Source organism: Neovison vison, chromosome 6 (genome assembly GCF_020171115.1).
Source record: "Neovison vison isolate M4711 chromosome 6, ASM_NN_V1, whole genome shotgun sequence".
Lineage (NCBI taxonomy): Eukaryota > Metazoa > Chordata > Mammalia > Carnivora > Mustelidae > Neogale > Neogale vison.
Genome location: NC_058096.1, coordinates 161,700,044 through 161,988,401, shown reverse-complemented (window position 1 = coordinate 161,988,401; position 288,358 = coordinate 161,700,044). Strand labels below are relative to the sequence as shown.

Here is a 288,358-nt window from a genome sequence, read left to right as displayed (position 1 = left end):
TGTTGGTGGGAATGTAAATTGGTGCAGCCACTGTATGGAGGTTCCTCAAAAAATTTAAAACAGTACTACCTTGTGATCCAGGAATTGAAATATTGGATATATACCCAAAAAACAAGAACACTAATTCAGAAGGATACATGCACCCCTATGTTTATAGCAGCATTATTTACAATAGCCAAATTATGGAAGCCGCCCAAGTGTCCATCCGTTGATGAATGGATAAAGGAGGTTTGTATATATGTGGAATATTATCCAGCCATAAAAAAAGAATGGAATCTTGCCATTTACAACGACATGGATGGAGCTAGAGAGTATAATGCTAAGCAAAATAAGTCAGAGAAAGAAATACTGTGTGATTTCACTCATGTGGAATTTAAGGAACAAAACAAAGGGGAGAGGGACATCTAGCTGGTTCAGTCAGTAGAGCATGTAACTCTTGATCTTGGGATTGTAAATCAAGCCCCATATTGAGTGGAGAGATTACTTAAAAAAATAAAAACTTTAGGGACACCTGTGTTGCTCAGTCACAGGTGAGTCAGATAAGCTGCTGCCTTCGGCTCAGGTCATGAACCCAGGGTTCTAGGATCGAGTCCTGCATTGGACTCCTTGCTCGGCAGGGAGCCTGCTTCTCTCTCTGCCTCTGCCTGCCACTCTGCCTACTTGTGCGCTCGCTCGCTCTCTCTCTTTCTCTCTCTGACAAATAAATAAAATCTTTTTAAAAAAATAAATAAAACCTTTAAAAGAGAAAAAAAATTGAAGGTTATCAGAAGGGAGATGGGTTGGGGGATGGGTTAAATACTTGATGGGGATTAAGGAGTGCACTTTTGATGAACATCAGGTGATAGATGGAATTGCTGAATTATTGTATTATATACCTGAACCTAATAATACTGACACTGTATCTTAACTGGAATTAAAAGCTTAAGAAAAAAAGAAATGGAATACAGTATTCTAATGAAGAACTGATTTATGTTGTGAAATAAGTAAATAAATGAATAAGTAAAAATGTATGTAGCAAAGCAAATGTGACAGTAAAGCATAACAAAAATGAAGGACTTTATCAAAATATACTAAAAATACTGCATTTTAAATCATATAGCTTAAATCCATATTATTTAATGCAGAAATAGACAAATCAATAGAACACATAGGAGGGTCAGAGGATCAGAAACAGTTTGGTTTATATGGGAGGTTAATTCATGATAAGGGTGCCACCTCATGAGGAAAGAATATACTCATTGGTAAATGGTTTTGGAACTGTTATGCTCTCTGCCTCTGGAGAGAAAGAAAACTAAGTCTCTTACACAAAAATAAAGCCTAGATGGAATAAAGTATACCTTAACAATCATTAATTCCTTTGCTCAGAGTAACTTGAGGTAGTTTCAGTGTTCCAAAAAAGATCAATAAAGTTGTTTCAAAATACGAGTAGGTTTTGTTGTTTTTTTTTTTAAGATTTTATTTCAGAGAGAGGATGCGTGTGCAAGGGGGAGTTGGGGCAAAGGGAGAAACCGGGGGGGGTGGTGCGCAGAGAATTTCAGGCAAACTCCCTGTTGATTGTGAAGCCTGACAGAGGGCTCTGTCTCATAATACTGAGGTCATAACCTGGACCCAAACCACAAGTGAGACACTTAACTGACTGAGCCACCCAGGCATCCCTAAAATAGAAATAGTTTTATTTAAGTACAATTAACGTGTTCGAGGACATACCCACACAATGTATATTGGGCTTATATTATAGCTGTTGTTTTGTTATATTTTTATTATTTTTATTGTTATATTTTTCCTTCAGCAGTATATGATAACCTTCTCCCGATTTCTTCATGTATAGAGTTCTGTCATTTAAGGCCGTGTTGTATAGTGTGTCATTGTTCCAATGTAACATAATTTAACCATTCACCTCGTGTTTTATATTAAGATATCATAAATATAGAACACTTCAGTTTTCATAGAATGGGGTCTGAAAAGGTCCAGGACAAGATAGACATATTTTCATCTGAGTCATGATTGTGAACTATTTGGGTTTTTTCCTCTTCTCAGTGAAGTTTCTATGGTAATCTGAATTTCAAAGTTTGGCTTTCAGTAGCTCTGTTGATTACATTAAAAGGAGGAAGTAAATTTCTCAGTTTTCTTATCTGATCTGAGGAAGCAAATCACAATGTTTTTGTCTGTAAAGGAGCTGCAGGGTTTGAGAGGACTTCATTGTTTTGTTCACATTTCCACCAAAACATTATTTTCCATTTATGTAAAAATGAATAGTAAAGTATTAAGTTGCTCTGTGTGGACTTTTTATAGCTTAGGGGAATATATAGGTTTCCCCCACTATCTTAAAATAGAATGTTCCTATAAAACCTTTCATATGCCAGAATGGTATAAAGCAAGGAAACAATTCCATTAATTTATATGGAAAAACTTCTAAGTCTTCCCAGACCCAAAAATAGCATCTTTTTTTGCCTTTCTGATACCTTAGGATACATCTTGCTAACAGACCTACGAAATAAATCAAAGCACAGATGCTTACATATACAGTTCAGCAATGCTATGCTGTGGTGACTTGATGCTGAGTTTAGCTCCTGGGGAAGGAGCTTGGTGGTACCATTCTCACTACTCATAGTGTGTGCTGCCTTTATAACGGTTCACTGCAAAACAAATGCTGAATACTATTTTTGCTTTTTTGCCTTAATGTAAAGGTGAAGATCTTTTGTTTTTCTTTTGGTTAGGGAAGGCAGGTACTGTTACAGGTCTTTCATAAAAGCAAAGTGGTATAATGTGAACTTTGGGAAAAGTGTAGGACACCTGTATTGGTATATTTCCATCCATCTTTCTTCTTGTAATCACTTACGAGGAAAAATGAGGAAGTAGTATATATTGGTAGAATAACCCATAGAAACTGTTTAACTTTTGCCATTGAGTGCTAGATTGTATTTGTAACATTTTTAATATTCCCTTGGCCAGTTATTTTCTTACTCTCCCAACAAAGAATTCTGAAAGTGTGTAAGAACCTCTTTTTCTGTGGGAAAGATGGCTTTGTGCTATTGAACAGAAATGTTGAGTGAAGAAAATTGTCTCCTTTGAGTAACCAAAATATACTTTTTTATTTGTTCTATGTCTTTGTTTTCTAGGCAGCACAGTCAGTGCTGATTTCTTTATTTGAACTCAATACCCCAGAGTTTACAATGTTATTAGGAGCTTTACCAAAAACTTTTCAAGATGGTGCTACAAAGCTTCTTCATAATCACCTACGAAACACTGGCAATGGAACCCAGGTATCTTTCAGTTATTTTCTTGACTATTATGTGGTATGATGGTTTCACAGCAATTGCTTCCTTTTTTACGTGAAGTAAACTTCTGATTCTAGTATATAATTTTTGCATCTGTATTAGGCAACATCTCCTATGCAGTATTAAATACTGTTCTGGAAAGAATATAGTCCGTGGGCTTGTCATATTTATGTTATAATTTGATATACATTAGGTTGGTGGTGAATGGTGGCCAGGGTATGAACAGGGAAAGGGAACCAGTCCTTATTTGAGGACTAGAAGGGATGACTTGGTTAACAAATAAGATCTGAAGAAGGTAGGGCTTTAAAAGGTGTGTTCACAAACCTGTTCACAGGTTTATGGGTCCCTAGTTGCTTGAATCCAGAATTTGTTTTGGAGAGGTAAGGTCTGGATAAATGAAACATTACAGTGTTATATGTACCTGTATAGCAAGAGTCATTTATATAATATGCCTAAAAAATTATATGTAAGTATTAAAAAACCGATATTTGATCATGGGTAAGGGAAAAATTAGATGCATTTATGACGGGCTTCAGGTAAAGTCTGAGGGTTAAAAACAATCTGAGAACAATTTCTTGGGACTATATTTGGTTATCTTTTATTTTTTTTTTTAATTTTTTTTTTTAAGATTTTATTTATTTATTTGACAGAGAGAGATCACAAGCAGGCAGAGAGGCAGGCAGAGAGAGAGAAGGAAGCAGGCTCCCTGCTGAGCAGAGAGCCCGATGCGGGGCTCGATCCCAGGACCCTGCGATCATGACCTGAGCCGAAGGCAGCGGCTTAACCCACTGAGCCACCCAGGCGCCCCTATATTTGGTTATCTTTTAAAAGGAGAGGGATTGTTTGGTTATATCTTAAAAGTTAGGCAAAATAATAATAATGAACTTTACTTTGGTATGCTTAAGAAAATCATTTATAAAGTGTACTCAAGGAGGAATAAAATTTGAATATTGATAATGGTTTAAGGAAAGATATTGGCTTACAATGAGAAGCTAATTTAAAATTATCAATTTGTGGGGGTACCTGGCTGGCTCAGTCTGTAGACCTTTCGACTCTCAATCTCAGGGTCATGACCTAAAGTAGGTCAAGCCTACTTTAAAAAAATATTCTTTTAATTTAAAAATTAATTAAAATAAAATAGTTTGGGGTTCTGTTGAATCAATGAGAAGGAAAATGTTGATAATATTTGAGAGCAGGAAGCAGGTGAAAAAAACAAAAAAAGACTAGAGGTAGGTTTCTGAATGGAGAAAATGTTTTTTCCTACAGAAAGCAGAGATAAATACATGAATTAGAATACTCCCCTATAAATATGTCTCTCTCATTGTTCAACTTCTTGATTGCATGACTTCCCTAAGAGCCTTTTAGTTGAACTTCCCTGTCATTGTTAATATTTATTTGACTCCCCTAATCAGGGTTCCATGGGGAGTCCTTTGACAAGACCAACACCACGTTCACCAGCCAACTGGTCCAGTCCTCTTACTTCTCCTACCAACACATCACAGAATACTTTATCTCCAAGGTAATAAAAGGGTTATTTTCCATCATGACTTGTGTTTGCTGATTCCCATTCTTAGACAACAGACAATAATGTAATTCCACTTGATTTCCACTTGACTTGAAAGGTCTTGACATACAGAAACTTAGCAGATTCAAAAAATTTTAAGTTTATTCCAAAACTAACCCTTTAAATGAAAATAATGCACTGGATAACTAATATTTCTGTAAGTGAGAAGAAAACTTAAACAGCTTTTGTAAATTAGTGCTTGAAGCATTAAATGGAGTAGTTATGTTTCTGAGATACTTACAGACAAAAACATAAAAATAAAGAAAAAATAAGGAAAGGCTAAATATAAAAATGGCATTATGTCTGTGTCTTCAGGAAAGAATGTGACTGCGAGATTTGTCCTTCATATAAAATAAAAGCTGTATAAAATTTTCACACACTTAATGCAGTTCAAGCATTGGCTGTATTTCAGATGAAGTTCTTAACTCATTAATAAACTAATATTCTTTCCTGGCCTTTTAAAAAATCATTTGCATACTATTCCATATTTACTTACATAGTTATTAACATGATTTTATTAGCCATATGTCATAGCATGCTTCATCATATTTATTACAGTTATAGGATACTTCATCAGCATCTGAGGAAGAAAAATACATTGCATACTTAACCTGCCTTGTTTATTCCTTGTGACACACATGTGACAATTTGATGGCGAAATTCTAGATTCAGTTGAGTTTTAGAATTTGATTATAGAAGTAATGTCAGTAACATGTATGTTTGGTGTTAAAACTTCTCTGCCTTCCTATAAGTTTGTGTGAAATACATTTATCTTCTCTTTTAGCTGTACCATAATTATAAGTTAATCACAGGAGTTAGCAAACTTTCGGTAAAGGGCCATATGGTAAATATTAAATATTTCCAGCCTTGTGGGCCACACTGTATTTTTACCTCCACTCAGTTCTGTGGTTGCAGTGTGAAAATAGCTATAGCGGGTACCTGAATAGATAAGTGCTGCTGGTCCCAATACCATTTTATTTATGGACACTGAACTAAGAATTTATATGATTTTCATTGGAAAGGTGTTGGGAAATGTTATTTTGACTTTTCTCTCAACTATTTAAAAAAATAAACATTTTTAGATTTCAGGGGTCATAATTTGCTGGCCCTAGTTAATCAGAACATTTTTGAAGGTAACAGATAAACGAGATGTTAAGGGCTATGCATTTAGAGTCATTGTAAACTGCCCTTGATGGGTGGACAAGAGGACGTATACCTTAACCATTTACAGTTGTCAGGTTTGGTTTTGTTTTGCTGATTATGCTTTGGGGATCCTACATAATTGCAAATGTGTTTGTGTTTTAAAACTATACAAAAATAATTAGTTGTCTTTTTCATAGTGCATTTGATTATGACACAGAAAATATGAACTCTGAAGATATTTATAGCTCTCTTAGAGGTGTCACTGAAGCAATTCAGAATTTCAGCTTCCGTAGTCAAGAAGATATGAATGAGCCATTGAAAAGGGATTCGAAAAAAGATGATAGTGATTCCGTGAGTATTTGAATATTCTTACATTGCAGACTTTTCCATTAAGAGATTTTTTTAACTATTTATTTATTTATTTATTTATTTGCTTTAAAGAGAGAGAGAGAGGAGATGCTCGAGCGGGATGGCGGGACCAGGGGCAGAGGGAGAGGGAGGATCTTAAGCAGGCTCCATGTCCAGTGGGAAACCTGACTCAGGCTCAGTCCCATGAACCTGAGATCATGACCTGAGCTGAAATCAAGAATCGGACACTCAACTGACTGAGCCACCCAGGTGCCCCTCATTAAGAGATTTTTGTTAAAATTTTTTTTTTTTTAACTTTGCTTCCTGTCATTTTTCAGATTAATTTTTTTTAAAGATTTTATTTATTTATTTGACAGAGATCACAAGTAGGCAGAGAGGCAGGCAGAGAGAGAGAGGAGGAAACAGGTCTTCCTGGTCCCAATGCAATGACTATAATGAGTGATAAGGAGGTAGGGGGGTGGCTAACCCACAGAGAGTTATGGATAGGTTTAAGAGAACATGGTGTCCCTAATGGCAAAAGAGACTGAGCAGAGAGCCCGATGTGGGGCTCGATCCCAGGACCCTGAGATCATGACCTGAGCCAAAGGCAGAGGCTTTAACCCACTGAGCCATGTAATTTTTTAAGGGATCCATCACTCTCCAAGTGTTCACTGAGTATCTATACATGCCAGGCACTGTTCTAGGTCTTGGATTATACAAGGCAAAGTTGCTGCCCTCAAGTTCTTATAAATTTTCGAGAGAGATGAGTCCTATTGAGTTTTATGTTAGAACACAAAGTGAATCTGTTTTAGATTAATTGGTCAGGGAAGGCCTCTCTCAGTGGCATTTGCATTGAGAATAAACAAAGCCGTACAAGATCTAGGAGAGAAGAATTCCATAAAAGAAGTGGCAAGTGCAAAGACATTTAGATGGGAACAAATTTTGCATAGTTGGGAACTGGGACGAAAGGGGGTGTTGTTAGATTTTTGTGAAAGAGTTGGGGGATGGAACACGGGCCAGATCACAGTAGTCTTATAAGAGTAAATGCATTTAGGATTTTATCTTCCACTAAGTGTAGTGATAGAGATTTGCATCATCAATTTGTTGAGCTCCGGTTGAGAGAGAATGTTACGACCCATTTTTCTGACATTGGTAAATTGCTTCTGCCATTATACAAAGAGTAGTTGTTTTGCATGGGGGAGGGATAAAAGAGTAGCTGTTTTTTACACTGCTGCCGAATACTTTTCTCAAAACAAGCCATCCCACCATTTCCTATGGAATCTGGTTCCTCAGTGTTTGCAGAATTGTAGAACATTGCAGTGCTTCAGCATGTCCCTAAAGGGCTCCCTCCTCTGCCCTCCTGACTGCTCTCCTGCTGTTGTTTTTCTCCCCATGCCTGTCTGGCAGATGGCCCTACCAAACTGGATGCCAAAAGCCAGCTTACCACTCAGATTTGAGGTTCCCCATCCCAAAAGCTACATGAGGTAGCAATAACAGTTTAGTAATAAAAATCACTGCTTGAGACTTTTTTACCTCAGAGATAGCAGGATACAATGTGGGGAGCTCGAGCAGTGGATTCTGGCAGAATGAGTTTAAATTCCAGTTCCTGGCAGTTATTAACTACTCATACATTACCACTTCTAAGCCTCAGTGTCTTCATTAGGAAAATAAGGATTATTACTGCCTACCTTAAAAGTTACTGTAAGTATAGTAAATTATGTGACTAATTTGTTACATCCAGCTCCTTGTTTTAAGTTCCTGTCTTTTCCCCTAGAGCTCCTCTTTTCTGTTTCAGTTGACAGCAGCACTAGTTGCTCAGCCAAAAACCTTGGACCAAGGAGTTGTCCTTGTCTCCTCTCTTTCTGTCATCCTCCATGCTCTGTCTGTTCAAAAATCTGTCAGTTTGGTTTTCAGAATACGTCCAAAATCCATCCACTTCCCATCACTGCCATTCTGGCTTGAAACATGATCATCATCAATTCTCTCACCTGGGCTATTAAAATAAGCACTTAACTGGCCTTCTTGATTCTGCCCATTGGCTTCCTGTCATCCATTCTCACTCCTTGATTTATATAACTCCATAGGAGGTCCCAGAGTAAAATCCAAAGTCTACACAATATGCTTTTTCTTTCCCCTTTTACCCCTCTGACCTCATCTACTACTTTCCTCTGCTCCAGCCACACTGGCCTTCTTGCTATTCCTTGAACTTCCTGGGCATGCTCTTGCTTCAGGGCCTTTGTCTCTCCTCGTCCCTCTGTCTTAAGACATCCTTCTTCCAGGTAACTCCATGGCTGATTTCCTCGCTTCCTTCAAATCTTTGTTCAGAGGGCTTACTCTGACCCTGTTGAATCTGCACCCTCCTTCCTCCCACCACAGTGCTCATGGTCCCTTTAATCCTGCACTGCCTCCCATACACTAGTCACCTTCTACCATACTGGATACTTTACTCATTTGTTATGGTTAGAAATGGCTGCACCCCCACTAGAATGTGAGCTCCATGAAAGTGGACCTCGTTCTCCCTTTTGTTCACCAGTATATCCCCACTGCCAAGAACAATCCCTGACACGCAGTAGGAGCACAGTAAATACATGAAGAATATTTGTAAAGCACCTGAGTAATGGCTTAGCATGTAGTTGCTGTGAGTAGATAGTGACAATGGTAATATTGACGGTGGTAATGATTTTCATACTAGTATTAGTATCAGTGTTAGTATTGATGTTTTGATAAATATGTTAATGTGATCAAACTTCAGCAGACATCTATTCAAAGGGTATAGTCCTTGAGGCCTCTATTTTTTAATAACAGGCCTTTTAAAAAATATTTGATCCTCTTGTACTTTGTTGACAATCTGTCATTGTGTAATTTACTGCCTTAATAATGAAACCTGCCAGCTTTTAGTTCTGTGTTGCTAATGAAAATCCTTTTACATCTTTAAGTGGCATGGAGAAGCTTTTGGTAATCCCACTGTATATCCTTTGGTCAACCATTAGCAAGGGAACTATAGGAATTAGCAACAGCATTCTTTTATGATTCTTATTGCCCTCACAGCTGTAGGTTTTTTTTTTTTTACACCTTTACTTTAAATTTTGACATTTTAAATAAGTTTTAACTTATTGTGTTGATTCCCATTACTTTTTTTCAGCTGTTAATTGTTACCTTTTTTAAATCGACTTTGAAGCAGTAAAGAAGAATCTTTCTAGAATTTCAGAGATACTTAAAAATAAATTATTTGCAAGGCACTTGGGTGGCTCAGTCAGTTAAGTGTCTGACTCTTGATTTTGGCTCAAGTCATGATCTCTCAGGGTCAGGTCATGAAGTTGAACCCCTTCTCTCTTGCGCTCCCTCAGTCCCTACTCCCCCTTTCTTTCTCTCAAATAAATAAATAAGTAAAATATTTTTTAGAAAATGTTGTAATTTGCTGTGCCTTCTCCCCATTAATAGATGTGTGGTGGTCCTGGGATGCCTGACCCAAGAGCAGGAGGTGATGCTACTGACTCAAGCCAGACAGCCCTTGATAATAAAGCTTCGTTGCTCCATTCAATGCCTCCTCACTCCTCTCCTCGCGCTCGAGACTATAATCCATATAACTATTCAGATAGCATCAGTCCCTTCAATAAGTCTGCCCTCAAGGAAGCCATGTTTGATGATGATGCCGACCAGTTTCCTGATGGTAGGTTCTGGGTCATATTTTGTCACCTGTATTTTAGGGGATTGGTAGTCAATGGAACAAAAGAAATACATGTGCTCTTTTATTATAACTCCTGAAGAAGTAAGGAGCTTTGGGATGAAAATGTTTCTCCCATCTTTTAGGAGCTCAATTCTAGTGGTTTGGTAGTTTTCTACCCCAGAATGATAAACAGGGTAATCCTGAGATTATCCTCAAACATCAGGAAATCCTTACTGACTGCCCAGAAACAACTGAAATCAGTTGTAGCTTATAAATTTAGTTTATTTCTAGACATAATTCAGTCATCAGTTTTTATACCAGCATGACAAAAACCTTTGAAGAACTACCCATTCTTAATAGTATCCCTTTAATAAAGTGTAAAATCATAAACTCTAGTGAGATGCAAGACCAATGTGAGGGAAGCTATCATTAGAATTTGGAGCCAGCTTAGGACTAGCTCTGCACTTTCAGTGGCTTATACCAAGGGTGTGGGACTAGCTCTAACACTGAGTTGTCCAGCCTGATATTTGGTTGACTGTTCAGAGTGTCATATCTGAAAGAGGGTAGAAATGTACTACCTACCTGCCCTTCCAATTACAGTATGCAGTTAGGGTCACATATAAAATGTATAAAAACTGATATAAAATACAAAATACTGCAGATAGCTTAGGTATTTTTAATAAGAGGGAATTACATTTTTTTCTCTACAAATTACATAATTTATTAATTTTTATAATTGAAAACTCAAGTAATATAAAGTAATAGACAACTATGTGGTTAAATTTGAAAGTATCCCCTTACTCATGATATTATACTTATGTAGTTTCTGGTTTTCCTTTGTTCCACCAGTATTGCTGTCAGTGAACATATTATTGCATAAACTTTTATGCACATACATAATAATTTAAGAGAGTCCTAGAGATGAATTGCTCGATAAAGGGATATGTAAGTTGAAATTTTGAGAGTTACTACCCAATTACCAACTCAAAACACTTGGCTAGTTTAGGTAGTGCTGATTTCCTCACCAGCACAGAATGTTCAAACTTTTTAAAATTTTGAAATCCATCACCATGATGAATATAAAATAAACCATCCTAATGAGCATTTCCCTAATTAGTAGGGAGACTGAGAAGTTAGATATCAGAAATACTTTATAATTTTTGTAATTTGGTAAGTGGAAAAATCTCTTCATTTTTATTTCTTTGATTACCAATAAGGTTGACAAATCATGTTTTTACCAATATGTCATGTTAAGAGTCTTAATATATTATAATTACCACAAAGGCAAAATTATGACAACTTGCCATACTAAGTCTAAATTACATAAGAATTTATAAAATTGCCAAAATTATTCACTGCAGTGTGTTTTGATCTGTCACAACTACTTACTCTGTTACTGAGGTTTAGTCACAGTAGCAGCAAAACAGGAGGGAATAAATTGGACGTAGCATGAGCATGTCCTTTAAACCCTCCCTTGTTGCAGCAGCATGGTAAGCTGAGACCTAGTTTTAGCAGCTTTAGTTATTCTTAAATTATTTATGTACAGAGGTCACATGCTGGCAAACCAAATTGGTTCCACTGACATTGCTTGCCTTGGCTACAAAATATATGAATGTTTATATATTTTTTTAAACAATCAAAAGCTTAAAAGATGGGGGGTATAGCACAAAGAACTTTTCCTTGAACCATTTGTGAGTAAGCTGCCCAAATGCTGCTCAATCACCCCAAATACTTTAGAATGTACTTTCCATAAAGACATTCTCCCACGTAACCACAATCTACTCATCCAAATCAGGTAATTATCATTAGTACAATAATAAACACCCGCCCTTATACCCCATTAGATGCTGATTTGTAATGGGATGTTCTTGTCACATTTTTTTTTTTTTTTTTTTATTTGAGAGAGAGATAGTGAGAGAGAGAATGAGCGAGGAGAAGGTCAGAGAGCGAAGCAGACTCCCCATGGAGCTGGGAGCCTGATGTGGGACTCGATCCCGGGACTCCTGGATCACGCCCTGAGCCGGAGGCAGTTGTTTAACCAACTGCGCCACCCAGGCGTCCCTCTTGTCACATTTTTATCACATTATCCATCCATTAAGAACAAATAAAAATGAGTAAAACAGGATATATAATAAAATTCCTAAAATCAACTGCAGTATTTTTTTAAAGATTTTATTTAAATTCCAGTTAGTTAATGCAGTGTAATATTAGTTTCAGGTGTGCAATTTAGTGATTCAGCACTTCCAAACAACACCTAGTGCTCATCGCCAAACTCAACTGCAATATTTTAAACAAAAAAGTTGCTATTTCTGACTGTTACTTTCTTTTCTGTGTCCCCAAATACTTTATTTACAGTGTTGTAGTCCTTATTTACTCTTTTGAGGTGTTGTTATACTAAGTTACTAAATTATAAATTCCTTGAGAAGAGAAACCATATCTTAATCATTGCTAGGTTTCTTACAATTTCCAACAGGGTGATTTATATATCCTATGTGTCCAGTAAATGTTTTATTGAATTAAAAAAAAAAAAAATAACTTCGAGCCAGAGGATCCACTTTAGAATCTCACATTGCATTGAGTCATCATGTGTCCTTTGTCTTCTTCAGTGTTCAGTCTTTCCTTTGTTCTCATGACCGTGGCACTTTTGAGGGTCAGAGACCTATTATTTTGTAGCATTTCCCTCAATTTAGGTTTGTCTGATGTTTTCTTGTGATTGGATTCAGGTCATGTGCTCTTGGCCTCAGGGTTCCAGAAGTGATAGTGCATTCTTCAGCTAATACATGATTTCATGTGCTTGCTTCGGCAGCACATATACATGATTTCACTTTGCTCTTTGACGGTGATATAAACTTTAGTCACTTGATTATGGTGGTGCTTACCAGGCTTCTCCACTGTGAAATTACTCATTCTATAATTAGTAAGTGTCTTGTGGGGAGTTACTTTAAAACTATATTAAAGTTTATTCATTTAAAAAGTTTCATTTAGGGCGCCTGGGTGGCTCAGTGGGTTAAGCCGCTGCCTTCGGCTCAGGTCATTATCTCAGAGTCCTGGGATCGAGTCCCGCATCGGGCTCTCTGCTCAGCAGGGAGCCTGCTTCCCTCTCTCTCTCTCTGCCTGCCTCTCTGCCTACTTGTGATTTCTCTCTGTCAAATAAATAAATAAAATCTTTTAAAAAAATTTTTTTTTCATTTACATATTCCTAACTGTGAACTCACGGTTTGCATTGTACTCAGTGGGTTATAATTTGTAACTATCATTTATTTTGATGCTCAAATTGTCTTTGATTTGACCTGTTCTTTTGACATGTCCCCATCCTTGCATGCTGGCATAACAGAATGCTGGACTTCCCTTCTTGAGTATTGGAATCAGTCATTTCTCCAAGGAGTGATCCTTGGTTTCATTTAATAGAAAATGGTCTTTAAAAGCTAGAGTCTGGGCACAAAGTATACTCACTACTAGTGGGATATCACTATTTCCAAGACCTTTCAGTGGCCAGAGTTTAAGGAGTGTGTGTGTGTGTGTGTGTGTGTCTCTGTGTACACACACTGATTTATATTTGTTTATTTCAATATCAAAAGCTATGTGTTCATTCCAATCCCAATTTAGCACCATGAGATTAATTCTTATTTCCTCCTTTTCCATATTTTTTCTGACACTGAGAAACCTGGCTTTCATTATCTTTAATATATTTACTTATTTCATCAATCTTCCTGTATGCCATCAGTTTTCCATCTCTGCCACTACCTCCTCACCTTGCTGGGCTCTGCCACTCCACGTGGACACCTTCAATGTGCTAGGGCTCTGACACACCTGGTCACCACTCCATGTGGACACCTTTCTTGCCCTGGTTGAGCTCTAAAATTCCGTACTTTGCCACTCTTCCATGTGGGAAAAAACCCTGCTTACTCTGCTCAGGAATTTGTGTCCCCAGGCCTGGTCATTTGTATTTTTGATGAATGGAAAAAATCTCTTATTTATGAGGCTGAGGAATCATGTTTTTAGCAACTGCTTATGTTAAGAGAATTAATATATCACAAAGCCAAAACTGTGACAGCTTAGGAAGATTACACTTCGGGGGATGCCTGGCTCATTTGGTTAAGCATTGGCCTTCAGCTTAGGTCATGATCCTGGTGTCCTGGGATCAAGTCCCACATCGGGCTTCTTACTCATCAGAGAACGTGCTTCTCCCTCTGCCTGCTGCTCCTCCTGCTTGTGGGTTCTCTCTTTTTCTCTCTCTCTGTCAAATAAAACCTTTTAAAAAGAAATGAAGATTACCTACTTAGTAACTGACGGATTCTCTTTTCCTTTACTTAAGGTCTTATATTTTCCATTTGTTAAAGGAGGACATCATTGGAAATTATATAACTAAAGTCTAAACTGGATAGAATATTTTTGAATGAGAAAACTATTTCTTCACAGCATAATACTTTATTGATTTCTAAAACATAAGACAATCATTTTATGCTGAACAGTCTTTGAAAATGGATTAAACCATTAGTAAAGCAAAACAGTTGCTCTGAGCTTCATATAGTAATTAATCACTTATTGTTTATTTTCATTTTTAAAGTTGAGATAGGGAAGATCTTGTTTGACATTATTTTATTGTGAACATTGCTAATGTCACCCATTCTTTTTAATTTTATTTGCCTCCATTGCTCTTTTGATTTTCTTTCCATGTCTACCTCAGTGCAAAATTTCTCCTTTTTTGTTTTTAAAGTCCATAAGTTTTGGCAGAAGATAATAATTTTGTTCAACTCAGAATTTCTATAAAAAGAAATTGTTTTGAAATTCTGAGACTTATTTAGTATGTCTGTTACTCACACTATAGATATACATACATAAGTGATAAATTTTTCAAAATCAGCAAGTAAAAATAAAATTCCACTAATGTCCACATGTAATTATGATCTTTGTGAAGTTTACCGGGGACTATGATATTCCAGAATATTACTGCTAATGAGGATAGTTCTGTTATGCAAGAGACTCATATTAAAGTTAGCCAGTGAAAAGAGTATCCCATATTTTTTCAGCACTGCAACAGAAATATCAGAATTGTAATAGTACCAATATTTGTCATAAGAACAAAGAAAATTAATATTAGTGAGTTTACTGTATTCTGAGCCCAGGTCTTCACTATGACCATAGAAAGTCAGCCCATTTTACTCATAATAAAATTGAGCCTCAGCACTAATTAAGAACGTGTGCCTGTTGCACAAAGTAAGAGGCACAGGTTTAGTGGGACTCCAGAGCCTGCCTTTTCCCATGACCATGATGCCTCTCGTGAGGAAATACAGTTGGTTACACTTTATCTTAATGGAGTACTTTAGGTTTTCTCATTTGTATTCTATAAATCAGTTTTGGAACAAAATATGTGGTTTCTTTTGCAGAAATTATTTTTCTGTTAGTCATCTGTTCAGACCACTTTATGTCAAGTCATTTCTAATTATCTCCTAGAGTAATTACAAAGCCTGTATTAATGGAGGAAAGAGCTGCATTCCTTCTAAAGCATTTTTTGTGTGTGTGAATTTCCTTTATTGAGCTGAAATAAAATTAAACTCTAAATAGAATGACTGATCCTCTGACATCTGTGAAAGTCTGCTAACATGACTGCAGGAGTGACTTTTGTGAGATATATAGAGATGCATTTATTCTGCCACAGTAGCAGCTGTTACAGCGGCAGTACTGTTCCAGTGTTGGTCTTTATACTGAAATTATTATAAGACCGTTTTTATCCTCCAAGTAAGATACCATCTTTGAATGCAGATTTCTTCTTCTTTATGATTTTGCTCTGCATTTTACAGAGATTCTTCAAAAACCCTAATTTGGTTCACTTGGTGGTCATTCTTTCCAGACTATCTCTCATTTTTAAGTTCAGCAATCACATTTTATGCTCTGTATATGAGGTTGTTAGTGGTCTAATTGTAGTTCCATGAAAGTTGTCATAGTAAACTTCTTTTCTTAATAGTTAATGATTGTTGTCACTACATTTTGGTTCAATTTTCCTTCCCTGTTATCTGTTAGTTTTACTCTAGTTGGATTCATCTATTCTTTTTTTTTTTTTTAAAGATTTTATTTATTTGCCAGAGATCGAGAGAGAGAGTACACACAAGCAGGCAGAGGGGCAGGCAGAGGCAGGGAGAGAAGCAGGCTCCCCGCCAAGCAAGGAGCCCCATGCGGGACTCGATCCCAGGACCTTGGGATCATGACCTGAGCCGAAGGCAGCGGCTCAACCAACTGAGCCACCCAGGTGTCCCTTTTTTTTTTTAGAGAGAGGGCATGGGGAAGGGGCAAAAGCAGAGAGAGAGATAATCTTAAACGGGCTCTGTGCCCAATGCAGAGCCCAGCATGGGGCTCAGTCCCATGACCCTGCTATAATGACCTGGGCTGAAATCAAGAGTCAGATGCTTAACTAACTGAGCCACCGAGGCGCCCTGAACCTATCTATTCTAATGGTTCAGCTTAATTTCCTTTCCTTAGGTTTCCAAATCACCTTAAGTAAAATATAAGGAGTAGGTAGGAGTAGGTTCCCCACAACCTAAAATGTCAGGCCATTAGTATCTCTAGGTCAGTGGCTAGACAGCTGGCAGGATGAGGCACAGTAGCATCTGTTTTTATGAACCAATAGTGACCATCTAGCAAACTGCAACCTCAAGGTTCATTTTTGGGAAGCTGGTTCTTTCCTCTTGTGCCTTTGCTTTTATAGGCAACAGCCATTTCCCAGATGCCAGATTCACAAGCCTTCTCTGGCCTGTTAGGAGCAGTGTAAGTGGCAGCCCATCCTATGAAAGAACAGCATGTAGGCCAAGTGGACCTACAGACAGTATAGCTCCATGACGTCAACTGTCTCCCTGGAGATTTGGGAGAGGGAGTCACCCCAGGTGTATCTTCCAAGCTCAGGCACCATATTCTGTAGTAATTTTGTTCCAGTGGAGTTAAGGAAGAAGTCTACAGCACAAGCTCAGGCCACTGTGTGCCCAAGTTCTGGAAGGGCTGAATTTATCGTTTATTAACAAAAGAATTTAGGAAGAATTCCAGTATTTTATAATGTTTTAATATGAATTTTGGGATGTAACTATCTTTCCTACAAAAATTATTCAAGCACTTCAAGTGTCCTTTAACATTCATAAAATTCATGAGTTCATGATTATACTTCAAAAAAGAAAGCAAAAACAAAACTGTTTGATAATTTTTACACCCAACTCTTGACTCTGAAATTTAAGGGACAATATTAAGTATTCTGCCTCTTCTATCAAACTATATTTCAGGATAATCAGAATAGCTCTAGTTGATAAAGTTACTCTCTACAGAAGAATTCCAGCCCATTTTTAATTTCTAATAAAATAATTCAAGAGTAATCAGTGGATGGAACCATTACTAAAAGATTGATTGGGGTGCCTTGGTGGCACTGGTGGATAAGCGTTCAACTCTTGGTTTCTGCTCAGGTTATGATCTCAGAGTCCTATGATCCAGCCCTGCATTGGGCTCAGCTGGAGTCTGCCTGATTCTCTCTCCCTCTCCCTGTGCCCTTTCCCCCACTCATGTGCACATGCTCACTCTCACTCTCTCAAATAAATCTTAAAAAAAAAAAAAAAATTGGGGGGTGGTACCTGAGTGGCTTAGTCCATAGGATGTCCAACTCTTAATTCTGGCTCAGGTCATGATCAGAGTTGTGGATCGCGCCCCAGATCAGGCTCTGTGCTTGGCATGGAGCCTGCTTAGGATTCTTTCTCTCCCCCAAGGTGAGGAAACTCTCCCTCTCTCTCTTAAAAAAAATTTAAAAAAAAATTTTTTTTTAATTGATAGGGAACTTTACAGTGATGGGATCAAGTTGTCACCACTTAAATCCAGTGGTTTTTATTAATATCACTAAAAATGGAGTACCCAAACATTGTGAGCCTCCTGGCATGGCACCATAGAAATGCATACTGAAGTGTGTAAGGATTAAATGATTTATTTGCCATTTACTAGAAATATTTCAGGCAAAAAAGTGGGAAGGGATGAAGATGAAGCAAGAATGATAAAATCTTGGGACGCCTGGGTGGCTCAGTTGGTTGGACGACTGCCTTCGGCTCAGGGCGTGATCCTGGAGTCCCGGGATCGAGTCCCACATCAGGCTCCCAGCTCCATGGGGAGTCTGCTTCGCTCTCTGACCTTCTCCTCGCTCATGCTCTCTCTCACTGTCTCTCTCTCTCAAATAAATAAATAAAATCTTTAAAAAAAAAAAAAAGAATGATAAAATCTTAATAATTGTTAAATCTGGGTGAGGGGTGTGTAAGGGTCCATTATATTTTTTATGTGAATTTTCATTACAAAAAGTTTTAAACTAGAATTGGTGTTTTCAAGATGAAAAAATGGAAAAGAAAATTAATCTTTTTTTTTCTTAAAACTAACATTGTCTGTTTCATAATGTTATAAAGTCATCATCCCCATACTTAGGAGAGTTGACCTATAAAGTTGCAGAATTAACATTATGTCCTCTTGCCAGATCTTTCCCTCGACCACTCTGACCTGGTTGCAGAGCTATTGAAGGAGCTGTCTAACCACAATGAACGTGTAGAAGAAAGAAAAATCGCCCTCTATGAACTCATGAAACTGACACAGGAAGAATCTTTCAGTGTTTGGGATGAACATTTCAAAACAATATTACTTCTATTGCTTGAAACCCTTGGGGATAAAGAGGTAAATGGCAGGATGTGTGAATAATAGCCTGTTTTCCTGTCTTTGATTGCTGGTTAATCAAGAACTACACAGATTTGGAAATTGGGAAAATGAGTCTCTCTTACTGCTTCTTCCTGTGTGAAATTTTCATAATGAGTACTTTTTCTTCTAAACCAATAGTTCAGTGATTTTGAACAATTGACAATGGGAAAAATTAAAGGTTGCTGATGTTATTTTTATAGGAGAGTATAAGTTGCTTGTTTTGCATATTTAAACTACTTGTTCAAAAGTGTAATTTTCTGTTTCATAGGATGTTGTTGGTTTTTGATCTCCTACAAGTATAAAAAGTGCGATTTAAGTTTTCAACTATAGATGTGAAAACTTAATTATGTAATATACCATATACTTTGTGCAGTTGTCTACAACTTATCCCTGCCCTGATGTTAAGACCCTTAAGTTACAGAAATGGAAAATATGGAAGATTGTCTACAACCCAAAATATTAAAAACATTAAAATATTTCTTCTTAGCCTACAATCAGGGCTTTGGCATTAAAGGTTTTAAGAGAAATCCTAAGACATCAACCAGCCAGATTTAAAAACTATGCAGAACTGACTGTCATGAAAACATTGGAAGCACATAAAGATCCTCATAAGGAGGTAAGTTACGTGACCATTAAATTATTATTTTATTCTCAGAACTTCTTTTTTTATTAATTATATAATGTATTATTTGCCCCAAGGGTACAGATCTGTGAATCATCAGGCTTACACACTTCACAGCACTCACCGTAGCACATACCATCCCCAATGTCCATAACCCAACCACCCTCTCCATATCCTCCTTCCTCCTGGCAACCCTCAGTTTGTTTTTTAGGATTAAGAGTCTCTTATGGTTTGTCTCCCTCCCGAACCCATCTTGTTTCATTTTTTCCTTCCTTATCTCCCATAACCCTCTACTCTGTCTCTCAAATTCCTCCTATCAGGGAGATCATATGGTAATTGTCTTTCTCCGATTGACTTACTTTGCTCAGCATAATACCCTCTAGTTCCATGCATGTCACTGCAAATGGCAAGATTTTGTTTCTTTTGATGGCTGCATAGTATTCCATTGTAGATATATACCACCTCTTCTTTATCCATTTATCTGTTGATGGACATCTAGGTTTTTTCCATAGTTCGGCTGTTGAGGACATTGCTGCTCTAAACATTTGGGTGCACTGCCCCTTCAGATCACTATATTTGTATCTTTAGACTAAATACCCTATTCTCGGGGCTCCTGGGTGGCTCAGCGGGTTAAGCCACTGCCTTCGGCTCAGGTCATGATCTCAGGGTCCTGGGATCAAGTCCCACGTTGGGCTCTCTGCTCAGCAGGGGGCCTGCTTCCCTTCCCCTCTCTCTGCCTGCCTCTCTGCCTACTGTGATCTCTCTCTGTCAAATAAATAAATAAAATCTTTAAAAAAAAAATACCGTATTCTCAGTACTTATATTATCACATGAAATGTATAAACACTGCTTGAAGTATATATACCCTTGAAGAGTGTCAGTCATTTCAATCAAATGAACACTTAACTTTGATGTTCCAGGTAGTATATCTGACAAAGATGCAGTCATATTTTTTCTATTAAATGAGCTGTGGTGATATGGTCTTTCACCTAAAATAATCCAGCTCTAGGATATAATCTTGATTTCATTTTTTTCTTCTTAATTTGACTTGTAGTTTTCCAATTTAGAAATCACCAGCCATTACTGTCCACTTATCAATAAGAATTGGCTTTTTTGAGGGACACCTGGGTGGCTCAGTGGGTTAAGCCTCTGCCTTTGGCTCAGGTCATGATCTCATGGTCTTGGGATTGAGTCCCACATTGGGCTCTCTGCTCAGCAGGGAGCCTGCTTCCCCTTCTCTCTCTGCCTGCCTCTATGCCTACTTGTGATCTCTCTCTCTCTGGCAAATAAATAAAATCTTTTGAAAAAAAAAAAACAAAAACAAGAATTTGGTTTTTTGAAGTAACTTAAGAAGAATCATTATTAAAATGGTAAAGTGCCTGTAGGAGATAGATGTCTGTTCAAAGTTTATTCAGTAAAATAATTAGGACAGCTTTCCTGAAAGAGTCCTGTAAATCTGTCTCATCTATCCATCTATCTATCTCTCTTTTTATTTATAGTTGTGTAAAAAAATTAGCCTTTTTAAACTTCTATTTAAATACCAATTAGTTAACATACAGTGTTAGATTAGTTTCATGTGTAAAGCACCAGAGCAGTAACATGAGGTGCCTCTGGTAGAACCAAAATATAAGTGAAAGAAGTCAAACAAGGGAAGTTAAAAAATAGCAGTAAGACACAATAGATCAAAACTAAATTTAAGAGCTGAAACTACAACTTTCAGAAGAAAGCATGGGTGTAAATCTTTGCCATCTTGGATTAACTAGTTTTTTAGATACAACACTAAAAGCACAAGTAGCCAACAACCACAACAAAAACATGTATTGGACTTAATCAAAATTTAAAACTTGGGTGCTTCAAGATGCCCAGGTGGCTCAGTTGGTAGAGCATGTGACTATTGATCTCAAGTTTATAAGTTCAAGCCCCACGTTGGGTATAGAGATTACTTAAAATCTTTTGAGGGCACCTGGGTGGCTCCATCAGTTAAGTATCCCATTCTTGGGTGCCTGGGTGGCTCAGTGGGTTAAGCCGCTGCCTTCGGCTCAGGTCATGATCTCGGGGTCCTGGGATCGAGTCCCGCATCGGGCTCTCTGCTCAGCAGGGAGCCTGCTTCCTTCTCTCTCTCTGCCTGCCTCTCCGTCTACTTGTGATTTCCCTCTGTCAAATAAATAAATAAAATCTTTAAAAAAAAAAAAAAAAAAGAGTAATACTTAAAAAAAAAAAAAGTATCCCATTCTTGATTTTGGCTCCAGTCATGATCTCGGAGTCCTGAGCTTGAGCCTTTGGGCTCTGCACTCAGCTGGGAGTTGGTTTGAGATTCTCTTTCCCTCACCCTCTCCCTCTCCCTCTGCCTCTCCTGCTCATGCTCACTTTCACTCTCTCTCTCTCTCTCTCAAATAATCTTTAAAAAATGTATAATAAAGTATTTTTTTAAATAATAGAAAAGGGTGTCTGGATGGCTCAGTCAGTTAAGCATCTGCCTTCAGTTCAGGTCATGATCCCAGGGCACCCTGCTCAGCAGGAAGCCTGCTTCTCCCTCTCCCACCTCTACTGCTTGTGTTCCCTTTCTTGCTGTGTCTCTCTCTGTCAAATAAATAAAGGAAATCTTTTTTTAAATAATAATAATAAATAAAAACTTTCATGCTTCAGTGGCACCTGGCTGGGTCAGTCAGTAAATCATGAAACTCTTGATCTTGGGGTTATGAGTTCAACCCCATGTTGGGCATAGAGTTTACTCAAAAATAAATAAGTAAAATTTAAAAATCAGTGTCACAAATTTATATAATGTTTAAAAAAAGAAAACTTCTGTGCTTCAAAGGGCACTCTAAAGAAAGTGGAAAGAAGAAGAAAATTTTTGTAAGTCCTATGTCTGATAAGGTAATATATTTAAAAACTCTTGCAACTCGACAACAAAAAGAGAAATAACCCAATTTAAAAATGAACAAAGAATGGGGTGCCTGGGTGGCTCAGTCCATTGAGCGTCTGACTTGATTTCAGGGCATGGGATCGAGCTACGTGCTCAGTGGGGAGTCTGCTTCTCTCTCTCTCTCCTCCCCCTCCTACCTCTCCCCCCTGCCCCTCACCCTGCTCATGCTTGCTCTCTCTCTCTAAAATAAATAAATGAATTATTTTTTTAAAATGAACTAAGGACCTAAATAGACTGTTATCCAAAGAAGACATGCAAATTGCCAATAAGCACATGAAAAAATGCCCAATATCAGTACTCATTAGGAAAATACACTAAACCCACAATGAGCTATCACTTCACGTACATGAGGAAGAAAAACAATAAGTGTTGGTGAGGATTCGGGGGTACCTGATTTGCTCAATTGAAAGAACATATGGCTCTTGATGTTGGGATCTTGAGTTTAAGCCCCATGTTGACCATAGAGATTACTTAAATAAATAAATAAATCTTTTTTTTTTTTTAAAGATTTTATTTATTTATTTCACAGAGAGAGATCACAAGCAGACAGAGAGGCAGGCAGAGAGAGAGAGAGAGAGAGGGAAGCAGGCTCCCTGCCGAGCAGAGAGCCCGATGCGGGACTCAATCCCAAGACCCTGAGATCATGACCTGAGCCGAAGGCAGCGGCTTAACCCACTGAGCCACCCAGGCACCCAATAAATCTTTTTTTAAAAATGAAAAAGAAAAGTAGTGTTGTGAGGATTTGAAGAAACTGAAACCCTCTGAATATTCAGAAGATAATGACTAGAGGTCTTATAGGAGAGTGAGTCATAACTCCTAAATCTATATGGATTCTTCCTAAGATTTCTTTTTTTATTCAGCTGGTGTTTAGTTGTAGAATATCTGTAGTATCTTGCTGAAGGTTTAAAAAACTAATATTTGTAGTTATCCACCTTCTGACCCAAATAAGGCCTGGCATCTCTATTTTTACAAAAGATAAAATTGACATTCTTAAGGCATTACATCTAAAATTAGCCCTGGGTCTTCTGACCTCCAGTGTATTTGCCACTGTGCCTTTCTTAGTACCTCTCATAGATTGAGATCCAAAGTGAGAAACTACTAAATTAGAAACAAAAGCAATAATTTTTACATGGTCCCAAGACCATCTCTAGAGATTACAGATTCTACTAAAATAGAAAGACAGCCATTTCTTCTCTTCATTATAAAATTAGTGTCGGCCCTCCACTGGCCCAATACAGAAGGAAAGAAAATCATTATAAACAGATGAAGGAATAGCAAGTTAAGTTGATAACCCATTAATGAGACTCTTTTAAGATTTTATTTTTAAGTAACGTTTTCACCTCACTTGGAGCTTGAACTCACAACCCCAAGATCAAGAGTTGTATGTTCTACCAACTGAGCATTCAGGTACCCCAGGATTATTTATATTTTATTATAATATAATAATAATATAATGAAAAGGACATGAATACTCCTGGAACTGAGGGTGCTGATAGTGAGTAGGGTTTCAGTATGGCTATTCTAGAGGTTTCTATGCCCTTTAAAGATAAATGGAGCCTCCACCACCCAGTACAGCTAGACCACAGTATGATTTAAAAATTGCATTAGCCTGGGTGCCTGGGTGGCTCAGTGGGTTAAGCCGCTGCCTTCGGCTCGGGTCATGATCTCAGGGTCCTGGGATCGAGTCCCGCATCGGACTCTCTGCTCAGCAGGGAGCCTGCTTCCCTCTCTCTCTCTCTGCCTGCCTCTCCATCTACTTGTGATCTCTCTCTGTCAAATAAATAAATAAAATCTTTAAAAAAAAAAAAAATTCATTAGCCTGAGGCGCCCAGAATGCTCAGTCAGTTAAGTATCCAACTCTTGACTTTAGGTCATGAATTCAGGGTCATGAGATCTAGCCCCATGTCGGGCTCCATACTGAGTGTAGAGCCTGCTTAGGATTCTCTCTCTCCCTCTCTCTGCCCTTTCCCTCCACCCACCCCCCAAAAAAACAAAACAAAACAAACTTGCATTAGCCAACGTTAAGAGAACATGAATGAAAGAAAGAATATCAGGAAAAATAATTTCTCCCCATAAATCTATTCTGGTTTCAGAAGTTACTGACAGTTTGCCAACTCTGTGTTATCTGCACCCTCACTTTTTGTGTTTGTTTACTGTAGTAGTTTCAAAGCAAGTTATAGATACTTTGTTGTATTGCATATTTCATGAAGTTTTACTTACAGGACACAGTATAGCATTTTAAAATTTTACTCCAATTTAAATATTTCCTCTTTGTTTTAGGTTGTAAGATCTGCTGAGGAAGCTGCATCAGTGCTAGCCACTTCAATCAGTCCAGAGCAGTGCATCAAAGTGCTTTGTCCTATCATCCAAACTGCAGATTACCCCATTAATCTGGCTGCAATCAAAATGCAAACAAAAGTGATAGAGAGAGTATCCAAGGAAACCCTTAACTTGCTTTTGCCAGAGATTATGCCAGGCCTAATACAGGTGAGAAACAAAATTTAGAGGAATAAATTAAGATACATTTGGGATTCGGTTATTTTAGGCACTTCCTAGGCAACACTAGTGGCATAACCAAGCCTTCCTGCTGTCTTGGATATTCAGAGCAAAGACTTTCCATAACTAGCTCTGTGTGTGTGTGTTGTGTGTGTGTGTGTGTAAACCATTTAGTCATTTTTAAGTGTGCAATTCAGTGGCATTAAATTGATTTATGATGTACAACCATTACAATTCTCCAGCTCCAAAATATATTTTATCATCCCAAACAGGAACTCTGTACCCATTAATAATTCCCTATTCCTTCTCCCCATTGCCCCTGGTAACTTCTACTTTCTCTCTTCTCTCTCTTCTGCTTTATAGGTTCCTCATGTAAATGGAATCACACAGTATTTCTTCTGTTGTGTGGCTGGCTTATTTCATTTAGCATTATGTTTTTAGAATTCATCCATGTTATAGCATGTATTAGAATTTAATTCATTTTTTATGGCTGAGTAATTTCCATTAATGTGACTACCACAATTTGTTGAGCCATTCGTCTTTTGATTAATATCTGGGTTGTTTCCCTTTTTTTAATAACATAAATATTACAGTGAACTTCCTTTTACCTTCTTATATGTATATATTTCTAAGTAGAATTCCTAGGTATTGCCACATTTCTCTCCAAAATGGTTATACTGACTTGCAGTCACAGATGTAATGTGTTTTTCTCTGTGCACACAAACCCATCCACATAAACGTTTTAATATTGGGATCACATTTTATAACATGCTTTGCTTAATCATAAATTGTTAACTTTTTCCATCCAATAGATTATATTCTATAATGTAACAATGACTAATATTATATAGTGTGTATAATAAAACCACTCCTGAAAAGAATTAATCATTAATTTCTTTGTGCATCTTTAGTATTATCTTTGACACTGTTCTAAGCCTAATATTAGTCACTAAATTGTGGGGTCCTTTGGTCCTAAGAAAAGCATGTACACAGTATGTTTATGTCATACGTATAGTGGGTACTGAATAAATTTTTGCCAGGTATGAAACTTAGGGTAATGGTAGGGATGGGACAGATGTTGAGCTTAATTCAGCCTGAATTACAGGAGTACCTTGACTACCAACCCTAGTTTTACTCTGTTTAGATTTTATTCAATAGTGAAGTGCTCTTGGGATCCCTGTAGCCGAATAGGGTTCATCTGGAGACTTTACAGAGCAGGTTGGTGAAGTGGCAGCTTTCCAGGCTAAATAAAGGTAGAACCCAATAGGGAAAGCTAGCGGAGTGATAGCGGAATGGAGGTGTGGAAGGAGAGAAGGGCACATTTCTGCTGGGAAAGGCAGGAAGGTTAACTTCAGTCACTAAAGCTTCCTCTCCCTTGGTATGCCTATAATCTCATTTTTGAGCCACATCTTCTGTCCATGTTGGAATTGGAATAGTACCTTCTCAGATCCCCCAAGAGTGCTAACAAGGACTTTTCTCCCTAGGGTTATGATAATTCAGAGAGCAGTGTTCGGAAAGCTTGTGTCTTCTGCCTGGTGGCTGTTCATGCGGTAATTGGTGATGAGCTAAAACCACATCTCAGTCAGCTCACTGGCAGCAAAGTAAGTAATGATGCTTTGTCTTAAAGGTGGTGGCATTGGTACATTTTTCAGATTTAGTTCTTTGTTGTGTTAAAGGGTAAATTTGTTATTCACCTTTGAACATGTTGGGCCTTGAGCATCCAACTTATTCCTCCTCTACCGTTTGAATTTTAACTGTTCCTACTTTCACGTTGGTCACTCACATGAAGTCAGGTAGGGTAGGGTGCTGTAAAGAAATGCCTACAGCCACGGGACGCCTGGGTGGCTCAGTTGGTTGGACGACTGCCTTCGGCTCAGGTCATGATCCCGGAGTCACGGGATCGAGTCCCGCATCGGGCTCCCAGCTCCACGGGGAGTCTGCTTCGCTCTCTGACCTTCTCCTCGCTCATGCTCTCTCTCACTGTCTCTCTCTCAAATAAATAAATAAAATCTTAAAAAAAAAAAAAAAAAGAAATGCCTACAGCCAGCACATTCCTTGCACACTCCCACACCCAAATCCTTGCCCCCAAGGACTGTTTAAGAATAAATAGTGGTTGGGGCGCCTGGCTGGCTCAGTTGGTGGAGTGTGTGACGCTTGATCTCGGTTGTTTTGAGTTTGAGCCCCACAGTAGGTATAGAGATTATTTAAATACGTAAGTACATAAATAAATACTCTTTTAAAAAAGAATAGTGGTTTTATACATTCATGGATTACTTTATATCTCCCAAAATGTGGAACCCTTGGGCATTTCTTTAATTTCCCCCTATGAACTACGATAATCGAATATTTGCTTTCCTTAAGATTTAAAAAAAAAAAAAAAATAGGGGTACCTAGCTGACTCAGTCAGAAGGGCATGCAGCTCTTGATTTGGGGGTCATGAGTTCAAGCCCCACATTAAGTAATAAGATTACTTAACTAAATAAGCTTTAAAAAACTTTTTAAAGACTTTAAGAAAAGAGTCTTTCCTCATTTCTTTGATACAATCATTGAAATTTATTCTACGAGGTGAGGATAAACTATAATTGTTGAATTTTTGCTTATGAACCAGTTAGCAGGAAACACTCTTCCTCATTTAAACAGTTTCCCACACCCTAGCTATTGTCACTACTATGATCAAATTTATTTTTAAAATTGCAAAAAGGAGGGGTGCCTGGGTAGCTCAGTGGGTTAAAGCCTCTGCCTTCAGCTCAGGTCATGGTCCCAGGGTCCTGGGATCAAGCCCTGCATCAGGCTCTCTGCTCAGCGGGAAGCCTGCTCCCCCCCCCCACCTACTTGTGATCTCTGTCTGTCCAAAAAAAAAAATCAAAAAAATTACAAAGAGGTGGAGAAAATACTTATAAAACTTAAGCATATACCTAAAATTATATACTTATGTAAGTTATAGGTAGATTAAAGCAGTGATTCTTAACCCTTTCTGAGTTACAGACCACTTTGAGATATGGGTTATATCTCATCCCAAGAAAAATAAATAAATACAGAAAATTTTACACATAGTTTCAGAGGATTCACTGAGCCCCTGAATCCCATGGACACCAGGTTAAAAACCCTTGAATCAATGAGTTAATGTTAAAAAAGCAAATTTTCAACAACGCAGTCTTCCCCCCCCCCAAAAAAAAAAACAGTATTCTTTTGGGGTTTTGGTTGTATTGTTATTGTTGTTTTAAGATTTTATTTATTTATTTGACAGAGACAGAGCGTAAGTAGGGCAAGTGGCAGGCAGAGGGAGAAGCAGGGAGCCTGATGTAGAACTTGATCCCAGGAACATGGGATCATGACTGAGCTGAAAGCAGACACTTAACTGGCTGAGCCATCCAGGAGCCCCTCTTTTTTTTTTTTTTTTTTTTTTCCCTAAAGTAAACTCTACACTGAGCTTAAACTCAAGAGCCCCACATGCTCTACCAACTGAGCCAGCAAGGTGCCCCAACACAGTGGTTTTCAAAGAAAAAAAGCTTTTGTGATAAGCTCAAGTTGTGTCATGATAATTCAAAGATGTCTGTAGAAGAATTAAATTTGAGTACTTTGTCAAGACTCTTAACTCCAGGAAACAAACTGAGGGTTGCTGGAGCTAAGGTTTGTGGGAGGATGGGGTAATTGGCTGATAGGCATTTGAAGTAATGAGCACTGGGAGTTGTATGCAACTAATGAATTACTAAATTCTACCCCTGAAACTAATAATATATGTTAATTAAATTGAATCTAAGTAAAAAAAATTTTTAAATGAAGTACTTTGTCAGAACGCTAGGCAGCCAGTTGCATATGAGATTATAGCTAGGTTGAGAAAATATTTGGAAATGACATTAGATGACAAAAGTAAAGCATAAAATTGTATATGCACTGATAAAAACTTTATAAAAATATGATCTCATCTAGGAAAGACTACAAAGTGACACAGAGAAATCAAGAACATTCTTGGAGGGCAATGTTATAGTTGTTTAAGATCTTGGGTCCTGGAACCCAGGTGCCTAATTTCCTATCCAGGCCCACTTCTTACCTACCCTTGTGACTTTGGGGTAATGACTTACACATCCTATATCTTGATTTCCTCATCTGTAAGTTATTATTGAGATAAAAAGAGATAGTGTAAGGTAGTTAGCTTATTATATAGCACATGGTGCTCAGATGTTTGTCCTTATTGTCTTAATGGTGACTTTTTTTTCCTAAGTTAAGTTTTACATACTATCAGTACAACATTTTTCAAAAGGGCATATTAGAATACTCAGTTGTCAGGGGTGCCTGGCTGGCTCATCCTGGTAGACCATGCAACTCTTGATCTCAGGGTCATGAGTTGAAGCCCCATGTTGGGTGCAGAGATTACTTAAATAAATGAGTAAATAAAATACTCAGTTGTGAACAGACTGAGACTTGAATTTTTTTTTTTGTAATTCTTTATTAACAACAATAACTTGGGTATAACTTAGTCTAAAATCTCTCTTTTAAATTCATGTATGTATATAATTTTTTTAATAAACATCTTACTATAACTTAAAAATTTGCTCAGTGACATATGTTCGGCTTGAATCTGCAGATGAAGCTACTGAATCTTTACATCAAACGTGCACAGACAGGTTCTGGAGGAGCTGATCCCACTACTGATGTTTCTGGACAAAGTTAGTGAAGCTGATTAAAGTGAACCAGGCCTCTCAAAGAAAGGACAGACAGACCACCCCTCATCAATGAAAGGAAATTTTCAAACACATCTTTTGGAACTTACCATCTTTCCCAGTTTTAGTTTTTTGTTCTGTTTTGTATTTTCTGTAACAGAGAGCTATCCTCAGTCTGCATGTAACCTTTATGATAGTTATTCCAAATTCAAGAAGAAGCAGTATTAACATCAGTTGATCAGTACCAAGTAATTTTTAATCAAATTCATCACTTCACATGTTTGTACTTCTTTGTCTTCCCATTAACCTTTGCCAGTGTTATGATTGTATAAATTTTTTTAAATGCTGGTTAAAGAGAATGCTTAAAGCTTTAAAAGTTTAACAGTCTAAAACATTTTTTTTGCCTCTATTCAGATGCAGAATAATATTTTTATTGCTACTTGGAGTTTTGTTCCGTATCATGTCCTATGCTAGAAATACTGAAATGATGTGAAACAAAGCAGGACTAATTTGAACTACAGCTGGACTCTGTTGGTGTGATGGTGATACATGTCATTAGCTGCAATTTCTTTGGGGTGATCTGTAGTTTAAAACTAAGACCTCAGAGAAAGTGCTACAGAATCAGCCAGTTCTGTAACACTGATAACTGCTTGTTGGTTGTTGATCTTGCCATCTTTATTTAAAACCATGTCCCCTCTAAGATCCCTTATGAAAGCTGCACCAAATCATCTGCCTGTTGTTTTCTTGATACTTACTAAAATAGAAGGTTTTATTGCAGGATTTTTGGTTTATCTTTGTTGTGAATGATGCTTTTTTCATATTTATTAATCTCAAATTCACTTATGAACAAACTTGATAATGGAAAGAGACAAAAAGTAAATCAAGTGCATGTGTGTCCTTGACCGTCTTCTGTTTCTCATTTAATAAACAAACTTATTATTGAGACATGGGAGTCAACCAGCACCTTTTCTTTAAATGGTGGAACCTGGTTTCCTTTTACCATGAAATTGTCTTACTTGAAAACATTGATCCTGATGAGAGAGAAGATGGTGCAAGGCTATTATCTTTGTGTAATGGACTCAAATTCTCTACCTCTTCAGGGCTAATCCTTATAACTGAGCTGCTGCCTGTAGTGTCCTTTGGAAAACTACTTCAAGGGTGATTTTCTGTTACATTTTAACAAATTTTTTTAATCACCTTTTACTACACCTATTCTTTTCATGTGCAGCCAACTTTCAAAAATTACCAGTTTGGTGAAAGGCAAATTAGATCATTGGGAACCAGGATACTAATGATTTCTCATCTTGACTTTTTTAAAAATCCTAACATGAAGTGAATTTGACTGGAAAGGCAAATGGCTATTAGGGAAGCAATTTGCTATTGTTACAGAGTTATCTGTACTTTATTTGTTTAATTGAAAAAAATGTAGAAATGTATGTAAAGAATTTAAGACAAGAGTACTGGATGGATGATTTGTCATAGGCTTTTCCCTTCGTTTCTGTTCTAGCAGCAGGAAAATAGTTTCTCTATATCCCCTCCCCTTTACCTGTAACAGTTTTGTTTTCTACTGTTAATTACATTGTGTATTTATAGTTCTATGCTTACTGTTGTGCATATACTGGCAATAAAACTGTACATAACATTACTTGAAAAAATTAACAATGTATATCAGTTGTTTTTCTGTCTCACTGTGTGAAAAGTCATGTAGCTCCTAACTACATTTTTTTTTAAAAGATTTTATTTATTTATTTGTCAGAGAGAGAGCGAGCACAGGCAGACAGAGTGGCAGGCAGAGGCAGAGGGAGAAGCAGGCTCCCTGCCGAGCAAGGAGCCCAATGTGTGGGACTCGATCCCAGGACACTGGGATCATGACCTGAGCCGAAGGCAGCTGCCCAACCAACTGAGCCACCCAGGCGTCCCAACTTACATTTTTAAAACTATTTCAGAGGTCATGTATTAGTGCTATTCACATGAATTTTATAAGTGCATTTGAGGAAAACAGATTTATCGGGAGTAGCCTCCACAGTCAAATTAGATGGCTGTAGGGGCACCTGGGTGGCTTAGTGGGTTAGGCCTCTACCTTTGACTCAGGTCATAATCTCTCGGGATCCTGGGATCAAGCCCCGCCTTGGACTCCCTGCTCAGCGGGGAGCCTGCTTCCCCCTCTCTCTGCCTGTTTCTCTGCCTACTTGTACTCTCTCTCTGTCAAATAAATAAAATCTTTAACAAAAAAAAGAAACTCATGAGGCCATTTCTTCAAAAACAAAAAATTTTAGATGGCCGCATATGCATGTGTATGACACTTTATCCTTTTTTTCTTAAGATTTTTTTTATTTGTTTGATGGAGCACAAGCAGGCAGAGCTGAAAGCAGAAGGAGAGGAGAAGCAGGCTCCCCTCTGGGCAGAGAGCCCAATGTGGAACTCAGTCCCAGGACCCTGGGATCATAACCTGAGCCAAAGGCAGAAAGTCAACCAAGTGAGCCACCCAAGAGCCTCTGACAGCTTATTTTTAATAAGAAAAGGCATTTTTTAAAAAGATTTTATTTATTGGGAGACGTGAATGGCTCAGTTGGTTAAGCATCTGCCTTCTGTTCAGGTCGAGATCTCTGGGTCCCAGGATCAAGCCCCACATAGGGCTCTCTGCATAGCAGGGAGTCTGTGTCTCCCTCCCATTCTCCTTCTATATGCTCACTCTGTCTCTCAAGTAAAATCTTTAATAAAATTAATTTTAAAAACTAAAGATTTATTTATTTGGCACAGAGAGAGAGCACAAGCAGGGGTAGTAGCAGAGGAAGAGGGAGAGGAGAAGCAGGTTCCCCAATGAGCAGGGAGCCTGATGCAGGACTCAATCCAAGGGCCCCAAGAAAAGGCATTTTAAACATTGAATTTTTCTTAGCTTCTTAGGTATATTTTATGTTCCATGATCTTTTGTGTGTTTTATAATAATTTTTAATCTAAATATTAATTTTTACCCCTACTTCAAGATCCTGCTTTAACTACTGTTGACAACTAAGGAGTATGATGTAAGTTGAGTAATAGCTCCACTTGAACACCTGGATCAAGCACCTGGCATCTACAGGCAGGCACTCTAATGAATGAACTGAGTAGTAAAAGTATGGTTTAATGTGTCTAGGTGAAAGCTAATATATAAAAACATTAAAAATATTTAAAATTATGTAATTTTAGGGGCACCTTGCTGGCTCAGTTGGTAGAGCATGTGACTCGATCTCAGGGTCATGATTTTGAGCCCCATGTTGGGCATAGAGATTACTTTAAAAAATAAATAACAAAAGTAAAAATATATATACATATAAAAAATTAAAATATATAATTTCACTTAATGAGGATTTAAGGAAATTATTATTGACTATCCAAATTTGTTCATCCAGAAATGTATTTAGGTTTCAGCTATTAAAAACTGATAATAAGTTCCTGGTTAAATTTTTTCTTTCCACCTTTCTCCCTAAACATTATCAGTATCTTTCATTTCCTGCACTGCTCAGAACTAATTAAACGCACATAATTCCTCATTATAAACCATGTTTGTTTCTTGGAGGTTTTCAAAATCTATAATAGGCTTCTGCCATTTTCAAGTAGGATGTGGTTTGAACCTGAGGTTTCAAATTTGGAGTATATTTACTGTATTCCTTCATATTCTCTCTTAATAAACTTTGAGTCAAAGTGACTTTTCACCAAATATGTCTTCAATAAGACTGGAATCTTATCAAACCAGATCTGTTTGTAAATTCAAGTGTATCTTATTAATTTAGAATACCATTTGCAGGAAATAGAAATGAGGATTGGTACCTTACTCCATAATACATAAAGGGGTTTTGGTTTTTGTTGTTTTTTTTTTTTTAATTTATTTACTTGACAGATCACAAGTAGGCAGAGAGGCAGGCAGAGAGAGGGGGAAGCAGGCTCCCCGCTGAGCAGAGAGCCCAATGTGGGGCTCCATCCAACAACCCTGAGATCATGACCCGAGCCGAAGGCAGAGGCTTAACCCACTGAGCTACCCAGACAGCCCCATAAAGGGGTAGGGTTTTTTTTTTTTTAGCTTTATCTTTTCACACCTTTCTATGTTGCTTAGGTTTATTTCATTGCAATTAATCACATACATTTTTACAGCTATGCAAAAGAAAAAATTAAGCTTAAAAAAGCTATCCTCTCTTTTTTAAAAAATTTTAAGTAATCTCTATACCTACTGTGGGGCTCAAACTCACAACCCCAAGATCAAGAGTTGCATGCTCCACTGACTAAGCCAGTCAGGCACCCCAAAAGCTATCTATCTCTACAGAGCAGAAATAAATTATATAGAAACTAGGAAAACAATAGAACAGATCAATGAAACCAGGAGCTGGTTTTTTGGAAAAATTAATAACATTGATAAACTTCTAGCCAGACTTAACCAAGAAAAATAAAGGACTCAATAGTATCACAAATGAGAGAGGAAAAATAACCAACCCCACAGAAATGCAATCATGAAAGAATATTATGAAAAACTATATACCAACAAACTGGACAGCCTGTAAGAATTGGATAAATTCCTGGAAACATAACCTAACAAAACTGAAGCAGGAAGAAATACAAAATTTGAACAGATTGATAACCAACAAAGAAATTGAATCAACCCCCCCCAAAAAAAAAGATTTTATGTATTTATTTGACAGAGATCACAAGTAGGCAGAGAGGCAAGCGGAGAAAGAGAGGAGGAAGCAGGGTCCCTGCGTATCAAGAGAGCCTGATGTGGGGCTCGATTCCAAGACCCTGGGATAATGACCTGAGCCGAAAGCAGAGGCTTTAACTAACACTGAGCCTCCCAGGCACCCCTTCACAGGCAAATTCTACCAAACATTTAAAGAAGAGTTAATACCTATTCTCAAACTATTCTGAAAAACAGAAAAGGAAGTAAAACTTCCAAATTTAGGGGCGCCTGGGTGGCTCAGTGGGTTAAAGCCTCTGCCTTCAGCTCAGGTCGTGATCCCAAGGTCCTGGGATCGAGCCCCGCATCGGGCTCTCTGCTCTGCAGGAAGCCTGCTTCCTCCCTTCTCTCTCTCTCTCTCTGCCTGCCTCTCTGCCTACTTGTGATTTCTCTCTCTCTGTCAAAACTTCCAAATTTATTCTATGGGGCCTGCATTACCCTGATACCAAAACCAGATAAATATGCCATGAAAAAGAATCACAGGCCAATATGAACATAGATGCAAAAATTCTCAACAAAATGCTAGGAAACTGAGCTCAACAATACATTAAAAAAAAAAAAAAATCCTTTACCACATGGGTTGCCTGGCTGGCTCAGCAGAGCATGCAACTATTGATCTCAGGGCTGTGAGTTTAAGCCCGATGTTGGGCATGGGAGCCTACTTTAAAAATAAGACTCATTCGCCATGATCAAGTGGTATTTATTCCTGGTTTGCAAGCATGGTCGAATATTCACAAATCAACATGATACATATGTAAGAAAGGTAAGAACCATAGATCATTTCAATAGATGCAGAAAAAGCATTTGACAAAGTACAACATTTATAATAAAAACTCAACAAAGTAGGTTTGGGGGAACATACCTCGGCAATTTAATAATAAGTCCATCTGTGAAAAACCCACAGCTAACATCATCCTCTGGGGAAAAATTCTTTTTCCCTAAAGGTCAGGAACAAGACAAGGATATCCTCTCTCACCACTTTTATTCAACATAGTACTAGAAGTCCTAGCCACAGCACTCAGACAACAAAAAGAAATTAAAAATACAAATCAGTAAGGAAGAAGTAAAATTTCCACTACTTGCAGATGACATGATGCTACATATAGAGAACCCAAGAGACTCCACCCCAAAACTGCTATAATCAATGTACAGAAATCTGTTGGATTTCTATCGACCAACAATGAAGCAGCAGAAAGAGAAATTAAGAAAACAATCCCATTTGCAATTGTGCCAAAAATGATAAAATACCTAGAAATAAACCTAACCAAATAGGTAAAAGATCTATACTCTGAAAACTATAGAACACTTAATGAAAGAAATTAAAGATGGCACAAAGAAAGATTTTCCCTTGGAATTGGAATTGGAAGAATATTGTTAAAATGTTACTTACCCAAAGCAATCTACACATTTAATGCAATATCAAAATACCAATAGCATTTTTCAGAACAAGAAGAAACAATCCTAAATGTGTATGGAACCTTACCTTTTTATTTTTTTTTACGATTTTATTTATTTATTTGACAGAGATCACAACTAGGCAGAGAGGCAGGCAGAGAGAGGGGGAGAAGCAGGCTCCCTGCTGAGCAGAAATCCCGATGTGGGGCTCGATCCCAGGACCCTGGGATCATGACCTGAGCCAAAGGCAGAGGCTTTAACCCACTGAGCCACCCAAATAGATCCTTACCTTTATGCCCCCAAATAGACAAAGCAGTCTTGAAAAGAGTTTAAAAAAAAAAAAAAAAAAAGCTGGAGATATCACTATTCCAGACTTCAAGTAATATTACAAAGCTGTAGTGATCAAAACGGTATGGTATTGGTACAAAAATAGGCAAGCAGATCAATGGAAGAATAGAAAGGCCAGAAATAAACCCACAGTTACATGGTCATTTAACATTCAACAAAGCAGGAAAGAATATTCAATAAGAAAAAGTCTTTTCAGGGGCGCCTGGGTGGCTCAGTGGGTTAAAGCCACTGCCTTTGGCTCAGGTTGTGGTCTAAGGTCCTGGGATCAAGCCCCATATCGGCCTCTCTGCTCTGCAGGGAGCCTGCCTCCCCCCTCTCTCTCTGCCTGCCTCTCTGCCTACTTGTGATCTCTGTCTGTCAAATAAATAAATAAAATCTTAAAAAAAAAAAAGAAGGAAAGAAAATAAACTTGATGGTTACCAAAGAGGTGGGTGAGGGGATGGGTGAAATAGGCAGTGGGGATTAAGGAGGGCATATGTGATGAGCACCAGGTGATGTATGGAAGTGTTGAATCACTGTATTGTACACCTGAAACAAACATAACCCTGTATGTTAACTGGAATTTCAATAAAAATTAAAATAAAAAGTTACCTTTCTTTATTGTAAGCACTAGAGATTGCTTAAATAAACTTAAAAAATCTTTTTTAAAAAGAGCCTTGTTATGTTTTTAAGATTCTGTTTTTTAAGTAATCTCCGCACCAACATGTGACTTGAACTCACAACTATGAGATTAAGAGTCACATGGTCGGGGCGCCTGGGTGGCTCAGTGGGTTAAAGCCTCTGTCTTCGGCACAGGTCATGATCCCAGGATCCTCGGATCAAGCCCCACATTGGGCTCTCTGCTCAGCGGCAAGCCTGCTTCCTCCTCTCTCTCTGCCTGCCTCTCTGCCTACTTGTGATCTCTCTGTCAAATAAATAAATAAAATCTTAAAAAAAAAAAAAAAAGTCACATGCTCTACCAACTGAGCCAACCAGGTGACCCCAAAAGAGCTTACTTTAAACAAATCAAGAAAATTGGGTGTAGCTTTTCTTCCAGAAGTTTTATTTCACAATTTTCTTCTTTCTTATGAAGTTATAATATTGAGTTTGCTCTCCAAACTGAGCAAGTCACTTTTCCCCCCAACTGGCCACTGTTCCACAACTTAGTTTAGTTTAGCAGGATGGAGGGATACCAGTGGAGGAAGGGCCCCAGATGCAGTGTTAGACATCTTAGGTATGAATTCTAAAATAAAATCTAATTGAACTAAAGAACTCACCGGAGACTTATGCAAAAGAATAATGTGATTAGAATCAGCTTCACAAACACTGCAATTGTACATCCTCTGAAAACTTCAAAAGTAATGTGTTTTTAGGCTACGATGTTTTACAGATTGAGCTCTGTGAATCTGGTTCTGATTACCTTTATTTACTTATTAAATATTTTAGCACCTGCTGTGCATCTGATACCCCTTCAATCTGCCTGCTGTAAATACATAGTTGTAGATCTGATAATGAGAGGACAGCATTAATATGCTTTTAGAGGGACTGATATAGGAGGCTCTGGCCTGGGAATCAATGACTCAGTGCACAAAAGTGCCCGGTGGTAAAAAAAAAAAAAAAGTGCCCAGTGGTGCTCCAGCAAACCCACCATTCCGAAAGGCATGTGCTATGTGCAGCCCTAGTCTCCCACTTCCTTCCACTCTTGGTGGTGTCAGACTCCTAAGACAGTATTTTTCCCCTTAAGAAAGTATAAATCGGTGACTTTGTTGGAAGTGAGTACAAAAAGATTGCTTAATAACCAGTTTTCAGGTTTTATGCCTACAGCCAAATGTATATTTTTATCAAAGTTTATCAGAGTAGAGACTTAGACTCAGAGTTAGATCATTTTGACAAAGCAAGAAACGGGCTTTCTCTTCTCCATCCTCATAAAGCAGTGGTTCTCAACTTGGTGATTTTGCCCACTGGAGGACATTTGATGATATTTGGAGACATTTTTGTTTGTCATAACTTGGCAGGGAGGGCCACTGACATCTAGTGGGTAGAGGCCAATGATGCTTGCTGCCAGACATCCTACAATACACAGGATTGCCCCCCACAACAAACAGGTATCCAGCCCCAGATAGCAATGCCCAATAATGTCAGTAATGTCCAAACCGGGAAACCTTGCATTAAAGCAAGGGAGTTGCTATGGACACCTGCCCTGGGTCAGGAAAAAAAAACAAAAAAACAAAAAACAAAAACAAACAAACAAAAAAACACCGAGTCAGGTTTTTTACACTAAGGTTGAATAGAAAGGTGAACAATCCAGAACTCACTTCTAGGTAACTAATTTGAGGATCAGTTTTCCCGTTTTTATACATATGGGCTCACATGCCAACCACTCAACATAACTCGTTGACCCCCAACATAATCCAAACCATCCTGTCTCACCTTCTTCTGAAACTTACTTTATTCTGAACTCTCAGTCTAATGCAAAATTAGTCCCTCCAATTTTGCTCTCATCAAAGAAACGGTGATTTTTATTTCAAGGAACTGATTATCTAGCTCCTGAGGGCAGAGAATTTCCATACAGCGAGGTTCACTGCAGGCCAGTGGCAGTGCAATTGACCGAAGAGACCCAGGAGAATGGCCTTGGGGTTGGTGGGCCAGTGTTGAAAAGTCAGTTGTTATCCACTTACCAAATATGGCATGATTCCACCTAGGAGGTACCTAGAGGAGTCAAATTCATAGAGACAGAAAATGGGATGGCGGGTGCCAGGGGCTGAAGGGAGGGGGAACAGGACGTGACTGTCTAGTGGAGACAGTCACTGTCTGGATGATGAAAAGAAGTGAACGGTGGTGATGGCTACACAAGAGCATGAATGTACTTAACATCACTCACCTACACATTTTAAAATGACTAAGATGGTAAATATGATGTTGGGTGTTTTACGACAATTAGAAATAATAGAAAATAATAATGATCATTAAAATGAGGTCACCATATAAAAGTGATTCAAGAACTCTGTTCACCACCTGATTGCTGTGAATGGCCACACATGAAGATGATCAGGTAGATAACCTATAGAATGCTATCTATATCCATCCATATGCATACAGAACATGTATAAGAACAGAGCAGGCAAACTGAAGCACGTTTTTAAAAAAACAGATGTGTTGAGAGATGTCTTGATAGTGCTTACCCACAGAATTGTGACATTTCCACCTTTGCTTCCTCTCTTGTACACTGCCTGCTCACTTGTCCATGATCTCAGTTTCCCTGATGCTAACTTGCTGCTCATCTAGCTCCGGAGAGCACATAGAATCAGACCTTCTTTCAGGTTTACACAATAGGCAGACCTACCACCCTCCGCTTCTTGTCACCCTTGCCTCCGCTGTTGCACCAACTATTAGCACCTGGCCCACAGATTTCCCCACCTTCCCAAAAGAGCTATAGCAGCCGACTGGTTAAAAGAAGGGGTTATGCCATAAAACCATTCACATACATGTCACTATTTCCACCACTTGGGTGAGTTACTTAATCTCTCAAAGCTTCAATTCCTCCTCTACAAAACAGTACGCTCCACAAGTGATGGCCTGTTGTATGCTAGTCTCCAACGGGGGCAGTGGCCGTCCAGCTGACACACGGGGATGCTGCCCCCCTCTTTCACATTCAGTCCCTCCACCCTCCTTGGACCTGGACTGCTCCGTCCGGCTAAGGATCACAAACCCAGCATTTCACTTGCTAATTGTAGGGGGCTTTAACAACTAGTATTATTTTATGGTTTTTTTGTGGTAAAAAGATATACAACATTAAATTTACCATCTCAGCCTCTTTTAAGTGTACTTTCAGTAGCATTCAGTATATTCACATTGTTGTACATCAGATCTCTAGAATTTTTTCATCTTGTAAAACTGAAATTCTGTACCCATGAAAGACTAATTCCCCCTCCTCTAACCCTTGGCAACCACCTCTCTACTTTCTGTTGCTGCAATTCTGATACATTTTAGAAGTATCTATACATTTTACAAGTATACTATCTTGTCTTATTTGTCCTTTTGTTCCTGGCTTGTTGCATTTAACATAAGGTCCTTGAGGTTTGTCTGTTTTGTAACATATAACAAGGCTCTCTTCTTTTTGAAGGCTGAATAATATCCTATTGTATGAATATACACATTTCTTTATCCACTCCTGCCGATGGACATTTGGGATGCTTCCACCTCTTGGCTATGAAAATGCTACACAGCCTTTTTTTTCTCTTTTGTAACCATGTATGTGTTTCTAGCACTGGCCACAATACTTGGAACATAACAATACTATAGCAAGTCTTAATATTTGTTTTATAAATAAATACATGAATGAATTAGCTCAGTGACTCTTTAGAATATCCAAATCTCTTAAAAACAGTAAATTGTGCACCTTTTCACATTTCAGATTTTTGCTGGTGTTTCACATTTTAGCTTGGAAGTAGGTAGTAAATACTGCATACTTCTTGTTCTTTCTCGTGTGTCAGGATTTGTGCTCAGCACATTAGGTGTACTCAGTCTTCATTCCAGTCCCATGAGTCAGGTCCTCTCACCATCCCCAATTTACAGAAGAGACTGACACATGGAAAAGTTGATTGATTTGCCCAAGTTCTTGTAGCCCATAAGCTTGTAACTAAGTTTTAAATCCAGATTAGCTGAGACCAGAGATAGAGACAGAAACTTAATCTCCATGCTAGAAATGCTCTAGGTATCATACAGGGACATTGGTAAGGTTCTGCCCCAACTTTGTGAATATCGGCACCCTTTAAGGTCTAAAAAAAACAAAGAACAAAAAATAACTATGACATTTTAAAACTGTTCTTTATATACTTTGAATAACTGGAGCAAAAAAATACTGAGTCTCTAAAAACACACATACCTAACCTAGGGAAGTAATCAAAATGAGTAAAAATAATAGTCATAGTGGTTAAAGAAGAGGATACTATTTCCATATCCTCTCTCATACTGGAAGCATTGATAAAATGATGACTCAACCCAAACACCATTTGTCTTGGAGATGCTGGGCATGGCAGCAAGAGCTCCAGCTCTCCCACCTCACGGACACTGTGAATGCTGCTGATTACATCACCTCTTCCAACTGTGCTGCCTCCGTTCACCTGCCTGTCTTCAAGCCTGGCTGATGAAGAGAAGTGTCCCGAGGCCACCATTTAACAGCCCTAAGAAAGGTAGCCAGCCCAGACTGGAATGCAGGGAGAAGGGGCTCTGGGAGGAACTTCTCCAAGGAGAAGAGAGAAAGAGAGAGGGGGACAAAAGAAGAGGACTCATGGAGTGCATGTCTTGAGAGGATTTTCTCAGATTTGGGGAGGGAATTAATGTGGTTAACTTGACAAGCACGTGGATGGCAAAGGATGTAACATTATATATTATATCCTCATCTGTGAATAGTAAAACATAATGATAATGAAAGTTGACTTAATAAAAGAGCTGTGACAACTTTGACGAGGTAGGAGGTATATAGATCATTGACTCCTCACCTGCCATTGTAAAAAGTAAATAGATACTATCTAGAAACAAGTACGGAAAGAAATCTCTGAAGGTTGAAAGTGGCTGCTTTGGAGAGTAGCAATCTCCTGAGAAGGCAGACCAGGGAAGGGGACTGAGTTTTGTTACACACTCGGCAGCATTAGTGGCTGTTTTCAGCTATGTAGTTTTACCACTTCAATTTTCCTAAAAAATAAATTAATTACACCAGCACTTCCACATGTGTACTGTTCATGGTGGCAAAAACAATAACGAAGAAGAAGAAGGAGGAGGAAGAGGAGGAGGGGAAGGAGAAGGAGGAGGAAAAGGAAGAAGAGGGAGGAGGAGAAGGAAAGGAAAGAGGAAGAAGAAGAGGAGGAGGAGGAAGAAAGGAAAAGGAGAAAGGAAAGGAGAGGGAAAAGGGAAGGGAAGGGAAGGCTAGGGAGACTAACCCATGTGTGCATGATGTGGGATTTTAAAGTTTGGGAGAAACAAAAAATACATTTCAGATTACAAATGGATGTGGAAGTGGGAGGGTCACACGAAGAAGAGAGAAGAAAGAGGATTTTCAATTCAGCATATGATTTCATTTGTGGAAATTTATGTTTGTTTTATGAAAGTCTTACCTCTACAAAAATATAAGTAAGCCTTCCAATCCTCCCCTCTGCTTCCTTGGTCCAGTATGCCTTTTTTCTTGGTCCCCAGACCTCAGCTTTTAACATCTTTCCTGCAAGAGAAAAATTATTACCTCCCTGATTTGGTTTTAATATCCTATAAGATCTTGCTATTTTGCAGGTCAGCAGCACGAGCATCATTCAGACCTACTGCATTTTTAACAGACTCCTCGGGGGACTCCTATGGTTTGTGACCCATACGCAAGTTCATGTGTGAGAAGCACTGATCTAGAGGTGTTTATGGTAAACAACACTGACGTTATTTGGGTTGTCTGGTCCGTTTACTTTAGCAATTTGTCAAACAACTTAGGGACTCCACTTTGAATGCTTTCCAGTTGGCAGCTATTTCTTTACATTACACATTCTCATAGGAAATCTATGAACAAGTGTGTAACTGTAACACTAAGAATTCTAGGACTACATCCCCAAGATCACAGCTTTTGGCAAAGACAGGTAAGTTATATCGTGGTGAAATATCAAATGGCCTGATTCAAGTTACCGATCAAAGATATTGTTCGATCAATAAATACTACAATACAAATGTAATTCCATTCTATTAAAAAATCATTTATTGGGATGCTTGGGTGGCTCAGTTGGTTAAACATCTGACTCTTGGTTTTGGCTCAGGTTATGATCTCAGGGTCCTACAACTGGGCCACTGAGTTGGGCTCTGGGCTTAGCAGGAAGTCTTCTTGAGATTCTCTATCTCTCTCTCTCCTTCTCTCTTTCTCTCTAACCTCCCCCCTCTCCTCGTGCTCTCACATGTGCATGCTCTCTCTCTGTCTCTCAAATAAATAAATATTTCTAAAAAGTTATTTATTCAACAAGTACTTGTGCTGTGGGGAAGACGTTGGGGTTTTAGCCAACAGCCAAGAAAGAATTCTTGAGATGTCTTTGGTGCAAAAAGATAGCTTTATTAAAGCAGGGGGACTGGACCGTGGGCAGAAAGAGCTGCACTGGGGTCGTGAGGAGTGACCCATTATATTCTTTCAAGTTGGGAGGGGGTTGGGGATACCGTAAGCCTCCAGGCATTTTGTAAACAAGGTTTCCAGGACCTTGAGGAGGCTAGCTGTTGTTAGGAAAAGCTCATTTATTACTGTCTAATAAAACCCAAGTCATGAGACAGTTCAGATGTATATCAGTGGGTTATATGCTTGGGGGAGTGATTGTCAACATGTATCTTGGAAGGCAGAGATAAAGGACGTTTCCAAAGGAATTTTTATATGTTAAAGTAGACTTACAGGATCCTGGGGATAGGGGTAAGATTGTCTTTTGCCCTTAGCAAAGTATTAGCATCGAGGCAGCTGTGTCATAAGGAATGTCACTCTGCCTGGTTGAAGGATTTGTCAATGAGCTGTAGATAGTAAGGAAATTTAATTTTTTTTTTTTTGCCTTTGTGTTCCATATCACTCAGACACCCATTCAAATGTCAGACACTGTTCTAGGTGCTAGGAATATCACACTGAAAAAGCGGACAAAAATCTCTTTCCTCCAGGAACTTACATTCTAGTCAGAGAGAAAAGACAAATAAGAAAAATGTAGCATACCTGAGACAGTGGCAAGGACTAAGGGACAAAAAAAATCAGGGAAGGAGGATTCTGAAAGGCAAGGATATGATGGAAACTTACAAAGACTGGCCAGCGAAGCCCTCACTGAGAAGGACACCGAGCAGAGGTGAAGGAAGTGAAGGGTGGTAGGCAGAGCAACGGCTCCCAAACGTGTCTATGTCCTAAGACCCCAGGACCTGTGGAGATTCTACCCTACATGGCAAAAGAGATTTTGCAGGTGTTATTAATTTGAGCATCTGGAGATGGGAAGGTTGGCCTGGATTAGCCAGGTGGGCGCAATGTCATCACTATGTCCTTATAAACGAAAGAGGGGGCAGGAGTGTCTGACTGAGGAGCAGACCGGCCGGCGGGAGCAGAGGTCGGAGCGATGTAGGTACCAAGAGATACACGCAGCCTCCAGAAACCCAGGGAAGGCCAGGAAACAGGTTTTCCCCCTAGCAACTCTAAAAGCATTGGAGCCTGTTGAACCTCGACTTGAGTTCAGTGAAGCTGATTTCAGACTTGTGACCACCAGAACCGTGAGATAATACACTTTTGTGGTGCTGATCCCCCGAGTAAGTTGTTACAGCATACTAGGAAACTAAGGCACGGAGCCAGGCCTGCAAGGGTGCAGGTCTGTTAACTGCTGTGGCAAACATCCCCAAAGTGCAGGGGCTTTGTAAAACAAGCATTCAGTTCTGCTTTGCAGGACAGCAGGACTGTGGGCAGGCCAGGAGCTCTGTGCCATGGACACGACGGGGATCCACTTCTGGGGCCCAATCATGGCTCCACCGGCCCCTCGGCCTCCCAGTCCCCCTGGATACTTTGCATCTGACTCAATGATTAAGGAAGAAAGGGCATGGACAATTGCAAGAGAGAAAAGAAATGGGAGCGCCTGGAAGAGGCAAACGGCACTCCTACCCATGTTCCAGTGCCTAGGAGCTCCGTAATGACATGGCCCTCTCTAGTGTTGCAAGGGAGACTGGGAGCTGGACCTTATATATGTGCTCAACAAAATAAATCTGATTTGGCAAAAATGACCACTCTGCTACAGCCCATCCACCTTTCTGGCCCCCAAATGTCTGGGCATGCCTTTGCCCACCCTACCCCACCCCCCGGCCCAGAACACAGTGACTCTTTGTTGTAAAGGATACAACCCCAAATCCCATTCAGTCAACACCCCACCCAAAACCCAGATGTCCAGTGATATAAAATTCTCTCCTTCAGGTTTGAATGTTAAAGGAAACCAAATACGTCACCCCAACAAAGAGAATGCAAAGACTCTTCTGAGAGTTTTGAAATGGCCAAGCCTAAACTTAGGTGAAGGGAAATTAGGTATAGATTATATGGGAACTCTCTGTACTCTCCTCAATTTTTCTGCAGAGAAACTCTAAAAAAATAAACCTATTAAAAAAGCAGATGGGGAGCAGGGAAACTGGTCTAAAGAGACAAAAGAGACTGAAAAAGAAATGCAACTGTGACCCTTGGTTGAATTCTGGATTTGAAAAAAGCTGTAATAAACAATTTAGGGACAAAAGGACAGGTCTGGAAATGAAGAAACCATTAGATAATATTTTTTAATTTCTTTAACTGAATTATTAAATTTCTTGATATAATAATGACATTAGAATCACGATGGATTGTTTCCGTCCTCTTAGAATACATTGTGAATAGGGTGCCTGGGGGGTTCAGTCGATTAAGCATCTGATTCTTGATTTTGGCTCAGGTCATGATCTCAGGGTCGACGGATCGAGCCCTGCATGGAGCTCTGCATGGAGCCCTGCATAGAGCCCTGCGTTGGTCTCCATGCTCAGTTGGGAGTCAGCTTATTTTCCCCTCTCTGGGCACTTGCTCTCTTTCTCTCTCAAATAAATAAATACAATCTTTAAAAAAAATACACTGTGAAGAATTTAGGCATGAGTTATCATGAAAGCTGCAACTTAATCACATGGTTAAACAAATAAGTAGGCAAATGAAGAGTAGTAGAGAAATTAACAATAGTGAAATAGAATATGTGACTAAAGAACATATAGCTGACTGTTCCTTTTTTTCTTATTTTTTAGCTTTTCTGTAGATTAAAAAAATTTACATACATAGATCGAGGGAAAAAATAAGAAAGATCATTGCATTTTTTGGAGAAGCATAATTTTATATTAAACGTGCCTGTGAGAAAAAAATTAACCTGTTCTATTTTCCTCAAGACAAAGGGCACTTGGAAGCGTATTTGGATTGTCTGGTCTACGGTTCTCCAGGGTCAAACTTGTCTCAGTCTTTGCTGAGTATAATATCTAAGAAATTCCCAAGTAGATTCAGGGTATTGTAAAATGACTATATGCTGGGGACTGTCCACATTTGTATATGGTCAAGTAATATTTCATTCTTTGTTGGATTTTATGACATGGTCAAAAACACCATGGATGATGATAGCAAGGGCACTGGCAAATGAGTTGTCTGTCCTTGAGTTGCCTGCTTATCCAAGACTAGTAGTCAACTCATTCTTGTTGGTGAGATCGGTCAGAGGTTACACATAACAACAAACACTTAAACATGAACCAGGCTGAGTTTAAAGCTCGATAATGTATTAACTTATTTAATCCTCACAACTCCATGAGGGAGATACACTATTTTGCAGATGGGGAAACTAAGGTAATGTCCTAGATCACACACTCATAGTTGGCAGAGCTAGAATTCGAATCCAGACAATATAGCTACAGAGTGTAACTCATATGTTCTATTCAAAAGAGCACCTAGCCCATATTTATGGTCATGTGGTCTATATCATTTCACAGTCTTTTTTTTTATAGGATTTTATTTATTTATTTGATAGAGAGAAACACAGTGAGAGAAGGAACACAAGCTGGGGGAGTAGGAGAGGTAGAAGCAGGTTCCCAGCTGAGCAAGGAGCCCGATGTGGGGCTCCATCCCAAGAACCTGGGATCATGACCTGAGCCAAAGGCAGATGCTTAATGACTAAGCTGCCCAGGCGCTCCTGGTGTTCACATTCTTTTTAACAGAATTTGATTGCAGGGCATTTTCCTCATGCAAACAGAGCCGGGAAGGTAACATTCTCGTTTAAAGGCAAAGAGACGTTTATCAAATCCCACCCAATGGCATTGTTATCCACCAACCTCAGAATGAACGTATTTGTCAACTGTTCCAGGAACAAATTTTGTTAGTTTTTTTTTTAAAAAGATTTCATTTATTTATTTGACAGAGAGAGATGGAACACAAGAACAGGAAGCGGGAGAGGAAGGAGCAGGCTTCTCATCAAGCAGGGACCCCGTTGTGGGCCTCGATCCCAGGACTCTGGGATCATGACCTGAGCAGAAGGCAGCCACTTAACGGCTGAGCCACCCAGGTGCCCACAAATTTTGCTAGTCTTAAATCCAGGTGACATGAAGCTTTTTTCAAATATCTTGCTACCTACCTGACTGTATGTGCTGTTCATAAGAAGGGCCACAATTTTCTAATCCCTGTCCCATTTTTCTCAAAGAGAGAATCTGAAAAATGCATTTGATAACGGTGAAGCATTTTAAGAACTCCCAGACAAAAAACATCTTTGCTCCTTGTCAGCATTTATGCCAAATAATTTTTGGGATTTTCTATCTACTTTCACCAAGAGGGGGAGTCTGTTTCTCCATCCCTTCTGTCTGGGCTGGTCTTATGACTTGCTTTGGTCAAGAGATTTCAGCAGAAGTGATGGGGTTCCAGGGCTGAGTGGAGTTCTCATCGTGGCCTGTTGTCTCTCAGAACCCATCCCACCACCATGAGAACAAGGAAGACCTAGTCTGCTGGAGCATGGAGACCACGTAACAGGATTCAAGTCAGCCCTGATGTCCCAGCCGAACCCCAGACACGAGAGAAAGCCAGCCAAGATCAGCAGAGCCATTGCTGGCAGCAAATGTATGAGGAAGCCTCACCGGGCTCAAAACTGTATAGCTGAGCCCAGCAAAAGTTCTGACACACAGAAGCACGCACTAAGTAAATGGCTATTATTTTAAATCACTAAATTTTAAGGTGGTTGGTGACCCAGCAAAAGTTAATTGACACTCTGTCTTGCTATACACTTGGCACTGGCTTTTCTGAAACCTCAGCATGTCTCAAAGGTATCCCCAGTACCCCACTGTCTTAGTCTCTTCAGGCTGCTCTAACAAAATACAGCAGACTGTGTGGCTTACCAACAACAACAATTTATTTCTCACAGTTCTGGAGGCTGGAAGCCTGAGATCCGGGTGCCAGGCTGCTCAGGTTTCTTCTGGGGTGCAGACTTCTCACCATACCCTCATATGGCACAAGGGGAATGAGTGGGAGAGCTCTGTGGGTATCTTTTAATAAGAATGTTAATTCCATTCTTGAGGGTATAGCCCCTCCCAAAGACCCCACCTAATACTATCACCTTCTGAGGGGGTGTGTAGATTTCAATGTGATTTCAACATCTGAATTGTGATGAGACACAAGCAATTCACTGTCTTCATGACTGTTGACCAGAAGCCTCAATGCCTCATTTGGGGACCATAGGACTGCCTGAGTGTCCTCAAAACAGGCATCTAGCACCACCCCCCAAAGTAAGTAAACCAAGACAGAGAAAGGAAGCTGCCACCCTTGAATGTCTTAACAAAGACAGAATCTGAAAGAACAGATTGAAATGGTTTAGCAGCCCAAGAGCCATCACGCAGAAAGGGTGTTACTACTTTTTAGCATTTAAAAAATTTACTACTAATTTTTCCTGGGGAAGAATTAATTGCTGTGCAGAAGCCCAAGTAGGTAGGTCTTTTTAATCCCAGCAGTCAAATGCGAACTTTTCTAAAACCTGATTTTCTCTATCAGGAGCTTGGTCTTCCTGTTTACCAGCTGTATCTTCCTGTTCATTAGCTGTTCCTAAGTACCGAGTGGATAAAGACTGTGTAAGAGCGGTTGTTCCTTTGGCTGATCCCCAGGGTCACATTTAATTGGGAGAAAATGGTAGGTAGGGGATCACTGACCATGATTATAGCAGCCTTTCTGTTGAGAGCTGTATCAGCTGCTTTCAGAGTTTTGCAAAATAGCAAGAACAGAGCATTCTTCAGATGCTGCTCATCTTTGCCCATTACTGACAATACAAAACTCTAGTGACCAGGTTTTAGACTGTGTTGCAAGACGCAGCACTTCAAATTAGTTGTTTTTTTCCATGAAAATTTCTGTGTGAATGGATCTCAAACAGATGTGCTCCAACCTGTGTATTCTTTGGAGTACAAATGCCATCTTCACCATACTTTGCTTAATCTGTTTGCAGGATCTCTTAATGTATTAGGGAAACACAACTTTTGTTCATGATCTAAGCTCTAAATAGTTTTGATTTTGCTTATGATGGTGTTTACAATAAAGTAATAGTTTTATGGTTTTAAGTGCATCAATCTTTTAAGATTGCTAGACTTTGTGTCGTAGTTACAAAGCCTTTTCCCAAGTCTCTACAATTACTTGCCCGTGTTTTCTTCTAGTGTTTTATAATTTTGCTTTTATCCTTTTAAGCCTTTTTAAAGAAAAAGAAATTTGAGTCATTTGGAATTTATTCTGGTATAAGCTTTTTCAGGTGCTTAAAGTTGATCCCCAAACCAGTTATTAAATAGTCCATTTTCTTTCACTGATTTGAGATGCCAGCTTTTATTACATAATCAATTCCCATATGCATATTGATCTGTTCCGGGATCTTTCATTCTCTTCCATTCATTGCTCATCCATTCATCAATGAATACTGTTTTTAAATATTTAGGTTTTATAATGTTTTAATATCTAAACTTAAAAAAACTTTTGACTATTTTTGCTCATTTACTTTTCCATGTTAATCTTAGAATCATGCTGTCCAATTAAAAAAATTCTGTCAGTGTTTCTATTGGAATCACATTATTTACTGGCTAGCTTAAGCAGAACTACCATTATAATACCAGGTGTAGTATTTTATGTTCAGTATACGTTTGTATTCATTTTGAGGATTTAAAAATTTTGCTCACATACTTCTTTAAAATTCCTGTTAGGTTGGTTCAGATGTATTTTATCTTCTTAACTTGTTATAAATTGATCCTTTTCTTTCATTACATTGTCAAAGTTCTTTGTACAAAACTGTTGATTTATGAATATTCATGTTGTATGTCACTATGTTATTCAATTTTTACTTGTTTCCCATGAGATTTTCAGGTATATGAACATATAACCTATAAATAGTGATAACTTTGACTTCCTTTTCCCACTTTTATATCTCTAGTTTCTTTTTCTGATTTATTTTAAGGATTTTATTTATTCATTTGTCAGAGACAGAGCACACGCAAAAGCAGGGGGAGTGGCAGGCAGAGGGAGAGCAGGAAACAGACTCGCCGCTGAGCAAAGAGCCAGATGCGGCACTCGATCCCAGCACCCTGGGATCACGACCTGAGCGGAAGAAAGCTGCTTAACCGACTGCGCTACCCAGGTGTCCCTCTTTTTCTGATTTAATTGTGTTGTTCAGTGTTTTCAAAAACCCATTAAGTGATAATAATGAACATTGCTGTTCTGGTTAAAAATATGAGTTCTTTGACATCTATCCTTCAAAAGATGGAGACAAATTCTCTTATTCCTTATTTTTTTTTAAAAGATTTTATTTAGTTATTTGACAAAAAGAGAGAGAGAGAGAGAACACAAGCAGGGGGGAGCTGCCGAGGGGGACCGAGAAGCAGGCTCCCCATTGAGTAGGGAGCACGGATGTGGGGCTCTATCCCAAAGCCTGGGATCATGACCCTTGAGCTTTAGATAGATGCTTAACTGAGCCGCCTAGGTGCCCTGGCAAATTCTCTTCTTGAATGTCGGCTAGATGGAGTGACTTGCTTGTATGGAGCAGCAATAAAGTGGAAGGGATAATGTGTGTCTTTGGAGACCAGGTCATAAAAGGCAGAGCAGCCTCCTTACTCTGTCTTGGCTTACTTAATTTGGGTGGGTGGGGGCGGTGCCAGATGCCATGTTTTAAGGATACTTAGGGAGTACTGTGGTCCCAAATGAGGTACTGAGGCTTCTGGCCAACAGTCATGCACGTGAGCTTAAAAAAATGGATCCTCCTGCCCCAGATAAGCCCATAGATAAACTGTAGCACCAGCTGATATCTTGACTGTAATCTTAAGAGAAACATGAGCCAGAACAATGCTGCCAAGCTTGCCTCCCAGTTACGTGTTGGTAAAGTTTTTGTTCATTGGAGAAGATTAAAAATTGATTCACAAAAACCCTACAAAGCTTAAAAATGAATTGTATCAGTTTGGTCTAAAAGGAACAATGAGAGCACCACATGAAGAGTACTTCAGACCCCTGCACAACTATGGATGGAAAAGAGCTGAGAAAACTGATTTGTAAACATGGGCTACTTTTTAAGCAACAGGAAGGATAATTCAGAGGGCAGAATCAAGAGTCCAGTGGACGGAGACAAGAGCCACTGAACATTCCCAGGAAGTATGATGAAGTCCTAAGCAAGGAACTGGCAACATTTACCCAACTGAATTTCAGAATGTCTATGATCTAGTGACTGCTTTGTGCCTTCCATTCCCCCTTTGAAGAAAAGTGTCTGTAGAGCTAAGTTTCCTGTGCCTCTCCCATTACTGAGTGTGAAGTATGTGGTAGTGGTTGGGACAGATCATTTGTCTTATTTATTTTTTGTTGTTTAAGGATTTTATTTATTTATTTGACAGAGAGAGGAGACACAGCCAGAGAGGGAACACTAGCAGGGAGAGTGGGAGATGTAGAAGCAGACTCCCCACTGAGCAGTGAGCCTGATGTGGGAATTGATCCCAGGACTCTGGGATCTTGACCCAAGCCAAAGGCAGATGCTTAACAACTGAGCCACCCGGGTGTCAGTCATTTGTCTTTTTAATTCACAGATCTTCATACAGAGGAGCCAATCTATTTATTTATTTATTTATTTTTAAGATTTTATTTATTTATTTGACACACAGAGAGAGATCACAAGCAAGTAGAGAAAGAGGGGGAAGCAGACTCCCGACCCAGCAGGGAGACCAATGTAGGACTTGATCCCAGGACCCTGAGATCATGACCCAAGCCAAAGGCAGAGGCTCAACCCACTGAGCCACCCATGTGCTCCAATTTATTGATTTTTAAAAATAGATCTTATTTATTTATTGTACACACACAGAGAGAGAGAGACAGCGAAAGAGGGAATACAAGCAGAGGGAATGGGAGAGGGAGAAGCAGGCTTCCTGCTGAGCAGGAGTCCAATGCAGAGCTGGATCCCAGGACCCTGGAATTATGACCAGATTGGAAGGCAGAGGTTTAAGGATTAAGCCACCCAGGCGCCCCAAGAGGAGCCACTTTAAAGACCACTTAATGCACAACCAAGGAACTGCACCCAAAGCGCCTCATCTGTTCCAGGACCTCACAAAATCCTGAACCTTGATATTGTAAAGGGATGAGGGCTTTTTGCAGGGGTTTGGGGAAGAGGTGAGTGTTCACTGCTTGTGGAAAGAGTATACAACATTTGTGGCCTGACGGTGAATTTTGGAAGTTTTAAAACATGGCCCCCAAAACTAACTCTTCTCCCATCAACTTTATTCTATGGCTGCTTCACTAATACTGTACAGAATAGTCTGTGTCAGTTTTTGGTCCCAGGCTTTCGGAAAAAATATTCAGTGTCACTTGCTAAAAATGACAGGACAGACTACTCAGGACCATTACAATAGGTATTAAGGATCATACCAACACAATTTTGTAATGGGGATTAGGCTCAACTCCAAATACAGCATGGCTAAGTGGAAATTTGGAGCCGAGGAGCAGGTGGGGGATGAGTAAACGCAAAGTTACTATGAAGAAATTACAAGGAGGTAAGGCGGGGTGGTTCCGGCAGAAGTACCCAACAGAATTTTTTTGAAGACCCGCCAGGGTGACCAGACATCACCTGGGGGGAGGACAGAGGCTAAGGAACCTGAGCAGTTAAGGAGGTAGAAGGCTCTTGCTAAAACTGAATTTTACAAGAAAGTGCACAGATGGGTCTGGAAGGTTTGAGATCTGACTAAAGTTTGGTCAAAGAATCTTTGTCATTAAGAAACCAGCAATCTCCACTTTCTGTCGTTTGAGACACTTGCTTTAGGAACCCAGCTCCCATGCTGAGAGAAGTCAAGACCACACGGAGGCCACTGTGTAGGCATTCCAGCAACCCCAACTGAGGTTCCAGGGGATAGCCGACATCAAGCAGTAAGACACGTGAGTGGGGAAGCCCTTGAGAGGACTCTAGCCCAGCCATGCCACTCCGCCCACAGAACAGACAGACCCTGAAGGAGAATCATCTAAGTCCAGTGAACCTCCAAAACCATGAGCGGTAACAGTAACACGATTGCTGGCTGTTACCGGGACTGAAAACCCAGTTTAACTCAGGCTCGCCATTATGCCCACCGCAATCTGCAATTGGGAGACAGCGGGAGCCCTTTTCAGAGGCGCTGATTGGCCTACACTCATGTCAATCCAGATTTTCTGCCCATTTGGCTTTTCAGTCCGCGCCCCCTCCACCCCCATTTGTAGTTTCGGCAAAACCCAGAGACTGCCCGGAAAGACCATAAGGGAGCAAAAGACCTCCAGGAGCGGCGTTTAGGGCGGCTTCCTCCGGTGCGGCCCAATGAACTCTTTCTTTCGGCAGCCAATTCCGTCCTCGAGACCGCCCAAGAGGAAGAACGTTTTGATTGGTTGTTTAGAACAGGGGCCCAGAGACTCACGGGAGCCTCGACCAAGCACTTGCCATTATTGTCCCGTTCGCCTGTCAATCATCCCGCCTTTCTGAATGGGCGGAAACTGGACGCCCTGCGGGCACCACCTCTTCCTGGGCTGGAGTGCGGGGAGGCGATGGGCCGCAGGGCCTGCGAATCGGCCGCGTGGGCGGGGCTGCGTTGCTCCGCCTGAACAGTTTCTCGGTCCCGAAGCGCCGGGAGTTCCCCGAAGCGCCCGGTCGTGCGGGGCGGTCCTGAGCGAGGATCGAAAGCGGGGGTGGGGGCGGGGCCGGGGCGGGGCCGGGAGGAGGCGGAAGCGGCGAGAGCGCTCAAGCCGCGGCCATATAGGAGCCAGCGTCCGGGCCGGCGGAGCGGCGGCGGCGGGGTTGGCCGGGGTGGCGGGGAGCTTGTACCTGGGCGGGTGGGCCGAGGGCTGGGGTCGAGACCGGGGATCGGGTGACGGGCGGGCTGAGCTCCTGCCCCCGCGCGGCGCCGGGGAGGATGCGGCCGGGGGCTCCGGGGCGGGGCGGGCGGCGGCGGCTGCAGCGCTAGCGGCGCAGGGGGTGGGCGGCGGCGGCATGAGGCGCGGGGCCGGCGCCCGCGGGAGGGAGGCGCTGCCGGCGGCCCGGCCGCTCCCGCTGCAGCTGCTCGCCGGGCTCGCCGTGCCCTGCTTGCGGGGCCCCGGACGCTCTCGTCCCGGCCGCCGCCCGGGCCGCCTGTGGTGACCATCCGCCGCGCCGCCCGAGGCTTCACCCGCGCCCTCCCTCAGGGCGCGCCCGCGGAGCTCCGGCCCCAACGCCTGCTCGCGGAGGCCGCGCCGGGTGGCGGCGAGGCCGGAAGATGGCCTGGGTGCTCAAGATGGACGAGGTGATCGAGTCCGGGCTGGTGCACGACTTCGACGCCAGCCTCTCGGGCATCGGGCAGGAGCTGGGCGCCGGCGCCTACAGCATGAGGTACCGGGCGCCCCGGGCCGGGCGGGCGGAAGCTGGGGTCTCCTTGGGGAAGGCCTGCACGACCCCGGGCCTCTGCCAGGCGCGGCTGCGCCCAGCGATGCCCGGGCCTCCCGGCCGCGGGGTCCGGGCCCTGCCGCGTGGCGGTCGGGTCCAGGGAGCCCCGCGGGCGTCTACCTACCCGGGTGGCGGGCGTGGGAGGGCGGCCCTGCAAGACGCAGCGGGAACTGCTTCTGAGAGCTGAATTTTTGCTGTAAAAGTGGCCGGCTGTTAGGATGGCTTGGGTTGGTGGGGGAAGGGGCTTCCTTTTCCTTGGAAGTGATTTACAAGTCCCTTGGAGCTTGAATAGTGTACGAAATGGTAGAACTTGTATTGGGAAAATACTCCAAGGTTTTGGTTATCAGTTTCTAGTCTGTTCTACATTGTAGTCTTTTCTGGTTGCAAATTTTAATCATTTGCTGTTACAATAGTAATTATAAATGAAAGGAGACTCGGGGGAAAAAAAACCCTAACTTAGTGATGGTTTTTGATTGTTTCAAAGAGAAATTTTTCATTTTGGTAACTACTCTCTCGGGCTTTTTTTTTTTGAAGAGGCTTTAAGATGCAGTGATTGCACAACAAACAATAATTTGTTTAGTCTCTGCTGCCTGTACCAGCAGCCATTCATTTTGTTTAATGTTGAAGGTTGAAACAGATCAGAGCTTAGTTTCTGGCCTTTATCCTGAAGAATGCTGTATTGGGTTTTTTATGTTTTTGTTTTTAACTTAGGTCAGTTTGCTGGCTCTTTATTTTTATTTTTAGCAGCTATGTTGAAATACAGTTTATGCAGTATAAGTTCACCTGATTAAAGTGTACAATTCATGGTTTGGCAGCTTTTTGTTAAGGCGAATTGAGATTTTCTGAATGTGTTCTTTAAAGTAATGCCTGCTGTCTTTGAAGTGCTGTCCAGTCCTCTAGTAGCTTTCGTACATCTCACTGCAGCTCTCAGCGAGGACAGAGAGCATAAATGTCCTGAAGAGAGACTTGGGGGTCAGAGCAGGCCTGAAATGGTGGGAGGGGGGTGCACCCTGAAGAAATTCAGCTTTTATATTTTAAAGGGCAAACTCTGGGTAATAAAGAACTCTCAGAAAGGAGGAGATGTTTCTTAGAGTGTGGAAGTGTGTGGAGGAAAGCCATTGGTCACCAGACTGTGACCCTGATTGGGTATGTGCTCCTCTCCCTGAACTTGGCACTTGCTGTCTGCAGTTGTGCAACTTGAGGGCTCTGGATGAGGTGGCTTATTTTCTAGAACAGCTGTCTCAGTTGAAGAAATTGATCTATTGAAAGTCACAGGGTCATCCCACACGGTACTAGAGACAGTGATTTCCTAGTTAAAACACAGACCTCAGGTGCCATGCTGCTCCTGGAGACCAGTTAAGGCACATGAAGGGAATTTAGTGTTTTCAGGTGAAAAGTTGCTTCTCGAGTCTCAGTTATGGCTAAATGTAAGTTTGTGGCCAAGAATTTTGCTTGTTAGGGTTATCTTGAGCTTTTACTTTTTTCCTAGAGTTTTATTTGTTTTAGTGACCCAGCCAGCTAATGAACTTTTGTGTATGTTTTAGTCTGTGAAAAGGAAAGAAAATCATGATTTTAACCTTTACCTGACCTTGTTCTTAAAATAATGTCTGACATCTTTATGATTATGGGTCTTATACAACACTTGGCCATGGGGAAACTTTCCATTAAATGTTTTTAGTTATTGCTTACATGGTGTGTCATTTAATCTAAAATTTCAGGTATTTTTGAAGGCAATTACCAGTTTTTAAGGAGCTTATTTAGGTTTGTTTTTTTGTTTTCGTATTTAATTGTATCCTCAAAACTGAGCAGCTGATGAGAGTTCTTGCTTGCTTCTTGCAAATTCAAGGGCCTTTATATGAAATTCAAACGTGGGTAGTTCCAAAATGGACTTGATACAGATTCAGTCTGAAGTAGGCTTTATGCTGTTGGAGGCCTTCTTTGATTGCACTTCCCACCTTGGACCAGGAGTCCTAAGAAGGCTGGATCTTAGGAGTGCCTGGTATCTCTCTTCTTCATGGGCAGGTAGTCTCTTCATATCGCATCAAATGGGAAGTAAGGCTTTTGATGCTTATCTTTCTCTTTGATTTCTTTTTTCTGAAGTTCAAGAATTAAACTCAAGGTGCTGAATTTGGAATTATTGGAAAATGACTTCTTAATGAAATGAAAGGCTGCCTACAAAGTAAATTTTTTTAAATTCCAAAGTGAAGTATGCTTACTATATATATTTGCTCTTTGGATGGTTTAAACCACCCTTTTTATTTTTATTTTTTAAAGATTTTATGTACTTGTCTGACAGAGAGCACAAGCAGGGGGAGCAGCAGGAGAGGGAGAAAGGCTCTCCACTGAGCATGGAGCCCAGTGTGGGTCTTGATTCTAGGACCTGGAGATCATGATCTCAGCCAAAGGCAGACCCTTAACTGATTGAACCTCTCAGGCCCTGTAAACCACCCATCTCTAAAGACTTTTTAAGAAATGGTTTCCTTGATTTGGGGCTAGAAAGATGGTTTCTCTCAGTAGTCTGACTTAAAAATCTGTTTGCGTTTGGGCACCTGGCTGGCTCCGTAGAACATTGGCTCTTGATCTCAGGGTTGTGAGTTCAAGCCCCCAGGTTAGGCATGGGGCTTACTTTAAAAAACAGCAACAACAACAACAAAAAAACTACTTGCATTAAACTGCAGGCTGATAGTATTAGGCTATGCTGTGACAAATTTTTGATACTGTCTTTTCTTCTTCCCCTCCTCTTTTTCTTCTTGGCTCTGTTTCATTTTCTCTATCACCACCCTTCTCCCTTCCTTCTGTGTGTACTGGTGTACCACATTTATATGTGAGGTATGAGCTACTGCAGATTCTGTTTGGAGTGAGGCAGGTCATAAATTTTTTTAGAATCTTAGTTATAATATCAAGATTCTAGAGATGGATGAAGAAACCTTAGAAACTTCTAAACCAATCCTTTTATTTTAAGTGAGTAATCTGAAGCCCACTGATGTTACAGTGTTGGGATCCAGGTGACCTGCTAGTGGTACTACCATTCCAAATGAAGGCTAAGCTTCCCTTCACTGAAGGAAGGCTGAAACCCATTGTACCTTGAAATCTGGGTCATTCATGTTTTCTGAACTAAGGGACAGATAACTAAATGACTTTAGGAAGTAGCTCATTAAGACTTTCTTAGGATGGTCTTTTGGGCCTCCTGGTAATTTTCTTCCCATCTTACTGTTTACATGAAATTTAAAATCTATAACAACTTAATTTTTAGGACTTAGGAAGTACTGTGATCTCTTTAGATTACACATAAAATATTAAATTATTACCTTACAGAAGACATTGGCCACATAGACTGGGGAGACCTCAGGTCGTGTGAAGCTCTTGACCCCGGTTGTCTAAAAGATGTCACTGGAGGTTCTTGATCTCATCAGGAGAAAGACTTGAAGGACAGACACTACACAGCAGTACAAGCAGGAAAGTTTATTAAAGCAAAAGTGTGCTCTCAAAATATGAATGCTGGTGGGCTCCAGGGAGTGTGGCATCTGTTAGGGTTTGGATTTCTATCCACGCCCAGCGTGGAGCCCAGCACAGGACTTGAACTCACAGCCCTAAGATCAATACCTGAGCTGAGATCAAGATTTGGATGCTGAACCAACTGAACCACCCAGGTGCTCCTGGGTTTCTCTCTTAACAGTTGTTAACAAGAGGGTGGAATATTCATCACTTGAGGAAGGAATTTCTTGGAAGCATAGCCTTTTCTTCTTTTTTGGCCAGGGGTTTCCTGTCATGATACTTGTGTTGGGGAGATTTTAGGTATGGTAATGTAGTGTAGTAATAAAGGAATAATGTGAACCTTGGCATACTTTGTCAGCCATCTTGGACCTGTCTGGTTTGATCCGGTTTTGTTTTGGAATGCTGCCAGGACAGGCCTCTGACTTCCTTATAGTTGGCAATGACTTCCTATATGCTGGCTTGCAGACATCCTATTAGAACCTAACTAACTGCCTACTCTAAAACCATTATAGTTATTTCCTGGGAAATGATAGGCTCACTTTTTCATTTTTGAGGAAATTTCTGTCACATAACCAGGTCTGAATAATCACAGTTTGTTAGTTTTTCCTTTAAGTTAAACTAACTTTAACTTCTGTGAGAGAAACTGCTCAGTCAGCCTCCAGATCAAAGATTATTAAGGTGGCATAAAAGCTTTCCTTGAGATAACCACTGCACTTTGGTGTGCAGCAGAAATATACCTACCCAAGAACCAATATATACTAAAATTAATCATTTTTATGCAGTGATACCACTGCCTTGATTTGGATAGTTTGGATCCACTTCCTCGATTGATGTTAAAGCCCCAGCAGGTTTCATCACCATTGGTTGAGTGCAAATGTCATCAACGTGAAAAGGGCAAATATTGTTTTAGTATTGTTCTGAAAATAGGTTTGACCTCCCAAATCCCTTGAAGGAGTCTGTTTCCTCAGGATACCACAAATCACACTTTTGAGAATCTCTGGTTTAATGTGTTCATATAGTTTGGATACTTAAAATGTTTTCTTCTAAATTAAAGTAAACCCATTATTAAAGCTTGAAGAAGTTAAGTAGCCTGCCACAGTGTCACTCCACAAATGGTGGAGCTAGGATTTGAAGCTCCAGAGCTGGTGTATGACGACTTCTTTCCATTGCACCGTTTGGCTGCCTACCAATTAATAGAGAGGTCCATCATAGAACATGATCTTTCTAGATGGGAGAAAAATCAGCCAGGAAGGCTATTATATTTTTTCTTTATCTTGTTGTAGCTTGCTTTTTTTCCCCCTCCAGGACCTTGCCGAACTTAATAGTTCTCCCCCCACCTTTTTAAAGATTTTATTTATTTATTTGGCAGAGAGCACAAGCAGGGCAAGTGGGAGAGGGAGAAGTAGGCTCCCTGCTGAGCAGGGAGCATGCGGGGCTTGTTCCCAGGACTCTGAGATCATGACCCAAGCTGAGGGCAGACTTTCCCCCTCCAGGACCTTGCCGAACTTAATAGTTCTCCCCCCACCTTTTTAAAGATTTTATTTATTTATTTGGGAGAGAGCACAAGCAGGGCAAGTGGGAGAGGGAGAAGTAGGCTCCTTGCTGAGCAGGGAGCATGCGGGGCTTGTTCCCAGGACTCTGAGATCATGACCCAAGCTGAGGGCAGACGTTTTAACTGACTGAGCCACCCAGGCTCCCATGAACTTAATAGTTCTAATAATTTGTAGGATCTCAGACTTTGTAGTTAGACAATATCTTTAAATAATGGTAGATTTGTTTCCTCCTATGTGATCTTTACATTTCATTTTCTTGCCTTGGTGTGTTGGTTAGGGCATCACGATAGTGTTATTTAGAACCACTAAAACTTGAGTTTTAAGTCCTAATGATTTTAGAGAATGTTCCCGAAGTTTCATAAACAGGTTATCTTTGTTCCTAAATGAGATTGGTCTTCAATTTTCTTGCACTCCTGGTATTTTTTTTTTTTTTTAAACATCGAGGCTGTTGGGTATGATAATAGCCATACCCATCACATCAGTTTCATGTGAGATGGATAGCTTGCTCTTTTTATGTGCCAGAAGTTTTATTTATGTATTTATGTATGTATGTATGTATGTATGTAGGCAGGCAGGCTCTATATCTATCATGGGGCTTGAAGTCACAACCCTGCAATCAAGAGTTTTGTGCTCTGTGAACTGAGCCAGCCAGGTGTCCCTAAACAGTTTTTTATGAGCTGAGACTTAATTGTTCAAGATTTTGTAAAGTTCACCTGGAATACAGCCTGGATTTGGTGATTTTAACTTTCTTGCACAGGTAGATATTTGACAGTACCTGTAATTTATTTGACATAGGAGTATTCAGAATTTGTGTATCTTGGCCAGTTGTGGTAATTTTAAATTTCACCAAAAATTGTCTGCTCTGAGTTTTCAGATTTTTTTTTTAAAAGATCTCTTCACTATTTGTGATGATGCCTTTTCTTTTACTTTATGTACTACTTGTGTCTTTTCCTTCTTTTGTGACGTATTTCAGAGGCTTGTATCTTCAGTGATTCTCAAAAAGCCAAATTTTGGCTTTACTTTACTTTTCTGTTGGATTTTCTATTTTACTTTTGTGGTCGTTTTCTTCCTTGTTTCTTGGTTGCTCTTGTTATTTTCCAACTTGGTTGGTTGGATGCTTTTTTCTTCTTTGGTTTTGGTGGTTGTTTTCTAACAGATGCATTTAAGGCTATATATTCAGCTAAGTATCTCACAGGATTCGAAGGCAACGCCTTTTTTTCATTCAGTTCTATTGTTTTCTTTTTAATTTTCTTTCTTTAGTTCTTCATATATCCTGGACCCTAGCCTTTGATCATGCATATATGTCATAAATACCTCACCTCTGTGACGTGCCTTTCAGTTCTCTTTTTGGTGGCTTTTGAATGTTCTTGATTTTGATATGGTCAGATTGACTAATCTTTTCACTTATAGTTGGTCTTTCCTTACTGTGAGGGTGTAAGAGATTCTTTCAGTCTTTTCTAAAGATTTATTACTTTAATTTTTTATTTTTATATATTTTTAAGATTTTATTTATTTTTTATTTATTTGACAGAGATCACAAGTAGGCAGAGAGAGAGGCAGGCAGAGAGGAAGGGAAGCAGGCTCCCTGCTGAGCAGAGAGCCCGATGTGACCTGAGCTGAAGGCAGAGGCTTTAACCCACTGAGCCACCCAGGTGCCCCGATTTATTACTTTATATATCACACCTAAGTTTACAGTCTGTCTAGAGTAATTTTTTTTTCTTTTGTTTTTGGTAAGGGTAAGGTATGAAGTAGGAGACCAATTGCACTTTTCCCTGTTAGAAAAGACTTTTTACTTGAGCCTCTTCACAATGACATTCTGTTTTAAATCAACTGTCCAGAAGTGTGGAGTTCTGTTTTCAGATTCTGTATTCTGTCCTTGTGTTCCTGGGGAATACTCAGCTATATCATGCTTTGTCATTATACTTCTGGATTCGATTTGTTAATTCTTAATTTGGGTCTTTGGCCTCTATATTTATGGCTGAAATGAACTTTTCATTTTCATTTTTAGTTTTGTTTGTAGCTAGTTTTGACTTCAAAGTTACATTAGACTCATAAAATGAGTTAGTGTATTTATTCTCTTTTTGTTCTGTTTGAAGACTTTCTGCGAGAACTGTCTTTGAAAGTTTGATAGAACTTGCCTATAAAATCATTCTAGGGCAGGAATTTTCTTTGGGGGAAAATTTTTAGCCACAATATCAGTCTCTGTAGGATTATTTTAAAAAGACTTTTGTGTCTTGAAGAAAGTTTTTGTAAGCTTTTATTTTTGTAAGTAATCTCTACACCCAACACAGGGCTTGAATATACAACCCCAAGATCAAGAGTCACATCCTCGGGCACCAGGGTGGCTCAGTGGGTTAAGCCTATGCCTTCAGCTCAGGTCATGATCTCAGGGTCCTGGGATCAAGCCCGGCATTGGACTCTCTGCTCAGCTGGGAGCCTGCTTCCCCCCTCTCTCTGCCTGCTTCTCTGCCTACTTGTGATCTCTCTGTCAAAATAATAAAAAATCTTAAAAAAAAAAGTCACATCCTCCATTGACTGAGCCAAGCCTTGGTGCCCCTGTGTCTTAAAGAAAGTTTTGATAAATTATCTTTCTAGGAAATTGTTCATCTTATCCATAGTTTCAAATGTGTTGGCATAAAGTTGGTAGTGATATTCTCATCTTTTCAGGTTTTTTTTTTTTTTTAAGATTTTATTTATTTGAGAGAGAGGAATATGAGTAGGGGGTGGAGGGAGAGGAAGAAGTAGACTCACTGCTGAGCAAGGGAGCCCCTTGTGGGGCTTGATCTTAGGACTCTGAGATCATGACCTGAGCTGAAAGCAGATGCTTAACCAACTGAACCACTCACATACCCCTCATTTTTAGTTTTTATTGGTGATAGCTCCTTTTTTATTCATACTTATTTGTGCTTTATCTTTTTGAGTTGTCTCTCCTAGACAGATACATACACATATAAATTTTGTAGGGCATATTGGACCAGACCCCAGACCTTTTGTGCCCTTTGTATTTATTTGTTAAAACTACAAGAAACTCCAGAATTTTAGGATACTGCTTTTCTCCTGCGTTTTGGTCAGCACTGTGGTGCTGCACACCCTCAGTTCTTTTTTTTTTTTAATTTATTTGAGAGAGTGAGCGCACATGTGCATGCATCTGCGAGCACGAGAGGGAGAAGCAGACTCCCCTCAGAGGAAGGAGCCCGATGCAGGGCTCATACCCATGCTCCTGGGATCATGACTTGAGCCAAAAGCGGACACTCAACTTACTGAGCCACCCAGCCGCCCCACACCTCCTTAGTTCTTAGCCATCTCCCCTTTCTTGCCAGTTCCTAACGTCCTTCCACCTTGCCTTCTGGAACCTTCAATCTGCCATCACATGGATTGAATTGTGTCCCCCAAGAGGATATATTGGAAGTCCTAACCCTCAGGACCTCAGAATGTGACTTTATTTGAATAAGATTTTTATAGAGGTAAATCAACTAAAAATGATATAATGAGGACAGGCACTGGTGTCTTTATAAAGAGAGGACCTTTGGGCACAGAGGGAAGATTAAATGAAGACCTACAAGGGGAAGCTGGCCATGTAATGGAGGGATGCATCCACAAGCCGGGAAGTGCAGGACTTCACCAAACACCAGAAGCTGGGGGAGAGGCCTGGACCAACTCTGCCAGGAAACTTATTTCAGACTTCTAGCCTCTCTAGCCGAGAGACGTACATTTCTGTTAGTTTGAGCCACCCAGTTTTTGGTATGTTGTTACGGTAGCCTGAGGAGACACAGGCAGTTTTGTCTCATAATGATATCTTCATCTTCCTGTTCCTCTGGAAAGCAGGCAGTCCTCCCAGTCTATATTTTTCCTCTGAAGCCCTTGCAAGTGGTGGTGGTTTATTTCCATAGGCCTCCTGCTGCCCCAGAACATGAAGGAAGTACTTCTCACTGTTACTTTTAAGCTATGCTCCCTTTCTCCTTCCTTGTAAGACCCCCAACTTTGAATTTTGTGTTACCAAATTTCAACCAATCAGTCACTCAGTTATTGCAGTCATCTTTTTTTTTTTCAGTGTTCCAAAATTCATTGTTTATGCACCACACCCAGTACTTCATGCAATACGTGCCCTCCTCAATACCTACTACCAGCCTCACCCAACCCCCCACACCCCCTCCCCTCCGAAACCCTCAGTTTGTTTCTGAGTCCATATCGCAGTCATCTTAGTGATTTCTGGGTCAGTCCTCATTTTTAAAATTTTAGGTCCTCGTTCACTGTCATTATCTGACGCTACTTAAATTCTCGGTGATTTCAGAAGATATCCAAATGGACCTTCCAGTAGCCTAGCATTTCTGTTCCATGTATCTCTCTTACAGTGGGATATCTTCAGCTTCTCAGTCCTATGATCATATGTTAGACCTTGATATTTCCAATCACATATAATACCAAAATCAGAGTTCAGTGTTAACTACTACCTTTCTACCCTTTCAGCTCACTCCCTCAGTACCTTCCTCTTGCTGTAATTTGGCCCACCTACAATTCTTGATTCGACTCTAGTCACCCTTTTTCTTTCCCTTTTTTTTTTTTTGCAGTTTATTTATTTTAGGAGTGCCTGGGTGGCTTAGCCATTAAGCATCTGCCTTCCGCTCAATTCATGATCCCAGGGTCCTGAGATTGAGCCCCACATTGGGCTCCCTCTGGTGGGAATCCTGCTTCTCCCTCTCCTACTCCCTTTGCTTGTATTCCTCTCTTGCTGACTCTCTCTGTAAAATAAATAAATAAAATCTTAAAAAAAAAAAAAAAAAAGAAAGATATGTTTACTTTAGAGAGAGCTCATGAGCCAGGGACAGGCAGAGGGAGAGTAAGAGAAGCAGACTCCCCACTGAGTCCGCCTCCAACTCACAATCCTGAGATCGTGACCTGAGTCAAAAGCTGGACTGAGCCACCTAGGTGCTTCACATCCTCTTGAACACCTTTTTTTCCCTTCAGCCAGTTTTAATTTTCATGGACAGTCGTTGTATTTCGTTGCATATAGTTTTGTCTCTCTTGCCCTGTCTTGCTTTATTTCCTTCCCATCTTTTTTATTTTAGCAGAACTGTAACCCTGATTAAATGTGATTTTTCACTTCCTTTTAGTCACCTAAGCAGTTGAATGTGGTTGAAAAGTACTGAGTGGTCTCACTTGAAGTTCACAGCCTTAGTGTTCCAGTGCATCCTTTTGCCACTGCGTTGTTCCCATAGTGGCCTTGTCCACTGCTCCCCATCCCAGCACTTGATGACTCCAGGACTCCTTGGACCCTCCCACCTCCCACCACATCCTCCCCATTCCCGCTTTCCACTGATTGAGTCCTTTACTTTGTACTTCCTTCTAAGCTTAGATGTTTTTCTTGATGTATTCAGGTGTGGTTTTCTTTCTTTTTTTTTTTTTTTTTAAGATTTTATTTATTTATTTGACAGAGAACACAAGTAGGCAGAGAGGCAGGCAGAGAGAGAGAGTGAAGCAGGCTCTGCACTGAGCAGAGAGCCCGATGCGGGGCTCAATCCCAGGACCCTGGGATCATGACCTGAGCCGAAGGCAGAGGCTTTAACCCACTGAGCCACCCAGGCTCCCCGTTTTTTTTTTTTGTTTTTTTTTAAGATTTTATTTATTTATTTGACAGACAGAGAACACAAGTAGGCAGAGAGGCAGGCAGAGAGAGAGAGAAGCAGGTTCTGCACTGAGCAGAGAGCCCGGGTGTGGTTTTCTTTTATTTGTCCTGCTTTGGTTATTTGGGCTTCTCCAGTTCGTGAATTGGTATATTTCATTAGTTCTGGAACTTGCTCAGCCTTTAATTCAAATACTTCCTCCACAATATTTTTCCCTCTTCTAGAACTTCAATGTAAAATCTCACTATATCCTTTCTTTCTCTTTTGCATTTTCCCTCATTTCACTCTGCTGCCTTCTGAATAACTTATTTTTGCCTATATTCCGGTCTACTTATTCACTCTACTCTACATTTCTGTCTGAACTACTTTTTTTTTTTTTTTAAAGATTTTATTTATTTATTTGACAGGCAGAGATCACAAGTAGGCAGAGAGGCAGGCAGAGAGAGAGGAAGAAGCAGGCTCCCTGCTGAGCAGAGAGCCCGATGATGCGGGGCTCGATCCCAGGACCCTGGGATCATGACCTGAGCCGAAGGCAGCGGCTTTAACCCACTTTTAATTTTAGCAATTTTGTTTTCCAGTTCTAGAAGTTCTATTTGGGGAATGCCTGGGTGTCTCTATCAATTAAGCATCTGCCCTTGACTCAGGTCATGATTCTGGGGTCCTGGGATTGAGCCCCGTATCCAGCTCCCTGCACAGCATAGAGCCTGCTTCTCCTCCTCCTGCTGTTCCCCTTGCTTGCGCTCATTCTTTGTCTCTCGGTCAAATAAATAAATAAATGGAATCTTAAAAAAAAAAATTAAAAGATATTTGTTCCTTTTCAGTTTTGCCTACCCTTAAAATTTCCTTTTCCTTGCAATCTTTTTGGGCTTGTCTTTTATTTCTTTAAACAGAATAAGCATAATTTTATAGTATGAGTCCATTAATTCTAGCATCTGAATTCTTTGAGGGTATCAGTCTGTGTCCAGTTAGGAAAATAGAAACCATTTAGATGTTTAAAGCAGAGAAAGATGTAGTGAAGTATTAGTTTGCAAAGGTGCTAGAAGGGTTGGGTGCGTTGGGGGAGGACTTGTTACCTAGTTGCTCCTGGGCTAGCTGCTGAAGGCATGACTGCCCAGAAACTTCCTGTAGCACAGCCTGTGCAGTTTCCTGCCTCTCTGTCTTTTCCCACTACCTTTTAATTTCCCACCAATGCTTCCCTTGTACAACTTAACAAGACTCCAGCTGGCAAGAAGTCTTATATATGTAGTTTCAGACCTGGAACCCTCTGCAGCAGAGGCAGAAGAGAGCTGAATACCAACAGACAGATCTGGAACTGGGTGTAGGCCATCTGTTGTTTTTGCTATTGGTTCTTGCTCCCAGAGTCTTGTTTGTCTTTGTGTGCCTAGTTATTTTTGGGTACTGGCATTTCAGAATTACTTGTAATAATTTGAAACCTTGAGAAACTTTTCATTTGGTTGTCAGATCCCTGGGAGCTCTACCTGTTGGGGATATGGGATTATAAAAACAACTGAATACTAGAACTTTCTTCAGGTTCACCCTAGTAGAAATGATGATCTTAAATTACCTAGGCACTTGGTTTTTTCCTTTTAGTAATAATTGGTTATTAATGTTGCAGTTGGTTCATTGGTTCAGGAGGTACTGGAGACCCTTCTTTGTGCTTAAATGCTGGGGTGAATCAGTGAAGTGAAACAAATTTGAGGAGATGGTTATGTATTTATGGGTGATAGAGACTTAAGTCCTTTGTACTGTGGGAATGTGATGAGCTTTTTGTGGATAGATAGAGCAGGACAGGGGAAGTTGGGAACATGGATGCAAGGACTGCAGCTGTCTGGCTGTCACTGTGAAGGTGACATTTAAAGGGAGTACACTAGAGGGACATCAGCAGAAGAGTAGAGCCAAACCCAAAGCCAGTGACAGGGTGGGAAAAAGGCAGGGTGGGAGGCTGGTGTGGGGGGCAGGGAAGTGAGGGCAAGTGAAGGAGGGAAGAACAAAGTGAGTGGGGTCTTGAAGGGACCCTAGTTGAAAGACTGTAGCTGAGGGAGAGAGTTCAAAGGAATGAAATGATCTGGCTTATGTTTGACGAGGAACACTGACTGCTGTGTTGATAGGAATGCATTTTCTAATGAAGTTAAAAATTAATTGGGATTTCAAAGGAAAATGATCTTTTTTTTTTTTTTAAGATTTTATTTTCAAGTAATCTCTATTCCCCACCCAACTTGGGGCTCAAACTTACAACCTAGAGATCAAGAGTTGCATGCCCTACTGACTGAGCCAGCCAGGCGCCTCTTTTTCTTGTCCTTTAAATACTTACATATATAGGACATAAGAATGTATATATTTTTTTCATCTACTGTAGAACCATTTTGACTGTTATAGTTGTTTTTCATGAAGAGAGTTGTTCTCAAGTCTTAAAGTACCTCTTTTAAGTCACCTGAAAAGTTTCTATATCTGCCACAAGGTTTTATATCTGTGCCACTTAGGTGACCTCTAGGTTGTGCTGAGAAGAGCCATAGAGGAGGATTGGCGACCATCGCTGTGTGTTTCTGTTATACTTGTATACTTAGAAGCATTTTGACGGTTTCCAGGGATAAAGAGGAGGACTAGTGGGTAATAAGTCTCTGAATAATCAGTCTGGTGCTTTAATAGAGTATATGCAGGGAGGGGGGAATGCAATGCAGGTTTTTTCTCCCATCTTATTTATTTCAACATTTTGTTTTAAGTTGAATTTAATTAAAATGGACTAGCCAGATATCTTACTTAATGGCCTGTAGAGATAAAAAAAGGAAAGCAAGCAATTCAGACAAACCCTTGCTATTGGTGTTGATGTAGTAGTTCTTCATTTGGTTATATTTTTTAAAAGATTTATTTATTTTAGAGCAAGGGGGAAAGCATAGGGCAGGGGGAGGGGTGGAGGGAAAGAGAATCTAGAGCAGACTCCTTGCTGAGCAGGGCTCGATCTCAACAACCCTGAGATCATGATCTGAGCTGAAATCAAGGTCCATACCTTAGCTAGCTGAGTCATCCAAGCACCCCTCATTTGGAGATTTTATTATTTTACTTTTTGTTGAAGAACGAACATGGAAACATTATCAAGATACAGAGGTACAAGTCAGTGATTTATCTCAAAAACAAATACCTATAACTCATACATTAATGATGGGAATGTAAAAATGGTGCAGCTGCTTTGGAAAGCGTTAGGCATTTCCTCAAAAAGTTAAACAGTAACCATATAACCTAGCAGTTCTACTCCTGGGTTTATATCCAGGGGAATTAAACATATGTCTACATGAAAAACATGCAGCTATTCATAGCAGCATTATTCATAATAGCTAAAAAATGGAAACAACCCAGATGTCCCAGAATGGATAAACACAGTGTGGTCTATCCATACATAAGGGAATATCATTCACCCCCAAAAAGGAACGATAAAGTACTGTATATGCTACAACAGGGGTGGACCTTGAAAACACATTAAGTAAAAGAAGACCATATGATTCTATTTGTATTAAATGTTTAGAATAGGCAAATGCATAGAGACAAAATAGATCACTGTCAAGACCAGGGGTAGGGTTGGGGGATAGGGCTGGGGAATGACTGCTAATGGGTGTGAGATTTTTTTTTGAGGTGATGAAAATGTTCTGGAATTAGATAGCTGTAGTAATGCACAACTCTATTAATTTACCAGAACCCGTCAAATTACACACTTTAAAAGGGTGAATTTTTATGGAATATAAGTTATATTCGCAGCTCTTTTTACAGCAAAACAAAATAAACACATCCATGTGTGTTTGGGTTAACAGAGAATATAGAGAGTGCCCCAGAAGCTCCCCCCAACCCTCCTCCCTTCCAATCAATGCCACAAATTATTCTTGGGGGAAAAAATAGCAGCTGTTTCTACTGCTGCTGTTCCCTCGCAGAAGAAGCCATTGTTTCAGACTAAGCATGAAGCTTTATGCTCTCAGTGTTTGCTAGGCCTTGCAGGGTACTTTTTGTAAAGTACCATTTTAATCAAATGCTTCTTTGTGATTTTATAGTACCAATGTGACCTACCTTTCAAAACAGGTAGCTATGTACTCTTGACTTGCTGTCTTTTTAAGACTCTTTTTTTAGATTTATTTATTTCGGAGACAGAGAGGGCGTGCGAACATGAGGGGGGGAGGGTCAGAGGAAGAAGCAGACTCCCTACTTAGTAGGGGCTCAATCCCATGACCCTGGAATCACGACCTGAGCCAAAGGCAGACGCCTAACCGACTGAGCCACCCAGGGGTCCTACTTGCTCTTGTTTTAATAGAAATAATATGGAGTTTAAAGTTTTTGAAGAATTTTTTGAAGTAGCATGTATATTATTAGATCTCTTGATCAGTAAGTAGCATGGACTTTATTAACTATTAAATACTTTTTATTTTATCTGCCTCATCGTAACTGCTCCCCCCTTCTCCCCACACCCACACTAGAGATATAGGTTATTAAACTCTCTTTTGGGGAGCCAGATTAACATGAATAGTTCTTTTATTCTGTGTGACATTTTGGAGTTTAAATTTTTTTTAAACTCTATTTATTTATTTGACAGATCACAAGTAGGCAAGAGAGAGAGAGCAGGAAGCAGGATCCCCGCCGAGCAAGAGAGCCTGATGCACGGCTTGATCCCAGGATCCTGAGATCATGACCTGAGCTGAAGGCAGAGGCTTAACCCACTGAGCCACCCAGGCACCCCTTAAATGTTATTTTTATTTATTTTTTTAATAAAGGTTATATATAATTTTTAAATAATTGCTACACCCACCATGGAGCTTGAACTCACAACCCTGAGATCAAGAGTTGCACACTCCACGGACTGAGCAGGCACTCCTGAGCTTAAATTTTAAAAGAAACTGCCCTTCCATGTTTTTATATGCTTTTAAATATTTTAAACTCAAGACCACTGTTGGTTCTCTTGCCTTTCAGCGATGTCTTGGCGTTGCCCATTTTTAAACAAGAAGATTCCAGCCTTCCACTGGACGGTGAGACTAAACACCCACCCTTTCAGTATGTGATGTGCGCTGCCACCTCGCCTGCAGTAAAACTGCACGACGAGACTCTCACGTACTTGAACCAAGGTGAGTATGGCTGCATCGTGCTCTGAACGAAGGACGGACACACAGCTTGAGTGTGGCTTTACAGATGAATTTACAAGTAGTAATTTAAAATTAGATGATTTTTCTTAAATTTGACAACTTTAGTTAACAAAAACCATAGGCATTTACTGTTAGCCAGCAGAGTTGTAGTTCATGGAACCTGATATGCACAAAGAGGGCCCTTGCAATAAGATTTTTTACAGGGTTTTTCAGGCGAAATCCAAAGGAGAAGCAAGTAGGAAAGGATGTCAGTTATTTTTAGGAATGCTGGTTTCAATATGGAACTTGAGAGTGAATCAAGGAACCTGGGTCTCAGGCCTAAAGCAGGTTTGTGCTGAAAATAGACAAGCTGCACCAAGATGGAGTCTGTCCGGGGCGCCTGGGTGGCTCAGTGGGTTAAGCCTCTGCCTTCGGCTCAGGTCATGATCTCAGGGTCCTGGGATCGAGTCCCGCATCGGGCGCTCTGCTCAGCAGGGAGCCTGCTTCCTCCTCTCTCTCTCTCTGCCTGCCTCTCTGCCTACTTGTGATCTCTGTCAAATAAATAAATAAAATCTTAAAAAAAATAAATAAAATAAGCCATGTCCGATTTTGTCTACTCATATTTTGTTCACACTTTATGAGAATATGAAGTTTTGCTGATAGGAAAGTGAGAGCTGGCAGAATGGAAAATGGAGATGTGGGGGTAGAATTTACTCTTGGAAATTATAAGGTATTTTTTTGAGGTTCTCTCAGCAGTTTGGGCATAGGCCAGTGTGACTAACCAAATTAAACAAAAGTACTTTGTTACATAGCTATGAATTTGTTGGATACATTGAAAGCATGTTGCACCCTTATTTTTAAACAAAATCAGAACTTTTATTCTTATAAAAATAGTACATCCTCTCACTGTTGAAAGATTAGGAAATATGTCAAGACATAAAGCTGGAAATTAACTGCTCTCACCAAGATAAAGTAGTTTATCTAATAGGTATATTTTCTTATTTGTACATCTACTTTATTTCAATAAAATTGGAGTTAATATCTGTTCACTTAAGAACATATTATAATTATTTTTCTGTCATTAAATAGAATCTTTAATTCTTTGAATGTTTGGACAGAGCTCTGGGTTTTGGACTGCTATGATTAGCATTCTGAAATGTGGAAGAATAACTTTAGCTTTTCATTTGATATATAAATGCAGAATCTATGAAGTTTTACCCCAGGTTATTCTACCATAGCACTTGTACAATACCCTAACTCTGTTGTTAACATTGTTTGAGTAGTCATTCTGTTGTTTGAGACTTACATGTCTTTTTTTTTTTTTTTTTTTTTAAAGAGCATGAGGGGAAGAAGTGGACTTCCCTCTGAGCAGGAAGCCCAATGTAGGACTCAAACCCAGGACCCTGGGATCATGACCTGAGCTAAAGGCAGACGTTTAACCATCTGAGCCACTTAGGCATCCTTTAAGTATCCTATTTGAAAGGCCCTTCATTGAGCTTTTCCCTTTCTATCTGCCCTTCACTCCACTCGAGTCTGCTTCTCTCTCTGCTCTTTATCCCACTTGTGCTCTCTCTCAAAGAAAATCTTAACAACAAAAAAAGAAACTACTTTAAGTTTATATGGCAAGATTTATTTTAGATGTAAAAATAATCCTTTAAGTTTATATAGCAAGATTTATTTTAGATGTAAAAATAATCAGAAGAAACCATATGGGGGCACAGTTATACACTCTAGCTTTATTTCTAATGACTAGGAAATAACCTGTATTTCTCTTACTTGGAGAATATTTGAGTAAGAACTGTTATGTGCATATCATGGGATGAATGAGTGTACTTGCGTGCACACACACACACCCTTGTTTAAGGGAATGTGTTGGATGTGTCTGTCTGTTGGCCTGGGGAAGTATCCCTAATTTATCACTGTTATTACTAAATGGAAAAAGATCTCTCATGTTGTTAAAAATTGCAATTCCCCATCTGTAGTAATGATATATTAGATTGACATTCTCTGAGTGCTTACTATTTATTAAGCATTGTACTAAGTACTATACATATGTTTTTTAATTCCCACAGTAACTCTAGTAGGAAAAGTTTTATTAATCCATTTTAGGCGTACTTGGCTGGCTCAGTTGTTAGAACATGTGACTTTTTTTTTTTTTTTTAAATCTTTTTCAGAGAGAAGGAGTACATGGTGAGGGGAGAGGGAGAGAAAAAATCCTAAGCAGGCTCCACACCCAGCACAGAGCTCTATGTGGGGCTTGATCTCATCTCCCAGAGATCATGACCTGAGCCAAAATCAAGAGTTGGATGCTTAAAACAGAGCCACGCAGGCACCCCTGAGGTCCAGTATGTGACTCTTGATCTCAGGGTCATGAGTTCAAGCTTACTTTAAAAAGATCCACTTTCAGATTTAAAAACCAAGCTGAGAGCAGTTGATTAATTTGTTCAGTGTGAATTTGATCAAGCTTAGATTTGAAAAACAACTCTTAAGTATATAAATCAGTCAATTTTTACATGTATTATTCCCTTGAAACTACTGTCTCTGTCTAGTATTTCCAGCACCTTAGCAGGCTCTGTTGTATGCCCCTCCCAGATGATACTCCAGCTTGACTAACTAGTGTAAGTGCAGGCGATTTTCTTGCACTTGACTCTGCTCACTGCAGTATTTTTTTTTTTTTCTTAAGATTTTATTTATTGATTTCACAGAGAGGGAGCATGAGCGGCAGGGAGGGGCAAAGGGAGAGAGACAAACGGACTCCCCACCAAGCTGGGAGCCAGACACAGGACCCAACCTCAGGGCCCCAGGACCATGACCTGAGCTAAAGGCAGATGCTCAGCCAGTTGAGCCGCCTAGGCATCCCTGCTCACTGCAGTATTAATAATGTATCTTCTCTTGGCTGTAGAATTTATCTTTTAATTTCTTTGTCTTTTAAGAAAAAAGTGGAAAAGTGAACTGTATATGTGCCTGGGTAGCTCAGACAGTTAAATGACTGCCTTCAGCTCAGGTCATGATCCCAGGGTTCTGGGATTGAATCCCACATTGGGCTCCCTGCTCAGCACGGAGTCTGCTTCTCCCTCTGCCCCTCCCCCCTGCTTGTGTTCTTTCTCTTGTGTGCTCTCTCTCTCTCTGTCTCAAATAAATCTTTAAGAAAAACATGAATAATGGGGTGCCTGGGTGGTTCAGTTGGTTAAGCGTCCAACTCGTGATTCTGGCTCAGGTCATGGTCTCAGGATTGTGAGATCTGGCCCCGCGTTGGGCTCCCCACTCAGGGAGGAGTCTGTTTCTCTCTTGTTCTCCCTCTGCTCCTTCCCTTGCTTGAGCACATGCGTGCACTTGCTTTCTCTCTCTCTCTAAAATAACTAAAATTGTTACTTAAAAATTGCCATTTGGGGGAGGCCTGTGTGGCTCAGTCAGTTAAATGTCTGCCTTTGGCTCAGGTCGTGATCCCAGGGTCTGGGATCAAGTCCTGCATCAGGCTCTCTGCTCAGGAGGGAGATTTTTTAATTTAATTTAAAGATTTTTAAATCTTTTTAAAAAAAGAAATTAAAAATGCCATTTGAATAACTATTAAAAACATTAAAGTATTCATAAAGGAATTATTTCATATACCTTTTAAAAGAATTGTAAAAACTTAAATACGATACATGAGTGTCAGGTATACATATTACAGTGTGTATAGTTCTTTCACAGACTTGTCTCCTAGCATTTATCACTTGGACAAAAGGTTCTGGATGCATGATTTTTCATGGTTCCCCTGAGATTGTTTTCAATTTTTTATATATGTGTATGTTTCTAAGGAGAGGATCCATAGTTCTTTCCAGAGACAGCAAGGTTTGGCTTGGGGAGAGGTGTGGCTGAGTGTCCTTCACCCCATCTCTTTAAAGCTGCAGAAGCAAACAGAGGTCCAGGCTCAGCAAAGTACCTTCAGGTGATAGGACTCCCTTTTCAAAGGAAATATTCTCAGTAGTGCATGTGCAGTTTTGACTTTTTCTTTTTCTTTTTTTTTTTTAAATAGAAACCTTTCCTGAAAAATTAGTGTAAAGAGAATTTGGGTTAGGTATGGACAATAGTAATGAGACTTGATTAATTTTTTTTTAGATTTTATTCATTTATTTGACAGAGAGACAGAAATCACAAGCAGACAGAGAGGCAGGCGGGGGCGAGGAACAGGCTCCCTGCCGAGCAGAGAGCCCAAGGCGATCCCAGGATCCTGAGATCACGACCCAAGCTTGAAGGCAGAGGCTTACCCCACTGAGCCACCCCGGCGCCCCGAGACTTGATTGATTTTATCTGGAATCCAGTAAAACCCCATGTATATTTTTTTCAGCTGGAGTGACATTGTCCCAGCTAGGCTATCATTGAAAATAGAAGGAGAGATTAAAAGCTTCCAGGACAAACAAAAACTGGAGTGACATTGTCATGGAAAGTTCTTGTGAAGTCTTCCTGGCTGACACCATTTTAGTATTGATCATTTGACATAATTTACTGCCTGTGTTTTTAGGAATCAGATTGTCACTCATTTTTAAGGCTTATGAATCATTTTTATCTTTGTTTTAAAGATTTCATTTGTGTATTTGACAGAGAGAAACAGTGAGAGAGGGAACACAAGCAGAGGAATGGGAGAGGGAGAAATAGGCTTTTCACTGAGCAGAGAGCCCAATGCGGGCTCCATCCCAGGACTCTGGGATCATGACATGAGCTGAAGGCAGACGCCTAACGACTGAGCCACCCAGGCTCCCCTCATGAATCCATTTTCTTGAATTCAGATGAATTCTTCAGTTCCACCAAGGAAAATGACTTAACATGGCAATGTTGCCTTTTTTTTTAATATCAAAAAAGGACATACAAATTCTGTAAGAAGGTATTAGCCAGCACAAGTTTATTCTTTTTTAACACACATGTGAGTTTAGCTGCATTCATTCTAGTATACGGGAGGAAAATTGGAAATAATGGATGATTAATGAAAGCACAGTTATCTCCATTTTATGATTATATGAAAACTTCAGAAGGAGTAATTACTCCTACAGTTACCTAGTTGGATTATTGACCATGCCATGCTTTTTACAGTTAAAGATTTAAGAGTATTCTGATTACAAATCTAGTTTTCTTAACTACCCAAGTAATTATTGGAATAGTTACTAGAAAAGTTCCAGTGTTTTCTAAGTTTTTAGTTGTCACCATTTAAAATTTAACAAGTTTTTTTTTTTTAAGATTTTTATTGACAGAGCAGGAGAACACAGGCAGGGTTGAGGGGCAGAGGGAGAAGCAGGACCCCCTGCTGGGCTGGGAGCCCAATGGGGCATGATCCCAGGACCCCTGGGATCATGACCTGAACTGAAGGCAGTCACTTACTGAGCTACCCAGGTGCCCCAGAATTTAACGGTTTAAATAGATGATTTATATAGATGGTTCAAAAATTAAAAGGTATGAAAGGGTATACAGTAAAAAGTCTTCTTTCCCTGTCTCCCATTTACTGAATTCTGCTTGCCTCAGGCAGCCACTGAATTAGAACCATTTAAAAATACCTAAGAGGATTCTAATCACATTTATGACAGTCTTTATATAACAAAAATTTATATAGTTAATATTTTATTGAATTTATTCCAGTAAACTAAACTTGTTCACGTGATGGTTGAATTGTGTGCTTAAGCGGGATTATGGTTAATGTGATGGTCTTGTCACTAAAGGATGAAATGTAAAAAAGAACTTAACCTTAGCATCTCTGTGGTAAGGTGTGGTAGTTGCTGTCATATGTGGCTGCTGATGAAACTCCACTGCCTGGGATATAAACACCCCTGTTGCCTGTTAGATGTCCTTAAGCACATTCTTCACATACCTTTTGGTTTCTTTTAAATGTTTTTCACCTAGTTACAGTGAGCAGTGATTTAAAGTCTCTTGTGTCTTTTCTGCATGTGGTGGGGTGGGAGGTGGAGAGGGCCCTGGTGAGTAGGGGCTGTCTGCAATCTGTGGAACGAGGCTGCCTGTGTGGGGATTCCATGCCCTCATTTGCTAGCCTAGGCAAGTTCCTTAATTTAATTCTCTCCACATAAGGTAGTTGAGAATTAAATTGTATAATGTGTATAATGCACTTATAAGCTAGGCAGCACACAGGAAGCACATGAACTTTGCTGCTGTTACTGTCTTTTATAGCTAAGTAGCTTTTTGGTTTCTGACTGTACTGGAAAACCCAACTATTTAGACCTTGGTTGCTCTGTTAGTTTCCTGTTGCTGTTGGATGAGCAGCTCTTTTAAATGATTAGGACCTAACCTGGGACTCCATTCCTGTGTAATGACTCAGGAGATCTGTCACATATGTTAGAAACTGTGTTGTTATATTCTTTGATTTTTTATATTATTTTTAAAAAATATTTTATTTCTTTTTAAGATTTTATTTATTTATCAGAGAGTACAAGCCGGGGGGAGGGACAGAGGAGAGGGAGAAGCAGACTCCTCGCTGAGCAGGGAATCTGATGTGGGGCTTGATCCCAGGACCCTGAGGTCACGACCTAAGCTGAAGTCAGACGCTTAGCCAGCTGAGCCACCCAGGTGCTCCTGTTGATTTTATTGTTAAGTAATCTCTGTACCCAACATGGGGCTTGAACTCACAACCCCAAGATCAGGAGTCACGGTCCTTTGAGCCAGCCAGGTGCCCCTAGAGAAACCATTTGAAGAATAACAAGTGTATGGGGACTTTTTTTTTTTTAATTACTTTTGATTTTAGAAGAATAAAAGTCTGTGGTAGTTTAATGTAGGAACAACAAATCCTGAGCTGTGTTTGTAGAAATAGATTAAACTTTATATTGAGCACAGAAATGTTCTTGTTAGATTGATTGGAAAAAAATGATACAAAGACAGGAACATTGAGGTTTGTCCTTGATTTGATTTTTTTTCAGTCATAAAAATTTGAGATTTTGAGGATCATAAAATAATCCTGGTGGGACAAGTTATCCTGGGCAGGTTGCTCGGCACCTCTTCCACCTCCCATCTCACTGGCTGCTTTTCTTACTGTCTATCCTAGAGAAGTATCTTGACCCTCTTCTCTTTTTTCTACATTCACTCCTCAGATGATCATGTCTTTAAGTAGCTTTACCTAACAGCTGTAACCCTGAAAAGTCCTCTGTTAATATCTCCAATTGGGATTTCTTCCTCTTAGCTCCACATTTATAAATCAACCTGATTATCAATTTGGATGGCCAGTAGGTATCTCAGACTTAATGTAGTCAATTGCATTTATGATTTTCTCCCCTAGATCTATTCCTGGTGGTTTTCCTCATGTTGAGGACCTTCTGTGGCCAGAAGTTTGGAATAATCCTCAACTCTTTTTCCCTTCCCCCCTCACACTATATATCTAATACACCAGAAAATGCTTAGTCTCTCCCTTCAGAATAGTTTCTAGAGTGACAGTTTCTTTCCATCCCCACTCCTGCTATCCATAGAGTGACTGTTTCGGACTGAGGGATTTATGCTAACCTGATATGCGAAAATTGATTTCAGTGTGATTTTAATTTGCATTTCTCTGATGAAGATTGGATGTCTTTTAATATGTTCAAGAACCGTTGGCATTTCTTCTTTTGTGATTGTGTTTATGTCCTTTGCTCATTTTTTTTCTTGTAGGGATGTTGGACATTTGTGATTTTGTAGAAGTTCTTTATGTATTAGTCAGATTAGCCCTTTGTGTCTAATGTGAGTTGCAGATATTCCCCCTCTTGGCATTTTTCCTGTTTGTATTGACGAGTCAGAATCCCCTAGTCAAAGTTATTTAACTTAACAGGGGTAGCCAGGTTGCTTTTCAGAAGGACTTTCATCAGTTCATATTCCTGCCACATTTTATGTGCGTATTTCTCACCCACTTGCTTTTTAATTAAACATTTTTTGTTGATCTGATAGCACAAACATTTTAAAATTTTAAAATTTTTGTGAGGTTGAATAATTTTAAGTATATGATGGTATAGTTTTCAAAAATGCCTATTCATATGCTTTATTTTAAAATTTATTATTTTCTGAGTTTAGATCCTTTGTTAAGTATGCTGCAAATTTAACTCTTTAAAAATGTCTCATGGGACGCCTGGGTGGCTCAGTTGGTTGGACGACTGCCTTCGGCTCAGGTCATGATCCCGGAGTCCTGGGATCGAGTCCCGCATCAGGCTCCCAGCTCCACGGGGAGTCTGCTTCTCCCTCTGACCTTCTCCTCGCTCATGCTCTCTCTCACTGTCTCGCTCTCAAATAAATAAATAAAATCTTTTAAAAAAAAATGTCTCTTGCCATAATATTAATTAGTGGTGATCTCTCTGTTTGTTGAATGACTTAAGGACTCTTCTTTAGTAACTTACTCTATATAATGGTTTTCTCTCACCAGCTTTGAAGTGATCTGCTTGTATTTTGTGACCAAATAAATGATCTAGTATCCTTTGTATATTTTTATATAGGGTAAGCCCCATTGGAGTGTGGACTAGATCATAAAGATCCCCAAGTTCATATGGTACTAGAAACATTCCTTAATTACTATTGATTTTTTTCATGTCAAATTATACTGTCCTATTTATTACTTAATGACAGATAATTCAGAAATCATTTTTGCAGGTTTGGAGTACATTCTTAACTTTTGGCAGCAGCTCATTTTCTTAATTATATAGTTGGTGTGTGACCATCTGTTTGTGTTTTCGTATGAACACTACCTGACCAGTGAGAGAATGTGAGTAGGGCTCATTGGTCACAAGGAAGAAGGCTCTAGGATTAAAATTTGGTCTTAGCTCACACAAAATACAGTACACATATGTTCATAGTATCACTACTCATAATAGCCAAGAAGGAGAAACAGCCTAGGTGTCCATCAGCTGATGAATGGATGAACAAAATGTGGTATGATTGTGCAGTGAAATAATATTTGCAATAGAATGTAATGCAGTACAGTCACACCTTGGACTGACTGCAGGTTCTATTCCAGAGCTCCACAATAAAGTAAGTATTGCAGGAAAGTGAGTCACATGAATGTTTTGGGTTCTTAGTGCATATAAAAGTTACCTTGACACCATTCTGAGTCTATTGTATGCTGTAGCATTAATGTCTAAGAAAACATGTATATACCTTTTTTTAAAGGTTTAATTTATTTATTTACTTGATAGAGAGCACAAGCAGGGGGAGTGGGAAAGGGAGAAGCAGGCTGCCTGCTGAACAGGGAGCCCAACATGGGGCTCAGTCCCAGGACCCAAGATCATGATCTGAGCCAAAGGCAGATGCTTGACTGGCTGCCCTAATATATATATATTTTTTTAAGATTTTATTTATTTATTTGACAGAGAGAGAGATCCCAAGTAGGCAGAGAGGCAGGTAGGGGCCGGGGTGGGGAAGCAGGCTCCCTGCTGAGCAGAGAGCCCGATGTGGGGCTCAATCCCAGGACCCCAAGATCATGACCTGACCTGAAGGCAGAGGCTTAACCAGCCACCCAGGAGCCTCCGCCCCAACATTTTTAATTTAAAAATTCTTTATTGCTTAGGCACCTGGGTGGCTTAGTTGTTAAGCATCTGCCTTTGGCTCAGGTCATGATCCCAGGGTCCTGCGATTGAGCCCTGCATTGGGCTCCCTGCCCAGTGGGAAGCCTGCTTCTCCCTCTCCCACTCCCCCTGTTTGGGTTCCCTCTTTCACTGTGTCTCTTTCTGTCAAATAAAAATTAAATTTAAAAAGGTTTTTAAAAAAATTCCTTATTGCTAAAAAGTGACCTATAATGACTCTGATCATAGTTCACCATAACAACTATAATAATGATGAAAAAGTTCAAAATACTGTGAGAATTACTAAATGTGATGCAGTGACACAAAATGAGCAGATTCTGTTGGAAGAAAGGGCGCCCCAATAGACTTGTTTGATGCAGGGTTGTCACAAACCTTCAGTTATAAAAACAAACTAATTTCTGCAAAGTGCGATATTTTAGTATATGTGCTGCCGAAGCGAGCACTGCAAAGTGCGATAAAGCAGGGAGCAACAAAAGGGAGATATGCCTATCCTAGTACCTTCTATAACATACGAAAACCTTGGAAACATGCTTCATAGAAGAAGTCAGTTAATCACATAGGGTGTGATTCCATTTGTATCAAGCGTGTGAAGTGGGCATATCCCTAGAGACGGAAAGTTAGATTGATGAGGGGCTTCCAGGGGCTTGGGTAGGCGAGGATGGGAAGTGACTGCTGAGGGGTAGGATTTTCTTTTGGGGGTGATGAAAATGCTCCAAAATTGGCTTTGGTGATGGCTACACAATTCTGAATATACTAAAAACCAGTTAATTGTACACTTTCTTAAAATGGTGAATTTTATGGTATGTAAGTTATATCTCAATAAAACTGATAAAAATTTTGTCATGTATTATGCACGTATGCATAATAAAAGTTTAGTGTGGGAGTATAACATGAAAATCAATTGTAAAACTCTTGAGTCTTCTGTAACTATGCAAGGAGGAGAGGATGGTGTTGTTTGCAGGAAAGAGAAAGATCGATACGAATTGCTTCTCCAGTTAAGAGTTGAATTTTTTTTCTTTTAAAGATTTTATTTACTTATTAGAGTGAGAGTGAACGCGTATGTGCTCACACACACACACACATACACACACACGTGTGGGATTGGGAAGGAGCAGAGGGAGAGAGAATACTGCAGATCCTACTCTGAGCACAGAGCCCCATGCCAGGGCTCCATCCCACGACCCCAAGATCATGATCAGCTGAAATCAAGAGTCCATAGCTCACCCTACCAGGCTACCCAGTCACCCCGAGAGACCACTGAATTTTTATGCTAAACAGAGTGATATTCTTTATATGGCTTGTTGGTGATACATGATTTCTTTACATTCACTAATTTCTTTATAATAGGTCAGTCTTATGAAATTCGGATGCTGGATAACCGGAAAATGGGAGATATGCCTGAGATCACTGGAAAATTGGTAAAGGTAAGGATGATCCATCTTAATTCCTAACAGATGCTACAATGATTGAAAAAAGTAGCAGTTTTGCTGTTAAAGTTTTGGGGTTTTGTTTGCACAAGAGTTATTTAAAAATAATTCACTCTGAGAAGTAATGGCTGTATTGAGACTCCTAACTAACTTTTTGAGCTGTATTTTGTTTACTTATCTGTAAAACAAATGATAGCAGTTATTGGGTAAAGTAAATGTGAAAACCCTTTGGAAACTAAGGTACCATAGTTGGGGCTGTAGGAAAAAGCCTACCACCACATCAAAGACTTTTTCTTCTTTTTTTTTTTTTAAATTAACATGTAATGTATTATTTGTTTTAGGGGTACAGGTCTGTGAATCATCAGTCTTAACACAATTCACAGCTCTCACCATAGCACATACCCTCCCCATTGTCCATCACCCACCCACCCCATCTCTCCCACCCTCTTCTACTCCAGCAACCCTAGTTTGTTTCCTGAGATTGAGTCTTTTATGGTTTGTCGCTCTCCCTGGTTTTGTCTTGTTCCATTTTTCCCTCCAGTCCCCTGTGGTCTTCTGTCATGTTTTTCATATTCCTCATATCAGTCTCATATCAGTGAGATCATACGATAAGTGTTTTTCTCTGACTTACTTCGCTTTGCATAATACCCTCTAATTCCATCCACATCATGGTAAATGGCTAGGTTTTTTTGATGGCTGCATAATATTCTGTGTGTGTGTGTGTGTGTGTGTGTGTGTGTGTGTACACATCACATCTTTATAGTTCATCTGTTGACAGATGTCTAGGCTCATTCCATAGTTTGGCTGTTGAGGACATTGCTGCTATAAACATTGGGGCACATGTGCCTCTTCTGATCACTACATTTGTATCTTTAGGGTAAATACACAGTAGTGCGACTGCCAGGTTGTAGGGTGACATCAAAGACTTCTAAGTTTTTCTTTGAAAATAAAAGTATGGAGGAAATGGAAGTGTTATATGAAACTTTTAAAAACCCTTTTATTTCACCTCTTAAATTTCTCTAAGTAAAATTTGAACTCTCGAGAGTTTACTCTTATTAATGTATCTGAATAAAGATAGTCATTCCAAGTATAGGAGGCATAGCTCATCCCTTTTAGGATGTATCTTCAGAACCATCTCTGCCCCCTCCAATGTCATGCAGGGTGGGTCCTCTGGCCTCTACCTGTCACTCACCATGGTGTGTTATAGATTCTGTAGTATTACAGGGCAAGACTTTAGGAAGAAGGCAGAACTTCAGTATATCTAAGTGTTAGCAAGAGAGAAGCAGGCAAGAGTTCCCTTGATACTTCCATCTTCCCACAGAGAGACATATAGGGGCCTGGGCACTGCTGGGCCCTCACTGTAGAGAGGCATTCCACTGGGAAGACTGCCCTCTGTGGATCTGCCTTTTTAGAGGACGAGTGCAGAAAAGGCAGCCTTCACAGGGGGAATGGATATTAACATAAAAGGTGAACAAATTTGTCGTGTTTTAGCGTTCCTCTGTTTAAGTGTTTAGCGTTACTCTGACTCCTGGAGGCAGGAAGCCCCCAATCCTATGAGCAGTTGAGGGAAGGTTGGGGGGTTTGTGCCCCACCAGTCAGTGTCTTGCCAATTGGACTGAGCTCCCAGACAGACGTCTTCTGATTCCCGGGGCTCCCATCTTACCCGGAACAAAGGATGAGAGGTTATTTGCTGTTTGTACTCTGAGTCTGTCGTGTCTATGCTCAATTAGTGGATTTGGTCCTTTCTCTGGAGGGTAACTCAGATGGTCTTATTTTTTTTTGTTCCTTCCTGTGGGCATTCTGGCCATAGTGCATGCTGACTGGGCTCACCATTTAAAAAGCCATCATGGTTCAGAGTGAACAAGCCCTACGTGGGTTGGCTGTTCTCTTTTGGGCTTTCATGACAAATAGTGATGGTCTGGTGCAGGAGCCAGACTTAATAGCTCTCATTTTCCAGTGTGCAGGAAGCTTTGAATGTCCGAGATTCTCTCAGGATGTTTTGGTCCCAAGCTGGTTTATTTTCAGGCTATTGGGTGCCCTGGCTCACCTTCAGCAGATCTGCCAGTTGTCTCACACCCAGTTAAAATCCAACCAATGATACATATTTTAAGGGAAGATGTGGGTAAACTCTTCTCTCCCAATGAAAGTTAAGTTTGGTGACTGTGAGATGCTGGCTTTTTTTTTTTTTTTTTAAATCAGTATAGAGGCGTAGAAAAATTGTTTAAATTATAGATTTGTCTATAAAATTGAGTAAGGCATTATCATGTGCCCTGTATTGAGAACCTTAAAACTGGATCCAAAAATGTTAGAACACTACTAAAAAACTACTTATATGATAAAATTGAAACATACGCAGAAATAGAATGGTATGTTTATCCACATGTGTTTATCATGCGGTAGTTTCTGATAAACTTTACATGTGTATCGTGGATGCTAGGGATAAGTTCTCCTACCAGCTGCCACAACTGTCAGCGGTTTGCTAGTGTTGTTTTACCTGTTCTGCCTTGTGCTTGCTCATTTCTTTTTTCTTTTTCTTACTCTTTTTTTTTTTTTGGCTGGACTATAGAATTTACTGAATTTTAATTTTTCCCTTTAACTAATTTTTTTTTTAAAGATTTTAGTTATTTATTTGACAGACACAGCGAGAGAGGAAACACAAGCAGGGAAAGTAGGAGAGGGAGAAGCAGGCTTACTGCTGAGCAGGGAGCCTGATGAGGGGCCCGATCCCAGCTGAGTCAAAGGCAGATGCTTAATAACTGAGCCACCCAGGTGCCCTTATAACAGTAATTTTAACTAAGTTCATTGTTCATAGCTATTCAGCATTCTGGGGAAAATAAAACATACTTTGGCATGTGGATCCAATGCCAAAATTTAAGTATCCCTCAAAGCACTGGGGAAAGTCACTTTTGAAGCAGGTTGTCATTTATCAGTGAGGATAAGCTGACTTTCTAGTGTGGTTCCCTGTGAATAGGTGGTAAGATTTCGAAAGAATCAGTCTGATAGGGGAGACTTAAATGTTTTAAAATACTTTTGGTAAACTAGTTAAAAATACCGGTCAGATTAACTTGGAATGGCGGAATTAATTAAATTGTTGCATGACTGCTTTAAGTTCCCCTTCCTGGGATTTAGTTCCAAATTAAAATACGTAAAAACATTTAATGTACGCGATTAAAGCAAGTCAAAAAATGAAGGCAAAAACGACTTCATCATGAGATCATGAACTGTTGACAGTAAAGAAACCATCCCCTTATAAGTGCAAAGTAGAGGTTTTGTTGTCATTAAACCAGCATACTCTTTCTAGACAAGGGTACTTTTTTTGAAAGCATCGGTTTCTCTAAACAGTTAACCTCCAGATTGGAAATGTTAATTTTTAAAAGGTCCTAAATCTGTTTCATCTTCACCTGATAAACCATTTATCTGATTTGGTGGCTGTCAGAAAATGTCCAGTTAGATCCTGAGAGCCTGCCTGGGATGCAGAGTGACAGTTGGTCACCACCACAGGTTGCAGGGTGAATTTCCTCAAAATCACATCATTTTTTGCCTAGGAGCTCCCTAAGTCTAATTCTTGGCCCCATGATCTTTGACTCTGCTGGTCTGGGGGAGTCTTGCCGAACAAAGGCTGAGGTGTCAGGGATGCTTTGGAGCTTGTTGACTGTGCTTCTGTACTCAGTGAGGTGCTCAAGTTCTATTTATCGTACTGTTAGGGCCCCTTTATCTGTTGCTGGGTGTCTGAATTAATGACTTTTCCCCTTCTGGTTTCATTTCAGTAGTTTTCTATATTGCCGCTTCTTAACTATGGTTCTTCTTTCATATTCCTACTGAGCTGTCTTAGACTGACCTTCTAGAACGGGGTTTAGTAAAGCTCAGATCTGATACCTACATTCTCATACTGTTTTCTTCTGAATTTGTGGATTCAGTTAAATATGAAAGAATAAAAATCATGTCATTTCTCTGCTGCACTTTATCCTGAGTTCAGCGTGTTGGTGAGTGTGACCGAGCACCCACCAGCAGCCCGTGCACCCTCTCTGTGAGGTTTGCAGCCAGCAGGCAGTGGCATGAAGTGGGTGTGGTGGACCACCTGGGCAGGCCCTGTAGACGTGGGTGCAGGTGGGGAAGGCAGATGGGCATGAATCAGAGCAGCGACTGCCTTTGTAGATTTCCACTTTGGTCTTGCAGCTGACTTGGCCTCTTTTTAAACAACAATTGACCCTTGAACAACACAGCTTTGAATGGTGTGAGTCCGTTTACAGGCAGATTTTTTTCAATAAATACAGTACAGTACTGTACATGTATTTTATGATTTTCTTAGTAACTGATTCTTTTCCTGTAGATTGCTTTATAGTAAGAATACAGTATATAGTATATGTAGCATATAAAATATATATTTTTTGGCTTTTGATGTTATCAGTAAAGTATCTGGTCAGTACTAGGTTGTTAAGTACTTAAGTTCTCAGTGCCCCTAACCCCATGTTGTGAAGGGCCAACTGTATTTCAAATTAAAATATGGCTACTTTGGGGCTCCTGGGTGACTTAAGTCGGTTGGGTGTCTGCCTTCAGCTCAGGTCATTATCCTCAGGGTCCAGGGATTAAGCCCCACCGTGGGCTCCCTGCTCATAGGGAATTTGCTTCTCCCTCTCCTCCCTGCTCTGCTCTCTTTTGCTCTCAAATAAATAAAATCTTTAAGAAAAAATATGGCTCTTTTTAAATAGTTTGCTTCAAAATATTTATCTGCTATGAGCAGTACCTGGTGGGTAGGGAATACAGGGCCACTAAAGTAATATTTATATGTATTGCTAACAGATTATTTCCTATTTATACCAGAGTGTCTACTGGAAATGTGAATATCTTATTGCATCATGAGAAAGTTATCTATGAATGTGTCACAAACACAGATTAGTGCAAATGTGGTATCTGAAGGCATTTGGATGACTTGTTTTCCTGTTCCTGGAGTGAAACAATAGTTGGCACTCCAAACCTCTGGGAGGTGAAGGAGGGGTGGGCGGAGAGCAGAGAACTGGCCAGATTGTGGAGTGAAGTCTTCCCTAGGAACCATAGTGTTTGGGTAAAGCTTACCTGTGGGTTGTTTGGTTTTGTTTTGTTTTTTCTCTCCCTAGCTTACCTCAGATAGCCTCTTGCAAATGAAATAGTAGAGAATGACTTTTGTATATATGTTCTTTTTTTGCTGGGTCTTATTTTGCAGATTCCCCCACCTATTCCTTGACTATTTCTTTATTTTTTATTTCATTGAAGTATATATTGACTTGAAGTGTTATATTAGTTTCAGGTGTACAATATAATGATTCAGCATTTCTATATATTAGTATTTATCCTTGAGGGTCTTTAAAGAAGTTCAGTTACTAACTTATTTTAAATGAACAGTTTTACTATTGTACCTGGGTTTCTCTGTTTCTATTTATACTACTGTTTGGCTTTAGTAAATCCTGTGTGCATCTCTTTTCTTCATAGAAATAGAATTCTTGCTCAATGATTTTATGGCCATATACCTTAATTTTGAATTGCAATATCAGACTGTAAATAATAATTTTACCTAAGTAATCATTTTATTTGTGCCTTTTATTTCTGAGTTATCCAGATATTCCAAGAACAAAGCAGTTCACTTAGAAAATGTTTAAAGCAGAATATTTTTTGGTATGTTCTTCTATTATAGGTTAATGCATAAGAATCGAAAATGCTTCTGCATTGTAGCTGGACCGGTTTAAAAGTATTCATTTTCCCCGCTTGTTCCATAGAGCATCATAAGAGTTGTATTCCATGACAGACGGCTACAATATACAGAGCATCAACAGCTTGAAGGCTGGAAGTGGAATCGTCCAGGAGACAGACTTCTCGATTTAGGTATGGGTGGCTGTCAGAAGACTGGAGAGATGAAGGCAGTTGTTTGGTAAAGAAGGCACCATGTGTAATTGTGTGGGAGAGAGTGTTGGTGTTAGCAGATCCTGCGTGCTTTGCATTGTTAAAAATTTAGAAATGAAGTAGTTTTTTGGTACTTAAAGAACCTGAGCCAGGAATTTGGAATTTGAAGTCATTTATTTAATTCTTAATTGACACCATCCATCATATGTTGAATAAAATGAAATAGAAACCATGGTGGAAGAAAGTCTGGTAGGTTTAGATGGGTTTCCATGTTAGCATCGTTGACCGGGAAAACATTGAAGAAAAAGGTTCTGCGTGGAGGTGAAATAATTTCATTTGAACATAATTATAGTAAGTGGTAAGCTTTTTAATTATTCGTAGTGGATGAATTTCTATGTAACTTTTTTAAAAATACAGATATTCCAATGTCTGTGGGAATAATTGACACAAGGACAAATCCAAGCCAGTTAAATGCGGTTGAATTTCTGTGGGACCCTGCGAAGCGCACTTCTGCTTTCATTCAGGTTTGGAGTTTTTACGTTAATAGAAGTATACTAGCCTAGTCATTTGAAAGGCCAAAGATGAGGTTAAATTCTTGACGCATGATCTTATCTTCTTTAAATGCTTATTTGTAAGCTATCTTGTAATGTCTTCTATTTTATATACTTTAAATTTACATATGTATAAACTTTTAAATAGGAGTTAATTTACTACATTTATCATTTATAGGCTGACATATATAAAGACAGTCTGATATGTAAAACGTGATTCAGATGTTAACTTTTACCATTGGTAGTGACAGTAATCAAAACTTCTATTTTTCATAAGATGCATTTCTCTTTAACCAAAGCTCCTGTTAAAAGGGTAGGATTGGTGTGCCTGGCTGGCTTGGCCAGTAGAGCATACGAATCTTCATTTCAGGGTCATAAGTTCAAGCTCAGTACTGGGTATAGAGTTCACTTAAAAAAATAAAACAGAGTAAAAGGGTGGGATTGAAAAAACTGTATGTTTCAAGATTTTCTCTCTAGCATAATTAGAAGATATTCTAATACTGAAAATTTCAAATCCCACGAAAGTAATAGAATAGTAATGAATCCTCTATGTACCCATCACCTGGCTTCAACAGTTATTAGTAGTTTCCTCTGTTTTAGTTATTAATGGAAAACTTTTTTTTAATAAAAGATTTTATTTATTTATTTGACAGGGATCACAAATAGGCAGAGAGAGAAGAGGAAACAGGCTCCCTGCTGAGCAGAGAGCCTGATGTGGGGCTCAATCCCAGGATCCTGGGATCATGACCTGAGCCGAAGGCAGAGGCTTTAACCCACTGAGCCACCCAGGTGCCCCTTGATGGAATGCTTTTAAGCAACTCCCAGGCATTTCATTTCACCCATAAATACTCAGCTTGTATCCCTAAGAGATGAGGTTTTTTTTTTTTTTTTTAATTTATTTATTTATTTGATAGACAGATCATAAGTAGGCAGAGAGGCAGGCAGAGAGAGAAGGAGGGGAAGCAGGCTCCCTGCTGAGCAGAGATCCCAGTGTGGGGCTCGATTCCAGGACCCTGGGATCATGACCTGAGCTGAAGGCAGACGCTTTAACCACCTGAGCCACCCAGGTGTCCCTGAGAGATGAGTTTTTTTGGAAACGTTAATATATGTAAAATATGATTGATAGTAATTTTTATACCCTGTATATTCAGATTTGTAAGTGGTGGAATTAAAACTGAGTAGGTAATCTTTATGTAGAAAGGGAAATAGCTTAATTGCTGATCAGTCTAAGTAGTCTCTGATTTATATGAACTGTAAAGAATATTTGTTTACTTACGTATTTATTTTTTAAGAATCTTTAGTATTTTGTGTTTTTTTGGCTTACCAAATACTGTCTGTATCCTGCCAACGAATAGTCAAGCAGGACATGGTTCATGTTAGTTGACATTGTGCCAGTGTTGGGAGAGGGGCAGAAGTGGTAGGAAATGAGCATTGTCCTCAGTGAACTTTGAAGGTTGACAGAACAGTTTAGCTCAATACAGGCAGGGTGAGTAGTAGCTACTCCCTGGGCGGTGTCACAGCTGGTGTATGTAGGCATAGCAGTAACCTGATGGGTTGCCTAGAGTTGGGGCAGTGACAAAAGGCAGGTGACGGAAGCTCTCAGCAATGAGGGTTTGGTTGCTGTGGACTGAGCCACGTGAAAGGCCAAAGACCCTGGGTCTGAGCATCATTCGGTCCAGAGTGGAGGTACAGGCGTCCCTGTAACCTGAACAAGTGCTGTGTGAGAGGAGAGGCATTGGACTGGGGAAGAGCTCATTGCCAGAAAGTTCAGAAAGGCCCAGTTGGATTTGTGAAAGGAAAGCCATACGGAAGAATTCTTGACAACCGTCTGGCTAATATGTAAGAGTTTGTTTGAAGGGATCCTGAATTTATGGCTGGGGTAGGACATCTGAGAAGGAGCAAAATAGAAGGAAACTCAGTGGATGGTACTTTGAGTCCCTTTCAGCTTGAGTTGTTTTCCAGGTACACTGCATCAGCACAGAATTTACTCCCCGGAAGCACGGAGGTGAGAAGGGAGTACCTTTCAGGATTCAGGTCGACACCTTTAAGCAAAATGAAAACGGAGAATACACGGATCATCTACACTCAGCTAGCTGCCAAATCAAAGTGTTTAAGGTATGCGATAGAAACTGGGCTTTTTAGTAAGACCCAGTTGTGCTTGTAAATTGTCCGTCTTCAGCCTGATGGAGGAAATCATGCACTTTGTTTTTAAGCCTAAAGGTGCAGACAGGAAACAAAAAACGGACCGAGAGAAGATGGAGAAGAGAACAGCTCACGAGAAGGAAAAATATCAGCCATCCTATGACACCACCATCCTCACCGAGGTAATGTGGGGCTGCGTTTTGGTTTCTGAGGAGAAGCAGTGCTTTGCATAGTAGCACTCGCTCTACGGAGGAGTTTTGCTACAAAGGGGTTGGGGAAGATTGGGTGGTAGATTGACATAATGTTCTTTGTGAAATTTGCAGGGGAAAGATTTTATTTAAATTTGGGGGTTTTAAATAGATTAGTTTCCTGGGTGGGGTCGTGAATGAAGATGCTGAAATCCCAATCTGGTCTCAGAAACAGACCTTACAAACCCTGAAGTTGGCAAGAGATTAAGTCGGGGCCTAGAATGTCTGATTTTTGTCACTGCTGGGGTTTTGCATTTTCTTTAACTTTGAATCCTGCTAGTCATACATTTGTTTAATTGGACTGCAGAGACATAAAACAGGGTATTAGATCTTTCTTTGTATAATGAAAAGACATTGATCCCAATCTTTGGTGTTTGTCCAGATGAGGCTTGAGCCTATAATTGAAGATGCAGTTGAACATGAGCAGAAAAAGTCCAGCAAGCGGACTTTGCCAGCAGACTACGGTGATTCTCTGGCAAAGCGAGGCAGTGTAAGGGACTTCTGCTTCTCTTTTCATTGTGCAAGAAACCTTGTGCAGTGTTAGATATAGGATCAACTTCCACCGAAAAGTAAAGCCAAATTTGTTTTTGATGTCCTTGTCTTGATTTAATTTGCTTTTGTTTAGACTTTCTGCTTTCTGTTTGTTCCTCACTGAGGAAAATTTCCTAAATCTAACACTTTAAAACAAAGTTGACCATCGTGGGTGGTTTTGGAGGGAAAAACGACACTCAAAAATGTGTTCCCTCCCTGTCTCCTCCCCCTCCTCCCTCCCTCCCTCTCTCTCCTCTGCACATACACTTCCTTCAAGAGCACTGAAATTAATTGAAAATACTTTCTTTAGTAAAATAGTTATCATTTTTGTGTAATTAAAGGTTTTGCTTTCTCATGTGTATAACTGATAAGAAACTTTCATGGATATTTTAGAGACATGATGGCAGCAAGCTTGACATTAACATGCAATACTTTGTGTCACATTTCCCTGCATGTAGGATAAGAATGTGCGTCTCTCTGTGCTTTTAAACGCCTGTTTGGCAGCACTGGTAGAAAGAAATCTTTGCATTGGTGTTTCCTCTTGCCTTCTGCATTGTGATCTTCTGCTTCAGGCCAGAATAGGCACCTTGGTACCCGCAGACCTGTTTGCCCCAACATCCAGTCCGGGGGTTTGGCTTTGTCAGCTTCAGGGCAGCAGATCTTTATTTCATGACCCAGTTCTGTATCAAATGGTCCACCAAGGTTTATCGTATTCTTTAGACTTTGATCACAACGTACCCACAGTTTATGTAAACACAGAGCATTCTCGAATTGTTAAAAGTAACTGTCATCATACGTATTGTTGGCTACTCTCTTCATCTTATTGCAGCGTTTGTCCTATCAAGGTGCCAAACGTGGGATTTCCATGCTTAGATATGTATGTGTGATTTGCTGTGCTATGAAAGTCACAGGCACTATCACAGGAACCTCATTTCCAAGCTAAAGCATTGCATGACAGTATTTTAAGTGCTTCTTTATGCAGTAACCCTGAAAATGTAGTCATCTGGATGGATGGGGAGCATACATGATGCATTTTCTTTAACTGGGCTTTTTGGATTTGGGTCAGGGGTTGTATGGAACAACTATATGCTCCTACCCCAGAAGGCCCCTCTCCAATTTTATGTTGTTAATCCTCTGTCTCATTTCCCAGCTGAAGACTCACAGATAGTTGTTGGTAAACTTTTCTGGGGAGATCCTGGTAACTCAATTCACTTTACCCTTCTTGTTGGAAATGATTTAATTAAAAGGAATGGGTTCTGATACTTCATAAATTAATCTGTTATAGTCCAGAGCTAATCTGGAGATGGTAGAATTTGTTGGTAAATTATTAATGATTCTTAACTCAAGTCTAAAGTGTGCAAAACGTCAGCAGTTCACTGGCCTGGGATTTCACATCTTCCTAGAGCGTGTTGTTTGCTCCCTTGAGCTGAGTTTGGTTGGGTTAAGATACTTGTAGGGGGTGGTTAGAGATCCTCTTTGAAACCTGTTTTTAAAAAGCAAGGTACAGATTAATGTTAAAAAAAAGTCTGCAGCATTTCCTACATTTCTGCAAGTGCCTACAAAGAAAGGCCAGCATTTCTCACAGTTGTTGGATAGTGACAGTTGACTTTTGTTAAGAAGGGAGGTTAGGCTCCCCTGTTAAAAGGCATTGCATGAACTGGTCCCACACTGAATAGAGGCTCTACTGCTGGTTAATAGAGGTGAAACCTTTAATGCGTCCTCTGGTCTTGGCCTCTGAGCTGTGTTGCACTGGCTCACCTCGGGGCTGCCAGTGTCTCCACTCTAAGGTGGGTCGGCGTTTCCCAGTGTATCAGAGGTGGGACTTTGTTCACAGTGCACGGAAACTGTGCCCACATGAGTCCAAGCCACATGTTGCTGGGGCTGTCATGCATTATAGACTCTCTTCGGGAACAGAGGCAGTCCCACACTGCTTACCTTTACACTCAGGGAGGCAGGACAAGGTAGGAGAAACATCGGGCAAGTCTTCCTCCATGTGCTTTGCCCTCCTGGTTTCAGACTGGAAGAGGAGCCCATAAGATATGGGCAGGCAGGCCATAGTGTGGCAAGCAGCCTGGCCATCGGACACCCTGCCACCCATTATTCCCAAAAAGCCAAGGTCTCCTAGCAGGACCAGTTTTCTCCGAACACTGATTTCCTGGTGTTCAGTGAGTCTGGCCTCCTATTTATTGGGCAAGTTTTAGATGTTGGCCATTGTTTAGCAGCCCTGCTTTTCTACTGTTCAAGGAATCGAGCTTGTGTTAAAGTGAAATATGTGTGTTTATGGAGGTCCTATACCTTGGTTGTCCCCGCCATCTTCCTGTGCTGTTAACTTGAAGCTGTTCATGGCTTCATGTCTACAGACAGTGGGCAGTGATGAGCAGATATGCGGAGGCTTGATATTAAAAGGTTCACCCCACTTAGATATGCATGTTAGATTACCTCGTATTTTATATCTGGGGAGGATGGTGTAGCATGAAAATCGTCTTCCAGGTAGTGGAGCTGATTATGGGCACGAGGCATCCAGAAAGTTACTAGATCTGTTAGCTGGTTCCTCAGACTGCATAAGCGGGGGACGTGCTACTCTGTCAGGTGAAGGGAGAAACAAGGCCCCAGTTTGAAAGGAGGGGGCCCTGTTGTGCAAAAGGTTGTTGAGAATGAAATTGGTGTGCGTGCAGTGAGTTCAGCTGTCCTGTCCAGCTATATTTGATTGCTTTTTTGAAAGCTAGTAGTAGTTGAAACAGTAAGTCTGTAATCACTTTTCCAGTTTTTGAGGGAATACACAATGGGTGGTTGTAAAGAATGTTGAGAACCTGGGATTTGTTTTATTTTCCCTCTATCCGTACTTCTTCTTCTTCTTTTTTTTTTAAAGATTTTATTTATTTATTTGACAGAGAGAGAGCACAAGTAAGCAGAGCGGCAGGCAGAGGGAGAGAGAGAAGCAGGCTCTCTGCTGAGCAGGGACCCTGATGCGAGGCTCGATCCCAGGACCCTGGAATCAGGACCTGAGCCGAAGGCAGCCGATTAACCAACTAAGCCACCCAGGCGCCCCTCTATCCGTACTTCTGATGGGTGTCAGACCCGTTGTAAGCACCTGTAACCGTCGGGGAGACTAGTTTCTGCCCTCAGTGCTTCACAGTCTCTTAGCTCCTTCACACTGGGGTCTGGACACTTCTACACGCAAAAGAATTTTGAAAAAGTATGTACTCCCTTGCACATTTTCAGGTTGACGTGAAAATTTTCATCATAAATCTAAACAGTTGCAAAGAAGACAGTTTTCTGGCATCATGATTATTTGTATTATAATTTAAGATAAAACTTCTACTACTTTTGGAAGTGTATTCATAGCAATTTGACACCCATTATCATTCATTTAAATAGCTCATGATGAAGCTCTTTAGTTAAGTCTGAAATTTTATCCCGCTCTTCCTTCATGATCTCTTTTCTCTTCCACTCCCCATAAATAATTTCATCTATGACGTACTTTTATGCCTGAAAATCTTTATTTTTTACTTTTTAAAGATTTATTTATTTATTTGACAGAGAGGTAGCATCGAGAGAGGGAACACAAGCGGGGGGAGTTGTAGAGGGAGAAACAGGCTTCCTGCTGAGGTCCTGCAGGGCTCAATCCCAGGACCCTGGGATCAGGACCTGAGCCGAAGGCAGATGCTTAACAACTGAGCCTCCAGGTGCCCCTGAAAATCTTTTTTTAAAGATTGATTGATTTATTAGAGAGCACATGCAGTGAGCAGGGGGAAGCGTAAGGGGGCAAAGGGGGAGAGAGGGAGAGAATCAGACTTCCTGAGGTACTGAGCCCGACATGGGGCTCAATCTCACAACCCTGAGATCATGACCTGAGCTGAAACCAAGAGTCAGATGCACAACTGACTGAACCACCAAGGTGTCCCTGCCTAAAAATCTTAATGTTTTATCACCCTGGTTACCTTTTTTTTTTTTTTTTAAAGATTTTATTTATTTGACAGAGATCACAAGTAGGCATAGAGGCAGGCAGAGAGAGAGGCGCGGAAGCAGGCTCCCTGCTGAGCAGAGAGCCTGATGCGGGGCTCGATCCCAGGACCCTGAGATCATGATCTAAGCCGAAGGCAGAGGCTTGAACCCACTGAGCCACCCAGGTGCCCCACCTGGTTACTTCTTTATGACAGACTTACAGAAACTGAGATTTATAATTTCCTTTGACCATAAAGCCTGTCAGTTGAGAAATTTTTTTTTTTAGGTAGATCATTGTGGGGCTTGAACTCATGACCCTGAGATTAAGAGCCACATGCTCTACAGACTGAGCTACCCAGGCTGCCCAAGAAATTGAAAACTTATGACTGGTACCAGTTTATCAAAACAACAAATCATACACATTTTGATGAACAGTTGTTTAATTATAAAAATAGAAATGTTATTGGAAATATGTCATGAAGAATGAGACAGGGTAGAATGCAATCAAATTCTAGATCTTTTTTAATAGATAAGAGAAACTTCATTTAGATGTGCTTATTTTTCTTTTATCGGTGTCATTCAGGTCTTGAAATTCCTTTTGAATTATCTGCACAAAATCCCAGTGACCTATTTTTGTATGAACTGGTAGATTACTTCAGTACGTGTCAGCTGACACCAGGTCTCCTTCAGTTTTTGAAGACAAGGATTTGAGAACTGCCTGACATACAGAAGAATTTACATTTTTAGAATTTATTTATTTATTTCAAAGATTTTATTTATTTCAGAGAGAGAGTGAGTGAGAGCGTGAGAGGGGAGGGGGTCAGAGGGAGAAGCAGACTCCCTACTGAACATATAGAGCCAAGTGTGGGGACTTGATCCCAGGACTCTGGGATCTGAGCCAAAGGCAGACGCTTAACTGACAGAGCCACCCCGGTGCCACTGGAAGAATTGTTTTAGAGTCACGTACTTTCAAAATTTATCCTAGTGTCTTTGAATGGTCTTTTGCTTGGTTTGGGGGAGGGTTTTCTATCTCCTGCCCATGGTGAGGTATGACGACTATTTTGTGTAAAATGGGAGCACAGTGATTCTGAAGGGGGCCTTGAAACCGAGGATGTCCTAACACAGACTCATTCTAGAGGGAATATCCGGGAGTGAGATGGACTCGCTCTGTACATAGCTCAGGTTTGAAGGCTCGTCCTTGGCTGCCCTGGCCTGCTCAGCCCGCTCAGCATGCTTTTGACTTTAGCTTTTTCACCTCTCCTGATTGTAATAGTCAATGCGTCTTTGTATCTTTGCTCTATCTTTGGTCAGAATGGTACCTGGGGTTGAAAAAGACCCTAGTTCACCGTGCACCTTTCAGAAACTGTAAATAGTAAACATGTAGACAGAGACATGGGCAGCTTGGTACATGTTGATGTGTGTTGATGCCCGGCCTGTCTTATTTGCTTGGGGATTATTAATCTTAGAGGATTCCAAAGAAAGCAAGGGGGTACTGGCCAGGCTGCTCTGGGTTAGCGGGCAAAGGAGTGCTAGGGGGACAGAGCCACTGTCCTGGTCACCATAGGTGTCAGATGCTGCTTGTGAATCCATTCTTGCCTCTGCTGTTCTAAACTTGGATAGGTACCTGCTACAGAACTGATAAAGTGGCGAGTGAAAGTTCTTAGAAGCCAGCTGTACAGAAGTGTACGTTAAAAATGCCTGCATACATTTTGCTGCTGTCATCACTTCAGGTCTTCCCTGAGATTAAGCAGTGTGTAGTAGCGGGTGGCAAGTAAAGCCACACAGAAGTAATAAATCTGATATGTTTCAGTGAGGTTGCTTGATGAGCGTCAGGTGTCTTGTGTTTTATAACCTCGCATTTGGCCAGACTAGAGAGTGACTTACGAAAATATTTCTTCCGTACACTTCTAAAAGCATCTCATTAATTTATTTTTGTTTCTATCCTTAGTGTTCTCCATGGCCCGATACCCCCACAGCCTACGTGAATAGCAGCCCTTCCACAGCGCCCGCCTTCACGTCCCCACAGCAGGGCACTTGCAGCATCCCCGACAGGTACCGCTTCGTGCCGTCGCTCGCCTGGGCCTGGCCACACTGTGCTCCTTCACTGCCCTCTCTCTCACTTCTCAGCATCCTCTTTTTTATATCTGAGGTTTATAGTCACAGTAGCTAGCCACCTCAGCTTGAGAGGAAAATTGTCTTTTCTTTGCCTGCCAGCCTTTTTGCTCTTCGCCCTTCATGCCTCATTCACAGCTGTAGGAATTGTAGAAAAGGAGGCATTTTCAAGGTACATTCTTTGTGAGAGAAAAAGAACCATGAATGGAGTTCATGGATAGTGGACAGTGTTATTAAGGTGAAACTGTGACTCGGATGGGTTCAGATTGCATTTAGTATAAAGTACATCTGTCTTCAGTGCGCACCATATCAGAGAGCTGTCCTGCTCTGCTTTTTCTGCCTCACGTTACACAGACTATTTACTTCTTTCTTTATTATGGTAAGTCTTTAAACTTACAGGAAAGACTTTCAATTTCGAAAACTTTACTGTGGTTTTAGAAATGGGGATGGTGGACTTGTTCTGTTTTATTCTCTGGCTGTGATTCGCATCTGTAAACCCTGTGGGCTCTGGGTGGGGGCAGGGGATGCTGTCACATGGGTCCTGTAGGTGCCACATGGTGCCGGAGGTGGGAGTGGGCTTGCCTTCCTGGGGCTCTGCTGAAGAGCTGATCCCGAGCAGGTCAGATCAGAAGTGCCCTGTTGTTGGGAGGTTTCTCACTGGGAAGGGAAAAATACACAAGATTGGGAGGGAAAGGTTCTTTTTCTTACACTCTGGCCACACCAACAGGACTGTCTTTGTCAGCTGTGGCTACTATGACAGAACACCAGACCAGGGCCTTAGAGACAACAGAAACTTGTTTGTTGCAGTTGTGGAACTGGAAGTGTGAGGTCTGGGTGGTTCTGGTGAGGGCCCTCCGGGTTGCCCGTGCCACCTGGGTTCTCATGCAGTGGAGCAGACGCCCTTTTGATCTCGCCTTCCTGGTCCCTCCCTGGGGCGCCGCCTCCTCACTGTGTCATGCGGGGGGAGGGGGCAGGGTTGTGTGTGAGGATGGTCAATGTATGCATTTTGAGGCAACACAAATATCCTGTCTGTAACAGGGTCTGATAAGAACACAAAAAACATGTTTTTTCCTGTGAAAATGAGTAGAGCAGCAGGCAGCTCATCTTGTAGATCTTTGTGCTTTACGAGGAGGAACACACTCTTGGACTCTACGTTGGAGAGCCCAGGGACTGGCATGTCCCCATGTGGGGGCCATTCTTGTCTTACAGCCCAGGCCGAGTGGTCTTGGGCAGAGGTCAGGACTTCAGAGGCGGGCTCTGGGCTCCCGCACTGCTGGCTGAGCACACAGCTTCTGGGAGCAGCTTCGCCCTGTGCTGGCCAGGAGCTGTGCTCTCCGGGTGACACACACCTTCCCTGTCTGTGTAGGCCGAGAGGGAGAGTCACCAGTCAGCATCATAACTTACATAACTGAAGTACAGGTGCTAAGAAAGGAGTCTGAGCCCAGGACCAGGAAGGCGCCACGCTCCCTGTGGAGTTGTCTTCATTTTTGTTTGATCTTAAAAACTCAAGGAGAGTGGCACGCCTTTGTTCCTTTTGCTTCCCTGAATTTCCTCTTCATTAATCATGGGTAAATGTATTAATTAAACAGATGATCATTTTCCATTTTTATTTAGGACTATTTCTTGGACCTCCTTATTTTATTAAGTGTGTGAGTGTGCATGTGTGGGTGTATTTTGCAGTTACTTTTAACTCTATCTTGATTTCTCATATTATTTTCTTACTAAAATGAATGAGTTTCCTTCATTTTCCTGGCACCCCTGAAATAATTGGAATCCTTTTGTTTCCTAAAACTTGAAGTTCTTACTTGGAACTGCTAGAGAAGAGGAGGATGAGGCGCTAGCTGAACAGCCTCCTCTTACTTTCCTCATACTCACTGCCTGACCAGTGGTGCCAGCATTCTCAATCACAGATCTCCACGCTCTGTCCTACAGTATTCTGTTACACTGACCCAGTTTAATAGCCTTTAATGTCTTGGTTTTAAGTATGTGTGTGTGTGTGTGTGTGTGTGTGTGTATAATAATTCTCCTCTCCTTCCTTCTGTTCTCCCCAGCAATTCTTCTTCCCCAAACCATCAGGGAGATGGAGTTTCACAGGCCTCCAGTGAAGTAAGTGTCCTCATCCTGAAGCTGTCCGATGCTCTAAGGGCCCTGCATTTTTGAGGCTCTTACAGGGGCTTGACGCATCATTTGGGCCTCTGAGTAATCAGACCTGTCCTTCTCTTGAGTGGGTTTGTTTTTTTGTATGGTTTGTTTGTTTTTTTTGCTTTAAACTTGGAGTATTTCTGTGTTTTGTTTAAATGTTTATAACTTGCCAGTGACTTGGGTTTTTTATTAAGTTTGAATAGTTTCTGTTTGTGTTCATTTTCCTTGTTAATAGCAACTTCAGCCTTCAGCCACGATCCAGGAAACCCAACAATGGCTGCTCAAAAACAGATTCTCTTCCTACACAAGACTGTTTTCCAATTTTTCAGGTATGTTTTGTGTTTGTGTATGTTTGTGTACATGTGTGTTTTGTGCTTGTTTCTGTACTTTTATTAAACTTGATTTTAATATTTTTTGAAGTTATGATGGAGTTATACCAGTTTCACCTAGTGGTAATATCCCTGCATTCCTCTTGTGTCAGGAAGCTGACATCAGTAGTCTCCCAGTTCACTAGTTTCAGGTACCTTCATCTTTGTACAGGTGTATACAGTTCTATCCAGTTTCTCTCATTTTATTAACTTCATTTGGAAGTAATTTTTGCCTTACTGTCTTTGGCAAAGATAGAGATGTTCTGTGAACCCTTCACTCAATTTCTTATGTAATCATAGTGTGATAGCAAAACTAGGAGGGGCGCCTGGGCGGCTCAGTGGGTTAAGCCTCTGCCTTTGGCTCAAGTCATGATCCCAGAGTCCTGGGATCGAGCTTCCGCATTGGGCTCTCTGCTCAGCAGGGAGCCTGCTTCCTCCTCTCTCTCTCTCTCTCTGCCTGCCTCTCTGCCTACTTGTGATCTCTGTCAAATAAATAAATTAAATATTTAAAAAAAAATTTAAAAAAAGAAGCAAGGGAGATTTAAAAACAACAACAACAACAACAACTAGGAAATACACATTGGTGCAACATGTGTATATAGGTCTGTGTCATTTTATCAACATATGGACTCGTATAACCACTACCAAAATTAAGATACAGAATTATGACATCACCACAAGGATTTCCCTTAGGCTTCCCTCCCCCTCCCCCACCCTACCTACCCCCTGGCAGCCCTAATCTGGTTTGTCTCTTGGACTTTATCATTTCAAGACTATTATATACATGGAATCACAGAATATGTGACCTTTTGAGACTGACTTTTTCTCCACTCAGCATGATAATGCCCTTGAGTCCATCCAAGTGATTATGTATATCAGTAGTTCCTCTTTATTGCTATGTAGTAGTGTGTGGTATGAATCTACTTGGATATGGTTTCTGTGTACTTCAAGTTTTTTCTTGCAGTGTTAGCTAAGGGAGTATGTAGGTGTTTTTTTTTTTTTTTTTTTTTAAAGATTTTATTTATTTATTTGACAGACAGAAATCACAAGTAGGCAGAGAGGCAGGCAGAGAGAGAGGAAGAAGCAGGCTTCCTGCTGAGCAGAGAGCCCGATGCGGGACTCGATCCCAGGACCCTGAGATCATGACCTGGGCGGAAGGCAGAGGCTTTAACCCACTGAGCCACCCAGGCGCCCCAATAGGTGGGTTTTTTTGGTATTTTTTGGTTTGTTTGGGTTTTTTTGGTTTGTGTGGTTTGTTTTTTAAAGATTTTATTTATTTATTTATTTATTGGTTATCACAAGTAGGCAGAGAGGCAGGCAGAGAGAGAGGGGAAAGCAGGCTCCCTGCTGAGCAGAGCACCAGATACGGGCCTTAATCCCAGGACCCTGAGACCATGACCTGAGCTGAAGGCAGAGGCTTAACCCACTGAACCACCCAGGCACCCTGTTTGTTTGTCTTTAAGATTCTGTTTATTTATATGAGGGAGAGACAGAGCACAAGTCGGGGAAGGAGCAGAGGCAGAGAATATCCAAGCAGGCTCCCTCTGAGTGTGGAGCCTGACACAGGGTTCGATCACGTGACCTATGAGATCAGGACCTGAGTCGAAACAAAGAGTCAAACGCTTAACTAACTGAGCCACTCAAGCACCCCTGTTGATGGAATTTTAAAAGGAACCAAGTGGAGCTTCTCCAGGTGGTGCTCTAGGAAACCTGTTTGGAGAGATAGTGATAGACTATGTGGGGCAGGGGCAGCATTTCCCAAGTGTGTTTGGCCCTGGGACCCTTTTCCTGGCTACACACCTGCTGAGAGTTGCTGGGCCACAGTAACTGGTAGAGACCTTGCCTTGCTCGCTGTCCTGTGGGGCCAGGGCAGGGCAGTGCAAGGCTTTGAAGGGACAGAACTATGTGCACACACCTGGTTTGGGGAGAGCTTGATTGCACAAAGAACATGATTTCCTCTTCTGTCAGCTGTTTATTGTTGTTCTACAAGTAGTCATTCCCTGTGTAGTTCTTTGTCTCTTGAAGATTTATTTATTTGAGAGAGAGAGCATGAGAGGGGAAAGGTCAGAGGGAGAAGCGGACTCCCTGATGAGCAGGGAGCCTGATGTGAGACTCGATTCTGGAACTCCAGGACCATGACCCAAGCTGAAGATAGTTGCTTAACCACCCAGGTGCCCTTTGTCCTTTAAAATTAAAGTAATGGGGCACCTGGGTGGCTCAGCAGGTTAAACCCTCTGCCTTCAGCTCAGGTCATGATCCCAGGGACCTGGGATTGAGGCCCACATCGGGCTCTTTGCCAGGCAGGGAGCCTGCTTCCTCCTCTCTCTCTGCTTGCCTCTCTGCCTACTTGTGGTCTCTGTCAAATAAATAAATAAAATCTTTAAAAAAAAAAATAAAGTAAAATAAAATAAAATAAAATGGATGAAAGTCTTGCTAGCTTGTAGCCATATTTTTATATGACTCTATCTTTGTGAAAAATTGGAAATTTAAAAATTTCATTGTTTGGGAAAGATAGATCTTTTTTTTTTTTTTAATTTTATTTATTTGTCAGAGAGAGAGAGCGAGAGCGAGCACAGGCAGACAGAGTGGCAGGCAGAGTCAGAGGGAGAAGCAGGCTCCCTGTGGAGCAAGGAGCCCAGTGTGGGACACTGGGATCATGACCTGAGCCGAAGGCAGCTGCTTAACCAACTGAGCCACCCAGGCATCCCTGGGGAAGATGGATCTTGAACCTTCATAGGAAAGACTTGAAGAGCAGAGTACATACAAAAAGCTCCGGCAGTGGGAACCAAGGGAAGTCCTGTTACGTGAATACAGGTTTCTGTCTGGAGAAGTTTCAGCTCTTTTCGCTGTGAGCATCGTTCCCTCGGCTTGGCCTCCTGCATTTCCCTTAACACAGGAGCTGCCCAGCTAACAGAATGGGGAGGAGGTGGAGGAAGCTGCTGGCTCAGAGCCTGTGGCCATTCATCTTGAGAAAAGGCTGTGCACACGAGTGTCTGTCCAGTTCTTTGTGCAAGTTGAGATTCACACACACATCTCTGGCCACAGCTGTGGGACTCTGCAGAGAGTGGGGAGATAGCCAGTCTTTGCTTCCCCGGCTCTGAAAAACGACTCCTTTAGTGTTTGTGCCTCCTGGAGGTGGGCTTCTGTGGTCTTTATTTCTTTTACAAGGTAGGAAGTTATCAGGCTTTCACCTTCAAGCCTTCAAAAATAGATAACCCCATTATCTTGTTACATACCTAAGTGGGTATTTATTGCATGGAAGTCATGCCTTAATCCCAGAGGGTATCTTAATTCTAGCAATAAACTACACCTTGAATGTTAATAAAAAAGAGATTGTGGACACAAACATAAAAAGTAGGAGAGGATGAACTTCCATGTAACCATCTCAGCCTTTGGTTGGTTTTGCTCTCTACTCTTTTCCATCCCACTTTTCTAATCTATTTTGAAGCAGATCCTAGATGCTATGTTATTTACACTTAGCAGTGATTTGGGGAAATCATAAGTGTAATGTGTGAGTCTGTGCCATGTTTTCGCTTTCATTTTAAAACTGGCTGCTGTGAAAGTAATGTTGCAGCATGTTTGGAAGTTGCAGTATCACTCCGAGAGCCAACTTGGGCAGGTCCCCCAAACTCTAGACTTCCATTTCCTCTTTTTGTAAAATAAAACCTTATTATTGTGACCTCAAGGTTAATTATCAGGGGTCAGAATCCTGCTTATTCACAAAACCAGCAGCCAGCCAAAACAAGGTGGGTGGTGAAGTTGTGTGCTGGGAAAAGACAGCCCTGTAGGCCCCATTTATCTGTCCGATTGAGCTGCATCTGGGCTTCTGTGCTCCTCCTTCATTCAGGACATGGAAACGTCAGCAAAGTATTTATTTATTTATTTTCTCTGTGGGACAGGGAGTGTGTGTGTATGCTCTTGTGTTTGTGTCTGTGAATGTACACACAGGAGACCGTGATGGTTCTGAGGGACAGTTCACCGTGTGAAGACTGATGCTGTAACCAGTCGTGCTGTTGTTTTTCCATCTCTGAAAAGAAGCTCTTTTTGCTGTTCTCCAGGTGCCGACTTATTAAAACTGACAAAGGAGGATCTAGTACAAATTTGTGGTGCAGCCGATGGAATTCGGCTCTATAATTCCCTGAAGTCCAGGTAAAATACAGCGTTTAAAAGGAACTGTTGGCTTGTGATGAGGACAGACTTTTTTGTGGGGAGCTCTGGTGGGATGCTTTCCGGCATGGGCACTGTGGGGTGTCGGGCCTTGTGCTCGGGAGGAGACTGTTCTGTGTGCACCCTCAGGGCAGGCACTGATGAGGGCAGAGGTAGACTGTAAGACTGTAGAAACGCACACGCGCAGTACTGATTTCTTGAAGACCATTCAGTCGAATCTTACTAACTTTAAATCGCTGACTTAATCTTGAAACTTAAATTTACCAGTATCTGACAAACTGGACAGTGGTTTAGAGTCTGGATCATCAGATTAGACCACCTGTGATAGTTGGTGTGAGGTGTGTGTTTTTAGATTTTTATTAGTCATTTATTTTGTGTAATGAAATGATACCGTAAAGTTCTCGTAAGGAGATAGAGCTTAGAGTCCTGTGGTGGTCTTTTGTACCCGCTGTGGCTTTCTCCCATCCGCTCATGTGGGGCGTCTTCTGATTGCAGGTCGGTGAGGCCCCGCCTGACCATCTATGTCTGCCAGGAGCAGCCGAGCAGCTCACCGCTGCAGGGCCAGCAGCCGGCTGGCGGCGGAGGCGACAGTGGCAGTGGGACGCCCTACGGTGGGTCCTGAGGGCATCACGGCTTCGCACCCTTTCCGTCATGGAGGCAGAAGCAGGAAGGCCCCGAGCGGGGCTTGGAAGGACCGCTGAGCTGCCTGGGTGGGACTGCGGACAGCAGGAGGGGCGGCGGTGCTGGGGCCAAGGCCTCAGGAAAGGGGAAGCTAGCTGCCTTTCTCTGCTCGTTCTACCACTCTCTGAGTCTCCTTTGTATTTGGCTTTCTGTGCCGGAAAGCGCCAATAAGTGAAAGCCCAGCTTGAATGCCCTTTGGAGTTTTGCTGGCTTTTAGTCCCCCCTTAAATCTCAGATTTACTGAAATGATGACTGATTGGCAGCTTGGCAAGAAAGCAGGAGGGTTTTTCTTTTCTTTTTTTTTTCTTTCTCTCCCCCACCCCCATTTTATTGACTAGGGAAAAACCTTAAAATATCACACGTGCAGAGATTCACATGTGTCCTAGCACTAAGTGTGTGGACTTGTCTCCAACAGACAGCCGGCCAGTGCTGTGAGCTGTGTGCTGAGCGGCACCATGTCCTTGGGGCACCGTTCTCACACTCCAGGCAATTCTCCATCCTGAGTCTCAGCAGACAGATGGAGTGCTGGCTGAGGGCGGAGACACACCTTGGCCGTTCTCTCCTCTAAATACGGCCCTCAAAAACAAAGTAGTTAAGCTTTTAAAGGATGTGTTTTCTCACCTGTAAGGTTGGGTACCTCCCCTCTGCCCTTATTCTGAAGCAAAATAAGGGCAACATGCTCAGAACTCTCCAGAAAGAAGTGTGTTATGGAATTCACAAAGGCAATCGGGTAGACCTACAAGTGTCACTTTGTGTTTGAAAAATCAGTCTCTTGTGAGCTTTTCCACTTGATGTCATTTTGACTTTAAAAGCTGTGAGTTTGAAGACTGAAGATGACAAAGTTAATCTGAAAGGATAAAATTCTAAAGGAGCTCTCCAGGTATCAGGATCTTGTGTATCATTTATGTCTATGTGGTCAGGCCTGTTGGACTTGGGAAGGTGTTTGTGGAGGAATGTAGGAAATGTTGGTCAGCTTACCCCTAGGGCAGGGGCATTTCCAGCAAACTTCCTAAAGAGACCAAGTAGGAAATGCCTTGACTTTGTGGACTCTGGGGGCTCTTTCCCACCAGACATAGTGATGGGCGCGGCCACATTCTGATACAGTTCTGTTGGAAAAGAACAAGTGAGGGCAGCCCTGGGCTTACACAGGCTTTAGTTCGGGGACTCTGCTCTAGATCAGCTCTGTCTCCCCTTGACTATAGTTCCACATTCGAAGCTTTCCATAATGTATAATTAGCAGAGGTTCCCGTTACTGTAAGCACACGAGAAACCCTCCTGTTTGGGGAAGGTGCTGGAGAGTTCTAGTGTGATGATCTGCTCACTGGCTGGCTTGAGTCCATGACCGAGCAGGACCTGTAAGAGCCGTGCTCACTGCAGATGCACTTGGCAGCAGATGAGAACTGCTGCTAAGTGAAATGTTCCAGAAACACAGACCTCTGGAGGATGCAGCAGCAGGCATCACTGTTCACATCCTTAGCTTTTTATGTGGGGTCTTCTGTACCGTGTTTTATTCTCTGGGGGATTCCTTGGGATAAATTTCCAGTGGTAGGATTACTGAATCAATAGTGACAGAGGTTTTTTTCTATATTGCTAGACACACATGATAATTTGAAAACTGTTTTCTTCCGCTGTAATTTACCATAAAATCCTTCCATTGTAAGTGTCTAGTTAAGGATATTTTAGTAAATTGAGAGTTTTGCAGTCACTACCACCTCAGGTTTTAGTCCCATTATCCATAAAGTCCCCTGTGCCCATTTGCAGTTAATTCCTATTTGTTTTTTAAGAAAAATGAAAACTTCAAATCCTTTTGTTAACTGTTATTAAGTATTACTATTTAACTGTATTAAATAGATATTACTGTTACTATTACTGTTAACGTTTATTAAATTACTGTTAACGTTTATTAAATTGTACCTGTGACATTGTTAATTTATTATTATTTCAGTAGGGGGTAAGGGAGGAAAGAAATACTAGTTCCCATTTTTAATTTATATATATATTTTTTAATACTTTGAAAGAGGTGGTCTTAGAGATGAGGTGGAAAACAGATCAACAATTACTGCTAAAAAGCTACTCTTATTTTTTATTTCAGTTTATCATGCAATCTACTTGGAAGAAATGGTTGCTTCAGAAGTTGCTCGAAAACTTGCATTGGTGTTTAATATTCCTTTCCACCAGATTAACCAGGTCTACAGACAGGGGCCCACCGGTATTCACATTCTTGTTAGCGATCAGGTAATGTGAACTTGCATGCCATCGCTTTTCCCTTCCACACTGGCATATCCTTTCTCTTTATTACTGAAGAACTATGGAAAAATTCTGTGATCCCTTTATGGAAGTACTCTGGAGAATCCATTTTAAAGAGCTGGTGTCAAATTTGTAAGAATCTAAAACCAGGAGTTTCAGATACTCTGGTGATAGAAGGAATGTAAACCCAGATCTGTGGCTTTGGCCCCTCTGCTCCCCTACCCTCCCTTAGACAGTCACTGGGAACTTCGGGGTTAGCATGGCTTTGGCCCATTTTATATCAGAAGTGTGTTTGGATGTGTTTTCCTTTTGTCCACTATTGGAGATATATATATATATATATATTTTTTTTTTTTTATTTGAGAGAGAGAAAGCCCAAATGGTGGCAGGGAACAGAAGGCGAAGGAGAAGCAGAGTCCCTACTGAGCAGGGAGCCTGATGGGGGCTCGATCTGAGGGCCCTGGGATCATGACCTGAGCCGAAGGCAGGTGCTTAACTGACTGAGCCACTGAGGTGTCCCTAATGATTGATTTTTAAAAATGTTAAGGTTCTCTCAGTGTTCAACAACAAACAGGTAATAATAGACCACTAACGCTGTGACTCTTTGTTAAGAGTTGTTACAGGACCTGGCCAGGAAAGCTCCCAGTGGGTCAGGTGGGTTGTGGTGCTATCTCAGGGACCAGACGTGGGCATGCCTGGTCAGCCTGAGGCCCTGCTAGTGTAGCAGGTGCGAATGTTTACCACCTCATGCTGCCTTCACGAGTTACTGTTTTGACCACTGAGTTCTGTATTTGTCCAACAGCATATAGATGATGACATTTTCCTGGAGCTGCAAATTCTCTTTTCTGATCAGCTCAGGAAAAAAACAGTTGGATCTTAATTGTTATCTGCTTTATCTTTCTAGATGGTTCAGAACTTTCAAGATGAGAGTTGTTTTTTATTCTTCACAGTAAAAGGTACTTTGCATGAGTGCATGTGTCTTGGAATGCTGAAATCATGAAAGATGGTGTGTGCTTGTAATCAGTAGTCACCTTGTGTGCTTACTTTTGAAAATGCTAGCTTTACTAGTTTTAAGAGTTTGAAAAATGAATCAAGAGAATATTTCTAGTGGTTGTAATAGAAACTAACTAACAAATAAGGAAAGGGGAGTCAGTCCCAGATTATTGGGAAAAAGTACTGAATTCAGCCACCATTTTCTTGAGTACCTTGTGTCAGACAGCTTTTGGTGCTAGAAAGGTCTTTAACAAAACACTCCATGGAACTCCTGGTAGGGAAAGCAAACCAGAATTAGCCACCAGATGCATGCAATTACAAAATCTTTTAAGTGCCTTGGAGGAGTGGGTAAGTGGGAGGTGCTTGTGTTTAAGGGGGTGCTGGGTAGGGGGTACTTGGAGCGGATGGGCAAAGCCTCTTTGAGGAGGTGTTATAATGCTGAGACTTGAAGAGTTAGGGGAGATGCCCACCTGAGGAACACCCCAAGGTGGTGTAAGGCTGTGTGCACAGGAAAGAGGCAGGCTGCTGTGCAGGGCCGAGCAAAGGCTGTGTTGCTGCCACATAGTATGAGGGGCACACAGAGCAAGAGTCAAAGTATGAGCTGTGGTCTGGTGTGCAGGACCTGGGCATGAGGGTAGCTGAGATTTTATTTGAAATGCATTGGAGACGTCAGTGAAGTTGTTTCAGCAAAGGAGGAATGGGATGAGGTTTTTTCTTCCACTTTTTTTTTTTTTTTTTTTTTTAAGATTTTGAAGTTTACTTATTTGAGAGAGAGAGAGCAAGAGAGGGGAGAAGGTCAGAGGAAGAAGCAGACTCCCCGCGGAGCTGGGAGCCTAATGTGGGACTTGATCCTGGGTCTCCGGGATCATGACCCGAGCGAAGGCAGTGGCTTAACCAACTGAGCCACCCAGGCGCTCTTTTCTTCCACTCTTACGACTCTGTGAAAGCAGATGGGAATTGGAGGAAAGCTGGAGGCAGGAGAGGTCACTGGGGTCTGACACATTTATGGGCAGGTCCTGCTGGGCTCCACAGCTGAGTGGCACTGTGGGGGTAACTCTTGTTAAGAGCCACTGGGCAGGCGGTTTATCTAGTAGAGAAGCAGGACTGGTTGGGGGAGACACAGTCAAGAGTTCCATTTTATATGTGCTTGGAAAGGCCAGGTTGGCAGTTAATTATTCCCATCTGGAGTGGGCAGCAAAGGCCTGGACTTGAGATGGAATTTGGAAGCCTTTAGTACATCCACAGTGACTCTAAACCGTGGAAGGCATTGCAGTTATTTAGGGAAAAAATATGGAAGGAGGGCCCGGTTGGGGCTCAGAGGGCTAATGGAGGGATTTTTAAATGCAAAATTTTTATATGAGGAGACTTTTTAAAATCCAGTGGGTTAAGAGCCAAATCCAGGCCTAACACAAAAGCTGCCCCTCAGAGAGCAAGGCGCTGTGTCCCCCTTTCCCAGGAGTCCCTCTCGAAGGATGGAGTCCAAAACAGCAGCGCCTGGTCGGCTTCACGTGTGCATGGCATCTTGTGTTTGCCATTCTGTAGGCATACTGTTCCGGTAGGCACAGTAGCTTCACCTGAGCTGGCTCACTCCCTCTTTCACTGTCATAGCCTCTTGGGCTTAGCGCTCTTCTGCTCAGAATTTTGTCGTCAAAGCAATACAGCTTTTACTCTCCACAACTCAAATGGTCTAAAAAAGGAAAGTCTTAACTGTAATCGTATAATTGTGTTCTAAGAAAGCAGTGGATGTTGCTAATGTCAGACATCTTAGCACATCGCCTCCAGTCGCAGCATGTTATTCAGACTCCTGTCCTCACGAAAACATTTTTGTTCTCTGATGAGTGCCTGTACTACTTCCAGCCATTTCCTGAGAAACACTAGGCCTTCAGACAAAAGTAGTGATTTTTTCAGAATGTCTCAGATCTGCCTCTGAGGAGGTAAAAACTTCATTTCCAGGAAAGGTGGATGGAAGCACCCAGTGTGCGTGTGTCATGCGGTGTTGGCTGGCCTGGGGCCTGCCCAGGAGTCTGCGCCACCCCCAGCTCCCGCCCCCTCACTCACACCACGCTGGCCGCTTGTCTCAATCCCCCCCGCCCCGGAGCAGACAGGCAGCAGGGGTACTGCTGCTCATGGGCGCATGGGCCCCACACCCGAAAGTCAAATACCCCAACAGGGATTGTGCAGATGCTCTCTCTCTAGACTTATTTCAAGGTAATTTGAATTGGGAAGGGAAGCTATAGCTTTCTGGGAGTTTGCAGTTTAATGGCCTCGATTTTCCTAAGCCCGCCCAAAAGAACTGTGTGTCACATTTCTTTCCTTTTCCTGCAGCTGAGAATGGTGATGGTATCCACATAGTTTTGAAGTGATGTTGTACTTAGTCTGAACTATATTCAGTACCAAATAAAGTCACGCTTAAAAGTGTGTGAAGACTGAATCCAAGAAGTCTTGGGATTGGATTTTACCGTATGAAATGTTTCATATTGAAAACACAAGATGACCTTTCTAATGAGCTGTATGAGAGGCGAATCTCCTCACTGTCACTGCCATAGCCAAGCATCCTCGTGAGAGTGAGCACGTCGGGACAGCACGCGTGCGGCTCTGGGGCCACGTGCCAGCGGGGCTGCCTGCTTCTCTGGCAGAGGCCAGTAGATACAGTTCCTAGAAGCAGCCTTTGCTGTCTTTTTACACTGTATGCGGTTTGGAAATGAATGTAAAAACGTACTGTGGGCATTTACCTTTCTGTGCCAGTTTGGCTTTTATTGCCTGAACCTTATGCTGACCCAGAGCAGGGGTGGGGGACAGTGCTGTTGTGGAGCCAGCACGGAATCTGTCTGCAGATGCGATGTGCCGAGACCGCGATCAGGGGTCAGGTAAGAGGCTTGGCACCTTCTCGGAAGAAATCATGTCTAAGGGTGTGTGTGACGGGCTCGTGCCAGATGGGGAAAGATCCGAGCCAGGAAGGCGGGCTTGGAGCAAACTGCATTATCAAGAGTACCTTGGTGAGAGGATCAGTGTAAATCCTAATAGGTACAAAGACTTTTGTGTTTTTGCTTTGTCACAGATTTATTGAAAACCTTTTGCTTCTGCTTCCATTTTTAGAGCTTTTTTTTCTGGTTTTTATTTTTGAAGTCCCTTGACTTTTAAACTCGTGTGGTATTCCTCTCTTTCTCTGTCCCTCCCCTCCCCACCCCACCCTGTTCCTGAATGTTTTTAAAGCCCTGTCCCAGACAATGGAAACAGGTGACCTAGGTAGGGGGAAATGTATGGCCGTTTCCGACTTGCTGTTAAGGGGTCTTCATTATCAACAAGTTGAAATTATTTGTGGCAAATGAGATGTCATAAATGAAACACTAAATTGTACCATAAAAATACCCCCACACTTCTGAAATACGAGCTTTAGTACAATCATGGGTAAATATTTTGGTGATTATTTAAGAGGCTTTCTTATACACCACATAATAACTTCTTTTTCTATAAAAAGGGTGCCTCTTCCACAAAACCAAATGCTTGTCTGCCAGTACACTTCTTAAAGGGAGTCCACTGCTTTTGCAATTTTCCTTTCTTGCTTCGCTCTGCCCGAAGCCTTCCCCATGCACACCAGCAAGCATATGTGAGGCCCACATGTGGTGTAGCGGACTTCAGTTTCCCTTTAACTGTAGCAGCTCTGACCAGTTACCCAGCTGTTTTGGTTCTGAATGTGTTTATTTGAATCTTAACCTTTGTTCAGGCAGAAATAGGAATGAGTAATTTAGGCTTTGAAATCCCCCAGAAGACAAACTACTTCAGTGGGTAAAAGCTTTGACCTTTTGTGTTTAATTCTTAAAGGGTTATTGGATACAGAGAAGCCCAGTCTCTAAATATTTTCATCTTCAGTTTGAAAATATCTGTAACTCCTATAGACCCTAAAAGCAGAGGAACCATCCTTTCTGTCATCTCCCTTTGCTTCCATATGAACACGTTTTCTGTACCAATCACTTGAAAGAAGTGAGCATATTTGTTTTTGCTTGTCTGTTTAGCATTCCTTTTTGAGTCTCAAAGATACACGGAAATAAATGTCATTTAATGCTGTGTGCTATTTTGAATTTCTCATCAGGTTTTAGAAGTGGGGTTACACTTAAAAGCTCATTGAACTTGAAATTATACCAAGCAGCATTGACCATTAGTCTGTCCCAGTGAAGCAGGTTAAATTATGGCACCAGCAGATTTGCTACTTTGTTTTTTTAATAGTAGGATGTATACATTTCAGTATAATAAATGTTTTCCGATTGTTTTGCAAATGCGTGTCTCATTTAAAATCACACTTCCTAACGGTGTCCCCTCAAGTCCTGGAATCTGAGGGGGTTCGTTCCATGCATGTGTTCTGAGCACCCCCAAGTGCACATGTTGTCTAAGAGGCAAGGCCTATGTGTTGTGTTCTCTCTGGTTTGTTTTCTCAAAGATGATGCAACTGAGGACAAATTATTCCACTCACTGTTCCACACCTACAGAGGAAGCAAACCTGATTTTTTCATCTGAGAAGCCTCACCTGAGCTGCTCTTGTCTTCTAATGAGGTCATAGGTCATTGAGGAATGAGTCCAGTAACTCTGATAGGCTGTGTCCTGGCTCAAAAGAGACCGTATAGAAAGCCCTGGTCATAGAAATTTTTAAAAATAGAGACTATAATTTACTGACACAAATCTATGTTTTATGCTATTTAAATAGCTTCTTGCATCAGTCATTCCCCCACACATAGTGGTGTAAATGTATATTAAAATAACCGCTGTGGTATATACGCGCACATTCTAGACCAGGAAAAACTAGAGGATCTCACCAGGTGGTGAGGTCATCAGGGCTTGAACGCTTATTCTGATAATCTTGTTAACTTAAGGGGTCGTGTATGCACCTTCCTTCTCTTACGCTGTACCCTAAATGCTCCTAAATGGTCCATCTGTTGGAGGCACCGCTGGTCACGGGCAAGTGCTGTGTCGGGTTCGCTGTTCCACTCCAGCCTCCCGTGAGCTGTGAGCTCTGTGCTCTTCGTGGTGGGGAACGGCTGCTAGGAAGTCTGAAGTTCACGATGTGAGAGTGGCGATGGGTGTCTGATCTTCATAAATATCAAATATGTGGACAGCACAGAATGGAAACTAGAGCTTACCTGATTTTAGATATTAGGGAGGTCTGGATTTGGAAAATGGTTTTGCTCAGATTTGTCTGCCATGAAGATTATAGCAATAAAACCCTCTGACTTAAGCTTTGCAATGGTTTATTCATTTTTATATTATGAGTCTAAAAGGTGCCAACACTTTACTGAGCTGAGTTTTAAGTGTGTACAATTTTTGAATAGTTCTGGTGTAACTTGATTTCTAAGATTTTAAAATAAACTTGGAAAAAATCACACCCATTCTACATGCATCCATTCATTATTTTTAATTGATTATATATATTATAGATAACTTAAGCCTTAATTCTATTTCTTTAAGGTCCCCCAAATTTTGTGAGAGATGACACAATTAGCTTTTCTCCTAGAACAAAAATGCACTCTGTGGTAGCACCTGCCACAGCTTACTTCCAGTCAGGCAACACGGACTCGGTTGTTTTTGTCTAGCTTTTGGTCCCCAAAAGAGTGTATGACAAGTTGACAGAAACAGAAAGGTGAAGGCCCTGTTCCACCCAGTTCAGAGTCCTCATTTCTTTGGTGTCTCATGGGAACCTAACCTGCCTCCCACCTAAGTCTCTACGTATAAAACTCTCAGGCATCACGAATTTGCAGTACAGGTCACTTTGAGAAAGTTACTATTTCATCTTCAAAGTGGAAAAGTCCTGCTAATCCAAATGAAATCACTGAATTAAAGTAGGCCACTGGCTTCAGTATCCAGTAGAAAATCAACAGCTTAGTCTTTCTGCTCGGTTTGTGCTAACACTGATGGTCTAAGGAGCGCTGACAAAGCCAACGGTGGGACGTTGGTACCTAAGAAGGCACCCACCTCTTAAGAGATCCAGGTCCCCTTTGTGGTCCAGGCTGTGCTGAGACCACTCTTGCCATGTGCTGGCAGACACAAGGCTTTCATTCGATTGTATCGTAGCAGAATGAAGGTGAAAACTATCACCAGAGTTACTGCAGTCCCTACTGAAGTCTTTTACCTGTAAATGTCTTTCCCAATGGAGAACCAAGAGATCTGGGTGAAGGCGGAGCAGGAAGACCCGGGTCTTCTCTGGAGGAAGGGACACCTCATCGTGCCTTGGACTCAGGCAGTCGCCGTCAGAGAATGACACAGCACCTGCACAGTCGCTGTCCACTTCCTCCCACTGCTGTCGGCGGGGTGACAGGAGCAAAGTAGGCATGGACTTTGACATGAGGGAGCTGAGCCTAGCGGCAGAAAGCAGACAGATATGGAGTAGTCATGTGTGTATTTGAGGATTACAGGCAGAATCCTAGACAAGCCTGCAGTTTGCCTTGTAGAACTGACCCGCCTTGATTCTCAGGCAGATAGTTCAAATACAGTTTCTCATGTAGGTTAGAGCTATTCCTGTTTACATATGTATCCTCCTGAAGTGAGGAGACCCGAATATCTGCCCTGGGGGCAGTCACTGGTCCTGTATGGACACTGAGCGGCATCCTTGCAGCCGTTAGCACCTGGGGCAGTTCTGTGAGGTAAATGCAAAGCTGCTCAACATAAAGTGTATTCAAGAAAACTATGTGGGTGCGCCTGGGTGGCTCAGTGGGTTAAGCCTCTGCCTTCGGCTCAGGTCATGATCTCAGGGTCCTGGGATCGAGTCCCGCATCGGGCTCTCTGCTCTGTAGGGAGCCTGCTTCCTCCTCTCTCTCTGCCTGCCTCTCTGCCTACTTGTGATCTCTGTCAGATAAATAAAGAAAAAAATCTTAAAAAAAAAAAAAAGAAAGAAAGAAAAAAGAAAACTATGTGAACTACGTGGAACAAGAAAAGCCACGTTCTATCTAAGCCCTGTTCTCTGGAAGTTAACCAAGACCATGGTCTCCTTCCTGCTGGTAATGACTGTAAGTCTCTCTCCCTACAGGGGTCTGATCACCAGACTCTAGAACCTCTGTCCTGCACCCATTCTGGAAGTTGAACTGGCCAGAGTGAGATCTAATAAGGAAATTTTGAACAAGACGACACTTGTAAAACGTCACTATAAGCTTAGGATAAAATGTGGAAGATGGGAGTCTTGCCATACTCTTGTTTGCTTAGGAAGTGTGCCAGCCCCGCCTCACCCGCATCCGCTTGATGCCTGCGCGGGTAACCTGCTGGCAGTCGTACAACTCGAGGCGCTCCAGGCCGCGGCAGTTCTCCAGGTGCTCCAGGGCCACGTCAGTGATGAGGAGGCAATTGTCCAGTTCCAGTACCCGCAGCCTCTCGTGACCGCAGGTGCTGTTGCTCAGGTGCAGGATCCCGTCATCTGTGATGAGCTCACAGTGGGACAGACTCTAGAACAAGGAGACACGCGTGGATATCTGAGAGACCTGCTCTTTCCAAGGCTCTGGGCCTGGGCTGAGCAGCACCCTACGGTAGCCACTTATCACCGGAGGATTAAACACAAAATCTTGGGGTCCTGTGGCCATGGGTTTGCTGCAGCCCTTGGTGGCTGCTCTCATCTTTCCAATTATGTAAAGATGGAAATCAAATTGCAGGTGATGATACAGTTGAAGAGGACAATGTGAAAGGATCCTGAACTCACCTTTCATAAACTCCCTAATTCTCATCTACATAAAGGACCGCCTACTCTGAAAAAACAAAAACAAACCCTAAAAATTGAGTGACTCCTACACATTGAGTGAATGAGAGAAGGTCCAGGTCACGGGGTAGGAGAAGCTGGGACACAATCTTGCCATAAGTCCCACTCCCAATGCAGAGACTCCTAGCTGGAAGGGAACTCAAAACCTGGAGTTTGTCCCTGAGGAGCAAAGGGCTTGAGCCCCATGTTGGGCAACCCAGCTCTTAAGATCTGTACCTGAAAGACAAGCCCCTAAAATAGCTAGCTTTGGAAACCAACAGGCTTACATACCCGAGACCCATGAGACTAGCAAACCCAGCAACAGCTCTTAAAGGGCTCACACATGTGGACTCACCCACCTCAGGGCCCAACCTGGACATGGCCCATTCAGAGGTGTCTGGACTTCGTGTAGGAGGGTCTTGTATACTTGTCTTGGACACTGGTCTGAGGGTCAGGCACCTGATCTGACACATTTGGGGGGCATGCTGGGGTATAGGGACTGGTGGGCACCCATCTTTGTGCACCCCCTCTATCTTGCTCCAACTGGTGGATGCTTAAAAACAAAACAACCCTCTAGGCTTTGTTTTTTTTTTTTTCCCTTTTTCTACTTTTCTTTCTTAGTAGGCATCATCTCTACACTCTCCTCTGTCACTCCCCAGCTAGTGGGTGCCAGTTTCTCCCTCTCCCTCTGCTGTACTTGAGAACACCCTTCTCTCTCAGGAAGGAACTTTTACAAGTGTCCCGTGCCCTGGTTTTACATCTGGTACCTTGGTTTTTGCAGCTGTTGCTGGAGGACACCTTTGCATCTCCTGGCTCTGGGGGCCCATGGGGCTTATGCTGGTGGGCCTCACAGGACTCTAACCAACAGAGAAATAGTTCTGAAATGGCCAGTATCCCCAGGGCACAGCAAGAGACAACAGGCCCAGGAATTCAGTCTGTAAAAGAGGACTAATAGCTTATTACCATGGACACTTGGGTGGCATAGTCACTTAAGTGTCTGTCTTCGTTCAGGTCAGGATCCCAGGATCCTGGGATTGAGTTCCACATTGGGCTCCCTGCTCAGTGGGGAGTCTGCTTCCCCTATGCTACTGCTCCTTCTGCCTGTGCTTTCTCTGTTCCTCTCTGACAGATAAATAAATAAATCTTAAAAAAAAAAAAAAAAAAAAGCTTATCATCATAGCTGCAGCCTGAGGGGCAGGCTTCAGATTAAATACATCTTAAGGGCTGGCTAGACTTACTGGAGACCTCTGGGGGTCCCCAGGATGTCTTGGAGGGGAGATTTTATAGGCATCTTGTGTCCCATTTTTACCTCTGGTGCCCCAGTCTTTGGGGCCTGCCACTCAGGGATGCTCCTTGATCACTTAGTTCTGAGAGGATGTTGAATTCCCCTCCTATAAGCACCCCAATTCTACAGTTATAATAGAGGAAAGAAAGTGAAGACTTTCTTTCTGTCTAAGGGACAACATGAAGTGGACTAACATTCATATCATGGGGCTCTTGAAAGGAGAAGAGAGAGAAAGGAACAGAAAAATTGTTTCAAAAAATAATGGCTGAAAGCTAACCTGGGGGGAAAAACAGAATCCAGATCCAGGAAGTCTAAAGAGTTCTATAAATATGAACCCCAAGAGATGCACACCAAGGTAAATTATAATTAAAACGTCAAAAGTTGGGGCACCTGGGTGGCTCAGTGGGTTAAAGCCTCTGCCCTCAGCTCAGGTCATGATCCCAGGATCCTGGGATTGAGCCCCACATCGGGCTCTCTGCTTAGCAGGGAGCCTGCTTCTTCCTCTCTCTCTCTCTCTGCCTGCCTCTCTGCCTACTTGTGATCTCTGTCAAATAAATAAACAAAATTTTAATAAATAAATAAATAAATAAAATGTCAAAGAGAATCTTGAAATCAGGAAAAGAAAAACTTGTTATGTACAATCAGATTTTTTTTTTTGCAGAAACCACAGGGACAGAAGGCAGTGGCATGACACATTCAAAGTACTGAAAGAGAAAAGCACTTTCAGTCAAGAATACTCTTAACTAACAGTTATCATTCAGAATTGGAGTAAGAGTTTTTCAGACAAGTTAAAGGAGTTAATTACCTTACTAAACCAGCTTTACAAAAAATATTAAAGGGACTTTGTTGAGATGAAAATACAGGGCACTAAATAAAATGTGAAAGTATCAATCTCACTGGCAAAGGTAAACATATAGGAAAGATGTAATGGGCGAATCATTTATAGAGCTATTATTAAGGCTAAAAGACAAAAGTAGTAAAATAAAAACAAAAACAACAACAAAACCCAAACTACAAACAAGTAATACACAGATGAAAAGATGCAAAATGTAACATCAAAAACAAAATGGAGGAGAGAGGGAGAGTAAACACACAGAACTTTAGAATTTATTCAGATTTAAGCTGTTATAAAATAGACTGATACAAATATAAGTTGTTATATGTAAGCCTCCTGGTAACCCCAAAGTAAAAATCTATAGTAGATACACAAAAGATAAAAGAAATTAAATGTACTACTAAAGTCATTAAACCACAAAGGAAGAGAACAAAGGAACAGAAAGGAACTACAAAACAGCCTGAAAACAATTAACATAATGGTAATAAGTACATAGCTATCAATAATTAATTTATATGTAAATAAGCCAGATTCTCCAAAGACAAAGAGTTGGGGCATGTGGCTTGCTCAGTCAATTAAGCATTTGCTTTTGGCTCAGGTCATGATCTCAGGGTCCTGGGATCAAGCCCAGTAGCAGGCTCCCTGCTCAGGGGGGAGCGTGCTTCTCCTCCTTACTTGGGCTCTCTCACAATCTCTGTTGCTATCTCTCTCTCAAAATTTTTTTTTAAAGATTTCATTTGAAAGAGCCAGGGAGAGAGGGAACACAAGCATGGGGAGTGGGAGAAGGAGAAGCTGGTTTCCTGGTGAGCAGTAAGCCTGATGCAGGGCTTGATCCTAAGACCCTGGGATCATGACCTGGGCTGAAGGCAGCCGCTTAACAGCTGAGCCACCCAGGTGTCCCTCAAATTAATAAAATCTTAAAACAAAAGCCCCCCCAAAACAAAAGACATAGAGTGCCTGAATGAATTAAAAAAAAAAAAAAAGACCCATTTATACATTTATATGCTGCCTTTAAGAGACTCACTTCAGTTGCAAGGACACACACAGACTGAAAGTGAAGGGATGAAGAAAGATAGCCCATGCAAATAAACCCCCCCCCCCAAAAGTTGGAGGTAGCCATAATTACATCAGACAAAATAAACTTTAAAACACTATAATAACAAAGGACATTACATAATGATGTAAGGGGTCGATCCAACGAGAGCATAAATATTGGTAAATATTTATGCACCCAACATAGGATCAACCTAAAATATATAAAGCATATATCAACAGACCTAAAGTAATAGCAATCCAGTAATTAGAGGACTTTAATACCCACTTATATCAACAGTAGATCATCCAGACAATATCAGTAAGAAAATATAAGCTGTACACAATATGATGGAACAGATGGACTCAATAGATATATACAGAACATTCTATCTAAAAGCAGAATACACATTCTTCTCAAGTGTACATGGAACATTCTCTAGACCAGATCATATGTTAGAACACATAAGAAATCTTAATATGTTTAAGATTAAAATCATTATCAAGTACTTTTCCAACCACAATAATATAAAAGTAGAAATAATTACAAGAAGAAATGTGGAAAATTCACAAATATGTGGATATTTAACATGTTACTGAACCACCAACAAATGAGTCAAAGAAGAAATCAAAAGAAAAATGTAAAAAGTGTCTTGAGACAAATGAAAATAGAAATGTAAAAATCAAAATTTATGGGATGCAGCAAAAGCAGTTCTAAGGCAATAGTTCATAGCAATAAAGTCCTACCTCAAGGAATGAGAAAAGTCAAATGACCTAACTTCACACCTTAAGGAACTATGGAAAGATGACAAAGCCCAAAATTAGTAGAAGGGAGGAAATAAAGATTAGAGAGGATGTGAATAAAAGAGACTAAAAAGACAGGACTGGAGGAGATTATGCTGAGTGAATTAAGTCAAGCAGAGAGTCAATTACCATATGGTTTCACTTACTTGCGGAGCACAGGGAATAACACAGTGGACATTGGGAAAAAAAGAGGAGAAGTAAGTTGGGGGAAATTGGAGGGGGTGACAAACCATGAGAGACTGTGGACTCTGAGAAACAAACTAAGGGTTTTGGAGGGGAGGGGAGTAGAGGGTTGGGTAAGCCCGGTGGTAGGTATTATGGAGGACACGTATAGCATGGAGCACTGGGTATGGTATATAAACAATGAATCTTGGAACACTGGGAAAAAAAAAAAAAGACAATAAAAAAAAGACAACTGAAAAGATCAATGAAACTAAGAGCTGGTTTATTAAAAGATAAGCAAAACTGACAAACCTTTAGTTAAACTCACCAAGAAAAACAAGATGACTCAAATAAAATCAGAGATGAAAGAAGAAAAATTATAACTGATACCACAGAAATACAACAGATCATAAGAGACTATTAAGAACAATTATACGCCAACAAATTGGACAACCTAGAAGAAACTGTAAGTTCCTAAAAACAAAGGCCAACCAAAACAGTAATGAAGAAATAGAAAATCTGAACATACTGATTACTAGTAAGGAGATTGAATCAGCAATCAAAAACCTCCCAACAAAGAGAAGTCCAGGACCAGATGGCTTCATTTGTGAATTCTACCAGATATTTGAAAAATTAATACCAATCATTTTCAAAGTCTTCCAAAAAAGAGGAGGGAACATTTCCAAACTCATTTTGCAAGGTAAACATTATCCTGATACTAAAACTAGACAAAGACTCTACAAAAAAGAAAATTACAAACTAACATCTGATAAACAGAAGCAATAACTCTCAACAAAATATTACGAAACTGAACTCAACAGTACATTAAAAGAATTCTACACCGCAATCAAGTGGAATTTTTATTTTAGGGATGCAAAGATGTTTCAACATTTTCAAAACAATCAATATGATACAGCATAAGCAAAATGAAGAAGAGAAATCATATAATCACCTAAATAGATGATGTAATAGAATCTGACAAAATCAACATCCATTTGTGATTTTAAAAATGGGTAAAGAAAGGACATACCTCAACATAATAAAGACTGTATATGACAAGCTCATAGGCTAACATCATACTCAATGGTGAAAAGCTGAAAGATTCTCCTTTAAGGTGAGAAATAAGGATGCCCACTCTTGCCATGTTTATTCAACATGCTATTAAAAATCCTAGCCAGAGGAATTAGGCAAGAAAAAGAAATAAAGACATCCAAATTAGGAAGAAGTAAAACAGTCAGTATTTGCAGATGATGTGATATTATATACAGAAAACCCTAAAGAATCCACCACAAAACCGTTATAACCAATAAACAAATTCAGTAAAGGATACAAAGTTAACATATAGAAACTGGCTTCATTGCTATACGCTAATAATGAGCTATCAGAAAGACAAATTAAGGGGCGCCTGGGTGGCTCAGTGGGTTAAAGCCTCTGCCTTCGGCTCAGGTCATGATCCCAGGGTCCTGGGATAGAGCTCCGCATCAGGCTCTCTGCTCAGCGGGGAGCCTTCTTCCTCCTCTCCCTCTGCCTGCCTCTCTGCCTGCTTGTGATCTCTGTCAAATTAAAAGAAAGAAAGAAAAAAGACAGACAAATTAAGGTGCACCTGGGTGGCTCAGTCGGTTAAGCATCTGACTCTTCATTTAGGCTGAGGTCATGGTCTCAAGGTCATTAGATTGAGCCCCACGTCTGCTTCAAATCCTCTCACTCCCTCTCCCTCTCCCCCGCCCCCACTCACATTTGCTCACTCTCTCTCTCTCTAGAAAGAAAAAGGAAGAAAGAGAAATTAAGAAAAACAATCCTACAATTGTATCAAAAAGAATAAAAGATCTAGAAATAACTTTAACAAGGAGATGTAAAAAACCTACACTCTGAAAACCATAAGACATTGATGCACTTAAGATGACAGAAACAAATGAAAAGAGACTTTGTGTTCATAGATCAAAATTCAAATTGTTAGAATGTCCATACTACTCAAAGCAATCTACAGATTCAAGCAATTTTTATCAAAATTTCAGCTGCATTTTTCATAGAAATATAGAACAATCCTAGGCAACCCTCTTGGGTCCCCTCCCTTTGGGGGAGCTTTGTACTATCGTTCAATAGCTATGGCTCAATAAACTTTGTTTTGCTGCCTATCAAAGAAAATATAGAACAATCCTAAAATGTATATGGAACCCTAAAAACCCTTATTAGCCAAAGCAATCTTGAGAAAGAAGAATAAATCTGAAGGCCATTATACTCCCTGGTTTGAAGCTATATTACAAATAATGCTATAGTAATAAAAATGTACAGTATTGGCATTAAAAACAGACACACAAATCAATGGCACAGAATAAAGAGCTCCCAAATAAGCCCACCCATAATTAATCAATTAATTTATGACAAAGGAGTCAAGAATATACAGTGGCAAAAGGACACTCCAATAAATAGTGCTGGGAAAACTATAGCCACATGCAAAAGAATGAAAGTGGACTCCTATTTTATAGTATATACAAAAATCAACTCAAATTAAAGACTTAATGTAAGACCTAAAACGATAAAAATCCTAGAAAAAAAACAGGCAATAAGCTCCTTGACATTGATCTTGGTAATGATTTTTTTTTGAAAGAATACTAAAAGCAAAGGCAACAACAGTGAAAATAAACAAGTGGGACTACATCAAACTAAAAGCTACTGCACAGCAATGGAAAGGCAAAAATGGGAGAAAATATTTGCAAAACATGTATCTGATACAGGGCTAATATCCAAAATATAGAAATAACACATATAACCTAGTAGCAAAAAAAAAAAAAAAAAAAAAGTGGTCAAATGTCCTGAAAAGACATTTTCCCAAATATGACATACAGATGGCCAACAGACACATGGAAAGATGCTCAACAATGCTAATCACCAGGGAAATGCAAATCAAAACCACAATGAGACATCATCTCACACCTGTCAGAATGGCTTCTTATCAAAAAGATAAGAAGTGATAAATGTCAAAGACATGAAGAAAAGGGAACCCTTGTGCACCACTGATGGGAATGTGAATTGGTGCAGCCACTATGGAAAACAATATGGAGGTTCCTCAAAAATTAAAAACAGAACTCTATATGATCCAGCCCTTCCACTTAATAGATATTTATCTGAAGAAAATGAAAACACGAATTCGAAAACAGCTGTACTCCCATGTTCACTGCTGCATTATTTACAACAGCCAAGACATGGAAACAACCTAACTATCTACCAATGGATGAATGGGTAATGAACATCTCTCTCTCTCTCTCACACACACACACACACACACACGAATATTATTCAGCCATAAAAAAGAATGAAATCTTGCCATCTGTGACAACATGGCTGGACCGTGAGGGTATTAAGTGAAATAAGTCAAGTAGAGAAAAATACCATATAATGTCCCTTATATGTGGAATTCTTAAAAAACAAGCAAATAACCAATCTCATAGAATACATTCTGAAACTAATATTACACTGTATGCTAATTAACTGGAATCTGAATAAAATTTGAAACATAAAAATGAATACATTGGTGGCTGTCAGAGGTGGGGGTGGTAAGTGGATGAAAAGGGTGAAGGGAGTCAAAATGGACAGATTTCCAATCACTAAATAAGTTACAGGGATATAATGAGAGGAAATCTGAAAAGTTCTTAACCTAAGAAAAATATTTTATAAATAGGGAGACAGATGTCAACTAAACTCATTCATGTTGATCATTCGCCATATATACAAATATCAAATTGTTATGTTGTAAACCTGAAACTAATATAATATTTTATCAAGTATATCTCCATTGAACAAAAAGGAATCAGAACTGGTGGTACCCAGGACTCTCTCTGAGTAGCAGTAATTCTGGAAAATTCAAACTTTAGTGCCAATGAGCCTTGGGAATAAAGGAGTAAATGCACTTAAGTGCCCATCAAGGCAAAGTTAATGGGTCTTAACAGAAACTGAGCAGATCAACCACCTGCTTTCAGACGGATGGCTTTTCTGTGGAATCCTAGGGGGTCTGCCAAAGCAGGAATCCCCACACTCCAGGGCAGGGAGGCTCTAAGAATCCAATTCAATAATGAACAAAAGAATAATAGATAGTGCTTACTGTCCTCAGTTAGAGACAGGTAGGTAGCAGGGTGCTGAAGAAAAGCAAACTGCTGGTATTAGATTACAGTGTGGACTGAGACCACTTACGCTGTGGATTTGCTATTATTCTGGTGATTAAGGAATGGAATCAAAGCTCACTCTTACCATGGCAACAAGTAAGCTGCTAGCTCATTTTTATTAAATTGCTATTAATTCACTCTTTTATTATTAAAGACCATTTTATTTTATTTTAAAGATTTATTTATTTATTTGACAGACAGAAATCACAAGGAGGCAGAGAGGCAGGCAGAGAGAGAGGAGGAAGCAGGCTCCCCGCTGAGCAGAGAGCCCAATGCGGGGCTCGATCCCAGGACCCTGGGATCATGACCTGAGCCGAAGGCAGAGGCTTTAACCCACTGAGCCACCCAGGCGCCCCTATTAAAGACCATTTTAAAAGTTAAAAAAAAAAAGATTGCAGGGGAAATTTCAGTTTACTCCATTCAGTGCAATTTCATAGCCTCCTCCACTTGAGGAGGCCAGTGCAATGAGTCTGATGTCCATGTCATTTAGAAAATTGTGCAAACAGCCATGACACAGAGACTTACTGAACACTCTTGATGGTTTTAATTAAATAGACCTTGGACACTGTGATCTGACATTACTGGTTTCTCTTGGGTATAAATAGTAAAGGCTACAGAATGTAATAAATTCAGATGAACATTGTATAGCCAAATGGCAATTCTTTTTTAAAGATGTATTTATTTATTTTAGAGAGAGTGCATGCACATGAGCAGGGGGAGGGGCAGAGAGAAGAGAGACTGCCAAGCAGACTCCATGCTGAGCACAGGGCCTGATGTAGGGCTCGATCCCAGGATCCTGAGATCATGACCCAAGCCAAAACCAAGAGCTGGATGCCCAACTGATGGAGCCACCCAGGTGCCCCCCAAATGGCATTTCTGTAATTAAAGTTCTCCATATCAATAGTTTCAGATCTGACATTTTATCCAAGTGCATATAAAATGCAACATTCACCCCACTATAAAAGTTCAGAGGCAAAAAGTAGTACATCAAAGTCCCATTATTCGTTCGCTTCTTCAAATACAGGAGTTCTAACTCTGTGCCAGGCCCTATGTTGCGATGATGGGTGAGTAAAAACACACTTTTCTGCACTGGTGGAGCTGAGGTCTCGAAAGACATAACTATTAAGCTCAAGTTAAGGTAAGTGCTCTCAGAGCACAGAGCAGTGGAATGTGACCTGAGGAAATGACCACTAAATTGACGTCTGAAGGATGAGGAGCCAAGAAGGAGAAAGAGTGTGAAGAGTGTGTTGTGTGTAGCACCCCAGGTAGCACGTGGAGAGTGACAAGTACTGTGCATGGGAAGAAAGGAAGATGCAGATGGACTTGCAGAGGTGGAGACCAGATCACAGTTGTGCAGGCCACGTAAAGGAATTTTATTTTGATCCTAAGGTCATTGGGAAGAGTTTTAAGGAGAATGAGATGTTTCTTTTTCAAAGAGACCATCATGTATTATTACATACCCACCAGAATGGCTAAAATGAAAAAGATGTTACTGGTGAGGATGTGGAGCAACTGGAACTCTCCTACATTGCAGCGTGATTTGGATATTCCTGACTGGAATGCATACACATGTGTTCACCACAAGTCAGAATAATATTGGCTTTAATACCCTCAAACTGGAAACTACTCAAATAATCAGTAGTAGAAAGGATAACTAAATCATACTGTGCCCATTCCATACAGCAATGAGAATGAACAATGTTCATTTATATGTAAGAATATGGATAAACTTCACAAATATAATAGTGAAGACAGACACCAAAGAGGACACATAATTCCATTCATAGTTTATTTAGTTTATTTTTTTTTAATTTTATTTATTTGAGAGAAAGAGTGAGAGAAGAACACAAGCAGTAGAGAGGCAGAGGGAGCAGCAGACTCCCCACTGAGCAGGGAACCCAATACAGGGCTCGATCCCAGAACCCCAGGGTCATGACCTGAAGACAGAAGCTTAACTGACTGAGTCACCCAGGTACCCCCCACTCATAGTTTATAGATAATAAAGTACAAAACAAGGGCAAAACTAATCTAGGGTTAGAGTTGGAAGTCACTCCCCTTGGTGATGGTGGTGGTGGGGGATGTTTCAGTGACCAGAAAGGAGCAGCAGAAAAGGGTTGTTTGGAGTCTGGTAAGGCAGATTCTTCATCATTTAGCTTATGTAAATGCACTGATATATACACCTATAATAAGTGCTCTTTTCTGCATGTATATTTTACTTCAGTAAAAAATTAAAACTGAAAGATAAACCATCCTGGAGTGCCTGGCTGGCTCAGTCAGAAAAGCATTTGACTTGTGATCTCAGGATCATGAATTTGAGCCCCACATTGGGTGTAGAGATTACTGAAAAATAAGTCAATTTATTATTTTTAAAAAAGGAAAAAAAAAGATAAGCCACCCTGACTGCCAGATTATTCAGAATGTAAATATGGATGTAGTTGAGAAAATAGACTACTGCAATCTTTGAGGAAAGGAAATGCCTGCCAATTTTGGATCTGATGAGTTCTGGTGGAGAAGACAAGTATATGGGTGTGAGGTATTTCTGCAAAGTGGAAAAAAAAAAAATCAAGAAAGCCTGATAGTGGATACAAGAAATAAGCAGCTGAGTACAAATTAGAGGGAAGGGAATCTAGAAGGAAAAAGAAATTCTGTCAGACCTTGGAGCTTGAATGATTCCTCTTTGAGCAACATGGGAAATGTTTCTTCTCATGAATCCAATCACAACATATGATTCTACATGAAATAGTACTTATGTAATCAATTACTGCTGTTCATTTGTTTTTAGCTTTGGAATTGGTTTGTGGATAAAGCCAGGAGGTTGTTTAAATTAAAAAACAGAATTTGAGGGGCAGCTTGGGGGTGCAGTCGGTTGGGTGTCCAGGGTCATGAGATCCAGCCCATGTCGGGCTCCGTGTTCAGTGTGGACTCTAACTGGGACTCTCTCCCACACACTCTGCCCTCTCTTTCTAAAATCAATAAATAAATTTCTAAAAAAACAAACCAGAATTTGGAAAGAAAATCTAGTTAAATTTTTTTAAAAATAGAATTTAATTATTTACAATAAAGTACAACCAGAAACAAAGTGTATATGTATCGATATTACTTACATACACACATATATGAATATACACACATATAACCATGCAGATTAGAGGAAGATGATGGAGATGGTGTCAGAGTACCAACTTCATTGTTTTAAAACAGGGAAATTGAGGAATCAAAAAGTTAACAGTTGCATCTGGGACCAAGGAGACAGATGCTTTCACATTAATTGAAAAGCTTCTATTTTTTTTTTTTTAAAGATTTTATTTATTTATTTGACAGAGAGAGATTACAAGTAGGCAGAGAGGCAGGCAGAGAGAGAGAGGAGGAAGCAGGCTCCCTGCCGAGCAGAGAGCCCGACGCGGGACTCGATCCCAGGACCCCGAGATCATGACCCGAGCCGAAGGCAGCGGCTTAACCCACTGAGCCACCCAGGCTTCTATACTGGCATAGGTAAGTATTTATATAATTTAAAAACTGGTTTAATTTAAGGATAATCAGAGGGGCCACATGTCAAACAAGCTTGACGTGTTCCGTGAGTTCCTAGGAAAATCTGCCAATATGGTTCACAGAGCAGAGGGACTTTTAGTTTATGCTAATAAACAGTCAATAGTCAAAGCCATCTGCCACTCATTGTTTACATATTATCTCATTTATGCTTCACAGCCTCCCTATGGAGTAGGTATTATGATTGCCATTTTACAGATGAGGAAATCAAGACTCAAAGAAGTTGAAACTTGCCCATTAAAATAAACTCAGGCTAGCCTTAATAAGCTTCCCCTCTCCTGCATTATTTTGCCTACCCCTGGTATCCTATGGATTTAAGGCTGTTTTTATTTCCTCATCTGTTTATGGCAGGTGTGTTAGGAGGGAAGGATACTTCAGAAAAACAAGTTTGCCACTGTTAGGCATTGTCTATCTACAGACTAATTAGGAGAGCCACATTCTGGAAGTGCTTATACTAGCATTCCAGAGAAGGCAGAAGTGGTGGTGGGGAGGCGGCAAATATGCACAGCAGGGAGTACAACTGCCTTTAAAGGCAAAACAGCATTTGTCTTTTGCTGGGAGGAGGGTGGGGGGGGGAGAAAATCTCTCAATCTCACATAGAATTTCTCTAGAAGGAACAGACATTGGTCACAGAGATTATCCCTGAGGGGGCAGGTGGGGAAATATGGTAACTGGGGGTTTTAAATGAGATAGGGGATTTTTCTCTTGTATTAAAAAAATACCTTGAACTTTTTCTTTTGAATTTTATCAATTTTTTTTACTTTAATTGATATGATCATTAATTTTTCTTCTGTAGCCTGTTAACATGGTGGATTACACTGATTCATTTTCAAATATTAAACTAGACTTGTGTCCCTGGAATAAACCCTGCTTGGTCAGGGTGTATAATTATTTTTATATATTGCTGAATTCTATTTGCTAATATTTTAAGGGCATTTGCTTCTATATTTATGAAGGATACTAGTCTGTAGTTTTGTCTCTTGGTACTATTATTACCTAGGTTTTATATCAGGTTATTATTGGCCTCATATGAGTTGTGAAGTACTCTGTCACCTATTTTCTGGAAGAAATTGTGTATTTGGCTTCAGTGTTTGATAGAACTCTTCAGTGAAACCATCTGGAGATTTCCGTTTTGGCAGTTTAAAAATTATAAATCAATTACTTTAGTACTAACAAGCTATTCAAATGATGTTTTATAATGAATGAGCTGTGCTGGTCTGTGCTTTTAAATGTGCTGGAAGTGGTCAAATGGATTTATGTGGAGGTGTTCCTAGTATTCCCTTATCATCCTTTAATGTCTTCATGGCTTGTGATGGTGCAGGTCTCAGTCTGTTCCTGCTGCTGTAACAAAATGCTACAGAGAGGCTGGCTTATAAACCACAGAAATTTCTCTCTCACGGTTTGGAGGCTGGAAGTCCCAGATCATGGTGCAGGCAGATGTGATGTGATGGCTGGAGACGGCCCCCTTCCGGGTTTGCAGCCAATGCCTTCTCGCTGTACACTCCTCCAGGGGTGGATGCAGGGAAGGATCCATTGGAGCCTCTTTTATAAGAGCATTTAACCCATTCATGAGGAAGTTCTGAACCTGGTCGCCTCCCCAAGATCCTAAGACCATCCTGTTGGGGGGTAGGATTCAACATATGAATTTTGGGGGGACACAAACATTCAGACCATAGCACCCCTCTTTCATTCTCATTATTGGTAATGTATCATTTCTTCATCAGTCTTGCTAGAGGTCTGTTTCAAAGAACAAGCTTTTGTTTTACTGGTTTTTCTATTGTTCTTCATTTTTTGCTTTCATTGATTTCTATTATTATTTTTAATACATTCTTTCTTTTCTTTATTTTGGATTTCTTTTGTTCTTTTTCTGGTTTCATCTGGGTGGGAGTTTAAGATTATCAAGACTTTCCTTATTTGTCTTCAAGTTTACTTATTTATCTCAAGTAATCTCTACACCCAGTGTGGGTGCTAGTATAAGTTTGAACTCAGAACCCTGAGATCAAGAGTCATGTCCTTTACCAACTGAGCAAAAAAGACACCCCAACACTTTCTTTATTTTCAGTGTAATCATTTAATGACATACATCTCCCTTTTAGCACTGCTTTAATGCATCCAACATATTTTGATATGTTCTATTTTAATTTTCATTTAGTTGAACTTTTAAAAAATTGTGCTTAGGGTGCTGTTTTCCAGAGTGGCTGTGACAGTTTGCATTCCCTTAACGGTATTAAGTTCTCTATAGTTGCTGAGTTTCTGTCTGGTTGTTCTATCAACTGTTGAAAGAAGAATACTGATGTGTTCAACTATAATTGTGGATCTTCTGTTTCTATCAGTTTTTGCTTCACATAATTTGCAACTCTATTGTTTGAAGTATATACATTAAAAATGGAATTATCTTTTTTTTTTTTTTTAAGATTTTATCTGTTTGAGAGGGAGAGAAAGAGAGAGCATGGTGGGGGTTAGGGATAAAGGAAGAGGGAGAAGTAGACTCCAGGGTGAGCAGGGAGCCTGACTCAGGGCTCGATCCCAGGATCATGATCCCAGATCATGACCTGAGCCAAAGGCAGATGCTTAAAAGACTGAGCCACCCCGGCACCCCATCATCTTGGTGGATTGACTCTTTTATCTCTATGTCATATCCTTCTCTCTCCCTGGTAATTCTCCTTGCTCTGAAGTTTCCTGAATCTAATAATAATATAACCATTCATGCTTTCTTTTGTTTTTAAAGTTTCTTTTGGGAGCACCAGTGGCTCAGTCAGTTAAGAGCTTGCCTTTGGCTTGGGTCATGATGCTGGGGTTCTGAAATCAAGCCCCACAGGCTCCCTGCCCAGTGGGGAGTCTGCTTCTCCCTCTCCCTTTGTCTCTCCCCACTACTTGTGCTCTCTTGCATACATTCTCTCAAATAGATAAAATCTTAAATAAAAAAAAGTTTCTTTTTTATATCTTTTTCTTTTATTTTAGCCAACCTATAGTATCACATTCGAAGTAAATTTCTTACAGCTTATACCTGGATCATGTTATTTTATCCATTTGGGCAGTATCTGCCTTTTAATTGGTATGTTAATTAAGACCATTTATATTGGGGCACCTGGGTGGCTCAGTCCATTAAGTGTCTGCCTTCTGCTCAGGTCATGATCCTGGAGTCCTGGGATCAAGTGCCACACCTAGCTCTCTGCTCAGTGGAGAGTCTGCTTCTCCCCGTCCATCTGCCTGCTGCTCTGCCTAATTGTGCTCTATATCTCTCTCAAATAAATAAATAAAATCTGTAAAAAAAAATCATTTATATTTAATGATATGTTTGGGCTTAAGTCTGACCCTCTTCCCCCTATTCTTTTAGATCTTCATTTCTCTGCCTGCCCATGAGTCTCTGAAACATTTTTTGTAGATTTCCATTTTGATTTACCTATTTTTCCATTTTTTATTTTTCTATTGTATTTGAGTGTCTTTCTTTTGTAGACTTCTTTTTTTTTTCTTTTGTAGACTTCTTAGTGGTTGCTCTAGGTATTATATTATGCAACCATAACTTATCACCTACTGGCATCAATATTTTATAGGTTGAGTTAAATATGAAAACTTTATCTCCCTTTTTAAAATTTTTCATTTTTAAATTAACATATAATTTATTATTTGTTTCAGGGGTATAGGTCTGTGATTCATCAGTCTTACACAATTCATACCCTCCCCAATGTCCATCACACAGCCACCCCATTCCTCCCACCCCCTTCCACTCTATCAACCCTTAGTTTCTTTCCTGAGATTAAGAGTCTCTTATGGTTTGTCTTCCTCTCTGGTTTTGTCTTTTTTCATTTTCCCCCTCCCTTCCCATGTGATCCTCTGTTGTTTCTCAAATTCCTCATATCAGTGAGACCATAAGATAACTATCTTTCTCTGATTGACTTATTTTGCTTAGCATAATAGCTTCTACTTCCATCCATGTTGTTGCAAATGGCAAGATTTCACTTTTTTGATGGCTACATACTATTCCACCGTGTGTGTGTGTGTGTGTGTGTGTGTGTGTGTGTGTGTACATATACCACATCTTTATCCATTCACCAATTGATGGACATCTAGGTTCTTTCCATAGTTTGGCTATTGTGGACATTGCTGCTATAAACATCTGGGTACACATGTCCCCTCAGATCACTACATTTGTATCTTTGGGGTAAATACCCAGTAGCACAATTGCTGGGTCGTAGGGTATCTCTATTTTCAATTTTTTGAGGAATCTCCTGTTTTCCAGAGTGGCTACACTAGCTTGCATTCCCATCAACAATGTAGGAGGGTTCCCCTTTCTCTTCATCCTCGCTAGTATCTGTCAATTCCTGACTTGTTAATTTTAGCCATTCTGACTGGTGTGAGGTGGTATCTCATTGAGGTTTTGATTTGTCTTTCCCTGATGCCAACTGATGTGGAGCAATTTTGGCCATCTGGATGTCTTCTTTGCAGAAATGTCTGCTCATGTCTTTTGCCCATTTCTTGACTGGATTATTTGTTCTTTGGGTGTTGAGCTTGATAAGTTCTTTATATATTTTGGATACTAGCCCTTTATCTGATAGGTTATTTGCAAATATCTTCTCTCATTCTATCAGTGTCTTTTGGTTTTGTTGACTATTTCCTTTGCTGTGCAAAAGCTTTTGATCTTGATGAAGTCTCAATAGTTCATTTTTACACTTGTTTATCTTGCCTTTGGTGATATATCCAAGAAGAAATTGTTGTGGCTGAGCCTGAAAAGGTTGCCGCCTGTGTTTTCAAGGATTTTGATGGATTCCTGTCTCACACTTAGGTCTTTCATCCATTTTGAGTTTACTTTTTTGTGTGGTATAAAGAAATGGTCTGATTTTCCCAACACCATTTGTGGAAGAGACTTTTTTCCACTGGACATTCTCTCCTGCTTTGTTGAAGACTAGTTGACCATAGAGTTAAGGGTCCATTTCTGGGCTCTCTGTCCCACTGATCTGTGTGTCTGTTTCTGTGCCAGTGCCATACTGTCTTGATGATGACAGCTTTGTAGTACAGCTTTAAGTCCGGAACTGTGATGCCACCAGCTTTGGTTTTCTTTTTCAACATTCCTCTGGCTACTTAGGGTCTTTTCTGGTTCCATACAAATTTTAGGATTATTTGTTCCATTTCTGTGAAAAAAGTTGATGGTATTTTGACAGGAAATGCATTAAATGTGTAGATTGCTTTAGGTAGCATAGACATTTTCACAATATTTGTTCTTCCAATCCATGAGCATGGAATGTTTTTCCATTTCTTTGTGTCTTCATCAATTTCTTTCATGAGTATTCTATAGATTTCTGAGTACCGATTCTTTGCCTCTTTGGTTAGACTTTTCCTAGGTATCTTATGCTTTTGGGTGCAACTGTAAATGAGATTGACTCCTTAATTTCTCTTTCTTTTGTCTTGCTGTCGGTGTATAGAAATGCAACTGATTTCTGTGCATTGATTTTATATCCTGCCACGTTACTGAATTCCTGTATGAGTTCTAGCAGTTTTGGGGTAGAGTCTTTTGGGTTTTCCACATATAGTATCATTCATCTGCAAACAGTGCAAGTTAAACTTCTTCTTTGCCAATTCTGAAGCCTTTTATTACTTTTTGTTGTCTGATTGCTGAGGCTAGACTTCCAGTACTATGTTGAATAGCAGTGGTGACAGTGGACAGCCCTGCCGTGTTCCTCACCTTAGGGGAAAAGCTCTCAGTTTTTCCCCATTCAGAATGATATTTGTTGTGGGTTTTTCATAGATGACTTTTTTGATATTGAGGTATGTACCCTCTTTTCCTACAATGTGAAGAGTTTTAATCAAGAAAGGAAACTGTACTTTGTCAAATGCTTTTTCTGCATCTATTGAGAGTATCATATGGTTCTTGTTCTTTCTTTTATTAATGTAGTATACCACACTGATTTGCAGATAATGAACCAATCTTGTAGCCCAGGAATAAGTCCTACTTGGTTGTGGTGAATAATCCTTTTAATGTACTGTTGGATCCTTTAGCTAGTATTTTGTTGAGCATTTTTGCATCTGTGTTCATCAGGGATATTGGTCTATAATTCTCCTTTTTGATGGGGTCTTTGTCTGGTTTTAGGATCAAGATAATGCTGGCCTCACAAAATGAGTTTGGAAGTTTTACTTCCATTTCTACTTTTTGCAACAGTTTCAGGAGAAAGGTATTAATTTTTCCTTAAATGTTTGGAAGAATTCCCCTGGGAAGCTGCCTGGCCCTGGGCTCTTGTTTGTTAGGAGATTTTTGATGACTGCTTCAATATCCTTACTGGTTATGGGTCTGTTCAGGTTTTTTATTTCTTTCTGGTTCAGTTTTGGTAGTTTCTAAGTCTCTAGGAATGCATCCATTTCTTCCAGATTGTTTAATTTCCTGGCATATAGCTGCTCATAATATGTTCTTATAATTGTTTGTATTTCTTTGGTGTTGGTTGTGATCTCTCCTCTTTCATTTATGATTTTATTCATTGGGGTCCTTTCTCTTTTCTTTTTGACAAGGTTGGGCAGGAGCTTATCAATCTTGTTAATTCTTTCAAAGAACCAGCTTCTATTTCATTGATCTGTTCTATTATTCTTTTGGTTCCTATTTCATTGATTTCTGCTCTAATTTGTATTATTTCTCTTCTTCTGCTGGGTTTAGCTTTATTTGCTGTTCTTTTTTTTTTTTTTTTAAGATTTTATTTATTTATTTGACAGAGATCACAAGTAGGCAGAGAGGCAGGAGAGAGACAGAGGAAGCAGGCTCCCCGCAGAGCAGGGAGCCCGATGTGGGGCTCGATCCCAGGACCCTGGGATCATGACCTGAGCCGAAGGCAGAGGCTTTAACCCACTGAGCCACCCAGGCACCCCTTATTTGCTGTTCTTTCTCCAGCTCCTTTAGGTGTGAGGTTCAGTTGTGTATTTGAGACCTTTCTTGTTTCTTAAGAAAAGCTTGTATTGCTGTCTACCTTCCTCTATGGACCACCTTTGCTGCATCCCATAGATTTTGAACTGTTGTGTTTTCATTTTCATTTTTTCCATGAATTTTAAGAATTCTTCTTTAATTGCCTAGTTGACTCCTTCATTCTTTAGCCTCCATGTATTTGAGTTCTTTCCAACTTGCCTCTTGTGATTGAGTTCTAGCTTCAGAGCATTGTGTTCCGAAAATATGCAGGGAATGATCCTGATCTTTTGGTACTGGTTGAGACCTGATTTGTGACCCAGAATGTGTTCTATTCTGGAGAATGTTCCATATTCTGGAGAATATTCCATGAGCGCTAGAGAAGAATGTGTCTTCTGTTGCTTTGGGATGGAAACTTCTGAATATATCTGTGATCTCCATCTGGTCCAGTGTGTCATTTAAAGCCCTTTTTTCCTTGCTGATCTTCTGCTTAGATGATCTCTCCATTTCAGTGAAGGGGTTGTTAACATCCCCAGTATTATTGTCTTATTGTTGATATGGTTCTTTGATTGTTATTAATTGGCTTATATAATTGGCTGCTCCTCTGTTAGGGGCATATAAGTATTTACAATTGTTAGATCTTCTTGTTGGATAGACCCTTTAAGTATTGGTATAGTGTCCTTCCTTACCTCTTATTATAGTCTTTGGCTTAAAATCTAATTTGTCTGATATAAGAATTGCCACCCCCATTTTCTTTTTATGTTCATTAGCAAGGTAAATCATTTACCACCCCCTCACTTTAAATCTGGAGGTGTCTTTGGGTCTATAATGAGTCTCTTAGAGACAGTATATCGATGAGTCTTGTTTTTTTATCCAATCTGATGCCCTGTGTCTTTTGATTGGGGCATTTATCCCATTTACATTCAAGGTAACTATTTAAAGATATGAATTTAGTCCCAATGTATTGCCTAGAAGGTTACTGCTACTGTATATTGTTCCTGTTCCTTTCTAGTCTATGTTACCTTTAGTCTCTCTCTTTGCTTAGAGAACTCCTTTCAATATTTCTTATAGGGCTGGTTTGGTGATGGCAAATTCTTTTAGTTTCTGTTTGCCCTGATTTACCTCCATTTAAAAAGTCCTTTCACCCATCCTCATTTTATATATATATATATATATATATATATATATATATATATATATATATATATATATATATATATATATATTTTTAAAGTAAACTCTATGCCCAATGTGGGGCTTGCACTAACAACCCTAAGATCAAGAGTTGCATGCACCACTGAGTAAGCCAGGTACCTCTACAATATGCTGTCTTAATTACTTCCTCTGTATACCCTGAGAACCATACCAATGTCATAATTTTTGCTTCATCAAATAAAACTTAGAAAACTCAGAGGAAAAATGTTTAATTTATACATTTTTCCTGTTCTTTCCATTTTTCTTTCTTCCTAATGTCTTGGGATCTTTTTTTTTTCATTTCTATTTTTTTCTTTAAAACTTCTAATTGTGGGAAAAACCACATAACTTAAAATTTATCATCTTTACCATTTTAAAGTATACAGTTCAATAGTGTTAATGTATCTTGCATTATTGTGCAATGGATCTTCCGAACTTTTTCATTTTTGCAAAACTCTATACCCATTAAAAAGCACTCCCCATGTCCCTGCCTCCAGCCCCTTGCAACCACCATTTTGTTTCTATGAATTTGACTACCGTAATACCCTCATATAACTGTTATACAGTAATATTTTTTTTTTAGATTTTACTGTGCTAAAAGCACATATGCTCTATCCTTCTAACACATTTTAAGTGTATGTTATTTTTGACTATAGGTACAATATTTTACGGAAGTTCTTTAGACCTTATTCATCTTACTCAACAAAAGCTTTATGCCAGTTGATAACTCCCCACACTCCCCAGTAACCACCAATCCAGTCTTTGATTTTATAAATTTGACTATTTTAGATACTTCCTATAAGTGGAATCATGCAGTACTTGTCTTTCTGTGCCTGGCTTATTTCACCTAGCATAATGTCCTGGTCCATCTGTGTTGTCATATATTGCAGAATTTCCTTCTCTTTGAGGTTGAATGGTATTCCATGTAGGGAATACATTTTATGTATCAGTTCATCTGAGGATGAACATTTAGGTTGTTTCCATATCTTAGCTGTTATGAATAGTGCTACAGTGAAAATGAGAGTGCTAATCTCCCTTCAAGGTGCTGATTTAAATTCTTGAAAACCAACTGACCATATACACATGGATTAATTTCTGGGCTCTCTATTCTGTTCCACTGGTCTACATGTTGGTGTTTGTACCAGTACCATATTGTTGTGATTACAACACATTCAAAATATAACTTGAAATTAGAAGTGTGATGCCTCCAGCTTTGTTCCTTCTCAGGACTAGCTATTCAGAATCTTCTGTGGCTCCATATGAATTGTAGCATCACTCTATTTCTGTAAAAAATATTTTTGAAATTTTGATAGGTACTGCAATGAATCTGTAGATTGCTTTGGGTAGTATGAGCATTTTTTAAAAAGATTTTATTTATTTATTTGACAGACAGAGTTCACAAGTGGGCAGAGAACCAGAGAGAGAGAGAGGAGGAAGCAGGCTCTCTGCTGAGCAGACAGCCCAATGTGGGGCTTGATCCCAGGACCCCGGGATCACGACTTGAGCCGAAGGCAGAGGCTTTAACCCACTGAGCCACTCAGGCGCCCAAGTTGGGCATTTTAATAATATTAACACCTCTAATCCAGGAACATGGGATGTCCTTCTACTTATTTCACTTCTTTCATCAGTGTTTTGTGGTTTTCAGTATACAAGTCCTTCATCTCCTTAGTTAAGTTTATTCTTTTTTTTTTTTAAAGATTTTTATTTGTTTATTTGACAGATCACAAGTAAGCAGAGAGAGGCAAGCAGAGAGAGAGAGGAGGAAGCAGGCTCCCCACTGAGTAAAGAGCCCGATGTGGGGCTCGATTCCAGGACCCTGGGATCATGACCTGAGCCAAAGGCAGAGGCTTTAACCCACTGGGCCACCCAGGGGCCCCAGTTAAGTTTATTCTTAAGTATTTACTTTTTTAAAAAGATTTTTTATTTATTTGACAGAGAGAGAGTGTGTGCAAGCACAAGCAGAGTGAATAGCAGGTAGAGAGAGAGGGAGAAGCAGGCTCCCCACTGAGAAGAGAGCCTACCCTGGGGCTTGATCCTAGGACCATGGGGTCATGACCTGAGTGGAAGGCAGCCACTAACTGAGCCACCCAGATGACTGTATTTTATTCTTTTTGATGTTACTGTAAACTGAATTTTTCCTAATTCCCTTTTTGAATAGTCCATTATTAATGTATAAAAATGCAACCAAATCTTGTATGTTAATTTTGTATCCTGCAACTTCAATGAATTTATTTACTAGTTCTTTAAGTTTTTAAAATGGACTCTTTGGGATTTTCTACTCTTAACAACCAAGTTATTTGCAAACAAGGATAATTTTACTTCTCTCTTTCCAATGTGGATGTCTTTTATCTCTTTTTATTATCTAATCTGTCTGGCTAGGACTTCTAGTACTATGTTAAATACAAATGGTGCAAGTGGGCACCCTTGTCTCATTCTGGATCTTCTTTCTTTTCCTAGTTTGTTGAGAGTTTTTATAATGAAAAGATGTAGAATTTCATCAAATTTTTTAAAATAAAGATTTTTATTTATTTGAGAGAGAGAGAGAGAGAGAGAGAGAGGTAGAACACAAGCAGGGGCAGTGTGAGAGGGAGAAGCAGACTTCCCGCTGAGCAGGGAGCCCAGTGTGGGGCTCGATCCCAGGACCCTGGGATCATGACCTGAACCAAAGGCAGACGCTTAACAACTGAGCTACCCAGACACCCCTCATCAAATGCTTTATATGCATCTGCTGAGATGATCTTGTGATTTTACCTTTTATTCCATTGATGTGCTGTTGGATTCAATTTGCTGGTAAATTACTGAGGATGTACCCATCTATATTCTTTAGGGGTACTGACCAATCATTTTCTTTCCTAGTGGTGTCTTTGTCTGGTTTTGGTACCAAAGTAATGCTGGCCTATAAAATGAGTTTGGAAGTGTTCTTACCGTTTCAATTTTTTGGGAAAAATGTGAGAAGGGCTGGTACTAATTCCTCTTTAAATGTTTGGTAGAATTCACCAGAGAAGCTATCTTGTCCCAGACTTGTCTTCGTTAGGGGGTTCTTGATGACTGTTTTAACCCCCATACTGGTTATGTGTCTGATTAGGATTCCCATTTCTCCATGATTTACTTTTACTAGGTTATATGTTTCTAGGAATTCATTCATTTGTTCTAGATTATTGTTTGTTGGCATATAACTGTTCATATTTGATTCATTTTACTGATGTCATAATTGTAATGTCTCTTCTTTTGTTTCTGAATTTACTTGTCTTCTCCTTTTTTCCATAGTTATTCTAAGGGTTTGTCAATTTTATTTGTTAAAAAAACTATTTCATTTTTTTTCTATTTTCTATTTTTAAATTTATATCTGCTTTAATTTTTGTTATTTTCTTCTTTCTGCTAACTCTGGGCTTGGTTTGTTTCTTTCTAGCTCTAAAAGTTAAATTGTTTTAGGTCTAGCCATATAGCTGGGTCATGGTTTTTTATCCATTTGGCCCTTCTATGTCTTTTGATTGGGGGAATTTAATCCATTTACATTCAGAGTGATTATTGATAAGGAAGGACTTATTATTGCTATTTTTAAAGCTAAGGAAGTTCACTTATAGCAGAGATAGGAGGCTGACATGATAGCACTCAGACTGGTTTTTCCTTACCCCCCTTTCTTCCATTTCTACTAGGCTGCTAGGGGTCTCCTCGGATTCAGAAGTGTGTTTGTATGAGGGTCTGTGTCCCATATTCTGGGCAGTGCTCCCCTCCAAAAGCCAGGGAATTAATGGAATTCAAACTGAAATGTTAAAAAGAAAAAAATTCAAGCCACTTATCTGTTAAAATTAGGATAGGCCATGCCCTGAGTAATCCAGACATTCTCCTCTTCTCCAGGGCCCAGAATCTTCCCCTGAGATCTGTTTCAACATCAAGAATTCTTTCCATCCTCCTTTCCTCCCTGAGTTTGGTGGTGTGAAACTGAAGAAGCTGGTCATGCTGCCATGACAAGGTTGCTTGATACTACGGGTAGAGTGAACTTGGGGAAGTTTAGGATTCCTGAGCGCAGGAAACTTCTTCCAAAACAGCAGCTTCTCATGGTGGGGTTCTAGTATGGCCAGAGAACTGCTGGCAGTCTCCTGAAAAGGGCTGCAATCCTTGGGATCTGAAGCACCACAGTTGTAGGGATCACCCTCATTACTCACACAATAATTTCTGTGTCTGACTTTCTCAGATTTGGGCTGGCTTGTTTACACCCCACTTTGTCCCCAAAGAGGACTGGAAGTGGCTTCTCTGGCTAAGCCTTCTGCAAGGTGCTACTGGTAAAGAGGGAAGATCCCATCTCTGTCTTCTGGGTATTGACAGTCTAAATTCCAATCCTAGACTACTCCTAAATTCCCACTGAAGAAAGCTTCCTTGGCTATTGGTGCAAGCACTAAAAAAATCAAGGCATAGAGATATGACTAAAAACACCAACAGACAAATTAAAATGCAGTTAAAATGAATATTTAGTTAACCCAAAAAGAAGGTGGGAAAGAAGGAGCAGAGAACGGAAAACAAAAAGGAGAAAACACCCAACTGTATCAATATTACATTAAATACAAATGATTAAACATTTTGATTAGAAGAGTTTATCAGACTGCATAAAAGATAGCCTTTATATATAAAAACATAAATAAGTTGAAGAAAAATGATATGTATGCAAAAATAAGCATAAAAAGACTAATATTAACACCAGATAAAGTAGACTTCAAGACAAAGAGTTTTATCAGTGATAAAGAAGAACGTTTAATAATGACAAAAATGTCAATTCTTCAGTAAGATATAACAGTCATAAATTTATGTGCACCCAAATCAGAGGACAAGATGTTAGTGAGGATAAACTTAAAAGTCTTAGCTATGGGAGGCTACTGTAAACTGGATATGGGGTTTAGTCTCAGCAGCTGGTACAGGATTTGTGGGTCCCCAGGTGAGCATGGAATTGTTCTGCTTATAAAATTCTAGGAGTAGTCAAAAGAATCTAGTGAATCTCAACATTCTAAGCTGAGACAACTAGAAGAAATGAATAAAGCAGGGTCTCCAATTTGGGAACAAAATATGGGCCAGGCTGCTCTTTCAGGTGTGCCACAGAACACTGGCCCTTCAGACTATGTGCCCCCATCTCAGCTTTCATGTCACCTTGGTAAGGCTCACAGAGACCATTGAGAGGAGCAGGTCTATTCTCCTTAGCAGGGGCTATGAGGCTTTGGTCCTGCTTCCCATTCAGCCTCCTCTCCTACCTCACGCTGAAACCCAGCCATGGCTTCTGTCAATCTAAGAATATGTGCTGTTTCCTCCATTAAAAAATGCCAGTGAGCCCTTCTCTACTGCACTCTTGTTCCTACTTCAAGAATGGCTCAGCAGCTGACAGTTAAACAGAATGGCAGCTGAGCTAATTGAAGAAGGAAAATCTTGAGGATCAAGGAAATGAGTTAATAATTGACCACACAATTTAGGCTGAGTGGAAAAGGGGAAGAGACATCAAATGGGGATTGACAATGAAAAGATGGTGAGTTCAAAGGGACCCATTTAGGTTCAGTCTTGGTTGCAATTCAGTGACAGATGGAGTAACTGGGAAAGACAGGAGATGCTGGTCAGACTGTGGGGGTGACACTGAAAAATGAACATACATTCTACTTCACATTGTTATTTTCCAAGGTGTTCAATGTTTCATTTTAAAATGGATGAAATATTCATCTAAATGTTACCAAGTCTTGAGTCCGTATTTTTCCTCTTGTGTCCCAGTTGAGTAGTGGTTTGATAACAAAATTGTCTCATATCATCAAGAGCAGCTTTCCACCAGTTAGGTAACCTGTATACTTGTCATTCTGAAAGGACAGTGACTGACACCTGATGGCCTAGGCTCCTTACACAATATCACTGAGTTTTGATAAATCATGATGAAAGATAAAACTCTCTAGCAATGAAGACAGTCATGGGGATTTCCTTTTGGGCTATATTCCTTATTCTTTAATATCATAAACTGCTAAAATTCTTCTTGGATAGCTTCCAGGACAAATGAGTTGCATAATAAGATTTTTTTTTTGCATAATAAGATTTTTAAAAGCTCACCAAAATTGGCTCTGGTATTGAAAAGGAAACCAGGAAACAAAGCAAGTTTCAGAATCAGCAGAACCTGCTGAAGATACATCCTACAAGTTTAAAACTGGCATACCGAAAAGGATCCTTGTTTAGATTTTATCATTGTAACATGCTAAGCTTCACTCTCTCTGACACAGTGGACATGAACGTAGTAGTAAGGACATGGGTCTCTATTATAGGTTCATATCCTAAGATGAAACCAGTAACATTTAGATAACCTGCCTCCCAACTTAGCCCAACTAATAGATCTTTGAAACCAGGAATGATGATACCTTTACAAAAAGGAAAACCACACAGAGTCTTGCTGTGGTGGGAGAGTTCTTTCATCCCTAAGCAGTGAAGAATGTCAGGAAAAACTCAGACTCACCAGGGCTTGCAGTTTAGGACAGTGGACAGAGAGCTGGATGAGTGTGCTGTCGGTGATCTGGAGGGAAACAAGCTGTGTCAATGTGGCTTCCACACCAGAACTTAATACCTAAGTTTGGTTTCTCCTGAACATAAGAATCAAAAGGTTCTTTAAGAATTAAAAACTCATCCCAAACACATTCGGGCTGGGAGCCCTTCTCTTCACCAACAACCTCAAATCTTGTAGACACAAAGCTGTTCTTGGTCTCTCCTCTGGTGCCCCAAGGGGGCCCAGGGACAGGGGACAAAGAAGGAGTAGGTAAAGAGGGTCCCCAGGATTCTCCTCTGTAGTCACCTCAACACTGGACATGCAAACTTATTTCTCCCTTCAGTTCTGTGGAAGGTTGTTTTTTTGTTTTGTTTTGTTTTTTAATGTTTGGCAAAAACTGGAGCTACCCTGAACTTCTCAGCTATAGCTCTGATGGCTGAGAAGAGCCCAAAGTTCATGCATCCCACTGCCCTAGCCCTTATGGGGGTCCCAATTCCTGACATGCTGGGGTGAGGAGGGTCCAGACAACAGTCAGCTGGGGTCTCTGGCTATGCCTGGTTGTCTCTCAGGTCTGAGGGGCAGCCCTGTAGGACTTGTCAGGAGTCTACTTACCAGGATGCATTCTTCAAGATCCATCTTCTCCAGGTCATGGCAATTCTGGAAAAGTCCATAAGACACCCCCCCACCCCACCACCATGTGGTCAGTGGTCAGGGCAACATGGCTGGCTTGCTGTATCCCTCTGAGTACTGGCCCAGTATCTTTGTTCTCTTCCCTTTAGGAGTATGTCCTGTTCCTAAAGTGACCCAGTGAGCCAGCACTTCTGAGCAGGTGCTTTTTGAATCACATTCCCTTTGGCAATGGGAATGTGGCCACCCTGGGCTACAATCCTTCTCTAACCTGGAAAGGTAGTGGCCTCCACCTTCCCAGTGGCTATGGATATCATCCTGTAAATTTTAGCCATAGAACAGGCTTGGGAAAGCACGGGGGTGGGGTGCTCAGGCACAGTTTGGGCAGGTGAGGGTTAGGGTAGAGGAAGAGTATCACCATCCCCAGAAGGTCATGGGTTCCCAGCTGCAGACAAGAGGAACCCCCATGATGGTCAGCATCTGCAGGGTGATGTGGAAGAAGGAGCAGAGGCAGATAACAGCTCAGTTGGGGAAGCTACTGAGAAACTGAGTCAGGGTTTGAATGAGGAAGGGCATGTCCCGCCAGGGAGGAAATTCCTCTTGTTGTGGTCCCGCCTGACCAAATGAGAGTGAGGTTTAGACCTGCTCCAGAACCCCCTATAGGACCACCTTAGCATTCTGGGGAAAATGGGAAAATGTATCCTGCGTACCCTAGTCTACTTGGTACCTGTCCTTTCTAAAGGTATACAATTTTTGCACACTTTAAAACCACAGCAAGTTATTTTGAAATAAGAGAGGTAAATTATAGTATGGTTTTGTTTTTTGAAACCTCTGGCTTACCCGAGCTAAAAGTGTAAAGCCTGCATCAGTCAAATGGGAACATCGGGCAGCCTCCAAAATCCTGGGATACAGAGTGTGTGGGAGGAAAAGGCAGTGACTGGTTAACAATAGAAATACACACTTTATGAAGCACACTCTTGAGGTTATTCTGCGTTCTGACACACCTCTGCTTCTGGAATAGTCCTGAGAACAGTAAATGCAAATGCTGTCCCACAGGATAGATGAGGGGAAGAAGGCTTAGGGGAAAGTGTGGCCTGCCCTAAGTCCCACAGTTCCAGCCCAAATTCAGGGAGAAAACCCAGGAATCTTCCCACAATTCCAGGACATTGCTACTGCTGCTATTTTCAAATAATATTATTCCAATATTTGTTGGCTCTTAAACACAATTAAAATGAGCTTTTACTTAACAAAACGATCTTTATATATATTGTATTTAAGTGAAATTCCCAGTTACCCTAAAAGGAATTTTAAAAAATTTGTAGCCAATGAAAAATGTGAGTTAATTCTCAATGCCCATGCTTAGTAGGGATGGAGAAATAACATTTTAAAGTTAAATACACCCCTGTAGCAGTAATTTTGACCACCTTTCTGACCAGTTTTGATCACCCACATTCCTTCTACTACTCAGAAATATCAAAATTGTCTAGAATCATCCCCAATGAAACAGTAAGAAAAATGGGCAAAGGACAGCAATAGATAATCAGTAAAGGATGTGAAACTGGTATAAGCATGAGAAACAGATCAGTTTCACTGAGAAGTAAACAACAAAATAAGTTTCTTTCTTCTGTCTTTTGTACAAGGGCTGAGATTTCTGGTTTTGAACAACGATTCAAGTTCAAACTCTAGTTTTACTTCCTTCTCATCATATGACCCAGGGTAGATTATGTGATTTTCTTTGACTCCCAGTTTCTCATCTGAAAAACAAGTGAGAATGACTGCATATCTCCTAGAGAGGTAGAGAGGACTAAATGAGATAATGCTTATAAAATTGCCCAGCACAGAGCCTGGAACATAAATGAGTTCAACTGATGTGAACTATGATTAGTACTTAGTTAAAGTTGCTATAGTTAAAGTTTTACTATTCATAATATTATTGGAGAAAATCAATCTTTATTTGTTAAAACAAAACTTTCTTCTTCTAGGAAAGGTGATAAATAAGGTGACTGTGATCCCCTCCCCATCTTCTGTCCATTTAGCATCTGGTTTAGGGGAGAATCTGGTAACACTGGGATATGAGGCTGTCATTCTGACCCTATCAGATCACTCTGAGGTCAAAGCTATAACAGGATGAGGCAGATCAGGTGGGCACACACATCAAGTCCACCAAGAAATTATAGTTCAGGTTCCCTGGTGGTGTACAGTTCAGTACCCATCCACTCTTCCCATACATCCCTAAATAAACCAGATTACGTATTGTTCTACCCCAACCCATCTGATAAAAGCCAACAATAACCCAACCACTGCCACCACCTCTATCACTACCTATCCACCTGCTGGTAAGCCTTTCCCTTCCTGCAGGAAGCCCTCCTGGTCAGTCCAGCAAGCTCTGAGCTACAAAGCAAAAGCATGGTGCACTTACTGAAGTCTTGGGCAGTTTAAAGCCAGGGCCGTGAGAGAGGCGTCCGTGAGGTTGCTGCAGCCAGAAAGGCAGAGAGCCTGTAGCCGATGGCAGCCCCTGCATATCTGCACGACACCTTCATCTGTAATGCGCTGGGGAAGTCCAAACAGGAAGGAACATCAGAAGGCACCAACAATACTGAAAAATAGGATCTACTGCTGGTCAATTAGTTGGGCTGCCAAATACCAGCATTTTATCCTAATAATTTAATAAAAACAAGATGAAGTACAGGGTTGACATGTATTTGTTATCTCTGTACAGTTTAAAAATATTCTAGCACTACTAACAGAGAAAATTTTTTTAAAAAATTTTATTTATTTGACACAGAGAGAGAGAGAGAGAGAGAGAGATCACAAGCAGGCAGAGAGGCAGGCAGAAGTTGGGGGGAAGCAGGCTCCCTGATGAGCAGAGAGCCTGATGCGGGGTTCAATCCCAAGACCATGAAATCATGACCTGAGCTGAAGGCAGAGGCTTAACCCACTGAGCCACCCAGGCACCCCAGAATGAAATTTTTTTTAAAAAAGATTTTATTTGTTTGACACACACAGAGAGAGAGAGAGATCACAAGTAGGCAGAGCAGCAGGCAAAGAAAGAGGGGGAAGCAGGCTCCCCACTGAGCAGAGAGCCTGATGCAGGGCTCGATCCCAGGACCCTGAGATCATGACCTGAGCTGAAGGCAGAGGCTTAACCCACTGAGCCACCCAGGTGCCCCAGAATGAATTTTTTAAAAAAGATGTAGAGAGAGAGAGCGTGCACAAACAGGGGGAAGTGCAGAGAAGAGAGACAGGGAAAGAGTCCTCAAGCAAACTCCCTGTTGAGCACAGAGCCTGACACAGGGCTCTATCCCAGGACCCAGGGATCATGACCTGAACTGAAACTGAGTCAGATGCTCAACTGACTGAGCCACCCAGGTATCCTGCCAAAGTGAATTTTTAAAAAATTTCATCCCCCTCCTCAGAGTTCATTTGATTTTTTTCTTTCAGGAAAAATTCATAAACTTAAAAATCAGATTAAATAAAGAGCTCATAAGATTTGCCTGGTTAGGGGCACCTGGGTGGCTCAGTGGGTTAAGCCGCTGCCTTCGGCTCAGGTTATGATCCCAGGGTCCTGGGATCGAGTCCCGCATTGGGATCTCTGCTCAGTGGCGAGCCTGCTTCCTCCTCTCTCTCTGCCTGCCTCTATGCCTACTTGTGTTATCTCCCTGTCAAATAAATAAATAAACTCTTAAAAAAAAAAGACTTGCCTGGTTAAGTGACATCATAATTTTTGGTTGAATTTCTACAGATTAATGCTTTAAATATCTGCCATATAAATCATATGCATATATATATTTTAAATATTTTATTTATCTATTTTACAGAGAGAGAGCACAAGCAGGCAGAGGGGCAGACGGAGGGAGAGGGAGAAGCAGACTCCCTGCTGAGCAGGGAGCCCAATGCAGAACTTGATCCTAGAACCCTGGGAACATGACCTGACCCAAAGGCAGCCGCTTAACTGATTAAGCCAACCAGGGGTCCCATATATGTATAGATTTATAATATTTCCTCAAATGTTTTAGAAAATAGCAAATGAAATATACCACTAAATTATTGTTAAATGACTTGCATTTTTTAAAAAAGATTTATTTATCTATTTTAAAGATGGACAGAGAGAGAGAGTGCTGGGAGGGAGGAGGAGAGAGAGAAGCCTCAAGCAGACCAGCAGAGGGCCCAGTCCCACAACCCATGAGATCATGACCCATGACATCATGTCCTGAGCTGAAACCGAGTCAGACGCTCAACAGACTGAGTCACCCAGGCGCCCCTGGCTTGCACATTTATATTCTACTTTAAGTTGTCTGTGAGTGCTCTCACTACAAGATCCTAATAATGAAGAGTACCATAATATTGAATAGTACCATTTGTCCAGATGACAGTTTCTGTTCTATCTTCCACCATCAAGGATTCTAAAGACATATGACTCATTCACTGAATACCAACTGCAAAGATTTCTCTTACATTTCTCAAAATTTATGTTCCCCTTGAGAAGCCCAGGAGGATGTAGCAAGCATTCTCTTCAAGGATCAATACTGACAATGGCAGTGAGGATGGAATAATCGTTTTTCACATGTTAATGTCATGATGAAAATTACACCTTGCTCTTGAATACATCCTTTATGTTTCAAAGCATTTTCACATCCATCATTTCATTTTGTCCACTGTCATTATCCCCAGCTTACAAGAAAAAATAAAAGACACTGAGACCTTGTATGAATTTGTTCAGCTTAGTGACTAGTTCATAGCATTCCTATCATAAAATAAACAAAGATGTCAATTTATGTTATTTTTAGGGGGAAATATAAGTGGCTTTGTATGGGCCATCTTGTTTAGACTGTTATTCTTTCATCTTGTGGCAAACTGACAGATCGTATGAGGACACAGAATAAGAAAATAGGGTGTGGCGACCATCCCTCCTGCCTGGGGGCTTCAAAGTGGTGCCCACAGGAGACTCAGGGAACGTGGCACAGGAGGACACTCCCAGGAAAAGTGTGTTACTTACTGAGCAGGACTGTAAGTTGAGGCTCACAAGCTCATGGCAGTAATTCTGAATGTGTTTCAGAGCTTCATCTTCTAACTGAGTAGACAGAGAGAACAAAAGGGGGATGGAACCAGGTGAGGGAATAGTGGCGAACCAAGAAAAATGCAACAGCAAGTTCTCTAATGAAGTGCCCACACCTCATGTTAGAGAAACAAACCTCAACCAAGCCCTTTGTACCTGTGTGCAGCCTCTCAGGAGCAGGGCTTTCAGGCCTCGACAACCTCGCACCAGTGCCTCAATGCCATCCTTCGTGATCTGGTCACACCAAGAGAGGTTCAGGTATTCCAGGTTCCGGCAGCCCTCACTGAGAGAACAAGAAACGGTCACACATGTGCAATCTATCCTACAGATAGTTCATTACCAAGTCTGAGTTTAGTAACTCACAAACAATTAAGGATAGAGAAGACCTCTTTGTTGTTCCAGTGGGATCATTAGAAAGTTTCAGGCGCACCAGGATGCTCTTAGGTTTAGGTGTTTCTTCTAACAACAGGTACTCTTACCTGATCCCCTTTAAGGAGCTGTTTGTAATGGACACACAGGAGGTCAGATCTAGATGTTTCAGCTTGGAACAGAATCTGCTAAGGCTATAACATGTGCTGGAAAAGAGCAGACACACTAAAGATATTTTCAACCATGTTTCTCTCCCCTCACTCTCCTGATGGTCAATTAGTCACCAAACTCATTCTCATTCCTTACCTGTCAGTGATTTTGGTGCACCCATTGAGGTTTAAATGTTCAATGTTTCTGCAGTTCTGTGCAAAGGTCCTAAAAAGAGAAAACATTTTAAAGCTCCCTGGTCAGCCACTAGAGGGCATGTGTCACCGTTCACATTTAAAACAGTGCTCCTCAAACTTGTACATTTTAGTTTACTGTGGAAAGAACACTTAACATGAGATTTACTCTCGACAAATTTCAAGTGTACAATAAGTTATTGTTAACCATAGGTGCTGGTGCTCCTCAAACTTTAATATGCACATGAAACAGCTAGGATTCTTGTCATCGTGCAGATTTTTTTTTAAGATTTTATTTATTTTTATTTGACAGAGATCACAAGTAGGCAGAGAGGCGGCAGAGAAAGAGAGAGAGAGGAGGAAGCAGGCTCCCTGCAGAGCAGAGAGCCCAATGCGGGGCTCGATCCCAGGACCCTGGGATCATGACCCAAGCTGAAGGCAGAGGCTTTAACCCACTGAGCCACCCAGGCGCCCCCACAGTGCAGATTCTTTTTTTTTTTTTTAAAGATTTTATTTATTTGACAGAGATCACAAATAGGCAGAGGGTGGGGGAGTAGGCTCCCTGCTGAGCACAGAGCCCGATGTGGGGCTTGATCCCAGGACCCTGAGATCATGACCCAAGCCTAAGGCAGAGGCTCTAACCCACTGAGCCACCCAGGCATCCCCACAGTGCAGATTCTAATGGTACAGCTTGACAAACTGATGGTCTGCATTTCTAAAAAATTCACAAGTGATGCCATTGCTGCTACCTGGGAACTACACTTTGAGAAATAAAGCCCAAGACCAACTACGTATCAGTCATAATGTTCCTTCAACCCACACCCTGGTGAACATCTTAGAAAGGAGGCCTGGCTCCTGGTTCCTTCCTCTCTATAGAAAAATCAGTTGGAAGCAAGGGCACTGAATCTTTATTGTATTGTGCCATGCTGTCATTTGGTTATTCAAAAGCCTTTCTGAAGAAACTATTTTTGGCCACTGATAGGATCAGTAGTTGATCAGTATGAAGAGTCATCCACTTTCTGGTGAGGATACTGAGTCATGAAGAGCAACTTCCTCAATAATTTGTGGGTTGGCAGAAGGGCCAAAAGCGGACAATTAAACACCCCTTAGCACTTATTCCTTAAAATATTCAGCAAGGACTAACTCTTCCTGAAATACAGCTTCAACGTATTTTTAGTGTTGAACCCTGATTCTTCCATGCAGTCTCCAAAATCTGGCCTCAAACTGTGTCACTCTTATCTGTTCCTTCTACCCTCGTATGGTGCTATAGAACTGACCTGGAGGCTGGTGGAATCCCTGAGTTGAAGATATGGAGCCATAATCTGACCAAGGTCATTAGAGTCATCAGACAAGAGTACTGGAGCACAGAGAACTTCAGAGGGTTCCTCTCAAGAATTCAGTAGAGTATTAATCAGGGTATGCATATAGGGAAACTACCCAAAGCCAGGGAAAGAATCAGCAAAAAGCATTAGAAGAAACAACAGTCAGAGCTCACCCATAGCCAGAGAAGTGCCCATTCCCATAAATCAACAGTGAAAAAGTCTCAATTTGTCGGGTACTGCGTAGAGCACTAACAAGTACCTTGCATCAGGTGTACAATTAATGCTCAACTAAACATGGCTTTGGTCCAAATTAACAAATTTAAAAAAGAAAGAGATTTGAAAGGAACTATGTCCAAATAATTCAACTGTGTCCAGAATAAAACTCAATATTATCTATAGGAATAAAAAAATGTTTTGCACCCAAAATAAAATTCAGAATGTCTGGCATTGAGAAAAAAATTGGCATGCATTCAAGGAAGGAAAACATATCCATGATGAGGAGAAAAATCAACCAAAGTGGGGCGCCTGGATGGCTCAGTTGGTTGGGTGTTTGCCTTCAGCTCAGGTCATGATCCCTGGGTCCTGGGATCAAGCCCCTCATCAGGCTTCCTGCTTGGCACAGAGCCTGCTTCTCCCTCTCCCTTTGCCTGCTGCTCCCCCTGCTTGTGCTCTCTTTCTCTCTGTGTGTAAGTAAATAAGTAAATAAAACCTTAAGTAAATAAGTAAGTAAAACCTTAAAAAAAATCAACCAAAGCTGACCCCAAATGGACACAAATATTAGAAATAGTAGACAAAGACATTAAAAGTTATTATAACTGTGTTCTGTAGAATATAGTTCTATGAAGTTACACAAAGATTAAACATGTTATGATTATTAAATGTGTTATGTAGAGACATTAGAGTTATTTTTAAAGACCCAAATTCAACTTTTAGGAAATGGCTAAGATAAAAATTTTCAGGATGGGACTAATAGCAGATAAGACATTTTGGAAGAAAAGATTAGTGAACTTGAAACCATAGCAATAGAAATTATCCAAAATGAAACATGGAAAGAAAATAAGGAAGAAAAAAAAAAGAAAAAAGAACAGCATAAATGAGCTGTGGGACAGCTTCAAACAATCTACTATAAACAATCTACTATACATGTGACAAGGAACAGGAGTTTGGGCAGGGGTGAGATCAGGTAGAATATCTGAAGTAATGGCCCAAATTTTTCCAAAGTTTATGAAAACTATAAACCTACAAATCCAAGACAAAGAATTCCAAGTATAAGGAATATGAAGAAAAATACATCAAGGCATATCATAACTGAATTGGTCAAAACCAGTGACAGAAAAATCTTAAAAGCAGCCAAAGAAAAAGATACATTATGTACAGAGAAAGAAGAATAAGGGTGACAGATTTCTCATTCGTTAAAGAAAAAAAAAAAAAGAAAGCCAACAACAAGAAAACCAAGGAGAAGCATCTTTAAAATACTGAAAAAACTGTCAACAGAATTCTACATTAAGCAAAAATATTTTTCAAAAAAATTTTTGAAAGATTTTATTTATTTATTTGACAGAGACACAGTGAGAGAGGGAGAAGGCTTCCCGCCGAGCAGGGAGCCTGATGCAGAGCTCGATCCCAGGACCCTGGGATCAGGACCTGAGCTGAAGGCAGACACTTAATGACTGAGCCACCCAAGTGACCCTCAAAATTTTTTGAAATAAATATGAAGGACAGGTAACTTCCCCCCCACCCCAGATACAGAAGGGCTGAAAGAATTAATCACATCTGCAGTACAAGAAATACTCAGGAACATTCTATAGGTAGAAAAAAGAGTGATACTACACAAAGGAATCAAGAATACTGGAAACAGTAACCACTTGGGTATATAAATCACTTTTCTAGTTATTTAAATCTCTTTTAAAATAATCAACTATTAAAAAATACTAACAATCTGGGGCGCCTGGGTGGCTAAGTGGGTTAAGTCTCTGCCTTCAGCTCAGGTCATGATCTCAGGATCCTGGGATTGAGCCCGGCATCAGGCTCTCTACTCAGCAGGAAGCCTTCTTCCCCTGCCTCTCTGCCTACTTGTTATCTCTCTCTCTGTGTCAAATAAATAAATAAAATCTTAAAAAGAATACTACCAATCTAGTGTGGAGGAGTCTGTATTATATATAGAACTAAAATGTGTAATAGTAACAGCATAAAGGTTGAGTGAAGAAAAACGGAAGTGATCTGTAATACAATTTGAAGGTAGACTATAACAAGTTAAAGATGTACAGTACAAAAACTCTAGAGCGAGCGCCTGGGTGGCTCAGTGGGTTGAGCCGCTGCCTTCGGCTCAGGTCATGATCTCAGGGTCCTGGGATTGAGTCCTGCATCGGGCTCTCTGCTCAGCGGGGAGCCTGCTTCCCTCTCTCTCTCTCTGCCTGCCTCTCCATCTACTTGTGATTTCTCTCTGTCAAATAAATAAATAAAATCTTTTAAAAAAACTCTAGAGCAACAATTAAAGTTACAAAATAATAACTTATAGCTCTAATCAAACAAAGGATATAAAATGGAATCCTAAAAAAATTCTCAACCCAAAAGAAGGCAGAAAAAGAGGAAAGGGAAAGAAAATATGTATGGGACAAACAGATGCCAAAAAAAAAAAAAACCCACAACAACAAAAAAGCAACATCCAACCATATATTGCCTACAAGAAAACAACTTTAAATATAAAGACACAAATTGGTGAAAAGTAAAAGAATGGAAAATTGTATACCAAAAAAAAGAAAGTTGGAGTATCTATATAATATCAGACAAAGTAGACCTCACAGCAAAGAATATTACCAAAGATAAAAGAAGGCCATGTCAAGAGAAGCAAGGGCAAAAATGAACTTTTGGGATTTCATCAAAATCAAAAGCTTTTGCACAGCAAAGGAAACAGTTAACAAAACCAAAAGACAACTGACAGAATGGGAGAAGATATTTGCAAACGACATATCAGATAAAGGACTAGTGTCCAAAATCTATAAAGAACTTAACAAACTCAACACCCAAAGAACAAATAATACAATCAAGAAATGGGCAGAGGACATGAACAGACGTTTCTGCAAAGAAGACATCCAGATGGCCAACAGAGACATGAAAAAGTGCTCCATATCACTCGGCATCAGGGAAATACAAATCAAAACCACAATGAGATATCACCTCACACCAGTCAGAATGGCTAAAATCAACAAGTCAGGAAATGACAGATGCTGGCGAGGATGCGGAGAAAGGGGAACCCTCCTACACTGTTGGTGGGAATGCAAGCTGGTGCAACCACTCTGGAAAACAGCACGGAGGTTCCTCAAAATGTTGAAAATAGAACTGCCCTATGACCCAGCAATTGCACTACTGGGAATTTACCCTAAAGATACAAACGTAGTGATCCAGAGGGGCACGTGCACCCGAATGTTTATAGCAGCAATATCCACAATAGCCAAACTATGGAAAGAACCTAGATGTCCATCAACAGATGAATGGATAAAGAAGATGTGGTATATATACACAATGGAATACTATGCAGCCATCAAAAGAAACGAAATCTTGCCATTTGCGACAACATGGATGGAACTAGAGCGTATCATGCTTAGCGAAATAAGTCAAGCGGAGAAAGACAACTATCATATGATCTCCCTGATATGAGGGAGTGGTGATGCAACATGGGGGCTTAAGTGGGTAGGAGAAGAATCCATGAAACAAGATGGGATAGGGAGGGAGACAAGCCATAAGTGACTCTTAATCTCACGAAACAAACTGTGGGTTGCTGGGGGGAGGGGGGTTGGGAGAAGGGGGGTAGTGTTATGGACATTGGGGAGGGTATGTGCTTTTGGGTAAATTGGAAGGGGAGATGAACCATGAGAGACTACGGACTCTGAAAAACAATCTGAGGGGTTTGAAGTGGCGGGGGGGTGGGAGGTTGGGGACCAGGTGGTGGGTATTATAGAGGGCACAGCTTGCATGGAGCACTGGGTGTGGTGAAAAAATAATGAATACTGTTTTTCTGAAAATAAATAAATTGGAAAAAAAAAAGAAGGCCATGTGATAATGAAAAACTGGTCAATTAATCAAAAAGGTGCAGCAACCCTAGGTTTATATAGGTTTATTAGGTTTATATGCCTAATAACAGAGCTTCAAAATACACGAAGATATAACCTGAGGAGAAACAAATCTGAAATTACAGGCAGAGATTTCAATATAATCTGTCAATATTTGACCAAACAAGAAGTCAGAAAAATCTGCAAAGATATAAAAGACTTTATCAACACTCTTATTCAACTTGATCTAATTGATATTTATAGAACGCTTCACCCAACAACAGCAGAGTACATGTTCTTTTCAAGTGGATATGAACATTTACCATGACAGACCATATTCTTGGCTACAAAACAAGTTTCAATAAAATTAAAAGGACTCAAGTTATATAAAGTATATTCACTGATCACAATGGAATTAAATTAGTAATGAATAACAAAAAAAACCCTGGAAAATGCCCAAGTATTTAGAAGCAAAATAACATGCTTCTAAATAACCCCTGGGTCAAAGAAGAAATCAAAAGGGAATCAAAGGGAAAGAGTGTATATTTTTAATGGAATGAAAATGAAACACATAATTAGAATTTGTCAAATGCTACTAAATCAATACTTCAGGAGAAAATCTTTATGTCCCTGGGTTAGGCAAAGATCTCATATATCACCAAAAGTATCATTCACCAAAAGCATGATTCATTAAAAAAAACTGGTAAGTTGAACTTCATTAAAATGAAAATCTTCTCTTCAGAAGACCCTCATGAGAATAAACAGATAATCCACAGACTGGGAGAAAACATTTAAAAAACGCAAATCTGGGCACCTGGGTGGCTCAGTGGGTTAAGCCACTGCCTTCGGCTCAGGTCATGATCTTGGGGTCCTGGGATCGAGTCCCGCATTGGGCTCTCTGCTCAGCAGGGAGCCTGCTTCCCTCTCTCTCTGCCTGCCTCTCTGTCTACTGTGATCTCTCTCTGTCAAATAAATAAATAAAATCTTTAAAAAAAACACAAATCTGATCAAGGACTTGTATGCAGTATATAACTCAAAATTCAGTGGTAAGAAAAAAAAATCTAATTAAAAAAAAAAAGTCAAAACCCCCACATTTGAACAGATATTTCAGCAGAGAAAATATGCAGATAGCAAAAGTACACAAAAAGTTGCTCAACAGCACTAATTGTTAGAAATACAAATTAAAACCAAAATGAGATGCTACTACATTTATCTATTAGAAACACTAAAAGAGACTGACCTACCAAGTGTTGACAAGGATATGGAGGAGCTGGAAGTACCATACACTTCTAGTGGCAATATAATATTGTATAATCCTTTTGGGAAATAGTTTGAAAGTTTTAAAAAGTTAAATACACACCTACCAAACGATCTAGCCATTCCACTCCTAGGTATTTTCTCAAGAGAAATGAAAACACACGGCACACAAAACCTTGTATACAAATGTTCTTAGCAGCTTTATATGTAATGGCTGCAAATGATAAATGAATAAATGGTAGTATACCATACAATGGACTACTATTCAGCAATAAAAAAGAATGAACTATTGATACACAAACAACATGGATGGATCTCAAAACAATTATGTTGAATGAAAGAGGCCAGGAAAAAAGGAGTACACACTGTACAATTACATAAAAAATTTTAAAAATTTAAACTAACCTATAGTGACAGAAAGCAGATCAGTGGTTGCCTCACAATGGGGGAGAGACGGGAAGGAGGAAGGGAGGGGTTATTTAGGCACATGAAGAAACTTTCACATGGGTATGTTCATTATCTTGATTATAATGTTGGTTTTATGGGTATATACATATACGAAAATTACCAAATTGTACACTTAAAAAATATACAGTTTATTCTATCTCAATTATATATCAATAAAACCAGGCTTCATATATAATGATGCAGCAAGAGAATATAATATAAGAATATACATGTGGGATCCATTAGTATTGCGATTTTAGTCTATTGATTACTGCTGTATCTCCATTCCCTAGAGATCAGTGCCTAGTGGAGTAGGGCTCAATAAACATTCCAAATGAATACCTTCCTTCCATCCAAACAACAATACATATGTGGGGCAGAGTAGAGGCCCAAACTGGCCTTAGGTGATTACAATAAAAAACTGGAGGCATAACAAAATTCCGAGTCATATTCTGGAATTATACTTATCATTATTTCACATAGTAATCTGGTTTCACATATTAAAAATGTACAAAATAACAGGGTGACTGGTGGCTCAGTTGGTTAAGTGTCTGACTCTTGATTTTTGCTCAGGTAATGATCTCAGGGTTGTGAGACTGAGCCCTGCATTGGGCTCTGCACTGTTTAAGATTCTCTCTCTCCCTCTCCCTCTGCCCCTTCACTGCTCTCTTGCATGCACATATTCTCTTAAAAAAATGTACAAGATACTAATATAGATTTCTACTATAAAAATTACGGTAAACCACTAACATTCTTAGTCTCTCAGGATAGTTTTGCTACTATATATGGCTTTATACCAATTGCCAAGATAAGAATATATGTCCTTTTTAAAAAATTAGCCCACATAAAGAAGATGCAGTTTATCTATACAATGAAATATTATTCAATCATCAGAAAGGATGAATACCTACCATTTACATCAACATGAATGGAACCAGAGGTATTATGCAGAGTGAAGTGAAAATATATTTTTTTGATATTCCTCATTGACAATCGCACCTTCATATTTATTTTAGTTTAATGGAACCACTATTAAACTTATGTTCTCTTTTATAAATTATATAAGGTCCTTAAGCTTTGTATTAAAATAGAAACAATCTATTCCATCAGTTTACAAAGCTTTTGAAGTGCCAGAAAATTTGGTCTGGTGATCTGAATTTCTTGACTTAAAAAAATACTTTGTTCCATAACATTTATAGGGAGTGTTTTGATCCTTAAAATAGGTTATGAATCAATTTTTCTAGCAATGGTATAGCAGATGTTTCAATTACAAATTCCACTATGTATAATCACTATGTGCTGCACATTCCTACTGGCAGTTGCAATTGATAGACATGGTGGTGATTCTTAGTCTGCAAGAGACAAAGTATTCTAAGATTCTAAGGGGAAATGTGTGTTCTAATTTAGCCAACTTCAAACAATAGCAGAGACCACAAAGATAAGAACATAAAGGTTGGGTTTTTAAAAATTAACATATAATGCATTATTTGCTTCAGGGGTACAGGTCTGTTGATTCATAAGTCTTACACAATTCACAGCGCTCACCATATCACATACCCTCCCCAATGTCTATCACTCTAACCCTCCCATCCTCCTCTACTCCAGCAACACTCAGTTTGTTTCCTGAGATTAAGAGCCTCTTATGGTTTGTCTCCCTCTCTGGTTTCATTTTGTTTTGTATTTCCCTACCTTCCCCTATGATACTCTGTCTTGTTTCTCAAATTCCTCATATCAGTGAGATCATGTGATAATTGTCCTTCTCTGACTGACTGACTTAGCCTAATAAGCCTCTACTTCCATCCATGTCATAGCAAATGGCAAGATTTCTGTCTTTGGTTTTTTTGATGGCTGCATAATATTCCATTGTGTATATATACCACATCTTCATTATCCATTCATCTGTTGAAGGACATCTAGGCTCTTCTCAAAGTTTGGCTATGGTGAACATTGTTGCTATAAACATTCGGATTCATGTGCCCCTTCAGATCACTACATTTGTATCACTGAAGTAAATACCCAGTTTGCAATTGCTGGGTCATAGGGTAGCTTTATTTTCAACTTTTTGAGGAACCTCCATGCTGTTTTCCAGAGTGGCTGCACCAGCTTGATTTCCCACCAACACTGGAAGAGGGTTCCCCTTTCTCTGCATCCTTGTCAACATTTGTCAATTCCTGACTTGTTAATTTTAGCCATTCTGACTGGCGTGAAGTGGTATCTCATTGAGGTTTTGAGTTGTATTTCCCTGATGCTGAATGATGTAAAGCACTTTTTCATGTGTCTGTTGGTCATTTGGATGTCATCTTTGCAGAAATGTCTGTTCATGTCTTCTGATCATTTTTTTTTAAAGATTTTACTTATTTATTTGACAGAGAGAAATCACAAGTAGATGGAGAGGCAGGCAGAGAGAGAGAAGCAGGCTTCCTGCTGAGCAGAGAGCCCGATGCAGGCCTCGATCCCAGGACCCTGAGATCATGACCTGAGCCGAAGGCAGTGGCTTAACCCACTGAGCCACCCAGGCGCCCTTCTGATCATTTTTTTGACTAGATTCCTTGGATGTTGAGTTTGGTAAGTTTTTAAATAGACTTTGGATACTAGCCCTTTATCTGATATGGCATTTGCAAATATCTTCTCCCATTCTGTTGGTTGTCTTTTGGTTTTGTTGACTGTTTCCTTTGCTGTGCAAAAGCTTTTGATCTTGATGAAGTCCCAATAGTACATTTTTCCTGTTGCTTACCTTTGATGTTATATCTAGGAAGAAGTTGCTGTGCCTGAGGTCGAAGAGTTTGCTTCCTGTGTTCTTCCCAAGGAACTGGATGGATTCCTGTCTCACACTTAGGTCTTTCATCCATTTTGAGTCTATTTTTGTGTGTGGTGTAAGGAAATGGTCCAGTTTCATTCTACTGCATGTGGCTGCCCAATTTTCCCAACACATTTGTTGAAGAGACTGTCTTTTTTTTGACTGGACATTTGTTCCTGCTTTGTAGAAGATTAGTTGACCATAGAGTTGAGGGTCCATTTCTGGGCTCTCTACTCTGTTCCACTGATCTACGTGTCTGTTATTGTGCCAGTACCATACTGTCTTGATGATGACAGCTTTGTAATAGAGCTTGGAGTCTGGAATTGTGATGCCACCAGCTTTAATTTTCTTTTCCAACATTCCTCTGGCTATTCAGGGTCTTTTCTGGTTCCATATAAATTTTAGGATTATTTGTTACATTTCTAGTAAAAAAAGTTGATGGTATTTTGATAGGGATCGCATTAAATGTGCAGATTGCTTTAGGTAGCATACACATTTTCACAATATTTGTTCTTCCAATTCATGAGCATGGAATGATTTTCCATTTCTTTGTGTCTTCCTCAATTTCCTTTTTTTTTGAATGGCTAACATTATTTTTTATTAACCTATAATGTATTATTTGCCCCAGTGGTCAAGGTCTGTGAATCAGCAGGCTTACACATTTCACAGCACTCACCATAGAAAATATCCTCCCCAATGTCCATAACCCAGCCACCTTCTCCATACCTCCCTCCTCCCAGCAACCCTCAGTTTGTTTTGTAAGATTAAGAATCTCTTATGGTTTGTTTCCCTCCCGATCCCATCTTGTTTCATTTTTTCCTTCCCTAACCCCTAAATTCCCCACTTTGCCCCTCAAATTCCTCATATTAGGGAGAGCAGATGATAATTGTCTTTCTCATGTTGTTGCAAATGGCAAGATTTCAATTCTTTTGATGGTTGCATAGTATTCCATCATACATATATAGAGACCACCTCTTCTTTATCCATTCATCGGTTGATGGACATCTAGCTTCTTTCCATAGTTTGGCTACTGTGGACATTGCTGCTATAAACATTTGGGTGTACATGCCCCTTTGGATTACTACATTTGTATCTTTAGGGTAAATACCCAGTAGTGCAATTGCTGGGTCGTAAGGTAGCTCTATTTTCAACTCTTTGAGGAACCTCCATGCTGTTTTCCAGAGTGGTTGCACCAGCTTGCATTCCCACCAACACTGGAGGAGGGATCCCCTTTCTTCATATCCTCGCCAGCATCTGTCAATTCCTGACTTGCTAATTTTAGCCATTCTGACTGGTGTGAGATGGTATCTCATTGTGGTTTTGATTTGTATTTCCCTGATGGCAAGTGATGTGGAGCACTTTCTCATTTGTCTGTTGGCCATCTGGATGTCTTCTTTGCAGAAATGTCTGTTCATGTCCTCTGCCTATTTCTTTCTTTTTAAAATGATTTCCCCCCCCTTTCCTATTTTTTTTATTCTTTTTAGTGTTCCAGAATTCATTATTTATGTACCACACCTAGTGTTCCATGTAATAGGGCCCTCCATAATTATACCCACCACCAGGTTCACCCAACCTCCCACCCCCATCCCTTCTAAAACCCTCAGATTGTTTTTCAGAGTCCATAGTCTCTCATGGTTCGTCTCTCCCTCCATTTACCCCAACTCCCTTCTCCTCTTCTTCTCCCCATGTCCTCCGTGTTATTTCTTATGCTCCACAAATAAGTGAAACCATATGATCATTGACTCTCTCTGCTTGACTTATTTCACTCAGCATCATCTCTTCCAGTCCCGTCCATGTTGATACGAAAGTTGGGTATTCATCCTTTCTGATGGAGGCATAATACTCCATTGTATATATGGATCATATCCATTCATCTGTTGAAGGGCATCTTGGTTCTTTCCACAGTTTGGCGGCTGTGGCCATTGCTGCTATGAACATTGGGGTACAGATGGCCCTTCTTTTCACTACATCTGTATCTTTGGGGTAAGTACCCAGGAGTGCAATTGTAGGGTCATAGGGAAGCTCTATTTTTCATTTCTTAAGGAATATCCACACTGTTTTCCAAAGTGGCTGTACCAACTTGCATTCCCACCAACAGTGTAAGAGGGTTTCCCTTTCTCCACATCTTCTCCAACACAAGCTGTTTTCTGTCTTGTTAATTTTGGCCATTCTAACTGGTGTAAGGTGGTATCTCAATGTGGTTTTGATTTGAATCTCCCTGATGGCTAGTGATGATGAACATTTTTTTCATGTGTCTCTTAGCATTTGTATGTCTTCATTGGAGAAGTGTCTGTTCATGTCTTCTGGATATCAGCCCTTTGTATTGTCATTTACGAATATCTTCTCCCATTCTATGCGTTGCCTCTTTGTTTTGTTGACTGTTTACTTTGCTGTGCAGAAGCTTTTGATCTTGATGAAGTCCCCAAAATTCATTTTTGCTTTTGGTTCCTTTGCCTTTGGAGACATATCTTGAAAGAAGTTGCTGTGGCTGATATCGAACAGGTTACTGCCTATGTTCTCCTCTAGGATTCTGATGGATTCCTGTCTCACATTGAGGTCTTTTATCCATTTTGAGTTTATCTTTGTGTACAGTGTAAGAGAATGGTCGAGTTTCATTCTTCTACACATACCTGTCCAATTTTCCCAGCACCATTTATTGAAGAGACTGTCTTTTTTCCATTGTATATTTTTTCCTGCTTTGTCAAAGATTATTTGACCATAGAGTTGACAGTCCACATCTGGGCCCTCTACTCTGTTCCACTGGTCTATTGTCTGTTTTTATGGCAGTACCATGCTGTCTTGGTGATCATAGCTTTGTAGTAAAGCTTGAAATCAGGCAACGTGGTGCCCCAAGTTTTTTTTTTTTTCCAACATTTCCTTAGCAATTCGGGGTCTCTTCTGATTCCATACAAATTTTAGGGTTGTTTGATCCAGCTCTTTGAAAAATGCTGGTGGAATTTTGATCAGAATAGCACTGAAAGTATAGATTGCTCTAGGCAGTATAGACATTTTAACAATGCCCATTTCTTGATTGGATTATTCGTTCTTTGGGTGTTGAGTTTGATAAGATCTTTATAGATTTTTTGGATACTAGTCCTTTATCTGATATATCATTTGCAAGTATCTTCTCCCATTCTGTCAGTTGTCTTTTGGTTTTATTGACTCTTTGCTTTGCTGTGCAAAAGCTTTTTATCTTGAAGAAGTTCCAATAGTTCACTTTTGCCCTTGCTTCCCTTGCCTTTGGCAATGTTTTTAGGAAGAAATTGCCATGGCTGAGGTCGAAGAGGTTGCTGCCTGTGTTCTCCTCAAAGATTTTGATGGATTCCTTTCTCACATTGAGGTCCTTCATCCATTTTGAATCTATTTTCATGTGCAGTGTAAGGAAATGGTCCAGTTTCATTTTCCTGCATGCAGCTGTCCAATTTTCCCAACGCCATTTGTTGAAGAGACTGTCTTTTTTCCATTGGACATTCTTTTCTGCTTTAATGAAAATTAGTTGACCATAGAGTTGAGGGTCTATTTCTGGGCTTTCTATTGTGTTCCCCTGATGTATGTGACTGTTTTTGTGCCAGTACCATACTGTCTTGATGATGACAGCTTTGTAATAGAGCTTGAAGTCTGGAATTGTGATGCCTCCAACTTTGGCTTTCTTTTTCAACATTCCTCTGGCTATTTGGGGTCTTTTCTGGTTCCATATAAATTGTAGGATTACTTGTTTCATTTCTTTGAAAAAAAATTGACGGTATTTTGATAGGGATTGCATTAAATATGCACATTGCTTTAGGTAGCATAGACATTTTCACAATATTTGTTCTTCTAATCCATGAGCATGGAATGATTTTCCATTTCTTTGTGGCTTCCTCAATTTCATGAGTACTTTACAGTTTTCTGAGACCAGATTCTTTGCCTCTTTGGTTAGGTTTATTCCTAGGTATCTTACGGTTTTGGATGCAAATGTAAATGGGAGCGATTCCTTAATTTCTCTTTCTTCTGTCTTGTTGTTGATGTACAGAAATGCAACTGGTTTCTGTGCATTGATTTTATATCCTGACGGTTTACTGAATTCCTGTACAAGTTCTAGCAGATTTGGAGTGGAGTCTTTTGGGTTTTCCACATAAAGTATCATATCATCTGCAAAGAGTGAGAGTTTGACTTCTCTGTTAACTTGGATGCATTTAGTTTCTTCTTGTTGTCTGACTGCAGAGGCTAGGTTGCATAGCAGTGGTGATAGTGAGTAGCCCTGCCATGTTCCTGACCTTAGGGGAATTGAGAATTATATTCACTGTGGGTTTTTCATAGATGGCTTTTATGATATTGAGTGATATGTGTACCCTCTAACCTTACATTTTGAGGAGTTTTGATCAAGAAAGGATGCTGTACTTTGTCAAATGTTTTTTCAGCATTTATTGAGAGTATCATATCCTTTATTAACGTATTTTCTCACATGGACTGATTTGCCGATGTTGAACCAAACTTGAACCTGGAATGAATCCCACTTGGTTGTGGTGAAAAATCTTTTTAATGTACTGTTGGATCCCTTAGATAGTAGTTTGGTGAGCATTTTTGCATCTGTGTTCATCAAGGATACTGGTCTGTAATTCCTTTTTTAATGGGGTCTTTGTCTGGTTTTGGGATCAAGGTACTGCTGGCCTCATAAAATGAGTTTGGAAGTTTTCCTTCCATTTCTATTTTTTGGAACAGTTTCAGGAGAATAAGTATTAATTCTTTAAATGTTTGGTAGAATTCCCTGGAAAGCCATCTGGCAATGGGCTCTTGTTTTTTGGGAGATTTTTGATGACTGCTTCAATCTCCTTACTGGCTATGGATCTGTTCAGGTTTTCTATTTCTTCCTGGTTCAGTTTTGGTAGTTCGTATGTCTCTAGGAATGCCTCCATATCTTCCAGATTGTCCAATTTGCTGGCATATAGTTGCTCATAATATGTTCTTATAATTGTTTGTATTTCTTTGGTGTTGGTTGTGATCTCTCCTCTTTCATTCATGATTTCATTAATTTGGGTCCTTTCTCTTTTCTTTTTGGTAAGTCTGGCCAGGGGTTTGTCAATTTTATTAATTCTTTCAAAGAACAAGCTCCTAGTTTTGTTGATTTGTTCTACTGTTTTTTTTTGGTTTCTATTTCATTGATTTCTGCTCTGATAACTTTATTATTTCTCTTCTCCTGTGGGGGTTTAGGCTTTCTTTATTGTTCTTCAGTTCCTATAGGTGTAGGGTTAGGTTGTGTACTTGAGACCTTTCTTATTTCTTGAGAAAGGCTTGCATCGCTATATACTTTCCTCTCAGGACTGCCTTTGCGGTGTCCTAGAGATTTTGAACAGTTGTGTTTTCATTACCATTTGTTTCCATGACTTTTTTCAATTCTTCTTTAATCTCCTGGTTGACCCATTCTTTAGTAGGATGCTCTTTAGCCTCCATGTATTTGAATTCCTTCCAACTTTCCTCTTGTGATTGAGTTCTAGCTTCAGAGCATTGTGTTCTGAAAATATGCAGGGGATGATCCCAGTCTTTTGGTACCAGATGAGACCTGATTTGTGACCCAGGATGTGATCTATTCTGGAGAATGTCCCATGTGCACTAGAGAAGAAAGTGTATTCTGTTGCTTTGGGATGGAATGTTCTGAATACATCTATGATCTCCATCTGGTCCAGTGTGTCATTTAAGGCCTTTATTTCCTTGTTGATCTTTTTTCTTGGACAATCTGTCCATTTTAGTGAGGTGGGTATTAAAGTCCCCTACTATTATTATATTATTGTTGATGTGTTTCTTTGATTCTCCTATTAATTGGTTTATATAGTTGGCTGCTCCCATGTTAGGAGTATAGATATTGAAAATTGATAGATCTTGTTGGACAGACCTTTTGAGTATGTTATAGTGTCCTACCTCATCTCTTATTATAGTCTTTGGTTTAAAATCTAATTGATCTGATATAAGGATTGCCACCCCAGCTTTCTTTTGATGTCCTTTAGCATGGTGAATTGTTTTCCACCCCCTCACTTTAAATCTGGAGGCATCTTTGGGTCTAAAATGAGTTTTTTGTAGACAGCATATTGATGGGTTTTGTTTTTTTATCCATTCTGATACCCTGTGCCTTTTGATTGGGGCATTTAGCCCATTTGTATTCAGGGTTACTATTGAACGATATGAATTTAGTGCCACTGTATTGCCTGTATGGTGGTTGTTACTGTACACTGTCTCTGTTCCTTTCCGGTCTACAACTTTAAGGCTCCCTCTTTGCTCAGAGGACCCCTTTCAGTATTTCCCGTAGGGCTGGTTTGGTGTTTACAAATTCTTTTTGGTTTTGTTTGTCCTGGAGGCTTTTTATCTTCCCTACTTTCAATGATAGCCTAGCTGGATATAGTATTCTTGGCTGCATGTTTTTCTTGTTTAGTGCTCTGAATATATCATGTCAGTTCTTTCTGGCCTGCCAGGTCTCTGTGGATAAGTCTGCTGCCAATCTAATATTTTTACCATTGTATGTTAGACTTCTTGTCCTGGACTGCTTTCAGGATTTTCTCTTTGTCACTAAGCTGGTAAGTTTCACTATTAGATGATGGAGTGTGGACCTATTTTTATTAATTTTGAGGGGGATCTCTGTGCCTCCTGGATTTTGATGTTTGTTCCCTTTGCCACGTTAGGGAAATTCTCTACAATAATTTGATCCAATATACCTTCTGCCCCCCACTTCTTCTTCTTCTGGGATCCCAATTATTCTAATTTTTTTTGTCTTATGGTATCACTTATCTCTTGAATTCTCTCTTCATAGTCCAGTAGTTGTTTGTCTTTCTTTTGCTCAGCTTCTTTATTCTCAATCATTTGGTCTTCTATATCACTAATTCTCTCTTCTGTCTCATTTATCCCACCAGTAAGAGCCTCCATTTTTTGTTGCACCTCATTAATCGCTTTTTTAAATTTCAGCTTGGTAGACTTTAGTTCTTTTATTTCTCCAGACAGGGTTTCTCTAATATCTTCCATGCCTTTTTGAAACCCAGCTGGCACCTTGAGAATTGTCATTCTGAACTCTAGATCTAACATATTACCAATGTCTGCATTGATTAGGTCCCTAGCCTTCGGTACTGCCTCTTGTTCTTTTATTGTGGTGAGTTTTTCCACCTTGTCATTTTATCCAGATAAGAATATATGAATGAAAGAATAAAATACTAAAAGAGTGGCAAAGACCCCAGAAAAATGTACCCTAAGCAAATCAGAAGAGACCCCAAATCGGGGGTGAGGGGGAACATGATAAAGAGAAAAAATATATATATTAGACTGATGAATAAAACATAGCCACCACTAGATTTTGGGTGTAATTTTGGTCTCTTAGAAGACACTACCTTCCCAAAATTTAAAGAAAGAAAAACATATATACAAAAAGAAGGGTAAACATGATAAAGGAATGGAATATGACTGTAAAGATGAAAATTTTTAAAAAATTCTAAAAAAGGACTTGATAAATTGGTTGGAAAAAGAAAAAGAAAGTGGAGAGAATTTGCTCAGGCTGGAGACTAGAACAAAGCCCTGTGCTAGATTGAGGGTATATTTTGATCTATTAGAAGACATTATATCCCAAAATTTTTTAGAAGAAAAAACCCTATATGTATACAAAATTTAAAGTTAGATACAATGAAGGAATAAAATGACTCTAATAATGAGGATTTTAAAAGATTCTTTTTTAAGAAAGGTATTGTTAAGATAAACTAGTTTAAAAACGTTGAAAGAGGATAAGTTTAAAAAATTAGAATAAGAAAAAAATTAAAAATTTAATTAATTTTGCAAGACTAAAGAATCATGGGGAGAAAGCCATGAATCCATGCTTTGCTTTCCCTTCCTTGGGATTCTGCTGTTCTCCTTGGTCAGTGAGCTTGGTCTTGGCAGGATTTCTTGTTGCTCTTCTGGGGGGAGGGGCCTGTTGTAGTGATTCTCAAATGTCTTTGCCTGAAGCGGAATTGCACCACACTTGCCAGGGTCTTGGCTAGGTAATCTGCTCAGTTTCACTCTTGGGAGGTTTTGTTCCCTGAATGCTTTCTGTAGAGTTCTGGAGGACTGGAATGAAAATGGCGGCCTCCCAATCTTCAGCACAGAGGAGCCAAGAGGTCGGGCCCCACTCCTCAGTGCGCCCTCAGAGAAAGCGCTCAATCACTCCTGTCTCCCTGGTTTCTGGCTGCGCTCTGAGCTCACCAGGCCTGTGACTGAACATTTCTGTCTCTGGCACACAGCCTCATTTGGAGTCTCCAAACCCAGCAGATCCTGCCGCTCTGCTCTTCTGGCAAAGGAAGGTGAGTCTCCCTGGATCTGCCACTTGCGGGCTCCCCGCTCAAAGAGGGACAACTGTGCTGTGGATCAGTTTAAGGTAACCCCGAGCTGACAGCTCACTCCTTGGCTCTATCTCTGTAGTCAGCTTCCCCGCTCTGAAACCTGAGAGCTCTGCTACACTCAGATATCCCGATCCTTCTGTGACCCTGCAGGATCTGAGACCACAGTGTCCCTGTGAAGGGACCCTCACTTAGCTGCTGGAGCGATGTCCCTCAGTGGAGCAGACTTCTAAAAATTCAAATTTTGTGCTCTGTTGCTCCACTGGTTCTAGGAGCCGGCCCCTCCCCACCACGTTCTATCTTCCTGTCACTTTGGATTCACTTCTCTGAACATCCTACCTTTCAGAAAGTGGTCAATTTTCTGTTTCTAGAATTGCTGCTCTCCTTCTCTTTGATCTCCTGTTGGGTTTGTAGATGTTCGGAATGGCTTGATAACTATCTAGCTGAACTCCTGCCACCTGATGTCATCTCAGTCTGCTATTTCTCCGCCATCTTGACTCTCCCCCTTCCTCAATTTCTTTCATGAGTACTTTATAGTTTTCTGAGTCCAGATTCCTTGCCTCTTTGGTTAGGTTTATTCTGAGGTATCTTATGGTTTTGGGTGCAAATGTAAATGGGACCGATTCCTTAATTTCTTTCTTCTGTCTTGTTGTTGGTATATAGAAATGCAACTTGTTTCTGTGCATTGATTTTATATCCTGACAGTTTACTGAATTCCTGTACAAGTTCTAGCAGATTTGGAGTGGAGTCTTTTGGGTTTTCCACATAAAATATCATATCATCTGCAAAGAGTGAGAGTTTGACTTCTCTGTTAACTTGGATGCATTTAGTTTCTTCTTATTGTCTGACTGCAGAGGCTAGGACTTCTAGTACTACGTTGGATAGCAGTGGTGATAGTGGATAGCCCTGCCATGTTCCTGACCTTAGGAGAATTGAGAATTATATTCACTGTGGGTTTTTCATAGATGGCTTTTATGATATTGAGTGATATGTGTACCCTCTAACCTTACATTTTGAGGAGTTTTGATCAAGAAAGGATCTATCAGAATCTTAGAGGAAAACATAGGCAGTAATCTCTTCGATATCAGCCACAGCAACTTCTTTCAAGATACGTCTCCAAAGGCAAAGGAAACAAAAGCGAAAATAAACTTCTGGGACTTCATCAAAATCAAAAGCTTCTGCACAGCAAAGGAAACAGTCAAAAAAACAAAGAGGCAACCCACGGAATGGGAGAAGATATTTGCAAATGACAGTACAGACAAAAGGTTGATATCCAGGATCTATAATGAACTCCTCAAACTCAACCCACATGAAACAGACAAACACATCAAAAAATGGGCAGAAGATATGAACAGACACTTCTCCAATCAAGAAATACAAATGGCTATCAGGCACATGAAAAAATGCTCATCATCATTAGCCCTCAGGGAGATTCAAATTAAAACCACATTGAGATATCACCTTACACCAGTTAGAATGGCCAAAATTAACAAAACAGGAAACAACATGTGTTGGAGAGGATGTGGAGAAAGGGGAACCCTCTTCCACTGTTGGTGGGAATGCAAGTTGGTGCAGCCTCTTTGGAGAACAGTGTGGAGATTCCTCAAGAAATTAAAAATAGAGCTTCCCTACGACCCTGCAATTGCACTCCTGGGTATTTACCCCAAAGATACAGATGTCGTGAAAAGAAGGGCCATCTGTACCCCAATGTTTATAGCAGCAATGGCCACAGTCGCCAAACTATGGAAAGAACCAAGATGCCCTTCAACGGATGAATGGATAAGGAAGATGTGGTCCATATACACTATGGAGTATTATGCCTCCATCAGAAAGGACGAATATCCAACTTTTGTAGCAACATGGACGGGACTGGAAGAGATTATGCTGAGTGAAATCAGTCAAGCAGAGAGAGCCAATTATCATATGGTTTCACTCATTTGTGGAGCATAACCAATAGCATGGAGGACAAGGGGCGTTAGAGAGGAGTAGGGAATTTGGGTAAATTGGAAGGGGAGGTGAACCATGAGAGACTATGGACTCTGAAAAACAGTCTGAGGGGTTTGAAGTGGCGGGGGGGTGGGAGGTTGGGGTACCAGGTGGTGGGTATTATAGAGGGCACAGCTTGCATGGAGCACTGGGTGTGGTGAAAAAATAATGAATACTGTTTTTCTGAAAATAAATAAATTGGAAAAAAAAAAAAAAAAAAAAAAGAAGATATACACGATGGAATACTATGCAGCCATCAAAAGAAATGAAATCTTGCCATTTGCGACGACGTGGATGGAACTAGAGGGTATCATGCTTAGCGAAATAAGTTAATCGGAGAAAGACAACTATCATATGATCTCCCTGATATGAGGAGGTGGAGAAGCAACATGGGGGGTTAAGGGGGTAGGAGAAGATAAAATGAAACAAGATGGGATTGGGAGGGAGACAAAGCATAAGAGACTCTTAATCTCACAAAACAAACTGAGGGTTGCTGGGAGGGGGTGGCTTGGGAGAGGGGGGTAGGGTTATGGACATTGGGGAGGGTATGTGCTATGGTGAGTGCTGTGAAGTGTGTGAACCTGGTGATTCACAGACCTGTATCCCTTGGGATAAAAATATATTATATGTTTATAAAAAATTAAAAATTATAAAAAAAGAAAGAACACCTCAGGAATACTAAAATAAATTATGGAAGACATCATAATGTATAAAAAAAAAAAAAAAAAAAAAAAAAAAAGAAAGGATGCTGTACTTTGTCAAATGTTTTTTCAGCATTTATTGAGAGTATCATATCCTTTATTAATGTATTTTCTCACATGGACTGATTTGCTGATGTTGAACCAAACTTGAAGCCCTGGAATGAATCCTACTTGGTCGTGGTGAATAATCTTTTTAATATACAGTTGGATCCCTTAGCTAGTAGTTTGGTGAGCATTTTTGCATCTGTGTCCATCAGGGATATTGGTATGTAATTCTCCTTTTTGATGCGGTCTTTGTCTGATTTGGGGATCAAGGTACTGCTGGCCTCATGAAATGAATTTGGAAGTTTTCCTTCCATTTCTGTTTTTTTGCAACAGTTTCAGGAGAATAAGTACTAATTCTTCTTTGATGTTTGGTAGAATTCCCCTGGGAAGCTGTCTGGCCCTCGGCTCTTTTTTTTTTTTTTTTTTTTGGTTGGGGGGGAGATTTTTGATGACTGCTTCAATCTCCTTACTGGTTATGGGTCTGTTCAGGTTTTCTATTTCTTCCTGGTTCATTTTTGGCAGTTTGCATGTCTCTAGAAATGCCTCCATTTCTTCCAGATTGTCTAATTTGCTGGTGTATAGTTGCTCATAATATGTTCTTACAACTGTTTGTATTTCTTTGGTGTTGGTTGTGATCTCTCCTCTTTCATTCATGATTTCATTAATTTGGGTCCTTTCTCTTTTCTTTTTGATAAGTCTGGCTGGGGTTTATCAGTCTCATTAATTCTTTCAAAGAACAAGCTCCAATTTTGCTGATCTTTCTACTGTTCTTTTGGTTCCTATTTCATTGATTTCTGCTCTAATTTGTATTATTTCTCTTCTCCTGCTGGGTTTCAGCTTTATTTGCTGTTCTTTCTCCAATTTCTTTAGGTGTAGAGTTAGGTTTTGTATTTGAGTCCTTTCTTGTTTCTTTCTTTCTTTTCTTTTCTTTTCTTTTTTTTATTAACATATACTGTGTTCTTTGCCCCAGGGCTACAGGTCTGTGAATCATCAGGCTTACACATTTCAAAGCACTCACCATGGCCTATACCCTCCCCAATGTCCATAACCCAGCCACCATATCCCTACTCCCCTATCCACCAGCAAGCCTCAGTTTGTTTTGTGAGACTAAGAGTCTTTTATGGTTTGTCTCCCTCCTGATCCCTTGTTTAATTTATTCTCTCCCAACTGCCCTGAATCCCCTCTTTCTTGTTTCTTGAGAAAGGCTTGTATCACTATATACTTTCTTCTCATGGCCGCCTTTGCTGTGTCCCAAGAATTTTTGAGAGTTGTATTTTCATTTTCATTTGTTTTCCATGAACTTTCAAAAAATTCTTCACTCATTTCCTAGTTGACCCATTCATTCTTTTATAGGATGCTCTTTAGCTTCCATGTATTTGCATTCTTTCCAACTTTTCTCTTGTGACTGAATTCTAGTTTCAAAGCCCTATGGTCTGAAAATATGCAGGGAATGTTCCCAATTTATTGGTACTGAGTGAGACCTGATTTGTGACCCAGGATGTGATCTACTCTGGAGAACATTCCTTGCACACTAGAGAAGAATGTGTATTCTGCTGCTTTGATGGAATGTTCTAAATATATCTGTGATGCCCATCTAGTCCACTGTGTCATTTAAAGCCTTTATTTCCTTGTTGATCTTTTGCTTAAATGACCTGCCCATTTCAGTGAGGGGGTTGTATTACTGTCATTGTGTTTCTTTGATTTTGTCATTAATTGTCTTACATAATTGGCTGCTCCCATGCTAGTGGCATGGATATTTAAAATTGTTAGATCTTATTGGACAGACTCTTTAAGTATGATATAGTGTCCTTCCTCATTTCTTATTATAGTCTTTGGTTTAAAACCTAATTTGATATAAGGATTGCCACCCCAGCTTTCTTTGATGTCCTTTAGCATGGTAAATTGTTTTCCACCCCCTCACTTTAATTCTGGAGGTGTCTCTGAGTCTAAAATGACTTTCTTATAAACAGCATATTGATGTTTTGTTTTATTTTTTTAAAGAATTTTATTTATTTGACAGAGAGTGAGAGAAGGAGAGAGAGCACAAGTGGGGGGGAGCAGCAGAGGGAGAGGGGTAAGCAGGCTCCCTTCTGAGCAGGGAGCCCGATATGGGACTCGATCCCAGGATCCTGAGATCATGACCTGAGCCGAAGGCAGTGGCTTAACCCACTGAGCCACCCAGGTGTCCCGATGTGTTTTTTTTTTTTTTTAATCCATTCTGATACCCTGTGTCTTTTGATTGGGGGCATTTATCCCATTTACATTCAGGATAACTACTGAAAGATATTAATTTAGTGCCTTTGTATTGCCTATAAATTGACTGTTATTGTATATTGTCTCTGTTCCTTTCTGGTCTATGTTACTTTCAGGATTTCTCTTTGCTTAGATGTCCCCTTTCAATATTTCCTGTAGGGCTGGTTTGGTGTTTACAAATTCTTTTAGTTTTTGTTTGTCCTGGAAGCTTTTTATCTCTCCTTCTATTTTCAGTGACAGTCTAGCTGAATATAGTATTCTTGGCTGCATATTTTTCTCATTTAGTGTCCTGAATATATCATGTCAGTCCTTTCTGGCCTACCAGGTCTCTGTGGTTAGATTTGCTGCCAATCTAATATGTCTCCACTGTAGGTTACAGACTTCTTATCTAGAGCTGCTTTCAGAATTTTCTGTCTCTGAGGCTTGTAAGTTTTAGTATTAGATGATGGGCTGTTGACTGATTTTTATTGATTTTGAGGTGGATTCTCTGTGCCTCCTGGATTTTGATAACTGTTCCTTTCCCCATATTAGGGATGTTCTCCAATATAATTTGCTCTGATATACCTTCTGCCCCACTCTCTTTCTTCTTCTGGGATCCTAATTATCCTAATAATATTTCATCTTATGGTATCACTTATCTCTCAAATTCTCTCCTTGTGATCCAGTAATTATTTCTATTTTTCTTGGCTTCTTTTTTTTTTTTTTTAAAGATTTTATTTATTTATTTGTCAGAGACAGAGGGAGAGAGAGCGAATGAGCACAGGCAGACAGAGAGGCAGGCAGAGTCAGAGGGAGAAGCAGGCTCCCTGCCGAGCAAGGAGCCCGATGTGGGACTTGATCCCAGGACCCTGGGATCATGACCTGAGCCGAAGGCAGCTGCTCAACCAACTGAGCCACGCAGGTGTCCCTATATCACTAATTCTTTTTCTGTATCATTTATCCCTGCTGTTAGAGCCTCCATTTTTTTTTTTTTGCACCTCATTAATAGCCCGATTTTAACTTGGTTAGATTTTAGTTCATTTCTCCAGAAAGGGATTTTCTAGTATCTTCTATCACTTTTTCAAGTCCAGCTATGATCTTTAAAATCATCGTACTCTAGTTCCAACATCTTACTAATGTCTATATTGATTAGGTCCCTGGCAGTTGGTACTTCCTCTTGCTCTTTTTTTGAGGTGAGTTTTTGTTTTGTCATTTCGTCCAGAGAATAATAGAAGAGTGAGAAAACAAAATGCTAATAGGGTAACAACAACCTCAGAAAAATATACACCAAAGAAATCAAAAGAGACCCAAAACCCAGAAGAAAGGAAAACAAAAATATGATCAGGCTGGTGAACAGAACAGAGTCACACCCTAGATTTTGTGTGTATTTTGGTCTGTTAGAAGAAACTGCCTCTCAAAATGTTAAAGGAAAACGTATATACAAAAATAAGGGTAAATACGATGAAGGGATGGAATATGATTTATAAAGGTGAAAATTAAAGATTTCAAAAAAAGCAATCAAGTTCATTGAAAAAAAATTTAGAAAAAAAAGAGAATATGATCAGGCAGGAGACTAGAACCAAGTCATTCACTAGATTTAGAGTATATTTTGGTCTGTTATTTGAAACTGTATACCACAAATTTAAAGAAAGAAAAATGTATATATAAAAAGAAACAAGGTTAAACACAATGAAGGGATAGAATATGACTGTAAAAATGAAAATTAAAAAAAGGTTTTTAAAGAGGAATTAATAAGATATTGGTTAAAAGAGAAAAGAAGAAAAATTTAAAAAAATAGAAAAAGAAAAAATAAAGAAAATTTTAAAAATTAACTTTGAAAGACTAGAGAATCATGGGGGAAAAGCCATGAATTCTATGTGCTGTATTCACCTAGTGCTGGAGTTTTGCAATTCTCATTTATCAGTAAACTTAGCCTTGGCCAGATGTTCTTGCTGATCTTCTTTGGGAGGGGCCTTTTACAGTGATTCTCAAATGTCTTTGCCTGAGGTGGAATTGTACAGCCTTTGCCAGGGGCCATGCTATGCAATCTCCTTGGGTGTGCTCTTGGTTTAAGTTTTGTTCCCTGAATGCTTTCCGTATAGCTTCGGAGGACAAGAATGAAGATGGCAGCCTCCCAGTCTCTGACCCAGTGGAGCCGAGAACTCAGGGCCCCACTCCTCAGTGTGCCCTCAGAGAAAAGCAGTCAATCACTTCTGTCTCCCTGGTCTCTGGGCGCACTATGTACTCACCTGGCCTATAACCAAGCATTTCTATCTCTAGTACAAGGCCTCGTTTGGAGTCTCCAAACCCCGCAGATTCCCGCAGTGCACTCTCATGCTGTTCCTCCCAGGGGAAGGTGAATCTCCCTGGATCTGCTGCTTGTGTGGTCCCTGCTTGAAGAGTAGTGGCTCAACTGTGAAGTGCATCATGGTTTATGGCAACCCTGAGCTGAGAGCCCTCTCCCTGGCTCCATCTCTGCAGCCAGCTTCTCTGCTCTGATACCCGGGAGCTCTCCCGTGCTCAGGGACCCCCAGTCTTTCTGTGACTCTGAGGGACCTGAGACCACACTGTCTCAGTGAGGACTCCACCCCCCACCTAGCTACTGGGGCGACAACCCTGCATGGAGCAGACTTCTAAAAGTTCTGATTTTCTGCTCTGCTGCTCTCTCATTTCCCAAGAGCCAGTCCTCCCGCCCCCCACAGTCTATCTTCTTTTATATCACCTTAGACTGACCTCTCCACACGTCCTACCTTCTGTAAAGTGGTCGCTTTTCTGTTCACAGAATTGCTGCTCTTCTTCTCTTCAATCTCCTGTTGAGTTTGTAGGTGTTCAGAATGGTTTGATAACTATCTAGCTGAATTCCTGGGACCTGATGTAATTTAGGTCTACTTCTTTGCCATCTTGCTCCCCCCACCCCCAAGAACATAAAGGTTTTAATTATGTCTTGTCTCCAGAAAAGCACATGTCCTTAACAGTGGATTGATAATAGTTCCAATAACAATGGCTATCCAGGAAGAGGTGGGCAACCATTTGTTTGGATAGGATATAACTGGATAATTACATCCTATCACAAGGAAGCAAAATTCCAGGTGTGCTAAAGGAGTTTTTGGAAGGATTATTTTCAGTAGTATAATATATAAAAACACAGTCACTCTTGTGAGAATGAAACTAGAAGATCAGCAAATGAAGAAAGGCACAGCGGAGTCAACTATTATGTTATTACACATCAGGTACTCTATATACGTTGCTTTACGTGATACCCATGGCACTCTCATGCAGCACCTACAGGCGCCTTCACTTTGTAGACGAGAGTGGATACTCGGAGAGGTGAAATAATTTGTCCTAGAGTCATATTCCTGACCCAGGCCTGCTGACTCCCAAGTCATGGTTCTTCTAGTTCTCTATGCAAATTATCATAGAATTTACCAGAAGAAGAGCACATAATATTTTTGCTGACAACAAGGTAGCTACAAGCTGCCATGATAGAGTGAGTCACTGTGGATTCAACTTACTTCAGGGAGGAATCCCCAACACCAATGCAGCCTCGCAAGCTGAGCTTCCTCAGGAATCCACCGCATCGCTTGGAGATATTTTCCACCACTCGACCCTGGAATCAAAAAAAGTCAGAAAAAAATATCATTTTTCATGCTGCTTATCTAACAGCATGATAAGCTGAAATTTAGAAATGGAATATATTTTTTCCAGGTGTAATGAAGCCATTTTGGAGCATTCCTCCAACACTCCACTGTTCCTAAAGGAGCTGCAAGCATTGAAAAATGTTTTCAATTAAAGCATTAAGTATTCAAAAAAACCCACCAAACCTTAGTGCACTTTATTTTGGCAGCTTTAACCCTGGAGCTAGGCCTCCCCTACTCAGGGCTCGGAGCTACTGCACCAGTTGCAAGGTTTTTTGAGGTCAGCTGTGGGAACACTGGCTGCTAAGCAGCAATCTAAAACAACATTGCTCAAAAAAACAAATTCTATTTTAGCTACACATTACCACTCTAAAAGTTTGAAAATGTATTATAAAAGTTCCCCCTCATGCTCCTTAGTAATCACCTATAAACACATTTGCTTTGAAATAGGAAACTTGGCTGGATACTGGCAGATACATTAAAAGAAAAAAAATGAACACTGATAAAGCACTTTCACTTTTTCGGGCACAATTTTAACACGTTCTTGTACTTATTATGGCTCAGTTACTATTCCCAACAACTTCATGGTCTACTACTCCACAATGGAGACAATGAAGAGTATGTCTGGAATACAAATCTTTCAGGTCATCTCTTGTTACATTACCATGCACTGTGATTCAAGTCAATGGAAAACTACAGATCAATCCAGGCAGGACTACCAATGGGCCATATACTTCAGGATTGATGGTTTGGGTTATTATACCAGGTAGAGAACCATGACCAGCTGAGGTGCTTGCTGCTAAGGGAGCACAGAATGGGCAGCAGAAGAAGACAGTTGAAAATATCAACTACCATCATGCAACCAATTAGAGAAATGAAAACTCTGTCATGAATGCTTCTCCTTATTTTGTTATGAGTATGTGTGTATGTAAAGCCAATATATTTGTTTTCTTTCCTCTTCTGTTCCCTTATGTAAAATAAGATGTACTGACATCATATCAAGTATTTAAGTATCATTAATTCTGTATCATACTATTTAAGATACAGGATATGAAGAAGAGTGAACATCACTCAAGGACATTCTCTCTTCTTCTGAGGAAGGAGTTAGTGTGTTTCTGGTTGTACACTGGATACTTGTACCACATTAGGTTGAATTTGGACCTTGTTATTTTCTTTATTTGGAGATTAAGTATGGCTTAAGGTGATACATATGGGTGCCAAGTTGACAAGGGGTGAACATTTGATAATTAATCTGATGCATCAACTTGACTGGACCACAGGATATGCAAACATTTGGCCCAACAGTATTCTGTATGAGTCTGTGAGGGTATTTCTGGATAAGATTACCACTTGAATCAGTAGAGAGAGAAAAGTCGCAGTGGGTGGGCCTCATCCAATCAAGTGAAGACCTGAATAGAATAAAAAAGGCTGAGTAAGAGGGAACTTGCCATGCATGACTGCTTGAGCTAGGACAGTGGTCCTTCATGGCCTTTGGACTGGGACAGAAAAACATCAGTTCTTCTTAAGTCTGGAACTTGTCAGCTTTCAGACTGGAATCTACCCCATGGGCTCTGCTGGTGCACAGGTCAGACTGGAGCTCTGTATCAGCTCTCTTGGGTCTCCAACTTCCTGACTGCAGATCTTAGTACTTTTCAGCCTCCATAATCACATGATCCAATTCCCCAATATAAATTTCTGTGTTTGTATACATACAGACCCTATTAATTTTTTCTCTGGAGAATCTTGACAATTAACAGACTGGATTCAAACCTTCATTTAGCAAATAAAGAAATTAAATGGTCAAACTGCCAAGGTTACCCTTTAGTGAGTAGTAGAGTTAGAGTTCTAACAGAGTTACTTGATTCTAAAGGTTGCACAACTACTCCTCCACAAGGGGGGAAATACTGAAAGACGACCATTTGGGTCTTTAAAAAAAAAGCTATTATCCTCACTTTTTTTTTTTAATCCTCACTTTCTAACATGGCAATCTTGACACTGAACTGTAAGCACTAAGCATTCACTAGGACATATCAAACCACAAGATCACAGGAGCAAAGCTCACACATATTGTTACTTGGCTAACATCTTCAGATGAAAATCTACACTCTGATATTGTTAGCAGCCTTATTTATGCTTTCGTGAGTATTTCCTAAGTTAATAAATGGTTGTCACTGGAGGTGGGGAAGCTTATAATTTGGAAATCTAAGATAAACATTCAAGTAAAAAATAAAACAGTGAAAACCTCTCCATACCAGCATCTACAGATGAGGTACACAACATATTTTTCTCATTTCAAGTTGGTTACATTTATATAAGCTTTCTATTCTTCCTTTCTTTGGAGTAAAAGCTTTGGTACTCAGATTAAAAAAAAATTACATTCAGAATTTTCTGCTGTACTGTTTCCAATGAAGAAAAAATGAGCTCAGAGTTTCCAAATGCAAAATTCAAGTCAATGACTGTGTATTATCCATTTAGATAGTATGTTGAATGATAATGATAGTATGATAGGATAGATTTTGGAATGAACAGCTTTCGAGAAAAATAAGGCCTAAATGGAGAGACCTTAGGAGTTATAACTTTTAGATTAGCATGCTACTTGGTTATTTCTTATTTTTGGCTTGGTGGAATCTTTATTAACCATGAAGACACTGACAAAAAATGTCCAACTTTTAAAGACATGGAAAATGCCTAAACATCAGGGTAACAACACTGATTCAGGAAAGAGTGATGCTCAAGGAAAGGAAAAATGTACACTTGTCATCTGGATGCTTTATTCTACTTTCTCTCTGAAACACAACGGTCACATTGTGTTCATGGTACATACTGTTTCCTTCTCACTGACTGAACCACCCAGGAATCCCCCTACTGTTTCCTCTTGCTAGATGAATGACCTTGGGTAAGTTACTCAAGCTTTTTGTGCCTCAGTTTCTTCAATATGGTGTTTTTGAGAAAATTAAATGGATATTTGTAAGCTACTTAAATAGTGCCAGGCACATAGTAAATAGTTAGTATATTAATCCTGAACCTTGGTACATTCTCTTTCTCTCAACATACCCATAAATCATCATTTTCATCCCAAAGAAATAATTTTAGATGATCAGTTTATCCATGGAATGCTTCCTGGGGTGAGTATCCAATTTAAAGAATAGTATCCTATTTAAATAGTATCCTATTTAAAGAACACAGGGGGCTCCAACACTTGATTCATAATCCAGTCTGGATTCAAGTTGTTAGCCCCGAAAGAGGAACTAAATAATATTAGGCTAGACTAATACTAATATGGCGCTATCTATTTTAAGTTTTCACATGTAGGGGCACCTGGGTGGCTCAGTTGGTTAAGCATCTGATTTCTGCTCAGGTCATGAAACTGGCTGGGGTCCTGGCATCAAGTCCTGCATCAGGCTCCGAGTCTGCTTCTCCCTGCTCATGCTCTTTCTCTCTCTTGTTCTCACTCTGTCAAATAAATAAATAAAATTTTAAACAAAAAGTTTTTATATGTAATTCTTTATATAAATGGTTACCCATAAACTCATCTTTCCTTTAGTGGAAGTACTCTTAAGTCTTTCTACAATGTATTTATATAGCTATGATCGGCTGTAAGCTCAAATTCTGAAATCAAATAATATACAAGGTAGTGCTATTTACTTGAAATAGTAGTTTTTAAAATCTGAATTTAAAAGTTTTAAATATGCCTTTCAAAAAGTTGTATAGTTCGGGAAAATCATCAAAGAAAACTGAGGGGACAGTAAGAGCCACAAAAATAATAATTTGCAAGAATTTTAAAAAACAATGACTTTCCTTTGGTGAGCAGAAATGACCACAATTTTTGGAATTTAATGTGCTTCTCAGCATCACTAAGTAAACACAATGAACAAAGATCTAGAGATTATCAGTTTGAAGAAGAATCACAGGTCAGCATGTTTGGGTGGGGCACTGTGGAATCACTGCTATTAAGCCTGGAAAGAGCATTAAAGAACTCCTAATCCAGGGACCACAGTCCAAAACAGCAACTGAGCGCTTATGTATTCAGGCTGGCTGTGAAGCCCTGAGGCCCCTGACCCTTCCCAATTCAAAACACCACAACATGAGAGGAAACCCACAGTGGGAAACCCTGTGCTTGGCCCCACTTGCTGCAGGTGCTCTGCTCCACTGGTTTGATATGGGATCAGACACTCTCCAGCTAGTAACCTAGAGAAAGAGGGGAAGGGCCTCCACAACTGATCATTAGCTCTTCTAAGGTAACACGAGGTTAAATAACTCAGAGGAAATTGTTTGGGCTCATCTCACTGTTAAGCATGATTATCTCCTTATCCATTAAAAAAAGACACAAAACATACACTTTGGTAGAAACACTTGATGAAAATGTTATATGAGAAACTGGATTAAAATACAACTCCGTGACTACAACTGAATTGGCTAAATGAGAAATGAATAAGGTTCTTCCAACATTGGGCAGATAAACTTCAGAATCTCCACACCCTTAACACAGTAGTCTAGATAATTATTATTTTTTTAAAATTTATTTATTTGTCAGAAAGAGAGAGAGAGAGAGAGAGAGAGAGAGCGCGCACAAGCAGGCAGAGTGGCAGGCAGAGGCAGAGAGAGAAACAGGCTTCCCGCAGAGCAGGGAGCCCGGTGCGGGTCTTGATCCCAGGACCCTGGATCACGACCTGAGCTAAAGGCAGGAGGCTTAATGGACTGAGCCACCCAAGCATCCCAGTCTAGCTAAATATTGTGTGCAGTGAAGATTACTTTACTCTTTCTTTTTCATTATAAGTTGATATTTAATCTAAAAGTTGTTTTAAAATAAATTTTTCTCATTTGGTCAGGCTTACCACTCTTATATGGGGATATTCACATATTTCCAGGTAAATACATGAAAATCCTAGAATTATAAACACTTTTGAGGATTTTTTTTGCCTCTTTATTTTATAGACAATAAAACTGAAGAACTGAGAGAGAATATGGCTTAAGTGGCTGAGCTGCAGTGATATCTCAGGTCTCCATCTTCACTCCTTGACCCATTCTTCTGCCATTTCTCCATTCTTGATGCTGAATTAGAATTCTCAGTGGATCTTTCAGATCAATAAATATTTGTCAGGAGTCTGCTAAGATTAAATCACTGAACTGGGTGTTAATGATGCAGGTTCAGGGCTTTAAAAAGCTAAGTGGCAATACCAAGGCTATAGACAAAACAAGGAGGGAAAGTAGTTTGTTACTGATACAGAGCCAAAGCAAAATACAAGCAGAATTTTGGTCTTGATGTACATAGATATCTTCTAGGTTTTTTTCCTTCTCTCCTACACTCTGATATCTTAATATTAAATCTAGGGGTGCCTGGGTGGCTCAGTGGATTAAGCCTCTGCTTTGGCTTGGGTCATGATCTCAGGGTCCTGGAATCGAGTCCCGCATCGGGTTCTCTGCTCAGTGGGGAGCCTGCTTCCCCCTCTCTCTCTGCCTGCCTCTCTGCCTGCTTGTGATCTTTCTCTCTGTGTCAAATAAATAAATAAAATATTTTTAAAAATTAAATCTAAATGCAGCAAAAGAAGAAGGCAGGAAAAAGTGACCAGTTTACTTATCTTTTTAAAAAGTCTGTTGTCTAAAAGAAAGCTAACTTACCTCTACATCTGTTTGAAAGTTAAAAAGGTCTATTCTTTGCCAGTTGCTTCCATCCAGGGCTAGGATGTTCCAGGCCTAGGGGGCGGGAGGCAGAGGAGGAGAGATGGGGGTGAAAGAGATACACTGAGACTGTTAATGGAAGTCCTGATTCAACCTCTGTATTTCCAAACTTTTATTCCTGATATACATTAAGTGGACAGTCAAATATGGAATTATGTTAACACCATGTTATATTAAATGTAAAAGATGACATTTAAAGTTAACTGCTTGGGACACCTGGGTGGCTCAGTTGGTTAAGCATCTAACTCTTGATTTTGGCTCAGGTCATGAGCTTGGGGTCATGGGTCTGAGGCCCGCATTGGCTCTGCGCTAGATCTGGAGCCTACTTAAGAGTCTCACTCTCCCTCTCTCTCCCACTTCCACTGCCCCTCCCCCCACTAGTGCACAGACACACATGTGCACTTTCTTAAAAACATTAAATTTAAAAAAGTTAACTGCTTGCTTGAACTAAAACTAAAACTCATTCTAATAAAGCTCAATATTTATTGATTGATAAAAATCTGGTTAATACTCTACCTTGGAAATCTGTGCACATCGGCACAAAGTTACTATATCCAAGAAGGAAAATATTCTAGGAAGAAAGGGGAAAAACAAAAAAATGAGATGGTATTAACATTTTAGGATATTTACAACTTGAAAGATAAAATCTAATGTACCATCCTGATATAATTTTTTTAAAGATTCCTCAATTTGAAATACACAAGATCACTATAATTCTGCAACACTACTATGAAATATCAAATGTTCACATGTTCCAAAGCTGTTTTAGACTCACTACACAAATCCCCTTAAAAAAAGAACCTGTTAAACTTTTATGTCACTTGTTCTATGACATGGACGTGGGATAGTAGATCATAATTTATTCTATTAAAAAACCAACAATCTAATTTCCTAGCCACTAAGCCTGGGGAGAACGAAATCCTTCTAATTCTAATGTCCCTAGCACATGGTACAAACTCCTCTTCTGTTAATAGATGTACCAAACAGGTTCAGATGTCTGAGCCTCAAATAACACAGCCAAGAGAGACTCAATGATAAAACCCATTTGGCTTTGATGTATTTGTTCACAGAGCAGAAAGATGGAGTCCATTCATTGGCAAGTTCTATAGTGACCAGTTTTTGCTGAGCAAAAGCCAAGACCACAGAAGGGGAAAGATGAGGAAAAGAAAAATCAGAGAAGTAAACAAAAACCTAGTAGTGCCCCTAGAGGGAGCAGTAGCTGTTAGTACGTCAGGGGACTGAGTGAAGTCCCAACACGGGCAGTGGAGATTGAGTTGTTGATGATAGCACTTCGGCAAACACCTGCGTGTGTCTCAGCACTGTGCGGTAACAGCTGCAAACAAAGCGCAGCTTTTCTGAGAGAAGAGAGGTTTATGAGGATGAGGTCAGGGTCAATAATAGGATCTCAATTCTCATAGTTCTGGGAGATAAATATGAGAGTTTGCGTCTCTGTGTAGAAGGGGGAAAAGTTAAGATGGCAAACAGCCACCTATAAAGTTCTTCAAAATTCTCCAAAGATAACAATCAATGGTCAGTTGAAAATCCATGGGCTCAGGGAACAATAGCAGATCCACAAAACCCTAGAGCATTGTACCCTACAATAATGCATGCACAAGCAGCACCACAGGGCTAGTGATGCTACAGGTATCATTCTACAATACAGGCTCCAATCACTTTCTACTGAAAAGTAAAGAATAGAAACATAAGGGCTATACTGACCTTAAAAGATGCAATGGAACTTTGTATATAGGAAAATGTTGATGGCTAAAAATACGCACTAAAGTATATGCTAAACATGTTTCAAGGTGCCTGCAAACCTACATTGCCTCTATGGAAATACATCTTGCCCCACCCACACGCCTTTCTGCCTCAAACATCCATGTTCTGTGCCATACGACCATTCCACTATGAGCCACAATTCTAGCTCTCTAAAAGACCAAGGACCGGAGAGAGAAATGCATATGGTAGACTATGCTGGGGCTGGGTTCTAAAGTCAAAGCCTAGGTGAAAAAGGAGTTAGCCAAGTTTCCCTTGAGAATCCCTTAAGACTGTACCTCCTTGGAGACCACATTCTATCACCTCTTTATAAGAACAATTGCACTGATATTTAAAAAGGTAGCTAACTTCGATTATGTATTTACTATGTGCTAGCCACAATTTATGTTAGTCATTTAACAGTCTCAACATTGTTTATCTCTTTTTCAGAGAATGACACAGAGCACAGAAAGGTTAAGTAACCTGCCCAGGCCACACAGATAGTAAGAATAGAGCTAGGGTTTAAAACCAGGTAGTCTGGCTTGAGAGCCCAAGTCTATGACCACTACATATACAGCCTTAGAAAGTTAAACTCAACCGTTTTCACCTCAGGACTGGACTAGATGCTATTTTTTTTTTTTTCCAACTGAAGAGCTGATGAAGTAATTTTGCTTTGTGAGCATGCTGTATGGAAAACACCTGTCTTTGAAAGCTAGGATCACACTAACTGAAGCAAAATGCTCACACATCCAGCCACACATGAGAACCAACAGCTGGAGCAAAAGTTCACATTATTCATCTCAAGCTTATTACCAAATTTTATGGTTACTGAATGAAAAAGCAGATTGCCTTTAATGTTTATTTTCCCTCTTCCCATCATCCCATAAATATATGTAGTTGAATTTGCACAAATTAAATAGGCATGATAGGACTCCAAATTACCAAACTGCAGCCTAAGCCGAATTCCTGAATCATGTTTCAGTGAATAAAATAAATGCCTTGAATAAGAGCGTGGGACAGTGGCAATAGAGACAAAGATAGATAGAGGAGTTAAGAGTCATGGTAAATTGAGTTCCAGCCTTTCCAAGCAATTTTTTTTCCTGGAAATTGCTTCCTACCTCATATGTGATAACTTCACCCTTCATTAGGAAAGCACTGCAAAGGGAACTTGGTTATCAGCAAATCTATAAAGGGATATATAGGAGTGTATATGCTTCTGAACTTTGTATTCTATTCCACTGGTCTGTTTGTCTACCTTTGTGCCAATAAGACTGTTTTAATTATAAAGCTTTATAAGTCTTGAGGTCTGGTAATGTTAAGTCTTTCAACTTTGTTCTTTAATATTACCTTGGCTATTCTTGGTTCTTAGAATTTCCTCTTCCCTTTTAGAATCAGCATGCCAATTTTCACAGGAAAACTTTATGGAATTTTAACTGGGATTACATTGCATTTATAGAAACTTTGGGGAGAAATGAAACCTTTATAATATCAAGTCTTCCAATCCAGAAACATGATATATTCCATTATTTATTTAGGATGTCTTTAATTTCTCATAGTAGTTTTTGTAGTTTTCCATATAGATACTCTCATCATCTTTAGATTCCCCTGCACCGGTTATTTGATGTGTTACTATTAAAATGGGATTTTTAAATGTCATTTTCTGTGTTTTTTTTTTTTTTTAAGTAAACTCTACACCAAAGTGGGGCTTGAACTGATAACCTGTTCACCACTTTCCTCCTTCAGATGAAGCCCTGTTAACCATCAATCTTTTTAATGTTTCCACAGTTTTGCCTTTTTCATAATGTAATTACTAGAATCATATAGTATGTGCCCGTTCAGATTAGCATCCTTCACTTAAAGTTTTTGTCTTTTAGTGACAAGATAGCTCGTTATTTTTTTTTAATTTTTTGTTTATTTGACAGACAGAGATCACAAGTAGACAGAGAGGCAGGCAGAGAGAGAGAGAGGGAAGCAGGGCCCCCGCTGAGCAGAGAGCCCCATGTGGGACTCGATCCCAGGACCCCGGGATCATGACCTGAGCCGAAGGCAGCGGCATAACCCACTGAGCCACCCAGGCGCCCCTCATTATTTTTTTAATGTTACATTAATACTGAAATATTAATATTAATATTGAAACTGATGTACCAGTTTATCCATTCATCTATTTAAGGTCATCTTAATTGCTTTCAGTTTTGGGTGATTATGAATGATTATGCTATAAACATTTGTATGCAGGTTTTTGTGTAGGTACGTTTTCTACTCAGTTGGATAAATGCCTAGAATTGCTAGATCATGTAACCTTATGTTTAGCTTTGTAAAAAAAACTCCCAAATTGTCTCCCAAAGTGCCTCTACCATTTTGAAGCTCCACCAGCAATGAATGAGAGTTCCTGTTGTTCTGAATCTTGTCAACATTTGGTATTGTTAAGTTTTTACATTTAGGCCATTCTAAAGAGGTGTACAGTGATATCTCATTCAGTTTTTAATTCCTTAAAGACATGATACTAAGCATCTTTTCATATACTTACTGTCATGTGTATGTCTTCTTTGGTGAAGTATCTAAATGTTTTGTCCATTTTTTAAAATAAATTTTATCTATTTGACAGAGAGAGCAAGCACGAGCAGGCAGAGTAGCAGAGAGAAGGAGAGGGAACAGCAGGCTCTCTGCTGAGCAAGGAGCTGGACATGGGGCTTGATCCCAGGACTCTGGGATCATGACCTGAGCCGAAGGCAGCCACTCAACCAACTGAGCCACCCAGGTGACCCTTGACCATTAAAAAAAAAAAAAAAAGAGTTTATTTATTTGGCAGAGACAAAAAGAGAGTACAAGCAGAGGGAGTAGCAGGGAGAGGGAGAAGCAGGCTTCTGCTGAGAAAAGAGCTGATGTGGGGCTTGATCCCAGGACCCTGGGATCATGACCTCAGTTGAAGGCAGACACTTAACTGACTGAACCATCCAGGCACATCTATTTTGCCCCTTTTTGATTCATTTGTTTTCTGTCAGATTTTAAGAGTTCTTTGTGTATTTTGGACATCAGTCCTTTATCATATGTGACTTTGAAAAATATAGCCCTCAGGGAGATTCAAATTAAAACCACATTGAGATATCACCTTATACCAGTTAGAATGGCCAAAATTAACAAAACAGGAAACAACATGTGTTGGAGAGGATGTGGAGAAAGGGGAACCCTCTTACACTGTTGGTGGGAATGCAAGTTGGTGCAGCCTCTTTGGAGAACAGTGTGGAGATTCCTCAAGAAATTAAAAATAGAGCTTCCCTATGACCCTGCAATTGCACTCCTGGGTATTTACCCCAAAGACACAGATGTCGTGAAAAGAAGGGCCATCTGTACTCCAATGTTTATAGCAGCAATGGCCACGATCGCCAAACTATGGAAAGAACCAAGATGCCCTTCAACGGACGACTGGATAAGGAAGATGTGGTCCATATACACTATGGAGTATTATGCCTCCATCAGAAAAGGATGAATACCCAACTTTTGTAGCAACATGGACGGGACTGGAAGAGATTATGCTGAGTGAAATAAGTCAAGCAGAGAGAGTCAATTATCATATGGTTTCACTTATTTGTGGAGCATAACAAATAGCATTGAGGACAAGGGGCGTTAGAGAGGAGTAGGGAATTTGGGTAAATTGGAAGGGGAGGTGAACCATGAGAGACTATGGACTCTGAAAAACAATCTGAGGGGTTTGAAGTGGCAGGGGGGTGGGAGGTTGGGGTACCAGGTGGTGGGTATTATAGAGGGCACGGCTTGCATGGAGCACTGGGTGTGGTGAAAAAATAATGAATAATGTTTTTCTGAAAATAAATAAATTGAAAAAAAAAGGAAAGAAAAAAAAAACAAAAATATATTCTCCAAGTCTGTGGTTTATCTTTTCATTCTCTTAACATTATCTTTCCCAAGGAGAAGTTTTTAATTTTAATGAAGTCCAACTTACCAATTTTCTCTTTGATAGATCATGCTTTTGGTATTGTATTTAAAAATTCATTGCCAATCCCAAGGTCACCTATGTTTTCTTCTATGGTTCAGAAGTTTTATTGTTTTGCGTTTGCCATACAGGTCTATGACCCATTTTAAGTTGATTTCTATGAAAGGTGTGAGGTCTGTGTTTACATTCTGCCTCTGCATATAGATGTCCAATTGTTGCAACACTATTTGGTGAAAAAGATAGTATTTCCATTAAATTGCTTTTTCTCCTGGGGTGCCTGGGTGGCTCAGTGAAGCATCCGACTCTTGATTTTGGCTCAGGTTATGATTTCAGTGTCCTGGGATAGAGCCCCAAGTCAGGCTCTGCACTCAGCGGGGAGTCTGCTTGAGAGTCTCTCTCCCTCTTTTTCTCTCCCCCTCCCCCAGTCATGCATGCTTGCTTGCTGGCTCTCTCTCAAATAAATAAATAAATAAAATTTAAAAATAAAAAAAATTAAATAAAAACTCCTTGGGGCATATCTGGGTGGCTCAGTGGGATAAAGCCTCTGCCTTTGGCTCAGGTCATGATCCTAGGGTCCTGGGATTGAGCTCCGCATCAGGCTCTTTGCTCAGCGGGGAGCCTGCTTCCCTCTCTCTCTCTGCCTGCCTCTCTGCCTACTTGTGATCTCTGTCAAATAAATAAATAAAATCTTAAAAAATTAAAACTCCTTTGTCAAAGATCAGTTGACTTTGTGTGGCTGTATTTCCACAGTCTTTATTGTGTTCCACTGATCTATTTGTTTATTCTTTCAGCAAAATTATATTGTCCTGATTATTGTAGCATTATGGTAAGTCTTTAAGTCAAGTAGTGTCAGTCCTCCAGTTTTGATCTTTCTTAGTATTGTACTGGCTTTTCTGAGCCTTCTAACTTTCCATATAAACTTTAGGATGAGCTTGTTGATATCTGCATAATAACTTGGTGGTATTTTGATTGGGATTTTGTTTGATTCTATAGATCAACTTGAGAAGAATGAACATTTTAACAACACTGGGTCTTCCTATCCAGGAATATATGTCATCTCTCCATTTATTTAGATTTTGACTTTTTTTCATTGGCATTTTGGAGTTTTCATCATATAGATCCTATACAAATTATCCTAGATTTATACCTAAGTATTTCATTTTTATGCTAATGTAAATGGTATTGCTTCTCATTTCAATTTCTAGTTGTTCACTAATGGCATATAGGAAAGCAATGGTCTTTTACATATTAACATTGTATCCTAAAAACTTGCTGTAATTACTTATTAGTTATAGAAATGTTTAGTCACTTCTTTAGGATTTTCTCCATACACAATCATTTCATCTACAAACAAGACTAATTTAATTTCTTCCTTCTCAGTGTATACCTCCCCCCTCCTTTTCTTATTTAATTGCATTAGCTAGGACTTCCAGTACTATGATAAATAGGAGCAGTAAGAGTGGCCATCCTTTTCTTATTTATGATCTTGGGGAAAAAAGAATTGAGTTTCTCAGCTATTAAGTATAGTATTAGCTGAAGGTTTTTTGTGTTTTTCTTCTTTCTTTGTTTTCTTTCTTCCTTTCCTTCCCTCCCCTTTTCCTTTTGCCTGCCTGCCTTCCTGCCTGCCTGCCTACCTGCCTTCCTTCCTTACTTCCTTCCATAAGCTCTATGCCCAGCCTGGGGCTTGAACTCATGTACTCAAGATCAAAAGTCACATGCTCTACTGGACTGAGCCAGCCAGGCAGCCTGTTTTTTTGTAGATATTCTTGATCAAGTTGAGGAAGTTCCCCTCTATTCTTGGTCTGATGAGAGCTTCTGTCATGATGGACATTGGTATTTGTCAAATGCTTCTTCTGCATCTACCAATGGCCATATGATTTTTTCTTTTTTAAACAACTGATGTGATGGATTACTTCAATTTTGGAATGAAGCATACTTGCATACCTGAAATAAATCCCACTTGGTTGTGGTGTATAATTCTTTTTATGCATAGTTTGATTTTTTAAAAAAATTTTCAGCTTTCCAAAATTGTTTATGCATTAATATTTTGTTGAAGACTTTGCATCTATGTTCACAAGATACATTACTCTGTAGTTTTTCCTTTCTATAATATCTTTATCTGGTTTTGGTATGAGGGTAATGCTATCTTCACAGAATGACCTAGGAAGTCTTCTGCTTCTATTTTCTAGATGGCATAAAGAACTGGTATCATTTCAGGGGACCTAGGTGGCTCAGTTGGTTAAGTGTCTGACTTCAGCTCAGGTCATGATCTCGAGATCAAGCCCTGAATCAGGCTCCCCAACCAGGGAGTCTGCTTGTCCCTTTCCTTCTGCTCCTCTTCCATCTACTCAAGCTCTTCACCTCTCAAATAAATAGATAAAATATTCTTAAAAATTGGTATTTCTTTTTTAAATTTTATAGAACTGACCAATGAAACCACCTGGTTCTGGTGCTTTCTGTTTGGGAAGGTTATTAATAATCAATTCAACATATTTAATAGATATATGTCCATTAAGTACATCTATTTCACTTGTGTAGTAGGAGTTAGTATTTTTGTCTTATGAAGAACTGGTCCATTTAAGTCATCAAATTTGTGGACATAGAAAAGTTCATAATATTCCTTTATTATCTTTTTAATGTTCATGAGATTAGCAGTGATGATCCCGCTTCCATTTCTGTTATTAGTAATTTGTGTTTTCTTTCATTCTTGGTTAATCTAGCCAGAGGCTTGTCAATTTTATTGATCTTTCCAAAGAACCAATTTTGGTTTCATTGATTTCATCTACTGCTTTCAATTTCATTGGGTTCTGCTCCATTTTTTTTTTTTTAAGTAGGCAAAGAGGCAGGCAGAGAGAGAGGGGGAAGCAGGCTCTCCACTGAGCAGAGAGCCCGATGTGGGGCTTGATCCTAGGACCCCGGGATCATGACCTAAGCTGAAGGCAGAGGCTTAATCCACTGAGGCATCCAGGTGCCCCTGCTCCATATTTTATTAGGTCCTTTCTTTTGCTTGCTGTAGACTTCTACTGGTCTTCTTTCTCTAGTTTCCAAAACTGGAAAATCAGATTATTCTGCTTAATTACACTGACTGATTTTCAAATATACAAACAAATCCTGTGTTCCTAAAATAAACCCACTGGTTATAATTATTAGGCTTTTTATATATTGCTAGATTTGACTTGCTAGTTTTATTCAGGATTTTTACATCTATGCTCAAGACAAATATTGACCTGTAATTTTCCCTTCTTATAACATCCTCATTCAGTTTGGTAGGGTTAGGGTTATGTTGACCTTTGAAAAAGTCTCTGTAAGATTGGTATCATTTCTTCCTTAAATTTTTGGAAAAATTAAAGCTTTCTGGGCTTGTTCTCTGCAGGAAAATTTTATTAATAAGTTCTATTTAATAGATAACTTTTCAATGTTTCTTGGCCTTTTGACTAACGTCAAGTGTAGTAACAGATAACTCCAGATTTTTAATTTCTTCTGGTTTTTAAAAGTGTGTTTTTCAAGGGATTTTCCCATTTAATCTAATTTCATACAGTTGTCAAATGCATTCTGTAACTATGTCCATAATACTTTTAAAAAATTGGTAATGTCCCTTTTTTGGGGTTTTTCTGTTTTGTTTTGCTTTTTTCCCCTTGATCAGTCAAGCTACAGAGTTATCAATTTTAGTAATAAAAATTATCTTTGTTGATTTCTCTATTTCATTAATCTATGCTCTTATCTTCATCAATTTCTTCATTATAGTTTCTTTGAACTTGCTGTCTTTTTCCAGTTAACTTGAGATGGAACTTTTGATCACTGACTCTCATCCCTTCTTTTCTAATGCATGCATTTAAAGCATTTCCCTCTAAACACCGTCCCACAAATTTTGATATGCCATACTTTCATTATTGTTTATTTGAAATGCTTTGATTTCCACTGTGGTAAAGTTTTTTGATCCAAGGATTTAGAAGTATGTAGCTTAATATTTTGTTTTTCTTGATTTCTAGCTTATAAAGTTCCACTATGGTCAGAGAACATACTCCAGATGATTTCAATTATTTGAGATTTGTTGAATTTACATTATGACTCAGCATATAATCTATTTTGATGTGTTTCATTTACATTTGAGAAGAATGTATATTCTAAAGTTATTGGATGTAGTGTCCTACATATGTCTAGTTGGTTAAGTATGGTTCAAATCTCCTATATCCTTTCTATTTTTTTTGTCTGATTAGTCTATCAGTTACTATAAGTCTATCAAGGGTATATTAAAGCTCTACATGTAATTTTGGATTTGTCCTTTTTTTCCCTTTAGTTTTGCTTTATATATTTTCAACTTATTAGGTTCATCAAAACTTAACATTCCTATTATTGTCCAATTGACCTTTTATTTTCAAGAAATGTCTCTTTGTGTCTAATATACACCTTGCCTTAAGGTCTACTTGGTCAATGCTAACATAACCACAACAGCTTTTAATGCTTCCATCTTTTAATTTCAATCAAATTGTGTATCCTGTTATTTTTAAAACTCCAGTTTAACAGTTTGTCTTTTAATAGGAGTGTTAAGCTCATTTATACTTCATGTATATAGCTTAAATAAACTGTCTTGCGATTTGTTTTTCAATTTCCCCAACTGCTCTTTATTCTTTCACTCTCCTTTTAAGAATTCTTTAACCAGGTAATTTATATTTATGTCTTTGGTGGTTGCTCTGAATACAATACATCCCCATTTCAGTCTAGCTTGAATTAATATTATATTGCCATAGCCACAATTACAATATAATCTCATTTAATTTTTTATCTTTTGTGTTGTCATATATTTTACTTGACATACATTATAAATCAAACAATACAGTGTTATGATTTTTGCTTAAAATAATTATCTTTTAAGTTACTTTAAGAGGTAAAAGGTATTTTAGATTTATCCACATACTTACCATTTATGGTATTCTTCATTCTTTTCTGTACATGATTTTCAGCTCCCTTCAGCCTTAAGAACATCCTTTAGCATTTTGTACAGTATGGGAATGTCAGTGATGAATTCTGACAGTTTTTGTTTAACAGAAAATGCTTTTATTTTTAAAAGATAATTTTTTGGGGTGGCCTGGGCAGTTAATCAACCGACTCTTGGATTCAGCTTAGGTTGTGATCTTAAAGGTGTGAAATCAAGTACCAAGTCAGGCTCCACAGTCAGTGCAGAGTCTGCTTAAGACTCTCTCTTCCTCTCCCTCTGCACCCTCCACCCTCTCTTCTCTAAATAAAATCTTTAAAAAAAAAAGATTATTTTGCTGGATATATAATTTTGAGTTTTTTCTTTCTGCATTTTAAAAATGCCATTTCATTGTCTTTGGTTTTGAATTATTTCTTATAAGAATTCAATGAAAATTCATATTATCATTCCATACATATATTTAAAGATTTCTCATTATCTTTGGTTTTCAATAATTTAACTGTAGTGTACTTAGGTGCTATTTTTCATTGCATTTATTCATTTATGGCATTTGCTAAACTTCCTGAATCTGCAGACTGTCATCAGATTTGGAAAATGTGGGGCTCTTTAAATTTTTATGCCCCATTCTTTCTCTGGACCTCCAATTTTATTTGTGTTAGACCATTTGAGATGCTAATGATGTGTTAATTTTTGCTCTTTTCTCTCTGTATGTCACTTCAAATAACTTTTATTAATCTATCTTGAAGTTCATCAATCTTATCTTTTGCAGTGTCCAATCTGCTGAAAAGCCTAAGCAATTTTTTTAAAAAGATCTTATTTATTTATTTATTTATTTGATAGACAGAGATCACAAATAGGCAGAGAGGCAGGCAGAGGTGGGGGGAAGCAGGCTCCCTGCTGAGCAGAAAGCCCGATGCGGGGCTTGATCCCAGAACCCTGGGATCATGACCTGAGCTGAAGGCAGAGGCTTTAACCCACTGAGCCACCCAGGCACCCCAGCCTAACCAATTTTTAGAAAAAAATTTAGTTTTGTATTTTTCAGTTTTAGAAATCCCATTTTTTAAAGAATTTCCACATCTCCTGAAATATCCTACCTCTTCACTCACTATAGCCATCTTTTTCTGTATATTCTATATATTTTTTCATGATTAAAAAGATTCACTAATGTATGGTTGACATACAATATAATCTAGTATGCAGGTATACAGACTAGTGATTCAATAATTCTATACACTATGCTATGCTCACTGCAATAAGTACAATTAAGATTTTTTTCACTGCATTACATTACAGTATTACTGACTATATTCCTTGTGCTGTATTTTTTCCCCAAGACTTGTGAGAGTTGGTACCTCTTAATTCCTTTCACCTGTTTCACCCACCCCCCAAACTCCTGTCCCTCTGGCAACGGCCAGTTTGTTCTCTGTACTTATGATGCTTTTTTCTTCCCTTTAAGATTTATTTATTTGGGAGAGTGAGCATAGAGTGGGGAGTAGCAGAGGCAGAAGAAAAGAGAATCCCAAGCAGACTCTGTGCAGTGTGTGGAACCGAACATGGGGCTTGATCTCAGGACCTGACATCACGACCTGAGCCACAGCCAAAAGCCAGACACTTAACTGACTGTGCCATCCATATGCCCCTCTGTACTTATGATTCTGCTTCTGTTTTTTATTTGTTTTTAGATTCTACATATAAGTCAAAGTATATGGTATTTGTCTTTGACTTATTTTGCTTAGCATAATACCCTCTAGGTCCATTCATGTTTTCATAAATGTCTAGATCTCATTGGTTTTTTATGGCTGAGTAATTTTCCAATATGTGTGTATGTATTTATACAACTACACATATCTTTACCCAATTCATTTATCAGTGGGCCCTTAGGTTGTTTCCATTATTTCCATAATTCCATAAGTTTCATAAATAATGAGGCAATAAACACAGTTACATATATCTTTTTAAATTAGTGTTTTCATTTTCTTCAGGTAAATACTCATTCGTAGAATTACTAGACCATATGGTATTTCTATTTTTAATATTTTGAGGAAGCTCCATGTTTCCCAAATTGGTTGTATTAATTTATATTCATAGCAACAGTATATGAGGGTTTCCTTTTCTCCACATCTTTGCCAACACTTGTTATTTCTTGCCTTTTTGATAATAGCCACTCTGACAAGCCTAAGGTGGTATCTCATTGTGGTTTTGATTTGCATTTCCCTGATGACTAAAGATGTTGGACATCTTTCCTGTATCTGTTGTCCATCCTTCTGTCGTCTTTGAAGAAATGTCTATTCAGGTCCTCTGCCCATTTTTAAATCAGATTATTTGGGCTCTGAGTTACCAGAGTTCTTTATATATTTTTAATATTAGCCCCTTATCAGATACATCATTTCCATATATATTCTCCCATTCAGTAGGTTGTCTTTTGTTTTGTTGATAGTTTTCTTTGCTTTGCAAAAGCTTTTTATCTTGGTATAGCCCCAAGTTTATTTTTGCTTTTGTTTCCCTTTCCTGAGAAGACACATCAATAATCTTTAACGTTTTGTAATAGTTCTTTTAAAATCCTAATATACTAATTCCTATAACTGGATCATCTAAAAGTCTGCTTACATTGACTGTTTTCTTTTGTTCATGGGTCATATTTTTCTGCTCACTTGTATGTCTCATAATATTAGGCTCTACTCCAGACATTGTGGCTAAACTAGTTAAGAATGTCATATCATTTGGCTTATTTCCCAGAGGGTAAGCCCCTTCCTCTATCTGCTTATTCAGGATCCTTCTTGAGTTGAGCTGAAGCTGGGTCACAGCTAAAATTAAATTTCACTTGTGAATGGCTCATCTCCAATTTCCTGAGCCATACATAGCATTAAAAATATCTTGTCAGTGTATGATCTAGAAGTGTATGATCTAGAAGAAGTTTCAGACAGCTCTGGTTAGCCTCTGGATTTAAGTCTGGCAAGTACTCTGAATCCCATCATTGCAAGAATGATGGCCTGGACAATTTCTTCCTGTTTTCCTTCATCCCTGTCTTCTTGGCAAAACTTCGTGGGGCCAAGGAGGAGTGGAGAGGAACTAAAGGGAAGGAACAGCTAGACCGAATTATTTGTCCTTGCATTTGAATCTCCAAAGCATGGCTGATTTAGCCTCTGTATCTAAAGCAGGGCCATCTGTATCATGTCTAGGCATTCACCACCAGGTATAGAAGCTGCTGTGGTTCTGCTCACTACAAAGAGCTTGTACTTCTGAGTAATTCAGTTCTTTCAGACCTCCTCTTGTCCATTGCTCTTTGTTTACCCTATAGAAAGTATGACTTTTAAAATTTGTAATTTTTCTTGTGATTACCATAAAAGTCTTTCATGTCCTTCCTAAGCAAAAGCAGAAGTCTAATAATTTTTTTAATATTAAGACCTATCTTACATTAATATTTCTTAAGTTGAAGTTAACCAACATATCTCCCACCAAAACTTAAATCACTTTAATTCTGATCACCACCCTCCCATCATCCAACTGAAATCATGAACTGTTCTTGCTGTCATTGCTTCCATGAAATCTTCCATGTTAGTTATTATCAATATTTTCTTTCCTTTTCTAAAGTCAATACTAAATAATATTTACCACATGGTTACATCTGGTTTACCAGTTTGTTTCTCACACATTCTTTCTGAGATCAAACTTTTAGATTTTATCCTTTAACAGTTCATTCAGACAGGTGAGTTCTAAAGTTGGAACATTTTAATTGTGATTTTTTTTTTAATTGTGATTTTAAAAACTGAGAAAAAGTTCACAAAACAAACCCACCTTAAAGTATACAATTTAGTGACATTTAGTTCATGCACAACGTTGTACAACCACCACCTCCAACTAGTTTCAAATATTTTAATTACCCCAGAAGAAAACACCATGCCATTGAGTAGTTATTCTCTATTCCCCACTTCCTCTTATGCCATGGCAACCACCAACCCACCTTCTGTCTCTGTGGATTTATCTATTATGAATACTTCATATAAATGGAATCAGACAATATGTGGCCTTTGGGTGTGGCTTCATTTCTTAGCAAAATATTTCTGAAGTTTATCCAAGTCGTAGCATATATCAGTACTTCTTTCCTTTTTATGGCTGAATAATACCTTACTGTATATGTATACCACAATTTGGTTATTCATTCATTATTGATGGACATTTGGGCTGTTTCCACATTTTGGCTATTGTAAATAATGACACTCTATTTATATACAAGTATTTTTCAATTCTTTTGAGTATATATCTAGGAGTAGAATTTCTAGGTCATGTGGTAATTTTAACTTTTTGAAGAACTGCTAAAAATTGTTTTACACAGTGCCTACACTATCTTATAAAAAAGGTTTTTCATTTTAGAATGATTATTTAGGTAGGCAAAAACTCTTAAGTTTACATTTCCACTGGTACATGGAAAATATTTTTCTACTCTTTGCTTCTATTGTTGCTGATGAGAGCTCTATTGTCAATTCAATTGTTAATCCTTTTAGGTAATTTTATTCTCTGAAGTTTAGCTGTTTCATTATGTGTAGGTACAAATTTATCTTTATTGATCCTGTTCAAGACCCACAGTGCTACTTTGAGGATTTATATCTTTATTCCATTCCGAAACATTATCAGTACTATTGCTTCAAATATTACATCTTCTATATTTTCTCTGTATTTGTCTATAATTTCCTTTACACATGTTGAGTCATTTAATCCCACCTTTTGGTCACTTAGCCCTTTCTGTATTTTTCTTTCTTTGCTGAACTATGTTAAATTTCCAATCTCTATTTTCCAGTTTCCTAATTCCATTTTAAGCTTGATCTAATTACTGTTTAATCCATCTACTCTACCTTATAGTGGACTATTTCCTTCAGTAACTACTAGTATTTTATCATGACCTCATTTTCATCTGATTATTGATGTGTAGAATGCTTATGTATCTTGGTTTGTGAAACGCCCCTATGATACAGTTTAACATTTGATTCTGCCAAATTCTTCAAAGATTTCAACTTTCCATTAATCTCTAGGCTTGGAATTTGAATCATCCACAAATGAAATGAGATTTTCCAAGAAAGAACATCCCCCCCCCAGAACCCTAAGCAGAAGCTTGTTTCTTTGCTTGTTTAAGTCCCATCTCACATGGTGGAGGAAACCATTCCAGAGTCTCTGCATTGTAGTGGTCATATATTTGATTCCTCTCCATTTACATGTGAAGTCTCATCTCCTTTCCTTGGCGGCATCAAAATCCCAGTCACTAGTTATTACAGACAGCCTGGTAGGTGATTTGCTAACTACTGCCAGTTATCAGTACACTACAATTCGTTCTTGAACTATGTATTTGCTTTTTTGTTCTATTATAACCACTGTATCTCCTTGTATTTTCATACTAGTTCAATTATAAGATTATAGGATTTTCCTTTGCTTTGATAACAACAGCATGGTATATAGAATGCTCTAGGAGTAGAATGCCAGCTACCCTTCACTTCCCTTACTACAGCAAGAAAACTATGTATATGAGCTAGATTTTTGATTAGACATATGACCTATAGTGTTGAATAATCTATTAAACTGGAAGTCTGTGCTCTGCTTAAAAGAATAAAAATTACATGCCTTATCTTTTATAGTTAGATATATGGAGATTTGTGAGGATTTTTTAATCTATTTATTTGTTTTATAGATTATAAAACTAACACATCCTGGAAACAATTTTTGTTGGCTAAAGAACAATACGGTATAAAGGGAAGAACATGAGATTTGAAGTTAAAAGCCTTGAAGTCTCGGATCCACAGAGACCCTTTAAATTCCAAATCTCACGTTTTTAAACAATTGTGGAATCTTGATTAAGTCACTCGACCTTTGAGCTTGAGATTTTTTATTAATATTGTTAGTCTACTTGAAAAGACTGAGTATCAAGTGATGATTATGAAACTGCTACAATATACTCAGAGAACATTCCTTTTTTCCTCAAAATAATAATCATTAGTAAACCTTAGACTGAATCAACAGAGGCAGAACCTTAACAGGCCTTTAGGAAAGTGTGGGGAACTTTAAATTATCACATGAATGTTAGTTGTTTTGCTAAGAACTGCTGTGGGTTAAGTGTGGTAGTAAGACCCAGAATATGACTTTTGGCATTCTGTATTTATATATTTCATATCCTTAGAACAGTTAGGATAAAAAATAACAAAAAGTGATGTCAGGCCCTCCCTACATTCTTCAAAGAAATACCTACTTAGAATAATGCCTCCAAACATGAAAATATGGGCTTCATTTTTTTGTGTGCAAATAAAAAGTCTCTGAAATGTGGGTACAGAAGACAAAATTTTTCCTAAAGCCTGTTGCACTAAGCCTGTTCTCACATACTAAGGTAAATGAGTGAAGAGAAAACAATTATGTTCATTTACTAAATATTAAATTTGAGGTTTCAGAGCATTGGTTTGGTGATGTTATCTAAAAGAAAAAAAAACAACAACCCTAAGAATTAACCACTTCAGAAATGTTTCCAAAAGGACAGACACTATTTAGACTTTTTATCTCAGAGTGTGAGAGCTGAGGCATGTTAACAGGAGATACACCTTTTTCTTTATTCAACATTTTTATTGTGTCACTTGCTAAAACTATTAAGCTTTTTAATAAAGAGGAGCAAGATGGTAGGGGAGTAGAACACCTGAATTTCATTGGGTCCCAGGAGTTCTTCTAGATAGTTATCAAACCATTCTGATCACCTACAAACTCAACAGGAGATAAAAGAGAAGAGCGGCAATTCTAAGAACAGAAAAGCACCACTTTCTGGAAGGTAGGACTTGAAGAGAAGTGAATCCAAGACAACATTAAGGAAGACAGATCACAGGGGGAGCACAAAATCGGAACTTTTAGAAGAGTGCTCCACTAAGGGACATTGCTCCAGAAGCTAAGGGGGGGGCCCTTGTAGGGACAGTGTGGGCTCAGGACCCTAAGGGTCACAAAAAGACCAGGGGTGTCTGAGTGTGGCAGATCCCCCAGGTATCAAACTAGGGAAGCTGGCTGCAGAGACAGAGGTGAGCAGTGGGCTCTCATCTCAGGATTACCTTAAACTGTGATCCAAGGCACAGGTGGGACACTGATCCTTGAGTAGGGACTCCACAAGTGGCAGATCTGGAGAGACCCTATCCTTCTGGAAGGAGTGGTGGGGGAGCATGTGGCAGGAATCTGCTGGGCTTGGAGACTCCAAATGGGGCCATGCACCAGAGACAGAAACGCTCAGTCATAGGCTGAGTGAGCCTGGACTGCAGCCAGAGATCAGGGAGACAGGAGGTACTGATTGCTTTTCTCTGAGGGCACACTAAGGACCAGGGCCCTGAGCTCTTGGCTCCTCTGGCACCAGAGATTGGGAGGCCGCCATCTTCATTCCCATCCTCCAAAGCTATATGGAAAGGGTTCGGGGAACAAAAGCTCCCAAGAGCAAACCCAAGATTAGTTAGCCTGGCCCCTGGAAAGGGCGGTGCAATTCTGCCTCAGCGCAAAGACATTTGAGAATCACTGCAACAGGCCACCCCCCCAGAAGATCAGCAAGAACATCAAGCCAAGACCAAGTTCACGAATCAATGAGAACTGTGGAATAGAACTAGAGGAAGCAACACATAGAATTCATGGCTTCCCCCCCCCCCATGATCCTTTAGTCTTGCGAAGTAAAATTTAAAAAAAAAATTTTTTTTAACATTTTTTTCCCAATTTCTTTATTTTCAGAAAAACATTATTCATTATTTTTTCACCACACCCAGTGCTCCATGCAATCCGTGCCCTCCCTAATACCCACCACCTGGTTCCCCCAACCTCCCACCCCTGCCCCTTCAAAACCCTCAGATTGTTTTTCAGAGTCCATAGTCTCTCATGGTTCACCTCCCCTTCCAATTTCCCTCAACTCCCTTCTCCTCTCCATTTCCCCTTGTCCTCCATGTTATTTGTTATGCTCCACAAATAAGTGAAACCATATGATAATTGACTTTCTCTGCTAGACACCATGGTACTGGCATAAAAACAGACACATAGACCAGTGGAACAGGGTAGAGAGCCCAGATGTGGACCGTCAACGCTATGGTCAAATAATCTTCGACAAAACAGGAAAAAATATAAAGTGGAAAAAAGACAGTCTCTTCACTAAATGGTGCTGGGAAAATTGGACAGCTATATGTAGAAGAATGAAACTCAACCACTCTCTTACACTTTACACAAAGATAAACTCAAAATGGATAAAAGACCTCAATGTGAGACAGGAATCCATCAGAATCCTAGAGGAGAACATAGGCAGTAACCTGTTCAATATCAGCCACAGCAACTTATTTCAAGATATGTCTCCAAAGGCAAAGGGAACAGAAGCAAAAATGAACTTTTGGGACTTCATCAAGATCAAAAGCTTCTGCACAGCAAAGGAAACAGTCAAAAAAACAAAGAGGTAACCCATGGAATGGGAGAAGATATTTGCAAATGACAGCACAGACAAAAGATTGATAACCAGGATCTATAAAGAACTCCTCAAACTCAACACACACAAAACAGACAATCATATTAAAAAAATGGGCAGAAGATATGAACAGCACTTCTCTAATGAAGACATACAAATGGCTAACAGACACATGAAAAAATGTTCATCACCACTAGCCATCAGGGAGATTCAAATTAAAACCACATTAAGATACCACCTTATACCAGTTACAATGGCCAAAATTAGCAAGACAGGAAACAACATGTGTTGGAGAGGATGTGGAGAAAGGGGAACCCTCTTACACTGTTGGTGGGAATCCAAGTTGGTGCAGCCTCTTTGGAGAACAGTGTGGAGATTCCTCAAGAAATTAAAAATAGGGTGCCTGGGTGGCTCAGTGGGTTAAGCAGCTGCCTTCGGCTCAGGTCATGATCTCAGGGTCCTGGGATCGAGTCCCACATCGGGCTCTCTGCTCGGCAGGGGCCTGCTTCCCTTCCCCTCTCTCTGCCTGCCTCTCTGCCTACTGTGATCTCTCTCTGTCAAATAAATAAATAAAATCTTTTAAAAAAAAGAAATTAAAAATAGAGCTTCCATATGACCCTGCAATTGCACTCCTGGGTATTTACCCCAAAGATACAGATGTAGTGAAAAGAAGGGCCATCTCTACCCCAGTGTTCATAGCAGCAAGGGCCATGGTCACCAAACTGTGGAAAGAACCAAGATGCCCTTCAACGGATGAATGGATAAGGAAGATGTGGTCCATATACACTATGGAGTATTATGCCTCCATCAGAAAGGATGAATACCCAACTTTTGTATCAACATGGACGGGACTGGAAGAGATTATGCTAAGTTAAATAAGTCAAGCAAAGTTAAATTAAGAAAAAATTTCTTTATCTTATATATTTTTATTTTTCCTCTTTCCTATTTTCACCATTTTAAACTATTTTATCTTATCAATACTTTTGTTTACTTATTTTTAAAGATTTTATTTATTTATTTGACAGAGAGAAATCACAAATAGGCAGAGAGGCAGAGAGAGAGAGAGGAGGAAGCAGGCTCCCTGCTGAGCAGAGAGCCCGATGTAGGACTCGATCCCAGGACCCCGAGATCATGACCTGAGCCGAAGGCAGCGGCTTAACCCACTGAGCCACCCAGGCGCCCCTATCTTATCAATACTTTTAAAAAACTTTTAAAATTTTCATTGTTATAGTCATATTCTATTGCTTCATTGTATTTAACCTTGTTTTCTGTATACATGTTAAGTTTTTCTTTCTTTAAAATTTTGGGATACAGTTTCTTCTAACAGATCAAAATATATGCTAAATCTAGTGTGTGGCTTTTTTTCCTAGTCTCCAGCCAGATCACATTCTCTCCTTTTTTTTTTCCCCTTCTTATTTCAACCAACTTCTTATCTTCTCAATTCCTTTTTTAGAATCTTTTAATTTCCATCTTTACAGCCATATTCCATCCCTTCATCATGTTTACCCTTATTTTTGTATATATATAAGTTTTTCTTTCTTTAAAATTTTGGAAGGCAGTTTCTTCTAACATACCAAAATACACCCAAAATCAAATGTGTGGCTCTGTTTTGGATCTCTTTTGATTTGGTTAGTGTATGTTTTTCTGAGGTCGCTGCTACATTTTTAGTATTTTGTTCTCTCACTCAGCTATTCTTATCTGGATAAAATAACAAGGCAGAAAAACTCACCTCAAACGAACAAGAGGCAGTACTGACAGCTAGGGACCTAATCAATATGGATATCAGATGTCAGATGTAGAACCAGAGTTCAAAATGATGATTATCAAGATGCTAGTTGGGCTTGAAAAAAGCATAGGACACTAGGGAATCCCTTTCTGGGAAATAAAAACCCTTTCTGGGGAAATAAAAGAACTAAAATCTAACCAAGTTGAAATAAAAAATGTTATTAATGAGATGCAATAAAAAAATGGAGGGTCTTACTGCTAGGTTAAATGAGGCAGAAGAGAGAATTAGTAATATAGAAGACCAAATGATGGAGAATAAAGAAACTGAGAAAAAATGAGATAAACAGCTACTTTACATGAGAGGAGAATTTGAGAGATAAGTGATACCATAAGATGAAATAATGTTAGAATAATCGGGATCCCATAACAAGAAGAAAGAGAGAAAGGGGCAGAAGGTATATTAGAGCAAATTATAATGCAGAATTTCCCTAATTTGGCGACAAGAACAGGCATCAAAATCCAGGAGGCAAAGAGAATCCACCTCAAAATCAATAAAAATACGTCAACAGCCTATCATCTAATAGTAAAACATAGAAGTCTCAGTATTAAAGAGAAAATCCTGAAAGCAGCTCGGAACAAGAAGTCTGTAACCTACAGCAGTAGAAATAGTAGACTGGCAGCAGACCTATCCAGAGAGACCTGGCAGGCCAGAAAGGACTGACATGATATATTCAGAGAACTAAACGAGAAAAATATGCAGCCAAAATGCTATATCTAGCTAGGCTGTCCCTGAAAATAGAAGAAATATAAAGCTTCCAGGAAAAACAGAAACTAAAAGAATCGGCTATCACCAAACTAGCCCTACAAGAAATATTGAAAGGGGTCCTCTAAGCAAAGGAGAACCTAGAAGTAACAGACCAGAAAGGAACAGAGACAACATACAGAAACAGTCACCTTACAGGCAATGCAATGGCACTAAATTCATACCTTTCAATAGTTACCCTGAATGTAAATGGGCTAGATGCCCCAATCAAAAAACACTGGGTATCAGAATGGATTAAAAAACAAGCTCCACTGATACTCTGTCTGCAAGAAACTCATTTTCGAGCCAAAGACACCTCCAGATTTAAAGTGAAGTGGTGGAAAACACTTACCATGCTAATGGTCATCAAAAGAAAGTTGGGGTAGCAATCCTTGTATCAGATAAATTAGATTTTAAGCCAAAGACTATAATAAGACCCAAAGAAGGACAATTATATACTTAAAGGGTCTATCCAAGAAGAAGATCTAACAATTTTAAATATCTATGCCCCTAACATGAGATCACCCAATTATATAAACCAATTAATTACAAAATCAAAGAAACACATTGACAATAATACAATAATAGTAGGGGACTTTAATAACCCCCTCACTGAAATGGACAGATCATCCAAGCAAAAGATCAACAAGGAAATAAAGGCCTTAAATGACAAGCTGGACCAGATGGACATCACAAATATATTCAGAATATTCCATCAGAATACACATTCTTCTCTAGTGCACACGGAACATTCTCCAGAATAGATCACATTCTGGGTCACAAATCAAGTCTCACCCGGTACCAAAAAGATTGGGATCATTCCCTGCATATTTTCAGAACAGAATGCTTTGAAACTCGAACTCAACCACAAGAGGAAAGTTGGAAAGAACTCAAACACATGGAGGCTAAAGAGCATCCTACTAAAGAATGAAGGGGTCAACCAGACAATTAAAGAAGAATTTTAAAACTCACGGAAAAAAATAAAAATGAAAACACAACTGTTCAAAATCTTTGGGATACAACAAAGCTGGTCCTGAGAGGGATGTATACACCAATACAAGCCTTTCTCAAGAAACAAGAACAGCCTCAAAAATACAAATCCGGACCCTACACCAAAAGGAGCTGGAGAAAAAAACATCAAATAAAGCCTAAACCTAAACCCCACAGGAGAAAAGAAATAATAAAGATCACAGCACAAATAAATGAAATAGAAACCAAAAGAAGAGTAGAACAGAGAAACGAAACTAGGAGCTGGTTCTTTGAAAGAATAAGAGTGATAAACCCCTGGCCAGACTTATCAAAAAGAAAAGAGAAAGGACCCAAATTAATGAAATCATGAATGAAAGAGGAGCGATCACAACCAACACCAAAGAAATACAAACAATTTTAAGAACCTATTACAAGCAACTATATGCCAGCAAAGTAGACAATCTGGAAGAAATGGATGCATTCCTAGAGACATATAAACTACCACAACTGAACCAGGAAGAAACAGAAAACCTGAACAGACCCATAACCAGTAAGGAGATTGAAGCAGTCATCAAAAATCTCCCAAAAAACAAGAGCCGAGGGCCAGACAGCTACCCAGGGGAATTCTTCCAAACATTTAAAGAAGAATTAATACCTATTCTGAAACTGTTGCAAAAAATAGAAATGGAAGGAAAACTTCCAAACTCATTTTATGAGGCTAGTATTACCTTGATCCCAAAACCAGATAAAGACCCCATCAAAAAGGAGAATTACAGACCAATATCCCTGATGAACATGGATGCAAAAATGCTCACCAAAATACTAGCCACTAAGATCCAACAGTACATTGAAAGGATTATTCACCATGATGAAGTGGGATTTATTCCTCGGCTGCAAGGCTCGTTCAACATCCATATACCAATCAATCTGATACATTAAAGAAAGAGCAAGAACCATATGATACTTTCTATAGACCCTGAAAAAGCATTTGGCAAAGTACAGCATTCTTTCTTGATCAAAACTCTTCAAAATGTAGGGATAGAGGGTATATACCTCAATATCATCAAAGCCATTTATGAAAAACCCACAGTGAATATCATTCTCAATGGGGGAAAACTGAGAGTTTTTCCCCTAAGGTCAGCAACATGGCAGGGCTGTACACTATCACCACTACTATTCAACAAAGTACTAGCAGTCCTAGCCTCATTGCTTCTTGGCCTTTTGGCTAAGATCAAATATAGAAGGCCTAGCTTCAGCAATCAGACAACAAAAAGAAATAAAAGGCATCCAAGTCACCAAAGAAGAAGTCACTCTTTGCAGATATGATACTTTATGTGGAAAACCCAAAATACTCCACTCCAAAACTGCTAGAACTCATACAGTAATTAAGTAAAGTGTCATGATATAAAATCTACACGCAGAAATCAGTTGCATTTCTATACACCAACAACAAAACAGAACAAAGAGAAATTAAGGAGTCAATCCTATTTACAACTGGACTCAAAACCATAAGATACCTAGGAATATACCTAACCAAAGAGGCAAAGAATCTGGTCTCAGAAAACTATAAAGTATTTATGAAAGAAATGAAGGAAGACACAAAGAAATGGAAAAACATTCCACGCTCATGGATTGGAAGAACAAATATTGTGAAAATGTCTATGCTACCTAAAGCAATCTACACATTTAATGCAATCCCTATCAAAATACCATCATTTTTCCCCAAGGAAATGGAAAATATAATCTTAAAATTTATATGGAACCAAAAAAGACCCCGAATAGCCAGAAGAATGTTGAAAAAGAAAGCCAAAGTTGGAGGCATTGCAATTCCAGACTTCAAGCTCTATTACAAAGCTGTCATCATCAAGACAGTATGGTACTGGGACAAAAACAGACACATAGAAATAGACTCAAAATAGATGAAAGAACTCAGTGTGAGACAGGAATCCCTCAAAATCATTGAGAACACAGGCAGCAACTTCTTTGACCTCAGCCACGGCAATTTCTTCCTAGAAACATCACCAAGGGCAAGGGAAGCAAGGGCAAAAATGAACTATTGGGACTTCATCAAAATCAAAAGCTTCTGCACAACAAAGGAAACAGTCAACAAAACCAAAAGACAACCGACAGAATGGGAGAAGACATTCACAAATGACATATCAGATAAAGGGCTAGTATAAAAAAAATCTATAAAGAACTTATCAAACTCAACACCCAAAGAATAATCCAGTCAAGAAATGGTCTAAGACATAAACAGACATTTCTGCAAAGATGACATCTAATGGCCAACAGACACGTGAAGACGTGCTCCACATCACTCGGCATCAGGGAAATACAAAGCAAAGCTTCAATGAGATATCACCTCACACCAGTCAGAATGGCTAAATTTAACAAGTCAGTAATTGACAGATGTTGGCGAGGATATGAAGAAAGAGGAACCCTTCTCCAGTGTTGGTGCAACCAACAAGCTGGTGCAATACAAGCTGGTGCAACCACTCTGGAAAACAGCATTGAAAATAGAGCTACGCTACGACCCAGCAATCGCACTACTGGGTATTTACCGTAAAGATACGAATGTAGTGCTCCGAAGGGGCACATGCACCCGAACATTTATAGCAGCAACGTCCACAATAGCCAAACTATGGAAAGAAGCTAAATGTCCAGCAACCGATGAATGGATAAAGAAGAGGTGGTATATATACATGATGGAATATTATGCAGTCATCAAAAAAACCCAAAATCTTTCCATTTGTGACAACATGCATGGAACTAGAGGGTATTATGCTGAGCGAAATAAGTCAATGAGAGAAAGACAATTATCATATGATCTCTCTAATCTGAGGAATTCGAGAGGCAGGATGGGGGATCATGTGGGTAAGGGAGGGAAAAATGAAACAAGATGGCACTGGGGAGGGAGACAAACTGGAAGAGACTCTTAATATCAGGAAACAAACTGAGGGCTGCTGTGGGGGAGGGGCAATGGGGTGGCTGGGTGATGGACATTGCGGAGGTATGTGCTATGGTGAGTGCTGTGAACTGTGTAAGACTGATGATTTACAGACCTGAACCCCTGAAACAAATAATACATTACATGTTAATAAAAAATACATATATAATAAAGAAAAGACTACAAAGAGAAAACAACTCTACAACAGCAAAACTACCTTCATATGAATGTAGTCTCTTTTTGGTTTCAACTCCCCATATTTTCAAGGGAAGTTAAAACTAAGTTATTAAGATTTGAAACCATTACATTTTCTAAAAAAGAACAGATACTTTTATCATTAATTGAATAATCCAATTATTCAATTACTATCTTATGAATAAAGATTTCATCATAAATATTGAGCACTAAATAGTAATTAAAATAAAACACATCATAAAAAGATGTTAGTCAGTGACTAAAGTTACTTAAGAGACATTTTTTTAATTTTAATTTTTAAAAACTTTATTAAGTTCTTTAATTCCAGTATAGTTATCAGTGTTTTATTAGTTTTAGGTGTACAATATAGTGACTCAACAATTCTCTATATTACTCAGTGCTCACCATAGTAAGTGTAGTACTTAATCTCCATCACCTATCTACTGAATCCCCACCCTAAAAGACATATTAACAAAAACAGTGTAAAGATCAGTGACTTCATGCAAAATTCAAGATGCTTAAACAATGATGAATCTACTTCTGCCATAATGCTAGTGATCTTAAGGAATCTATCACTGAGTTTCTAGAAGAAAAACTTAACTTTTAATAGAAGTCAACTGAATGATAGAAAAAGTGAAAATTTCCAATGTTAGATCATTGCACTATGGAGCTGAAGAAGGGAGATTTGCAAAATCAACATAGGAAAGGAAATCCAGGTAGAATATATTATTATCACAAAGCTGTGATCACCAAGACAGCATGGTACTGGCATAAAAACAGACACATAGACCAGTGGAACAGAGTAGAGAGCCCAGATATGGACCCTCTACTCTACGGTCAATTAATCTTCGACAAAACAGGAAAAAATATACAGTGGAAAAAAGACAGTCTCTTCACTAAATGGTGCTGGGAAAACTGGACAGCTATATGTAGAAGAATGAAACTCGACCATTCTCTTACACCGTACACAAAGATAAACTCAAAATGGATAAAAGACCTCCACGTGAGACAGGAATCCATCAGAATCCTAGAGGAGAACATAGGCAGTAATCTCTTCGATACCAGCCACAGCAACTTCTTTCAAGATACGTCTCCAAAGGCAAAGGAAACAAGAGCGAAAATAAACTTTTGGGACTTCATCAAAGTCAAAAGCTTCTGCACAGCAAAGGAAACAGTCAAAAAAACAAAGAGGCAACCCACGGAATGGGAGAAGATATTTGCAAATGACAGTACAGACAAAAGGTTGATATCCAGGATCTATAATGAACTTCTCAAACTCAACACACATGAAACAGGCAAACACGTCAAAAAATGGGCAGAAGATATGAACAGACACTTCTCCAATCAAGACATACAAATGGCTATCAGACACATGAAAAAATGTTCATCATCATTAGCCCTCAGGGAGATTCAAATTAAAACCACATTGAGATATCACCTTACACCAGTTAGAACGGCCAAAATTAACAAAACAGGAAACAACATGTGTTGGAGAGGATGTGGAGAAAGGGGAACCCTCTTACACTGTTGGTGGGAATGCAGGTTGGTGCAGCCTCTTTGGAGAACAGTGTGGAGATTCCTCAAGAAATTAAAAATAGAGCTTCCCTATGACCCTGCAATTGCACTCCTGGGTATTTTACCCCAAAGACACAGATGTCGTGAAAAGAAGGGCCATCTGTACCCCAATGTTTATAGCAGCAATGGCCACGGTCGCCCAACTATGGAAAGAACCAAGATGCCCTTCAACGGATGAATGGATAAGGAAGATGTGGTCCATAAACACTATGGAGTATTATGCCTCCATCAGAAAGGATGAATACCCAACTTTTGTAGCAACATGGACGGGACTGGAAGAGATTATGCTGAGTGAAATAAGTCAAGCAGAGAGAGTCAATTATCATATGGTTTCACTTATTTGTGGAGCATAACAAATAGCATGGTGGACAAGGGGCGTTAGAGAGGAGAAGGGAATTGGGTAAATTGGAAGGGGAGGTGAACCATGAGAGACTATGGACTCTGAAAAACAATCTGAGGGGTCTGAAGTGGCGGGGGGGGTGGGAGGTTGGGGTACCAGGTGGTGGGTATTTTAGAGGGCATGGCTTGCATGGAGCACTGGGTGTGGTGAAAAAATAATGAATAATGTTTTTCTGAAAATAAATAAATTGGAAAAAAAGAATATATTATTAAGATTGAACTAAATTACAATACAGAACGAAAAAAGTAACTGAATTTTAATAAACATAATTTGAGAAATTAACAGTGAACTTAGCAAAGTGTGATTCAAAAGGTTGGAACACAAAAAATGGTTCTGAATAAGAAGTGGGAAACAAAATATTTATGAAGATTAGAGGTACCTAACCTTAAAAGACAGCCAAGGGGAGATGAAGTAACAAGGTGGTTAGTTAGGTACATCAACAAAAACTAATCAGGAAACAAATCAAGAAAAGAAAAAATGTAGTATACCTTCATACCTTTCAAACTTATCTCAAATTTTTTAATTAGGAATATTTTGATACATACAAAAGAATATATAATACTTTATAGTCCCTAATAAGAGTGTACAAATCACCACTGAAACTTAAAAACTAGATCATTACTAGTATCATGGTATCTACTTTGTGTTCCTCCCTTATTTCCTTTTTATACCTCTCAACCAGTAAGTATGCTCATGATTTCTGCTTTTTGTTCCCTTCAGGGTTTTACCACAATGTATACATTCTTAAAATGTGGCTTTTTAAAATTCTGAATCTTAAAAAAATAGTATATGCTGTATAGTCTTTTGAAACTAGCTTTTTTCCCCACTAGTATTATAATACTAAGACTTATCCATGCCATTTTTTGAGATTTATTACATTTCACCATGTTTATACTTCACATTACATATTATATCACATATTTATCATCTACATTAATAATATTCCATATTCCAGTGAATATCTGGTTGTTTTCAGTATTTTTGCTATTAAGAATAGTGCTGCTATGAACATTTTTTTAAAGATTTTTATTTATTTATTTGAGAGGGAGAGAGCATGGGCAGGGGAGGCAGAAGGAGGAAAGAGATGGACAAGCAGACTCCATGCTGAGCATCAAGACTGATGTAAGGCTCAATCTCATGACCCTGAGATCATGATCTGAGCCAAAGTCAAGAGCTGGACGCTCAACCAACTGAGCCACCTATACACTACTGAACATTTTTATACATGTCACCTGGTTTATATTTTTAAGAGCTTCTTTAGTGTATACTCAAAAGTTGCAATGCTTGGTCAATGCCAATGTTCATTTTTATAGGACAGTGACAACTTGTTTCCCAGATACACATCTATACTTCATTTCCTAGCCTCCCTTGAGTACAAGCAGGCACATAACTAATAGCTAGCCACAGGAAGGTGCCCAGCTGGAAGGAAGCCATGGTTGAAAACAATACAACTTCCTTCAAACAGGTCCTTAATAACTGCAGGGAGCAGGGCCTCCTCGATGCCTCCACACACCATTCCCAACTTTATTAGACGAATAGTAAGTAAACTTCTGTTGTGTTTTAGACATTAGATAATTATTGAATACATATGCCACATTAGTCTACTCTACACTAGTGTAGACAGAGACACCTTGAAGGGGGAGCTTCTAGAAAAAAAATCTAAAATATGTGACATCTGCCTAGTGGCTGACAGCAAAGGAAACAGAGCAGATAACTATGTGAAACTACTGCCTGTGATAATGTGGAGGGCAGACACAGTATGTAGATCTAATTTAGAGAAGAGGTTACAAAGTGCCAAAAGGTTAGTGACTAATGGCTTATCACTGCTGTGGTTAGCAAGGCATTACAAGAAAGAAAGTACTCAGGAAAAAACTAGTTGGCTTGCAAGCAGAAATAAAAGGGGAGAGAGCACAGAAACTGAAAGCCTTAGACTGCTGAAAAAGCCAATTATGTCTAAACATTACTTTCCAAAACTTAAAAGTATCTTGGGCTACAGGAGATTGCTTGAAATTCTACGTTATATACATTAAACCCTGAAGCAAAGACTAAATTAAAATTGCCCCGTTTCTTTCCAACTCTATTATTGTTGCAGATGTCTCTGGAGAGATACTACTGAGAAAGAGAGGCACAGAGGCAAAAAGTAAAATATAGGAGTCCTAAGGCTGCAGTCTAAGAAAAAACTGGGTGGGGTTACAGGCATGGAGCTAGAATCAAACAAATCAGATGAGCAGTGAGTTATTAAACTCTGTCAAAGAATTCATCCAAAATCTTAGTCTAAAATATACCACTTAGAAACTAATCCTCAGATCTCCAAAACTGCATAGGTAAGAAATGACTATGAAATAGGAAGAAACCTCAAGACAGGAATATTCCCTAACATCCACTTCAGGTTAGTTATGGAAGATAGTGGGCAAGGAAGAACCTTCCAAAGACTGCAGTTAAGGGTCACCAAAAACCAGTGGGAAAAGAGTTCTTCATGGAAGACAGAGTAGGACTTTCCCCTACTGCCAGCACAAGCTTGACTAGCAGAATCTCATCATTGCTATAGAACAGTAACTACTGTGTGTCTTACTGTGTGTCTTCCCCTTCCCAAATTTTGTTTATTGCAGTCACCTTGTCCCTGATCTTGAATAAGGAGAGGGGCAGTAGCTGGGGAAAGTTAACAAATTCATGAAGCACCATGTGGAGATATGACGGAGAAGAATGCATATCAGCCAGAGATCCTACACTTGGAGCTGGATGCAGTGAATGGATGGGATTTGGTTTATCTTTTGGGGATGAGGTGTGTTCTGTGTGGAAATAAAGGTCACCAATATGGTAATCTGGTCACCAGAAAGGCAGACTAGGACATAAGTGGCTAGGTGCTCATCAAATGTCATGTTTTTCTCTTTCCCTGGGCATGCATGCCTATTGTTTGCCCAGGAAGAACAGGGCTATATGGATTTTGGAGAGCAGCTAGCTGCCTCTTCCTCTTTTGCAGCAGTCAGGTGGGGCTATGTGGTTTAAATGTGGGAACATGATATGTGCCACTTGCACACAGAGATCTCCCAACAATCTTCAAAATATGCTCCAGAGACCCATGAAAATCATCTGAGACTCTTTCAGGAATTCCACAGGTCAAAACTATTCTTAATACAAAGATGTCATTGACCTTTTCTGTATTAACACTTCCACTAATGGTGCAAAGGAAATGGTGGGCAAACTGCTGGTTCCTGAGCACAAATAAAGGCAGTGGGAAACTGTACTTAGAGTCATTTTAGCCTTCAATGTCAGTACTTCAGTGTTTAAAACCCAAAATAACAATCATTAAAAACAAACAAACAAAACAAAACAGAAGTTTTACTTAAGAATATCCTGGACAAAGCAGAAACAAATGATTGATTTTATTGAATCTTAACTTTTGAGCACACATCTTTTTAATTTCTGTGTGACAAAATGGTAGGCACACATAAAAGGTTTCAACTGGTTTTTGGTCCCAATCACTGAGCCCCCTCACTGCACAGCACTCCATCCCACCACCACCACTGCCTTTTCCCACAGAGGAAAAGGAATCACATTGAATGTCTGCTATCAAGAACCTCCACTCTTTCCACCCCTCTGCTGATGCAAGTAAGGGTGATGATTTGCTTCCTGCAGGCACTAAGGATTATATCCATATAAGAATTCAGCAGAGAAAATGGTCTGAAAATGGGCATTACTACTGTTCAAGGGATCAAGAATAATTACAATAAAAAGAAGCTAGAGAAGGTGTTTAAGAAGAAACTTGCGGGGTACCTGTTTGGCTCGGTGGGTTAAAGCCTCTGCCTTCGGCTCTGGTCCTGATCCCAGGGTCCTGGGATTGAGTCCTGCATCGGGCTCTCTGCTCAGCAGGGAGCCTGCTTCCCCCCACCCCCTGCCTGTCTCTCTGCCCACCTGTGATCTCTGTCTGTCAAATAAATAAATAAAATCTTTTTTTTTTTTAAAGAAGAAGAAACTTGCCTGCAATGGTAATGTAAGTGAGCATTCAGAATATGGAGAAGTAACTCAGCTAAAGGGTCACCAGCACAAGAACATATGCCAGTTCCTCACAGGGACTGGGCTGGCTAAGGATAACCAGCTGAAGGTGCATGGGTTTTAAGTGCTTTTGGCTTACTGAAGCTTAAGTGAGGATTTTCTTGCAATGAGTAGAATTTTCCTTCTGTCCCTTGTCACAAGTTTAAAAACCTCACTGCTTGTATAATGAAACCATTTGGGGTCTGCCTTTAGCTTGGACTAGAGTAACTCATTCATGCAATAAACTGAAAAGAGCCAAAGGAAAGGTTTGAAATGGTTGTCTTAGGAAAAAGCCAATTGTTTGAGCTATGAGCTAAACTAGCCACTTTTTTTTTTAACTAGTTCACTTTTTTTAATGAAACATTTTAACATGAAGGAATAGCTGACATAAATTATGGTAATTCAGACTCAAGTACATAACAGACATTTTCTAAAAAATGAAATGAGACTGCCACTACAAGGAAAATTGTGCCAATGATAAAATTCAAGCTTTTGAATAAAAATTAGAATTTTAGAAAACTTATACTGGCTACCGTGAATTATCAATGTTTCTAATCTTTTTTAAAAATAAAGACTGTATTTACTTATTTATTTATTGAGAGAGAGAGAGAGTATGCATGCGAGTGAGCAGGGGTGGAGGGGTGGGGCAAAGGATGAAAATCTCAAGCAGACTCCATACTGAGTGTGGAACCAATGTGGGGCTCAACCTCATGACCCTGAGACCAGAACCTGAGTGAAAATCAAGAGTACGATGCTCAACTGATTAAGCCACATGGGCACCCCTGTTTGGTGTCCAAATCTTGATATTTTCCAAACAATAAATTCATGATGTTTCAAAATCCACTTTGAATGAGGAAAAGATCTATTCAAAGACAAATGGAATTTAATTTAGTAAAGTATAAAGGGTTGATTGCCGTGGTTTTAAAAATTTCATATTGCAACTAATCTTTAAGAAACTGTCACCTGTCAAGTTTAGATGACACATCAAAATATCCATAATGAGATGACTCAGCTGTTAAAGTATTCATCCCTATTCCAACTACATATACAAAGCTTTATGGTAGAAGCAAATGAAATAACAGATTTAAGATAATCAGGAAAAGAAGAATGTAAACACAGAAGTTTATATACAGCAAAACTGGATTTCAAGTATAAAGGGCCCAAGCTGGTATCAACATACAAGACCTTAGAGAATACTGTTCCCATGAACCCTGCCTGAAGAATGAATCTTCTGGAGAAAAAGCACCAGACAACAAAATGACTATAAATAAAGACTGGTGGTGAGCATTAAATAAGCCCAATGAGAGTTAAAAGAGAGAGAGAGTATAATATATGGTGGCTACGCACTTGATAATGTAGATTTAGTACAACCATTTAAAAGCAGGGGTGAGCCCGGTGCCTGGGTGGTTCAGTGGGTTAAAGCCTCTGCCTCTGGCTCAGGTCATGAGCTCAGGGTCCTGGGATTGAGCCCCACACCAGGCTCTCAGAGAGCCTGCTTTCCCCACTCTTTCTCTGCCTGCCTCTCTGCCTACCTGTGATCTCTGTCTGTCAAATAAATAAAATCTTAAAAAAATTTAAAAAATAAAAGCAGGGGTGAGGAGAAAGAGAAAACAAATGCAAATAAATGTCACTGTTTTCAGTAATTATACTGGTAAAAACTATACTGGTGTTATTCTGAGGCTATGGTGATTGTAATGTGGATAAAGCAAATAAGCATTAAGACTTAGGATATTAAGATATCTTGATCTATATTAGGATATCCTAATTGTATAATCCCCTGTGTCATAACCAGGACTATTAGTGTGGGGAAAAGGAGATGCAGACTTCACACTGATGAAGTAATAACAGAGTCCTGAATTTGCAGCAGATATATCAGTATGAAATCATGAGTTTCTCATCTCTATATATATGTTCAATATACTGAAAAGACCTAGAAATACCTCTAGCAAACAGACTGTAGTCCTGATATACCCTTTCCCACAAAAAGAAACCAACACTTCTTGAAAAATGGCTGATTCCAGGTCTGGGGCAGAGAATATATGAAATGAGCCTCATACATCTGTATTATGTGTCAGGAAGGAAACTATCAAAACGACTAGGGTCATGTAAAAGGGCTCAGGAGTCAAAGACAAGACCATGTGAATTTCAATAAAAGTAGTAACAGCAATGAACTGAAAATTATTAAACAGGTTTAAATTCATAAATTTATAATACAAAAAGTCTAAGTCTCCTTCAGAAAATGATAAAAAACCAACTAATTTTTAAGTAATTTCGAACTTACAGAAAAGTTGCAAAAATAGGACAAGGAATTCTTGTGCACTTTTCATCCAGATTTCCCAAGTGCTAACAATATATTGTACTTACATTACCATATATATGGGAACATATATAATCACATTACTATATATTAACATATATTTATATATTATATATTATATATATATGTATGTATGTATATATATTACTTTAATTAAACAGGGAGGCTATTAGCCTGAGGTGGCTCTAAGGCTGTGGTGCCTACCTAAGCAACCAAAAATCTGAGCCATTAAATACCCCAAAGTTACAAAATCAGAACACTAAGGACAACCAATCATAAAGAGCAAAGAAGCTTTAAGACACAGCCAATCAGATAACTTCCTTTTTTTGTCTTCCCACCTTCTATGTAGGTGACTTTCCCCTGGCTCTGACTGGTAGAGCACTCCCAACCACTCCCGCTTTGGCACTGCCCCATTCAAAGTGATTCTTCCTCAAATAAACTCTAATAATTTTTAATATACCTCAGCCTATCTTTTAACAAACATCATATACACACATATATGTCACGTCTCTGAAATGTTTGAGAGCAAGCTGCAGAATGATGTTCATTTACCTCTAAATACTCAAGTATCTCCTTTTTCAAAGACACAGTTTTTGAAATTATCAAATTAAAAGAGGACAATTATCAAAAAAAGAGGACAGCTGTACAGTACTATTATTTAATCTAGAGCTCTTATTAAACATGTGCCAACTGGGCCATTAGTGGTCTTTAAAACAAAAGAAAAACATTTTTTCCTGGTCTAGGACCACATATTGCAGTTGTTTTGTCTCTTTAGTCTCTTTGATTCTAGGACACTCAGTCTTTATCTTTCTTGACTTTAGTATTTTTGAAGCATACAGGATCTCCTCCTGTGTGTATCTGCTGCTTCCTCATGATTAGATTCAGGTTATTAATTTCTGTCAGGAATGCCACAGAAATAATATTGTGGTCTTCTTGTTCATCACATCAGGAGGCACATGGTGTCCATTTGTCCCATTACTGGTAATGTTAACTGTGGTCATTTGATTAAGATGATGTCTGCCAGACTGCCTCATTATAAAGTTACTATTTTTCTCTTTGTAATTAATATAGATTGCTATGGAAGATTATTTGAAACTATGCAAATGTTTTTCCCCCAAATGTCATATCTTCATATATCTCTTTCAAAAACTGGCAAATAAACAGAAAGAATCAGGCACTTATCCTGACTTTTTTTTTTAATGTAAACTGTAACACTTCATAATCAAATACGAATGAAGAGAAATAGCTCTTTATACAAGTAATCTAACTAATAAATGAAAAAAAAATCAGAATATCATTTTGCAGCCCCAATAAGTTAATGATCTAAATAGTAAACATCAATAGATGCTAGCAATCCCTACAAGGAAAAAAACCAGACATTTTGTGACTCCTGAAGGAAGAACACCACATAAAATCTTACCAAAGGGACAGAACCTGAGTCTGATCAAGCGTCTGGATCCAGCTATCAATTTCCAAGAAATATAGATGATAAAGGAAAAATGCTGAAATTGTACCATGAGGATGCAATTAACAACACCCAGACTGTGGGAACTTCAGCAAGTCAAATAACCCAAGTTTTTTAACAGCATATGTATGGAACAGAAAGAGATGAACAGGGGCCCTACTAATTATCAGAGACCCAAAAAGATCTATAAATCTTCAGTGGCCAAAAGAGAATGTAAGTCTAAGGATACACATTTGGGTGATAAATCTAAAAAATGAAATACAGAAATAAAAAATGAAAAAATGAAATAATCACAATAAAAGTCAAGATAGTGGTTACTTCTGGAGAAGGGAGAAACAGCTATGATTTGGTTTAGGTATGATATGGAGATTCCTGAAAAAATTAAAAACAGAACCACTATATGATCTAGCAATTCCAATTCTGGGCATATAACCAAAGACAATGAAAACAGGATGCTGAAGAAATATATACACTCCCATGTTTACTGCAGCATTATTCACAAAAGCCAAGATACGGAAACAACCTGAATGTCCATCAACAGATGGATAAAGAAGATGTAGTGTGTGTGTGTGTGTGTGTGTGTGCGCGCGCGCGCGCGTGCGAGTATTAGTTACCCATGGGAAAGAAGGAAATCCTGCCATTTGCAACAATATGGATGGACCCTAAGGGCATTATGCTGAGATAAGTCAGATAGAGAAAGACAAATATCATATGACATCACTCACTGAACTCATAAAACTAAAGAGTAAAATAATTACCAGGGGCTAAGAGGTGGGGGAATGGAAGGGATGTTTTTTAAGGGTACAAATCTGTAGCTAGTAGATAAACAAATCCTAGAGATCCATAGTGATTACAGATAACAATATTCTAGTGTAAAACCAAAATGGCTAAGAGACCATATCTTAATTATTCCCACCACAAAAAAGAACTGATAATTACATGATGTGATAGAAGTGTTAGCTAAAGCTATAATGACAATCATACTGTAATATATAAGCTACCAAATCAAACATGCTATATATCTTAAACATACACAATGTTATGTGTCAAATATATTTCAATAAGAAAATTCATTATATTTGGAAAGCTATGATTTTGTCAAGAGCTGTAAAATGTCCTCTTTCTTTGACCAGTAATTCTACTACAGGACGTTGTTATGAATTCATATAATTCAACAAAAGAAGAAAAAATTTTAAGTGGTTATTAACCACTTTTATGTGCTGACAGGGGAGGGTAATCACAAAAATGTTAGGTAGCAGAAAGCTCAGAGGAAAATGATTATGTTCCATGCACTTCCAACTAAATGCAAATAAATACACACATGGGCCAAGAGTAGAAGGAAACTAAACTGTGCGAGAATCTCCAAAAACAGTATAATTTTTTCAAGTGCTATTTCCACTGGTTGGAATATTCTCACACACACACATATATATACTCATATGCCCACATAATACACATACACAGGCACATGTTCACATATACATTCATATACACACACAAATATGCCCACCCAATACATATATAGATACACATAAATACACATGTACACATATGCTAACATGTACAACTATGGGCTGAATTGGGTACTCCCAAAATTCAAATACTAAAGTCTTAAACCCAAGTACCTCAGAGTATGACTGCATATGGAGACAAGACATTTAAACACGTAATTAAAGTAAAATGAAGTCATTAGAGCAGGTTCTAATCCAATATGACTTATCTCTTCATAATAAGAGATTAAAATACAGACTACTACAGACAGAAAACCATGTGAGGACATAGGGAAAACATGGCCACCTACGAAGCCAAGGACAGGGGGTCTTTGAAGAAACCAACCATGCTGACACCTTGGTCTCACACTCACACTTCAAGCCTCCACAATTGTGAGAAAAGAAATTTCTGTTTTTAAGCCAAAATAATAACAACAACAACTATAATAATAAAGCCAAAATCTGGTTCTTTAAAAAGTGCTAACAAAATAGGTAAACTTTTAGTAAAATTGATCAAAAATGGGGTAAGCACTTAAACGTAAATGACTGTTCAAATAAAAAAAAATACATGACAGCAGATACTGTAGAGTTAAAAAAAACAAAAATAGAACTATCAAAACTGGCTAAAAAAAAAAAAAGAAACAACAAGTGTTGGCAAGCATGTGGAGAAAACGAGCCCTCATAGACTGTTGCTGGGAATCCAAACTGGTGCAACCACTGTGGAAAACAGTATGGCAGTTCCTTAAAAAATTAAAAATAGAATTGCCATATGATCCAGTAATTCCACTACTGGGTATTTACCAAAAGAAAACAAAAACACTAAATTGAAAAGGTATATGCACTTCTCTGTTTATTGCAGCATTATTTACAAGAGCCAAGATATGTAAGCAACTTAAGTGTCCACTGATAGATGAATGGATAAAGAAGACATGGTATATATATAAAATGGAATATTATTCGGCCATAAAAAGAATGAAATCTTGCTATTTATAATAATATGGATGGACTAAGATGGCATAATACTAAGTGAAATAAGAGAAAGACAAATACTATATGATTTCATTCATATGTGGAATTTAAGAAACAAAAACACAAAGAAAAAAAGAGATGAACAAAAAACCAGACTCTTAAATTCAGAGAACTGGTGGTTGCCAGAAAGGAGGTGGGTGGGGTAATAGGTAAAATAAATAGAATGAAGAGTATACTTGATGAACACTGAGAAATGTATAGAATTCTTGTATTACACTGTATACCTGAAACTAATATAACACTGTATGTTAATATTTGAATAATAAATAAGATACAGTGGGACAGAATATCCTTTCAAAAAAAACCCTATCAAGACAACAAATTTTTAAACTCAGAAAAAACAGACAAATGCCTAGAAAAATGAAACTACCAAAGTGACCCAAGAAAAAAAATGAAAGCTTAAAAAATCCTACTTATATCAAGTTAGAGAAAAATTTTCCCACAGAGAAAATTCTAGGCTCAATTTTAGAATTTTAGTTTTATCAGTCTTTCATTTTTTTTTAATTTTTTATTGACATATAATGTATTACTAGGCCCAAGGGTACAGGTCTGTGAATCATCAGGTTTACACACTTCACTCACCATAGCACATACCTTCCCTGATGTCCATAACCCAACCTCCCTCTTCCTACCCCTCCCCACCGGCAACGCTCAGTTTGTTTTGTGAGATCAAGAGTCTCTTATGGTTTGTCGCCCTCCCCATCCCATCTTGTTTAATTTTTTCCTTCCCTAACCCCCAAACCCTCCACGTTGCCTCTCAACTTCCTCATATCAGGGAGAGCAGATGATAATTATCTTTCTCTGATTGACTTGTTTCACTCATATAATACCCTCTAGTTCCATCCCTGTTGTCACAAATGGCAATATTTCATTTCTTTTGATGGTATTCCATTGTATATATATACATAGACAGACCACCTTTTCTTTATCCATTCATCTGTTGATGGATATCTAGGCTCTTTCCATAGTTTAGCTGCTGTGGACATTGCTGCTATAAACATTCAGGCACACGTGCCCCTTCGGATCACTACATTTGTATTTTTAGTGTAAATACCCGGTAGTGCAATTGCTGGGTTGGAGGGTAGCTCTATTTTCAACTCTTTGAGGAACCTCCATGCTGTTTTCTAGAGTGGCTGCACTAGCTTGCATTCCCACCAACACTGGAGAAGGGTTCCCCTTTCTTCATATCCTTGCCAGCATCTGTCAATTCCTGACTTGTTAATTTTAACCATTCTGACTGGCATGAGGTGGTATCTCATTGTGGTTCTGATTTCTATTTCCCTGATGGCGAGTGATGTGGAGCACTTTTTCATGTGTCTGTTGGCCATCTGGATGTCTTCTTTGCAGAAATGTCTGTTCATGTCCTCTGCCCATTTCCTGATTGGATTATTTGTTCTTTGGGTGTTGAGTTTGATAAGTTCTTGATAGATTTTTTGGATACTAGCCCTTAATCTGTTATGTCGTTTGCAAATATCTTCTCCCATTCTGTCGGTTGTCTTTTGGTTTTGTTGACTGTTTCCTTTGCTGTGCAAAAGCTTTTGATCTTGATGAAGTCCCAATAGTTTATTTTTGCCCTTGCTTCCCTTGCCTTTGGTAATGTTTCTAGGAAGAAATTGCCGTGGCTGAGGTCAAAGAGGTTGCTGCCTTTGTTCTCAAGGATTTTGATGGATTCCTTTCTCACACTGAGGTCCTTCATCCATTTTGAGTCTATTTTCGTGTGCGGTGTAAGGAAATGGTCCAGTTTCATTTTTCTGCATGCAGCTGTCCAATTTTCCCAATGCCATTTGTTGAAGAGACTGTCTTTTATCCATTGGACATTCTTTTCTGCTTTAATGAAGATTAGCTGACCATAGAGTTGAGGGTCTATTTCTGGGCTTTCTATTGTGTTCCACTGATTTATGTGCCTGTTTTTGTGCCAGTACCATACTGTCTTGATGATAACAGCTTTGTAATAGAACTAGAAGTCTGGAATTGTGATGCCTCCAGCTTTGGCTTTCTTTTTCAACATTCCTCTGGCTATTCGAGGTCTTTTCTGGTTTTATCAGCCTTTCAAAGGACAGTTAAACCAAAACACTTGGACTATTTCAGAGAGCAGGAAAATCCTGAATGCCCCATAACTCAATTCTATAGGCTTGCATTAACTCCAGAATCAGATAAAAACAATGAGAAATAAATTTAAAGGTCCTAGTCACCCAAAAATACAGATGTCTTCTGTGTGTATTGGCACATAGAAAATTAACCAATGAAACAGAAAAAAGACTAAGTAACTATATAATTTTTAGAGAATAGAGTATATGATAGAGGTAATAATGGCATTCTTTTGAGGAAAAAAAGGACCAGTTAACAAACGAACCTGAAAAACTAATAATCCACATGGAAAAGAAAATAAATATGGATTCTATCTTATAAATAAAGACTAACACCAGAGTGATTAGAAACTGAAATATCGGGGCGCCTGGGTGGCTCAGTGGGTTGGGCCACTCCCTTCGGCTCAGGTCATGATCTCAGGGTCCTGGGATCGAGTCCCGCATCGGGCTCTCTGCTCAGCGGGGAGCCTGCTTCCTCCTCTCTCTCTCTGCCTGCCTCTCTGCCTGCCTGTAATCTCTGTCGAATAAATAAATAAAATCTTAAAAAAAAAAGACGGAAATATCAAAAACAAAACTTTTAAACTTTCAGAAGTTTAAATGTGAATATATCTGTTTTCAAGGTAAGAAAGATGTTCTTTATCAAAACACAAAAAACACTCACCATAAAAGACTGATATATTTGACTTTATAAAAGGTGTCTGGCTCATCAAAATATGCTTTAAAGATTGGGGAAGAAAATAAGTTACACACTGGGAGAAAGATCCAGTCAGAAAATACTAATCTCAGTACAAAGACTATGCTAAAAATATAAGGAATTCAATAGAATTCAAATTCTATTACAAAGCTATAGTAAATAGAACAGTATGGAATCAGCATAATAACAGACAGATAGATGATCAATGGAACAGACAAGACAGCCCAAATATAAACCCATGACTATATGATCAATTAATTCACAACAAAGTACCTAAGAATATACAACGGAGAAAGAACAGTCTCTTCAAAAAGTAGTGCTGGAAAAACTGGACAGTCACATTCAAAGAATAAAATTGGACCACTATCTTATATCATAAACAAAAACTAATTGAAAATGGATTAAAAACTTGAATGAGACTTGAAACCATAAAACTCTTAGAAGAAAACATGGGCAGGATGCTTCCTGACATTGGTCTTGGTGATGATTTTTTGGATTTGACACCAAGAGCAAAAAAAATAAGCAAAAAAGGCAACAAAAGCAAAAATAAATAAGGACTACATCAAACTAAAAAGCTTCTGCATAGCAAAGAAAACCATTAACACAATGAAAAGGCAACCCACCAAATGGTAGAAGATATTTTCAAATTATATATCTGAAAAAAGTTAATATACAAAATGCATAAAGAACTTATCTAACTCAATAGCAAGAAACCCACCCCCAAACAACCCAATAAAAAAATGGGCTGAGGACCTAAACAGACATTTTTCCCAAGAAGACATACAGATGGCCAACATGTACAGTGGTGCTCACATCACTAATCATCATGGAAATGCAAATAATAAGCACAATGAAATATCAGCTCAAACCTGTCATAATGGTTAGTATTAAAAAGACAAGAAATGTTAAGTGTTGGTGAGGATGCGGAGAAAATGGAACCCTTATACAGTGCTGGTGGAAATGTAAATTGGTACAGCCACTGTGGAAAACAGAAAACAGTATGGAGGTTCTTCAAAAAATTAAAAATAGAACTACCATAAGGTCCAGCAATTCCACTTCTGGGTGTTTATCTAAGAAAATGAAAATGACTTAAAATAGTAAGATTGTATATGGATATGGAAGCAAACCTAAGCTGCTTATAAATGAATGGATAAAGAAAATGTGGGGGGGTGTATACATATATATATATACATATAATGCAGTATTATTCAGCCATAAAAAAGGGAAATCTTGGCATTTGCAACACGTATGGACTTAGAGGGCATTATGGTAAATGAAATAACTCACACAGAGAAAGACAAATACTGTATGATCTCACTTATACATGAAATGCAAAACAAAGACTGAGCTCATAGATACAGAGAATAGATACGTGGTTGTCAGAAGTGGGGGGGCAAAGGAGTGGTCAAAAGGTACAAATTCCAGTCACAACAGAAATAAATCATGGGGATGTAACATATAGCATGGTGACTATAGTTAATAATGCTGCACTACATATTTGAAAGTTGCTAAGCAAGTAGATATTAAGTTCTCACCACAAGAAAAAAGTTTTGTAACTATATATAGTGATGGATATTAACTAGACCTACTGTGATGTTCATTTCATAATATATACAAATACTGAACCATTATACCATACACCTGAAACTAATGTATCAAATACATATATAAATTATTTTAAAAGCTAGATTTACTGTGTTATGATACATAAAATCCAGGTCAAACACCAGAAGTTACAAAATGTTTAAAGGATCTATAAGCATACTCAAGAGGGAGAAATATAGCCTCGAACTTGGGGAAAGCCTTAGGCTGAACTAAGTGAGAAAGACTAAGCAAAAAACATTTTCAAGAAGTAGAATAAGCACAGGAGAGAGCAAATTGGAGAATGACAATTTCAGGGACTGGAGCTAATTTAGAACTGCCAGAATTTACACAGAAGTTGGAAAAGAGAGATGGGACAGAGATGGAATTAATAAGTATGCATTTCTAGGAGAATAATTTAGGTTCTAATAATTTAAGTGGACTTAACACTAAAGGTAACAGGAAAGGTTTGAGGCAGGGGAGTGGCAGATAAAGATAAGATAAAGAAATAGCAAAATAGAAAATCATAATAATCACACTGAATAAAATATGAGTTTTAATCATTAAAACCCCAAACTGCCCTCTTGTAAAGACTATTAAACTGGGACAGCATTTGGCAAATTGGATGGAGAAAAAAATTCAGAAGATACAGTATAAAGAACAAGAGGGTGGGGCATCTGTGTGGCTCAGTGGGTTGGGGCCTCTGCCTTCAGCTCAGGTCATGATCCCAGGGTCCTGGGATCGAGCCCCGCGTAGGGCTCTCTGCTCAGCGGGGAGCCTGCTTCCTCCTCTCTCTCTCTGCCTGCCTCTCTGCCTACTTGTGATCTCTGTCTGTCAAATAAATAAATAAAATCTTTAAAAAAAAAAAAAAAGAACAAGAGGGAAGGAAACCCCAATGGCAAATCAATAAGAAATAACCTAATAGGCAAAACATGTATTTCACAGAAAAGGAAATACATGCAATGATAGATGCTCAACACTACTAGAATTTAGGGAAATTCAAGTAAAGAATACAATGAAATGCTATTCTACTCTTAAGACATGGAGCAACACTAAATGTTAGAGTGACTCAACAGAGGCTCTTATTCATTGTATAAAGGTAAATTGATGACTACTTTGGAAAAACAATATTACTAAAATAAAATTGATTATTTGTACAGCCTATGACCCCCAGCGATTTCACTCCTAGAGAAACTTCTGTATATTTGTACCAAGAGACAACTACGAGGATATTCACAGCAGCGCTGCATTTATTAACAAAACAATGGAAACACAAGTATTTCTCAAAGAACAATCAATAACGGGTACCTGTGTGGCTCAGTTGGTTAAGCATCTGCCTTCAGCTCAGGTCATGATCTCAGGGTCCTGGGGTCAAGCCCCAGATCAGGCTCCCCACTGTTGAGCAGGGAGCCTGCTTCTCTGTCTCTCCCTGCCCCTACCCTCAACTTGTGCTCTCTTGCATGTTCTCTCTCAAATACATAAAAAATCTTTAAAAAAAAAAGATCATATTATGCCTCCATCAGAAAGGATGAATACCCAACTTTTGTAGCAACATGGATGGGACTGGAAGAGATTATGCTGAGTGAAATAAGTCAAGCAGAGAGAGTCAATTATCATATGGTTCCACTTATTTGTGGAGCATAACAAATAGCATGGAGGACAAGGGGAGTTAGAGAGGAGAAGGGAGTTGAGGGAAATTGGAAGGGGAGGTGAACCACGAGAGACTATGGACTCTGAAAAACAATTTGAGGGTTTTGAAGGGGCGGGGGTGGGAGGTTGGGGGAACCAGGTGGTGGGTATTGGAGAGGGCACAGATTGCATGGGACACTGGGTGTGGTGCAAAAATAATGAATACTGTTATGCTGAAAATAAATTTAAAAATTAAAAAAAAAGATCAATAAATTAATCTTGGCACAGTCATACAATAGAATATTATACAGCATTAAAATGAATAATAGCCAAGCAAAGCAACATGGGCCACTTTTAGAAACATAATTTTGAGTGAAAACCATGTCTCAGAAGATATACTTTTTTTTTTTACAAAGTTGATAAAGAAGCAAAAGTAAACACTGCAACCATTTAGTCAAATATACTTAAGATTTAAAAAAAAAGTTAAAGGAGTCATAAATACAAAGTTCTGAAAATATTAACTTGATGGTGGGGAAGGGAAAAGGCAATGCATGGATCATGAGGAAATGTATGATTAACCAAGAATTATGAGTAATCCAATTCTGTAATTCAATTTACTAAAAAGATTTAAAAAGGCTGTATTAATCATCCCTATATACATACCTTAGTATATACATCCCTGTATATGTGTCTTTGTAAATGTATCTATTAGTAAATTCTAAGAAATGTAATTTGTGAATATGTACATTTAGCATTTTAAAGATTTCCCCCAGTGGCCCCACAGAATAGCTATAGCATTTTATACTCCCAGCTCTAAAGTATCTTAGAGTGTCTGTCTTCTCTTTACCAAAACCCAGTATTATCAACCTTTTGGGCTTTGCCAATCAGATAAGTAATATCTCATTATTTTGATTTCTATTTAAATATGGGCCTTATTGAGTGCCATACAAATTGACCATTTGTATTTCTTCCTTTGTTCATACCTTCTTCAAGCTCTAGTCATCAAGAATAATCCACCTTATTACCTAATAATCTTTAAGAGGATTTTATTTGTGCATTGAAGAATGTAGCCACTGCTTATAATGTGCATTCTAACTGGTGAAATACCCATCACTGGGCTACCACTGTGCTCTATGTTTCTGTGGTATAGGATATATATATCTGGATGTATTTTACTATTCACAGGGTCAAACTTACCAATATTCTACTGTAACTTCTGAATTTGGAGTTTTTAAATTAATAGGTCTCTAACATAACTTTCTCGGGATGAAGCTCTGGAAAACAATGTACTAGATCTATCATTCCTATCTGTTGAGCTTTACTGGTGTTTGATGCCACCTCAATGTAGTTAAAAAAAAAAATATATATATATATATATATATAGGCATCAACAGACTTTTAATATATAACAATACCCTCAACCTAGACAAAGGAAAATTTGCTTATGCCAGGATTTGGACTTAGATGCCAACCCTAAAACAGTACGTAAAAGTATACAGAAGTAATGAAAAGGAAGGGCCTTTAAGCTTCTGCATCTGATTTCAACATACACTAATTCAGCCATGTATCGCATCATGCAAAGTAAAAAGCAATAAAAATGAACACACAAACGAAAAAATTCTTTAACAAAAAGGAAAAACCTGCTCAGTTGCTTAAACTTAAATTTGCAGTATATATCCCCAAAAGAGCATCTTACCTGTTAAGCTGCCTTGGAATATATATAAGGCATCACAGACAGCAGGAGGTGGATACACCAGTCCTTGAAAAAAACCCATGGAATGCTGAAACCAATCAGCAGGCAAGAACACCCACTCAATGCTGCCTGAAACAGGAATGAGCCCTTCACTGCACTGCTCCCCAAGTTCCCACAATTACACACAAGCACTGGGTTGTAACTTAATGATTGTAACAATAACCACAATTATTTTCACCCATGGAATTGGTTTATGATTTTAAGAAAAGGAAAATTTGAAAATTTTTGCACTGGTTATCTTATAATTTTCCCCAGGAAACTAGCAAAACTGCCAAATATATGTAATTGTGTAGTTGATTTCATTTTCCCAGAATTATTAGGCTCAGCTCTCTTGCTGAGGGTAATCAAACTTCCCTTCATCAAGCCAACAAACACTACTGGTCCTTAATTCTGTCATGTGTCCACATAAATTTACAAGGAGAGAAAATGACCTAAATAATAATTATATCAGTTTTTAAAAATGTGTCTAGTAAGAGATTTCTTTCATTATTATTTATAACTAACAAGAGCTTTATCTTCTCTGAATGTTTTAAAATATTCACTGCATGTAGCAACCCCTATTTTTTGTGAGGTAGTTTACATGTGTTTTCATTTAATCATCACCATCTGAAAGCAACCATAATAGAAATAAAAACTTAAGGTAAAAAACTTAATATTAAAATTTATAGTCTGAACTTTAGACCAGTACTCAATTCACATAAGATTACTTTTCTTAAGGGACGCCTGGGTGGCTCAGTTGGTTAAACAGCTGCCTTCAGCTCAGGTCATGATCCCAGCGTCCTGGGATCAAGTCCCACATTGGGCTCCTTGCTCGGCAGGGAGCCTGCTTCTCCCTCTGCCTCTGCCTGCCATTCTGTCTGCCTGTGCTTGCTCTCTCTCCCTCTCTCTCTCTCTGATAAATAAATAAAATCTTTTAAAAAAAAAAGATTACTTTTCTTAAAAGAGGAATCATTCTTTGTAAGAAGCTATAATTTTTATAATACAAACTAATTACCAGTTGACATACACCACCACCAACCTGCCTATGCCTTAGTAGTTATCAGTTTAATTATCATTTGGTAATGTACAATTTACATTGAGACTGCATCAGTCCAGAGTGATAAAATGAATTGTTAGCAGTAGCACATGCTGAGATCCACAACAGGATAGCTTGCTTTTATCAGTTGTTTGCAGTAAAACTGACTACATTATCACATAGCATTTAATAAATAATTCAGGCATCCAAAATTGATATTAACAATAAAAGCTAACATTTATTTAGCATTTATTAAATGCCAGTCCCTCTAAGAGCTAGCAACTACCCCATTCAGTAAGAACTATTATCATCTCCATTTTGTAGATACAGGAAATTATGGCCCAAAGAGTTAAGTCACTTTAAGGTCACACAAGCAGTAAATGGGGAGAACTAAAATCTCAACCAACTTTGGCTCTAAAAAGTAATACAGACAATAACACTGAGGACAGAATATAAGGACAACCCAACTCATTAATAGATATACAGCTTTCAACAAATTAAAGATTGTTATAATTGTTATCACAATTGTTATAATGTTATAAGCATTATACAACTGACTCCCCAGGAGGAGTAAAACTGTTAAGCTGTTGAATTCTGTGAGCATAAAGGGTAGAGAGGGAGAACTGGAGTACCCTTATTTATGAATGAAAGTTGGGTAGAAAAAGCAAAATTCTAAAAACTTGCTAAGTAACAAATTAAAGATGGGGTGGTAGAAGGAATCTGTGAACAATATTAGGTAGTCTTAAAACTAACAATAAGATGATCAGATAAAAAACCACCTCATGGATTTTTCTGAGTGGATTCAAAGGAATATAAAGAGATGAAAAGACACATATAATTCTAGGTTGTGCTTGTTAATGGTTCCAAAGGGGAAGCTAAGAATTTGCCTGATGTGATCAGTAACGGAAGCTAGTAGAGAATTTAAGAGGGTGGTAACAGATGGAGTTAAAAAAGGCAGACATGGGTCGGATGCCTGGGTGGCTCAGTCACTTAAGCCTCTGCCTTTGGCTTGGGTCATGATCTCTGGGCCCTGGGACAGAGTCCCATGTCAGGCTCCTTGCTCAGTGGGGAGCCTGCTTCTTCCTCTGCCTGCTACTCCTCCTGCTTGTGCGCTCTCTCTCTCTCTCTCTCTCTCTCTCTCCCTGACAAATAAATAAAAAATCTTAAAAAACAAAACATACAAAACAGCAGACACAGGAGGATCTGGCTGCAAGTACCTAAGATTATTGTAAGGTCAAAGAATTCATTTCTATTGATGAAGTAAGAGGGAGGGTGAATAGGAATTCAACAAGAATACAAAGTCTGCACTGTTACAAAGAAGTCTACAATATGAAGTAAAAATGTAAGCCTAGGACATACTGAAAGTATGAAGACATCATTTAAATAAGCAAGATAATCAAGACTTAAGCTCCATGAGGGATGATAAAGACAGCTACTTTGGTAACTTGGGTCAAATCCTTCTTCAAAATTTTGCCCAAAAAGAAACAATAGGAAAGGGAAGAAATACTATTACTGAGAATATAAGGTCTGAGAGTAAAATGGCAGAAATGATTTAAAGGCCAATAAACATTAAAATACCATAGTTGGCTAGAGTTAATTTTGAGACTCACAAGTCAGAGAAGACCTGTAGCAGTAGTACTTTAAAATTTAAATTCCCCTCACAGACTCCAAAATAAGAGCAGAAGTGGGAATACAAATCTATGAATAGACATGTTATGAACATTTGGTCTCAAATGGCAATTCTTTTTGAAAATTGATCTCTGTATGAGCTTTGGGGTATGATTCAAAACCTGTAACTGGAGAATTTCATAACAGCTGGGTCCATCATCGATCTTTGAAAGAACTAAAACTTCTAAAATAACAGTTCATAAATCACACTAGCACAGAAAGTGATATAATTCCCCCCGCCTTTTTTTGTCAGCAGATAGAAACTATTCTAAGGCTGAGAACAGTGTCAAAGCTAACCCTACCAAAGAGGAAAATATTAAGTTAGCAGCTTTGAGTCACAGATAGCAGTAGTATTCATGCAAAGAGTAGCGTTTAATCACACCCAAGTGTTGAATGACTAATAACGGGTCAGCCTGAAGCTGGTGGATTCTCCAGAGGATGGAGGAGGACATGTTCATATGACAGCTTGATGTCTGTGCTAGAAAAAGTTCAGACCAGGAATTAAACACCGCACAATTCCAAGGGACACCAAGAATTTTGTCATCTGTTGTGGATGGCATCCCCTCCATTTATATAGTAACAGCCTGCCCATCCTAACACAGCCATGCTGGCTCTAACAGCTCACTGTTTGATCAAGAGCTCCCAGGTTTATATGAAAAACATATCATTCCTTTCTTGTTACCACTTCCTTAACTTTAAAAGGGTCTAAAATGCCAAAGAATATTTTCATCAAAACAAGTATTTGTTTTATCAAAATAAAATATTATTGCTGTATTTTTCATTTGATCCTGTTGTGAAATAATTTTCTTTTTAATTAACTGAGTAAAATGAAAGAGCCTAAGGGAATTGAGTCATCTGGCCAATCACTTACTCTATGTGAACATTTCCCAGAATCTTTTCCACAGAATATGGAATTAACATGGAATATTAAAAGAGTTCCATGGTAAGCAAGTTGAAATGCCACAACAATCCATCTGGGAGTATCATCATGTGTATTAGCCTAGTAAGGCCCTAAAGAAATTGGTTTTGTTATCCTAGTGATTCCCATTCTTATTTGATCATAAAACTTGTTTTGTTTTGAGGAACATCAGTGATATGAGAAGAGTTTGGGAAATGCCACTCAAAGGTTACCATGTATTACTTGTAAACAATTAAAATAGAACATCCAAAACTAAAATAAGATTTCTTTGATAACTATAGAGTACTAAAGGAAACTGCAGTGCCTCAGGATCAACAAACGTTGGTTGATAGATTTATCTGGTAAAATGACAAGCAAAACACCATTTATTGCATATTCAGTGATGCCAGAAATATAGGACAAAAACCATGTTTTATAGTACTTACTGTCACTTGGCACATAATTCTCATAAGATGGATAAAAATATATCAATATTTGGATGAGCATTTTAAGTGTTCAGTAAGAACATACAGCTGTAATTATTTTAAAGCTTGTTTATCAGAAAACATCTACATGTCTGGGACTTCAGGAGCTCACAACCTTAATAATCACTCCTCATGTTATTGACTACATTGAGAATATCTACTGATACCAAAACAATGGCACCTACTGAAGATTATTACAATACTTACCACATTACAAAAAGAATCCAGACCAATGCTAGGTACATACTTAGTACATTCTGGATTAGACCAAGTAAAATTTAACAACAAGCTGAACAGCATTCTATAAAACAAAAACAAAAAGTCAGTTAGGCTAATTCTGTCTGTTTTTCTATGCTATGGACTCATAGTGAGAAAGAAGATTGTCTTGGAACTTGATGACTGAATCAAATCTGAGTTCATTAAAGTTTATCTACATTTACCTTAAGAGAAGTTCTTTGGGTAACTTTTTGTTAATAAGGCCTTCGTCATTATTTGAGAAAACCTGAAAGAAAAAAAAACAAGGACATTGTTAAAGTGTTCCCCAATGAAAAAAAAGTTACATGGTCATAACAGCCCCAATTACTGTCCTACATATATGATAACTAATTTCATGAAGCCATCATCCTTTAATATTAATGGATATAAAAAGAGTTTATACTCCCTCACCACTTCATAAAAATGCAACACAGTGATTTCTATGCTACATTGTATTTGAAGTTCTAGCCAAGCCTACTAGGTCAGAAAAATACATAAAAGGCATCCTGACTGGAAGGGAAGAAGTAAACAGCTTCTATTTACAGGTAACTTGATCCTATATATAGAAAATTCTAAGAAATACACACACACACACACATTAGAAGTAATCAATGAGTTTAGCAATACAATATACAAATATGTAAGACATTTATACACAAATTGTCTTTCTGTTCATTAGCAATGAACCTCCTGACAATAAAATTAAAACAATCTCATTTATGGGGTGCTTGGGTGGGTCAGTCAGCTGAACAACCAACTCCTGATTTTGGCTCAGATCATGAGCTCAGGGTCCTGCGATCAAGCTCTGTATCAGGCTCCATGTTGTGCACTGGGAAGTCGGCTTGGAGATTCTCTATCTCCCTCTCCTTCTGCCCCTCCCCTCACTCACATTCTCTCCCTCTTTAATACAAATAAATAAATTACAACAGCATCAAAAAGAATAAAACATTTAGGAATGAATTAAAGAAATGCAAAACATATATTGAAAACCCACAAAAAACTCTGTTGAGAGAAATTAAAGAAAACAAATTGAAACAAATTTCATGTTCACAAATTCAAGGATTTAAGAGTGTTAAATTGGCAACAGTTCTCAAACTGGTCCACAGATTTAATGAAATCTCTATCAAAATCCCAGCTGTCTGGGTGCCTGGGTGGCTCAGTGGGTTAAGCCGCTGCCTTGGGCTCAGGTCATGATCCCAGGGTCCTGGGATCGAGTCCCACATCGGGCTCTCTGCTCAGCAGGGAGCCTGCTTCCTCCTCTTTCTCCGTGCCTGCCTCTCTGCCTACTTGTGATCTCTATCTGTCAAATAAATAAATAAAATCTTAAAAAAAAATCCCAGCTGTCTTTTTTTCTTTTTTAATTGTAGAGTTGAGAGGCAGCTGGGTGGCTCAGTCAGTTAAGCCATTTGCCTTCAACTTGGGTCATGATCCCAGGGTCCTGGGATTGAGCCCTGCACTGGGCTCCCTGCTCAGGGAGGAGCATGCTTCTCCCTCTCCCTCTGTTAGCTGCTTCCCCTGCTTGTGCACTCTTTCTGTCTGTGTCAAGTAAATAAAATATTAAAAAAAAATTGAAGAGTTGATCCTAAAACTCATATGGAAATGCAAGAGTCCCAAAAGAGCCAAAATAATCTTGAAAAGGGAAACAAAACTGGAGGACTCACACTTCCTGATTTCAAAACTTTCTACAAAGATACCGTAATTAAAACATCATGGTACTGGAATAGGATAGAAATACAGATCAATGGAACAGAACAATCCAGAAATAAACCCTTATATTTACAAGCAATCAATTTTGGACAAGTGCTCTGAGATAATTCAATGGAGAAAAGAATAGTATTTCAACAGATGGTGTCAGGACAACTGAATGTCTACATGCAAAATAATAATGAAATAAAAATAAAAATAAATAAACCTCACGTTATATTAAAAATTCAACTCAATATGGATCAAAGATTTTTTTAAAATGAGTTAAAATTATATCCCTTAAAAGAAAAAAATAAGCATAAATCTTGGTGATCTTGGATTATGTAACGATTTTGTAGATATGATACCATAAGTATAAGCAGCCAAAGAAAAAATAAATTGGACTTCATCAAAATTAAAAACATTTGTGTCATAGGGCATCATCTAGAAAGTAAAAAGAAAAATCCATAAAATAGGAAAAATATTTGCAAATCACATATCTAATAAAGGAATTATATACAGAATATATAAAGAACTCTCACAATGCAACAAACAGAAAAACAAACCAGTTTAAAAATAGGCATAAGGTCTGAATAGACATATCTGCAAAGAAGATATGTAAATGGCCAATAAGCACATAAAAATAAGTTCAACATAATTAGTCATTAGGGAAGGTCAAATCAAAACCACAATAAGACTCTGCACGGCCACAAGGAAGCTAAAATAAAAAAGATACTAATAATGTGCAGAAATTTGAACCTTCATACACTGGAAAGTAAAACAGTACAACCACTTTGAGAAGCAGTCTAGTAGTTAAACATAGAGTTACCAGAAAAACTAGTAATTCCAATCATAGTAGTTACTGAGAAAATAAAAACAAGTATCCAAACAAAAACTTGTACATGCATGTTCACAGCAGTATCACTCCTAATGGTCAAAAAAGTAGACTCAATCTAAATGTTCATCAGCTGATGAATGTATAATCAAAATGTGATATATTCATACAATGGAACATTATTCAGCAATAAAAAGGAATGGAGACTGATATATTACAACAGAAATGAGCCTTGAAAACATTATGCTACATAAAAGACACACATAAAAGGCCACATATTGCATGATTCCATTTACATTAAACATCCAGAAAAGACAAATCCATGCAGACAGAATTAAGATTACTGGTCACCTAAAATGAGTGAGTGACTGCCGATGGAGTTTCTTTTTAGAGTTATATATATATTCTTAAATTAATTGTGATGAAGACACAACTTGATAAATATACTAAAACATACTGGATTGTACATTTTAAATGGGTGAAATTCACAGTATGTGTGTAATATCTTTATCTATTTCTAGATTTGTACCCAATGTGGGGCTGAAACTAACAACCCTAATAACAATTTGTACCCAAGATGGGGCTGAAACTAAACAACCGTGAGATCTAGAGACGCAGGCACTCAGCCAGGTGCCCCTGTAACATCTCATTTTTTTTTCTTCAAAGATAATTTCTTTATTTAATAAAGACTTTTCCCCCGACTATTCCCTTCGTAAATTAAAGTGTTGGCTGAGTTTCGCCCTCTTTGAAAACAAAGCTTGTGAAATCCAGAAGTACTTAAAAATGCAAGCACATTTTCATTTATTTTTTTAAGTTTTTTTTTCCAATTTATTTATTTTCAGAATTCATTATTTTTTCACCACACCCAGTGCTCCATGCAAGCCGTGCCCTCTATAATACCCACCACCTGGTACCCCAACTTACCACCTGCCCCGCCACTTCAAACCCCTCAGATTGTTTTTCAGAGTCCATAGTCTCTCATGATTCACCTCCCCTTCCAATTTCCCCCAACTCCCTTCTCCTCTCTAACTCCCCATGTCCTCCATGCTATTTGTTATGCTCCACAAATAAGTGAAACCATATGATAGTTGACTCTCTCTGCTTGACTTATTTCACTCAGCATAATCTCTTCCAGTCCCGTCCATGTTGCTACAAAAGTTGGGTATTCATCCTTTCTGATGGAGGCATAATACTCCATAGTGTTTATGGACCACATCTTCCTTATCCATTCATCCGTTGAAGGGCATCTTGGTTCTTTCCATAGTTGGGCGACCGTGGCCATTGCTGCTATAAACATTGGGGTACAGATGGCCCTTCTTTTCACGACATCTGTGTCTTTGGGGTAAATACCCAGGAGTGCAATTGCAGGGTCGTAGGGAAGCTCTATTTTTAATTTCTTGAGGAATCTCCACACTGTTCTCCAAAGAGGCTGCACCAACTTGCATTCCCACCAACGTGTAAGAGGGTTCCCCTTTCTCCACATCCTCTCCAACACATGTTGTTTCCTGTTTTGTTAATTTTGGCCATTCTAACTGGTGTAAGGTGATATCTCAATGTGGTTTTAATTTGAATCTCCCTGAGGGCTAATGATGATGAACATTTTTTCATGTGTCTGATAGCCATTTGTATGTCTTGATTGGAGAAGTGTCTGTTCATATCTTCTGCCCATTTTTTGATGTGTTTGCCTGTTTCATGTGTGTTGAGTTTGAGGAGTTCATTATAGATCCTGGATATCAACCTTTTGTCTGTACTGTCATTTGCAAATATCTTCTCCCATTCAGTGGGTTGCCTCTTTGTTTTTTTGACTGTTTCCTTTGCTGTGCAGAAGCTTTTGATTCTCATTTTTAAAAATTGATTTTAAAAACCCATATATACCATAATCCATCAAAGCAAACTACAGAAATGGAAAGAATACTGTACATAGTATCCTACACTCATTTAAAAAATGTTTTCAATGATTAGTTTTAGCAGTGTGTATGTGAGTACAGGATTATGACAACACTGGCTCCATTTTTGGCCCTGCATCTTGTTCTCCCCTCGGTGCAGAGATGACACCACTTTACATAACTAGTAGACAGCCTGCTCTAGCACACAGGTGGCACCACTTTAGATAACTAGTACAGATCTTCTAGGACACAGATTGCCTCACTATAGATAACCACCCTGTGACCACACCACCATACCCCTTGCACTATAAAAGTTGTGGTTTGAGGTCCAAGGTGGGTGGGGAATGGGGGTATAGTACCCTGGATCCTCTGTCCACCTGCTGGCCAAATACCCTGTCAGTAGGTGACCCTGAATAAAACTGTATAAATGGTATGGAGTAGCCTTCTTTGTTTTGCAGTATTCAAGTGCCTTCTCAGTCTGGAGGATACATTCCTGACCCTCCTCCACCTTCTCAGTCTGGAGGATACATTCCTGACTCTCCACCACCTTCTACGAACATTAAGTCCCTATTGTATTCCAAGCTCCACTAAGCACTGTGTTCATTACATAATTTACTTTTTTCTAGTTCCTTGAAATGTAAGTTAGGTTACTGATTTGAGATTTTTTTAAAGATTTTATTTATTTAATCGACAGACGGAGATCGCAAGTAGGCAGAGAAGCAGGCAGAGAGAGGAGGAAGCAGGCTCCCCTCTGAGCAGAGAGCCAGATGCAGGGCTTGATCCCAGACCCTGGGATCATGACCTGAGCCGAAGGCAAAGGCTTTAACCCACTGAGCCACCCAGGCACCCCCTGATTTTATATTTTTTTAAAGATTTCATTTATTTGAGAGAGAGAGAATGAGAAAGAGAGCATGAGCTGTGGAGAGGGGTAGAGGGAGAGGGAGAAGCAGACTCCGTGCCAAGCAGCAGGAAGCCCAACTCAGGGCCTGACCCCAGGACCCCAGGTTTAGTAGATGCTAAACCAACTGAGCCACCCAGGCACCCCAGATCTTTCTTCTCTTTAACGTAGGCATTTACAACAATATATTTCCCTCTGATCACTGCTTTCACTCCATCCCATGAGTTTTGATATGTTGTGTTTTCAATGCCATTTGTCTCAAATTATTTCCTAATATCCTTTTTATTTCTTCTTTCACCTACTGGTTAAAAGTCTACTGTGTAATTTCCACGTATTTGTGAAATGTCCAGTTTTCCTTTTTTTTTTTTTAAATCTCTGGCTTCATTTTATTGTGGTAAGAGAAGATACTTCATGTGAAGTCCATCTTTTGAGAATTATCAACTGTTTTTGTGGCCTAACATAATGTCTGCCCTGAAGAACAGGATAGGTTCCATAGGAATAGGAATACATTCCACATTCACTTGAGAAGAATATGAATTCTACTATTGTTATCTCTAGTACTCTACAGTACCTACTATATCTCTAGTACCTACTATATCTCTAGTAGGTCTATTTCCTTATTGATATGCTACTACCGTGTTACTTCAAGTATGGAGTTGAGGTGCCAATTGGTGTTGAGGGTGATGGAGAGTGACATCATGACAATCTTCACATACTTTGATAGCTGTCAGAAGGATGGGCTTATTTTCTGTTATTATAAAGACCAGTGAATCAAAGCTACAAGATTACAATTCAGTGCAGGGAAGAATTGTATGGCAATGAGACTAGCCCACACTAGAATGTTTTACTCTTTCAAGTGGTGATGCTCTATCCACACAATGCTCCTACAAATATCATAGAACCAGGTATGTTGAAGAAAGAAATCCCTTCTTTCAGTGGTTGGTTTGAATAGAAAATCTCTAAGAACCAAATCTAATTTACTGAATCTACCATTCAGGTTCTGCCAAATACATTGCTGTTACCTTGGTATGTCACTTAATTTTTCTATGCCATGAATTCCTCTTTTGTAAAATGGGGATAATGAGTAACTCAGCCACAAGGGTTGCTGTGAGTTAGAGGAGTTCATGTATGTAAAATGCCTAGAATAATCTTGGCAAATAGTGAGTGCTTAACAAATAATAGTTACGATGATGGTTGTGAAATCAACAATTATTGTAGAAATATCTATTTCATCCTTAATTTCTGTCAATTTGCTGTATATATTTTGGAGTCTATCATTTGGTGCATAGGTTTATAATTATTGTATCTTCTTGAGAAATTCACCATCTATCAAAATATAAAACATAAATCTTTATTGTTTTTGTTGTTTTTAACTCAGAAGTCTATTTTGTATGATATCAATACTATTTGTATAGAAAGTCGCTTCCCATCTTTCTACCTTTAGCCTATTTAATTTTGGTCTAACAAGAGACTCTTGTGGACAGCCCATAATGGGATCATGGTTTTTGGGTTTTTAATCCATTCTGCCAATCTATATTTACTTGGTAAGCTTAATAATTTCACATTTAAAATGATTACTAACAAGGAATGACTTTTACCATTTTTCTATTCCTATGTACTGAAGTATATCATTAGATAAATGTCAATTAGGTCAAGCTGGTTGGTAGTGATGTTCAAATCTTTTATATCTTAATGATTTTTTTAATCTACAAATTCTATCAATTAGCAAGAGGTATTGCTATTTAAAGCGGTGATTGTAGATTTCTTTCTTTCTCCCTTTGGTTCTCTCGAGTTTTGTTTCATGTATTTTGAAGCTTTGTAGTTAGGTACATATGTATTTAAGTTTGTTATTTATTTTTTTAATGAATTAAACCTTACAGCATTGTGAAATGTCCTCTTTCTTTCTAGAAATTATCCTTGTGCCAAAATCCACTTTGACTGTTATTAAGATAGCAACAACCAGCTTTCTTCTGATTTTTGCATCTTTTTTCATCTTTGGCCTTATATGTATGTGTATATATATTTTTGTATTTTTAAATGTACACTGTTTTCATTTTTAGAAAAAACATTTTTGAGCACAGTTGACACACAATGTTACATTACCTTTAGGTGTACAACAAAGTGATTCAACTTATCTATACACTATGCTTTGCTCACCACAATGAACCAGGTATGTCAGCATGCAATGCTATTACAATACCAGTGACTACAAGGGTACCTGGTTAGCACAATTAGTTAAGAATCTGGCTCTTGGTTTTGGCTCCAGGCTCGTGAGATCAAGCCCCATGTTGGGCTCTGTGCTGAGCACACAGTCTGCTTGGTTTCTCTTTCTCTCTGCCTCTCCACCGACCCCCTCTAAAAATAAATAAATCTTTAATAAAAAAAATACCAGTGACTATATTCTCTAAGCTGTGCTACTGTGGCCATTTTAGTAATAAAACATTCCTGGGTATACAAAAATTCTTCTAGAGTATCACTATAATTAGATTCAAATGTTTGTATTTGTAGTGAAAGATGTGTTACATAGCTCTTTAAAGCAACCAAACAGTATGTCTTAGTGTTCTATTTACCTACTTTAATATTTTTCATTTTTTGTTATTATTTTTTTAAAGTCCAGTATATCTAACATACAGTGTTATATTAGTTTCAGGTTTACAATATAGTGATTCAACAATTTTTTTTTTTAAAGACAGAGTGAGTAAGTGGGTGGAGAGGTGGCGAGGAAGAGAATCTTAAGCTGGCTCCAGGCCCAGCATGGAGCTCAACCTAGGGCTTAGTCTCATGACACTGAGAACATGACCTGAGCCAAAATCAAGAGCTGGACACTTAACTGACTGAGCCACCCAGGAGCCCCTGATTCAATAGTTCTATATATCATTACTCAGTGTTCATGGTAAGTGTACTCTTAATTCCCTACACCTATTTCACCCATCCCCCCACTCACCTCCCTTCTGATATGCTTTATTTTAAATAAGTACCTTCAATTAGAGTTATTATTTTTTTTTCAGTAAGAATTTTTTTTTTACTTAAAACAAACTTCAGAATACATGGTTCTAAAAGATATATATAAAACATTCCAGCCCCTCAAAATAGAATACACATTTTCCTCAAGTACACACAGAAGAACCCCTGGATAAATCACATAAAAAGAGACATAACAAATATTACAAATTTAAGAAAAGTGAAATCATACCAAGTATATTCTCCAACCACAATGGTACAAAACTGCAGAACAATAAATAAACTATAGAATAATAAAACAAAGCTGGAAAATCTACAGCATAAATACTAAATACTTAATATGTACATATTAAACATCATACTACTGCAAAAGCAATGGACCAAATAAGAAATCAAATGGCAAGGGCGCCTGGGTGGCTCAGTGGGTTGAGCCACTGCCTTTGGCTCGGGTCGTGATCTTGGGGTCCTGTGATCGAGTCCCATATCGGGCTCTCTGCTCAGCGGGAAGCCTGATTCCCTCGCTTTCTGCCTGCTTTTCTGCCTACTTGTGATCTCTGTCAAATAAATAGATAAAATCTAAAAAAAAAAAAAAAGAAATCAAATGGCAAGTCAAAACATTTCTCAAAACAAAAGAAAAAGAAAAGAATATTTCAAAACTTATGGTACACAGCAAAAGCAGATATTAGAGAAAAATGTATGCTATAAATGCTCATTTAAGAAAAAAGTTCAATAACTTAACATTATACCACAAGGACCCAGAAAAAGAAGAAACTCGGCTGAATTTTAGTAGACAAAGGAAACAATAAAGAAAAATCAGAAATAAAAAAGAGACCAGAAAAAAAAAATAACACTGAAAGTAACCACCAGTGTTCAAAAAAAAAAAACTGACAATACTTTAATCACATAACAAAAAAAAAAAAAGAGAGAGAGAGAGAAAAAGAGAAAGAGAAGACTCAAAAACCAAAATGAGAAGGGGAAGAGAAAATAATACAACAGATAACCCCAGAAATACACAGTCTGAAAACAGATTACTATAAACAATTATACACTAACAAATCAGATAACTAAGGGGAAAAAAAAAACCAGATAAGCTCTAAAAATGCTTAAGTTACCACAAATGAATCATGAATCTTGAATCCAAGAAATAGGGAATCTTCTTACACCAACAACAAGAATGAAAGTTGAATTAGGAATTAAAAATCTCCCAGGACGGGCATCTGGGTAGCTCGGTTGGTTAAGCATCTGCCTTCGGCTCAGGTCATGATCCCAAGGTCCTGGGATCAAGCCCTGCATCAGCAGGGAGTCTGTTTTCCCTCTGCCCTTCCTGCTCATGTGTGCACTCTCTCTCTCAAATAAAAATCTTAAAAAAACAAAAAAATAACTCCCAAGACAGAAAAGCCCAAGACCACATGGCTTAATTAGCGAATTGTACCATTTTTAAAAAATTAACGACAATCTTATAAATCTTATCAAAATCCTACAAATAATGGGATATAGGGAACACATTCAAAATTATTCCATGAGGCCAGTACCACCCTGACACCCAAAAACAGGATAAAAATAACACAAAAACAAAGCCTAGTTTGACTGTTGTAAGTATTGTTACTTTGGCTTTCTTTGACATCCACATACATGATAAATGTTTCTCTACCCCCTCACTTTCAACCTGCAGGTATCCTTAGATCTAAAATGAGTCTCTTGTAGGTAGCATACAGATGGGTCTTATTCTTTTTAATCCATCTGACACCCTGTGTTTTTTGACTGAAGCATTTAGTCCATTTACACTCAAAGTATTATTGATAGATACGTATTTACTGCCATTTTATTACTTGTCTTGTTGTTTCTGGAGATTTTCTCTGATCCTTTCTTGTCTTTGTCACTTTTGGTTTCTCCTTTGCACTCAAAAAGTCCCCTTTAATATTTCTTGCAGGGCTGGTTTGTTGTTGATGAATTCCTTTAGTTTTTGTTTGGGAAACTCTTTATCTCTCTTTCTATTCTGAAAGATAGCCTTGCTGGACAGAGTATTCTTGGCTGCAGATTTTCCCCATTAAGCACTCTGAATATATCATGCCACTCCCTTTTGGCTTGCCAAGTTTCTGGTGAGAAATCTTCAGCTAAATTTATGGATTTTCTCTTGTTGCTTTTAAGGTTTTCTTTTATCACTATATTTTGAAAATTTAACTACAATAGGTCTGGGTCAACACCAAGGCAACAATGCCTGCTTTTGTTGATTTTGATAGGCGTTCTCTTTGCCTCCTGGATCTGGATGTCTGTTTCCTTCTTCAGATTAGGGAAGTTTTCTGATATTATTTCTTGAAATAAATTTTCTGCCTCCTTTTCTTTCTTCTTCTGGATTTTTTTAAAGGTAATCTCTACACTCAACATGAGGCTTGAACTCACAACCCCAAGATCAAGAGTTGCACGCTTAACCTAATGGGCCTGTTCTGGGACTCCTGTAATACGAATGTTACTACATTTTATGGAGTCACTGAGTTCCCTAAGTCTATTCTTGTGTTGTATAATTCTTTCTCTTTTGTTCAGCTTCATTATTTTAAATTATTTTGGCCTCTAGGTCAATAATTCATTCCTCTGCTCCTTCCAGCCAGCTATTCATTACAACAAGCCTGTTTCCAATCTCATTTATTGCATTCTTCATCTAGGTTTCTTTGTTAACTCTTTTCTCTCTGTGGAAAAGGTCTCACTAATGTCTTCTATTATTTCAAGCCCAGTGAGTATCCTGATGATTACAGCTTTAAGTTCTCCATCAGGCATGTTACTTATATCAGTTTTGCTTATTTCTCTGGCTATGGCCCCATCTTTTTCTTTCCTTTGGGATAAATTCCTCCATCTTAGCATTTTGTATAAGTCTCTGCCTTCTACTGTATGTTAAAAAAAGTCTGTTATGTCTTCTCCTGAAAGTAATGGCCTTACAAAGAGGTCATATAGTGCTCAGGGCCTGGCACTTCGGAATTATCTACTTTTGTGTTTTGGCACTCTATCCTTCAGGCCAGCTGTCTGCAGAGGCTCTTTGGTCTGCTATGGGCAGTGTTTTGCTCCCTGGTCTGAATGTGGTAAGCATTAACTAGGTGTGCTCTGGTCTGCTTGTTAAATGAGACCTGATGCTACTTCCACTATATCTGAGGCCATGCAGAAGTCTCTGGCAGAGATGTGGTGTGGGCAGGGGTTTGTGCTGTTCTTCTAGGGGAGATGCCACACTGGAACTGAGGCAAGCTTGACTGAGAAGGGCAGTTCTGCCAGAGTGCTGGGGGTGGCAGTAGAGCTTGGTATAAAGAAGTTAGTCAGCCAGTGTCAGCACTGTGTTTATGTTCTATGTTTATGAGGGGTGGGGAGGGAAATGGTGCCAGCCAGCTCCCCTGTTCCTGGAGAGGCAAGTCTGTGAATGTTGATTCCTGGAACACCCTTTAAGACAAGTGAATTATATCCTCTCTGGGCACCCCAGGTGTTCTTTAGATCACTGTTCCCACACTGTCTGTCCCCAGGTTGTATGCCTGCCCTCTCTTCAGAAGCAGGGCAGTGCCCTCCCTGCTCTATCCCAAGCAAACCCACTGACCTTTAAAACTCCAGGCTTTAAGCCCTATTGGTTGTAAGAACTCACTAAATTCAGCCCCTTTCATTTTCCAGGCCAATGGCTTTGGGGAAATGTTCAAGACATAAAAGCAGAAAACTTCCGTAGTCTGAGGAAGGTGACATCCAGATCCAGGAAGCAAAGAGTACTCCCATCAAAATCAACAAAAGCAGGCACTGGTGCCTTGGTGTTCCCCTTGTACATACCCCTGTATGCTCCTCTCTCCCTCTCACCCTCCCCTAAGACCATGGCCCCCTCCCCTCCAAAGTACTGGTGACCCATTTTTCCCTTAATGCATGTATCTGTACTTCCTGACTTCTTCGATGTGGCCTCTTCAATCCCTTTAGTAGTGGAGTTTGTTCTGTCAGTGCAGGCCAATTTCTGGGGTATTTAAGATGATTTGATAGTTACCTAGTTGTATTCATGGAACAAGATGAGCCTAGGATCCTCCTATTCCACCGCTATCTTTGATCCTTCTCAACAATATTAAGAGTCACAAGCACTAACTTCAAAAAAAAGTCTTGGGGCACCTGGGTGGCCCAGTAGGTTAAGCGTCTGTCTTTGGCTCTGGTCATGATCCCAGGGTCCTGGGATGGAGCCCTGCATCAGGATCCATCCTCACATCAGGCTCACTCCTCAGAGGGAAGCCTGCTTCTCCCTCTTCGTCTGCCTGTTGCTCCCCCTACCTGTGCTGGCCATCTGTCAAATAAATAAAACATTTTTTAAAGTTTTTTTTTTTTTAAAAAAGCCTTCTTATCTTTTTTTTTCCAATTTATTTATTTTCAGAAAAACAGTATTCATTATTTTTTCACCACACCCAGTGCTCCATGCAAGCCGTGCCCTCTATAATACCCACCACCTGGTACCCCAACCTCCCACCCCCCTGCCACTTCAAACCCCTCAGACTGTTTTTCAGAGTCCATAGTCTCTCATGGTTCACCTCCCCTTCCAATTTACCCAAATTCCCTACTCCTCTCTAACGCCCCTTGTCCTCCATGCTATTTGTTATGCTCCACAAATAAGTGAAACCATATGATAATTGACTCTCTCTGCTTGACTTATTTCACTCAGCATAATCTCTTCCAGTCCCGTCCATGTTGCTACAAAAGTTGGGTATTCATCCTTTCTGATGGGAGGAATAATACTCCATAGTGTATAGGGACCACATCTTCCTTATCCATTCATCCGTTGAAGGGCATCTTGGTTCTTTCCATAGTTTGGCGACTGTGGCCATTGCTGCTATAAACATTGGGGTACAGATGGCCCTTCTTTTCACAACATCTGTATCTTTGGGGTAAATACCCAGGAGTGCAATTGCAGGGTCGTAGGGAAGCTCTATTTTTAATTTCTTGAGGAATCTCCACACTGTTTAAACAAATATTAGTTCCAGGTGTAAAATATAGTGATTTAACAATTACATATATTATAAAATCTCACCATAGTAAGTGTAGTTACCATTTACTATAATTATATATACATATTGTAATTATATATACATATATACATACACACATATACAAATACATACACATATGCATAGAGCACATCCCCTTTTTCTTTTTTTAAGATTTTATGTATTTATTAGACAGAGATCACAAGTAGGCAGAGAGAGAGGGGGAAGCAGGCTCTCCATTGAGCAGAGAGCCTGATGCAGGCCTCAATCCCAGAACCCTGAGATCATGATCTGAGCATAAGGCAGAGACTTAATCCACTGAGACACCCAGGATTCCCCTTCTTGTTTTTTAATTTTAATTCCAATATAGTTTATTGTGTTATATTAGTTTCAGATTCATTTCAATTTAGTGATTCAGTAATTCTATAAATCACTCAATCATCATCTTAAGTGCACTCTTTAATCCCCATCACCTATTTCACCCATTCTCCTACTTACCTCCCCTCTGGTAATCATCAGTTTGTTCTCTATAGTTAAGTGTCTGTTTCTTGGGGTGGCTGGTGGCCCAGTCAGTTAGATGTCTGACTTTGGCTCAGGTCATAATCTCGGTGCCCTGGGATCAAGCCCCACATGGGGCTCCCTGCTCAATGTGAAGTCTGTTTGCTCCTCTCCCTCTCCTTCTGACCCTCCCCCTGTTTGTGCTCTAATAAATAAAATATTTTTTAAAAAAGGGGTCTGGGGGCGCCTGGGTGGCTCAGTGGGTTAAAGCCTCTGCCTTCGGCTTAGGTCATGATCCCAGGGTTCTGGGATCGAGCCCCACATAGGGCTCTCTGCTCTGCAGGGAGCCTGCTTCCTCCTCTCTCTCTCTCTCTCTCTGCCTACCTCTCTGCCTACTTCTAATCTCTGTCAAATAAATAAATTTTTTAAAAAAAAGAGTCTCTTTCTTGTCTCTTTCTTTTTTCCTTTGTCCATCTCTTTTGTTTCTTAAATTCCCTATCAGTGAAATCATCATATGGTATTTGTCCTTATTTGATTGCCTTATTTTACTTAGCATTATACTCTCTAGTTCCATCCATGTTGTTGCAAAAGGCGAGATGTCATTCTTTTTATGGCTGAATATATCCCATTATGTGAGATATATATCACACCTTTTTTATTCATTCATCTATCCATGGCACCTGGTGTGCCTTTAACCCACGGAGAAAGAGTTTATTTATGTATTTGACAGAGATCACAAGTAGGCAGAGAGGCAGGCAGAGAGTGAGAGGGAAGCAGGTTCCCCACTGAGCAGAGAGTCTGATGCGGGACTCGATCCCAGGACCCTGAGATCATGACCTGAGCTGAAGGCAGAGGCTTTTACCCACTGAGCTACACAGGTGCCCCCTGGTGTGCCTTTATATTTAAAATATCTCTTACAGGGGCGCCTGGGTGGCTCAGTGGGTTGGGCCACTGCCTTCAGCTCAGGTCATGATCTCAGGGGCCTGGGATCGAGTCCCGCATCGGGCTCTCTGCTCCACAGGGAGCCTGCTTCCTCCTCTCTCTCTCTGCCTGCCTCTCTGCCTACTTGTAATCTCTCTCTGTCAAATAAATAAATAAAATCTAAAAAAAAATATCTCTTACAGATAGCATATTGAATCATGTTATTTTATACAGTTTGACAATTGCTAACTTATTTATTATTTATTTTCGCGCTTTTTGTTTTTTAATTTATTTTTTATTTATTTTCAGCATAACAGTATTTGTTATTTTGTACCACACCCAGTGCTCCATGCAAGCCGTGCCCTCTATAATACCCACCACCTGGTACCCCAACCTCCCAACCCCCGCCCCTTCAAAACCCTCAGACTGTTTTTCAGAGTCCATAGTCTCTCATGGTTCACCTCCCCTTCCAATTTACCCCAACTCCCTTCTCCTAACTCCCCATGTCCTCCATGCTATTTGTTATGCTCCACAAATAAGTGAAACCATATGATAATTGACTCTCTCTGCTTGACTTATTTCACTCAGCATAAACTCTTCCAGTCCCGTCCATGTTGCTACAAAAGTTGGGTATTCGTCCTTTCTGATGGAGGCATAATACTCCATAGTGTATATGGACCACATCTTCCTTATCCATTCATTCGTTGAAGGGCATCTTGGTTCTTTCCACAGTTTGGCGACCGTGGCCATTGCTGTTATAAACATTGGGGGACAATTGCTAACTTTTAACTGGAGTGTTTGGCCTACTTGTATTTATATTTAATGTAATTCTTGATATTAATTTTGTCTATCATTCTGATATCACCTTCTATTTGTCTTGTTTGTTCTTTGTTCCTGCTTTCATGACATTATTAGTAAAGCAATATTATTTAATTTCTTTTAATGACCACATAGCTTTGGCTGTTTGTATTTTTTTTAAGGTTTGCTCTAGTGATTACAGAGTGCATCTATATCACAAACTTTATTTCCTCCTGTTTTGCATTTATAGTTACATATCTTACTTTTTTTCCCCAAGATTTTTATTTATTTATTTATTTGACAGACAGAAATTAGAAGTAGACAGAGAGGCAGGTAGAGAGAGGAAGGGAAGCAGGCTCCCTGCTGAGCAGAGAGCCTGATGTGGGGCTCGATCCCAGGACCCTGGGATCATGACCCAAGCCAAAGGCAGAGGCTTTAACCCACTAAGCCACCCAGGCGCCCCTATATCTTACTTCTTATACTAAGTATTCAATAATACACTGCTATTATCTTTGCTTTACACAGCCATAATCTTTTATTTATATATATATATATATATATATATATATATATATCTTATATTTTAATCCTCTAATCTTACATTTACCTTCCTGGTGTAATGCATTCCTTCCTGTAGCTCTGAGTTTCTTTTATTAACGCTTCCCTTCACACTAAAATACTTCTTTCAATGTTTCTTATTGTGTAGGTCTGCTATAGACAAATTGTCTTTCTTTTTGTCCGTCAGAAAATGTCTTTATTTCTACCGTAATTTTAAAAACATCTCCCTGTATATAGAATTCCAAGTTAGCATGTTTGCCTTGAAAAAAAAAAATCATTTAAAAAGTTATGCCATTGGGGGGCGCCTGGGTGGCTCAGTGGGTTGAGCCTCTGCCTTCGGCTCGGGTCATGATCTTGGAGTCCTAGGATCAAATCCCGCATCAGGCTCTCTGCTCAGCGGGGAGCCTGCTTCCTCCTCTCTCTCTGCCTGCCTCTCTGCCTGCTTGTGATCTCTGTCTGTCAAATAAATAAATAAAATCTTTAAAAAAAAAAACGTTATGCCATTGGGATGCCTGGGTGGCTCAGTTGGTTAAGTGGCTGGCTGCCTTTGGCTCAGGTCATGATCCCAAGGTCCTGGGATCGAGTCCCGCATCAGGCTCCTTGCTCAGCAGGAAGCCAGCTTCTCTCTCTCTGTTTCTGCCTGCCACACTGCCAGCTTGTGCTCTCTCTGACAAGTAAATAACTAAAATCTTAAAAAAAAAAAAAAAAAATTATGCCATTGTTCTCTGGTCTGCATTGTTTCTGAAAAGATGTCAGCTATCATTTATATTATTGTTTCCTTTTATATATTTTTCTTTTCTATCTCCTTTACAAAAAACCTTTGATTTTCAGCAATTGACTATGACTTGCCTAAGTCTTTGTATTTATCTTGCTTGGGTTTGGTGTCCAGTGTACTGTTAAGCCCATCAAATGAATACTTAACTTCTGATATATTTTTCATTTCTAGCATTCCATATTGGTTCTTTTTATAGCTTTCTATCTTCCTGCTAATATTTTCTGTTCACCATGTTCAACATCTGGACCATTGCTGACTTTGTTTCTCATCACTCCTGACATTTTCTTATTTCTTTGCATATCTCATAATTTGTTATTCTATGTCAGATATTATATATAAAGAACAGTAATTTACAAAGTTGAATGAAATGAAGGGCTGTTTCTTTGAAAAGATAAACAATGCATCTATGTTCACCAAGGATATTGGCTTAAAATTTTCTTTTGGCATCCCTGTCTGGTTTTGATATCAGGGTAATGCTGGCTTTGTAAAGTGAGTTTTAAAATGTTCTCTTCTCTATTTTTTGGCAGAACTTAAAAAGCATTGATATTAACTATTCAATATTTTATACAATTCACCTATGAAGCCATCTGCTCTTTGACTTACATTTGTTGGGAGGTATTTTAGTCATGCTCATCAGGAAAAAAAGGGAGAGGATGCAAATAAAATCAGAAACAAAAGATGTTACAATTGATACCACCGAAATACAAAGAGATATAAGAGACTACTACTAAAAACTATATGCCAACACGTTGACCAACACAAAAAAGGTGGGTAAATTCCTAGAAATATACAACCTACCAAGACTGAATAATGAAAATATAGAAAATCTGAAGACTGATTATTAGTAAGGAGATTAAATCAGTAATGGAACACTTCCCAACAAACATTAATGCCGGGCTTAAGCCCAGGACCCTGGGATCATGACCTGAGGCAAAGGCAGACAGATGCTTAACTGACTGAGCCACCCAGAGTGCCCAATAAAATAAATATGTAAATCGTAAAAAAAAAAATTAGGCGAGGAGTCAAGATGGCAGAGGAGTAGCAGACTGAGATGACATCAGGTCACAGGAGTTCAGGCACATAGTTATCAAACCATTCCAAACACCTACAAACCCAACAGGAGATTGAAGAGAAGAGCATCAATTCTAGAAACAGAAAACTGACCACTTTCTGAAAGGTAGAATGTGCGGAGGAGTGAATCCAAAGCAAGAGGAAGATAGACTGCAGGGGAAAGGGCCAGCTCCCGGCAAATGGTGGAGCAATGGAACACAAAATCCGAACTTTAAAAGTCTGCTCCACTGAGGGACATCGCTCCAGAGACTAAGCAGGGTGGAGCCCTCGTGGGAACAGTGTTGTCTCAGGTCCCATGGAGTCACAGAAGGATCAAGGGTGTCTGAGTGTAGCAGAGCTCGCAGGTATCAAAGTGGAGAAGCCAGCTACAGAGATGGAGCCAAGGAGTGAGCTCTCAGTTCAGGGTTACCTTAAACTGTGATCCACAGCACAGTCAGGCCACTGCTCTTTGAACAGGGACCCCACAAGTGGCAGATCCAGGGAGACCCACCTTCCTCCCCTGGAAGAGCAAGTGGCATGGATCTGCTGGGGTTTGGAGAATCCAAATGGGGCCCGTGCGCCAGAGACAGAAACGCTTGGTCACAGGCTGGTGAGCTTGGACCAAGCACAGCCAGAGACCAGGGAGACAGGAGTGATTGAGCACTTTTCTCCAAGAGTGCACTGAGGAGTGGGCCCTGAGCTCTTGACTACTCCTTGCCAAAGACTGGGAGACTGCCATTTTCATGGCTATCCTCCAGAGCTCTACAGAAAGCATGTAGGAAACAAAAGCTCCTGAGAGCAAACCTGAGCAGATTACACAGGCCAGCCCCTGGCAAGGGCAGTGCAATTCCGCCTTCGGCAAAGACATTTGAGAATCACTACAATAGGCCCCTCCCCCAGAAGATCAGCAAGAACATCCAGCCAAGACCAAACTCAGTGATCAAGGAGAACAGTGGAATCCAGAGAAAGGGAAAGCAAAGCGTGGAATTCATGGCTTCTCCCCATTATTCTTTGGTCTTGCAAAGTTAATTAAATATTTTTATTTTTTTCTTATTCTAATTTTTAAAACTTTTCCTCTTTCCTCTTTTAACGTTTTTTTAACTAGTTTATCTTAACAATACCTTTCTAAAAAAATCTGATTAAACTTTCATTATTATAGTCATATTTTATCCTTCATTGTACCCAATTTTATTATTTGTACACATATAGGGTTTTTTCTTCTAAAAAATTTTGGGATACAATTTCTTTTTCTTCTTCTTCTTTTTTAATTTATTTTTTATTTTCAGCATAACAGTATTCATTATTTTTTGCACCACACCCAGTGCTCCATGCAATCTGTGCCCTCTATAATACCCACCACCTGGTATGCTGACCTCCCACCCCCCGCCCCTTCAAAACACTCAGATTGTTTTTTTTTTTCCAATTTATTTATTTTCAGAAAAACATTATTATTTTTTCACCACACCCAGTGCTCCATGCAAGCCGTGCCCTCTATAATACCCACCACCTGGTACCCCAACCTCCCACCCCCCCCGCCACTTCAAACCCCTCAGACTGTTTTTCAGAGTCCATAGTCTCTCATGGTTCACCTCCCCTTCCAATTTCCCCCAACTCCCTTCTCCTCTCTAACTCCCCATGTCCTCCATGCTATTTGTTATGCTCCACAAATAAGAAACCATATGATAATTGACTCTCTCTGCTTGACTTATTTCACTCAGCATAATCTCTAATAGATCAAAATATACCCTAATCTAGCACACGGCTTTGTTCCAGTCTCCAGCCTGAGCAAATTCTCTCCACTTTCCTTTTTTTTCTTTTTCCAACCAACTTATCAATTCCTTTTTTTAGAATTTTTTAAGATGTTCTTCTTTACAGTCATATTCCATCCATTCATGATGTTTGCCCTTATTTTTGTGTATATATATAAAGTTTTTCTTTCTTTAAAATTTTGGGAGATAGTTGCTTCTAAGAGACCAAAATACACCCAAAATCAAGTGGGTGGCTCTATTCTATTCACGAGTCTTATTTATATATATAAAATTCTTAATTTTTAAAAAAATTTTTAGACTTCTTTTTACCTCCTTACTTCTCCCCCTGATTTGGTATCTTTTCTGATTTGATTAGCATACATTTTTCTAGGGTCTTTGCCACCCTTTTAGTATTATATTCTCTTGTTCATATATCCTTATCTGGATAAAATGACAAAGCAGAAAAACTCATCACAAAAAAAAAAAAAAGAACAAGAGGCAGTACTGAAGGTTAAGGACCTGATCAATACGGACATTGGTAATATGTCAGATCTTCAGTTCAGAATGACGATTCTCAAGGTGCTCTAGCTGCATTAGAAAAAGGTATGGAAGATATTAGAGAAAACCTGTCTGAAGAAATAAAAGCCCTTTCTGGAGAAATAAAAGAACTAAAATCTAACCAAGCTGAAATCAAAAAAGCTATTAATGAGGTGCAATAAAAAATGAGGCTCTTACTGCTAGGATAAATGAGGCAGAAGAGAGAATTAGTGATACAGAAGAACAAATGACAGAGAATAGAGAAGCTGAGCAAAAGAAACACAAACAACTACTGGACCACAAGGGGAGAATTTGAGAGATAGGTGAGATAAGACCAACCAATATTAAAATAATTGGGATTCCAGAAGAAGAAAAAGATGGGGGGCAGAAGGTATATTGGGGCAAATTATTGTAGAGAATTTCCCTAATATGGCAAAGGGAACAAGCATCAAAATCCATGAGGGGCAGAGAACCTCCCTCAAAATCAATAAAAATAGGTCCACATTCCATCATCTAAAAGTACAACTTACAAGCTTAGTGACAAAGAGAAAATCCTGAAAGCAGTCCAGGACAAGAGATCTGTAGCATACTATGGAAAAATAATAGATTGGCAGCACACTTATCCACAGAGATCTGGCAGGCAAGGAAGAACTGGCATGATATATTCAGAGCACTAAACAAGAAAAACATGCAGCCAAGAATACTACATCCAGCTAGGCTATCACTGAAAATAGAAGGAGAGATAAAAAGCTTCCAGGACAAACAAAAACTAAAAGAAGTTGTAAACACCAAATCAGCCCTACAGGAAATACTGAAATGGTTCCTCTAAGCAAAGAGAGAGCCTAAAAGTTGTAGACCAGAAAGGAACAGAGACAATATACAGTAACAGTCACCTTACAGGCAATACAATAGCCCTAAATTCATATTGCTAATAGTTACCCTGAATGTAAATGGGCTAAATGCCCCCAATCAAAAGGCACAGGGTATCAGAATGGATAAAAAAAACAAAACCCATCAATATTCTGTCTACAAGAAATTCATTTTAGACCCAAAGACACCCCCAGATTTAAAGTGAGGGGAAGCTATCTACCATGATAATGGACATCAAAAGAAAGCTGAGGTGGCAATCCTTATATCAGATAAATCAGATTTTAAACCAAAGACTATAATAAGAGATGAGGAAGGACATTATAACATACCCAAAGGGTCTGTCCAACAAGAAGATCTATCAATTTTAAATATCTATACCCCTAACATGGGAGCAGCCAACTACATAAACCAATTAATAGCAAAATCAAAGAAACACATTGACAATAATACAATAATAGTAGGGGACTTTAATACCCCCCTCACTAAAATGGACAGATCATCCAAGAAAAAGATCGACAAGGAAATAAAGGCCTTAAATGACACAATGGACCAAATGGACATCACAGGTGTATTCAGAACATTCCATCCCAAAGCAACAGAATACACATTCTTCTCTAGTGCACATGGGACATTCTCCAGAACAGATCACATCCTGGGTCACAAATCAGGTCTCACCCGGTACCAAAAGACTGGGATCATCCCCTGCATATTTTCAGAACACAATGCTCTGAAGCTAGAACTCAATCACAAGAGGAAGGTTGGAAAGAGCTCAAATACATGGAGGCTAAAGAGCATCCTACTAAAGAATGAATGGGTCAACCAGGAAATTAAAGAAGAACTGAAGAAATTCATGGACAAATGAAAATGAAAACACAACTGTTCAAAATCTGTGGGACACAGCAAAGGCACTCCTAAGAGGACTATATATGGCAATACAAGCCTTTCTCAAGAAACAAGAAAAGTCTCAAATACAAAACCTAACCCTACACCTAAAAAATCTGGAGAAAGAACAGCAAATAAAGCTGAAACCCAGCAGGAGAAGAGAAATAATAAAGATCAGAGCAGAAATCAATGAAATAGAACCCATAAAAACAGTAGAACAAATCAACAAAACTAGGAGTTTGTTCTTTGAAAGAATTAATAAGATTGACAAAACCCTGGCCAGACTTATCAAAAAGAAAAAAGAAAGGACCCAAATTAATGAAATCATGAATGAAAGAGGAGAGATCACAACCAACACCAAAGAAATACAAACAATTTTAAGAATATATTATGAGCTCTACACCAACAAATTTGACAATCTGGAAGAAATGGATGCATTCCTAGAAACATATAAACTACCAAAACTAAACCAGGAAGAAATAGAAAACCTGAACAGACCCATAACCAGTAAGGAGATTGAAGCAGTCACCAAAAATCTCCCCAAAAAACAAGGGCCCAGGGCCAGATGGCTTCCCAGGGGAACTCTACCAAACATTTAAAGAAGAATTAATACCTATTCTCCTGAAATTGTTGCAAAAAATAGAAATGGAAGGAAAACTTCCAAACTCATTTTATGAGGCAAGCAGTACCTTGATCCCAAAACCAGACAAAGACCCCATCAAAAAAGAGAATTACAGACCAATTTTGCACAGATGCAAAAATGCTCACCAAAATACTAGCCAGTAGAATCCAACAGTACATTAAAAGGATTATTCACCATGACCAAGTGGGATTCCTTCCAGGGCTTGAAGGTTGGTTCAACATCTGCAAATCAATCAATGTGAGACCATACATTAATAAAAGAAAGAACAAGAACCATATGATACTCTCAATAGAGGCTGAAAAAGCATTTGACAAAGTACAGCATCCTTTCTTGATCAAAACTCTTCAAAGTGTAGGGATGGAGGGTACATACCTCAATATCATCAAAGCCATCTCCAAATAACCCACAGCGAACATCATTCTCAATGGAGAAAAACTGAGAGCTTTTGATGCTGAGGTGAGGAACATGGCACCACTGCTATTCAACATAGTACTAGAAGACCTAGCCTCAGCAATCAGACAACAAAAAGAAATGAAAGGCATCCAAATCAGCAACAAAGAAGCCACTATCACTCTTTGCAGATGATATGATACTTTATGTGGAAAACCCAAAAGACTCTACTCCAAATCTGCTAGAACTTGTACAGGAATTCAGTAAAGCATCAAGATATAAAATCAATGCACAGAAATCAGTTGCATTTTTATACACCAACTGCAAGACAGAAGAAAGAGAAATTAAGGAGTGGATCCAATTTACAAATGCACCCAAAACCATAAGATACCTAGTAGTAAACCTAGATAAAGAGGCAAAGAATCTGGTCTCAGAAAACAATAAAGTACTCATGAAATTGAGGAAGACACAAAGAAATGGAAAAATGTTCCATGCTCATGGATTGGGAGAAGAAATATTGTGAAAATGTCTATGCTACCTAAAGCAATCTATACATTTAATGCAATCCTTATCAAAATGCCATCAATTTTTTTCAAAGAAATGGAAGAAATAATCCTAAAATTTATATGGAACCAGAAGAGACCTCGAATAGACAGAGGAATATAGAAAAAGAAAGCCAAAGTTGGTAGCATCACAATTCCAGACTTCAAGCTCCATTACAAACTGTCGTCATCAAGATAGTATGGTACTGGCACAAAAACAGACACATAAATCAGTAGAACACAATAGAAAGCCCAGAAATAGACCCTCAACTCTATGGTCAACTAATCTTAGACAAATCAGGAAAGAATGTCCAGTGGAAAAAAAGTCTCTTCAACAAATGGCGTTGGGAAAATTGGACAGCCGCATGCAGAAAAATGAAACTGGACCATTTCCTTACACCACACACAAAAATAGACTCCAAATGGATGAAAGACCTCAATGTGAGAAAGGAATCCATGAATATTTTTGAGGAGAACACAGGCAGCAACCTCTTCGACCTCAGCTGCAGCAACTTCTTCCTAGAAACATCGCCAAAGGCAAGGGAAGCAAGGGCAAAAATCAACTACTGGGACTTCATCAAGATCAAAAGCTTTTGCACAGAAAAGGAAATAGTCAACAAAACCAAAAGACAACCAACAGAATGGGAGAAAATATTTGCAAATGACATATCAGATAAAGGGCTAGTATCCAAAATCTATAAAGAACTTATCAAACTCAACACCCAAAGAACAAATAATCCAATCAAGAAATGGGCAGAAGACATGAACAGACATTTCTGCAAAGAAGACATCCAGATGGCCAACAGACATGAAAATGCTCCACATCACTCAGCATCAGGGAAATACAAATCGATACCTCAATGAGATACCACCTCACACCAGTCAGAATGGCTAAAATTAACAAGTCAGAAATCGACAGATGCTGGCGAGGATGCAGAGAAAGGGGAACCCTCCTCCAGTGTTGGTGGGAATGCAAGATCGTGCAGCCACTCTGGAAAACAGCATGGATGTTCCTCAAAAAGCTGAAAATAGAGCTATCCTACAACCCAGCAATTGCACTACTGGATATTTACCCTAAAGATACAAATGTAGTGATCCGAAGGGGCACGTGCACCCAAATGTTTATAGCAGAAGTGTCCACAATAGCCAAACTATGGAAAGAGCCTAGATATCCATTGACATATGAATGGATAAAGAAGAGGTGGTGTATATATACAATGGAATACTATGCAGCCATCAAAAGAAATGAAATCTTGCCATTTGCGATGACATGGATGGAACCAGAGAGTATTATGGTGAACGAAATAAGTCAGAGAAAGACAATTATCATACTATCTTCCTGATATGAGGAATTTGAGAGACAAAGTAAGGGGTTTGTGGGTTAGGGAAGGAAAAAATGAAACAAGATGGGATCATGACAGAAACGAACCATAAGAGACTCTTAATCTCACAAAACAAACTGAGGGTTGCCTGGGGCGGTAGTGGGGTAGGGAGAGGATGGTTGGGTTATGGACATTGGGGGAGGGTACAAGCAATGGTGAGTGCTGTGAACTGTGTAAGCCTGATGATTTACAGACGTATACCCCTGAGGCTAATAATACATTATATGTTAATAAAATTTTTTAAAAATCAGCAGGAAGTAACACCAGGAGTTCCAGAGAGCCATGGGAAACCAAGTCTCTGCTCTTAAAGAGCCTGCATGCTGTATCATTCATTCCAAGATCCAGCAGAGAAAGAGCAGTTTGAAAGGCACTTGGGTTATACACAAAGGAGATTCACAGACTAATTTTAGAATCTTGCAGATCGCTGGGGGTGCAAGGGATCTGCAAGAGCTTTCTTTGGGAGAGGAACTGCTGGTGGGTGTCACTTCTCTTGACTTCTTTCAGTCTAGCTGGGCTTATACTTTTGGGAACCAGTTCTGACACCCTCCATGTATCTTCTTAGTACCACCAGCCCCAACCTGGAGTTCCTCTGTGCACCTAACTTAGCAAATGTCCCTACAAAGCAGTTCTCACCACACCACACACAGCAGGCAGCCCTGGCCAGGATCACCAATCCTACAAAATAACTCCCACCTTGGGGAGACAGAGGAGCGAACCCTGTCCACCAGCACAACCACAGTAGCTACAGCCAGGCCTCTCATCCCACTGGGGGCAAGCTCTGTCCAAAATGCACCTGTAGCAGTCACAACGAATCACTGCAGACAGCTGGGAAGCTCAGCCCTGTCCACCAGCATGCCTACAGCAGCTGTAGCTAAGCGACAATAGAAGGGCACATGCAGCCTACACAGAAGACACCCCCTGGAGTGCCTGGTTCTGGTGACCAGGAGAGACTGTGCTACTGGGTAACACAGGATGCCTTCTATATAAGGTCACCACTTTCAACACTGGGAAACATAGCTGACCCTACCTAATACATAAAAACAAACACTGATTCAGACAAAAATGAGACAGAGGAATATGTTCTGAATAAAAGAACAAGACAAAATTCCAAAAAAGAATTGTAAGTAAATGAAGATAAGCAATATACCTGATAAAGAATTTAAAGTAGGGGCGCCTGGGTGGCTCTGTGGGTTAAGCTGCTGCCTTCAGCTCAGGTCATGATCTCAGGGTCCTGGGATTGAGTCCCACATCGGGCTCTCTGCTCAGCAGGGAGCCTGCTTCCTTTCCTCTCTCTCTGCCTGCCTCTCTGCCTACTTGTGATCTCTCTCTGTCAAATAAATAAATAAAATCTTTTTTAAAAAAGAATTTAAAGTAATGGGCATTAATATACTCACTAGATTTGAAAGAAGAGTTGATGAACTCAGTGAGAACTTCAACCAAGAGTAAACATAGAAAGAACCAGTCAGAACTGAACAATACAGTAACTGAAGTGAAAAATACAAGCAGATTAGGGGATACAGAAGAGTAGATCAGCAATCTAAAAATCTGGGGAGTGGAAAGCAACCAAGATGAACAGCAAAAAGAAAAATGAACTTTAAAAAATGAGGATAGTTTAAGGGACCTCTGGGATTAACATTGAGTATGCTAACATTCACATTTTAGAGGTCCCAGAAGTAGACAGAGAAAGAACAGAAAACTTATTTGGAAAAAATAATAGCTGAAAACTTTCCTAACCTGGGGAAGGAAAAAAGTACCAATCAAAGGATGCACAGAAAGCACTAAACAAAATGAACCCAACAGAGTCTGCACTAAGTCGCATAATAATTAGAATGGTAAAAATGAGAGATGATCTTCAAAGCAGCAAAAGAAAACTGTTAAGTACAAGGGAAATCCCATAAAGCTACAAGATGAGTTTTCAGCATAAATTTTGCAGGCCAGAGGAAATGGCATGAAATAGTCAAAGTGCTGAAAGCAAAAAGCCTACAACCAAGAATATTCTACCCAGAAAAGTTATCATTCAGAATTGGGGAGCGATAAAGAGTTTTCCAGAAAAACAAAAGGTAAAGTAATTCATCACCACTAACCTAGCCTTACAAGAAATGTTAAAGGGACTTTTTAAATGGAAAAGAGGGGCACCTGAGTGGCTCAGTGGGTTAAGTCCCTGCCTTCAGCTCAGGTCATGATCTCAGAGTCCTGGGATCGAGTCCCGCATCAGGCTCTCTGCTAAGCAGGGAGCCTGCTTCCTCCTCTCTCTCTCTCTCTGCCTACCTCTCTGCCTACTTGTGATCTCTTTCTGTCAAATAAAATAAATAAAATCTTTTTTAAAAATTAAAATAAATGGAAAAGAAAAGGCAGTAACTAGAGGGAAGGAAAGGAAAAAACTTCACTGACCAAAGCAAACTTACAGTAAAGGTAGCAGATTAACTTATAAAGCTAAAATGAGGATTAAAAGATCAAAGTAATAAAATCAATTGTATCTACAAAAATCAGTCAAGAGATCCACTAAATAAAAAGATATACAATATAACATCATATACATAAAATGTGGAGGATTAATGTAGTGCTTATAGAATGTGTTCAAACTTAAACAACAGTTAACTTAATATAGACTGCTATATATATAGAATGTTATACATGAACTTCATGGTAACCAAACCAAAAACCTATGAAAACAAAAAATAAAGAAAAAAGAATCCAAGCATAATACTAAAGAAAGTCATCAAACAAGGGAAGAGAGCAAGAGAAGAAAGGAGCAAGAAACTAAAAAAAAAAACAAAAAACAAAAAAAAAAAAAAACAAACACAAATTAAGAAAATGGCAGTAATTACATACCTATCAATAATCACTTAAAATGTAAATGCACTAAATGCTCCATTCAAAAGACAGAAGAATGAATTAATTAAAAAAAATTTACACGTGGCCTAAAAGAGACTCACTACAAATCTAAAGATATGTACAGATTGAAAGTGAAGGGATGGGAAAAAAAATAGTCTGTGGAACTGGAAGTAGAAAAAAAGATGGGGTAGCAATACTTAGAGTAGACAAAACAGACTTTAAAACAGACTGTAATAAAAGGCCAAAAAAAGAGTATTGCTGCATAGTGATAAAGGGATCAAACCCAACAAGAGGATATATAAATTGTAAATAACTATGCACACAACTCAGGGACATCTAAATATGTAAAGCAAATATTAACAGACACAGAAAAAGACAGCAATATAATAATAACAGGAAGCTTTAACATATCACTTGCATTAATGGGTAGATCATCCAGACAGAAAATCAGTTAAGAAAACAATGCCTTTGAATGACACATTAGGCAGGATGGACATAACAAATACTACAGAACATTCCATCAGAAACAGCAGAATATACCTTCTTTTCAAGTGCACATGAGATATTTTTCAGGTTGCATCACATGTTAAGCCACAAAACAAATTTCAATCAACTTAGGAGGACTGAAATCATATCAAGCATCCTTTCCAATCATAGTGATATGAAACTAGAAAAAAAGTTGGAAAAAAACACATACTTTGAGGCTAAGCAACATACTGCTAAATAATCAGTGGGTCAAAAAAGAAATCAGAGAGGAAATTTTAAAATTCTAAAGAAAAAAAATGGAAATGCAATAGTTCAAAATCTTAGAGATGCAGTAAAAACAGTTTTAAGAGGACAGTTTATAGTGATATAGGACTGACTGAAGAAATAAGAAAAATCTCCAAAAACAATCTAAACTTGTACCTAAAGGAACTAGAAAAAGAATACAGCCCAAAGTGAGAAGGAAGGAAATACTAAAGATCAAAGAGAAATAAATGAGAGACAAAAAGTAGAAAAAATAATCACTGAAACTAAGAGCTGATTCTTTGAAAAGCTAAATTTGGTAAACCTTTAATCAGAGACATGAAAAAAAAAAAAACAAAAAATGAAGGGAGAGAAGTTAGAACGCACACCTCACAAGTACAAATGATTATGAGAGACTACTACAAAAAATTACATGTCAAAACACTGGACAACCTAGAAAAAAATACATAAATTTCTAGAAACATACAATCTTCCAAGACTAAATCAGGAATACAAAATATGAACAGACTGATTACCAGTAATGAAACTGAATCAATAATCAAAAACTCCCAATAAACCAAAGCCCAAGACCAGATGGCTTCCCAGGTGAATTCTATCAAACATTTAAAGAAGAGTTACTACCTATTTCTCTCAAACAATTTCAAAAACCAGAAGGCAAAGGAATGCCTCTAATTCATTCCACAAGGTCATATTACACTGATACCAAAACCAAAAATACAGTAACAAAAAAGAAAATCACAGATCAATATCTCTGATGAACACAGATGCAATAATCCTCAACAAAATATTTGCAAACTAAATTTAAAAATACATCAGAAGAATCATACACCACAATCAAGTAGGATTTATTCTAGAGATGCAAGGATGGTTCTACATCTGGAAATCAATGTGAAACAGCACATTAACAAAACAAAGCATAAAAATCATATGATCATCTCCATACAGGAAGAGCATGTGACAAAATTCAACATCAATTCATGAGAAAAACTCTCAACAAAGTTTAGAGGCAACATAAATGTAACAAAGATCATATATGACACACCCAGAGCTAACATCTTTTTTTTAATTTTTTAAATTTTTTATAAACATATATTTTTATCCCCAGGGGTACAGGTCTGTGAATCGCCAGGTTTACACACTTCACAGCACTCACCAAAGCACACACCCTCCCCAATGTCCATAACCCCATCCCCCTTCTCCCAACCCCCTCCCCGCAGCAACTCTCAGTTTGTTTTGTGAGATTAAGAGTCACTTATGGTTTGTCTCCCTCCCAATCCCATCTTGTTTCATTTATTCTTCTCCTACCCACTTAAGCCCCCATGTTGCATACCACTTCCTCATATCAGGGAGATCATATGATAGTTGTCTTTCTCCACCTGACTTATTTCGCTGAGCATGATACACTCTAGTTCCATCCATGTTGTCGTAAATGGCAAGATTTCATTTCTTTTGATGGCTGCATAGTATTCCATTGTGTATATATACTGCATCTTCTTGATCCATTCATCTGTTGATGGACATCTAGGTTCTTTCCATAGTTTGGCTATTGTGGACATTGCTGCTATAAACATTCGGGTGCACGTGCCCCTCTGGATCACTACGTTTGTATCTTTAGGGTAAATTCCCAGTAGTGCAATTGCTGGGTCATAGGGCAGTTCTATTTTCAACATTTTGAGGAACCTCCATGCTGTTTTCCAGAGTGGTTGCACCAGCTTGCATTCCCACCAACAGTGTAGGAGGGTTCCCCTTTCTCCGCATTCTCGCCAGCATCTGTCATTTCCTGTCTTGTTGATTTTAGCCATTCTGACTGGTGTGAGGTGATATCTCATTGTGGTTTTGATTTGTATTTCCCTGATGCCGAGTGATATGGAGCACTTTTTCATGTGTCTGTTGGCCATCTGGATGTCTTCTTTGCAGAAACGTCTGTTCATGTCCTCTGCCCATTTCTTGATTGGATTATTTGTTCTTTGGGTGTTGAGTTTGCTAAGTTCTTTATAGATTTTGGACACTAGTCCTTTATCTGATATGTCATTTGCAAATATCTTCTCCCATTCTGTCAGTTGTCTTTTGATTTTGTTCACTGTTTCCTTTGCTGTGCAAAAACTTTTGATCTTGATGAAATCCCAATAGTTCATTTTTGCCCTTGTTTCCCTTGCCTTTGGCAATGTTCCTAGGAAGATGCTGCTGCGGCTGAGGTCGAAGAGGTTGCTGCCTGTGTTCTCCTCAAGGATTTTGATGGATTCCTTTCTCACATTGAGGTTCTTCATCCACTTTGAGTCTATATTTGTGTCTGGTGTAAGGAAATGGTCCAATTTCATTTTTCTGCATGTGGCTGTCCAATTTTCCCAACACCATTTATTGAAGAGGCTGTCTTTTTTCCATTGGACATTCTTTCCTGCTTTGTCGAAGATTTGTTGACCATAGAGTTAAGGGTCTATTTCTGGGCTCTCTATTCTGTTCCATTGATCTATGTGTCTGTTTTTGTGCCAGTACCATGCTGTCTTGATGATGACAGTTTGTAATAGAGCTTGAAGTCCGGAATTGTGATGCCACCAACTCTGGCTTTCTTTTTCAATATCCCTTTAGCTACTCGAGGTCTTTTCTGGTTCCATATAAATTTTAGAATTATTTGTTCCATTTCTTTGAAAAAGATGGATGGTACTTTGATAGGAATTGCATTAAATGTGTAGATTGCTTTAGGTAGCATAGACATTTTCACAATATTTATTCTTCCAATCCAGGAGCATGGAACATTTTTCCATTTCTTTGTGTCTTCCTCAATTTCTTTCATGAATACTTTATAGTTTTCTGAGTATATATTCTTAGCCTCTTTGGTTAGGTTCATTCCTAGGTATCTTATGGTTTGGGGTGCAATTGTAAATGGGATTGTCTCCTTAATTTCTCTTTCTTCTGTCTTGTTGTTGGTGTAGAGAAATGCAACTGATTTCTGTGCATTGATTTTATATCCTGACACTTTACTGAATTCCTGTACAAGTTCTAGCAGTTTTGGAGTGGAGTCTTTTGGGTTTTCCCCATATAGTATCATATAATCTGCAAAGAGTGATAGTTTGACTTCTTCTTTGCCAATTTGGATGCCTTTAATTTCCTTTTGTTGTCTGATTGCTGAGGCTAGGACTTCTAGTACTATGTTGAATAGCAGTGGTGATAATGGACATCCTACCGTGTTCCTGACCTTAGCGGAAAAGCTTTCAGTTTTTCTCCATTGAGAATGATATTTGCAATGGGTTTTTCATAGATGGCTTTGATGATATTGACGTATGTGCCCTCTATCCCTACACTTTGAAGAGTTTTGATCAGGAAGGGATGCTGTACTTTGTCAAATGCTTTTTCAGCATCTACTGAGAGTATCATATGGTTCTTGTTCTTTCTTTTATTGATGTGTTGTATCACATTGATTTGCGGATGTTGAACCAACCCTGGAGCCCTGGAATAAATCCCACTTGGTCGTGGTGAATAATCCTTTTAATGTACTGTTGAATCCTATTGGCTAGTATTTTGGTGAGAATTTTCGCATCTGTGTTCATCAAGGATATTGGTCTATAGCTCTCTTTTTTGATGGGATCCTTGTCTGGTTTTGGGATCAAGGTGATGTTGGCCTCATAAAATGAGTTTGGAAGTTTTACTTCCATTTCTATTTTTTGGAACAGTTTCAGGAGAATAGGAATTAGTTCTTCTTTAAATGTTTGGTAGAATTCCCCCGGGAAGCCGTCTGGCCCTGGGCTTTTCTTTGTTTGGAGATTTTTAATGACTGTTTCAATCTCCTTACTGGTTATGGGTCTGTTCAGGCTTTCTATTTCTTCCTGGTTCAGTTGTGGTAGTTTATATGTTTCTAGGAATGCATCCATTTCTTCCAAATTGTCAAATTTGTTGGCGCAGAGTTGCTCATAGTATGTTCTTATAATAGTTTGTATTTCTTTGGTGTTAGTTGTGATCACTCCTCTTTCATTCATGATTTTATTTATTTGGGTCCTTTCTCTTTTCTTTTTGATAAGTCTGGCCAGGGGTTTATCAATTTTATTAATTCTTTCAAAGAACCAGCTCCTAGTTTCGTTGATTTGTTCTATTGTTTTTTTGGTTTCTATTTCATTGATTTCTGCTCTGATCTTTATGATTTCTCTTCTCCTGTTGGGCTTAGGGTTTCTTTCTTGTTCTTTCTCCAGCTCCTTTAGGTGTAGGGTTAGGTTGTGTACCTGAGACCTTTCTTGTTTCTTGAGAAAGGCTTGTACCGCTATATATTTTCCTCTAAGGACTGCCTTTGTTGTGTCCCACAGATTTTGAACCATTGTGTTTTCATTATCATTTGTTTCCATGATTTTTTTTTCAATTCTTCTTTAATTTCCCGGTTGACCCATTCATTCTTTAGAAGGATGCTGTTTAGTCTCCATGTATTTGGGTTCTTTCCAAACTTCCTCTTGTGGTTGAGTTCTAGCTTCAGAGCATTGTGGTCTGAAAATATGCAGGGAATGATTCCAATCTTTTGATACCGGTTGAGTCCTCATTTAGGACCGAGGATGTGATCTATTCTGGAGAATGTTCCATGTGCACTAGAGAAGAATGTATATTCTGTTGCTTTGGGATGAAATGTTCTGAATGTATCTGTGATGTCCATCTGGTCCAGTGTGTCGTTTAAGGCCTTTATTTCCTTGTTGATCTTTTGCTTGGATGATCTGTCCACTTCAGTGAGGGGAGTGTTAAAGCCCCCTACTATTATTGTATTATTGTTGATGTGTATCTTTGATTTTGTTATTAATTGGTTTATATAGTTGGCTGCTCCCACGTTGGGGGCATAGATATTTAAAACTGTTAGATCTTGTTGGACAGACCCTTTGAGTATGATATAGTGTCCTTCCTCATCTCTTATTATAGTCTTTGGCTTAAAATCTAATTGATCTGATATAAGGATTGCCAGTCCTGCTTTCTTCTGCAGTCCATTAGCATGGTAAATTCTTTTCCACCCCCTCACTTTAAATCTGGAGGTGTCTTTGGGCTTAAAATGAGTTTCTTGGAGGCAACATATAGATGGGTTTTGTTTTTTTATCCATTCTGATACCCTGTGTCTTTTGATTGGGGCATTTAGCCCATTAACATTCAGGGTAGCTATTGAGAGATATGATTTTAGTGCCATTGTATTGCCTGTAAGGTGACTGTTACTGTATATTGTCTCTCTTCCTTTCTGATCTACCACTTGTAGGCTCTCTCTTTGCTTAGAGGACCCCTTTCAGTATTTCCTGTAGAGCTGGTTTGGTGTTTGCAAATTCTTTCAGTTTTTGTTTGTCCTGGAAGCTTTTAATCTCTCCTTCTATTTTCAATGATAGCCTAGCTGGATATAGTATTCTTGGCTGCATGTTTTTCTCGTTTAGTGATCTGAAAATATCATGCCAGCTCTTTCTGGCCTGCCAGGTCTCTGTGGATAAGTCAGCTGCCAATCTAATATTTTTACCATTGTATGTTACAGACTTCTTTTCCCAGGCTGCTTTCAGGATTTTCCTTTGTCACTAAGGCTTGTAAATTTTACTATTAGGTGATGGGGTGTGGGCCTATTCTTACTGATTTTGAGGGGTGTTCTCTAAACCTCCTGAATTTTGATGCTCGTTCCCTTTGCCATATTGGGGAAATTCTCCCCAATAATTCTCTCCAGTATACCTTCTGCTCCCCTCTCTCTTTCTTCTTCTTCTGGAATCCCAATTATTCTAATGTTGTTTCGTCTTATGGTGTCACTTATCTTTCGAATTCTCCCCTCGTGGTCCAGTAGCTGTTTGTCCCTCTTTTGCTCAGCTTCTTTATTCTCTGTCATTTGGTCTTCTATATCGCTAATTCTTTCTTCTGCCTCATTTATCCTAGCAGTGAGAGCCTCCATTTTTTTTTCCGACTGTGATAATTTTAATAACACAACCACTACATTGTAAAAGAGAGCTACATGTTACTACTAACAATCAAAATCAGGTTTTTACACTGTGAAAGAGTAAATATAAATATAAGGGCTCATCTTAACGGTGTAAAGCAATCATACAGATGATTGATAACATCAAATAACCTAAAAGTCACTGAAGTTTATTTTATATAAACACTCTTATGTGACACATAATATGTTTTCCAGTATTTTTGCAGTAAATAAATCTTCCTAATTGCTCTTTGCTTGAGTTAACACTGACATCACGTAGTTCCCATTCTAGTAAAGCAGTGGTTACTCAATAGGGAGAGATACACCAAGAGTATGACAGACGGTACGGGAAGGGTGGTCAAGTATTTAAAATCTCACCCAGATGACACAAATAACAAAAATTCTCCACTGAGTTAATGAATATAGGGTGAGGATTAAGATCATCCTAACAAACATGAAGCTCAGAATTCTATGGTTAATACATAACTGCCTTCTTTTTGGTCACGAAATCCATGAAAACTAGATAAGATTCCTAGGAAAGGTACTGATTGTGCAGGAGTTTTCTCACTGATGGAATACTCTTCATCTGAAAACAGTGAAAAAATGTAATGACGCAGCTACTGCTCCAAAGAAGCCACACAGGAGATTGACACGGTAGGCAACCGAACCAAAAGGAAGGAGTATGATTGCCAGTTTAGCCACCAGCATGAACAAAGGATAGCCAGGAGGATGGGCAACTCCAAGCTCATGTGCGGCTGTGATCAGTTCCCCCGAGTCTCCCCCCAGCACCGTGAGGGGGCAGCGTGAGGATGAACACGGCGGCCAACATGGCCACGCCACCGCGGAGGCCCCCAGAGCGCCGCAGCCCCACCCAGGCTGCCCGCCCTGGGCGGGGCCCCTGATGTCACCATGGAGACCCATGCGCCCCTGAGGCCCGGGGAAGGAGGCCCCGACGGGCCCAAGGACTCGGGCAGCCCCGGGCTTCCCCAGCGACAGGCGAGTGCACCCCGCGTAGCGGCTTCTGGGTCTGAGAGCCTCCATTTTTGATTGCACCTCATGAATAGCTTTTTTTATTTCAACTTGGTTAGATTTTAGTTCTTTTATTTCTCCAGAAAGGGCTTTTATATCTCCCGAGATATTTCTCTAATATCTTCCATGCCTTTTCCGAGCCCGGCTAGAACCTTGAGAATTGTCATTCTGAATTCTAGATCTGACATATTACCAATGTCTGTATTGATTAGGTCCCTAGCCTTCAGTGCTGCCTCTTGTTCTTTTTTTTGTGGTGAATTTTTCCACCTTGACATTTTGTCCAGATAAGAGTATATGAAGGAGCAAGTAAAATATTAAAAGGAGACCCAGGAAAATATGCTTTAACCAAATCAGAAGAGATCCCAAATCATGAGGTGGGAGAAAGGGGATAGAAAGAGGTTCAAAAAAAAGAAAGGAAAAAAAAAGGAATTATAAAAAGAAAATGAATAAAGAAAAGTATGAAAAAGAAAAAATATATATTAGATAAACTAGTTTAAAAACGTTAAAAATGAAAAGGTAAAAGTTAAAAAAAAATTTTTAATTTAAAAAAAATTTAAAAATTTAGCAAAAGAAGAGAAAAAAATAAAAAAGAAAAAAGTTACTTTAAATGCAAGACTAAAAAATCACAGGGAGAAAGCCATGAGTTCCATGCTTTGCTTTCTCCTCCTCTACTGCTGCTCTCCTTAGTATTGAAACCGCACTCCTTGGTAGGTGAACTTGGTCTTGGCTGGATTTCTTGTTGATCTTCTGGGGGAGGGGCCTGGTGTAGTGATTCTCAAGTGTCTTTGTCCCAGGCGGAATTGCACCGCCCTTATCAGGGGCCGGGCTGAGTAACCCGCTCGGGTTTGCTTTCAGGAGCTTTTGTTCCCTGAGCGCTTTCCGTAGAGTTCTGGAGGACGGGAATACAAATGGCGGCCTCCTGGTCTCCCGCCCGGAGGAGCCAAGAGCCCGGGGCCCCACTCCTCAGTGCGCCCTCAGAGAACAGCACCCAGTAACTCCCGTCTGCCTGACCTCCAGCAGAGCTCCGAGCTCACCGAGCCTGCAGCCGGTTCAAGGTAACCGCGAGCTGCGAGCTTACTGTCGGCTCTGTCTCTGTAGCCGGCTTTCTCACTCCAATACCCACAAGCTCTGCGACACTCAGACACCCCCGATCCTTCTGTCACCCTGCGGGACCTGAGACCACGCTGAACCCGCATGGGCTTCACCCCAGTTTAGCCTCTGGAGTGATGTCCCTTAGTGGAACAGACTTTTAAAAGTCCTGATTTTGTGCTCCGTTGCTCCGCCGCTTGCCGGGAGCCGGCCCCTCCCCCCGGGGTCTATCTTCCCGTCGCTTTGGATTCACTTCTCCGCCAGTCCTACCTTTCAGAAAGTGGTTGTTTTTCTGTTTCTAGAATTGCTGTTCTTCTTCTCTTCGATCTGCCAATGGATTTGCAGGTGTTTGCACTCTTTAGATAAGCTATCTAGCTGATCTCCTGCTAGCTGAAGTAGTCTCAGCCTGCTACTTCTCGCCATCTTGACTCCTCCTCCAGAGCTAACATCTTAATAGTGAAAAGCTGAAACCTTTTCCTCTAAGATCAGAAACAAGAAAAGAATGTCTATTCTCACCACTTTTATCCAAAATAGTACTGGAAGTGCTAGCCACAGCACTCAGACAAGAAAAAGAAATAAAAAACATCCAAACTGGAAAGGAAGAAGTACAACTGTCACTATTTGTAAATGACATTATACTACATATAGAAAATCCTAAAGACTCCACCAAAACACTATTAGAGTAAATTAATCTGGTAAAGTTTCAATTCAGTAAAGGATCCAAAATCAATAGAGGAATCAGTTGCATTTCTGTACATTAATAACAAACTAACAAAAGGAAGTTAAGAAAACAATCCCATTTACAATTACATCAAAAATAATAAGATACCTAGGAATAAATTTACCAAGGAGGTTAAAGACTTGTATTCTGAAAACTGTAAGACAGTAGTGAAAGAAATTGAAGATGACAAAAATAAATGGAAAAATATACCATGCTTCATGGACTGGAAGAATTACTATTCTTAAAATGTCCACATTACCCTAAGCAATCTACAGATTCAGTGCCATACCTATCAAAATACCAATAGTACTTTTCACAGAGCTAGAGCAAAGAATCCCAAAATTAATGTGGAACCACTAAAGCCTCCAAAGAGCCAAAGTAATCTTGAGAAAGAAGAACAAAGTTGTAGGTATTATAATCCCAGATTTCAAACTACACTACAAAGATAGCATAATCAAAACAGCATGATATTGGCATAAAAACAAACACATAGATCAACAGGATAGACCAGAGAGCCTAGAAACAAACTCATGCATACCTGATCAATTAATCTATGACAAACAGAGAATATACAGTGGTGACAGAACAGTTTCTTCAATAAGTGGTGTTGCTAAAACTGGACAGCCACATGCAAAAGAATGAATCTGGACCACTATCTTACACCATTCACAAAAACTAAAAATGAATTAAAGACTTGAAAGTAAGATCTGAAACTGTAACACTCCTCCAAGAAAACACAGGCAGTGAGCTCCTTGATGATAGCTTGGAGACAGTTTGTTGGGTTTGATACCAAAAACAAAGGCAACAAATGCAAAAGTAAACAGTGGAACTGTATCAAACTATTTAAAAAAACTGTTGCACAACAAAGGACACCATCACAAAAATGAACCTACTGTATAGGAGAAAATATTTGCGAATCTTTTATCTGATAAGTGGTTAAGGGCTAAACTATACAATGAACTCATACAACTCTGTAGCAAAAAAAAAAAAAAAAGAAAAAATCTAATTTAAAAAATGGGCAGATCTAAACAAACATTCTTCCAAAGAAGACACACAGATGGCCAACTTGTACAAAGGCAATCAACATCATTAATCATTAGGGAATACAAATTAAAACCACAATGAGATCACCTCACCTGTCACAATGGCAATTATTAAAAAGATAAGGAGTAACAAGTGTTGGCAAGGATGTGGAGAAAAGGGAATCCTGCACACTGTTTGGTAGGAATGTAAACTGGTGCAGCCACTGTAGAAAACAATCTGGAGGTTCCTCAAAAAGTTCAAAATAGAACCACCCTATGATCCAGATATTACTTCTGGGTATTTATCTGAAGAAAAGGTAAACAACCTGAAAAGATATCTGTACCCCATGTTCACTGCAGCATTATTTACAATAGCAAAGATATGGAAAAACCTAAGTGACAACTGATGGATGAATGGATAAAGAAAATGTGGTGTATATATATGTATTATACAATATAATAAATACCATTATGCAATATAATACAAATATTATTCAGCCATAAAAAGGAGGAAATCTTGCCATTTGCAACAACATGGATCTGGAGAGTATAAATCCTATTTATGCTAAGTGAAATAAGTCCCATAGAGAAAAACAAATATCCTATGATCTCATATATATGTGGAATTTAAATAAAACACACACACCTGATAGACTGTGGTTCCCAGGGGTGGGGAGGGGGCAAAGTGAATGAAAGGGGTCAAAAGGTACAAACCTCCCTCTCCCACTCCTCCTGCTTGTGTTCCCTCTCTCACTGTATCTCTCTCTCTCTCTGTCAAATAAATAAATATTTTTAAAAATAAAGAAAATAAATAAGGCACAGGGATGTAAGTACGACATGATGACTACAGTAATACTGTACAGCATATATTTGAAAGTTGCTAAGAGAGTAGATCTTAAAAGTTCTCTTCACAAGAAAAAAATTTTTTTTCAAGATTAACTTATTTGTGAGAGAGGGAGAGAGAGAACACAAGCAGGGGGAGAAGCAGGCAGAGGGAGAAGACAACTCCCTGCCCAGTAAGGAGCCCAATGTGAGACTTGATCCCGGGACCCTGGGATCATGACCCGAGCTGAACACAGATGCTCAACAGACTGAGCCACCCAGGTGTCCCAAGATAAAAAAATTTATAACTTATATGGAAATGGATATTAACTGTGCCTACTGTGGTAATCATTTCTCAGTATATACAAATACTGAATTATTATGTTATACATCTGAAACTAACATTGTTTTATGTCAATGATATTTGAATTTAAAAAACCCAGTACTTTACCTCCACAAAGGGCAGCTCCTTCTTTAGGTTAAGGTAGAGATAGGGAGGTAAAGGGAACTAAATCCTTTTAATCTATGGTTGAGCTGGGTTTGAGATTTTTTTTTTTTTAATATTTGTTAGATTCAGTTTAAGAATGGCTTAAAAACATTTTAGGGTGAGGTGAGAACCTTCAGGAGAAGTCAAGATCTGAGCAGTGGTGAAACTTCACACATCTCTGAGCTGTACAACTTAGCTGCTTGCTTTTGAACTCAAGAGATTTTTCCCTATTTTGCGTTCTTGCTGCCAGCTGGGGAGCTGTCTTTGCTCTGCACTAAGCACCCTTCACTGCCTGTGCCTTAAGATATGTCTGTCCGATGGCCAAAAGACACATGAAAAAGTGCTCCATATCACTCGGCATCAGGGAAATACAAATCAAAACCACAATGAGATATCACCTCACACCAGTCAGAATGGCTAAAATCAACAAGTCAGGAAATGACAGATGCTGGCGAGGATGCGGAGAAAGGGGAACCCTCCTACACTGTTGGTGGGAATGCAAGCTGGTGCAACCACTCTGGAAAACAGCATGGAGGTTCCTCAAAATGTTGAAAATAGAACTGCCCTATGACCCAGCAATTGCACTACTGGGAATTTACCCTAAAGATACAAACGTAGTGATCCAGAGGGGCACGTGCACCCGAATATTTATAGCAGCAATGTCCACAATAGCCAAACTATGGAAAGAACCTAGATGTCCATCAACAGATGAATGGATCAAGAAGATGTGGTATATATACACAATGGAATACTATGCAGCCATCAAAAGAAACGAAATCTTGCCATTTGCGACAACATGGATGGAACTAGAGCGTATCATGCTTAGCGAAATAAGTCAAGCGGAGAAAGACAAATATCATATGATCTCCCTGATATGAGGAATTGGTGATGCAACATGGGGGCTTAAGTGGGTAGGAGAAGAATCCATGAAACAAGATGGGATAGGGAGGGAGACAAACCATAAGTGACTCTTAATCTCACAAAACAAACTGTGGGTTGCTGGGGGGAGGGGGGTTGGGAGAAGGGGGATGGGGTTATGGACATTGGGGAGGGTATGTGCTTTTGGGTAAATTGGAAGGGGAGATGAACCATGAGAGACTATGGACTCTGAAAAACAATCTGAGGGGTTTGAAGTGGCGGAGGGGTGGGAGGTTGGGGTACCAGGTGGTGGGTATTATAGAGGGCACAGCTTGCATGGAGCACTGGGTGTGGTGAAAAAATAATGAATACTGTTTTTCTGAAAATAAATAAATTGGAAAAAAAAAAAAAGATATGTCTGTCTCTCTCTACCCTGTGCTCTGACTCCACCTTCTGAGAGGTGTTGCCTTATTCTCAGTGAAAATCTGGATAGTCACAGAGGGCTACTTGTCAGCTCTCCCGCCGTGCCCCGGCCTGTGGTAACCCTACTTTATACTTGGTAAAAGTCCCTAGTGCTTCAGAGAGATTTGTATTAACTCTCCAGCCCTCCCTCTATTCTTTAACAGAGTCCACCCACCTCAGGATCATTCTTAGCTCTCTTTCCCTGACCCCAGCCTCCAGCATACTATATTCTTAAACTCAGTGAAGGCTCCTGGGAAAAGGGTGGCAGGTGGGTGAAGCCTTACTCTGTGGCTGGGGCTCTTCAAAATTCCAAATTGTCACTCCAGCCCACACACAGTCAATGAAGGTTTGGCTGGTTTCTCTTCACTGGTCTGTAGAAGATTCTTCTTCCTCCTGCTATCCCACCATACATGGAAGTATCTATGTGTCTCCTTTTTTTCTGGGAAGGCTCATTATGTTCTGAATTTTAATTTATTTAGATGTCTTTGTGTCCTCAGTTCTCTGGTGATTTTTTAGAGAACTACCATTTTCTAGCTTCTTCACCTTTCTCATTATTACAGTGGAAACAACGTCTAACTTTTGCAACTTGCGACATCCTCACAGAAAGTAGCAGTCTTTCTTACCCCTTTCGATGACAGAAAACAGACCTGGAGCAGATAAATAACTTGCAAAAGGTTTAAAACTTAAAGAAACAACTGTAATTTAAACTTATATTTCCTGACTCCAAGTCTAGAAGTTCTTTGCATGCACAAAGGAGTTCTTTATACTGCACAACAGGTAGTAAAAAGGCGATTTGTCTGAGTCATTTACCCTTTCAGTATTTCTAGTTTGTAAACTGAAAGGACTGTGCTAGAGAAACTCAAAAGTCTCCTTCAAATCTAGTACTTCAAGATACAATTAAGTCTGTGTCTTTAAAATATATACCATCACAGTTTCTGAAAGACTAATTGTCTTTAGATTTTACATGTCTAATAAGCGTCACAAATTCATCAAGTCCCAAACTAACTCCTGTTTTCTTTATCCATGCCCTAAATTTACTTTTCCCCTGGTCTTCATCTTAGTAGATGACAACTCCTTCCTATCCCTCAAGCTGAAGTCATGGAAATCATCCTTGACTTTCTTCTCTATTTCACAACAAATCCATCAACTAATCCTATGGATTACTGTAATAATGTCTATCTAGTGTCCTCTGTTTTTGTCCTTCCTCCCCCTCACTCATAGCCCAAATGTATTTTCCACAGAGCAGAGAGAATGGTCCTTTTAAAAGTTGTATTATGTCATTCTTCTTAAACCCTGCCAATCGCTTCCCCCTTCCCACAAATGGAAAGAAAAAGTTCTTCAAATGGCTTATAAATCCTATGTGATTTGGCCTAACTACTTTGATCTTACCTCCTACCATGTACCCCTGTCTTACAACACTCCAGCCATACTGATTTCCTTGCAGTTCCTCCAACACATCTGGGATGATCTCTCCTCAGGACCTTTGCATTTGGTTCCTCTCATAAAATGGCCTATATCTAGGCATTCCCATGAGATAGACTCTGCTCAAATGTCATCTTATCAGAGAGGCCTTCCATTACACTCTATATAAAAAGCAACTCCTCCTTCCTCTCATCCACTCTCTCATCCTGCCCTAAAACTTCCTTTCTCTCTCACTCAGCTTTAGTTTTCTTCAAAGCACTTTCACAACCTTATCTGTATGTTTATTACGTCTTCCTGCCACCCCAACGTAAGCTCCATGAGGGCAGAGCCTTGTCTGTGTCATTGCTGGACACCCACTGCCTACAACAGTGACTGGTACCCAGTAGCCTACAATAAACATTTGCTGGATAGAAAACCTCAGAACAGAAAATTTTAATGGAAAGACAATTATAGGGGCAGCACTGAGAACTCAAAAAGCTGGGTTTGAACCTCAATTCTGACTCTGCAAAAATTTTCCCAACAACTGCCCTGTTCTTTCTTACACCCCTCTCATAGCCACCCCCGTGCTGAAGGTGGTAGTAGTAGAGGTAGAGGTTAGAGGTGAGACACAAAATGTGGCAGGGAAGGCAAAAGTAAAAGTGTAGCCCAACCCACGGCTGGCCATATTTGAGCTTTGGTTGTCTGCCCTCTTAAGGCAGGGGAAGGAGGGTGGCCAAGTAAATCCCACAGGATGTCATTAAACAACATCGTAACAGAGAGTTTGTTGGGGTGCCTGGGTGGCTCAGTCGTTAAAGCATCTGCCTTTGGCTCAGGTCATGATCCCAGGGTCCTGGGATCAAGTGGCAAGACTGCTTCTCCCTCTCCCACTCCCACTGCTTGTGTTCCCTCTCTCACTCTGTCTCTCTCTGTCAAATAAGTAAATAATCTTAAAAAAAAGAGAGAGTTTGTCATAAAATGAAAAAGAGCTTGCTGGCTCAGCCAATAAAACACCAAAGACTCTTAATCTTGGCAAAGTACAGTTATGCTACACACTGGGAACAATGTTTAGTTTGGAAAGAAGCCAAAGTATAATGGTTAAGATGCCAGACTTTAGAGACATACTGGTTGACTTCAAATCCAGGCTCTGCCACTCACTATATGGCCTTGGACAAATTACCTCATCAATCTGGTTCTGTTAAATGGGTATAATAATGCCAATCTCAGAGGGATGTGGAAGGATTAAATGAGATAAATGTGAAGTGATCCGCCTAAAACTGGACAATGTCAAAGGGCTCTATAAAAAAGTTATTGTTAGAGTTCTAAAAATTATGCTTCATCCCCAGCACAGTGCAGACCAAAGGGAGACCAATATTACTAATAGAAGGAAAATGTATTCTTTTTATGATCTTTTGACATAGATCTCATTCTATTAGCTCTCTTAACTATACCATGTGACAAGAGACCAAAACTGTCCGTAAACCTTGGTATATTTTATTGCAAAGCTCCCCCTGCCTTGTACTTCCCAACACCTCTGAGAAGTCCTAACCACAGATAAACACAGAAAGAGAAGTACAGAAATAGCTAGAAAGTCCAAGTGAGCAAGTTAAAATGGGAAGAGTAATGATACAATGTTATACTTCCGAGAAAAAAAAAATCTGCCTTATAAGCTAAATTAAAGTATTAGGCAACAGCAAAAATATGACAAAAGGTATCCCAATGTATATTCTGATCCATATGAATCAAATTGGTGTCTTCTGGAAACCATTTTAGAATATACAACTGAAATATATGTTAAAATTACTATCAGGAAAAATCTCAGACAATAGAATTTTATTTTTTAAAATATATTCATCCTCCAACTCTAAATGGCTTTATGTAAAACACTGGTCTTTGTGATTCACAAAAAGCATGTGTCAATTCCTGAAAGCAAAGCGAAATGATAGGAGAAACTTTCAATGCTATTACAGCCATGAGTATGAACCCCAATTCAACAATCTGCCTTTATTAATTGCTCTTCATTTCATCTTTGTGAAAAAGGGGAGGGAAAAGTAAGAGGAAAGAAGACTAGGCATGACTACCCTGCTCTGTAGCATCTAGCTTAGGGCCAGGAATAACAAAATACAAGTATTTGTTAAGTGCTCAAAAATATTAAAATCCAAATAGGAAAACAAATTTCCTAACACACACCTGGCATATATATTGGGGAAACATAACACTGATGCACTATATATTATAGTATAATCTAGTGTTTACATAAGCAGGTTCTGAAACAATCTGCCTGGATTTGAAATCTCCCTTAATTTATCAGCTGGGTGACTTGGGCAAGTTACTCTTCTGCACCTCGATTTCCTCATCTCTAAAATGAGGAAATGGTATCTTCTTCATAGGGTTGTTGTGATGGTTAAATAAGATACATGAGGTGCTTAGAAAAATATCTCACTTAGAATGTACATAATAAATGCCAGCTGTCATTAAAGAACAGAAATTAGTGGCTTAACTGAGGAAATTTTCATTGAGAGATAGTTAAGCAGAGTTCCAAATTTATGTGCAGTTATTCTTATCAACCGCTAAAGTTGTATGCTTAGATTCAAGCATTCAATGAACAGTGATGTTATGATCTTGAATATAGTTCTGGGGATTACATAGGCAGCTTCCTCATTCCCCCTCCTATACAACTAACCATTCCCTGCTCTTGTTGGAGCCCAGGCATCAGTTCATCATAAAATTAAATCCCTTCCGTGAATGAAATTCTTAATGCTTAAAAACAGACAAAAAGCAAAAAAAATTTGTAAGTTTAGCAAACCAACCACTAGTACACAAGTATAGTAGAATGCTTTTAAAGTAAGTAAAACTCTAAAATGCACAATTGTGAATCAAGGTGGACTGTGGGTCAGGATGGAAGGAGAGAAGAAAAGAAAAATGGGCAACAGGAGGAATAGAAGACTTCAGAGACCTGTGAAAATTTAATTCCAGAATATTCTTCCTTTCTCTTTGCTATAATTGTAAGAGCTTATCTCACATATAACATATAACATTTTGCAATATTTACAACACTCAGATTTTTGTAAATTCATTTTCCAAAACTCTTGTGAGGCTTCATTAATTTGTCACTTAAAAGCAATTCAGAATTAAAAAGAAACATACACAAAATAAAGACCACATTTCTGTTATTTGTGGGTAATTTTTCCCCCACTATCAAAAGACCACACATCTGGTAGTTGTTTTTTCAGAGCCAATGATAGATACAGACCAGCCACCTTCTCTTCCCATCATGCCTCCCCCTGGTTACAGAAAAAAGAAAAGAAAAGTCTGCCAGGGTTCCAAATGGTAGGTTTTTCTCTCCAGGCCAACTGACACACGGGGAGACCCCCCCCCCCCCGCCTTCTCAGCTTATTAGCACTTTACTGTAGATAAAGAGCAAATCTACACTAGTGATTGTTCAAAAAAACTGTTTCTTAAAGTCAGACATTTCTTTATAATCTGCGCCAAGCCCCTCTCAAATATTCTAGATCAAAGGTGTGTCCCCAACAGAGTCCAGCTCCTCTCTTCTTTTACACCCTTTGGAGGCCTCCCGAGAAATCACATCTTTTGGTCAGCAATTCCATGAATCTTGTCTAGTCAAGCCAACACCTCAGCTGAGTCTTCAAGTCAGGTGTTAAAAACGAGCTTAATGGGGGCCAGGTGGTATGCCCACTCGCTCTCAAGTTTTTTGAAAAAGTAGTGATTTAAGACGTTTACAATATACTAATTACTAATTAAATCCCTTAAGGGGTTGTGCACGAGGAAAACCTCGTTTAATACGCCCATTTTTTTGGAAAGGAGGAGGAAAAATCCAAAATTACATATTTAAATTCCTCCACACGCTAAAAATCCTGTCAATGATGAATTTTAAAGAAATCTCTACTATGTATTGTATTATTTATATATAATTGCGTAGAAAAAAGACAGGTAGAACAGAGACTGCAAAATAGTGTTAATACAAATATACGGTACATAGATCCCTTCTCAAAAAAAAGAAAAAAACCACACCCTCTCTGGGTGGCTTCCCAGGCTCGCCAGGACCAAAAAGCGTCACGCTGTCCGGCGGCCCACAGGGGTCCCAGCGGAGGCCCAGACCTTCAACGCAGAGAAGGCTGCGTCGCCGGCGCCCCGGGGCAGGCGGGCGCTCCGGGTCCCCCGGGGCTCCCCCTCCCCCGGGCCCGCCCAGTCCTGTCCTGCCCTGCCCCGCAGTCCCGCAGGCCGCAGCCCGGCCTCTCCGCGACCCCGGCGCAGCCGCGGGAACCGAGCAGGGGCCGCGCGGGTGTTCGGCCCGGGCGGGGAAGGGCGGGGCGGCCCAACCCGCTGGGGCCCCAGACTCACCATGGCCGAAGAGCAGCGAGCGCGCCCACAGCCCGAAGTCACAAGGCGCCGGCAACGCCCGTTGTCCTGGTGACGCCAGCTGGGCGCCCCGCCTCGTTCCCAAGGTGGGCTCGGAGACGGCCATTGGCGGCTGTCGAGCACGTGACGTGCAGGGCGGTGCCGTTTGGACCGCCCCCACGCCCCCCTCCGACCCTTGCCTCTGCTCCTGGGCGGGGCCTCAAGGCCTCGTACACTCTGCATCTGGACCATCATCATCCTGATCACCTTGACATCCCTCACCTGACAGATAACCCCCGCCTCAGGCTGCCCAGCTGGAAGAGACCTTTGTGGATTTACCTTATTTAAGAAACAGATTACACAGGTAATACGTGATTATTAAAGACATTTTAAACTAATGATAGCAAGAATTAGAAAGAATAAAACCACACTAAATCCCAGCACAGGTAACTACAGCTTATATCCTAGTTTATCGGCTTCCAGTGAAATGTATATTATAATATATTGTATTCTTTAAAGTGAAAGCAAACCGTCCACACTTTTATAACCTACTTCTTTTTAAAAATTATCTTTGCATGCCAATTCATGGAATAGCATTGTGTGTGTATACTCTAATTTATTAAATCAATTCTCAATTTGTTTGATGTGTTTAATATGGTTGAAGGGAACATTAGATATCCGCAAATCTGGCATATTAAAATCTATGGAGACATGTTCAACAGCCAATCCAGCACCTCCCTTTGAATGTCTAACTGGTATCTGAAACTTAATATAGCCCAAATAAGACTGTTGTTGTTCATGTTCAGTTGGCCAGCATATAGTACCTCATAAGTTTGCGATGTAGTGTTCAATGATTCATTAGTTGCATATAACACCCAGTGCTTATCATGTGCCCTCCTTAATACCCATCACTGGGTTATCCATCCCCCCACCTTCCTCCCTTCTGTAACCCTCAGTGTTTTCCCCAGAGTCCAGAATTTGTCGTGGTTTCCTCTGATTTCTTCCCATTCAGTTTTCCCTCACTTCCCCTGTGGTCCTTCAAGCTATTCGTTATGTTCCACATATGAGTGAAACCATGTGATAATTGACTTTCTCTGCTTTATTAGTTCACTTAGCACAATCCCCTCCAGTTCCATCCCTGTGGATGCAAATGGTAGGTATTCATACTTTCTGATGGCCGAGTCATCTACCACTGTATATATGAATCACATCTTCTTTATCCATTCATCTGTTGAAGGGCATCTCAGCTCCTTGATTCAAATGTCATACTCACTCTCCAGTCTTCCTCATCCCAGCAAAAGTTCCCTCTTTCTCCTTGGCTGTTTAGGAAAAAACCCTAGGAATCATTCTTGATTTTCTCTTTCCCTCATACCTCATGTTCTGGACTCTATCTTTAAATAAATCCTGAGTCTATCCATTTGTCACGATCTCCACCTCACAGTCACCATCATCTCTTGCCTAAGTTAGTCTCCATGCCACCTGTCTTCTCTCCTACAGTCTGCAGCATTTCAGTGGCTTCCCATAGCACTTAGGAAAAAGATCCAAACTCCCCCTGATGGAGATCTTGCCTCCTGCACTAATTTCATCTCCTACCACTCTTCCCTCATCCAATCCACACTAAACATGCTTTATTTCCTGAGGTTCTTCAGACATGTCAGACACTTTCCTACTTAAGAGCCTCAGCAACAACTCCTTTGCTTTTTTTAGAATATTCTTCCTCTAGAGCTTCACATTGCCCATTTCCTGGTTTGAAACAGGTCACTTATCTCCTCAAATGTCATCTTCACTTAAGCTTTCACTGACCATTCAATCTGAAATATCTCACCCTGGTTACTCTTTCTCACCACAGTCTTTATAACCTCTCTTATATCTGTCCTGTTTTCAAATACCTAAGTCTTTCACAAATTTTGGTATATTAATTATAGCCCGTCTCTTCACCCTGGAATGCAAGATGTCTATGTTGTTCCCTCTCTGTGTTCCTCCTGTTTAGAATTAGTTTCTGCTTATAGTGGATATTCAATATTGATGATTGATTGAAAGAACAAATATATATTCTCAGACTGGATGGTCAGTTTGAAGATACAAGTAAGAATATGACCTGTCAGGGCACCTGGGTGGCTCAGGCATTGGGCATCTGCCTTTGGCTCAGGTCATTATCCCAGGGTCCTGGGATTAGGGCCCACATGGGGCTCCCTGCTTCACAGGAGACCTGCTTCTCCCTCTCCCACTACTCCTGCTATGTTCCCTTTCTCTATGTGTCTCTATTTGTCAAATAAATAAATAAAATACTTTAAAAAATAATATGATCTGTCAAAGTAGGGAGTGTGATAGAAGAAAAACTGTAATTTTATTTTACTTTTATTTAATATTTAATTTATTTATTTGTCAGAGAGATAGAGAGAGTACAGGCAGGCAGAGTGGCAGGCAGAGGCAGAGGGAGAAGCAGGCTCCCTGCAGAGCAAGGAGCCTGATGTTGGGTCTCCATCCCAGGATGTTGGGATCATGACCTGAGCTGAAGGCAGCCGCTTAACTGACTGAGCCACCCAGGCATCCCGAAAAACTGTAATTTAAAATTTTATCTATTATAATATGAAATATACATATAAGTAGTAAAATATAAATGTACAGTTTTTATAAAGTGAACACCTATATAAACACCATCTAGTTCAAGAAATAGAACATTGCCAAAAGCCTTCAAGAGTTCATGTGTCCTTTCCCAATATTAACCCCCATCCAATGACCACTATCTTAATATTTATGAAAAACATTTTCTTGCTCTTCTTTATATAGTTTTTATATCTCATTAATTTTCATTTCTATAGGGCATTGCATTGAATATATGTACAAGAATATACCCTTTCAACTGTTGGGCATTTGGGTTGCTTGCATCACTTCCTGTTTTGGACTATTATAAAACAATGCAGTTGTGGGCATTTTCTCTGGGCCTGTGAGTACTCATTTCTCTAGATGAGGGTTTCTTGGCAATTTTTATATTTAGGGACAGATAATGTTTTGTTGCAGATGGTGGGGGAACAGGGTGAGAGGGAACTATCCTATGAATTATTGTAGGAGGTTTAGCAGCCTCCATGGCTTTTACCCACCACGTTAGTGGCGTGGCGTCAGTTGTGAAAAACAAAAATGTCTCCAGGCATTTCTGTATGTTACTGGAGAAGCAAAATTACCGCAGTTGAGAATAACTGATCTAGGGTAAGTAACAAGAAATAGAATTCCTGCTTTGTATATCTTTAGATTTACCACATAGTACCAAACTGTTTTCCAAAGTACTTGCAAGACAAGTGACATGGAATTAGTAGAGTAGAGAGCTCCAAGAATGGGTCCCTTGCAAGAACTGGTCTTCCCAGCAAGAATTCTGCTGGCAGGGGTGCTGGGGTGACTCAGTCAAGCAGGCCTCTGCCTTTGGGTCAGGTCATGATCCCAGGGTCCTGGGACTGAGCCCTGCATTAGGCTGTCTGCTCAATGGGGAGTCTGCTTCTCCCTCTCCCTGTACTCCTGCTTGCTCATTCTTGCTCACACACACTCTCTCTCTCTCACAAGTAAGTAAGTAAATAAAATCTTTTTTTAAGATATTATTTATTTATTTGACAGACAGAGATCACAAGTAGGCAGAGAGACAGTCAGAGAGAGAGGAAGGGAAGCAGGCTTCCTGCTGAGCAGAGAGCCCAATGTGGGACTCAATCCCAGGACCCCAGGATCATGACCTGAGCTGAAGGCAGAAGCTTTAACCCACTGAGCCACCCAGACGCCCCATAAAAACTTTATTTAAAAAAAGAATTCTGCTAGCAAAAACAGACCAAAAAAAGTTTTTTGGAACTTTGGGACCTAATCAAATATCTGTGTCAACCAGCAAGTGCTTAATGAGGAAACAAGCAACTGAATTTTGGTAGAAGACATTATGTGGTTTTTGCTTACCTGCCTAGCATCCTTTATTCCCCAGATCAAAAGCAGCCTTGTGGACAATGGCCCATTCCTGGCAAAATGTATTGGTGTCAGGAAAAGCAATATGGACCTTATGCTAAAAATTGTGGTCATGCATTTGACATGTCTAGTGGTTTCTTAAAGGACCAGCACAGAGACCAATCTTTATTTTGCCTGCCTCAGATTAGAGTGGCTTTCTGAGTAGCATCTGATGGAAGCATTAAAGACATAGGTTACCCATTGCTGCCTGGGGCAGGTTATGAAGGATGAGGCAAGGAGCAGACAGGCCCAAAAGCCTGGGTATAAGGAAGCTAAGGAGGAAGAGTCTTAGGGGACCCAGAGCAGTGAAGGACTACCATGTACACTGGGGGATCTGGAATGCAATGTGCATTCCCTGGGGGCAGAACATACTCAGAAAAGACCTGGGAGGACCCTAGATTTACACCTTTAACTGATCTTTGGACTCCACTTAAGTAGGTATTGAAGGCTAAGGCAGAGTTGTAGTCAGCTTGAGTTAACATTGAAGGAGTACCCTAGCCCAGAGCCAATATGCAAAGACTAAGGGAGGTTTGTTTTTTGTTTTTTCTTTTTCTTTTTGTCTCCAGACATTTAAGGAAATATATTCTATTGCCTAGCTGACTGCTGGGATGACAGAACGAAGCTTCAGTGAGCACGCAGGACAAGGCTTGAAATCTTTGCAAAAATAGTTTGGAAGTGGACAGCAGCAACCTTCAACAATCACCACCAGAAAGCCCTGTGGAAAGGAAGAGATTCTATAGAAATGGTGAGTATATTTGTTATTTAGGACTAGGGAAGGATTGGATGGGTAGAGAGATGATAATCTGAGGAATATGAGGTTTCTTTTGGGAGTGATGAAATGTTCTAAAACTGTGGTGATATTTGCACACATCTGTGATTATACTAGAAACCATAGACTTGTACAGTTTAGATTGGTGAGATGCATGGTATGTGAATTTTATCTCAATAAAGATTTTTTTAAAGCTCTGTTGTTGGCTCATACACATTCTTAACTCTAACATATTCTTGGCAATTTATCTTTGTATGAATATGAAATATCTTTCTTGGACCTGAACTTTTCTCTTTGAATCAACTTTACTGTTCCCTCCTACTTTACTGATGTATAATTGACAATTAAACATAATATATATTTAAGAGGTACAACTTTCTAATTTGGTACATATATACACCATGAAGTAGCCATTTCAATCAAGTAAATTAACATATTCATCATCTCACATAGTTACTTTTTTCTTTTCTGTGTGTGTGTGTGTGTGTGTGTATGATGAGAACACTTAAGATCTTCCCTCTTAGCAAATTTTAAGCATATAGGGGTGCCTTAATGGCTCAGTTGGTTAACCAGCTGCCTTCAGCGTGGGTCATGATCCCAGGGTCCTGGGATCAAGCCCTGCATTGGTCACCCTGCTCAGCAGAGAGCCTGCTTCTCCCTCTCCCTCTGCCTGCCTCTCTGCCTACTTGTGCTCTTTCTCTATCTCCCGGTCAAATAAATAAATCAAATCTTAAAAAAAATTAAAGTATATGTTACTGTGTTAACTATAATCACATTGTTGTACATTAGATCTCCAGAACTTATTCATCTTGCATAACTGAAACTTTGTATCCCTTGACCAATACCTCTCCATTTCTCACTACTCCCAGCCCCTGGTAACCACCATTCTACTCTCTGCCTGTACATGTTTGATTGTTTGTAGATTTCACATGTAAGTGAGATCATATAATATTTGTTTTTCTGGATCTAGTTTTTTTTGGAGGTTCATCCAAAAAATGGAGGTTCATCCATGTTGTTATAAATGTCAGGATTTCCTTCTTTTTCTTTATTTTTATTTTTTAAGATTATTTATTTAGAGAGAGAGAGTCCACACAAGTGCACTATGAATGAGGGGAGGGGCAGAGGGACAGAACATCACACAGACTCCATGCTGAGCCCAACATGGGGCTCAATTTCATGAACCTGAGATCAGGACCTGAGCTGAAATCAAGAGTTGGTCGGTCAGCCAACTAAGCCAACCAGGTGCCCCAAGGATTTCCTTCTTTTTAAAGACCAAGTAATGTCCCATTGTGCAAAATATATAGATTTTCCCAGCCTAAAAGTTTATATAAATGTATTTTTATATAGTTGGGCTTTTGCAACTGACTTCTTTAATTTGCCACAACATTTTCAAGATTCATCCAAGTTGTAGCATATATCAGTACTTCATCCCTTTTTATGGCTGAGTAACATTTCACTGACTGAAACATTCATTTCACTGAATGATATAACACATTGTGCTTATCCATTTCTCTATCAACAGACATTTCAGTTGTTCCCATCTTTTGGGTATTGTGAGTAATACTGCTATGAACATTCATGTACACATTTTTGTAGGGACAAATGTTTTCATTTGCCTTAGGTATATGCCTAGGAGTAAAACTGCTGGATCATATGAATCAAATTCTATGTTTAAGCATTTGGGGAACAGTTAAAACATTTTCTAAAGTGGCTCCCCCATTTTACATCCCTAGTAGTGGTGTATGAGGATTGTAATTTCTCCACAGCCATGTCAACACTTGTTATTATGTGACTTTTTGATTCTGGCCATCCATATGGGTATGAAGTGGTATTTCACTATGGTTTCAATTTACATTTTCCTGAAGACTAATGATGTTGAGTATCTTTCCAAAGGGTTTTTGACCATTTTTTATGTCTTCCTTAGAGAAAGGTCTACTTAAACCCTTTAATTATTTATAATCAGAATAGCTGTCCTTTTTTTTTTTAAGATTCTATTTATTTATTTGACAGAGAAACACAGTGAAAGAGGGAACACAAGTGGGGAAACTGGGAGAGGGAGAAGAAGGCTTCCCACTGAGCAGGGAGCCTGATGTGGGGTGTGATCGCAGGACCAAGGGATCATGACCTGAGCCAAAGGCAGGCGGTGAATGACTAAGCCACCCGGCGCCCAGGATAGCTGTCTTTTTTTCTCTCATTGTGTGTGCTTTTGGGGTCATACTTTAAGAATCTGTTGCCAAATCCAAGGTCATGAAAATTTATCTATAGGTTTTCTTCTAATAGCTTTTAGGTTTTATATTTAGATCTTTGACCTATGTTAACTTTTTACATGATGAGAGGTAACGTTCCAACTTCATTCTTTAGCATGCTGTATCCAGTTATCCCAGCACCATTTCTTGAAAAAACTTTTATCTTCCCCATTGAATGATCTTGGCACCCAACTGAAAATCAACACACCGTAGATGTGTAGGTTTATTTCTGGACTCTCAGTGTTATTCCATTAACACATAGCCTTAAATTACATAACATAAAAATTGACAAATGTGACTAAGATGCACATTTTTTCAAAAACAAAAATGTTTCCTTAATCAGGGAGAGTTACAAAGCCTAAACACTATGAACCTGAGGAGCAGTAGACACATAAATTAAAATATAATTAGTACCCCTAGAGTTGTGCAGCATGATATCCTTGCCCAAAATTAATCTTAGCAGGACATTAAGGATGTTGCTTGAAATTCTTTTAAAAATATTCTTTATTGGGCGCCTGGGTGGCTCAGTGGGTTAAGCCGCTGCCTTCGGCTCAGGTCATGATCTCAGGGTCCTGGGATCGAGGCCTGCATCAGGCTCTCTGCTCAGCAGGGAGCCTGCTTCCTCCTCTCTCTCTGCCTGCCTCTCTGCCTGCTTGTGATCTCTCTCTGTCAAATAAATAAATAAAATCTTTAAAAAAAAAATAAAAATAAAAATAAAAAAAAATAAAAATATTCTTTATTTATTTATTTGACAGAGAGAGAGATCACAAATAGGCAGAGAGGCAGGCAGAGAGAGAGAGAGGAGGAAGCAGGCTCCGCGCCGAGCAGGGAGCCCGACGCGGGACCCGATCCCAGGACCCTGAGATCACGACCCGAGCCGAAATATCCTACTGACTATATTCACTGACCATGGTACAATAAAACTAGACAAATGACAAAGCATTACCATAAATTTACAAGCTAAAAGGCAGATTTGAATCAATCATACTTGAAAGATGAAATAAAAATTGAAATAAAAATATTTAGAACTAAAGAAAATGAAGTTATACAAATACTTGTGGGAATCAGCTCATGGAGCAGAGGAAATTTTTTTATTATTAAATCATTAAATAAAAAAACAACTGAAACAAATCAGAATAAACTAGAAAAGGAACACAAGCCTAAAGTATGTTGCAGAAAAAACTAGTAAAAATGAAGGCAGTTTAAGACAATGAAAAGATAAAGATAAGTCACACATTGGGAGAATATATTACAAAACACCAATCTGATGAAGAACTTGTATCCAAAATACACGAACTTTTAAAAATTCAACAATACGAAAACAGCCCAGTTAAAAAATGTGCAAAAGATCTGAACAGACACTTCACCAAAGAAGATATACCAATGACAAATAAGCATATAAAAAGATGCTGAACATCATATGTCATACAGGAATTGCAAATTAACATTAACAATGAGATACTACTATATACCTATTAGAATAATAAAAGGTGAATTAAGCTGTAGAGCAACAGGAACTGTTGGGAATGCAAAATGATAAAGCCACTTTGAAGATAGGTTGGCAGTTTCTTATAAAATTAAACATACTCTTACTGTATGACTCAGCAGTTCTACTCTTTGGTATTTACTAAAATGAGTCAAAAACTTATATCTACACAAAAACCTGCATATGAAGCTTATAGCACTTTTATTCATAAGTGCCCAAACTTGGAAGCAACCAAGATGTACGTCGATAGGTGTGTGGACAAACCGTGCTACATCCATTCAATGAAATGTTATTAGCATAGAAAGAAATGAGCTATGACCTCCATGAAGAGCTATGACCACCATGAAGAGTCATGGAAGAATCTTTAATGTATATTGCTAAATGAAAGAAACCAATTTGAATAGCTTACATACTATAGTACTCCAAGTATATGACATTCTGGAAAGGCAAAAGTATAAAGACAGTTCAAAGATCAGGGGCACCTATGTGGCTCAGTTGGTTGAGCGGTTGCCTCTAACTCAAGGCCTCATCCCAGGGTCCAGGGATTGAGTCCCATGTTGGGCTCCCTGCTCAGTGGGGAGCCTGCTTCTCCCTCTCCTGCTCCCTCTTCTGTGCTCTCTCTCTCTGTCAAATAAATAAATAAAATCTTAAAAAAAAAAAAAGACAAAAGATCAGTGGTTGCCAGGAGTTTGGGGGAGCTCAGGGGATTTTTAGTGCAGTGAAACTGTTCCATATGGTACTGTTATGGTGGACACAAGAAAAACATTTGTAAGTCCCTTAAAACTGTACAACACAAAAGTGAAGTCTTTATTATGCTAAGTGAAATAAGTCAGACAGAGAAAGATAAATATCATATTATCTCACTTATATGTGGACTCTGGGAAAAAAAACTAACAAGCAAGAAAAGCAGAAACAGACACATAAATAAAGAAAACAAACAGGTGGTTGCCGGAGAAGATGGTGGGGAGATGGGCAAAATAAGTGAAAGAAAGTACAGGCTTCCAGTTGTAGAATGAGTAAACCATGGTGATGACTGGATGGAGGTACAACACAGGGAATATAGCCAACAATATAATATTGTAATAGCATTGTATGGGGAGAGATGGTAGTCACACTTGTGGCAAGAATAACACAAAGTATAGACTTGTCCAAACACTATGTTTGTGCACCTGAAACTAATGTAACATTGTGTGTCAACTACACTTATTTCCATTAAAAAAAAAGGGGGGGGGGACACCTGGGTGGCTCAGTGGGTTAAAGCCTCTGCCTTCAGCTCAGGTCATGATCTCAGGGTCCTGGGATCGAGTCCTGCATCGGGCTCTCTGCTCAGCGGGGAGCCTGCTTCCCCCGCCCCTTCTCTGCCTGCCTCTCTGCCTACTTGTGATCACTATCTGTAAATAAATAAATAAATAAAATCTTTAAAAAAAAAAAGACTCAGGACACCTGGGTGATTCAATCCTTTCAAGCATGGGACTCTTGATCTCAACTCAGGTCTTGATTTCAGGGTTGTGAGTTCAAGCCTGGTATAGGGCTCCACATTGGGCATAGAGCCCACTTAAAAAAAAAAAAAAAGGCTGAAGCCTAATGTAAAGTACAGACTTCAGTTAATAATAAGATATTGGTCCATCAGGTGTAACAAATGTACCACAATAACACAGGATGTTAATAATGGGAGAAATTGTGAGGGGATGGAGTTGGGTAGGATGAGGGTGGACAGGAGATAGAGAGTATATGTGAACTTTGTATTGTCTGCTCAAATTTTCTCTTTCTTTCTTTCTTTTTTTTCTTTTTCTTCTTCTTCTTTTTTTTTTTTTTAGGAGAGGGAGAGGAGTGAAGGGGTAGAGGGAAAGGGAGAGAGGATCCCAAGCAGGCTCAGTGCCCAGCTCAGAGCTGGACACCGGTCTTGATCCCACAACCCTGAGATCATGAACTGAGCTGAAATTGAGCCAGATGCTTAACCGACTGAGCTGCCCAGGTGTCCCTCAATTTTTCCATAAACCTAAAACAACTCTAAAAAATAGAGTCTATTAATTAAAAAATACTATAAAGGCAGAAATACATCACAGGGAGAAAATTAGAGTTGAATAGAACCAGACTCTGTTTTTTTGAAAAGATTTGTAAAATAGATAACTCTAGATAATATTGATCAAGTAAAAAAGGGAGAAGGTACATATAAAAGCATTAAGGACATTGTATGGGAAGAACAATACATAATACTAGGAATAATTTTGCACTAATAAATTTGACACCTCAGATGAAAATAGTCATTTTTCTATAAAGTGGTAAATTTCAAAAATAAATTGTGTATTTCAAAAAAAGTAAAGGAAGTATAGAAAACATAAAAAGACAACTAGTCACACGAGAAATGGAAAAACCTGGGAAACTTCCCAAATGTATCAAATGATGTTACAAACAAGTTTTGCAAAAACTTTAGGGAACAGAAAAATATTCTTACATAAAATATTCCGGAGCACAGAAAACATGGAACACTAACTGACTTTGTGAGTTTGGAAAAATCTTGTCATAAAAATTAGACATATACAGACAGCAAAAGAATAACAACTAAACAGAAGGCAATCTCACTTATACACACAGATGTGAAAATCCTCAGTATTAACATTAACACATCAATTCCAGCAAAGTAATAAATCACCAATGATAATCAAGTTTTCATAACAGAATGCAAAAATAATTTGGCTGGCTTCCTGCATGTGCTCACTAACAATTTGCACTCATGCTCACTGTCCTTGGGGGTCACATAGGGAGGTGGCCATGGGGGTGGTGACGTGGATTGGGGGAAGTTTGTGGAGCTGGGGGTAGGGGATAAGGAGGAAACCCAAATGCCAGTTGGGGGGATCCACAAGTGAATCATCCTCAATAATTTGCGGGGAGCCTTCACAGTGGAGTCCACTTTGATCCTGTGGAGTGCCCTGGCTGCTGTTCTTGCCAACCCTTCCTTGTCCTCCCCCACCCACCCACCCAGGTTGTGGAGCATACCTCCATATTCTGGATGGAGCAAGAAAGGAATGGTTCTCTTTGGCACCTCCCATACTCACTCTCTTCCATGGCAGAAATCACCTGCTGAGTAGGTTTCTCTAGGCACTGGAGCCACCCAGCCTTGGGGGACGTGTGGGTGACACAGGTAAAGTAAGGCTGTTCCTCTTACCCTCTTCAATGCATCTAATCTTGTATATTTTTTTCTCCAGTGTCCACAAAGTCACTTTCCTCTGTGGCTGATTGCCAAACTTTATGTTCTTTGGGGAAACATGATAGGAACTCCTATTTCAACACATGGTGCTGATGTAACTCTCCAT

General features: G+C 39.5%; 3 protein-coding genes and 1 pseudogene across 51 annotated transcripts in view; 3 read left to right on the top strand and 1 right to left on the bottom strand.

Annotated features, from left to right (window-relative positions):
- Window positions 1–31,061, top strand: part of CLASP2 (cytoplasmic linker associated protein 2) — a 180,396-nt gene extending 149,335 nt beyond the window's left edge. For all 46 annotated transcript variants that reach the window (XM_044252774.1, XM_044252775.1, XM_044252773.1 and 43 more), the window contains 9 exons: window positions 3,120–3,263; window positions 4,691–4,797; window positions 6,183–6,336; window positions 9,775–10,003; window positions 18,486–18,679; window positions 19,188–19,316; window positions 24,526–24,732; window positions 26,226–26,342; window positions 29,327–31,061. In XM_044252774.1, the coding sequence (XP_044108709.1) occupies window positions 3,120–3,263; window positions 4,691–4,797; window positions 6,183–6,336; window positions 9,775–10,003; window positions 18,486–18,679; window positions 19,188–19,316; window positions 24,526–24,732; window positions 26,226–26,342; window positions 29,327–29,413 (1,368 nt within the window). In that variant the 3' untranslated portion in view covers window positions 29,414–31,061. The remainder of the gene's footprint in view (window positions 1–3,119; window positions 3,264–4,690; window positions 4,798–6,182; window positions 6,337–9,774; window positions 10,004–18,485; window positions 18,680–19,187; window positions 19,317–24,525; window positions 24,733–26,225; window positions 26,343–29,326) is intronic.
- Window positions 31,062–53,873: 22,812 nt separating this feature from the next.
- On the top strand, window positions 53,874–111,218 carry UBP1 (upstream binding protein 1). Of its 2 annotated transcripts, XM_044252767.1 has the most exons (16): window positions 53,874–54,191; window positions 69,859–70,010; window positions 80,864–80,940; window positions 86,694–86,799; window positions 87,235–87,341; window positions 89,331–89,483; window positions 89,582–89,692; window positions 90,141–90,248; window positions 96,183–96,286; window positions 98,398–98,452; window positions 98,724–98,817; window positions 102,915–103,005; window positions 103,519–103,634; window positions 105,797–105,939; window positions 106,856–106,907; window positions 109,270–111,218. In XM_044252767.1, exons 1-16 carry the CDS (start codon window positions 54,079–54,081, stop codon window positions 109,305–109,307), a joined length of 1,620 nt encoding a protein of 539 aa, XP_044108702.1. In that variant the 5' UTR covers window positions 53,874–54,078; the 3' UTR covers window positions 109,308–111,218. The 2 variants fall into 2 exon arrangements, with proteins under 2 accessions (XP_044108702.1, XP_044108703.1); XM_044252768.1 differs by lacking the exon at window positions 90,141–90,248 and having other exon boundaries at window positions 53,876–54,191.
- A 1,115-nt stretch (window positions 111,219–112,333) lies between these two features.
- Window positions 112,334–276,637, bottom strand: FBXL2 (F-box and leucine rich repeat protein 2). 3 transcript variants are annotated; one of them, XM_044252769.1, is made up of 15 exons: window positions 276,572–276,637; window positions 230,187–230,248; window positions 180,430–180,484; window positions 179,854–179,928; window positions 174,112–174,206; window positions 147,405–147,473; window positions 147,209–147,304; window positions 146,886–147,012; window positions 146,670–146,744; window positions 144,093–144,223; window positions 142,514–142,574; window positions 141,659–141,703; window positions 141,020–141,076; window positions 114,153–114,365; window positions 112,334–113,288 (listed from the first exon to the last, which is right to left on the bottom strand). In XM_044252769.1, exons 1-15 carry the CDS (start codon window positions 276,572–276,574, stop codon window positions 113,181–113,183), a joined length of 1,272 nt encoding a protein of 423 aa, XP_044108704.1. In that variant the 5' UTR covers window positions 276,575–276,637; the 3' UTR covers window positions 112,334–113,180. The 3 variants fall into 3 exon arrangements, with proteins under 3 accessions (XP_044108704.1, XP_044108706.1, XP_044108705.1); XM_044252770.1 differs by lacking the exons at window positions 112,334–113,288; window positions 114,153–114,365 and adding an exon at window positions 126,379–128,092; XM_044252771.1 differs by lacking the exons at window positions 179,854–179,928; window positions 180,430–180,484; window positions 276,572–276,637 and having other exon boundaries at window positions 147,209–147,323; window positions 230,187–230,246.
- On the top strand, window positions 211,164–211,822 carry LOC122909104 (annotated as a pseudogene).
- Window positions 276,638–288,358: the final 11,721 nt, after the last annotated feature.

Excerpts from the sequence above, each read along its gene's own strand:
- UBP1 (XM_044252767.1), top strand. The coding sequence starts at position 54,079 with ATGGCCTGGGTGCTCAAGATGGACGAGGTGATCGAGTCCGGGCTGGTG. Across the intron at positions 80,941-86,693 it reads TCACTGGAAAATTGGTAAAG|AGCATCATAAGAGTTGTATT; the intron begins GTAAGGATGATC and ends CTTGTTCCATAG. Across the intron at positions 105,940-106,855 it reads ACATTCTTGTTAGCGATCAG|ATGGTTCAGAACTTTCAAGA; the intron begins GTAATGTGAACT and ends TTATCTTTCTAG.
- FBXL2 (XM_044252769.1), bottom strand. Across the intron at positions 146,745-146,885 it reads TCCTGAGAGGCTGCACACAG|TTAGAAGATGAAGCTCTGAA; the intron begins GTACAAAGGGCT and ends CTGTCTACTCAG. Across the intron at positions 144,224-146,669 it reads TCAACTTACAGTCCTGCTCA|CGCATTACAGATGAAGGTGT; the intron begins GTAAGTAACACA and ends GGACTTCCCCAG.